This window comes from Leguminivora glycinivorella, chromosome Z, assembly GCF_023078275.1.
Source record: "Leguminivora glycinivorella isolate SPB_JAAS2020 chromosome Z, LegGlyc_1.1, whole genome shotgun sequence".
In the NCBI taxonomy this organism is placed as follows: Eukaryota; Metazoa; Arthropoda; class Insecta; order Lepidoptera; family Tortricidae; genus Leguminivora; species Leguminivora glycinivorella.
In genome coordinates this window covers 36,525,943-36,814,300 of record NC_062998.1, presented here as the reverse complement: position 1 = coordinate 36,814,300, position 288,358 = coordinate 36,525,943, and the positions used below count along the sequence as shown (strand labels likewise).

The 288,358-nt window shown below is 38.0% G+C and overlaps 11 protein-coding genes and 1 long non-coding RNA gene across 15 annotated transcripts; 5 read left to right on the top strand and 7 right to left on the bottom strand.

Moving 5' to 3' along the window:
* Window positions 1–12,338: 12,338 nt before the first annotated feature.
* LOC125241543 (lysophospholipase-like protein 1) lies at window positions 12,339–15,885 on the bottom strand. Its single transcript, XM_048150072.1, has 4 exons — window positions 15,669–15,885; window positions 14,607–14,873; window positions 14,137–14,280; window positions 12,339–12,675 (listed from the first exon to the last, which is right to left on the bottom strand). The coding sequence occupies exons 1-4, from the start codon at window positions 15,748–15,750 to the stop codon at window positions 12,479–12,481; spliced, it is 690 nt and encodes a 229-aa protein (XP_048006029.1). The 5' UTR covers window positions 15,751–15,885; the 3' UTR covers window positions 12,339–12,478.
* A 3,774-nt stretch (window positions 15,886–19,659) lies between these two features.
* LOC125240479 (membrane-bound transcription factor site-1 protease) lies at window positions 19,660–48,914 on the top strand. The gene is given in 20 exon segments (XM_048148373.1): window positions 19,660–20,070; window positions 20,266–20,445; window positions 22,303–22,386; window positions 23,088–23,181; window positions 23,547–23,767; window positions 24,260–24,400; window positions 30,288–30,446; window positions 31,500–31,587; window positions 33,565–33,746; window positions 34,070–34,234; window positions 34,536–34,685; window positions 36,173–36,255; window positions 37,603–37,808; window positions 38,526–38,724; window positions 41,746–41,893; window positions 44,663–44,797; window positions 46,451–46,520; window positions 46,523–46,627; window positions 47,067–47,255; window positions 47,757–48,914. Coding segments are annotated over 20 exon segments (3,063 nt in total). The 5' UTR covers window positions 19,660–19,836; the 3' UTR covers window positions 47,987–48,914.
* A 14,792-nt stretch (window positions 48,915–63,706) lies between these two features.
* On the top strand, window positions 63,707–65,358 carry LOC125241255. 2 transcript variants are annotated; one of them, XM_048149637.1, is made up of 2 exons: window positions 63,707–64,910; window positions 65,232–65,358. In XM_048149637.1, the coding sequence occupies exons 1-2, from the start codon at window positions 63,810–63,812 to the stop codon at window positions 65,286–65,288; spliced, it is 1,158 nt and encodes a 385-aa protein (XP_048005594.1). In that variant the 5' UTR covers window positions 63,707–63,809; the 3' UTR covers window positions 65,289–65,358. The 2 variants fall into 2 exon arrangements, with proteins under 2 accessions (XP_048005594.1, XP_048005593.1); XM_048149636.1 differs by having other exon boundaries at window positions 63,707–64,914.
* A 4,113-nt stretch (window positions 65,359–69,471) lies between these two features.
* LOC125241254 lies at window positions 69,472–76,889 on the bottom strand. The gene is made up of 5 exons (XM_048149635.1): window positions 75,453–76,889; window positions 74,967–75,115; window positions 73,873–74,106; window positions 71,982–72,220; window positions 69,472–70,700 (listed from the first exon to the last, which is right to left on the bottom strand). The coding sequence occupies exons 1-5, from the start codon at window positions 76,069–76,071 to the stop codon at window positions 70,628–70,630; spliced, it is 1,314 nt and encodes a 437-aa protein (XP_048005592.1). The 5' UTR covers window positions 76,072–76,889; the 3' UTR covers window positions 69,472–70,627.
* A 4,552-nt stretch (window positions 76,890–81,441) lies between these two features.
* LOC125240666 (acetyl-coenzyme A synthetase) lies at window positions 81,442–122,666 on the top strand. Its single transcript, XM_048148675.1, has 9 exons — window positions 81,442–81,805; window positions 86,851–87,046; window positions 89,672–89,911; window positions 90,375–90,490; window positions 94,188–94,380; window positions 114,284–114,417; window positions 114,789–114,978; window positions 118,190–118,379; window positions 119,461–122,666. The coding sequence occupies exons 1-9, from the start codon at window positions 81,504–81,506 to the stop codon at window positions 119,895–119,897; spliced, it is 1,998 nt and encodes a 665-aa protein (XP_048004632.1). The 5' UTR covers window positions 81,442–81,503; the 3' UTR covers window positions 119,898–122,666.
* On the bottom strand, window positions 98,288–101,877 carry LOC125240669. Its single transcript, XR_007178649.1, has 6 exons — window positions 101,816–101,877; window positions 101,431–101,533; window positions 101,005–101,125; window positions 100,687–100,757; window positions 100,129–100,224; window positions 98,288–98,445 (listed from the first exon to the last, which is right to left on the bottom strand). It is a non-coding gene; the product is annotated as an uncharacterized LOC125240669 (long non-coding RNA).
* Window positions 122,667–123,446: 780 nt separating the features above from the next.
* Window positions 123,447–130,236, bottom strand: LOC125240667. Its single transcript, XM_048148676.1, has 8 exons — window positions 130,155–130,236; window positions 128,598–128,712; window positions 128,078–128,248; window positions 127,407–127,704; window positions 126,859–127,059; window positions 126,493–126,658; window positions 124,391–124,518; window positions 123,447–123,613 (listed from the first exon to the last, which is right to left on the bottom strand). The coding sequence occupies exons 1-8, from the start codon at window positions 130,176–130,178 to the stop codon at window positions 123,487–123,489; spliced, it is 1,230 nt and encodes a 409-aa protein (XP_048004633.1). The 5' UTR covers window positions 130,179–130,236; the 3' UTR covers window positions 123,447–123,486.
* Window positions 130,237–144,682: 14,446 nt separating this feature from the next.
* LOC125241184 (surfeit locus protein 1) lies at window positions 144,683–146,961 on the top strand. The gene is made up of 5 exons (XM_048149542.1): window positions 144,683–144,900; window positions 145,419–145,540; window positions 145,659–145,850; window positions 146,219–146,392; window positions 146,595–146,961. Exons 1-5 carry the CDS (start codon window positions 144,742–144,744, stop codon window positions 146,809–146,811), a joined length of 864 nt encoding a protein of 287 aa, XP_048005499.1. The 5' UTR covers window positions 144,683–144,741; the 3' UTR covers window positions 146,812–146,961.
* Window positions 146,962–149,982: 3,021 nt separating this feature from the next.
* Window positions 149,983–156,712, bottom strand: LOC125241045 (ankyrin repeat domain-containing protein 12). Of its 3 annotated transcripts, none has more exons than XM_048149325.1 (10): window positions 156,578–156,712; window positions 156,094–156,319; window positions 154,824–154,975; window positions 154,469–154,627; window positions 154,030–154,093; window positions 153,319–153,491; window positions 153,019–153,203; window positions 152,726–152,834; window positions 152,292–152,453; window positions 149,983–151,962 (listed from the first exon to the last, which is right to left on the bottom strand). In XM_048149325.1, the coding sequence occupies exons 2-10, from the start codon at window positions 156,287–156,289 to the stop codon at window positions 151,789–151,791; spliced, it is 1,374 nt and encodes a 457-aa protein (XP_048005282.1). In that variant the 5' UTR covers window positions 156,290–156,319; window positions 156,578–156,712; the 3' UTR covers window positions 149,983–151,788. The 3 variants fall into 3 exon arrangements, with proteins under 3 accessions (XP_048005282.1, XP_048005283.1, XP_048005284.1); XM_048149326.1 differs by having other exon boundaries at window positions 156,100–156,319; XM_048149327.1 differs by lacking the exon at window positions 154,469–154,627.
* A 13,452-nt stretch (window positions 156,713–170,164) lies between these two features.
* Window positions 170,165–173,233, top strand: LOC125241081 (prostaglandin E synthase 2). The gene is made up of 5 exons (XM_048149394.1): window positions 170,165–170,556; window positions 171,159–171,368; window positions 171,462–171,664; window positions 172,037–172,249; window positions 172,473–173,233. Exons 1-5 carry the CDS (start codon window positions 170,281–170,283, stop codon window positions 172,741–172,743), a joined length of 1,173 nt encoding a protein of 390 aa, XP_048005351.1. The 5' UTR covers window positions 170,165–170,280; the 3' UTR covers window positions 172,744–173,233.
* Window positions 173,234–180,980: 7,747 nt separating this feature from the next.
* On the bottom strand, window positions 180,981–203,034 carry LOC125241387. The gene is made up of 7 exons (XM_048149851.1): window positions 202,651–203,034; window positions 191,622–191,777; window positions 188,097–188,227; window positions 186,331–186,586; window positions 185,633–185,817; window positions 184,881–185,079; window positions 180,981–181,414 (listed from the first exon to the last, which is right to left on the bottom strand). Exons 1-7 carry the CDS (start codon window positions 202,829–202,831, stop codon window positions 181,293–181,295), a joined length of 1,230 nt encoding a protein of 409 aa, XP_048005808.1. The 5' UTR covers window positions 202,832–203,034; the 3' UTR covers window positions 180,981–181,292.
* Window positions 203,035–212,524: 9,490 nt separating this feature from the next.
* On the bottom strand, window positions 212,525–280,375 carry LOC125241322 (dendritic arbor reduction protein 1-like). Its single transcript, XM_048149736.1, has 8 exons — window positions 280,245–280,375; window positions 277,115–277,192; window positions 215,614–216,060; window positions 215,069–215,176; window positions 214,639–214,816; window positions 214,364–214,423; window positions 213,554–213,792; window positions 212,525–213,160 (listed from the first exon to the last, which is right to left on the bottom strand). The coding sequence occupies exons 1-7, from the start codon at window positions 280,293–280,295 to the stop codon at window positions 213,602–213,604; spliced, it is 1,113 nt and encodes a 370-aa protein (XP_048005693.1). The 5' UTR covers window positions 280,296–280,375; the 3' UTR covers window positions 212,525–213,160; window positions 213,554–213,601.
* Between the last annotated feature and the right edge of the window lie 7,983 nt (window positions 280,376–288,358).

The following is a 288,358-nucleotide window of genomic DNA, read 5'->3' as shown; positions in this document are numbered from 1 at the left end:
GAATTTAAGTGATTGTTCAATTAAGACATCTGTTTGACTCTGTCCTCTTTTTGTCGGCCGTGTCAAACTAGATGGGACAGGCTGCGTGCCGAGATCAATTCTAATTTGAAAAATAGCAACCAAGGGTACGCCGATTTTAATAAGACATCCCGCCAATTCCGGTTCCAGAAATCCTGACACAGCGACGTAAAGGTTGGGCCCGTCAATAGGGTAATCGTCCACGTACACTTTGTCCCTCCACTCTTCTCCTCTGACTCTTAATAAAGTATTATACTTTTTGCCTTCCTCCGGTTCGTCAACAATCACAGGTACGACTTCACCTTTTTTACCTTTCCCTGGTGGCGGCGGAGGAGGTGAGGTCGGCTCCGAAGGCGGTATACACACCGTCCCCCTCACTTCAACTTTGTCAATCATGGTTGCAGATTCTCTACGCATACCGTCGCGCACGTGCAGCTGTTGTTTTTGAATAAACAAGTACTCTTCTTTCATTTTTAGTATAAGATGTTTCACAACCAACGCCTGTATGTCTGGAGGAATATCCTTCTTCTCCTTTAAGTAGCCTTGGGCTACTTCGAATACACGGAGGCTTTCGTCTTTTACCTTTTTTTCGCCACCTAACTGATTAATCATAAACATTGTCTCCGATTTGCAAATATTCTTAATTACAAATCTTTTCTCCTCGGCGGCAAACACCTCAAATTTATTCAAATAAATACGATCTTGGTCGCTGCCAGCTACTTCCATCATGACTACTTGCACTGACCAGATATCATCGTTAAGGGGAGTTTCTTCAATGAGTGCACGCCAAGGATCTTCTCTTACAGGCTCTGGTTTCTTAGGCCCCATTTTGCATCAACAAGATATTTTTTAACTCATGTAAGAGATTAAACAATTCAATCACAGTTTGTCATTTTGACAAATGTCTCACGCACAATAAATTAAAGAAACTTACGTCGTGACATAAGTATTTGTTTTTAAAATATAGTAAGGCGGCAAGAATTTTATATATATCTCTGGATAGTGCGTGCCGACCAATGAGTTGAAGCCAGGTTCATTCACCTTTACTCCTATGTTCTATCTCATTCCAACACTGTGATGTATTGCCAGATAAGTTAATAAAAAAAACGTATAAAACATTCTTCAATCAAATTGACTTACTTTTCTTTGTATTATACAAAAAAAAAACTCAATCAAAAACCTTATTTCTCCGGTATTTACCTCCTGCGTACTATGGGAACACTAATAATAAAAAAATATGCCCGATATGTCAGAATTGTCAAAATTCATTCACCGATTCAGAGATTTATTTTGCAAAATAAACGTTTTTCGACGATTTACTTAAGTTCTGAGCTATGTATTGCATAGTGAACCATTGTGGAAGTAAATGGAAACCGAAATCCGACGTAAAATTTCACAAGTAAGTACTTATTTTACAAAAATGTTCATAAACCTCACTGGCAATAAATTTTCTTCTATTTTGCTTGTAATCTTGGTTAGTTCTTATCATTATATTGGTTTCATTGTCTCAAATTATATCAAAATTCCCACGAATAGGTTTAGAACGATAAATATGACCTTTAAAGAAAAATAATGCTATGTGTGGTTTTACGACTAGGGTGACCAATCTTTTTTCTTGCATGGTATTTACTCTTATTGAATGGAGCTAAATCTATCAACTTGGTACGGTTTCTATGTTCATAGTTCATATCACAGTATAATAATACCAACTTTATATAATTTATGTCTTTACAATTAACATGAATAATATTAAACTTTTCAGTGTTCCAAAAGATGAAGGAAGGAGGCAGCATTGGCTGTTGGCTGTCGATTGTACCGATAAAAGGAAATGTTTCAGAGCGTTCGACAATTTGCAGATTTGCACTTTAAGCCTGAAGATTATGACACAGAAAGAAATTTTAAAAATCAGTCCAGTAACGACGGATATATCGTGGCCTAAACATTAAATTGAGATACATATATACATGCGAAGAGAATTGAAATACGTACGAATTGAGAACCACCTTCCTTGAGATTTGGGGCGGCGCTTAAAAATAAAGATACTGTTTTAAAACGTCCTAGTATTTCATTATTTCCCCATTGACAAATACTTCCCTTATATTTTTGTGGCTATTCCCACTAGTTACCACCAAGTTTTTACCTGTCCTAACTACTGGGATTTCCCCCACATTGTTAATTACCACACCGGGGTTGATAGCTACTGGGATTAGTTTTCCCAGTAGTTACTACCAAAATATTATTGTGATGACCAAAACACTAAAATATATATTCCATTGCATGCTTTAATAAACACAGGTGTCAGTTAGTAAAAGACAAATACTTATGTAACTCCGTATAGACAGATAAAGTCTAAGAAAAAAACTTACCTCAAAACCATACAGAAAAAGGTACGGTGAGCTAGATGGCGATACACCTTTGGGGTAGGTACTGTAAGAGGTTTCGCATTCAGAATGAAACCTTTTACAGCAGTCATGGTCGCTGACTGGCAGTCCCTGATTTAAAATTGGAACAGTATAAGAACGTCAAGGAAAACAGACACTTCAATGGGGCATTCAGATAGAAGCAGCGATTGAGAGTGAACGGTTGTACTTAGCTCCTAAAATATAAAAAAATATTGATTCAAAGCGTTGTTTAAATGTTTGGATGCTCTCCACTGATAGGCCGACTCTCTTACATGGTGGAGGCACTAACGTCTGAAAGTTTCCCCTAGTTTCGGTTTCAGAGTTTTCAGACAACGAACCCCGACCTCACAGCGCGAGGAAGCGCATGCCAAGCGATAAGCCAAACGCGCTTTAAGAAGAAGGAAAACAAAGTGACCATCGTCGCCGATACGAAGAGCTATTCCGGGTGATATATTTCTTATTATCTAATATTCAGTGTCACCCATTCAGTAGTTAGAACATAGCTGTGCAAAATAGACATTAACATGGAATTGGAAAAATTCAACGGAACAACGGACGTTGAAGATTTCATCATCCAGTACAAAATTGTTTCTCAAGTAAAAAAATATAAGGAGGAACAAAATAAGTATGCAATTGCGGCATATTTAAGCGGACCAGCTTTGCAATTTTACAAAGCAAATTTCAACAACTTTGCATCCCTTGATGACATATATGACAAGCTCAAAAAGGAATTTCCATCACGCGTCAATTATGCACAGGCATTTTATTATAGAACACAAGCACCTCATGAGTCGCCGTTAGACTATTACTATGCTCTGGATGCTTTAGCCACCAAAGCGACGGGCATAAACAATGAGACATTTATAAAACACTTCCAGAGAAATACCAGTGAGAAATACAAAATGTATTTTGCGACAATACAGGCACAAACAAAAGAGGATTTGCGGAAAGCAGTTTGGCAATACGTAGACATTTTTGAAGCCGACAAATCCCCTCAGTTAAATATACCACTCACTGAAAGTGTTTCAATTTCATTGCCAACCACAATACCTGATAAGGAAACACTATGTAGCTCCTATACAATAACAGGGGCGTCAACGCCAATTGCGTCAACGTCAGCTCCATCATATCATACACCAATACCATCGCCAATTCCACCAACAACAACGTCAGCAAGCAACGCAAATGAAAGTCAGATTCCCGACCCACACATAACGCCAATGCGTGGTACCCAAACTCGTTATAATTTCAGAGACTCAACCTTACGTCAACCACAATATCGCAGCCAATACTACGGCGGCAGGGGCCGATACCAGCCACAGGGGCAATCTCCGAGAGGTGGATTCACACCGCGGCAGTCAAGAAACGAAAACCCAAACGACGACCAGCGACGTGGCAACGGAGCACCGCGCCGTTGAATGCCCTACGCTCCGACATACATACAGGCAAATCCAGACTAACTGGTTATACGTTAATATCATTTTATAGTAGGAATTATTTAGCGCTAATGGATACCGGAGCCGAGGCTTCATGCATAAGTTTATCAATAATTAATAAATTAAACTTAAAATATAATAACGAAAGTAATACGTTATTAACATTAGTAAATAACGCGCTCCTTCAACCATTAGGAACTATAAGGCTAAATATCGTTTTTGGAAGCGCAGTTTTTACATATACATTTCAGGTATTGAACTTACCACGTGACCAGTTCATTTTGGGTACTGACTTCGCAGAAGATTACAAGGCAGATATTAATTACGAAACGGGACAAGCAATATTACTAAATAAGTTTGCTTCACCACTATTACGCCGTCAAGAAATCGAAATATGGCTTTCTCAAACAAATAACGAATCGCCAACAAAGGATACTTCAGTAAACGCTGTCATCATCCAGAAATCAGGGGACATACCCATAATCAAGGATGGCGATCTTCAATTAAACCAACACAGAGAATTATTTAGTATTACGGAAGACATCAACTCCATAAAGGTAAATGAAAATTTAACACATACCCAAATCCAACAACTCAAGAGCTTGCTACACAATTATGAAGATAGATTTGCTTACTGTGCATCAAATCTAGGAGCCTACAATGGTTATTTAATCGACATTGAGACTACAGATGAAATCCCGGTCCACAGACCACCTTACAGGACTTCAGCGAAACAAAGAGAATTAATTGAAGAACAAGTACAAGAAATGTTAAAAAATGACATTATTGAACGATCACAAAGTCCGTATTCTTCACCAGTCGTGATTGTAGAAAAATCGGATGGAAAACCACGTTTTTGCATCGATTTCAGGGCGTTAAATAAGAAAATAAAAGCCGATGCTTACCCAATACCAAAGATCGAGGAACTACTTGCATGCCTAGAAGGAGCAAGATATTTCGCAGAATTAGACCTCAATTCTGGTTATTGGCAATTGAGACTTGGAAAAGGAAAAGAAAAAACAAGTTTTATTACTCAGTCAGGGTTATATTCCTTCAAAACTCTTCCTTTCGGCCTGAAGACGTCGCAGGCGGTATTTCAGCGAGCTATGGATACAGTACTAGCAGAGCTAAAATACAAATCAGTACTGGTTTATGTAGACAACATAATAGTGTATGCAAAAACCTTCAAAGAATTCCTATTGGCCTTAGAACAAGTGCTAAGGAAGTTTCAAAAGGCAAATCTTACACTGAAGCCAACAAAATGCAAGATCGGCTATACGAAATTAACAATCCTCGGACATACTGTATCTGCACAAGGAATTGAACCGGTAGAGGAAAGGGTCAAAGCAATGCGAGAAGCAAAACCACCAAGAAACTTGAAAGAACTGAGATCGACATTGGGACTGTTTTCATACTATAGGAAATTTATATCAGGATTTGCCCAAGTGACGTTACCACTTACGGAACTAACAAAGAAAAACAAAAAGTTTGTATGGACAGCCGAGGCACAAACTGCGTTCGAAGAAATGAAGAAAAGAATATGTCAAGCTCCTATATTAAGTTATTTTTCATCAGACGACGACATAATTACCAGACTATATGTTGATGCATCAGATCAAGCATTAGGATGCTGCCTCATGCAAGGAACATCTCAACTAAGACCAGTAGCATTTGCATCAAGAAAGCTTAGTGAAGCAGAGAAACGATATGCCATTACTGAAAAAGAATGCCTCGGCTTAATATGGGCAATAACATACTTTAAACAATATTTATGGGGCTTAGAGTTTGAAGTGGTAACAGACCACAAAGCATTGGTATGGCTTCGCACCCGCAGAGACATGAATGGACGTTTAGCAAGATGGGCATTAGCTATACAACCATGGAACTTCAAAATTGTATATTGCAAGGGCAAAGATAATATTCATGCAGATTTCCTTAGTCGGAATCCACTTTATGATGACACGCAGGAAAAGCCCACAGAGCAACCAGACGGCTTGTGCCTATATAGTTTTCGAAAAAGCGACATAGAACAAAAACAACAAGAAGATATGTTTTGTAAAAATATTTTAAAGAAAATGAACGGTGAAAGACATTACAAGACCTATCATGTAAAAAATGGATTATTATGTAAGAAAACATGGGTCGACAACACTCTACGTGATGTTGTAGTACTACCTGAGAATTTATTTTCAGATTGTATGCAGGAGTTGCATGACAACGCATGGGGCGGTGCACATTTTGGCTTATTCAAAACACTGAAGAAATTCAAACTACGCTACTACATTGAAAACGCGGAGAAGAAAATAGATAACTATATTAAATCATGCATAAAATGCCAAGAGAAAAATATGAAACATACAAAAGCTCCACTCGTGAATGTGAAGGTGAATAATTTTGGCCAACAGGTGGCATTAGATATATTAGGCCCATTCTGCAAATCCAATGAAGGCCATCGTTATGTAATTGGAGCAATAGAATACCTCAGTAAATATGCAATATGCAAAGCCGTTCCTAGAGTAACAGCTGATGTTATATCCCAGTTCCTTATTGAATACATTTTCTGCAATCTAGGCGGAGTTAAATCTATTCTTACAGATCAAGGCTCGGTGTTTACATCAAAGGTAGTGCAAAGAACAGTAGAAGATTATGGTGCTAAGCTTCGCCATACGACTGCATTTAATCCAAAAGCGAATGGGTTAATTGAGAGGCTTTTTAAGACTCTGAATATATCTTTGTCAAAATATGTCCAAGACAATCAAAAGGATTGGTCGGTGTATCTGCCAAAAATCATATTTTCTTACAATGCTTCGGTACAATCATCGACAGGACTGTCACCGTATAACATAGTTTATGGCAGAGAGCCATGCTTAAGCATGGATATAGAGCTCAATATTAAGGAGGGAGAAACTCATACCTTAGAAGAGAAAGCGAACCATATAAAAGACTTACAGAAGTTGGCAGCGGCAAGAATCGCTAAAGTTCAAGCGAAGCAAAAGACATACTACGATAAAAAAACTAAGTTTACGCAATTTGCCCAAAATGACCTGGTTATGGTATTAAAACCTAGACGTATAACAGGACGAAGTCTTAAACTTTGTAGACTGTACAAAGGCCCTTATAGAATAATCCAAAAGCTAACTGAAGTTAACTATATCATTCAGCGTCTGTCGTCAAAAGGAAAGGCTAGAAAAGAAATTGTACATATAGTTAAACTTAAGAAATTCTATCCTAGGTCCATAGGTTAGGTTTAGGTTATAGGTCATTAGTAATCCATCGTAAGTTAATTTTAGTCTTTTCAACCGCATACATTGAATTAGAAATAAAAAAATAATAAGCTAAAATAATAAAGTAAAATAACAATTGACAGAAAATTTGCAATTGCATATGGTGTTGAAAAGGTTAATTTTGTACATAGTAGCCAATGCTCAGAGTGCATTTTGAATAGTGGAGTGCAGTACATGGTTTGGGAAATTTATTTATTAATTTATTATACAATTATTGATAACTGATTGCTCAAATTTATTCCATAATGTTTTCCTATAGCTACCAATAAGGTTAAGTTATATAAAAACATGTAAACTGTGGAATAAAACACACCCCAAACTGTAAATATTTAATAAATAGATATAATTGTTTAAAGTTATAGAGTAATACGTCACAACACCCTTATAATTTCCTGACTACAAAGAACAATGTTCATACACATTTCTTTTACATGTATCAAGACAAGGCCGACTAGATGACCAGTTGATCCAGCTGTTCACGGTGTGGCGAGATGGCTGGCGGTCATATGCAACCCCCACTTCGTCGTCATCACCAACGTGCAGCGCACTGCAGCTGCAGCAATCTTCATGAGCCGTTCGGGCTCCACTTCACTTCGCAACCGGCGCGGCGGGAAGATTGGCGGCCATGAGAAGCCCCCACTTCAACGCCACCGCCAACAAGAATCGGCATCTTCAAAATTTATTATGTTTTTTCATGTGAAATAAACGTTTTGCCTTGTTTTTTTACTTGAAGTTAGGTGAATTTGCTAACAGCTGTCATGTCAATGTCATCTAGTCATGGCCACAGACAATTAGCTGTCAGAAAGTTCAAAATAAAAGGGTTTAGTCGATGGGCAGGGGTTAGGTTTTTGCCATTGGTTTTCCTAACCATAGTCCATATCTGACTAATTTGCGAGGACCTTGGCTATAGTCCAACTATCCAAATTATGGCGGTCTCAACCGTGGACTAGGCAACCACGCAAAGAGCGTTAGATGTTGGCTACCTTGAATGAGGCTGTCACTATTGGGTGTTAGGAGATTTTTTTTTTTTTTTTTTGTGTGTAGGGGGGCCTGGCTTAGGTAGGGCCAACCGGTAGTTAGGGTAGAATAGGATAGGATAGGGTGTAGTATTGTGAACAATGGCTGCTTCTAACATAAGGGGGAGGGATATGTAAGAGGTTTCGCATTCAGAATGAAACCTTTTACAGCAGTCATGGTCGCTGACTGGCAGTCCCTGATTTAAAATTGGAACAGTATAAGAACGTCAAGGAAAACAGACACTTCAATGGGGCATTCAGATAGAAGCAGCGATTGAGAGTGAACGGTTGTACTTAGCTCCTAAAATATAAAAAAATATTGATTCAAAGCGTTGTTTAAATGTTTGGATGCTCTCCACTGATAGGCCGACTCTCTTACAGTACGCTCAGATAGATGGCGCTAATATTAATATTTGACATTTTAACACATATCAATATCATATCAAGCTGAGAATATTGTCAAAACGGAGGTTCAAAGGTTTTAAGCCTGTGTCGAGAGATGTAATACGTCAAATTCCGCGGGATATCCCTAATGTATGCTTAATCATGGACACCCTAAAGAAAGAGATGCAAGACCGGCGTGACGTAATTCAAGGTCAAATTTTCTGGCTTCAACTCATTGGTCGGCACGCACTATCCAGAGATATATATAAGATTCTTGTAAGGCGGCGAAATTGAAAAAAGTCGTCTAGTTTTGAAGTTGATGTGACTGGAGAGTATACTGCTGACAAGTGGTATCGTTGTGATATAGTTGTGAGCGATAGACGTTACTGAGACCTATACCCTGTACTTTTGGCACTTGAAAAAAGTGTAAACAAACCTGAGCTGTCAAATTTGAGGGTTGTTTATTAGGTAACGTTTGGTTCTTGAATTTTTTTCTCTATTTAAAAATAATTGAGCTCACTACTATTTTCCATTTCATTCCACTAACATGTAATTTCGTTTAATTTGACGAAACGTATACACCTTCACTAATACAAACCTACCGTCATTACATTTAATGAATATTATTATTTTCTACAGGGAATCATCAACCAAAAAGTACCTAATTTTGCAGAGGTTTAAAACTCATGGTTGCATTTTAATCTGGGTGTAACTCCGGTTTCACATTATCCGATCCGATGTCGGATGTCGGAAGGATTTCGATGGAAAAATCCCAGATTGGTTGTTGTTGTTCTACATCCGATATCGGATCGGATAATGTGAAAACGTACTAATTGTACTAAAATATAAAGGTAGTACACCTTACGCGATTTTTAATTTTATCTGTCTGACATTTGCCATTACTTGTTATCAATCATCATCATCATCATCATCTGTTCCGAGTTCGATATTTGTGTTTTAGAGCTTCCGTTTCTCCGTATGAAATGATGATTGCTATATGATGTTTTTTATGGTTCCGTACCAAAAAGGTACAAAAGGAACCCTTATGGCGACGCTCTGTCCGTCTGTCTGTATGTCTGTCACATTTCTAAATATCTCGAGAACTACTTACGCTATCGATTTGAAATTTGGAACAGTTATGAATACTTTAAACCTCTACAAGCTGGAACTATTATTTTTAAAAATATATTAATATTAATTGTAGAAAACGGCCAAAATGGAAGGGGGGCAAACCGTAAATGTCAAGTTACTAGGTCAAGTGGGGTATCGTTAGAAAGAGCTCAAATTGTACATATCAAAACTATTTTTATAATGTTTTTGTAGTGGAAAATAAAAAGAATTATGAAGGAAAATGTAAAAAATAAAATACCATTCCCCCTTATCTCCCGAAGTTTACCAACGAAAAATTATGACTTTTTACGAAATATTGGTTTTAAGCTAAATTTTAAAGAAAAAGGTTTCTGGCCTTAAAAGGTACATAAATAATGACTTTCGCTTTCTCAGACTGTGGGGGGTTAACTATGACGTCACAAAAACCGCGGTTACGGGTTTAATTTTTTTGCCAATTTGTCTAGAACCCCTTATATTATCCAATTTTGAAAAATGAGGTGTCGATTGAAAGCGTATAACATGCTGATTAAGATTTCTTGTATGTGAAAAGTATAGTTTTGTTAGTTACTTTTTTATTAAGAATAATGCAAAAAAACGTTTTACTACAAGCACATAACCGAATTCGAGGCGCACCGTTTGACACACGTTCCCAATGTTCCCAACTTCCCATACATTCGGCGTCAAACAAATTACACCTCGCGCAAATATTCGTTTCAAGCAAATACAGCTCTAATCTTATTCATTGTAGCCTATCAATATTAGTATCATTTCAAAGTACAATTAAAGTCCTTTAAGAAACAATATCTACCATTTTCTTGAAATCAATAATCGCCAGTCTACGGTGGTTACAAAGAAAAAAGCGGGAATGCGATTTGAGTGGTTCCCTAGGTTTGATACCCTAGACGAGTTTAAAAGGGGAGGTAAAGGTGACATATAGGTATTATGGGTTGTTTTCTCGCCTGAAAGCTACACGGAGGGCCAGGGGAGGAAAAACTAGGGTTTAAGTTTAGTTTTAAGTTATTTTTTCCTTTATTTGTTGATTTTATTGTGTTTAATTTTTTTGTAATTTTATCCAGAATACACGTTGGTTTCTTTTGCTGAAAATTTCCTTTTTTTATGAGAAATGTGATGGCATTTTCCGATAGACAGTAAAATTAAATGTCAAATAAGGCCACATAGTCATACTTTTACTTATATAATATTAAGGGTAATACCGCTTGAACTCAAACGACTGAGAGGTGCGGTTTTTTTGACCCAGTATTAAAAAGTAATCGTAAAATCAAAACGATTGGACTTCGGTCGTTATACACATTAAATTCTTAAAATTAAGTTATAATTACAATCATCACTTTTAGCCACTTTTCTGAAAACATAATTATTCAATAAAAGTCAGGATAAGATTTAAGAGCTTATTTATTATTAATAATGCGTAACGGCGTAAGTATATGCAGCGCCTGCAAATACACTCAGCGTCAAAAAAAATCACACATCTCAAGCGTTTGCTTTAAAGCAGTATTGACCCACATATTACAGCAAATTTCTAATTTCTATTTTTTTGCTATGTGCTGTATTGTATTGTTATTTATTTTTTAGTTTCACAGTGCCTTGGTTTTACTGTTATGCTATGTAACTTATTTGAATAAAATATAAATGACATAAGGAAAAGTAGTTATGACTATGTGGAGTATGTGGCCTCCTTTGAATTTAATTTGATAATATTACTCTGTATCGGAAAATGTTATAACATTTATTACGCTTCCCATAAAGTAATAAACAAGTAATGTAACTTAGTATAAGTTTAGTTTCATTGCATTAGGTTTCAAGACAATAATTATTATTTAAAAAAAAGAAAATTTTCAGCAAAAGAAACCAACGTGTATTCTGGATAAAATTACAAAATAATTAATATACTCAATAAAATCAACAAATAAAGGAAAACTAAACTAAAACCCCCTTTCAGGCGAGAGAACGACCCTTTTAAACTTATCTATAGGGTATCACACCTTAGGAAGCACTCATATCGCATCCCCATTATTGATTTTAAGAAAATGGTAGACATTCTTAAAGGACATTAATTGTACTTTCAAATGATACCAATATTAATAGCTTACTACTATGGCTAAATGATTTATATAACATATTTTTTATCTAAGAGGCCTTTTTATTGCCTTTTTGAGTGATAAAAGTAAAAAAATATTTTTGCATTATTATTTTTTGAAAAATAACTATAAAACTATACTTTTAACGTAATACCACTTGTCAGCAGTATACTCTCCAGTCACATCAACTTTTTACTCTGGCCGCTCTACTAATAGGTATTATTTGTATTAAACATTGCCAAAAAGTTGAGGTTATAGTTATAGTGCGTATTATATTTTTTGATATTAATTTATATCATTTCATTTCCAATCAAGTTGTTCTTAGCTAGCTGTTACCTAAATAAATAAGTATAATAGGTATCAAACAGTTATCAGTAGCATGGTGTGAAAGTATTAGGTAGATAGATAGAATAAAGTAGAAATACAAAGTTGGTACAAAGTGCCAAAAAGGTGTACACACTTTAATGGACGACGTGAACCATTGGCCAATTTGGGAATCTGAGACGTTGGCAAAAATTACTTGCCATAAACAAACAGTTAGGTAAAGGTAGCTTCTTTTAGGTTTAAAGTGATATAACCATTGTTTATTTATAATATTTTTAATATCTAATATCAGTATTTGGTATAGTATAACCGGTATAACCATATCAAAATCAACAACGTTGCATTGAATGTACAGTTGCACAAAAAATAATTCACATGATACATATTATATCAATATCATGCAATTCACACATCAGGCAGATGTTTCTCAATAAAATCCTTTATGAGATGAAGCCCTCGTTTATTGGGCTGATGTCCCAGCCTCTCCAAAACGTGAAACTGACTTGGAACCCCAAGTGTTTTCAGTTCATTGAACGTGGCCCGGCCCCACTCCAGCGGCACCACGTCGTCGTTGTCGCCGTGGCATTGCAGCAGAGGTGGTACTGAAATGATCACAACTTTATTATACATTTATCTTATCTCATGTCTCATGGGACTTTCAAATAGGTACAGACACCAGCAATAACGCCGTGTCTTGCGTGGGTGACGGTCGCGCGACCGTCGCCGTCGCGTCTCATCGCATCGTCTACTTCCATATCGATAAGGTTTGATTTCGTATGCGTCGCATCGCCGTCATATGCCGTCGTAATATGTTACATGTCTGAAATATCTGACACGGTACAATGTGTAGAGCCATAAGAACATGTCACATCTTTGCAGCATTCGAAGAGTATATGTTACTACTGGGGACTGCACAGCTATGGTCATGGACTTTAATTGTTGAGCCACTTCTAGCTCATTATCATATTAGATACATCATATAATACTTATTAAAATAACAATATTAGTGTGATACCTACAAGGCTCAACAATTTAAGTCCTTGAGTGTACAAAATTACGATTTTATTTCACTAATAATAAAATATACTTATCCAACGTAAATAATAGCAGATTTCACAAAGCATACTTCATATTTAAGTAACTACGTAATTAAAATAAGCTTCCACGATAGATAAAAAAAAATGCAACTTTACCCCCAGGGGAAATTAGGACTTATTAAGATGTAATTGACACATGTTATAAAAAACTCATTGCACATGCATTTACTCTATAATTTAAACGATATGATACATGTTTATTATTCCTTCTAAACATGTATTACATAATTTATACTCTCAGAAGTTTTTCCGACTAGGACCCTAAATATTTGACAACGTTTTACGAGCCTCGATTGACCCCGTGACCGCGGTTCTAGAATCACACACCTTACAACTCGTCTAGGCCACTAAATCTAGTAATAACAAAACATGTATTATGTACTCAAGCAAAACATGTTGAAGAGAAAGGAGGCACTAAAAAAACTTTTATACAGTCACCTGCAGTAATATGTATTGTTATTCAATAGACAGCAAAAATATAGTAACATGATTTTATTTATAGAGTCATAACAGCGTACCGCATATTTTTGCTGTCTTCGAACAGTAACATATGTGAGTGTGCACGGGAAAAGTCCCACTTTGTCGATTGCTATAAAGCCTCTTTGTCAGTTTATTCATATACAGATACAAGTGGTAACCGACACAGTAGGACGTTTTACCACACCTCGGACACTAGCGATCAAATGTATGAAAGAGGCGCGTTCCTAGCACACAGTCTAAGCTCGTGTAGGTGAACGCGTACTAAGCTTGTATGAGTGAGATATGACAGGTCGACTGGTCGCGTTTTTGACAGGCGGTAACTGTGAGGTAACCAAGAGGGGGTGGGCGGCAATTTCAGCGGGGAGCGGGAGTGGCCATACTGTACAATAGTACTCTTTATTATACTGTGGTTTTACTAAACACAATCACATATTATTGCAGGTGACTGTACCTAACTACTAAAAAATAACAAAAAAATCTACTTACATGAGGCACTGGATGTATTTTTTAGCTCTTGGTACACAATTGAGCCATTATTGAGAAAAGAGCTGAACACAAAGGCTCCAGCAAGATTTCTGTCCCACCTATAGGCAGTGTGGAATGACAGTGAGCCACCCATTGAAAATCCACCTACAAAACAACATGTTGAATATTGAATCACATTCATAACTTGATTCTATTTCAATTCAGATAATTATTTTCATATTAATATATAGTTTTTGAGGGAAGAAAGTTATACAATATCCAAATAACATTTTTAATTTTTAGTAATAGCACATCTCGGACACTGGCAATGAAATATATGGAAGAGGCGCATTCCTAGCACTCATTCAAAGCTTGTGTATGTGAACGGCACCATGCTTGTATGAGTGAGATGTGACAGGTCGACTGTTTGCGTTTTTGACAGGCGATAAATGTGAGGTAACTGTATCATATAATAATATAAAAAAAATTACCTATAATTATTCTGTTGCTAGGTATTCCTAATTTATTTTCACTTAGTATGAGATTCTTAACCTCTACCTCTATTCTAGATATTGATTCAAGTTTTTCAGGAGCATTGATAGATATATCAGCACGGTCGAACCAAACATTGCTCATGGCACCTCCGTTGGGAGTGTAAGGTTGCAGTGGAGCAGTTGGAAACATCACCTTGATGTGTGGAAATGTAAAGTTTCTTGTCAGTATATTTACCCACTCTTTAATATTTCCACCTGAATCACCTGAAAATTAAATCTTGTTAATAATGTATCATCTTCTTCATAGCGTTATTTTGGCAATTGTCCACAGCTCAAGAGAGACTAGAGTCTGCTTTGACAATTAAACTTTTAGACTCATTCTTATGACAGTGATTGCCAACTGACCTTCTAACTCAGAGAGTAAAATTGGTATTATTGGGATTAGACTTATTTCTTTAAAAAGTTTTCCTTTACTAATACATACTGGCAAATATCAAATAGCATTTTGTACATAAGATAGGAAAAACTTGAACCTGCAACCTCAAGATTAAAAGTTGCATACTCTTAACTGTAGACTACCAGGGCTTGTAGGCCTACTGAATTATTTACAATCTACATCTTAATATTTTTCTATTCTTGCTACATTGCCATTTAGGGGTACATCATACTCTTTATTTCACTGACTCAAATAAATTTAATTCTGTCAGGTTAGCTTTCAAACCTTAGCCATTCTGATCTGCCGAGGGGGCTGTGTGACTGCCCGTCCCATGCTATGTCTGATGGTGAGTTCACACTTATGGTTCACAGACATTTTAGTAGTCGTTCCAGCCCGCCAGCTTGTGTCCACCGAGCATTTACATTTAGAAAACATTAATTTGCATTTATTCATGTGTCTCGTTATTCGTCCGTTTGAAACATATAAGCACTCGCAGACACCATGTAAATACAACACTGATCATCAATATAAACTAGTCAGATAAGAGATTCTAGGGCCAGAGGCCTCATATGATTTTAGGGAGCAATCTTAATCTTTATACATAATTTAAATAAAATTCTTACCCGATCCATGAAAAAATATTACAGTCGCTGTGTGCTTGGCGCCTGTAGGTTTAGTCAAATGTAAAGCACCAAGTCGAGACATATTTTAATTTTAATAAACTGTATTGTACAACTCAAGTTCACTAATAAACTCGAAATTACTTATTATTGTGTTTGTTGATAGAGAATAATTATTTTCTAACCTCAAAAATTTCTTTGACTTTTTGCTTTTGACGTCTTGCCGGACGTCACGGGGGAGTCGGAGGACGTTCTAAAATGTATGTATGCGTATCAAAGAATATAATACTCATTAGAATATAATGCTCGTAAGTGTTCAAATACATAATATATTATGTATTTTTAATGATGATCCAGTAGTTGTTTAATTGTTATAAAAGTTTTGATTTTAAGAATTTTCGACTTAGGGTGCGCGCCCACGGGCGACAAAGTTGCTCGGCGACTTACGTATTATTTGTATGAAAAGTTGCGTCGCTTCGTGTGCGCACTTTCATACTAGCCCATGGTCGCGACAAAAAAGTCACTTCGAAAAGTCGCCCGTGGGCGCACCCAAAGAGCATTGAATCACTGGCGCACCCTCTAACGACAACAGAATAGTAGAAATAAAACTGACCAGGGATGGGGGTATTAATTATCTAACGGTACAGGGGATTCAACGGATAAAACGTAGTGATTCAATGCTCTTTGGGATGGAGATCAAGAGATAAAGACATCGTCCAAATCGACTTTTTTGTCGCTCACATCTAGTCTATGGAATACTTAGTATGAAAGTGGACAGACCAGCAAGTGTGCGCACTCTCATACTAGCCCTCAGACTAGATGTGAGCGACAAAAAAGTCGCCGAGCAACTTTGTCGCCCGCGGGCGCACACCCTTAGAGAGCGCGCACACGGGCAACTGTTGCCGGCGACTTTTTTATCGCGACCATGGCCTAGTATGAAAGTGCGATCACGAGACGACGCAACTTTTCATACAAATACGAAAGTCGCCGAGCAACTGTTGCCCCCGTGGGCGCGCACCCTTACATTAGGAGTTGAGACGAAGCAGATTAAGGGTGCGCGCCCACGGGCGACAAAGTTGCTCGGCGACTTATGTATTTGTATGAAAAGTTGTGTCGCTTCGTGAGCGCACTTTCATACTAGCCCATGGTTCCGACAAAAAAGTCGCTTCGAAAAGTCGCCCGTGTGCGCACCCTCTAAGAGTGCGCCCACGGGCGACAAAGTTCCTCGGCGACACACACTTTCATACTAGGCCATAGACTGGATGTGAGCGACAAAAAATCACCGACTCTTGATTGTGTGTACACTTTCATACTAGACCGGATGGTGACTAGATGTGAGCGACAAAAAGTCGCCTAACAACTTTGTCGCCCGTGGGTGCATTACATAGGTACCCTAAATAATATGCGTTACTCCAGGTAGGTACTCGTAGTTACAGATAAGAATGATATCTTATAGTTTTTTATATTTCCAAAAAAATATCAAGAAATTCAAACTCAGGTAAAAACATTATAGACAATCTTTTTGGGGAAAAATAGTACATTTTAAGTAGTGTATGAGGGTTGATCAAAAATTATTGAGATCGCTACTAGTAAACAGACAGTGGATCGGAACACTCGGAACAGTCGGAACATCACCAAAATGTAAGTATTTTGGTAAGTAGGTAATGGATGACTTATCTGAATACTACTTTTTTTTTCAATTACATATAGGCATTTGATGTTTATATAAAAAGAAGCGTAACATTTTTTTCTTGTCTTTTACGTTTTTGGTTACTATATCACATTTTTTTTCCTGCAGTGGCAATGAAGACACTTTATTAATTGATTCTTCACACAATGCTATGCATTTATTCATCAGTAAAGTTTCTTTTTGTTCTAAAGTTAATACTTTCCTTTCAGGAACGACAGCAGTATGAAATTTATACTGATTTTCGATGTTATGTTTCAATCTTTGGTTATTTGTATCTAAAATAGTTTCAATACCTCCCCCTACATTATATGCGCATGGAGCGGGAGTTTCAAAGGAAGATGAGCGGAATCGTTGGTCTCGATACAGGGGACCACATTTTACTGCCGGATAACATTTGGCTTTCTCAACATTGTAGTAACCTGGACCAGGCGTGACTAGTTTTCCATGTACAGAAATATAACTGTACCAGGGTTGAAAACGACCGTCTGATGAACAAAACGGGGAAAGGTATTGAAGATGCAATGGTCGTTTTGATTTCAACTGCATTGGCATAAAATCTGCAGGGCTTGGCTCATCCCAACATTTAAGAAGTGGTTTCATGCGCACAGTTTTTGATTTAAATTCCCACGTATGATTGGGGCAAGGATCTTGTACTTTATCAGTCTGCTGATGATCATAATCATTTGTTTCCATTTCATTCTCTTCAGTTTCATCGAATGGATTAGTTTTAAATCTTTCTGTAGTTGATCCAAAAGGTGCTTTAGAACACATTTGAAACAAGCAGGGTTTATATGTTGCACAATAGCTTGCCGGACTAGGACCTTCTTCTTTGCGTGGCTTAAATCTTTGATCTTTTACACCAAAACAAGCAGGTTCGGGCAAAACTGCAGTACAGGGTTTTTCTAACTTTGGCGGTGGATCAAAGTCCCTTTTAACGTTGTGATCCGCTGGCCCGGGGAAAATTTCATGTTTTGGTGAGGTGAACCTCTTAGCCTTAGGTCCTAATTCCTTTAAATCCCCACCACTCGGCAACATGGGTGAATACGATGCCGGACTTGGCGCATTTTCTAAAATATTTCTCCTCTGAATCATTTCTATATATCTGTATTGTTTCGAATCTTTTCGTTTCTGAGACCTACATCTTTCAGCATATTTTTCGAATTCAGAAGGCTGGTTCTCCAATGTGTAATGTGCTGGGCCAGGACTCTCCTCTAAGGCCTTTGTTGCTCTTGTACCAGTCCATTTACTCCATTTACAACCTTGATAAAACATTGTTGCTTCTATTACTCTCGCATCATAAAATGGAGGAGACTCATCTGAAACTTTTTCCTTTAATCTCTTTTGGGACCCATCGTTACGCACTTCAAAGCCATAGTCACCCTTAGATGGTGCTGATAGGCCACTGTCACCACCCGTTCGAGGTGGAGCTCCCTTTATAATATGTTTTGACACTTTACCTTGACAAACGATGTTTGGTTTTGGTTCATGTTCTTCTTCTGTGGGACATCGACATTGTGTTGGGAATCCGCATTTGCAAAGCATTTCTTCTAGATCTTCTTTACTGAAAGCCTCATACGGAAAACGTGGAATTTTTGACATCATTGAAGTACAGTTCGGGATTTTAATTGGAATATCAGCGTCATAAATAGTGTGTGTCCATATTGGTCTTGTACATAAAGTTATACGTGGTGTTTTAGAAAGAAATGGAGCTTGTGCTGGTTTTGTTTTACAGCTCTCGTCGTACTGGTAAGCACCTGGATCGTAAAACCTGTAGTACTTGGGGTCTCGGGAGAACCTGTCGCTCAAGCTGTATGCTGCCATTAGGTATTTTTAAATTTATCAAAAATAAGTAAATATTCTAATGGTGTATAGCTTATTACAAAAGTGTAAACCGTTTCTCAATATATACATGTTAATCTATAAAGTCATAATATGAACACCCATGATGAAAAATTCATCATTTACACTAGACAATCTATGATGGCATGTGATATGATGTGACAATGACATACAGTCGTATAGTTTATGACGGTTTTGTCGTGGGTTTTGAGATCAATGACATAGTTTTAAGTAATATTTACTAGGGCTACTAAAAATAATTTGCCATCATCAGAGAATATATGATATGTTGTCGAGTTTGAAAAATATAGGGGATTAGAAATACTTTAATTTCGCGCCTTTTTAGTGAGTATTTTATTTCGAGTTTATATAAATTTTAAGTTAAGAAAAATACAATTTATTAGTAAAATACAGTTGCGGGTTGTCGCTGTCTTATCTGTTTAATCTAAAATGTCATGTATGTTCGCATCAGAATACGAAGTGGCTCTGATCAAACTACTGAGTGGCTCGATCTGATTGTGATTATAATATATGATTATTTAGAAGATTTGATGATAGTGCCATCAACATCATTCCTTATGAAGCAACAAAATATAATCATTTGCAACAGCAAAATGTAACGTAGTAATATTTGGTGAAACTATGGGGGGGAGCAAAATGGAACAGTGCATTTTTTTGGGTTTTATGCTCGTGTCTTTATGTACCGGTGAAGTGGTTAACGATGAAAACACATCTTGTAACGCGACAGGTTCATCTCGCGTCGATTACGAATATAATACACAAGTTGTTGGTAGTGAACATATTATCACATTTAAAGGATATTTCCCAAGAAGCACCCGCGAGAACTACGTATCTGCCGCATTGCGAAATGCAGGGGTAAGCACTTAGCTTTACCATTAACGATTTGTATATATGAGCCAGGATTCATGAGCAGCTAGTGATATATAACTATTTACTTGAATTGAAGTAACCATACTATGAGGTTACATCTATGAGAATAATATTTTCTGAGTAATTTTTTGTAAGAAAAGGAAATTAGTTCAGGGATAATGTGTTTTCATTGTTGTTCAGGTGGTTAACTGGACTATTACCCAGAGAAACAATCCAGCCAAAGAGTACCCCAGTGACTTTGATGTGATATTATTGGAGGATGGCGACAGACGAGCTCTTGACGCATTGCGTGACCATCCTGCAGTGCGACGAGTCACTGCCCAGAGGCAGGTGCAGAGGACCATCAAATATGTGCGAGAGGTATGGTTGACATTGTAGAATTTGAAACAATAGGAAGACATCCCTGCCATCCCTGGCCGTCTAGTGTCAAGGTGATGCTGATGAGGAGTGGGTTACTTGTATTAAAAAGTGCTTTAAATCTTAATGCAAGAGTTTAGAGTGTGATAATTTAGTTTAGGAAAACCTTAAGAAGTATACCCTTTCCAAAGCCATTTAACCCCAGATACTCATACATGACTGTTCCTTCCATGACAATGCATGTCATGTTAAAAAGGTCTATAGTATTATATGTACTGTTTTTTGGTGCAGGTTCTTACATGCTTGAACATGTGTAGTTTTAATGCCATTATAATAAATAAAATAAATAAAAGACATGACAAACTAACTAAACTAAGTTGTAAACAAATTACTTTTATACACCTACTTTTTCACGACAAAACATACTTATCTTTTGGGGCTATATTATACAATAGATATTTCCTTATTAGATAAAGAACAATCACAGATTTAGCATCTGATATTAGCAGTAGTTGGTATAGTGATAGTGGTAATGAGGTACTACTGTAAACCTGGTGTTTGTTTGTGTCTTATGCGTTAATTATTAACTTTATCTAATCACAGTTGTGTAAATGAGGAGTAGAGTTGTGCCTGCTCGTTCACTGAAAAGATCGCTCCCAAGTAGTACGATCTCCGAAGTGTACTAGTTCATTCTTTTAGGACATTTAGTACAGTAGTACACCTAGAGAGCGAAAGACAAATTGTACATATGGCGTACAGTAATGCTCGCTCGTACTAGTCGAGAGCTGATCGGCCGTTTTCGCGCGCTCTCGGTCCGAGTCAGTTGGTTTTAGTTCGGTTGCGGTCAGATCACATGAATCGCTTTAATGTCATTGTCACTCCGCGGCCTTTCGCTCCCATTCTGTTGCGCGTGTGTGAGTGTACTAAATGTACTAGAGAGCAGAATCATTTGGGTGTAGTTCGGTCTAGTACAGTGCAGGGAATCGTATCTTTTGTACTATTAGTACAAGTCCTACAGAAGCCTAATGAGGAGTGTCGAGTGTCTTTTTAAAAAGATTTTTTCTATAAGTCAACAAAGGTTTTTTTATCTATGTCTTCCTAGAGAAATAATCCTTGTTGACTTAGGCCCACTTGAACCAACCCAGAACCAACCACTTAACTCAAGGTTAGTGGGCTGTCAACTGTCAAATTCCATATATGGTGGGGTGGGTTAACCCTCCATTTTCATTGGTGCAAGTGGCCCTTATAGAAATAAGTCCTTTTGAAAAGACACTCCTCAAATGTACACCGGCTTTGCATTGACACATTATTGGTTAGAGGTATTGTCAAGCTATGAAAACTTTATAAACAAATTTAAAAATATGTTTCTATGTACATATATTACTACGTAATGTGTCTTCAGGTGTGTAAACAAAACATGTTATTTGAACATTGGCTTGTAGATAATGTAAACATGTTTGTGACATGAACTGCACCTCTCTACTTTCAATAAAATAAATAATTAACCTTATAATGCCTATAACTAGGTGCCGCCCCTAAAAGTTTATGTTTGCTTTATTAGTAGTTTGCAATCTAGTAGCCGGGTCCACACAGACCGAGGTATTTCTCGAGGCAACCACGCCTTGTAAACCTACCCCGGCCGAGGCTCGGCGATGTTGGTTGCGCGAGCACATTGCTTGGTGACGTGCTTCACTCTGTGTGGACCTGACTAGTGGCAATGATCCAAAATAAAACTTGACATGATTGTCGGTATGCTATATTTGACTTACTATCAGAGATTGGTCAACATAGTTCATGTGCATTTGGCTATGTTACTTCTCTGGTGAAAAACCCTGTATAGAAAAGTTTATATTGTTTTAGGAGTGCGGGCCCGCCGGTTGCCTCTACGCTGGCTGGCGCAGCCACCGTGCGCGCGCGCTCCGCTCGCTGCGGCAACCACGGGAGGTATGACTCTTACAAATAAACTATAGAAATGTATGCTTAAATGACAATGAGAAAACAAATGTTACGGTATTGGCTTTATGATGTTGGACCCCTCACAAACGGCCGTTAAAAAAAAAAACTCGGTAAAAATAAACATCAGAAACTGTGTAAAATCCTAGAACTCTTTTCCTTTCCACATTGGTCTGAGAATAGGGTTGTGTCCACTAACAATAAATCTGTGGTGTAAATAGTATCGAACTGGTTTGCCATATTTCACGTAAGCTGTTGTGAATGGCTTGTAATACAGAAATGCTGAATAGGCACACAAAACCATTTTTGGCCTCTAATTTAAAGTTTCCAATAATTAGTTGCCTGTAAAGAAATGGAAATTGAACACTGAACGTCAATTCCTTTTACCTTGTTTGTTTTGCGAATAACAATAACGTTATGAATCAAGTCAAATAATCAAGTATTCATATTTCATTGTAGCCAGAAAGCATTTTGTAGCTGTTTGAAACATTCCGTGCACAACTAATAAGAAGATATAATAGTGCATTGTTAAAATACAAGTGCGGAAAAGAGGAAATTCAATCAGATGGGCGGTAATGTACTAAATTGAGAACTAGTGTAATAAAACACCATTTGTATTTTGATATTTTAATGTTTTGGCCGAAACTTTTATTGTACCTAATAGAGTTTATAAATACGTCTTTTACTTTCAGAACGGATATACCTCCAGAAAACTCCTGAGAACCGTGCCGCGGCAGATAACATCTGTACTTAAAGCTGATTTACTTTGGTCACTCGGTGTAACTGGTAGGTTTGTTTTTACTATATAAATGTGTAAAATCTTGTACAGTCGAAATCAAAAGAAGCGGCTGAAATAACGTGCTTGGATTTAGTTTATTTACCTTCTTTTATAAACCAAAACACTTCAAACATTACATAGTGCTATTTCATATCACAAAGGTATCCGGTATCATCCCGTCATATGCAAGAGTTTCGCTTAGCGGTGATCCCTCATAAACTTAAAAAAAAAACAAGAACTCTAACCTCAACGTGCTATAGACCTAAAAAAATTGTAAGGTCTTTTTTTGTCACCAGTGCCATACATACTATAATGGGTTACCTAATGGTCACAAGCAACCCTATGTAACAGCAACTATCTGCTATGTCTATAGGTGAGGGCATAAAGGTGGCCGTATTCGACACGGGCCTGGCGCGCCACCACCCGCACTTCGGGCGCGTGCGCGAGCGGACGGACTGGACGGGCGAGAACACGCTGGACGACGCGCTCGGCCACGGCACCTTCGTGGCCGGCGTCATCGCCTCCCGCGCCGACTGCCTCGGCTTCGCGCCCGACGCGGACCTGCACATATTCCGGGTGTTCACCGACAACCAGGTATGTTGTAGCTAGTATTATACATCCTTGACAAATATACGGGCGAGAGCATTCTGGACGACGCGCTCGGACATGGCACCTTCGTGGCCGACGTCAGCGCTTCGTGTGCACCCGACCCCCGACCGTTGCTATAACTAGGTATCGTAGTAGCCATTGTAGGATGTACTGCACATCCTTGATAAGTGTTTTTATGGAATCTAAACAGAAGTACGCATTGTACGTCTCGCTTGTACAATCCGTACCCGTATCCGTACGCTGGAGTCTAAATGTAAATATCACTGATTTCTTAAACAACTAAGTATATTACGCTGGAGGTAGAAATTTCTTATTCCATATCTTCTACTATAATTTAGTCTGCATAGGAAATCAATATGTTTCTAGAAATGTGCGTAATGTATTACGGGAATAAAAGTTTCATTTTGCGTGTCCCCAGATCAGACATAGTAATATTTTACTTGTTCACATAACTACCCTGACTATTAAATATTGCAGGTATCTTACACGTCATGGTTCCTGGACGCGTTCAACTACGCAATCATGCGCAAGATCGACGTGCTGAACCTCAGCATCGGCGGGCCCGATTTCATGGACCACCCCTTTGTGGACAAGGTGTGGGAACTCAGCGCTAACAAGGTGAGGTATTGTTCCAAGTTTAAAGTAAAAACTTTTTTCGTGGTTTATCTAAATTGATAATATATAATTTTTAAGAAAAAAAAACCGCCTTCCTTTGGGGTTCTGGTGATAAATACTTTCAAATGTTGGATTATGTTATCAATTCGTTTGTAAATTTTTTAATGTTTGTTATTCGATATCTCCGTCATTTCTGAACCAATTTTGAAATTGGGATGATTCTGAAGTACTTACAGATGAGAATGATTATCAGAACGGAACTCTAACCAGGGGCGGCTCACTCTTCATCAGCAGTTCCACTGCACCAAATGTCACTGTTCTGGACGTAAGTGCATGCTGTTCTTATAAAAATACCAAAGTCACTATAAGTGTGCCGTTCAGATTTGAGGAGTTCCGTTCTGACCATCATCAGCAGTTCCACTGCACCAAATGTCACTGTTCTGGGCGTAAGTGCATGCTGTTCTTATAAAAATACCAAATTCACTATAAATGTGCCGTTCAGATTTGAGGAGTTCCATTCTGACCATCATCAGGAGTTCCACTGCACGAAATGTCACTGTTCCGTACGTAATTGCATGCTGTTCCTTTAAAAACACAAAAATCACCATATGTATGCCTTTCCGATTTGAGGAGTTCCCTCGATTTCGCCTGGATCCCACCACCAGAACTGGATTCTGAGAAAAATGGGACCAATCTGTATGCATATATATTCAATCAAAAAAATTTTCAAAATCGGTCCAGTAACGACGGAGATATCGAGGAACAAACATAAAAAAAAATACAGACGAATTGAGAACCCCTTCCCTTGAGATTTGGAAGGCGGTTAAAAATGCAAACGTCATTACCCTGATTTGGCAGTGGCAATTAAAATATGTATAAGCTTAGCAGTAACGAAATATCAGTATTACTACGAGTACGTGATATGCGCTCCGTTCCACAAAATGTAATTAATGACTACCGATTGCTGTTCGCAATATTCCATCGCAGTTAGGAATGACCTTAATTAAGTGCAAAATAAATTTATAGCTTTGCGAAATAAACCGTATTGGATTATTTACCGCTTTCTGAGCCATTTTCCGATGTAGTTGAAGGTTACATTCGGTGCAAAAAACGTTGGCGATGATAGAAAAGATTGTCTTCTTGATGGGGCATACTGTATAATCTTGACCGTGTGACTGCTATGCGAATGCTACTTCAATCGCTCATGTGTTTTAAGATAATTTTATTGTAATATGTTTGTGAAATGAAATTTATGCATTGCTTTCTTCAAATAATATAATATACCTGCAAATAAAGTGGCCCTACGAATGCTCGAATGTTAGATTAAATCTCTACATTTAAAAATTATCTTGGTCTTATCTGTCCTGCTATGCAAATAAATCGCAATTTTTTTTTATTAATAAAATATCCAAAAAAATCACTTGTTTAAAGAACTGTTTACCAGATAAAGTATGTGATGTTTACCAGATTACCCGGAAACCTTTATTTGTTACCTTATTTTTATTGTATTTTCTTATATTTTGCTTTCTTAAGAATCTCCTGCTTACAGACCTTTAAAAATAAACTTTTTAACAAAAAATAAAACCGCCTTCAAAAATAAGCGCGTTACAAAACACGGAGAAACTAAAAAGCAAAAAATAATAAACCTTTGAATTCAGATTTCTTATCGTATTGCAATAATCTAAACATCCAAATTATAAACAAATCAATTATTTTTGCAGTCGGTACCAGACCTGTTCGTCGCCTTGCTATTGCCTGCCATACGCAGGCTGGCACCGACTCCAAAAATATAAAAATTTTACCTTCCAATAAAATTGTTATTATTTTGCGCATATCCGGGTCTGGCAGTACGTCGTAGACGTCGCATCGGACCGATAGATGGCGCCACGAGTCAGCTGGCGCGCAAGCCTTTGGTAGCCCTATTGGCATAGCATAGAAGAATAAGTGGATCAATTGTTGAACCGATTTGATAGATGTATCAGTCGAAATCGCCTTCGATCCGCGAATATCTCGGTGCCAGAAACGCCTAAAGAGATTTTCGTGATGACGTTTAGCTTTAGCCAGCGAATAGTTAGAGAAATGACATTATTATACATCGCGGATCAAAACCAAAAAAGATGTAGGCGAGGCTGACTTGAACAAGATACAAAAACCTCAGATACACTATTATTATTATTAACAGACACGTTATTTTATCAGGTTATAAATCCAATTTCAGACACAAAGTAAGTAATAATAGTGTGGAAATTAACTGTAAAAGTAGTGTAACTATCTGTACTGTAGCAGGGTAACGTAATTGATCCTGCTTTTGTCAACCCTTCGTAAAGATTATCAAAATCAATATTAGCTTTGATATGACTATTTAAAGACCAACGTCTTACGTCCATATCAAACACAGAAAAAGGTCATCACTCACGCGCCCAAGGGCTATTTGTTACAAGTTACAATACTGGTATTTTCGACCAGATTATTTCGCGTCAAGCGAGCGCGACTGCAAGCGAGACTCCTGAACTCTGAACTCTTTTTAGTGAGGGCATTTGAGGATACTGATCGCTCGGTAAAACTAGCCTAGAAGATGAAAAGTACGAGCGCTGTCGATTGCTACTACACTGGACGGAGGTATCAGTCGATTTCTTCAAGTCAGTCATTGACTCTTAGGGTAATCCATTACCTAATCCAAAACCCGATGCGACGGATTTCTACTTCGTGCAATGAAGGTCGACAGAGTAGACTGAGAGGTGGAGACGTCCGTGTCGCATCGCTGGTGGTTGCTGAACACGTCGTGGTAGCAGGTCAAGGGATGAATTAGAACACCGCCACACATGCGCGCTTTGAGAGCGTAGACGGCGCGCGATAACGGCGGTGCCCGCACGAACGCTGGCGTTGCGCCCAGTGGGCGCTAGCGGGAACTAACGAGCGCGGATTGCGAGCGGAATGCGCGCGGGACGCGAGCGGAATGCGCGCGGGACGCGAGCGGAATGCGCGCGCATTCAGCGCGCTGATAGCGTAGGTGTTAGCGAAGCGGAATGCGCTTTATGTGTGGCGAAGGCTTAATATGTACCGTTGTACGGCGTAATGCAGGGCTCTCGCAGACGAAGAGGTACGATGACGGGCGAAGCAAAAGAAGGCGAGGTCACCGAAGGTCACTTCCTTGGCTCTCAGGGGGTGCATACTGACCTCGTACGACAGTCTGTTGAAGTCAGCAGTTACTGTCGTAGTTACTCGTAACAGAAGAGATGTAGTCCTGCCATCGTACAGCATAACATAACATACAACCGAACTGTGCATAGCATATAGTGCTATGCGAACCTTAATCCGGCTGCAAGTCACTTCAGTCGCCAGCGCCACCGCCTGTTGAAGATTATTTTCCATCGGAAGAGCTTTACTTCGTCCAATGTTACGATTATTGAAGGTCTTATCGGGCTGCAGATGCAAGCAAAACAGGAGCGATTGGCCTACAGCTATCGGCAGCTGTATGAGGTAATGCTGGAAACTGCAGCGGTGCAACCTTCCTCTGTAGACTACGAAAGTTGTGAAATTGATGAAATCAGGTTCTACGATCGAATCAAGCACTATATTAATTCAGTATAGTCGAGCCAGATGATAACTACTGAAATCCTCCTGAGTTCCTGGCCCCTTTCGCTTTGAGCTGGAATCTCAAGTTCACTAAGGCGAAGCGGGTTTATTTTTCCCAATTTGTTTATTAGAGGCTCGGCGAATAAGTTCATCTCTCGAATGGACAGGGGGCGCCACAAGCCTCCGGGAAATCGTCGTGTACTTGGGACCCCCGCGGCCAGATTACCGATCGGTTTTGGTGTCCGCCCGGTAAACAGACGCACGCTCAGGATGCAGGACGCTGGCTCGAATTCAGATCTGGACATTCTGAAAGAGATTTTTTTTTTTTTTTTTAATTCCGCAAACCTTTACGATGTCTTTGATCTACACAATGAGCGATGTACAGGAATCACAGGGTCGTCTCACGAGGCGCCTCTCCGATTAGATAGCTCGCAAACATCGTCAGGACACCCTCGCAGCAGTGCGGCTCCTCGTCCGGTTATTGACGTCTTACCTCGTTCAACTATGGGTGTCCAAGCCACGTTAGGACGTAGCATCTTTAGAATTTATCTGTTCTTACTTCGGCGACGGAGGAGTCCTTGGTCAAAATAGAGTGTAAATACTGTCAAAGTACTTCACGGGAACTGGAAAGAGAAGAGTGGATACCATAGTGTACGGGATGTCAGCTGATAGCGGCGCCCGGCGTCACATTGGAGGGTAGTATCAGCCTGGTCAGCAACAGAGTCTGCAACGATACCGTAGCAGACGGAGCCTGGATAGTCTTGGTCGTGGCACCATTGTAGCGGAAGACAGTGTTCGCGATGAGCGTGACATCTTAGGCGCGACGGGCGTTATCAGCGCGGCGGCTAGCAGCCGCCGACGTCGGCGTGGCGGCCAGCGACACCAACAGACCACATCAGCAATCTTACCAGCTTGTCACTGCAGCGGACGGTGTTACGTTCGGCGATGAGATTGAGACGGCCGTCGTCAGCTCGGAAGGCGTCTTCGATACCCCTGTCGCGTCACGCAGTATAGTGCTCGGTGGCCCTCTCGAGGTCGCCGCCGTCAGCGCGGGAGGCACCGGCACCAGCGTGGCAGTCAGCTACATCGGTGAACAGCATCAACAGAGTTCGCGGCGTCGTCACGGCAAACGTGGCAGGGAAATTAGCGACGCCTTCGCGGCAGCCGCAGTATTGCATCTCTGCAAGCTTACCTCGTGCGATAGAGGCGACATCAAGGCGCCAGTATCAGCGTGGTGGCCGACGACACCGGTGGAAAACTTCAAGTAGCTTGCGGCGTTGTCACGGCAGACGCAGCAGAAGGATTGCCACGGCAGATGAGCGCGCTGTATCACCATCGAGGCGCCAGCATAAGCGTGGCGGCCAGCGATACTGGTGGACAGCTACAGCAGGATCGCGGCGTTGTCAGGGCAGACGCACGCTCTGCATTACCATCGAGGCGCCAGCATAAGCGTGACGGCCAGCGATACTGGTGGACAGCGGGATCGCGGCGTTGTCACGGCAGAAGAACGGTCTGCATCACCATCGAGGCGCCAGCATAAGCGTGGCGGCCAGCGATACAAATCAATTATTTTTGTAGTCGGTACCAGACCTGTTCGTCGCCTTGCTATTGCCTGTTTGCCCCACCCAACCATACAAACCGAATTGATTTGTTTATAATTTGGATGTTTAGATTATTGCAATACGATAAGAAATCTGAATTCAAAGGTTTATTATTTTTTGCTTTTTAGTTTCTCCGTGTTTTGTAACGCGCTTATTTTTGAAGGCGGTTTTATTTTTTGTTAAAAAGTTTATTTATTTGTTGATTTTTGGTGGTTCCTATTGATATTATATGTATCAGTCCGAATACATGTACACTAGTGAAAGAATTATCCTTTAACTCCTAACCATTGAGGAGTTGACCTTCCATCATCAGCTCAGCCTCATAAAATTATTACCATCAGGCGTAAATACTGGTTTACCTTTGAAAAATACACTAAAAACATTACATGTGCCTATAACATTTGAAGAGTTCCCTCGATTTCTCCAGGATCCCATCATCAGACCTTGACTTGGTGCCAATGGGACCATCTCGGGGTTATACCCGTTCGATCAAAAAAAAATTTTTGAAAATCGGTCCACAATTCTCGGAGATATCGAGGAACATACATACAAGAAAAAAACATTCAGTCGAATTGAGAACCTCCTCCTTTTTTGAAGTCGGTTAAAAAGCATTAGTGAAATTGGTTCCGCCATTTACGCGTGATGTCTTTACTGTTTAGGGAAAAAGATTGCCGGCTGATTATTTCTAAAGATCATATTCCCGTATTCGGCAGGTGATAATGGTGTCAGCGATCGGCAACGATGGGCCGCTGTACGGCACGCTCAACAACCCCGCCGACCAGATGGACGTGATCGGCGTCGGCGGCATCGGCTTCGACGACCGCATCGCCAAGTTCTCTTCCCGGGGGATGACCACGTGGGAGCTGCCTCATGTAACTATAACAATACTACAATGACAGTGGACTAACTTATAGGAACGATGAACAACTGTACAACACGCTCGACAACCCCGCCGACTAGATGGACGTGATCGGCGTCGGCGGCATCGGCTTCGACGACCGCATCGCCAAGTTCTCTTCCCGGGGGATGACCACGTGGGAGCTGCCTCATGTAACTATAACAATACTACAATGACAGTGGACTAACTTATAGGAACGATGAACAACTGTACAACACGCTCGACAACCCCGCCGACCAGATGGACGTGATCGGCGTCGGCGGCATCGGCTTCGACGACCGCATCGCCAAGTTCTCTTCCCGGGGGATGACCACGTGGGAGCTGCCTCATGTAACTATAACAATACTACAATGACAGTGGACTAACTTATAGGAACGATGAACAACTGTACAACACGCTCGACAACCCCGCCGACCAGATGGACGTGATCGGCGTCGGCGGCATCGGCTTCGACGACCGCATCGCCAAGTTCTCTTCCCGGGGGTACAACACGCTGACCACGTGGGAGCTGCCTCATGTAACTATAACAATACTACAATGACAGTGGACTAACTTATAGGAACGATGAACAACTGTACAACACGCTCGACAACCCCGCCGACCAGATGGACGTGATCGGCGTCGGCGGCATCGGCTTCGACGACCGCATCGCCAAGTTCTCTTCCCGGGGGATGACCACGTGGGAGCTGCCTCATGTAACTATAACAATACTACAATGACAGTAGAGTAACCTATACCTATAGGAGCGATGAACAACTATACGGCACGCTCAACAACCCCGCCGACCAGATGGACGTGATCGTGGTCGGCGGATCGGATCGCATCGCCAAGTTCTCGTCTCGCGGGATGACCACGTGGGAGCTGCCTCATGTAACTATAACACTCGATACTATAGCCATAATTACAGTGACAGTGGAGTAACCTATATGGACGATGAATCAACGTGTTCTACGTTCTACTGAGTATTGCATGTTAATAATAATATAGTAAACCTTGTTTTCGTATTGATTCTTTAATTTGATGGCAGGGTTACGGGCGTATGAAGCCGGACATCGTGACGTACGGCAGCGGAGTCCGCGGCTCCAGCGTGTCAGGTGGCTGCCGGTCGCTTAGCGGTCAGTATTCAACAGCTATACTCGGGCATACCCATTGTCAGTAGAAAAGGCGACAAGATGAAATCTTCTTTAGCATGTTGATGTGCCTATTGGAGGATTCGGGATTGTTAGTGGACAGCTTAGGCCCACTTGCACCAACCACTTAACTCAGGGTAGTGGGCTGTCAACTGACAAATTCGATATAAAATGGTGGGTTAACCCTCCATTTTCGTTGGCGCAAGTGGCCCTTAATAGCCTACTTGCCTCCTAGTCAAATTTCCTACTTTTCAAGAACTGTCAAAACGAATTTGAATGACTTGCTAATATGAAATTTATATGAAATCGAATTGAGTGACGCCACGGTCAACTCAGTTACTTTATATATTTCTACCTGACTTATTAAATAGAAATTGGATTTAAAAATATATTTCTACCTGACTTATTAAATAGAAATTGGATTTAAAAATAACTGTCTACGTTTTTCTTATAATTATCTGATGCTTTATTTTGTGCATGGTATAAAATATTTTATTTTGACTACAGTCAAGTTCCCTATTCACAGAACTCACATAAATTTATATGCAGGTGCAATATTACTTTTAAAATGCTACGATACAGCCGAGGCATACCACTGAAGCTAATTTAATGTCAAATTATTAATATACACGGCACGAGATCTCCAAGTTTCATTACAATGCGGCATTTGATCGGCCAGCTGCATTGGGTGTAACTGTACTATTCGCAATGTCACTAAAATGGCATTCGACATCGCGCGCCGTGTTTTCTGGGTCGCTTAGGTATGGTGATCTCGTTCGTGTTATGTTCAGTGTTGTAGTTGTGGTAGCATAGCCATAAATCAGAGAAATGTTGTCAGGTGGGCTAATTCGCTGTCAGTCTCATACAGGCTGGAATGCGGTGTCAGACAGGGCGGCTTGTCGTCGCCCAGGCTCTTTAGCCTGTACGTTGATGGGTTGATTAGGGAGCTTAGTGGTACCATGGTAGGATGCTCTGTGGATGGCACTTTTGTGAATAACATTAGTTATGCAGACGATATGGTGCTACTGGCCCCTTCGATCAGCGCTCTCAACAAGATGCTCAGTGTCTGTGAACAGTATGCGAAATCACACGGGCTTAAGTACAATACATCTAAGAGTGTTATGTTGATTTTTAAGGCAGGTACAAAATATTATCCACGCGTGCCGCCGGTAAAGCTGTACAACACACCTCTTAGTATTGTTAAGGAATTTAAATACCTGGGACACTGGGTCACGGAGAGTCTGAGCGACGATAAAGATGTGGAAAGGGAGCGTAGGGCGCTTGCAGTAAGGAGTAATATGTTGATTCGTAGGTTTGCAAGGTGTACTAAAGAAGCTAAGGCTACCCTTTTTAAGGCGTTCTGTCAATCGTTTTACACTTGCAGCCTATGGATTAACTATACACAGAGAGCTCTTAGCGCCCTACGCGTCCAATATAATAATAGTTTTAGGATGCTGTTGGGGCTGCCGCGTCATTGCAGTGCATCAGGGATGTTTTGCGAGAGACGTACGGACGGCTTTCATGCCATAATGCGCAAGCGCGTTGCGTCCTTGGTGAGGCGCCTGCGCGGCAGCCCGAACAGCTTCCTTCAGACGGTGGCAGAGCGCCTGGACGGTTCTTTCCAGCTTCACTGGGATAGGCTGCATAGGACGTCTAACTGACGGTTTGTGATATTTTAAACTGAAATAATAATTTAATTTAAATAATTTAAGTTGTTCTAAGAATTGTGATATTTTATTTTGATATTTTGTTTGTTAGATTACTTATTTATTTATTGATGTAATTAGTGTTTAATTTTAGTGTATTATTCGTTTTTGTGTGTCATGTCTCAATTATTTTGTTCTTTGTTGTTTAAGTGTATTATGGATTATTAATCTGAAATAAATGAATTATTATTATTATTATTATAAATGAAAAGTGCATCGGTGAGCTCACATGGACTGAGCATCCTTTTAATCTTAGGTACATCGGTGGCATCGCCCGTGGTAGCCGGTGCAATAGCGCTGCTGGCCAGCGGCGTGCCCCGGCAGAGCCTGACGCCGGCGGCGGTGAAGCAGGCGCTGTGCATCACGGCGCGGCGGCTGCCCGGCGCCAACATGTTCGAGCAGGGCCACGGCAAGCTCGACCTCATCAGCGCCTACCAGGTACAGACTTTACATGTTTCTGCTTTCACGCAGACCGCTGCGCTTCTACGTGCTGCGTGTTTTCACAGATATTCAAGGGTGCTTGAAGAAAATTTCTCACCATCAGAGGGGACGAAGCGCTTGTCAGACCATTTGTCTGCTCGTTTGCCTCCTGTGCTGAGCAGGGATATTAGGTTCTTTTGGTTATTTTGGTTCATAACAAACGGATACGGAACATAGATCGCTTCGGGCTTTTGAGTCATTTTTAACCTTTCGTGTTCCCAAAAGAGAACTTGATTGCCTTCTCGAGACAATTCGATAAAGTTTACATTTTCCATTCGCAGTTCTTGAGGGAGTACGAGCCGCAGGCGAGCCTCAGCCCGCCATACATCGACCTGACCGAGTGCCAGTACATGTGGCCGTACTGTACGCAGCCGCTGTACTACAGCGCGCAGCCGACCATCGCCAACGTGACCGTCATCAACGGGCTCGGCGTGTCCGGACACGTGGTATGTAGCCGCCGTCACTTGTCAGAGCTGTATGCGTGACAAAAGCTTCACCATTACTGTCTTGCTTGCACAATATGCACAAGTAGGCTGTTCCTTCATTATTTATAGTTTAGCCCCCTTATTCATAAACGTTCACTAAAGTTATCAAGCCGATAAAGTTAGTTTGTCCCTTTCTATTACACCAATACATCGGAAAGGGAGAAATGAACTTTATCGGCTTGATAACTTCAGTGAACGTTTATAAATAAGGGGATAGATCTATGTTTGATATTATAGACAAAATGAGTGTTTTATATTATAGACAAAAGTGAGCTGGCACCCGCACCTGCCGCACGGGCCGCTGCTGTCAGTGGCGGCCGAGTACAGCGCCATCCTGTGGCCCTGGTCCGGCTGGCTGGCGCTCAGCTTCTCCGTGCTGGAGGGCGGCTCGGCCTTCGACGGCGTCGTGGAGGTGAGTACACTGTGTGTGGGTTCAGTGGGCTGCTGTCAAGTCGGTCTAATCTGACGACTTTATTGCATTGCGTTAAAACTGTTGGTTCAGTGTATAGCTAATGTCTTAAGGCCGGTTGCATCAAGCCCAGGGTTCGAAAATATCCGATATTTATAATAAATATCAAAATATCGGATATTTATGATATATATCAACTTTGATATATATCCATCGCTCCGGCGTCACACCGCCGCGATGTTGGTAGTCCCGTTTTTCCCCACCTGCAACACAAGGCCCCCCGCCCCCGAAGCAATTTTATTGGAAGGTAAAATTTTTATATTATTTGTGCCGTTTGTATATCCGAGGTCTTTATAGAGACCTGTTTATTATCTCCTGGTGGCGAGTCAGCTGGCGCGCAAGCCTTTGGTAGCCCTATTGGCATAGCATAGAAGAATAAGTGAATCAGTTGTTGAACCGATTTGACAGATGTATCAGTCGAAACAGCTTTCGATCAACGAATATCTCGGCGCCAGAAACGCCTAAAGAGATTTTCGTGATGACGTTTAGCTTTAGTCAACGAATAGTTAGAGAAATGACATTATTATACATCGCAGATCAAAACCAAAAAAGATGTAGGCGAGGCTGACTTGAACAAGATACAAAAACCTTAGATACACTATTATTATTAACAGACACGTTATTTTATCAGGTTATAAACCCAATTTCAGACACAAAGTGTGGAAATTAACTGTAAAAGTAGTGTAACTATCTGTACTGTAGCAGGGTAACGTAATTGATACTGCTTTTGTCAACCCTTCGTAAAAATTATCTAAATCAATATTAGCTTTGATATGACTATTTAAAGTCAAACGTCTTACGTCCATATCAAACACAGAAAAAGGTCATCACTCACGCGCACGCGCCCAAGGGCTATTTGTTACAATACTGGTATTTTCGATCAGACTATTTCGCGTCAAGCGAGCGCGGTTGAAAATATCCGGTAGATATATATCAACTTTGATATATATCATAGTATTATTTTGTTGCATTATTTATGAACTTCAGATAAGGAAAATTCTACTGAAAAACATAACATTTAGTAGAAAAACAGTAACAAACACAAAAAAAAAACTATATTTTTAACAATGTCACATTTTTTAAACCATTTTTGTATTGCAATATTTATAAACAAATGATAAATATCGGATATTTATATCCATTGATATATATCGTCGAACCCTGCTTGATATATATCCATTGATATATATCCTCGAACCCTGATCAAACCGTCTGTCACCGTTAAAGCGTTCGTTACATTTTATTGTATGGGAAGTTCTATAGACGTCTGCTACGTGACGATGATGTCTGTCAAAGGTGGTTGATGCAACTGGCCCTTAGTGACGACTAATATTTCGGTAAAAGCGTTCGGAACGGTGAAAGTTTGATGGATTTGTAAATCTGATGAATGCTATTTATTGAATTACCTAAATATCATCTTGTGTCAACAGGGCCATGTGAACGTGACAATAGAAAGCCACGATGAGACTGGCGAAAGTACCATGAGAAACGCCACGTTGATGCTCCCGATAAGGTAATTGAATGTTGTATGGATAAAATTTCATATAAATTAATTAATGAAATCAGTCTTTTCTACAGCTCATTGTTGTATTATATTATCTCGATAGTAAGACCCGTCGTGTATTTTTGTGAGTGATTACACAATGACGGACCGCGCTTGATGAGCTTGGCGATCACAGGTATGCCAGTTGTATCGACCACAGTTAAAAAACACTTCACGCGGCAGAAGTCTATGGAAATTCCCATAAAAACAATTTTCGAAATCAAAATTCAGTAGCCGACTGTTTGATGCATCCGATCCCAGATTAAACATTAAGACGCTACAGGAGCGAAAATGCTAAAATGGAAAGTAGCCCCCCTTTTAATTTGGGAATTGTAGTTAAATGTACTAGTATTATTAACTAGATTTATCGCAAAAAAAATGTACATTAAGAACACAGAGAACCTCCTATAGAGTGGCAGTCTTGTATATTTGGTTCGCGATACGAGTCACCAGTGTTTGGGGTGCGAGGAGCGGGCGGGGAATGTGTTAAGCGCGCTGTGATTGGCCGTTTCAAGGACGGCGGGCAGTCGCGCCAGATGAAAAGGGACAGAAGTATGACTGTCCCTCTACTGACGCGTAAGTGGCCAATGTAAGTTGACCTATGCCGGCTCTGAATAAATTATAAATATGACTTATTTGTGGAATGTAATGCCGTCTGTTTTTAAATTTGAGCTTCTTGTTACCTTTCCACACCATTTCACACTACAGGTGGACATCTTTAAGGCATCAAAATACCCTTTTCCAATTTTTTTGTGCGAAAAACACGCGCTGCTTTCGGGTCTGTTACTTGGTCGATACTGATCGGGCACGGCGAGCGCCCGCGCTTATATCAGTGCAAATACTAGGAAGGCTGGCCACCGCGAGTCGTCTTGTAATAGATGTCTATAGGGGTTGGTCTGTGATTAAGAACAACTCAGTTAAAGATATTGCGAAAAAATCTTTTAAAATCGAGGTTCCGCTCTCGACTGTTTCCTCCTTCAAAACTTAATCAATCGTAACGAAATTCGAGAACCTGTATAACAATGAAATTGTCTGTGTCGGACCGTTTAGTTTTTTTGGCTAATTGTTACCAATTTTGAATACCACAACTTTTTTGCGCCATAATCAATAAGGCCGGTTTTGGAAATTTTTGATGGGCTAGAACCTTTTTAAAAATAAGAATATCAAAAAAATCAAAACGGTCCGACACAGATAAAAATAATAATAATCTGTGTTGAAAAAATCAGCGCTCTATATTCAAAAACCAGGGAGGAAATAGTCGAGAGCGTTTGTATGGAGAAATCACCCGTCCTGTATCGTCTTAACCTGAACTTGCAGAGCGCGAATAATCCCCGTCCCGGTGCGGTCCCGCCGCCTCCTCTGGGACCAGTACCACAGCCTGCGCTACCCGGGCGGGTACTTCCCGCGCGACGACCTGCGCGCCAAGCACGACCCGCTCGACTGGCACGCCGACCATCTGCATACCAACTTCCGCGACATGTACCGCCGGTTGCGCGACCACGGCTTCTACCTCGAGGTCATGGGTGAGTACCGGCACAGTATAATAAAGAGTACTATCGTACAGTATGGCCACTACCGCTCCCCGCTGAAAGTGCCGCCGACGCCCTCTCGGTTACCTCACAGTTCCCGCCTGTCCAAAACGCGAACAGTCGACCAGTCATATTTCACTCATACAAGCATAGTACGCGTTCTCCTACAGGAGCTTAGATTGTGTGCTAGGAACGCGCCGCTTTCATATATTTGATCGCCAGTGTCCGAGGTGTGGTACCGGTACCGCCCTGCCGCCACCATGCGTGCCCGGCTGGCACGCCGACCTTTGCACGCTTTTGTCTAACGCTAGCGATAACTGGGGTCAACCTGCATAGTTTGTTTTGGAGGGAGATTAACTATTTCTGCAACTGACTACAATAAATTGTAACTATCTTTACACTAAAAAACGACTTCCATTACTTACTTTATTTTCTCGATAGGAGTATCCTGTAACATACTAGCGTTATTTGTTCCTTACCACGTGTAGTACATGCATTTGACCCTTTATTAATGATTCCTCACTCCTAGATTAATCAAGTTACTAAAATAACAACAATAAATTGTTTACATAAGACTAATAGCCTAACCCTAGTCAACAAGTCTCTCTCAAATTGATCTTGGTGCAAAGGATGGGCATTTTCATTCCATCATTCTATATCGTTACGCTACCACATTGACTTCTTATTCTTAGCATCATAAATTATACGCAGGAACCCCGCTGACATGCGTGGACACGTCTCTATACGGCGCCCTGCTGCTGGTGGACCCGGAAGACGAGTACTTCCCCGAGGAGATGGCAGCTCTCAAGAAGTCAGTCGACGCTGGACTCTCCTTAGTCGTGTTCGCTGACTGGTACAACGCGTCCTTGCTGCGACACGTCAAGTTTTATGACGAGAACACGCGTCAATGGTGAGTGAAACGAGGCTACAAGTACTTTTTCTTGAAATGGACTGCAAAGCGAACTTAAAAATTTCCCGAATAGTCAACTTGACTGTACTTAAAATTAAATATTTTATACCATGCACGAAATAAAGCATCAGATAATTATAAGAAATACAGGGACAAGCGTTGTTTTTAACTCGAATTTATATTTTAGAAATCAGATATAAATATATAAACTAAATCAGTTAACCGTGACGTCACTCAATTCGATTTCATATTAATTCCATATTATCAAGTCGTTCAAAATCGTTTTGACAGTTCTTATAAAGAAGCTGATTTGAACGGTGGGAATGAGTATACCGACAGATTTTAACTAACGCTTCTAGGGCCCATTTCGACTCAAAAAGTTCATATAAACATTGCTAGTTAAAGCCTTAGTTTTCGAGATATTAAAATATTTCAGTAATTCGCATGCTGAAAAATGTCCATGGTAACACGCCTTTATAATGTGACGTAACCATCCGCACAAGGATGCACACACGAAGTTTAAATGCGGTAATAGCAAACTTGCCTGCCAGTCCTAATAATTTTGTGAAACTTTTTGTTAATAGTTGAGTTTCAACAGCAAAGAGTTTTAATTATTTAGGATTATGTGTTAAGTACTTATGGCTGCCATAACTTAGCACTCGAACGTAACGATTGCTCTGTATGAACGTAGCTGTCCTCAAAATATCCTTAAAAGCTAGAATAATATTATCACTATTAGTTTGGTCTTATGTTTTACTACCTGTTCTCAACGATATGCAGACTTTTCTGGTCGTGTACGTTTACTGGCCTTTAATCAGTTAGGAAACGTTCTTGACATATTATGACAATAAAATCATAACCGATTGTCACCAAAGTCAAAATAATAAGTTATTATGCCGCAACATTATTGTAATAACCTAATAGCGGATATTCATTTTGTATATGGATTCTGTAACGGAAATGGACGCAGATCAGTTGCCGAATATAGGAGACGATTTCCTAATCGTCGCACTCCGCACCATACTACTTTTGCAAGTATTCATAGACAAATTCGTGAAAAGGGCTTAAAAGCGGGGCATGCAGAAAGAGCAATTAATTTAGACTTGCGTACAGAAAACCGGATCATGAATTTAATTGTCGAAGATCCCACGTTGTCTTCTAGAGCAGTAGCGAGAATTGTGAATGTGAACTACAGAGTTGTCTTACTTGTATGGAAAAGGTATGGCCTTCGTCCATATCACTACAGAAAAGTTCAAGGACTAATACCTGGTGATGGGCTAGCCAGGGTGGCTTACTGTCAAATAATACACCAAAAGCTTTTGGAAGATCCGGATTTTACAAGAAAAATACTATGGACAGATGAAGCCCTCTTTACCAGGGAAGGAATATTCAATTCGCATAATATGCATATGTGGCTTGAAGAAAATCCAAAGGCAAAGTGGGTACATTCTTACCAGCACAAATTTTCCATTAATTTGTGGGCTGGGATCATTGATAATGTTCTGATCGGCCCAATTGAGATTCCACCACGCTTGAATTCCGCAAATTATTTAAATTTTTTGAGGCATGAATTGAATGTTTTGCTAGAAGACATCGATTTGCAAACCAGACGCACTATGTGGTTTCAGCATGACGGCGCTCCACCCCACTTTGGCCGTGAAGTGCGAAATTGGTTGGATCAAGCATATCCTCGCCGCTGGATAGGACGTGGAAGTGAATCGGTAGCCTGGCCGGCCAGATCACCCGACCTCACCCCTTTAGACTTTTTTTTTGGGGAACATTAAAGGACAAGGTGTACGCAAGGCCGGTAAATACAAGAGAAGAATTATTGGCACGGATCATGACAGCTTCGGATGAAATAAGAAATAGTAATTTCTTATTACATCATCAAATCAGATTACGTTTAGCTCTTTGTGTTGCAAATGAAGGCTCGCATTTCGAAAATTTATTATAATAAAAAGTATGTGGTATTTAACCGTATTTTTTTCCTAACTCATAGTAGTCTAGTTATCTTGCGTTACGACTAATGTGTCGATTTTGAACTCAAATCTTGATAGTCGTACCAAGCTATAAGCTGGCAGTGATTTTGACAGCCCCGCCGGTGCAAATGATATTTCAAATAGGTATTCTATGAAACTATTACGTTTACACATGCGGGTCTGGTAAAATCTTTGCCAACTTATCTTGGACTGACTCTAATTGACAAAAAGGACATAGTTTTTAGTTATTTGTAAATTACAATAATCCCATTAATTAATAACAAAAAATACCAAATCCAACCTTTGGTAAAAATAATTTAAATTTCTTATTTTGATAAAATAGTAATACCAAAATTAAGTCATAGGTAAAAAATATCAACAAAACATTTTAATCCCGCCGTCTATCTATTATAACTGGATGCTAGATGAGGTCCTTTTATTGAACTTACATAGTCTCATTTTTTCTTATGTACCATCCCGACCAAACTACGTAGGTTCTTGTCTGCTGTCAGGAACATTCTACATACTCCAAACGTATTTTTAATTTCGTCGTATTGTCTAAGTCTATGGATCACACTAATATGGCGGCGAAAGTCGACGTTTGTTGTCTTAAACGCTTGAACTCGTAAAAAATCAAGTGTCATACTGAAGTTCACTCGTCTCTTATCTCGTATCTTGTCGGAGCCGTTCGTGAAGTGTATAGTTTTCTTTATCACTCCTTAGACTTAGGATTTGTTCACAAGGAAGACCATCGTTAATTGATTTTTTTGTTCCAGAAATTAACTAAGTTAAAATGTCGGTATTGGACCAATGTTGATATAACAATATTTACTTGTAATGTCACCAGGAAGCTGTTGTAAAAGTCTGTCGGTATACTCGTTCCCACCGTATTTCCCCGCTGTACTTAGGTAATTTATGTCTTTTTAACATGACATTGTATAGGGAAAGCGTTAAAATTCAAGTCCCTGTACTAAAAACAATAAAATTGTATCAACCTAGTAACACCTCCTTGTATGGAGCTATGATGTGTGTATGTATTGTGTATACAGGTGGCGCTGGGTGACCGCGTGTTCGAGGGCTCGTTCAAGCTGGGCGGGCACGCCATGTACTACGCGAGCGGCACGCACATCCACAGCTTCCCCGAGCACGGCGTGCTCGTCACGGCGCCGCTCGCGGACCAGGGCCAGCAGGTACCACTCTTCCCATCTAAATTACCTACTAAGGAGTTCCAAGAACAAGTTTATCAAATATATTGTTCACATAATAGAGATGGTGTTGATACCGCTGTACTGTCAGTTATATACAGCGTGTTTTTATTGATTTCCGTTAACTTCAAGGGAAGGTTCTTTAGGTGAATTATAATTAATTTCTCTAAGAAACTACTGTTATCGAGTTATTCTAAAATTAATTTAATGACTCAATAAGTGTAGTACGGCCTTTATAACTTCTTAGTATTATTTCCCATATAACCATAATCGGTCGCCGTTCCTACGCAAATCCTCCTATTTTGTGTACACACAGGTCTTCGGGTCTCAATGCTTAGTCGCAGTACGGTCGACGTTTAGTCGCGGCGACCCAAATGGGGACGATTGGTAACAGGCACAAATGGTCACAGAAGTGACAGAAGTGTGCACTACGCGTGCACACATTGTTACCGTTTGGCGACTACTTTCCCAAAATCATTCGTTCATTTCATTCTTTTCAAATGGCGACTGTCAGAGACGTCAAAGTAAAAAAGAAATAAAATCATTTGACATTAAAATGTAATGGCGTAAGAATTTGTTAAAGATAAAATATTGTTTGCATTTGTAATATAATGTGGACTAATTACCATGGCCAATTAAATTGCTCGAGTGATTTCATAAAATAAGTCTAAATTTATCAACGCGCCATCAATTTACCTCAGTTTAACCAGTAATAATATTATTGACTACTCGGTGTTTGCGTGTTATGTATATTAATTGGTGAAGTTTTAGTGCTCCGGTGCATATACTATACTGAAATAATAAAAATAATGCCTAGAAAACCAATAAAGTTGTTAAAATATGGATTAAGACGGTAATATTCCATGTAAAAAACAGTCGCCAAACGGTCACCAAACGGTCGACAAACGGTCGCAAAATGGTCGCAGCGTACACGCGTGACTGAAAGCAGTGAATATTTATTATATTTTCAAAATGGCTTCATGTATTATTTTTTTCCAGGTATCCTCAAACTTTATAAACAATTAAATATGCCGTCGTACTCAGTTGCCCTCACTAAAGAAGATTAAAAAAAATTGTAACGTGCGTACCGAGCTGCTGGGTTGTAAAGGATCGGGGATCATATTATTATGGTCTTCTATAGAGCAACTAGTATTTTGCGGCATTTCACAATTGACACTTGTTGAAGTAGTCGTCATTAATATTACTATCAACATTAATTTCAGCGATCTGTACTTCTTAAGTCAAGATTTTTGTATAGATAAGTGTCTACAAATTTGTAATGTTAAAGAGACATAAATAAAACGTAGTAGAGTAAATAATGTGGTTTTTTTTTTGTAACCCAAACAAAATACTTGTAGATACGAGTGCGGAAAAGAGGAAAATCGATACGAGTAGCGATAAATTAATACACGAACGAAGGGAGTGTTTTACTTCGACACGAGTTGTGAATGTCCTTTTCGCACGTGTATCGTACGACGATTTTCAGTACCTAAATCTAAGCTAAGAGTTTCGACCAGACAAGAAATGAATCATTGCTTAATTTGCTCGCACTACTGCTTTAGAAAAAGCAGCATCTGTACTGAAGAAAAAACTAACACTGCGCAACAGAAATTCTATTAATATCACAGTAAATACTCTATTTCATTTGATTCCTACTTTTATTGTGTAAAGCAACACTACACTTCATTTTTATCAATAAGAATTAAAAATTATATATTTAATACATTAAGTAACTATAAAGTGCTTATCTATTTGTATTATCATTATGCACTTTTCTTAACTTTCCCACATTTCTATAAAATGTCGAAGAGTGCTTAAATGGTCGTCGTCATTTATTATTATTTAATTCGCTCATATTTAAATGATTCAAAGCAACCAGTCCACAACTTCACAAGACAGTTTGAGAAACCTTCGTATTTCAGATTGTCATTTGCGGATACAGTGGTTTAGGAGCAGTTCGGTAATCAGACCTACACAATATGTGTGTACAAATTCTGTCAATGTCACTGTCAGAAACCGTTCTGACAGTGACAATGACAGCCACAAATTCGTCCACGTGTTGTTACCGTTATGTGTGCAAACGTCGACTAATAAAGTGTCGTTAAAAGTCATTGTATGTTATTTTCTTTTGTATATTTGTTTCATACACAATCATTTTGTTAATGAATAAATAACTATGAACTATGATTCTGACAGTGACATTGACAGCCAAAAATTCGTACACATTTTGTTACCGTAACGAGTGCACACGACGACTACATTTTGTTATTGTATCAATACGGTCGCATTGTTTGCACGACGTTACCACGCGTTATGTCACATTTGACAGTTAGTTACTGATTTGAAGATTTTGCGACTGAAATGGTTGTATGGGTTATTACTAGCTTTTGCCCGCAGCTTCGCTCGCGTTAGAAAGAGACAAAAAGTAGCCTATCTATGTCACTTTCCATCCCTTCAACTTCTACTTAAAAAATCACATCAATTCGTCGCTCCGTTTTGCCGTGAAAGACGGACAAACAAACAGACACACACACTTTCCCTTTATAATCTGAAGTATGGATGACATGTGGCGTCAATTATTTGAACTTGAAGGGCCTCTCACACTGATTAATTAACTTATTTCGTATGAAAACGATGAAAAAATGTTTTTTCCCAAAAACTTAATACCAGGAGGTTCCTGATAATGAACCAAACGACGTGTCGAATTTAACGAGAAAAAAAAACACGGTGTAGAAATGAGTTGTCTGGTTCCAGATAATGTCCGGCGATAAGCCGGGGGAGGGCGGGACGGCGAGCGCGCGCACGGTGGACGTGCCTATTCTGGGCCTGCTGCAGACCGACGGGCCCACCAAGGACTACACCAACCACACCGTCGACACCATGCCTAAGGTACTGTCACAGTGTAAGGACGACTCAGTAGTTACTCTCCTGCAGCGGCGACGCGGAAAGTACCTACTGCGTTCGAAAGCACGTGGTTGAACAAAATAACTACTAATGTTACTCGACATCGTCCAAAGTAAGATGTTGTTATTTAATACTATTAACTATAAGCATTAGTGTAATAATACCACATTATATCAGTCAGAAAAAAAATCATAATGAAATGAAATGAAATGTTTATTGTCAGACTGTGAGTTAGGTACAACGGTCTTAAAGATATGTCAGGGTGGTATCATCACAATCACCGCGATGCGGCGCACAATATTATTAATACTAAAGCTAATCTTACAGCTAAATACTTATATTAATGTCCAGGCTATTACATTTAGTGCGAATAAAATAATTGGGTAATTGATACAATTCTCAAAAAAAAAATATTAATAATTAAATAATGAATTATATTTAGATATTCTATATTATGCTAGTCAATTGTCAAAGGAATGAAATGATCACTTATCTTATAGTAAGCCTTATCTAAGCACCGTTTATAAAGTTTTCGTCCGAATTCAGGTTGCTCTAGTATTTTGATTTCATTGGGCAAGTGGTTAAACGTGTGAACAGACATATAAAATACACTCTTCCTAAAGTAAGCGGTTTTGTGCTCATCCGGATAGCATAAATTGAAACCATGGAGTTTGGACGTTATTCGCGGGTTACTTTTCTGTATTTTAAACTTATGTAAATTTTATTTCACGTATAAACAGATTTCATAGACATATAAAGAGGGGACTGTGAGTACTTGCAATTCATTAAACAATGGTAGGCATGAGTCTCTACTTCGGGCGTTAAATATGGCTCTTATACATTTTTTTTGTAGCTTAAAATAGACTTTGTTGATGTCCTTACAATTACCCCACAGGATGATTCCATAGCGTAGGTTCGACATTATATGACCGTGAAACGCCGATACTGCTGCTTGTCGAGAAGCAATATTCCTCAATTTACGCAAGGCGAAGATAAACCTGGTTAGTTTTTTAATTAAAAATTCATAAATAAATAAATATTATAGGAAATTCTTACACAGATCGACTGAGTCCCGCGGTAAGCTCAAAAAGGCTTGTGTTGCAGGTACAGACAACGATATATATATATATATATATATATATAATATACAAATACTTATATACATAGAAAACATCCATGACTCAGGAACAAATATCTGTGCTCATCACACAAATCAATGCCCTTACGGGGATTCGAACCCAGGACCGCGGCTTAGCAGGGAGGGTCACTACCGACTGAGCCAGACCGGTCGTCATCCAAATCCGCTTGCGTTTTTTTGCGTTGCGTACGTACACGACGCGGTTGTGTGCACACTGCGCGGCGTACGTTTGTTTAAGCGTTATTACTGGTTTATACTGTGGTACTGTATGGCAACGTCCGGTTGTGTTAACGCTGGGAATAGTGGTTCACTAATCCTAAAAGTAGAGAGCTCGGTCCGACTTGATAAAATATCACACATTCGGACATAGCTTTCGTTGGTAAGCCTAAGCTGTTATTTATTAATATGTAATAGGCTAGTTTCCTATACTCAAAAAGCTGATTTGACTAGTAGGAAACTAGCCTATTGTCTGTTTGACGACAAGTGTAATATATTGGCAGGCGGGTCGGCTGGTGGTGTACGGGGACTCATCGTGCCTGGAAGGCGGCGCGGCGCGCTCCTGCCACTGGCTGCTCTGGCCGCTCTGCAGTACGCGCTCGCCGCGCACCTGCCCCCCGCGCTCCGTGACGCAGCCGCGCCGCGCACGCGACAGCGCGATGTGCACATAATACCATCTGGTGAGTTGACTAGAGGTGCACATAATACCCTCCTTTGTGTCTATTGGTAGCGGGGATCGTGACTAGACGGCGGTAATGCGTCCTATGTACACCTGACATGCACAAATTACCCTCTCATGACAGTCATGTCATGACTAAAACCGAACCCACTAAACGGGTGCCCTTGAGATACTCGCAAGACGTTGACGCTGATAGCCAACGCGCCGTTGTTTCTTTATAGCTAGAAAGCTTTTTAGAATAATTTTTGGGTAACCGCGAGAGATGTGGTAGCGTAGCGTGGCTGTCCCTGTTTTACCTGAAACCTGAGTGTACTTCTCTGTAGATCGAGCGTTTTGGTATCAGGCTAAATAGGTCTATAAAAGTATCTATGTCGATTTCTCGTTGGTAAGAAAAACAGCCCACATAATTCTCAACATTTGGAACCATTTCTAACTTTCAGATTTGCCGAAACGCGCCAAAGGCGGGCGTCTGCACGCATACTCTCGCGTGCTGGCCGCTGACGAGAGCGGGCCGCGGCCGGCGCCGGAGTGCCCGCGGTTGGCGCCGCTGCCCGCGCGCGCCGTGCACGCGCCGCCCGCCGCGCGCACGCTCGCGCCCCGCCATCCGCCCACCGACCCGAGAACCATCGGTACGTGATTATGTGTGTGATAGCGCCTACCCTAGACTGGGCATCGTCATAGTGCGTAGATGACACGGACTATAGTATAGGTATCGGTAATTTCTCTGACAATTGTTGAAAGTGCCTACTATACTTCGTTTCTTTTAAGATTAGAATTATCTGTCAAACGGGTAAACAAAGAAGCAGTGGTCGTAGACCTTCCTTCTTCGATTTCGGCCGATACCACTGATACATAAGTTCCAAGAAATCAGTGGTATCGGCCGAAATCGAAGAAGGAAGGTCTACGACCACTGCTTCTTTGTTTACCCGTTTGACAGATAATTCTAATCTTAAAATAAACGAAGTATAGGTTATAAGTAATGCGTCTTTGTACTGACATGATCATACCTATTCTATGGCAAAATGATGTTAAAAGACGTTGGTCTTCATCTAGGTATATCATTGCCTCAGTATAAAGTAGCACTTGTTTATGTGTACAAATATATACAATAGGTATATTTCCATCAACAGTGGGTGGTTCAGAGACGGAGGGCACTGAGCCGGCGGCGCGGGCGTGGCGCGGCGCGGGGGCGACGGCGGCGCGCGGCGGCTCCGCGCCCGGCGCGCCCGCGCCGCCCACGCTGGCCAGCCGCGCGCTCACGCTGCTCGCCCTCGCCGCCCTAGTATACTGCCTCACCGCCGCCTGGAAGCGCTGCGGCCGCAAGCTCCGCCGCCGCAGACTCCTCTCCTTGGCCACCTAGCACAGCCACGACGATAACAAAGATGCGGAATAGTTCAATAGGCGCACTCCTGACTGACGGCGCACCCGTCTCGTTGACGTTGAAAAACGATGGACGAGTGAATCATATGTACATATTTAATAAATTGTGATGTACTTACATTATATCGGTCACTTTAAAGTGAAGTGTTAATAATAAACAGACAATGTCAAATATTTGTAATAGAGGAAACTCGCTATTGCGCTAACGCCCGGTCTATTGTCGGTGCTACTGGATTGTCTTTCGGTGATGGGACCAAACTTGGAGGAACTTACGAGTGAGTTGTTATAATAGACTTCTGTGATTTTAGAAGTGTCGGAACCCTTAAGGTGTAGATAGATAATTTTTTGTACCAATATTTTTGCCGTGTACTGGTTAATAGTTTAATAAACTGTTGACGTTATTGGTGTTAAAATGTAGATATACTATATGTATAAGATTATTAGACAATTGTAATACTCTAGATAATATTTATTGAAATATTTGTTACTAGCTCGCAGTAGTGTAACAGGCAAAAATCATTAAATCATAATGAGGTTCGAAAAAATGTTTGTATAAAAAAGGACTGTACAAGTTTTTAAAGGGTAGGCAACCTCTGGTGTTTTCGTAATAGTCCGAATTTATGAAGTCGTCTGGGCCGATATAGAAAATTCGTTTTTATTGGTATAGCAACGCAACGGCAACACTCGTCTAGCTGCTGGTTAAACATTGTGGATATTTTATTCACATGGATCTTAAAAGAAAAAAGATATGTTAACCTAATTCACGTCAGAGCCTACAGTTATTATCCTTTTTAACCGCCTTCCAAATCTCAAAGGAAGGGGTTTTCAATTCGTCTGTATTATTTTTTTTTTATTTTTTTTTATGTTTGTTCCTCGATATCTCCGTCGTTACTGGCCCGATTTTGAATTTTTTTTTTTTGATTGAATGTATATGCATACAGATTGGTCCCATTTTTCTCAGAACCCAGTTCTGATGATGGGATCCTGGAGAAATCGAGGGAACTCTTCAAATCTGAAAGGCATATGGTGATTTTTGTGTTTTTAAAGGAACAGTATGCATTTACGTACGGAACAGTGACATTTGGTGCAGTGGAACTCCTGATGATGGTCAGAATGGAACTCCTCAAATCTGAACGGCACACTTATAGTGACTTTGGTATTTTTATAAGAACAGCATTCAATTACGTCCAGAACAGTGACATTTGGTGCAGTGGAACTGCTGATGAAGAGTGAGCCGCCCCTGGTTAGAGTTCCGTTCTGATAATCATTCTCATCTGTAAGTACTTCAGAATCATCCAGATTTCAAAAATGGTTCAGAAATCACGGAGATATCGAATAACAAACATTAAAAAATATACAGACGAAGTGATAACATAATCCAACATTTGAAAGTATTTATCACCAGAACCCCAAAGGAAGGCGGTTTTTTTTTTTCTTAAAAATTATTCTTTGTGAGAACACCAGAGGGATGCCTATAACACACCTTGTTATACCTGATAACGCCTCTGCAATATGCTAAAGGATCCCTAGCCGTGCCATGTCGATAGTAGGCTCTGGCCCTTATTCTTTTTTTTTTTAAAGTTACACCTTCATGAGTTTTAGATATACTCGTTACTCTCGTTAGTAGGTAATATTGTCCATAAATTCCCTGTAACACAATAGGCAATTTGCCTGTACTTAAAATAAAATATTTTATACCATGCACGAAATAAAACATCAGATAATTATAAGAAAAACAGAGACAGAAGTTATTTTTAACTCCAATTTATATTTTATAAATCAGATGGAAATATATAAAGTAAAAGTAAATCAGCTGACCGTGACATCACTCAATACGATTTCATATTAATTCCATATTAGCAAGTCGTTCAAAATTATTTTGACAGTTTTTAAAAAGAAGCTGATTTGACTAGGAGGAAAGTAGCCTATTATTTAGTTTAGCTTTTTGTTCAAAAAAGAGCTAAGTGAAAAAATACGGTACGAGAGCCTAGTGCCCTAGTTTGTGTCCTCAAAGGCTACTTTTCGTCTACACCTGGAATAGCATATAATTTATGTTAATAATTTTTGTTATGCTACTTACAAATTATTTTAATATTGATAGATACCATTTGCCATACGTGCGGTAAAACCATGGTAAAACAGGTTTATATGATTCTAAACTTCGTCAAATGGACGCAAACTAGCGGTAAACAGAAACCAGCACACTGACACTATATGTTGTATAACCAAAGATTCATTTATTTTATTGTGTATGACTACTACTTTAAATGAAATCAACCCCATTTTATTGGCTCTTTACTGCCATTAACCCATTCATTGCCGGCGCCTCATATTTTTAATCATCACGCAGTGCCGCCGCCTTCTACGCGACGACGCGAATTCGCGTCCACGGCATCACGTTAACATTTCAACGGACGCGAATTCGCGTCTGCGGCATTAGGTTATATATCACACTTGAAGGACGCGAATTCGCGTCTCCGGCATTAGGTTATTTCACACTTGAAGGACGCGAATTTGCGTCCTCGGCATCACGTTTACGCATACACAGGACGCGAATTCGCGTCTTCGGCATCCGAGATAAGAATTATGAAAATTACAAATGCACTGAATCCAGAAACCAGCGACGGTATAATATTATCCCATTCAAATCAACTGTACTTAAAAGCTGATACGAAAATGTTATTTTATTTATGAAGGATCCCATTCATTGTCGACGCCTCATATTTTTAATCATCACGCAGTGCCGCCGCCTTCTACGCGACGACGCGAATTCGCGTCCACGGCATCACGTTAACATTTCAACGGACGCGAATTCGCGTCCGCGGCTTTAGGTTATATATCACACTTGAAGGACGCGAATTCGCGTCTGCGGCATTAGGTTATTTCACACTTGAAGGACGCGAATTGCGTCCTCGGCATCACGTTTACGCATGCACACTTGCACAGGACGCGAATTCGCGTCTTCGGCATCCGAGATAAGAATTATGAAAATTACAAATGCACTGAATCCAGAAACCAGCGACGGTATAATATTATCCTTCATAAATAAAATAACATTTTCGTATCAGCTTTTAAGTACAGTTGATTTCTAGCAAAAAAAAAAACAAATAACTCGTGGACGCGAATTTGCGTCCTCGGCATCACGTTTACGCATACACAGGACGCGAATTCGCGTCTTCGGCATTGAATGGGTTAATGAGCATCGGGTTACTTTTTCTACAAAACCTGTTCGTTGAAGTTATACATATATATACACGGTGTTTCCGGTATCACTCAAAACCTCAGACACCCCAACTGATTTTTATTTTTTTAAACTCATCTAGAGTATTCATCTTTTAATCTAATCGTTACTTTTTTTTTAATTAAATTTTTAATTTTCTGTACAGCTCTACTTGACTTTTAGCTCTACACTCAATAAAATAATTGCTAACTACCATCATAAACCATAAGACTATTTATTTGTGTACGTTACTGCAACGACATAAGGTTTACCAATAGACAGCTAAGATGTCACTGTAAAACACTTTAAAGCTTTGTCACAGTAAACTTTAAATTGGACAGGTAATCGCAGTAAGCAAATAAACTCAATATTCAAAATGACAAGGTTGTAATTAGGTACGAGTTTAATTTGTTATGACTTATGATAAACATTAAGATTAAACTGACAAACAACGTCAAACTAGTAGCGGAAAAAATAATCGTCCAAGTAACCAGCCAGTATTAATACCCCTAAATACTGAAAAAAGGTAAACAACCTCTAGCCATGCGATATACACAATGTTGTATTACGAGTACAATAGAATGGGCACGTAAAAAATAACTAATAATACTAATTTAAATAAAAATATTACCCCCATCAAGATATAGCTCAATCGATTCTACTCTCGATTCTGAACAAACTGTTTTCAGGTTTTTAGTGTTAAGTGAAACACGGTGTATTATGTGTGGGAATGAGTTATTTATACTATTACATTTGTGGCATTTTTTATACATACATTTTAAATGTAAAACTGTAGTTTTATTAAAATTGCGTATATTTTCCCGTTTGAAACTGGATTAGTTACGAATCCCTCCCATTGATGTTTTTACTTATTGTAAAATACACGACTCACATGACAAGAACAGTGTTAGTTAAGTCCTACCCTATACTTCAAAGATAATTATTCTGTTTTAAATATACTTGAGATAAATAAAATAATTGGGTAACGGCTAATAGAATAGTAGGTACTACCTACTTATCTCAATTAAAAAAATAAAACAAAACCATTTCTACTTGTTACATTTAGCTGTTATTATCTGGTTATTATATTATATTCCTTTTTTGTATGAAGTCCTTAGTCTGGACGAGATAAACTTTAAAAATTAAAAAACAATACAATACATACTTGTTATGGAGAATTTTTGACCAAAAGCTGCACTTTTGGATGGAAGCAAGCCGCTTTGCATGGTAATAGTAGACATCATAGTAAACGATTTTTTCCGAGGATATCGAAATTTCATCCCTTAGGAAACCGAGCGTAGCGAGGTGTTTTATGAAAATGAAAAAAATTCTATATTTTTATTGTATAGTCCGATTTTGACAAAACGTATCTCAAATGAAAGGTATTGCTTTATGTAATTTAAAAAAAAAATATTATAAAAAAAGTAAGAAAAAAAAAAAAAGTAAATTTATGTCTCGCACTGAATAACTTCAAAGAATGACAGACAAAATGTACAATGTCGATATATGAGTTTTTTTAAATCAAAGACAGATAAATTCATAGTTGAAAACTAAAGACCGCATCGAAATCGGATTAGCATTTTTTAAGATACAAGTTGCCAAAGTTGGGAACATTTGCTCTATGTGGCCACTTCGAAATTCCTTTGCCAGAAAGTCAGAAACAATATATTTTTCTTACACAGAAAAGTACATAGTGACAGTACAACTCAAAATAAAATAAAAAAATCCGAGGATATCATAAATTCATCCCTTAGGACGACGAGCGTAGCGAGGTCTGTTACGAAAACCGAAAAAAAAATCTAATTTTTTTGTACGTCGTCCGATTTTGACAAAACATATTTCAATTAAAAGGTATTGCTTTATGTAACTCAAAAAAAAATATTGAAAAAAATTGAAAAAAATGTAAGATTTTTTTTTAAAAAACTTAAATTTTCGTATCACACTGAATAACAGCAAAGAACGGTAGACACCATGTATAATATCGAAATATGATTTTTTAAAATTAAAGACAAATAGATTCATGATTATAAACTAAAAACCGAATCGAAATCGGAACAGTACTTTTTAAGATACGAGTTGTCAAAATTAGCTTAGTTTGTTTATATGGTCGCTTATAAATTCCTTAGCTAGAAAGTCAGAAACATTATATTGGGTTGGTAAGAAAGTAATGAGCGATCGATTGAATTCTATATAAAATTTTTGAGAGAGTTCTAGAATCTTCTATGGTCGAAAGTATATAAAGGGCGAGTCGCACAGTTTCTCGTCAGTCATTCACTAGCTGTCGCCGAGCTAATATAAGGAAGAAAATGGACGAATTAAAAGTGCATGTAAGGCATTGCTTACTATATGAATTTCAGTCTGGCCATTCAGCCGCCGAAGCAGTGCGTAATATATGTCAGCGTGTTGCTCCTGAAGTTGTGTCTGAGGCCACGGCGAAACGATGGTTCCAGCGGTTTCGTAGTGGCGATTTTTCATTATCAGATCAACCTAAGTCTGGTCGACCGGTGAAGATTGATGTAGCCAAATTAAAAACCTTAATTGAAGGAGATCCGAGGCTAACAAGTCGTACTCTTGCTACCGAGTTAGGCTGCTCTCATGTCACCATAGAAACACATTTACACGAGTTGGGAAAAAACTACAAATACAGTGTTTGGATACCGCACGAACTTGATAGAGATCAACTAAACCGCCGCGCCGATATCTGCATACAACTTCTGTCTTTTCGCCGCACATTCAACTGGTTGGACCATCTTATCACTGGAGATGAAAAATGGGTCTTATATATAAATCACACACGCAAACGTCAGTGGCTAGCTCCAAACGAAAAAGGAATAGAGGCACCAAAAACAAAGCCTCACCCGAAAAAAGTTATGCTGTCCGTTTGGTGGGATATTCATGGTATTATTCACTGGGAACTCCTACCAAGTGGAATGACTGTTAGCGCATCAGTATACTGTAATCAGCTTGAAAATTTAAACCAAAAAATTTGTCAGAATCGTCCACAGCATGCTAAAGTTTTTTTCTTACACGACAATGCTCGCCCACACATTGCAAAAGTGACTCGGCTAAAGCTATTGAAGCTAGGTTGGAAAGTGATACCTCATCCACCGTACTCTCCAGACTTGGCACCTACGGATTACGCATTGTTCAAATCGCTAAGCAATGCCTTGAATGAAAAAAAGTTCGATGATCAAGCCCATCTACGACAGTACATAGCTGAGTTTTTTGAATCTAAACCTAAGAACTTCTTCGCCGATGCTATTCATTCTTTACCAGAACGATGGAGACAAGTAGTAGATAACGAAGGCCGTTATATTTTTGATAAATGATTAAAATAATAAATTAAATAAAAATTACAATATTGGTTATGATTCGCTCATTACTTTCTTACCAACCCAATATTTTTCTTACAGTTAGAAGTATGCATTGGTAATAGACATCATAATAAACAATTTTTACGAGGATATAAAAATTTGGTCTTTTAGAAAGCCGAGCGTAGCGAGGTCTGTTACGAAACAAAAACAGTTTTTTTTATTGGATTGTCTTTCTAAGGTTTTCTAAGGGATAAAATTTTTATATCCTTGGAAATAATCGTTATTATGATGTCTATTAACAATGCATACGTATAACTGTAAGAAAAATATAATGTTTCTGACTTTCTAGCTAAGGAATTTATAAGCGACCATATAAACAAACTAAGCCAACTTTGACAACTGGTATCTTAAAAACTACTGATCCGATTTCGATTCGGTTTTTAGTTTATAATCATGAATCTATTTGTCTTTAATTTTAAAAAATCATATTTCGATATTATACATGGTGTCTACCGTTTTTTGCTGTTATTCAGTGTGATACGAAAATTTAAGTTGTTTCAAAAAAAAACTTACATTTTTTTCCAATTTTTTAAAATATTTTTTTTAAGTTACATAAAGCAATACCTTTTAATTGAAATATGTTTTGTCAAAATTGTAACAGACCTCGCTACGCTCGTCGTCCTAAGGGATGAAATTATGATATCCTCGGATTTTTTTATTTTATTTTGAGTTGTACTGTCACTATGTACTTTTCTGTGTAAGAAAAATATATTATTTCTGACTTTCTGGCAAAGGAATTTCAAAGTGGCCACATAAAGCAAATTTTCCCAACTTTGGCAACTTGTATCTTAAAAAATGCTAATCCGATTTCGATGCGGTCTTTAGTTTTCAACTATGAATTTATCTGTCTTTGATTTCAAAAAAACTCATATATCGACATTGTACATTTTGTCTGTCATTCTTTGAAGTTATTCAGTGCGAGACATAATTTTACTTTTTTTAATTTTTTTCTTACTTTTTTAAAATGTTTTTTTTTTCATTTTTTTTTTTAATTATATAAAGCAATACCTTTCATTTATGATACGTTTTGTCAAAATTGGACGATACAATAAAAATATAGAATTTTTTTCATTTTCATAAAACACCTCGCTACGCTCGGTTTCCTAAGGGATGAAATTTCGATATCCTCGGAAAAAATCGTTTACAAAGACGTCTACTATCACCATGCAAAGCGGCTTGCTTCCATCTAAAAGTGCCGCTTTTTTTTCATAACTAGTATGACTAATATTACACCGGTCAAATCTTACATGAAAATCGGCTAAAAAAACAAAGTGTGATGTAAAGCTGGATTTTTGGTATGTTATTTGGAGTCCTTGGGGGAATGTAAGACTATATTTTGCAAGCAAAAAAAAAAGTGTGCTAACTTCGTAATTTAAAAAAAAAGTAAAAAAATCGGACTTTTTTTGGTTTTTATTTTTTTATTAAAAAACTATGCGTTTTTGGTCAAAAGTTGCTGTGTAATGTTGAAAGCGCATTAAATTTCAAACAGTTTGACATCTTTTTTATCAATGTCCGTCAAATAGTTTTCGAGATATGAAGCGTCAAAAAAGGTTAATTTTTGACGCATTTATAAAATGTAGCGTTTTGCCAATATTTTTAAACAAATATCTGCCAAATACTTCATGATATGATATATATTGCAATATAACATTGTATAAAATTTTTTTTGCTTTAGTTTTAGTGCAAATAAAGGTCAGTAAGACGAATAGTTACTTTGGTAAACAAAAAAAAAATCTATAAATAGAGAAGCCAAGAGTCTGGTAGATTGGTTAAGGTAAAATAGTTTACGCTAAAAGTTTTAGGTTGAAACTTTCTTTGATATCCGTTTATCTGAAAAAATTGTCTAAGCTAACTTTGCCGATGCAAAGACTATTACTAATGAAGAAATAAAATACAGTAAAATTTTGAAGTTTAGTAAATTAGAAAATAAAACAGAATTAGTTACATTTTCCTGGTTCTGCATCTTGATGGCACAACTCCTGTAATGATAGAAAGTCCACTTGAGTTGTATTTGACCACCAATTGCTGTGGAATAAAGTGCGGGAACGGAAAGCGCCCACGCCAATTATTAAGATACTGGAGAAGTGGTATTCCCAGCAGAAGAACGTAGTAAGATGGAAGTCAACTCTGTCCACAGCCAGCGGGCTAAACTGTGGCGTGAGACAAGGAGGCAGTATGTCTCCGGCTCTCTTCAGCGTGTACATGGATGGGCTGTCGCAGGCTTTGACCAGTACCGAGGTTGGCTGCTCCATCAATGGGCAAATGATAAATCACATCGCATATGCAGACGATATGGTCCAACTAGCACCATCTGTGGAAGCTATGCGTAAGTTACTTGCAGAATGCGAGAGATACGCCAGCCTGCATAACATGAGATACAATCCGGACAAGTCTGAATTTATGCTCATGGAGGCAGCACATATGCCCACACATGTACCACCTCTTTGGCTTGATGGAGTTCAATTGCGGAGAGTACACGAAGTCAAATCTTGGCCACATCTTGTTCTCCAGTTTAAAAGACCAGGAGGACATAGAAAGGCAGAGGCGAGCCACCGCAGTAAGGGCAAACATGTTGGCTAGAAGATTCGCCAAATGTAGTGACAGCGTTTTCTCAGTTTTTGTACAAGCGTGTATACTGTCGAGTTATGGTCCGACTACACCTGCGCGGCGGTGAGAGACCTGCGCGTGCAATACAACACATACTATGTACTGATATTTCGTTAAACGGAGAATACTATGATTCGGGCACGTCCACGACAACGCTCGTGAGATTGCATCGATGTTATTGACCCTCAGTGATATGCTTTAAAAACCAGTCCGTACAAGAACAATTTCGGAACAATCTGATTCAATTAATGAGGGTTTTCTACTCGTAAATATTTTTTTCCGCCAAGCGGCGAGCCTGAGGTCTTTCTGACCGTAAACTTAACTTACTAAATAAATGTTGATTTGATATACGCAAATATGTGTCTGAGTAATACTTGAACAGCCCCCAAATAATAATAATTCGTTCTCCGCTACGCCTCTTGTAAATATATGTAAACTATCTCATTTGGCCATTACCAATCCACCGATTATTTCTGATCCAGTTATACTAGACTTATGATATAATCCTATTTTTTTAAATAACTGGCACTCTTTTGGTCTTATTGAAATTTTCTACATTTTTATTTTACAATTTATGTAATAGAATGAGTTGTTTTGCTGATATCTGTCTCAAAATATTAGCAAAACGAATATTTTCATAGAAAGGGGAAAAATGCTCTTTTTTTGACGCTTCATATTTAAAAAAATATTTGACGGACATTGATAAAAAAGATGTCAAACTGTTTGGAATTTAATGCGCTTTCAACATTACAAAGCAACTTTTGACCAAAAACGCATAGTTTAAAAAAAAAACCAAAAAAAGTCCGATTTTTTTCCTTTTTTTTTAAATTACGAAGTTAGCACACCATTTTTTTGCTTGCAAAATATAGTCCTACATTCCCCCAAGGACCCCAAATAACATACCAAAAATGCAGCTTTACATCACACTTTGTTTTTTTATTTCTCTTTTTGACCAGTGTATATATGCAAAGGGGCGAAATTAACACAACGATACATTTCCGCTCTTGCATTTTTCAAATTTTGCCGCCTTTTTTAGTGACTATACCTTGTACTTTTGGCTCTTGAAAAAAGTGTAAACAAACCGGAGCTGTCAAATTTGAGGGTTGTTTATTAGGTAACATTTGGTTCCTGATTTTTTTTCTCTATTTAAAAATAAATTGAGTTCACTACTATTTCATTCCACTAACATGTAATTTCGTTTAATTTGACGAAACATAATACACCTTCATGAATACAAGCATATCGTCATTACATTTAATTAATATTATTATTTTCTTCAGAGAATCATCAACCAAAAAGTACCCAACTTTGCAGTGCATTTTAATCTGGGTGTAACACTACTAAAATATAAACTATATAAAGGTACTAGACCATTTTCCATTGCTTGTTATCAATCATCATCATCATCATCATCTGTTCCAAATTTGATATTTGTGTTTTTCTACTCCCGTACTGTTATTCGTGAGTTACAAGGTCGTGCATAGAACTTTAAAACCCTACATAAAAGATGTCAGGACAAGTCTATCTAGTCTATACCCTGAAAACATTTAGTAGCAGTCGCACGATATAGCTGTTTTGGCCCCTGTACACACATGGCCAACGGTTCCACCAGCCCTTTGTGAAACCCCTTGGCCAAGATAAGAGCCGCTGTTTACACATTGGCGAACCAATCACTTGGCATTGGCTCTTCATGAAAGATGGACGTGGAATGGAAAAGTCTAGAAAATTCTAGGTCATAGACGTTGTCAGAAAAAATTGATTAAAAAATAATAACCCCGTAGTAAAATTAAATTATTTGAAATATTAACAATTTTTTGAATATTCTGATAAGAACATTTATCTTTTTTAGGAAATACATTAAACATTTGCAAGGTTATTTTATTTCCTAAAATCTACACTATTATTGGCATAGATAAACTTATTATTTTCGTAAATATTTCACTACTGTCCTCTCTGACGGCTGACGAGCAACTGAATGAAGCGCCAACGTGTAAACGCAGTTGGCCATTGGCGCCAAGATCCTTTGATGTGTGGACAAAAAACCGACACGAATCGGTTGGCCGGCAAGCGCAAGCGCCAACTGCTAACTTACGGCCAAGTAGCCCTCTACACACATGGCCAAGGGGGTTGGTGGAACTGTTGGCCATGTGTGTACAGCGGCCATTTTACAGTTCAGTACATACATTGCTACCAACTTAACAAACCAATTCGCAGAGTCGAGACTCCTTTGTTTTCTGCTGCGTTCATTGGCGACGCGTCGAATCGCATTCAAATGTATAGAACTCGATTCAACTCGGCTCGATTCGTCTTAGTGGCCAGGCTTCAAAGAACCATACCATAGACAGTTTTATTTTCATGTTTGCACTCAAACTGCATATTCAAAATGGTAGGCGGTTCACCTAGATAACTAAGATGACGTTTTTTTTTCTGCTTCGGGCGTTCGAGTGGTGCACGCGCGGGAAAACTAAATTTTGGATTTTTTGACCAAAAGCGGTCTTTTTAAAGGGTAATACCTGTTTTTGTCTGTGTTTTGTTATTATTGTATTGTATAATATTAGTTTTAGTGTTAATAGTGTAGTTATTTAAGTTATCGGGAGAAGACGGCAACTTCTCGGATGTGAGGCAGTTGCCCTCTTCTTTCCTCTCTCAAAATGGAGTCAGATCAGTTTGACCCAGGGATCCTTGGGATTATTGTAAACCCGCCTTCACCGGCATGTCATATGGAGGTGGAAGAAACTCAGGCTGTCGTTTCGTTAGGTAAGATAATTAAATCATCCTCCTCTCCTAACATTACTCACACCAACAAGGACCATAGATCTAAAAAAAGGGATATGAAAACTATCATTTCTAACTCGGACGAACATGACGATTCATGTAAGATTCCTCGTACCGACCAACATCCGCCTTCTGAAATAGTTGCTCAGTCGAACATCCCAATTTCTTCTGATAGTGAGCCTGTTAGAGAAAACTCGGAAAAAAAAATCTTCGGACAGATCTGTTCCTCAGTTTCAGACCAGAAACCTATACAATGACTCAGATAAAGGTCCATACATCGTGCATGTGGCTCGCGAGGCTTCGGAGGCGGACTCCGGTGCCTACATGCATCCGGTGAAATTTGGCCAATTTCTGTACACAAATGGCATATCTAACCTGAAGGATGGTGGAATTAAAAAAATTGGAAGAAATAGGCTGAGTGTAGAATTTTTATCCGCTGCCGGGGCTAATCAGTTTTTGTCGTGCTCATTGGCCAGTAATAATTGCAAGAAATTCATTCCTTCATACCACGTCACCAAAACGGGTATTGCACGTAACATCCCGACTGACTTATCGAACGAGGACCTACCAAATTTAATTTCCACTCCTTTCGGTTGTGGTAAGGTTGTAAAGGCGAGACGATTAAACTTTAAAAAAAGGAATCCTTCCGACAATTCCACTCAATGGGCCCCATCAGAAACTGTAGTTCTGACGTTTGACGGCCAAATTCTCCCGGACAAAGTGTTTTTATTCAGCTGTGCATTGGACGTGGTTCAATATTATTTCCCTACTGTGCAATGTTTCAAGTGTTGTCGCTTCGGCCATGTTCGGGCGCAATGCCGGTCTCGTCCTCGTTGTTCCAAATGTGCTCAGCCTCATGAAGGCAGTACCTGTTCGGCTGTCCCATCCTGCCTTAACTGCTTAGGTAAACATTGTGCTACGGACAAGGTTTGTTCCGAATTCATCAGGCAACAACAGATAAAAAGAATAATGGGAGATGAAAGTTTATCCTATCAGGAGGCGGATAGAAAGATTCCTAAAGCTCGCAGACCGTACAATGAAGCTGCTCAAACGAAGTCTTATAAAAAAACTGTTTTAATTCAAAAAAAAACTCCTGCCCTATCTAACCCTCATGGGTATGATGAGAAATCTCACAGGGCCTTAGTAGCAGACTACAATGCTCCTCAACCTGCTAATGGGGTTATGTTTAGGAATGGTCCATTTAGTAGCCAATGTTCTTCTCCAGTTGCACCAGCGCCGACTGAACTGTTTTCTTTGGTCCATATTTTACCTATGCTCTATTCGGTGATCTCGTCTCTTGTATCTACTCTTCAGCAAAATGCTATCTCTCTACCGTCCAACGTTGCCAGTAGTTTAAAGGATTTATCTCCCTTCCTTTCCAGTGGCCCTGTCTGTGGGCCTTATGAAAATGGCGGTCAATTTTATCCAGTGGAACATCAGGAGCATCAGTCGTAACAAGACTGATCTTCTGTATGTCATTCGGAAATACAATCCTGTCTGTTTAGCTATTTCTGAAACCTGGTTAAAACCTGATTCTCATTTTAACTGTCCAAATTATGTATGTCTAAGACAGGATAATCCAAAAGGTCACGATGGCTGTGCCCTTTTGATTCGGAAAGATATTGACTTCTCCCTCTTTAACATCCCATCTCACCCTTCTCTTTATATCGTTGCATGTAAAATTTTCAACTTTACAGTAATATCTGTATATATTCCTCACCCCTCTGCTACTATTATTAATGACTTTTGGTCTCTCTTGGATAATGTCCCTGGTCCTTATCTTATGTTAGGTGATTTCAATTGCCACCACTCTCTTTGGGGTTCTCATCTCACCAATGCATCAGGTCGAAAAATGCTCCAGTTTATGGACTCGTTTAATTTGTGTGTTCTAAACGATGGTCGTCCTACTCGACGCACCGCTCCGTCTCAGAATCCCTCAGCAGTTGACATCTCTATTTGTTCACCTTCCCTGTCTTCTCTTCTTTCCTGGGATGTTCTGCCTTTTAGTTTTGGGAGTGACCACTTTCCTTTGCTTATTACTTATTCTTCTAGCTTCCAACCTCCTTCGGCTCCCCCTCCTCTTCAAAAGTTTAAGTTAGCCATGGCTGACTGGCCCCTTTTCTCTATTCTTACAGAAAATAAAATGAAGTCTTTGCCGCCTGTCTCTCGATCCAACTGTCTACATTGCTATAACCTTTTTTGCCAGGTTTTATTGGATTCAGCTGAAGTGGCCATACCCCTCAAGAATGTTTCTTCTAATCGTCGCCCTTCTCCTCCCTGGTGGGATTCCGAGTGTACCTCTCTGGTTAAGGATAGAAAATCTGCAGAAAGGGCTTTCTCGTCTGAGATGACCATGGAAAATTATCTGAACTTAAAAAGGGTGCAAGCCAAAACTAAAAAAATACTGCTTTCGAAAAAAGAGATGGTTGGACAAAGTTCTGCGAATCTTTATCTCCAGCCACTCATCCTTCAGTTGTATGGCGCAGTATTAAATCTTTCAGAAATGCCTGCTCCTCGTCGTCTCCGCCCTCGTCCTTTTCTAACTGTCCTTCTTGGCTGTATGAATTTTCCGATAAACTGGCTCCTCCTTATGTGCCTAACTGGTCTGAACTTCCATCTAAGAATACTGAACTCCCTAATTATGATGACTTCTTATCTTCTCCTTTTCATCTTTCCGAATTACAACTTGTCATGGACTCCCTTTCTGATTCTTCTCCCGGCCCCGATGGTCTCTCATATTCCTTTTTAACCAGATCTAGTATGACGGCTGTCTCTTATTACTTAGATCTTATTAACACCTTCTTTAGCTCTGGACTTGTCCCCGACTCCTGGAAGGAACAATTTGTCATCCCGATTCCTAAACCCGGCAAGGACTCCAATCTTGGTTCATCTTACCGCCCTATTGCCCTTTCGTCCACTCTTTGTAAGATTATGGAGCATCTGTTGAAAAACCGTCTGGATTGGTTTTGGAAAGTCGAGGTATTCTTCCTCGTTTCCAGTTTGGTTTTAGGAAGGGAAAAAGTATCACTGATAGTCACAGTATATTATCTACTGACATTCGGTTATCATTCTCTAGGGGTGAGTCTATGGCTGCAGTTTTTCTTGACATCTCATCCGCGTATGATAATGTTCTTCTATCTGTACTTAGAGATAAATTGTCCCAACTGAATATCTCTCCTAAGGTAGTCAATTTTATTTGTAATTTGCTGATGTTCAGAATTATCAACGTGAGATGGCAGGGTGAAGTTAAGGCTGTACGTCACACATGGAAAGGCCTACCTCAGGGCTCAGTCCTGAGCCCGATTCTTTTTAATATTTATTCGTTTGACCTTGATAAGTCGGTAAATTGGGCTTGCAGATTGTTACAATATGCAGATGATGTAGTCCTCTACTGCTCAGATAAAAGTCCACTTCGTGCTGTGGAAATGGTTAATGGGGCTTTAGTATCATTAGGTTCATGGTTAAATATGCATGGCCTCTCCTTATCTTCAGCTAAAAGTTCGGCCATTGTGTTCTCTAGAAGTCTGATTACTCCAGCCTGTCGTTTTGTTTTTAATGAGGAGCCTATCCCCTTAGTAGATTCTGTTAAATTTCTTGGAGTGTTCTTTGATCGGAGATTTGTGGGCTCTTCTCATCTTTCTTATATAGCTAAAAAATGCGAAAGGAATATTAACATTCTTAAGGCCCTATCAGGTGCTTGGTGGGGAGCTCACCCATATTCTCAAAAATTGTTATATAACGCTTTAATCCGCAGCCTTTTAGATTTTGGTACTTTTATATTCGAACCCTGTAATAAATCAGCTCTCACTGTGCTAGAACGTATTCAAATGAGGGCTCTCAGAATTGTTACGGGTGCCATGAAGCCTTCCCCAAACAGAGCTATCCAGGTTGAATGTGTGGATCCTCCGTTGGATTTAAGACGGCAACTTCTTGCAGACCGCTTTTTATTTGGTATCTCTGCACTATCTTCTCATCCTCTTCTCCCAAAACTGCGTCTTCTTCAATTATATGGGTCAAGCAAAGCATACTGGCGTAATAAAGATCAACCCAATTTGGTTAATAGTCTAGTGAAAATAGCAGCTCTTAAACCCCCTATTATGAAATCTTCTACTCTACCTATTTATTCTGTTCCTTTCGAGGCTCTTACGCATGTACCCAAAGTCGTAACTAATATTGGCATAGATAAAGGGTCTCCTTCTGCTAATTCGACTTTCTCTAAGTTTGTTCACTCATACTATTCAGGTCATCGGCTCTTTTTTACTGATGCATCTAAATTATCGGATCAGGGTTGTGTAGGGGCAGCTTTTCTCATATCAAACTCGGATATCTTAGCAAAATTTAAACTTCCTCCTGAAGCGTCAGTATTTTCTGGTGAATGCTTGGCCCTCTTAAAAGCTCTAGAATATATCTTTGTCCATAAGTTGCCAAAATGCGTAATTTTTTCTGACTGTCTCAGTGCAATTCAGTCTATTATGTTACGCCCTTTCAAGAATTTCGCACGTAGCTATCTTATTTGTCAACTAAAAAACAAAATTTTTGAATGCCATTCTGCTGGCTTAGAGATAGTATTTGTTTGGATCCCTAGTCACTCGGGCATAGTAGGTAATGAGAAGGCGGACATAGCCGCCAAAGAAGCTGTTCTTGATGGGGATGATTCCTTTTTTAAAATATATTCGCCTGATATCCTGAACATCCCCTTCGAGTTCATGAAGAAAAAATGGGCTACCCGATGGACCCGTGCTAAGAAATGCTTCTTTTCTGAAATTCAGCCATCTATCCCATCCCGTCCATGGTTTTTCAAAAATAGATCTCTTTCTAAAAGACACACTAGCATTATTATTAGACTCAGATTAGGTCGTGTTTGTTCGTCCGAGCAATTACATAGTTTTAAAATGAAAGATTCTCCTATATGCGACTGTGGTACTGAAGTTGGTAATATTGATCATATTTTCTTTAACTGTCCGCTAAACAACAAATCTCCTGATCTTTATTCCTACCTTCCAAATATTAATGTACCTTTACCTACTAATATGTCTTCATTGTTGTACCTAACTAGTAATAATAAAGTGGTGTATGCTATAAGTAAATTTATGTCAAAAAACAATATTGTCCTTTAAAAGGCACCTTTTTTACTTAGTGTTGAACATAAATGTTTGTTTTTGTATTAAATTATAATAATATAATAATCAAAAGAATGTTTGTTTAGAATAAGTAATTTTTGTTTGTCATTTTCTTATATTGTTCTGCAGGTATTACCCAGTCTATCTTTTTGCTCTATGTTTATTTTCTATCCTCATGCCGTGTGAAGTTCGATACTCGTTTTTGGCAGAATTGTGCTTAACTGCGCGGTAGCCATAGACTAAAAAGTGAAGTGAAGTGAAGTGAACTAAGATGACTGAAAGTAGGTATTTGTTGAATTTATAATTTTCTTTCAAAATAAGTGCTTGGTCGTAGAAAAAGTATTGTATGCAACGGTGTTTAACTGAGTCAAAAAATGCTCGTGGCGTCTTTATTAACAATTTTCGGCTTCGCCTCAAATTGTTACCCACGCCACTCACCTTTTTTGACCTCTTTTAACCACCAGTTGCATAAAATACTATTTCGAGCTTCCGTTTCTACGTATGAGATGATGATTGTTATATTTATGTATTTTTTTATGCTAGATGGTAGTTGATTCAGTAATATTTATAGGTACCACACTAAATTTTGATGAAAGACAGAGAAATATAAAAAAGCAATAGAAATAAAATTAAAATGATCTAAATAATAAAAAAATATGAAAAAAAATATGTCGTTCAATTCTATGTGTTTAATAGTGAAAACATATGTATATTTTTAAGTAAAACGCAATACTTTATATATACGTTATTTTATTCTGGCGAGGGCGATGACGACGATGAGGATGAAGATGAAGATGATTCTGTCACATTTATTATTATTCTGTCGGCCAAATCGTCAATCTTGTTGTCTAACTCTTTCATTTTCTTCTCTTCCTTGATGACATGTTCTTCGCATCTTCTCCAGTTTTCTGGTTTCACATTAGCAATGTTGCCTTTACCCGACCTACACCTTACAAAAGTTCAACATAACCTAAACCGGTTCTACTTACTCTGAAGCCTCATGTTGTTTGTACACTGTTATTTTTCTAGTTTTCACTGTCTCAATATGTAGACACTTAAATTTTATTATCAATAATTACATTGACTTTTAAATTGATAGATTATTTATTTGGCTATGTCACTGTGCGCTACATGACCGGTCTCTATGAGATCTCGGGATGGACTATAAACAAGATAATTAATTCCGACGAGTGCGTCATACTGGTAAAGTCTTTAAAATGGAATTTACTGTAATGTCTGCAAGGTGCTTGTTTCTATGGCACAGTGACGTTAATATCGCATTATCAACTTAGCTTCCACTACCAATCAGGTTTACGTTGTGGATTTTCCTCTTAGCCGGTTTCATGTTTCCTTGTTGTTTCGTATTATCTTGTATCCAATTTTATATTTTTTCGAAACTACGTCAGAAGGGATTGGCAGTGTAACCGTTTCTGGGGAATGACAACAGCTAATTCTGTTTTTAGAATTCATTGGAATTCCTAAATCTGCTGCCATAGGTATGGTGTTCAGAAGTACGATAGGTGTATATGGCTATGGTAAACGCCTATCGTAGGTAAGTACTAAGGGTCAGCCGTGTGCTTTTTTGTCACGGTAAAATAATCTCTGTAATGTTTATGAATGAATGTGTTTGCTTCTGCTTTACGCCTTTACTTTTAATCCAAAATTGAATGACATTTTATGAGTGCAAGGTGGGAGGGAGGAGGGGGGGGGGGAGGAAGTATATTAGCACGTGGCTATTTACCTTTTTAACTGGCAAGTTTAAAAAAAATCGCGATTTCAAGTCTCATCGCCGTCATACAGTCCTACGAGTGATCAATAAAAGTAAATAATATCCTTTTAAAATCTTTAATTTAATTATTAATTTCATTGTGGTGCTTACTATCCAAATTAAACTTACACGTATCCACGCAAAAAAAATTCAAAAAAAGTCGGGTGGACGTACAACTTTGACAAAAATAAAAATGTCCCAGATAACAGTTCTAATCAACATTCAACAATTAAAATGATTTATTAATAATGAAGAACTAACACGATAAGGTAGGCAAGCACGAATTCAAATTTGTGATTTTTGTGTTTATTGCCATCGCGCAGTCGGGGGCGGTGCCGCTCGGTCGCATCAGTAGGCCTAGCACATGATTGCCGCGAGAGTATGTCGCCGCGAGATAGATGACGCGTCTTCTTCTAACTGTATTAATGACATAAGGACGGGTAGTCTATCTCGCGGCGACATACTCTCGCGGCAATCATGTGCTAACCCTGCAGAAGTCCGAAACTAGAGAAATATAGAGAGCGCTCGATCGCGAGTAGCTACTTGCGCCGGCGGCGGACGCGGTTGTGTGCGTGCGCGTGTTTGAATTCATGCTTCGGTATCGTATCCTCTTAAGGGTTAATTCGCCTTCTGAATTTGTTATGAAAGTGCGTGCATTAGTGACGAATCGCTTAGTGGACGCCAGGCTTCACATATTGCTTTTCGTTTTACCAACAACGCCATTCATTCATAAGTTTCATTAACTATACCATGTGGTTACGGAGTGCACACGAGTTGAATACGGCTACGTAACCAGTCTAAAATGTGCCGTCCAGACGCGTAAGAAGATCATGGTTCCGGAGAGCGCTCTTACACTGGTTTTTTGAGCGCATGACTAGCCCGCACTCAAGTGGCTATTCTAATTATATCACGTACGTTATGCACAGTCACTCCATCTAGTGACGAGAGGTAATAATACTTAGACGACTCAATAACGTTCAATGCGAGTTTGCTGATGTTGTATTCAGTCGTGTAATAAATTTTAGATTCGAATTTTGAAAAATATTGCATTGAATTCGTGTTTGTGTGGATTTGTGTATTAAATTAATGATATTCTTAATGCATGAGACTAAAATAATACCTTTGAGACCTTTAAATTTATTGAATAAATAGGTCATAATGGCTAATCGTGGCACGTAGCGCCATCTATGATTTTGATTTGACATTAATTATACGATGTTCCGGATGAGACCCCATGACTGTGCACACTTACGCCGTGTCTTGCGTCACGTCTCATCGCATCGTCTTCTTCCACTTCCATATCGATAAGGTTTGATTTCGTATGCGTCGCATCGCCGTCGCGCGACCGTCGCCCACGCAAGCCATCGGCTTATCAGTCGCGGTCGTCAGCCGCGTCCGTCAGACGCGTCCCATAATTTGTTTCAAGGTTCATACACAAGTTTTCCTTTCAATAGCAATAGCTAACGTAACGCTTGGCTTGAGTAATAAATAAAAACTGTATAGTTAAATTAATGAAATATGTATAAGTAGGATATTGAAATCTTCTTTCTTCGTTGAGCCATCACAGCTAACTTTAACTTACAAACGGCCTTAAGCACCTGCACTTCTGAAGGCGCTTAAGTCATTTTTGCTAATAAAAAAAACCACAACGTTCTATGAACATTGGTCAAGTGCGAGTCGGTTTTCGACTTTTCCATACAAAGAACTCATGAGCGCCTGAACGACTATGATGGCAAAGTTAACGTTTCGCACTTTCAAAACTTTACGTATATATCTCGGAAACGATAAGAGATAGAGCAAAATGGACTTCAGATTTGGGCTTTCGGTGGCACAAATTCTATGTTTTCGTCAACAGACACCTGTTTTTGGACCGATTTGAATAAAATTTTGATCAGTCAATTTATAAACGGTCTTAAGCGCCTCCTTTTTAGTAGGAACTTAAGTCATTTTGTACAAATGAAAAAAAAATTGAACAAGTTCTAAAAAGAAAAAGACAGAAATGAATTTCTTTATACCTGTCCAACTCTCTTACACAATTTTAAGACGTTTAGTAACTACTTGCAGCGGCAGTGAGTGAAATTCGTAATCTGAGTTTTTTCTCTTAAGTCCGACTTACGCTTGACTGTAGATTTCTAATAGGTTTTCCTGTAATCTACAGGGAGAGGGCTATCTCGTGTATTTTTTTGAAAATTTTACGCTAAGTAGTTTCGGAGATAAGGGGGGGGAATGGTCATTTTTTGCTTATTTTCTTAAATTACTTCTAAATTACCAAAACAAAAAATATAAAAAAAATATATTTCAGATGCTGATAAAACGCTCTTTCATTTGATATGTAACACAATATAGTTTTAATAACTTTGATTTTATATTTTCAATTTTACCCCCCAAAAGTGACCCCTGGGATTAAATTTCATTTAATTAAATTACATGTCCGTCTTTGGGCCACAGATTTACATACGTGTGCCAAATTTCAAGTAAATCGGTCCAGTAGTTTCGGAGAAATCGGCTGTGACAGAGGGACAGACAGACACGCGAGTGATCCTATAAGGGTTCCGTTTTTCCTCTTTGAGGTACGGAACCCTAAAAATGATTTATTTTATAAGTCAGATAACCCTCAATATCCTCTTAATTAAAGTTAAAAAACATTGAAATCGGTTTGATCAATTACTATTAAGTATGTTACATCTAGTGTCGTGTATTAAGAATGTCAGAGTTTTATAAATTTTATCATGATTAGTCATAGAATTAAAATGCATGGTTTTTTTGTGAAAGTTAAGTATGGTTAATATTAAAGTCAGATTAGGCTAATACATATTTACAATTAAGCTCATTATTAATGTCTACTTTTCAAAACAACTAGCAACTGTGAGCATCTCTTTAACGGCAATGTAACAATTATTCAAGATACAATAACAAATAAAGTCACATATATAATTTAATTTCATACATATAATAAACTAATTTAATACGTCATTAATTAGTTGCTAATCAATCAAAGTCCAACTGTGCAATACGTAATTACGTCACATTTAAACACCCTATAATAAAATTACAACTATACTAGTAACTATGCGGATCTATGCATTACGAGTTTTATATTTAAATATTACATCATTTTTAAATATGTTGTGTAGAATGATTTTGAACAATGAAAAAACAATAAGTATATTTTTTCACCAAACAACGAATTAATTAATTTAGCAAAATGTTTGAATTAAATTACTACCTACCGAGAATGACTAATTAAAAACAAACTAATTAACATTAATTGAATAACCATTTAGAAACAAAAGCAAGAAAAATAACTGTAGCCTACTAGTATACTCCACAGACCAACATTTGTTCTGCGACTTTTAAAAATAACGTGTATTTTGATTTTATTACCCTTAAGAAAGTTTTTACTAAGAGGTAATGTATTACTAATTTTGTCTAAAGCGTGACAGACAACGACAATGACAACAATAATGGCGTAATTACGTGAAGATAATATTTATTTTGTATGAAAATAATATAAATTAACACTTCAACATTTTTGAAAGTCGCTGAACAAATGTTGGTCAGTTTAAGGAGCCTACAGCAAAATTTTTGGCTTTTGTTACAGGGCCCACCCGGTGAACCCTTCAAAATATGACAGCGGTATTCATAGTGTCCATGACAGCGAGCTCGTTGGCCGAGCTCACGATGGTCTGCGCGATATACTTGGGCGGCATTCCGTACTGCTCGAATATGAACTTGTAGCTGTAGTTCTTTGCGCCCACTACGCGCACCGCGTGGCGGAGGATGGCACATATGTGCGATAAGTTCGCGGCCTTTTTTTGGCTGCTACGTATCTAAAACCAAAGGAAAAATAGACGAATAAGACAATTGCTACAACTTTACTGGTAGGTACCCTCATGATGATACATTTCTGTTATCCTTTATAGGGACATAGGGCTCTCAGAACAATTCACTTTATGTTACGGTCTTGAGCGACTACTTTCAGCCAACTCAACCGAGTCTTATAAAATTAAATTAAAATCCTAGATTTAGCACCCTACAAATATTCAAATAATTTATAGTATCAACAATTTACATAAACTTTAAAGGTTGCCACAGTGAGGCGAAACGCTGATAAACACACATTAAATTTCCTTTTTCGGCGATAATGCGTAAAGTGAAGCCCTCGTCATTTAAGAGGGCTTTCGTGTTAAAAATAGTGAAATCGCAACCGAGCGCTTGATCATACCGTGTGTGGTATCAAATTAAAGGGATTTGCGAGTAGTTTATAAATATATATCACATTATAGGACTTTTTCTACTTGGTCTAACAAAATATGAGAAAATGTCCAAAAGTGGTAATAATTGTACCGGTGAAGGCTCGTTTTCAAAAAATTGGCAAAAATCAATAATAGCAATTTATAATCACTAAGGCATAACAGCAATTTAAGTAAACGTTGCAGATTAATTTAGTATAAAACTTACTTCGATGTGATGTAGATTTTTAAAGAAATTGTCACTTAATTTTAGGTAATTTCTGAAAAAAATTGAATTCGCCTTAGGCTAGTTTACTCTTTTTAAAAAACTTAAAATAAAAATCTAGTCTGAAATGATTGTGGTACAGGATATACGAATTATAAATTTACCCGTTTTAATATTCAAAATTGTCCAAATTTTACAAATAAGATCGACTGATTCAGCTCTATACGTGCGTTTTTCTAAACGTGCATTAGAGAAAAATTCATAATTAATTTAGTGAGTTAGTTTTCAAAAATCCAGTCTTATAAAAATCAAGATAATAAGATGCTCTAACTGGAACTTGAATTAAATAAATCTATTGGATAACGGAAAGTGTAGTATTTCACCGACTAAAACTATCAATTTTACATTCTTTTGACGTTTTTTTTGAAAGCAGCCTTAAGGGGATCCCCTCCAACATCAACAAGGGGATTCCCTACCATGTTGAGTTCAAATGGTTTAACAGCTGTATATATTCTTCCATGAATACCTACTCACTGTTTTAAATAATCATTAATTTAATCATTTTAGACCGATCCATAATTATTTTGGTATCTCGTATGTGCCAGATTATAGTTTAAGGTGATCATGATAGAAAAATATGAATTTCCACTTACGCTGGACATTTCTGTAGTCTCGGTATCAGCTCCTTCTTCTTCAGCAACAACAGTGCATTCCTCACGGAAGCTGCGGCCACGACGGACGGGTACTCCGAGCAGAGGCTCTTGTTCACCATCAGCCCGCAGAGGCAGAGGAACGTGGTGGCCACCTCGATCTCGCCGGGCCGCTCATGGTTGCACCTCCACGCGAAGTACCAGATGTAGTCTTGGGGCACTACTGGTAGGAGAGGAAATTTCTGTACAAAACAAAGAGTACATTTTATAACTATAATAAACTGATAAAATAAGGTGACGTTTGTTGATGTTGTGTTAAGGACGGATCAGGGTTTAGTGCATTACGTCAGTGAGAAAGGTATTTTTAGGGTTCCGTAGTCAACTAGGAACCCTTATAGTTTCGCCATGTCTGTCTGTCCGTCCGTCCGTCCGTCCGTCCGTCCGTCCGTCCGTCCGTCCGTCCGTCCGTCCGTCCGTCCGTCCGTCCGTCCGCGGATAATCTCAGTAACCGTTAGCACTAGAAAGCTGAAATTTGGTACCAATATGTATATCAATCACGCCAACAAAGTGCAAAAATAAAAAATGGAAAAAAATGTTTTATGAGGGTACTCCCCCTACATATAAAGTGGGGGCTGATTTTTTTTTTCATTCCAATCCCAACGTGTGATATATTGTTGGATAGGTATTTAAAAATGAATAAGGGTTTACTAAGATCGTTTTTTGATAATATTAATAGTTTTAGAAATAATCTCTCCTAAAGGAAAAAAAAGTGCGTCCCCCCCCTCTAACTTTTGAACCATATGTTTAAAAAATATGAAAAAAACCACAAAAGTAGAACTTTATAAAGACTTTCTAGGAAAATTGTTTTGAACTTGATAGGTTCAGTAGTTTTTGAAAAAAATACGGAAAACTACGGAACCCTACACTGAGCGTGGCCCGACACGCTCTTGGCCGGTTTTTTTTTGTATTATTTGAAAAATTAAAATCCATTAACAAAAACAGATTTTAACTTGCAACCTTTTCAGAACACTGATCAAACAAACTTCACGGAACTCATAAAAAAACCGGCCAAGAGCGTGTCGGGCCACGCTCAGTGTAGGGTTCCGTAGTTTTTCGTATTTTTCTCAAAAACTACTGAACCTATCAAGTTCAAAACAATTTTCCTAGAAAGTCTTTACAAAGTTCTACTTTGGTGATTTTTTTCATATTTTTTAAACATATGGTTCAAAAGTTAGAGGGGGGGGGACGCACTTTTTTTTCCTTTAAGAACGATTATTTCCGAAAGTATTAACATTATCAAAAAATGATTTTAGTAAACCCTTATTCATTTTTAAATACCTATCCAACAATATATCACACGTTGGGGTTGGAATGAAAAAAAATATCAGCCCCCACTTTGCATGTAGGGGGGGTACCCTAATAAACAAAAATTTCCCATTTTTTATTTTTGCACTTTGTTGGCGTGATTGATATACATATTGGTACCAAATTTCAGCTTTCTAGTGCTAACGGTTACTGAGATTATCCGCGGACGGACGGACGGACGGACGGACAGACAGACATGGCGAAACTATAAGGGTTCCTAGTTGACTACGGAACCCTAAAAAATCAGGATACATACCAATCTAGCCAATATGACTTTCTCCGCTTCCAGTAGCCTCTGGTGCGTAAAGGCATGGTTGGCGTCACAGAACTATATCAAGATTTAGTTCTGTGGTTGGCGTATTTGACAAGCTTGGACGCAGGAGTCAGCGGCCCGTGGGGCTTGGTCACAATCCAGTAGGCCGCCGCGAGAATCAGTTGTATGTTCTCCAGCGTCTTATGCCCATGATCAAGAAACTGGTCCTATAAGGGTTCTGTTTTTCAGAAGTATATATGTAGTATAGGTACATACCAATCTAGCCAATATTACTTTCTCCGCTTCCAACAGCCTCTGGTGCGTAAAGGCATGGTTGGCGTATTTGACAAGCTTGGACGCAGGAGTCAGCGGGCCGTGGTGCTTGGTCGCTATCCAGTACGCTGCTGTGGCCACTAGCTGCATATTCTCTAGCGTCACGTTGCCGGTGGCCAGCACGGCGTCCAGGTACCACACCGCAGTTTGAATGGTGGCTGGGTTGCCGTCTACGCCCTAGGTTGAATTCGATTGTCAATGACAATATCATTATGGAAGTAAACTCGAACTTAGTTACTCGTCAAACAATAATAGGTTCGTAGTTTTAACTACAAAATGGATTATTTATCAAATATCTAATTTAATCATTTGATATAGAAATAAAACTATGGAAACGGATTAAATCGCGTATAATGAATTTAAAATTCATCCCGACCTTTAAATCCGTTTCCATAGTTTTATTTCATGAGTAACTATCGCGGTAACCGAAGACAACATTATAATATAGCTTTATTAAGACCTTGAAGATCATTTTGGTGTTTAGCGTTAATCTTGATTTTGGAGCAAATAATTCAATCCATATTACACTAATCATAATCACCAAGATCGAAATCAAAACCATCACAAGATGTGTAAATCTGAATCAGCACCGCGATAGCAATGGACGCTGGTTCGTTTACAGCCGCGGCCAACTGGAGGCCTGCCCACTTGCCGTAGCCGAATGGCATTTCTGCGACGCAAAACGAAAACGAAACGCCGCTAAAGGTAGTCTGGATCTGTCGCGCCCATACGCAAGAGCGATAGAGATAGATATCTACGAGTGTTTCGTTTCGTGACCGTTTCGTGAGCGTTTGTGTCATTCGGCTACGTACCCTGGCAGGCAATTATGGTCGCGCGATAAATGATAAAACATCTGGCCGTCCCTATCGCACTTACTAATAGTGCGATAGGGACGGCCTGATATTTTATCGTCTATCGCGCGACCATGCTACCGGTGCTGGTCACGTTTTCTTAGTACATTGCATTTACATATTTAGGTTTATAACATGTCCCTATCGGGCTCATTGTATTTAGATAGGAAATTATATGACACATACATTTATTTTCATCAGCCAGATGATAACGCCAGCTCTCGTCTCACTCTTCACCCGCGGGAGCGCCGCTGTTTTCCTCTCGGCTTGTAGAAGATATGATAGAATTTCACCTGCGTAATCTCTGTCCATATTAGCCATGTATGATTTCAGTGCTGTAAATAAAATAACACAATATGATTTTAATAGAAATCCAAATGATCTAAATAGGAAAAAGTTTAAAAAAAATTGTTATTAATCATTTTTAACCCCCGACGCAAAAACGACGGGGTGTTATACATTTGACGTGTCTGTCTGTCTGTCTGTGTGTGTTTCTGTCTGTGACATCGTAGCTCCCAAACGGATAAACCGATTTAGATTTAGTTTTTTTTGTTTGAAAGCTGAATTAGTCGGGAGTGTTCTTAGCCATGTCTCATGGAAATCGGTCCACTATATCGCGGTCGGGGTTTTTTTTTTTTAATATTAATTTTGTGATTAGGTTATGCTACGTACATAAATCAGGTGTCTGCATCCTCTCTTTAACTGTCTGATTGAAATTCAGTCTCCGTTTCACTCTATCATCCACCTTTTCCCGATTTTCCAGCGGCGTTAACCCTTGCAGTTCCCTACTATGAGGTCTCTTTAAGCTTCGCTTGATATTCTTCACCCTGGCTGGAACTAATGTGTTAAGGGCCGGAGTGCTTGCTGACATCCGCCTCTTATTAGCAAGGCTGTCTTTATCAGTGAAATATATTTCCTTTTCATTTGATTCATTTTCCTCATCACTGCTAACAGTAATGACAGTTGGCTCTGAAACTCTTCGCTTATCATCTTGGTAATTAAAGTCCAAATATTCACATCCCCGTTGCATTGTTACGAATTTTGTGTCAATTTGAAAAGGACTTTTCAGTCTATCCACGATGCTTTTGTTTTTTGCATTGCTTGGTCCAGCCACGCAAAGCAAACTAGAGGGCACATTTTGACTGAGTCCATTAGGGCCAGCTAATGTATTCAATGGGGGTCTCTCGCTTATTTTTTTAAGCAAGTGGTTTGGCAGAGCTGGCAGGGGTGGCAATGGTAAAGGAATCCTTGTTTTCGCTTTTACATTTTCTTTGTCTTGGTATTTATCCATATTCGACTTCAGTGAAATCACCTTACACAGCTTCTATGAACACTTGTTGTTTGGTTATCTTATTCTTGTTTTATAAATGTTATTGCACTATAACCTGCAGGCACGAGTCACGGCCAGCGTGACCGTTATTCGCCGTGTTTAAACTGAAGATGATTTATGTCGGGTAGCTTCATAAAACTCGTCAGTCTCTTCACATCGGGTATCGTCTACCGTCTTTTCTCTCACAAAACTAATTTGTACATCTTGAGTAGATCACTGTAGGTATAATGTCAAGCGTCAAATAATGTATTAAATACCTAATGAAAGATTATTTTAATAACTTAAATGTTACATTTCTAAATAATAATGCGGCAAACTTCGTTTATTTGAAGTTGTGATTTGACCAGTTTATTTTTTAAATAAAAGGGCATTTCATTATAAAATGTAATGTTCATAATAGGCATAATTAATTTGTACTATCACAGTTTCGTTTTCTTTCAACTCCTTATTTGCCAAAAGTGGCACTGACGCTTTAGTAGTTGCATGCGCTCTGCCTACCCCTTATGGGATACAGGCGTTTTTATGTATGTCATAGAGTAGTAATAGAAACAGAGAGAGCCTCACTGAAGACCGGCTGTGACCCTACAATGGCGGATTTTATTTAATTCTATTTTATGGCTTGGTGGCGGAACCTTCAAGCCAGCAATGGCAGACGGTTAGCGATATGCAAACACGATTTAAAATCAAAATAATTATAATTCAGGTCAAAAGAAAATCAATTCTTCATTTAATTTATCATAAATTAATTATTTCACTTGAAACTTAGAAATATCTTGTTTTTAACAAATAATAATGACTCTGTGCACCGTGTGCAAACACTATTTAAAAAAATACTGGTCACATTCTTGTTTTGCAATTTGTTGGTTTATGATTATGAACATTAATGAATATTGTGATTTTACGTATAATAACTTGATAACGTATTAATTTACGCATGAAAAGTTACTCCGTATTTTTTTTCTTTCGATAGGTGTCATTTTTACAAAGTTTGACAACGCATGTAGGCATATTTTCTTATTTTTCTTTAGATATTTTCGCCACGGGCGCCTCGATCCGACTGACAGGAGATTAGTGGATGAGCTCATAGACAGAGCTGTCAATGTGGATGATAGAATCCTTAAACAAAGGATACTATAGACTAGACAGCCAAATAATAATACCACTACCGAACGAGATGGTCACATACAAATTATAATAAGAGTGACAGAGAGCAAAATGTTATTTTTTGTCTTTGTCATAGTTTCACTTTTTCGCCGCTGCCACAAACGAGTTTGTGGCAAACAATAAGGACGTGACTTGTCAAGCTTATTATCCGCCCAAATTACGTAGGTTGTTTATGGTAAACTGTCAGCCATTTTTAAAGTGATTCTTAAATTCGCTCCATTATTCTATATCTGTCCCTTACGGGTGTACGCTTGTATTGAGCGTTACAATCTCGTCTAATATATGAATCACAGTTTTTTGCTAGTATTGAGCGTTACGTCCGTATAATATTAGGTCGTCCGTAAATATTAGGTCCAAGATGTATGTATGTATGTATTTTATTTTATGTAACATGGTTCTAGTTCTAACACATGGAATACAAATATAAGTATAAGTACCTAAGTAATAAAAAATGAATGTTTATAAGTCATAAATGTCATAATCCAATGAAAATATGCAAACAAAATTCTTGCTAATATAATTATCTAAAATAAATAAGAATATATAATAATGTATGATGCCATTTAAAGCTCTGTTTGTTGAATAAGGTATTTATTTTTATTAAAAACTGGGACGGGTAGTTAGGCGCATAAAAACTAAACTGTATTTCAATAAAAATAAATATAATCTTAATCACGATCACAACTGCCACTAAAATAAATAATCTTAATCTTAATCTAATTACTTAAACCTACGCTGTGTACTTTCAATTATCAAATGCTTCTGGTTTGCTTTGTTGTAGATTTAAAATTAAAGACAATTACAGTACATTAAATTCACAGCGAAACATAATCATGTTCCAAATAGAGAAAAAGGTTTTATAAACAAACAATTGACTAACGGCTTACTCCTGAATCGAACTTGAAAATAGTCATAAAAAGCGGCCAAGAGCGTGTCGGGCCACGCTCAGTGTAGGGTTCCGTAGTTTTCCGTATTTTTTAAAAAACTACTGAACCTATCAAGTTCAAAACAATTTTCCTAGAAAGTCTTTATAAAGTTCTACTTTTGTGATTTTTTTCATATTTTTTAAACATATGGTTCAAAAGTTAGAGGGGGGGGACGCACTTTTTTTTTCCTTTAGGAGCGATTATTTCCGAAAATTTTAGTATTATCAAAAAACGATGTTAGTAAACCCTTATTCATTTTTAAATACCTATCCAACAATATATCACACGTTAGAGTTGGAATGAAAAAAAAATCAGCCCCCACTTTACATGTAGGGGGGCTACCCTAATAAAACATTTTTTTCCATTTTTTATTTTTGCACTTTGTTGGCGTGATTGATATACATATTGGTACCAAATTTCAGCTTTCTAGTACTTACAGTTACTGAGATTATCCGCGGACGGACGGACGGACGGACGGACGGACGGACAGACAGACATGGCGAAACTATAAGGGTTCCTAGTTGACTACGGAACCCTAAAAATTAAGTCTTTTGTTTCTTAAAATAATATAAGTTGTTTAAATTTCGAACGGCGTTGGTGCTTCTGGGTCAATGACTTTTCCAGCGATGACGACCAAGTTGTCGAGGCGGTCGATGATGAAGAACATGAACGGTCGGTCGACGCTGAAGCGGCGGGGCTCTTTGATGCTGGACAATGGGATGTTCTTGAGGGACTCTTGAACCGCGTTGGATGCTGTAAATTAAACGCTTAATTATGAACTTTTTTTTTGTATAATCCTTCAAACATTGACTATAAGTAGTAAGCTTGGAAATTTACTGTATGACACAATAGAGAAAATGGTGCGAAAAAAAAGTTAGTGCACTGATGTTTCTAGTACTTTCTGGGCATTTTCGCGAGAAGAATCACCAACAAAAAATTTTTTAAGGTAGGTACATTTTATGTTTTTCCTACTCAGAATCACGAGCCCTTTCGATCTAGGATAAAAAAAAACGAGAGACAAAAAAGTAGTCTCAAAATGTTCTATTATTTTGCATACTTTCCACTTTATAACCGCTGGGTTTGAAAAATAGTAACGAATAGGACTTGTGAAAAGGGCTTGTGATTCTGCGTAAGAAAAACATTATATTTACCTATTTCGGAAAAAAAAAACATTTTTTACTTTTTTCGCGAAAATGCCCTACAATATCGGGTGATCTCTTCATACATTTGCCATTACTTTCCAACTAGACGTCTAGGCAAGTACGATGTAACAAGTACCTGAGAGTTGTGTCGCAGACGTGTCGGTGTTGTCGACGCGAACCGCGACGTGTTGCACCAACTCCTGCACGAAGAGTCCCTCCGCTGAAGACACTCCTGACAGCTCGGCGTCACGGCTGAAGATGCTGCTCACTCCAAACTGCAATACATATATAGATAGATAGATAAATAGGATACTCTTTATTGGCACACCTCAGCAAAAGATACAGTGGAGACAAAACAAATAATTATAAATAGAGGCAGACAACAGGCGGTCTTATCGCTAAAGAGCGATCTCTACCAGTCAACCGTTGGGTAGCGGAAATAAAAACATAATCAAAATATAAATTTATGAAAAAATACTTTCAAAAAATATAAATAAACACTCCATTCTTTCACAAGTGCTAATCGTTAGATTGAACTTTATATAGGTGTCAGGTCGAAAACACAAAAAAAATATATTTTTTTGAACAATAGCCGAAATTGGTATACTTTGGCCCAAGCTCAGCACAATGCTTCAAGATGGTAGTGACAATCCTGCACGGTCAAGCTGGTCATCGATTAGTAAAATACTAGTATATTTACCGACCCATTATAAACTTGTACTTACACTCGTCTTGTCTAATTGTACATGTGTATTTGGTAAAATTAAGCGAAAGTAGGTATATGCTTTTGGAATGGAACGGACTATAGTAGTGAGCTCAATTATTTTTAAATACGAAAACTTTGACAGGAACCAAACGTTACCTGATAAACAAGTATTTGACGGTTTGTTCACAGTTTTTTAAATACCTAAAAATACAAGGCATCGCATTGTTACTCTCACGTTACTTACCATTTATGCGTTTATAATCATTAAAATTGGCTCACCATGAATAAAAAGTACCAAGTAAGTAGCCACCCACAATTTTGTTCTTCGATCTGGCCTTAAAAGGTTCACTACCCCTGGATCTGTCCAATTTGACGGTTCCGGTTTGTTTACACTTTTTTTTAACAGCTAAAAGTACAAGGTATAATGGCCGCTGTACACATACGGCCAACGGTTCCACCAACCCTTTGTGAAACCCCTTGGCCAAGATAAGAGCCGCTGTTTACACATTGGCGAACCAATCACTTGGCATTGGCTCTTCATGAAAGATGGACGTGGAATGGAAAAGTCTAGGAAATTCTAGGTCATAGACGTTGTCAGAAAAATTTGATTAAAAAATAATAACCCCGTAGTAAAATTAAATTATTTGAAATATTAACAATTTTTTGAATATTCTGATAAGAAAATTTATCTTTTTTAGGAAATACATTAAACATTTGCAAGGTTATTTTATTTCCTAAAATCTACACTATTATTGGCATAGATAAACTTATTATTTTCGTAAATATTTCACTACTGTCCTCTCTGACGGCTGACGACCAACTGAATGAAGCGCCAACGTGTAAACGCAGTTGGCCATTGGCGCCAAGATCCTTTGATGTGTGGACAAAAAACCGACACCAATCGGTTGGCCGGCAAGCGCAAGCGCCAACTGCCAACTTACGGCCAAGTAGCCCTCTACACGCTTGGCCAAGGGGGTTGGTGGAACCGTTGGCCATATGTGTACAGCGGCCATAAGACTGGCCAACTAACAAAAGAATAAACTAACTGACAGTGATTCAGGTTAATAATACTTAAATCACTGACATCCTCAATGGAAATGGTACATTAAATGACCATCCAGATCGATCTTGATTATCATCGTGTCACGTTGTGAATTATTATAATAATTAGTTTCTTAATCAATAAGCTAGATACGTCAAAGTTCGCGCGCGGGTTATCCTCGCGCACGCGAGTTTCATGCCGACGTCATATACGACCTCTTTCACGAGCATAGTGAAGTTAAGTGCAAGTGCTAAGTGCCAAACGTCAAAAAACATCCACAGAAGGTCGATACGCGTACGCACACACGGAAACTTCACAGTAACGAATGTCAGTATTGTCAGTAACCGCGAGTTCGTCGTCGTGTATAGATACATTTTTGTTCTGCGCGGCGATTACGAACGCAACCAGCCGCGATGTCGCGTGTTTACCAACCTACCGATTATGTTGTCGAAAAGTCGCTATTGCCGTCGTTTGAAAAATACAAAGAAATGCATAAACAATCATTAGATGATCCTGAAAAGTTTTGGTCTCAAATAGCGAGCGAATTCGATTGGCAGACTCCGGCTCAGCCCGGCAAATTCGTATCGTACAATTTCGACCTAAATAAAGGGAAAATTTTTGTCAAATGGATGGAAGGAGCAGTTACTAATATTTGCTTTAATTTATTGGACCGCAATGTGAGGAATGGACACGGGGAAAAGATAGCATATTACTGGTAAGTTAAGAACGAATATTACCTTACGTATGAGTACCTATATACAATCGATAGTCAGCTGAGCGAATGCACCACGGAGACGGCGCGCGAACTTATTGATTTTTCCTTACCTTACATCACTCCTCTTGGCCCAATTGCTGGCCACTAAAGCCCCCTTAGTAGGCTTAGTATAATATTATGTAACTAACCCAGAAAACATTGACTACTTCACTAATTTAATTCCGTGTCGCGTCATGCTTAGCGAATTACTTAAACACTCCAACGAAAACCTAACTTTGAAAACGGGAGCCAACTTCAACATAAGAATAAGTACCTAAGCGTGGGTTTCGGGTTTACAGATAAAAAAGTTGAGATACCTATATCAAAATGAATGCAAACTTCTGTAGTAAGTACCTACTTAGTCAGAAAATCAGCCAAATCAGGATCATTTAAAATTTTACTCGCAGGGACAAACCAAACACATTCTCAATTTCTCATAAGTACATAATTATGAGTTATGAACTTACATTAAATAGGTATAAATAAACAGTAACTTGCGTGTCATGATTCATGTAATTCGCATGCATATTTTACTTCGTCGGTTAAATAAACAGTTAGACGCATGTTCTTAATTGTATTATTTGACTTTCACATCTATGTACATAGTTAAAAAAAAATGCAAAGTGATCTTACAGATCTTTGCTATTGAACATATTTTGTTGCGTTATCTCGGCATATTGCCATGGCTGTCATGGTGGCCTGGGGTCCCAAATGCCAAAGACGTGAATAAATAAATCACGAAAATTGGTGTAATCATGCATTTTTACGAAGGCCACCGTCATCTGACCTTCCAGCCAGCGCAAAGGATAAACTAGGCTTTGTTTCACCTTGTGGGGATTAGTTGATCTGGTTCCTCACGACACGAGTACTCACGATGTTTTGCTTCACAATATCACAATTACAAATTCGTTGTCTTTCAAGGGACACTGAAATTTGAGCAGGTTCATGTGTTCTGTCTACCTCGCTTAGGAATACAAGCCTGAGTATTTATGTATATTTTCCTTCTCGGTAAAGCGACTGGCAAATATGAAAATCTGTTAAATTACGACAGGAAAATACGTAAAATTGCTATTATAATTTCGGAAGGCGTTAGATGGAAATAAACTCGATTTCTGCGACATATTTATAGCCAGCACAGAACATGTTATATAGCCAGCATCATTTTATCGATGCTGCGAGGGAACTATTGTTAAAATTTCAATTTTGATTTGTTTCTGGTGTCCGGATTACTTTCCATCAATACAAACAATGAAATTATGTATTTCATTGTCAAATTGTCAATATCAGCAGCTTTTTAAATTAGTATTGTTGAAGCACGAAAAATTTCGCAAATTTTATTTGAACTTGGCTCTCGTGATTGAGGACGATTGGCCATTAGACTCAAGGGCAGCATTGATGGAGACGACTTGGAGAGAAATACATGTTATTGTTATAAAGCTTAGGGACCGGCCACACTTAAGAGACGCATGTCCTGAGGTGCGGAACAGACGTCCGCGCCACGCCGCCGCCTGAATATAATTCAAAAAACAGGCGTCTCTTAAGTGTGGCCGGTCCCTTAGAGATACATTCATAGTATCGGTTGCACACGTTTCTACTTCATACAAAATGAATACAATCCTAACTATTTAAGATAATATCTTTTGCAGTACCTACACATGATGTTTAATTTATCGCTACTCGTTTCGAACTTCCTCTTTTTCGCACTTATAACTTAATGTACTCTAAACGCAGTCCTCAAAATCCAGGCAACTAACTACTGTATTAGGTACATACCTATTGTCAAAATCTGTCTGTAGGGTAAATTACTAGTATCAATACCAAGGACGATATAATACCGGGAAAGATAAAGCCCATACAAAAACCGGCCAAGAGCGTGTCGGGCCACGCTCAGTCAAACCCTACACTGAGCGTGGCCCGACACGCTCTTGGCCGTTTTTTTTTTAAATTTTTTTACAAAAAGAACATAACTAAGAAAATTTTACAAAAACAGCATAAGTGACGAACTTATTTTTGTAATTTTTTTCAAAAAAAGCTAGTAACTAATATGTAAGAAGACATTTAGTTTTTTCGTGTCCTGTAAATTCATGTCTAGTGTAGTTACATATGTTGTTTTTGTAAACATGCCTTCAATTGAGGTACGATTACGAGGCTTAGTATTGAATATTGTAAATCCTATATAGTTAAATCATCCTTCCTAGCCTAACTGGCGCCCTACCAATAACTTGTACTACAGCTGAACTCTGTATATTGATAAACAGAATTCATTTTAGTATAAAGTGGCCAGTTACCGAGTAGAGATAGCCAGTAATAGAAATTTTATACAAATATCGAAAAAAAAAATTATGTCTATGGTCGCCAGTTACTGGCCGTTTACCCTGGATCTTTCTGTCACATAACAAGGAAAAGTTTAGTAATAATTTAGTTCATTCAGCGCAGCTCTAAGAATACTTTATCTTAATGATAAGTCAGATGAGCGTGATACGAGATGACTATCTGAATATTTCATCTGGAAGTCAGTGGTTTGACTTATATCCTATGTCAAATGTATCGTACCTATTTTCCTGCTTTAAACATGGACATTCACGTTGCAGTTCAGTGTCTTGACACGTATAGTGTCCGTGAAACTCACGAATGTGTCGTGTCATGCGATACGATTAAAACGTCTATATTAGAAATATAATAGGAATCTAAAGGCCTTTCCCTAAATGCATCGATTCAAAAATGTCGAAACCTTTGCAGAAAAAATATTTGAAATGCCTAATAGATAATGGTCGATCCAGACGGGCTGCAATCCAAATGCAGAAAACTGCACGCCAACTGCAACGTCGGCGGCGTGACTGTCGGCGCGGCGTTCCCAATGGATACGAGTATAAAATGCAGTCCGCTGTAAGGTCCTCTTTCCGCAGTCTTTAAACAACTTTTACTCGATATAAATGTCGTGATCATAAATCTCGTAATAGTAGTCAGTATCAGTAATAAGATTTTTGCAAAAAATTCATTTTTGGCACAAGCTTTTATCGCTGACTGTACCTTTCTTTCAACAGTCATCTACTGCTCTCCGAGACATTTCTAAAATCCCCTTACTCGATGGGGATACGACGTTTCATAACAAAGTTCCTATGACCACCTTTCTGCTCCATCATCAGACTAGCTACATGATACCATAATATTGCTTTGTCACGTGATTTACATGTGTGCGAAATTTCAGCTAAACCGGGAAGTGGGTCAAAAGCTTCTACGTTTTGATCCAAACTAACATACTAACAGTAACAAGACAAGTTAAATAAAAGCGTGTAATAGTTGTAATAAATAAAAACATGCGTGTACTCAAATAGCTCAAAAATATTTCCCCTTAGCTCTTCGTTCGCCGAGATACTCGCTATGCTCGTGGTTCAATATTGGTATCTTTCTCTTGCTCGGGTACAAAAATTTAGCATGCGGTTAAGTAACAACTTGGCCCCCTTGTAAAACAAGAACTATTCTTCCACTGCTGAAAGCCTGCTATGTTTACCAACCCATGACTAATTAAGAGTAATTAGCTAGTTCTTAAATTAACAATTACCTTCCTTTCACAATCTTGCATTTTTTGTAGTTTAAAATAACAACTTACAATTACTGTGTCTAAAAGGTGTGGGACGGATACGGGACAAGGCAAACGAAAGGTTAAACAGGGAAGTGTTGTATCTATCCGGATAACAACAGATACAATTTCACAATGAATTGACCCTGCGTGGGTAATAGTAGATAATTACTGATAATGACCTTTGCGAAAACTGGTTCCGTTACCATGACCGTGAATCATAACTGGGTACCTAAGGTAGTACGCATTCACGACCATTAGATCGGTAAGGCACTGTTGGTATTCTAAACGTAGCTTCTTGGTTCACCTTTTGTTTTATGTATAAGTAGCTTTTGCCCGCGGCTTCGCTCGCGTTAGAAAGAGACAAAAAGTAGCCTATTGCACTCTCCGTCCCATCAAGTATCTCCACTTAAAAAATCACGACAATTCGTCGCTCCGTTTTGCCGTGAAAGACGGACAAACAAACAGACACACACACTTTCCCATTTATAATATTAGTATGGATTAGCTTGATGAATTTTCCCTTGTTCAAATTTATAGTATTTTTTCTACTCCCGAAAACTGTAATTCGTTATTTACAGGGTCGTGCATAGATCTTTAAAACAATATATCAGATGAATCATTAAAGTGTCCTGAAATTTTTATACGTTCTTTAAGTTTGTAAATATATGTATAGTAGGATTAGTAGGTATACATGGGATGTAAAGTTTTTATTTCTATTGCTAAGATGCTGTCATGCTGTTAAAGTCTCCTTGTAAGTTAGTCTCTCCTGCGCCAATTTATGTCTCTGTTTATCCAAATAGTTGTCTGTTCTAGTCTGTTACAGTACCTATGCCTTTGGCAAAAGGACTGACCCGGATATTTTACATTTTACGTTGTTTTGCTCAATACAACAGTACCTACCAACCTACCTATAATATTTAGTTGCCTACAGCCTTACATGGTGCTGTAAATGTGGTAGCAATCCTTTATGTCCATCTTAATATATAGTTATACATACATAGATAGATACATATAGTCCCCAGCAACACGCTGAGATGAGGCCATTTCGTGGCACTTCATTATTTTCTGTCTTATTGTTATTATGTGTATTTTGTCTTGCCTGTGTTCACGAATAAATGTTATTCTATTATATTCTATAATCACACCTGTATCCCATAAAGGGGTAGGCAGAGCACATGAACTACTACGTTAGTTTAGTGCCACTCTTGGCAAAAAGGGGTTGAGAGAAATCCAAATTGTGACATTGCAGTGACAGGTTGCGAGCCTCTCGCCACAATTTAACCCATATCCCACAGTCGACTTCTACGACACCCACGGGAAGAAAGGGACCCACGGGGAGGGAGGGATGTCAAGCGTAATTGCATCATCGATGTCGCTTTTGTCTCGTAGTAGAAAAAAATGTTCAATATTAAGGCTATTTCAGGGAAGGAAACCACCCGGACGACTACAGCCGCATCACGTACAGGAAGCTGATGGACCTGGTGTGCCAGTTCTCCAACGCGCTGAAGGACAACGGCGTGGGCAAGGGGGACCGCGTGTCGCTCTACATGCCCATGATCCTGGAGACCGTGGTGTGCATGCTGGCGTGCGCGAGGATCGGCGCCATACATTCCGTGGTGGTGAGTCAACCAGCCGGGCGACTACAGCTATGTACGAACTTGGTAGGAAGTGATACACCTGGGGCCCGTTTCTCGAAAGGTACAAGCCTTGTATTACAAGTGTGTTTCCATGACAACCCATACGATTTGACAGTTCGCGCACTTGTAATACAAGTTCAGTTCAGTTCAGTTCAGTTTCTTTATTGGTAAAAGTAAAACATTTTACAGGTCAAGGCAGGTTATCACAGAAATTAGGTACTACATGTTAAAGGTACACGGTAAGATATTAAAATTACATTATCCATTAAATAATTGTTCAACTCATAATTTTGCAAGCTATAATTACAATTACAATACATTCAAATACATTTCTTCATAAATACATTATATATTATTTAATTACATTATTTCATAAAGTCCTCGACAGTGTAACATGCTTGATTTAGGAGTAGACATTTAAGTTTTTTTACAAATAATGAATCCTTACTTAAAGCTGTAATATCATGAGATGAGGAATTTTTTATTATATATTTTGGGCCCGATTACACTGAGAGACTTTCGAACTTTCGCGAGTTTTTGGATAGGAGCAACTAGCATGGGCAACCTACGTCTATTTTCGGAGCGAGTGCAAGTCTTTGTGTAGGTTACAAGGTTTGCTCTAACATATTTGCATGCTTCCAATATATAAACCGCGGGTAGTGTTAGTATCTTTTGGGAGATGAATAGTCCCTTGGCAGGGTGATCAAAAGGTTTGTGGGAGATTATCCGTATCGCTCGTTTTTGTATTTTGAACACCCAGGCTTGTACCAAGGCGTGTACCTTTCGAGAAACGGGCCCCGGGGCCCATTTCTCGAAGCTACAAGTTACAATTTACAAGCGGTTGTCAATGTCTAATATGATAAGTTGGAAAGAGACTTCCGCTTGTAACTTGTAACGTTCAATTTTGAGAAATGGGCCCCAGTAGTAAAAGTTCTCCAACGGGCTGAAGACAACGTGTCTAAGGAAGACCAGGAGTCCACGCATGTTTCTAAATAACCATGAATGTTGTAAAATCGGTGCCATAATAAAGACTCGATTTAGGCACATCTCGGACACTGGCGATCAAATATATGAAAGAGGCGCGTTCCTAGAACACATTCTAAGCTCGTGTAGGTGAACTCATGCCATGCTTGTATGAGTGACATATTGCAATTGTGAGGTAACCGAGCGGGGGTGGGCGGCACTTTCAGCGGGGAGTTGAGGTGGCCATACTGTACGATAGTACTCTTTATTACAGGTACTGTGATTTAGGGTCGGTCGCATCAAACCGTCTGTCATCGTTAAAGCGTTCGTAAAATTTTATTATATGGGAAGTTCCATAGGCGTCTGCTGCGTGACGATGATGTGTCTATCAAATGTGGTTGATGCAATTGGCCCTAAATCTCACAAACTATTTTGCAAAACAACGAGTGAGACGAGGCTTCTGACATACAAAACAAAGGGTGGCTTCTCTTTGTGTCATGCAGGGGTTGACAAGGGCTTGAAAATAAAAGCAAACGTAAACGTGCCTACATTTTTAACGAAGCCTCGCTCTGTCGAGAGCCACATCAGACAACCCCAACTTCAGCTTTGGCATTTATAGCGAGGGTTTATTGGTGAAACCCGATAAATCGAGATAATTTGTTCTTGAAATAACAACATTGTGGAAATTGCACATAGTTCGAATTTCAAAAACCAGTTTGCTCAACTTATCGGTTTCACCAGTAAACCCTCGTTAAGAGATTTTCTGTAATGAAATGTAAGCAATTATTTTTTACTTATTTTCCTAACTACTGAACTCCTGTCGTTAAGAAGATGGTATTAAAACACTTTGCGATTAAAAATCATTTTACAACGTTTAAATAAACACAATTTAAAAGGGGGCTGGCCAATCCAAATTCATTTGTAGATAGTCTTTCGCGGAAAGCCTTTCAAGTGTGTTCATCAAAGTACCTTACCTATACATATAGAAAATTATGATAATTTACTATGTCATCATACTATAACTACAGGAAACAAACAGGTACAATTACCCTCTATTTGTATAGGTACTTGAACAGACTTGAAAGGCTTTCCACGAAAGACTATCTACAAATCAATTTGGATTTAACGTACCTACTTAACTGGTACCTACGTATTTAACATCAGGGAGCTGTGTCGTAATATCACTTGTATTGTATTTATTGAACATCTATATACCAAATCTGAAATGTGTACAAACAAAATAGTACATTACGATACAAGTGCTTAAAAAAGGAAGTTTGAAACGAGTGGCGATAAATTAAACGAATTTCCTTTTCGCACGTGTATCGTACGACGTTTTTCAGTACAGATGGTCAACAGAAGTTTCGACCTGACATATAATTAACCAATTCTCGCACTAGTGCGTAAAAAAACACCATCTGTACTGAAAAAATTGTAAGGTACAGCGGGGCAAATCTCGACTGGGGGGCAAATGTAACTGGATAAATAGAGTGTGCACCGGTTATAAATGGTAGGCGTGTTCAGTGGATATACATGTAGAACACAACAACATAGTGTAATAATGGAAAAAAATGGATCAGTTACAATTGCCTCCCAGTCGAGATTTGCACCGATATACCTTAACTTAATAACACAGTGTTACAGTTCGCAGGGTTCTCCTCGGACTCGCTGGCCGAGCGGATGGCCAGCTGCAAGGCCAAGGTGCTGGTGACGGCGGACGGCGGCTGGCGCGGCGAGAAGCTGCTCGTGCTCAAGAACACGTGCGACGAGGCCATGCAGAAGGCCCAGGACAAGCACAACCACAAGGTCGACACCTGCATCGTCGTCTCGCACCTCAAGCGGGTCACGCCCTGCGGGAAACTGCCCGATGACATCTCCTCTTTGGTAAGAATTCTTCGCACTTAAATCCCTTCGGCAAAGCGTTGGTGGATTGGGCACTGATTTAGGACTTGGTATTCTTCATTCTTGGTATTGCTATTCTTAAACTTCTCTCACCTATCTACTTAGATTTTCTAAAAACCGTAAACCTGCTTTTATACAAAATTGATGCGTAAAATGTGCACCGTGACACCCTGGTGCGCCGTAGACAGAAAAAGGGGTAAGGCAATCCTCTTCACTAAGTTGCCTATCTGATCTATCGATTTTGCTCAGCCTACTTAGCTAAAAAGTAGGTTAAGGCGGTGAGATTTAAACTTCCAAGTGAGCCGCGGACTGAAAAAAGATTGAAAAGCACGGATGGTCTTTCTAGTTCATCGATTCAATCTATAATCAATATCTATCTTTAGTCTAGAGTTGCATACTTATACATACTGGGTTGTAGTACTTATAGTTTAGCATTATTTTACAGTACAAGTGGACGGAAGACAGAGATGTGTGGTGGCACGACGTGATGGAGGGACAGTCCACCTTCTGCCCGCCCGAGTGGATGGGCGCAGAGGAACCGCTCTTCATGCTCTACACTAGGTATGTGCCTATTAAGGGATACCTCTTTGTGCAACAATTGTTCATCAAGCCGATAAATTTCGTTTGTCCCTTTCCGACGTATTGGTGTGATAGAAAGGGACAAACGAACTTTTAACGGCTTGATAACTTTAGTGAACGTTTATGTATAAGGTGGTAAGTGTGTACCTAATAAATATATTGTTGTACATGGTTATGGTTACACAGTTTAATGTGCCAGAGGCTATCCTAGTGTCCACATTTATCCCATTGTTTTTCACACCAATTTATGAACTTTGATGGTAGTTAATATTTTTAACTATGTAGAACTCGTTTTAAAAATTGTAGTATTAATTAAGTAAGTAAGCTTCTTACAGTAATACCTTTTGTAGGTAAAATCCATAGGTCTTTGAACTAACTTTTATACGACTCGAAGCCAGTATAATGCAATTATGGCAATTCAAATGCAGGTCGCGTGTCTATCTGTGCACTGCAACCGGTTGAATTGCAAGACTGTCCTGCGCTAACGCTCAATGTCACTGAATAAGAGATAATATACTTTTTTGGAGACGAATAGGGTACTCGAGATATTTTTTTATAAAAACATTATAATATGATATTGTCTTCGGTTACCGCGATAGTTACTCATGTAAAGTGTTCGAACGCTGTAAAGTGTTCGAAACGTCGGGATGAATTGTAAATTCATTATACGCGATTTAATCTGTTTCCATAGTTTTATTTCATTATACTTAATATAAATATATTTATTCATTTTATTTAAACTTTATTGCACAATTGAAAAAAAGTACAAATGGCGGACTTAATGCCTAATGCCTTAAGGCATTCTCTACCAGTCAACCATAGGTCAAAATAGAAATTCGCGAATGTGGGTGCAGTGAGAAAAATAATTTAGAAAGCATGGCAACTAAGGTAATGGCGCCTATTAACGTGGTACTTCAGGAAGATTTCAAAAGATTCCAAAAAATTAGGGGTATCAAAGCACGTTAACGACCACAAATATTTTTTTTATGGAAGAGTATTTATTGAACTATTAGTTTTGAAGAGTTTTTGGATCATTTTAGTTTATTATATGTCATAAAATAATTATTGAAGCCAGCATACCTAAATTTTCTATTACCGTGGTAATGAACAGGCTGCGGTTCTATTAACGCGAATTGGGATTTCATTACCGAGGGTATGAATGACAGTGTTTTTCTGCCATCGGTAAATAGAAACCCATCTCAAAATTCGGAGCTTAATACCGACGGTTGAATATACAAATTATGAAAAATACATATACCTATACTATCTTCCTTTATGAATACCCACAGAAGACTCAGTTTCATCTAAGAAATCTGTACTTACGGTACTCTAAATTTCATATTTTGATACAAGACTAATATGTCGCTCGGTAATAGATACTTCTTTAGGAACCTATTACCGTTCCAAACAAATATTGCATGGATCGGTAATAGATTCTTATACATTCCATTACCGAGGGTTATCCGATCGTACCATCGGTGATAGGCATAAATTGGAGTATAATAAAATCTAATTCCGACCAATAAAAACAATGTCATACAGATGTATTTTCATTACAAATCAAAATAAAATATTGCAAATTTATATTAAAACCAAGTTTACATAACTGGTAAGTAAACATCAGACTTTATCTCAATGTTAAAAAAAAATTACAAATTAACGGTTTTCATAGAAACTACGAAATCAGTAATGAAGTTTTTGCTAAAAATTAAGGTTTTGTTGAATATTTTTCATACCACGTAAATAGTTCTTTGATAGCGTGAATAGATCAAGATTAAAACAACTGTAAGACATTATATAACTGATCACATATACTTAAAATAAAGCATAAAGAACTAATATCACTACTTTAACCATTACTGTGGTATACCACAGTAATAGAATCTACTCACGAAATGGCGCCTTTCACCGCTGTCTTTTAATTTCCACTTTAAATACATTTCCAGGCTAAACAATACGTAAAAAGTACTCAGAAGTCATGTAGAAAACTATAAACAATATTTTAAAATGCATAACTTTCACCTATTTACCACAATTATTACGTAAACTACTAAATGAGATTGGAGTTCACTTAGGTTTAGCGTCACGCGTCAGTATGACACAACCTCTTCTTGCGGCCCCGTGGCAAACACTGTCAAATAGCGAGTGTCTTCTTTCATTCACACTCTCTAGCGCCTATATGTGCGTTAGTCAACTAAACAGGCTTCCTTTGTGTGAGTAACTTTATTTGGGAAATTGGTCGGTTTGCCTATAAAATGCGTATTTGCAAATGCGGCGGTAATGGACGTCGATTTCGATACCCGCGTTGATAGCCGCCGTTACCTTATAAGCAGTTTACGACAACTATTAACAATATTATTTACAATCAATATAATATGTATAATCTAATTTATATGTATTCCGTAGATTCCTTCCGAATTCCGACAGAGTACAAAATATTTTTCATAATGTACATGCAACTGTCAGAATGTTGGCGTGATTTACAAGCGAGCCTCTGAAAAGAACCCTTTTCCATACAGCATAGACTCCCGCTATCCTCCTGAAAAGGTAACGGACCCAATCATGGACAGTTAAGAAAAATTTTCGACTGTTTTTGATATTTCACTCATAAATGTAAAAATTCTACCGCTAAGCGTGTTAAATCTTGAATGTCCTATCCTTCTTTTATATTTCAAGCGTATTGCAGAATGGATACTCCTATTAGTTTCTTCATACTTAACAAATTAAAACTAGGTGTTTTTTCTCCAATTATGGACGGCAGTTCTCCAGTAATGGATCCCCCATTATGGACAGTGAAATAAGTTTAAAATTTTACTTTTAAAGCCAACTGATACTCAATGAGTCAATTTTATATACCATAAATACAATTAGTTTGAGTTATTTTAACATAGCATTGTTTTTTGTAAATTTTGGTTTTGTAAAATGTTCCTTGTCCATCATAGGAGGTAGGCAGTTTTTCGGTTCTAGTAATGGACACTCGCAAAATAACGCTAAATCTTTATATCTTTGGAGCAACAAACTAGTATGTTTTATACCTTATCTCATGCTTAATGCAGTAAGTAAAACGCATTCAAGTTTACACCGAGTATTATTTTTTTATTATTTTATAGATGAACTCAACTCTCTTAGCAACATTACTAAGAATTCGTCTTGATATTTTTTTCAGTAAACTGATGAATTTTATCTTGTCGCCAAATCCTTCAGAAATAACCGAATTAATTGAAACTTCAAAATGAAACAGCTCTACAACTCTACTCGTAGTTTATGGTACATAGTCGTCGTCGTCAGTTTTTAGAAACTAATTTTAGATACTTATTTTTAAGGATTTGTGTTTTTTTGTCCATAATGGCATCACCGTCCATTATGGGGTATTTCACCTTATGGCCTCTAATATCTCTACAACTGTCTAGAGACATAACATTTAGGCAGAATAATTACGTCTCATAAATGGGTTCAAAATTATGGTTATGATTTCAAAATGACGAGCGTTAATGCCCATTTAGATGGTACGAGAACTCGCATACGAGTTTTATTACATTCCGGTATTTGATGACTGTGCAAAATTGTATGTAACCTCAACAGCCAGCAATGTAACTTAAATCGCATGCGAGTTCGCACGCCGTCTAAATCAGGCCTAAATGCGGTAGCGAGGGGTGCTCACCAGCTTCATTCTGTGTAGTGGATCGACCGGTAAGCCGAAAGGCGTGCTGCACACGACCGCCGGCTACCTGCTGTACGCCGCCACCACCTTCCGCTACGTGTTCGACTACCGGGACAAGGACGTGTACTGGTGCACCGCGGACGTCGGCTGGATCACGGGCCACACCTACGTGGTCTACGCGCCGCTGGCTAACGCCGCCACCTCCGTCCTGGTAAGTCCCACTAGAGTTGTGTGGAGTGGAACTGCTGATGATGGTCAGAACGGAACTCCTCAAATCTGAACGGCACACTTATAGTGACTTTGGTATTTTTATAAGAACAGCATGCACTTACGTCCAGAACAGTGACATTTGGTGCAGTGGAACTGCTGATGAAGAGTGAGCCGCCCCTGGCTAGAGTTCCGTTCTGATAATTATTCTCATCTGTAAGTACTTCAGAATCATCCAGATTTCAAAATTGGTTCAGAAATGACGGAGATATCGAATACCAAACATTAAAAAATATACAGACGAATTGATAATATAATCCAACATTTGAAAGTATTTATCACCAGAACCCCAAAGGAAGGCGGTTTGTTTTTTCTTAAAAATTATGTACTATTAGTACATGTCCTACACAAGCCGAAGTCCCACCTCGCACTGACGGCTATCTGCGAATAGATTTTTGAATTTCAAACCCACGATTTCGCCGATCGAGTCTCTGGAAAACGACGAAATGTTATTTTTTGAAAAACGATGACTAGTCATTTTGAATCTATTGGTAATGACCACTCGTTTTCCATTTTGTTAGGGGAATTTAAATCACATGAAATCGAATGGTCGAAATTCAGAAATGCATCTTTTCCAGGCTCTCTGCTGTACCTACCTGCTATCTTACGTTATGTATTCGACTTGTAACAGAACAAGCGTCTAAGACGAGGAAAATGACTCGTTATTACATATAAAACTTACGGTGAATCAACTTATCCTTGACCAACTTTTTGGTGCATATTTCCTTTGGGATTTCATTGGATATTTTAACAAATAATATCTGTGATGTTTAATCACATGTATAGTCACGTCTTCACTCATAAAATTCAATGTTATTTGATGCAAAACAGGTTAGAAAAAACGTATTTATCAACAAACTACGTTCACATGGACGGAATACTGACACTGACAGTTGTCAGCTGCGTAGCGTTCCGATATTATGTCTTGATTTCAATCACAGGTCATGAAAGTTGATAATGATTAGTAGTATACTTTCTGGATGTGTTTAATGTAGCATTTAGAAACAAAAATTATATTTTACTGCGTATTTGATCTACAAAACTAACTAAAACCCTTTAACAAAAAAATATCTGCATACCTATACTAACCGCAATACATAACTCTTCGTCGCTAACTAGGTATCAATAAAATTATTCCTATATCACTTTGGAACACGTGCAGTCATGCAGATGTTACTATTGAGAAGCAAAAACGTACGTGCTGAGCTGTCTTGGACATTAATGCCTAAGGCGTACGACTTAGTAAACAAAACAGTTATGACCTTTTTCTTATGCATGTAATTTAGCGGCTATCCATTGTTACTTGTCGCTCTTTTGTAGCCGTTTTGTCGCTCTTTTGTAGCCGTTTTGTCGCTCTTTTGTAGCCGTTTTGTCGCTCTTTTGTAGCCGTTTTGTCGCTCTTTTGTAGCCGTTTTGTCGCTCTTTTGTCGCTCATTTTGAATCTATAAAAGGGTCGGAGCGAGCCGACGCGGGTCATTCTTACAATATCTCTAACAGTGTCTCTGGCTTTCGTGTGTTATACTGGTGAGTGAAGTTGTTCTGCTATTATTTCTCTGTTTGTTTTTACTTGGAAATTATTCTAAGTGATTGTAAACATTGAAATTGTGTCTCTGTTTGATTGTGCGGGGACAATATCGTCGTACAGTTGGACTTGGACCTGTGGTGGAATTGCTTTACTGTCAGTTGTGGGGTTATTTTAGTGTTCTATTTATAGTGTAGTGTTACATTTAAATTGATGTGTATAGTGAAGTTTTCTGTGCTGTGTTTCATGAGTGCCGTCAAGCAATACAAAGACTGGGTCGATGTATGGCTGGTGCTTGGAGATAAGTCTGTGTTTGGTTTTGTAGGGAGTAATTCTTGCAAAACTAAGCTTAGATTATAGCACATAAAGGAAACTTCACTCGTTTGTTTAGTTGGTCAGTAAAATTGAATTTAGTAATTTTCTATGGGGTTATTTTGTGAAAGTTATAAGCCAGATCATTGTTTGTGACAGACTGTTGTCCGGCTAGGCGCTTCTTCCCTTACGGTGTCAAATAAGAGGCGTTTAGGGGTCTTTTTGTTCCAAGTGGAGGGCTTGGGCGCTTTATTTACTTACAAAAGCGTATTTTCTCACCGGTCTCAAAGAGTCCAACTGTTAGATGGAAGTGAGGACTTTCACGATTGACGAAAGGCATTAGGAGTAATCCTTGCTCACAGAAGTCGGCAGTATTTGAGGCTGGGGTCCTATATATATTTATATTTATTTACTCGGTGCTCTGGTCCATGCTGGCGTTGGTCGCTGGAGATTTCGGTTGTGATTGATCCATATCTAAGTAAAGTTTGATCGCAGCTGGGTTTCCCATGTGGCTGGTACTGGTATGTCCTAGAATACTGGATATATACACGGATAGGGCGATCTACTCTCTGCTACCCTAGCCCGCGGGCAAGAGCAGAGGGGGGGATCAGAACTCAAGCCTATAGGTTGCCTATCTCAGCTTCGCTGGCTGAACTGTACAGTTCTAGTAGGGATACACTTGTACATATTCTGAACACAAGATCTATGGTAAGTGAGGGTCTGTGTTTCAGATATGTTAGAGTAGGAAAAACAATAGGAGTAGGGTAGAGTCACACACTATTTCTATGAAAGTAGAGTTCTATTATAATTGGTCTTAAATTATAGTTGGTCAACGTGTATTGTGGAGAAATAATTTAACTACTACTACTTATATGGTTTGAATGGACTTTAAATGTGGTGTTTACTATCTTAAAATATGTGGTAAAACTGGTAATTTATAAAATCTCTTATTACTTAATTTATTTGAGTGAAATTAATAATTGTGGTAGCAATTTCTGATCTTTCGGTGTGGCTGCGGGACACTTAGTGTTGCTAACTAGTTTTTCAAGGTAAATTCTATCAAATTGGCTAGGGAAACAAACTGTCTTTGGAATAAAAGGATTTGTTTGTTATAGGGCCCAGTGGCATGCGAGCGCCGTCCACTGATGGAAAGTCTAAAGCTTAGAAAAGTTTGACTTACTTATTTCTTATAAAAGTTAGCAACTGCTCGGTGTTTCGATAAAACATTAGAAAGATCGAGAAGTTATGGTCTATTAGCAGTATTGGGGAAAAGGGGGGTTTAGCTAGTGAAAAGAAACAAAATAAAAAAGGGGTTAGTTTGTAGATAGATAGCCCTTCAGGCTTACTTGCTTAGGATGCCCGATAATGTGGTTTGATTGGGCCTAAGGATCCTATTCCGCAACGCAAGTTCGTACCCAAGCCAGGATCACTAATAGAGCGTAGCGGTTGTTTTCCAAAATAATTTTTAATATTTATTTCATGTATGTTTCACTCACTAACTTTTATTCTAAAATTTCTTCATCACGTCATTAATTTTCTCACATATAACTTTCTAGGCCTAAATCTGATAAAATACTCTTCTATAACACTATATTATTATGCTACAATAACCTTTATTCTTCTTTAAAATATAAATAAATAAAATTTTAAAAATTAGTCAAAAATACAGCTGATACTCATTAAAGGATCTAGGTTATCGCGGTTCACATCGAAGGGTTCTACTTATTCACGCTAGACGATCACAAGGCCAAATTTACGGGGTATATTTAAAGGGGGGTTAGCTATAATGTTGGTTAGTCAAGTAAGTAAGTAAATAATTAAGGTGAGCGGAGATTTAGTTACATTTGGTTCCGTGCCCAAGGGATCTAAGATGTGCTCTGTAGAACACATCTTGGATACCAAGGTTTATAAATAAATAATAGGAATTAGCCTTACCAGGCTACATTTGTTGTTGTGAAAACGAGTGGGTGTGCTGTATTTCTTGACTTATTTCATCTCTAAATAAAACTCATATACCTAATATTTTTATTCAATCGCTATTTCATAAAAACAAAAATAACTTTATTGTTAATAAACACGTCTGTAGTATTTTCTTCCATTGTTAATTCTTGCCGCGTTCCGAGCGAAGTCATGCATCAGTATAGAACCAATGATATTTTCGTTTTCCTTTGGTACCTGAAAAATAAAAAAATAAAAATTAAAATAGCGTAGTAAACCTAGACAAAATCTATTTCCAGAAAATTAACTCATAATCGTAGTGGTTGAACTAAACATCGTCCCGATTAGGCCATTTGGTTGCATTGCTACGTAGCAATTGTTGGCATTGGCGCATCTTGACGTTCCCTTGCGCCTGTGCGTAGTACTATTATTTATTCTGTGTCTTAATGTATGTTTTATGGCTGTTGTATAGGCGGGGCTAGTACGTAAAATACTAGGTACTTATAGAAAAAATATTCATGTACCTAAAATAAAAGAAGGCGCGGAGCTGTAGTAGTTTAGAAGAGTTTCCCACCTAGTAATCGGAATTGGAAACATAAGTGTGTACACTATGTATAATAGCAATAGAATTTCATGTTAAAACAAATTGTGCTCTATCGGCCTAGTACATTTTCATAGCAGGTTCTGCCATCTTCAGGGTTATTTTGAAAGCTTTACATCACATTTGTGCTTTACATTGGAGATCGGATAGCTTCGATGCTGTCTTATATAGTCCATGAACACTCTCTGATGTTATGTATGTTCCTGGAAGGCGTCTGTTATACAGAATTTCATTTATAGGCAGGATAACTACTAGTTAGGACAGTAAGTAAGTCGTTATCATAATCTAGGTGTAAGACTATATTATCTCAGATAACCTAGGATACCTAAGCCCTAGATTTAAGACCTAGTAATACAAGAAGATAGGCTCTAGTCTAATGGCTATGGGGGCGCGATTATTCATTGTCGCGCTGAAGTACAATATTATATGGGGCGTCCCGCCATTTTTCTATGAATACTGAATAGCTACACGCATGTGGTACTATGACAAGTACACCCTTCGATGGATGGTTTGTTTGCATTTCAGTTGTAACTCTATAATCTATGAATTGGCTCACAGGATTTCATACATCATACAATAATTTGGCATATTGTTTGTACGGTTTGTACCAAATATTGTCACTGTAGTGCAGCCGTGAGAAGAACAGGTTTCTGTCTGTTAAGATATACGTATTAATCATGTTAGGACTAATTTAGTTCATTAGCTTATAAGTCATCATATATTTTCATATTACATCCGTAGTAAACAAGCATATGTCCCTCTTGATGGTGAGAGGTCACCATAGCCTATATCTGCCAATTATTTCAATAAATTAAATCCACTGTACGAATTTCAAATTTCTATACGCATATATTTTTACTGTAGTAATACAAATAAGTATGTATGTATAAACAAGATTTTCAATAGCTTCATATGACATGAGTTCGTTACCTCACATGATAAGCTGTAGGCTAGTCTAAAATAGTAAGTGTAAAACCATACAATCATTATGTTCGGTAGATTGTGTACGCAGCTTTTATACAATATTACACAAGTCAGGAGTATGCCAACATACTGTACTTCATTACAACCATGTCAAACATATCCTACGAAATATTAGCATTACCAGCATCTGGGAGGTCGTACCTTGCCATACCTTAACTCCACCACTGCTTGATCATTGTCACAATTGCTTAATGAATTTCATGAAAATTGATTGAAATTTGTAATATTCCTGTTAAGTAGGCATAGATAATAAGCACCATTACTACTATAAAACCATATTTTACTGAGGTTCAGAAATAGTATGAATGTGGTACGCAGTAGGTGTGTAAACTTACCTGATATGACCGGGTCCAGTCTGATTGTCGGATTACTTTGTTGTTCAGTAACGTTGAGCATGAGCTGGTAGTGTAGATCAGTGAGCCTTTAGTACACTGAAAGGAAACGTCAGAGATTAGAAATGTTCATGTGGATAGCGTAAGAAAAGGGTTTAGTTTTAGAGTGGGGTTCTGCCAAATAGGAACAATATTATTTCATTTATCTACTCACGGGGGCGCGTCGCTTAATTTTGGAACTAAGACACGCCCGTGAGAAATATTGTGTCAGAAAAAACAACGCATACTACAAAATTTACAAAAGAAAAAAAAAAATATATTAAAAAGTTTGAGAACCCCTGCTTAGCAGTTCATATCTACATGAGCTAGGACATAAATTAGTAATAAGTTTGCTTAGCCAATAAAATGATGATGAGTCAGTTAAGTTTGATTTTTATCCGGTCGCTCATGCCTCGCCGCTTTGCTTTACGCTTCACTTCAATTTTCTAGATAATGATGCCATGAGCTGTTCACTTTTAAATTTAATAATTAGAACGTGTTATTATAATAAAACATAAGTACCTTTCATTTATATGAAGTCAGTAGATATATGGAAGACGGTCCAACCTGAAGCATGGCCTCTCGGGTAAAACCTGAAATTGTACATATTGAAAGATTAGTTAAAAAAGGGTGTATGTATGTTTAAGGAATCTTATTTGTAAATATGTACCATTAAGATTGTTTATATTTATCTAGGCCATTCATGGTTAAGAAAAAAAAAGAAGAACAACCATATCCATGTTTCTATGTAAAATTTCCTGCCGAGTCGTTTTACTCACTAAGTAGAGTTAATTAAGTTTAAAAAGTAGCTGTTTAGTGGCTATGATTTTTTGTACTTACTTGAGGATAGTGCTAAAACGGAGTACAGTCCATAAAGGATACACTGGAAAATTCCTCAGTCCACCTGCACATTGCCGACAGCTGGTTGATATTCTTCGAGGATGGTTACCCATTTCATATACTGAAAATTAATACATAAACTATTTAAACTCATTGTAACACAAACAAAATTTATGCTAAGTCTGGATTTTTAGTCTACATAATTTTATTTAAGTATCCAAAATTAAAAAATTAAAGTTTGGACAAGTTTCAATGCCTATTTTTAAATGCCATAACATTCATTTGAGGTCCTACAAATATTGCTTTCCATAATCCATAAGCTTGAGAAATTTTATTGGTTGGAACGGAAACAACATTACAAGTTCCAAGTACAGTTAGGTAGCCTAGATCAAATAAATTAGTCAAAGATATAATTTTAATGCTTACCGTTTAACCAAGGTATGTTCAGTTTCTATAAATATTGTTTTCCATAAAATTTGTGGCAGATGTGTAGAAATATCGGGCATTGTAAATTCCAATTAGATGTTGACTGAAAAATCAAACAACCATATAAACCTCATTGAAAGTAACAAATCTATTTTGACAGTTAGGCCTATTTCACGTACATTTAGATCCTCTTAGGGAATGTGAAAGTCAGAAATTAACGTGGGAAATTTACTATCAATAACTTATCTGACGACAGAACAATGAAATAAGCAACATTTCACCATATATATTCGGTCTAGTCGTTGTAGTTCGCAAGTATGTTCTGCTGGGTTTCGAAAACGACGACTTGTTTGAAAACACATCAAATAATAAAACAAAAGCTTACCTTTCATGCAAAACTGCTTTTGAAGTAGGCAATTAGTTCACTTTATCAATTGAGGCATAGCCCGATAAGACATCCTTTGCATGGGCTGTTTGCTCATTAGATCATGAGTATGAGCACTAAATTCTTCTATTATCTTGATGAGAAACACAACAAAACACATGTCCATTGCATTCACGTTTTTTTTTCCAACAATAATGTCATGTCAATTTCGTAACCTCACTTTCGCTAACGGAAAATTACATTGCAATTGCAGTTCAGAGTTCAATTTGATAAAACAGGCTCACTTTGTCGACAAAATTATTTAGAAGTAACGCGTGTTTAGGGCAAATAATGTTTTGTTTGCATTTTCTTAGTTTGCTAAATGACAAAATGGCGAATATGGACGGTTCATGACCGGCGTCGGCGCAGAATTGCCTGTCGTATTGTTTAAGCAGATTAAAATAAAGCGAATATTTAAATAATTCTAGTTGTAGATCACGTAATTAATAATGAGCTAAAGAAAACAAAAACGGATCTGCCATTTTTTCGCGAACAAGCGGATTAGCGGTAAGCATGACATAGATTAGAGAAAATAATTTAACCACAGATAACATATATCTTCGCCAAAAGGTGTTCTATCGGTGACATTACACAAACTATCATTGTTTTTAAGTTGGTACGCTTGATCGGTCATACAATTTTCGACAAAAGATATTCAGTAATTCAGTAATTTATTGTCCGGTGTTGTCATTTACAAAACTTTACTTCATTTTTCTCTACTTCATTATAGTAAAATTAATACAATAGATGTATTTAAATACAAAAGATTTTGTTAATTTAATTTTCTATTGCTTAAATCACATCAAACTATTCAAGTTGTGTAGATTTTGAACGGTATTTTGTAAATAGGGCCTAACACATGTCCCCTTACAAGTGCGGTCCGACCGTCTGTTAGATCCTTAAAGAATCTCACAATATATTTTTAATGTGGTCACACTTTTGTAAACCGATGCGCACACGCGATTTCCTACGCATTGACAAATTTACACGATAGTTTTCGTTCGATTTCATTAAATTATGAAAAAAAAAAAAAAAAAAACAATTATATACTTCTAATAACTAGTCAAATATTTGAACATTATGATAGGCTAAATTTATGATATCAAATAATTGTTTTGTTGATTTAATGTTTGTGACTACTAAAAACACATTAGTGTGTTTACAATGAAAATACGCCCATGAGGACAATTGTAAAAGAAAAAAAAAACGGTTAAGGATGACAATATTGACAGTGACAGTTCCTTACGAAAAAAAAATCTGAGCGCGAAGTTATTAAATTTTATTTAAGAAAACGATTTCACAGAAATTACAGTGTTGTGTAGCTTCCAATAATTAGTATAGTTGATTGTGTAGGAGCATGTGTGATTTTTAGTGACGTCTTATTATCACACGTAGAGAAATTTGAGAGTTAACTACGTTTTGAAACGAAGAGCTCTGTTAGTGAAAACATAGTAATTTCAATTAGTTTTAGGCCATAATTAGTTAGTTAAAAAAGGTGTTAGTGCAATAGTGCAAGACTTGAGTACATGGAGTCAGAGTTAGCAACAGTTTGGACGCGAAAAACATGAAGTGAACATTGAGATATTTCGTGGGACGTTCGAGTTGAAGTACCCGGCTTTTGATGTCAACTAACGGAGGAGTAAGAGTTTTTGAGCCTGGTCTCATACCTGCTCATAGGACCAATGTGTTACTGAAGATTTTCAATATGATTATGTTGTTAGTGGTGCCATATTATGCCACACTACGCAGAAGAATGGAACAGAAAATGAGGATCAAGAAAAATACATATATGTAAGTGTTCAAAACCCCAGTTAATTTACCCTATGAGTATTTTTGTTTTATCAAGCAAACAAGACGGAGTTTTATAGTCTGCAGTAATTTTTGAGTTAGAAAAATTAAAGTCACTTAGCGATCAGACATCATATTTGAGGAAAATGAAAAAAAAAATAATAATAATTGTAGGTGAACGTAAATGAGACGTATGTCTCATATGGTTAAAGTACCTAGATGGTCCTGCAACCTTAGTTGGCAAATATTTTTGGAAAATATTTTGACCTTGTGATTTTTATTTTATCTTTCCCTCTGTTTATTGGAACGTCTATAATTTAGCTTTAGTTTCAACCTAAGATAGATTCTTACCACAGCAGTGTTTCTGTCATTGAACATAGTGGATCAGCAAGGACAGTGGAGACATGGGGTGAAAACTTCAGTGTGTGTTTAAGTGCATGCTTAGTAACGCTAGTGAAATAACAAGTGTTTATGATATTCGATTTATGCAATATTTTATTTTTTGACCAATGATTGGACAAATAAGGACTAGCCAACTTTAGAGATGAAGAAATATTCATTGGTTTCAAGTTACTTGCTGTGTTCAAAAATAAGTAATTGGATCTTTTGCGGTTATGCTGATTGTGATCAAGTGTGCAACGTGTCTTCGGAAGAGGTTTCATGGTGTCCTGGGTTATGACACCGACTGAGAAGAGAATAGTTTGGGAAAATTTTGAAATATTACCAGAAGGCCAGCAGGATTTAACCATCATCATTAGCTACTCAAGAACCCATCATAGAACTAGCCAAGTATGAAGGAGAAAAAAGGAAGAGAGACACCTTTGACCAAGTTCCTCAACCCATTGTCGTGTTTGTTAACAATTTGCTAAGTTTGCTGCAACTGCGAATGCCATGAAGAAGGAATGGATTGTCTGAGGTTACAAAAACTTTCGGGGCATGTTATACAATATTGAAGACATAGAATAGGACAATACAAGTTTTAAGCTCGTTTCAAGAAAAAAAATCATTATTTTGTTATATTATTATTCAATCAAATAAAAGTATTTTGAACCTACTTATGGCATCATTTTGTATTTTATCATAAGGCAATTAAAACCAAAATAAAATTTTGCAGATAGTTTGAAAAAAAAAAAGGAATATATTTTATCAAAACCACATCAAATTTGATGTTACATTATATTTTACAAAAATATCAAAACCATATCAAAATTAAGGATACATCATATTTTGCGGGAAAAAATTGAAAATATGAAAACCACTTCAAAACTGCAATTACTTTTTTTTGCAAAATTGTATTATGCGTTTATTATGAACATTACATGATGTGTAATGTAAATTCTATGAGTACATTGGTTACAAGTCAATGACTTCTTAGTAAAGAATGTTTATTTATTGCGACATACTTATGTGGAACATTATTATTTTTCTTTCTTATCATCATCATCATTATCATTATTTTAAATGCGTCATGAGTTTTTCAAAATTTTATTGAGATTCACTGTTATTATTATAGGGGTGGTAGAAGTCAAAATTTTGTCTGAAATTAATTTTATTTCTATAGTGATCTGTGTGATAAAGGGCCTTATTGGCTAGCCCATCGTAAAGTTTCACTGTCATTTAGTAGTTTCATTCCTAGGATTATAAAGTGGTGTATGGTGGATGTAAATCTATAATACGGATCTTTTTTATTATCTAGATAAAGAAGTCGGTTCATTATGTGGACAACAATTTTTTTTTTAATCTTTTTTTTTTGTATAGAGAATGTATTGAACATTCATTGTATGGTTGGATTATTTTAATATAACAATAACTGGACATCATAGTAGCTAGTCTGCCTGGGGTAGACGTTAGAAAAGTCGAGATCGGTGGATAAGCTATTTTTCATTTTAGTTATTACAGTTAGCAGTGATATTTATTATTTATGCGTTATCATTTATTACATTATATAGGGTGGTATACTGTACAATATCGGTAATCACCAGTGCAGATCCTCGTTTCTAAGCATAACTCGGTCAGTATTTTGTTCTACAAAGATCGGAGTAGGGAGGGCCACTATTTTGTTTAAGTGACTGTACTTACTTTTATAATTTTTTTGCATTTTATGCTATCAATTTTGCACTGAGGAATGTAATAATGAACAAAAGACAGGGAAATTGAAAACAGGGTAGAATCCTTACAGTGAATGACTGTGAAATAAAAGATGTTTACATAAAATGTAACATTTTGTCCGTACGAACATTTTATTTTTAGTATGTGCATCAAACAATTTTCACACATTGTCAAATTGTTTGCGGTTAATAAATATTTTGTAAAAATGAAATATAGACGTATAAAATGAAACCTATCATAAATAAATTGAAATTTTCTTTGCCTTCGAGTCAGGGTAGAGTGGAGTAAAATGGGATACGTAAACTTTTGAAGTTATTGTGTAATCTTATTTCCATTTTTATTCGTTATTTTGATTACTTTTAAAAGCGTTGGCTTTCTGTTGAGATCGAGTGAAAGAGCGAATGAGGAAGTAAGAATGGTTACATTATGTGTGTGTATAGATTAGAGGTGATGAATGCTTATAGATGTATGAATGTTTGATAGGATGAATGGATGGACGAAGTTTGTCTTGAATGTATTCTTTTATGGAATGATTGGATTGATATAGACAGACAGCGCTGGAAAGTGGTCAAAACTAGTTTGGTCGGAATTTGCGGGGAATAAACAGCGGGGGGGCTGAGGGAAACACATTAGCCATAAAAAGCTTATCGGTTAGGTTAAAATCCATTTGGATTCGACCCATTTCAAGGGTAGTTTTTCGTGGCTACCCACTCTACAAGGTAATAAGACCCATACTAAAACCACACACCTCATCTTGAATGGGATGTATTTGACAATCGACATATTTAAGGGCCGATATCGTCTAGTGAGAACGAGGCTCTTTTCAATAATTGTTTCCTTGTTATGTTTTCCAATATGTGGAGTTTAGTATCATCAAATCATTTCTTCATTTGATCATGATATGGTACCAAGTTGAGGTACATGCTTATGTCATTTAAGGTTTGTTTTATAAAAAAAAAAAAAAACACATCCAAACAGATCTTAAGTCAGTATATTTTATTCAAGTATGAGACATGCGCCAAAACATGTGGCTGGAGTGATTAGGTAGAAAAATTGGTTTGAGTTCCGACAATGGAGATTGAAGGCTCTGGACTTATAATGAGAGCTCTAAAGGTTTCTTCGTAATTGCGTGGGAAGTTATTGTGAACTCGTTGAAATTATTACGGTAATTATTCCGGTCCAACAGTGTGGATGGAATGAATATTCGCCGCGACCGGGGAACGAGCTAGCAAGAACGGGTTAATAGGACCTATCAGATTCACAACCTGGTATCCCTGGCGATGCGTGGACTCTGAGAAAGGGGTTATCATGGTTCATTGTCGAGATTCTGATGAGCTGATTTCAAAACTGAGTCGCTAGCAGTCGCATAGTATTGGAATACACACCACACAATTAGAAATGGGGGGATATTTCCGACTGATCTAGAGATATTATTCTTTTATTCAATTTTATTGCTTCTTTTGCTAAGTGAGATTGGATTTTTTTACTAACCACTTTGTATTTTGTAAAAGAAATCCAATCTGGGGGCGAGTTGTAACAGAACAAGCGTCTAAGACGAGGAAAATGACTCGTTATTACATATAAAACTTACGGTGAATCAACTTATCCTTGACCAACTTTTTGGTGCATATTTCCTTTGGGATTTCATTGGATATTTTAACAAATAATATCTGTGATGTTTAATCACATGTATAGTCACGTCTTCACTCATAAAATTCAATGTTATTTGATGCAAAACAGGTTAGAAAAAACGTATTTATCAACAAACTACGTTCACATGGACGGAATACTGACACTGACAGTTGTCAGCTGCGTAGCGTTCCGATATTATGTCTTGATTTCAATCACAGGTCATGAAAGTTGATAATGATTAGTAGTATACTTTCTGGATGTGTTTAATGTAGCATTTAGAAACAAAAATTATATTTTACTGCGTATTTGATCTACAAAACTAACTAAAACCCTTTAACAAAAAAATATCTGCATACCTATACTAACCGCAATACATAACTCTTCGTCGCTAACTAGGTATCAATAAAATTATTCCTATATCACTTTGGAACACGTGCAGTCATGCAGATGTTACTATTGAGAAGCAAAAACGTACGTGCTGAGCTGTCTTGGACATTAATGCCTAAGGCGTACGACTTAGTAAACAAAACAGTTATGACCTTTTTCTTATGCATGTAATTTAGCGGCTATCCATTGTTACTTGTCGCTCTTTTGTAGCCGTTTTGTCGCTCTTTTGTAGCCGTTTTGTCGCTCTTTTGTAGCCGTTTTGTCGCTCTTTTGTAGCCGTTTTGTCGCTCTTTTGTAGCCGTTTTGTCGCTCTTTTGTCGCTCATTTTGAATCTATAAAAGGGTCGGAGCGAGCCGACGCGGGTCATTCTTACAATATCCACAAGACTAACAGTGTCTCTGGCTTTCGTGTGTTATACTGGTGAGTGAAGTTGTTCTGCTATTATTTCTCTGTTTGTTTTTACTTGGAAATTATTCTAAGTGATTGTAAACATTGAAATTGTGTCTCTGTTTGATTGTGCGGGGACAATATCGTCGTACAGTTGGACTTGGACCTGTGGTGGAATTGCTTTACTGTCAGTTGTGGGGTTATTTTAGTGTTCTATTTATAGTGTAGTGTTACATTTAAATTGATGTGTATAGTGAAGTTTTCTGTGCTGTGTTTCATGAGTGCCGTCAAGCAATACAAAGACTGGGTCGATGTATGGCTGGTGCTTGGAGATAAGTCTGTGTTTGGTTTTGTAGGGAGTAATTCTTGCAAAACTAAGCTTAGATTATAGCACATAAAGGAAACTTCACTCGTTTGTTTAGTTGGTCAGTAAAATTGAATTTAGTAATTTTCTATGGGGTTATTTTGTGAAAGTTATAAGCCAGATCATTGTTTGTGACAGACTGTTGTCCGGCTAGGCGCTTCTTCCCTTACGGTGTCAAATAAGAGGCGTTTAGGGGTCTTTTTGTTCCAAGTGGAGGGCTTGGGCGCTTTATTTACTTACAAAAGCGTATTTTCTCACCGGTCTCAAAGAGTCCAACTGTTAGATGGAAGTGAGGACTTTCACGATTGACGAAAGGCATTAGGAGTAATCCTTGCTCACAGAAGTCGGCAGTATTTGAGGCTGGGGTCCTATATATATTTATATTTATTTACTCGGTGCTCTGGTCCATGCTGGCGTTGGTCGCTGGAGATTTCGGTTGTGATTGATCCATATCTAAGTAAAGTTTGATCGCAGCTGGGTTTCCCATGTGGCTGGTACTGGTATGTCCTAGAATACTGGATATATACACGGATAGGGCGATCTACTCTCTGCTACCCTAGCCCGCGGGCAAGAGCAGAGGGGGGGATCAGAACTCAAGCCTATAGGTTGCCTATCTCAGCTTCGCTGGCTGAACTGTACAGTTCTAGTAGGGATACACTTGTACATATTCTGAACACAAGATCTATGGTAAGTGAGGGTCTGTGTTTCAGATATGTTAGAGTAGGAAAAACAATAGGAGTAGGGTAGAGTCACACACTATTTCTATGAAAGTAGAGTTCTATTATAATTGGTCTTAAATTATAGTTGGTCAACGTGTATTGTGGAGAAATAATTTAACTACTACTACTTATATGGTTTGAATGGACTTTAAATGTGGTGTTTACTATCTTAAAATATGTGGTAAAACTGGTAATTTATAAAATCTCTTATTACTTAATTTATTTGAGTGAAATTAATAATTGTGGTAGCAATTTCTGATCTTTCGGTGTGGCTGCGGGACACTTAGTGTTGCTAACTAGTTTTTCAAGGTAAATTCTATCAAATTGGCTAGGGAAACAAACTGTCTTTGGAATAAAAGGATTTGTTTGTTATAGGGCCCAGTGGCATGCGAGCGCCGTCCACTGATGGAAAGTCTAAAGCTTAGAAAAGTTTGACTTACTTATTTCTTATAAAAGTTAGCAACTGCTCGGTGTTTCGATAAAACATTAGAAAGATCGAGAAGTTATGGTCTATTAGCAGTATTGGGGAAAAGGGGGGTTTAGCTAGTGAAAAGAAACAAAATAAAAAAGGGGTTAGTTTGTAGATAGATAGCCCTTCAGGCTTACTTGCTTAGGATGCCCGATAATGTGGTTTGATTGGGCCTAAGGATCCTATTCCGCAACGCAAGTTCGTACCCAAGCCAGGATCACTAATAGAGCGTAGCGGTTGTTTTCCAAAATAATTTTTAATATTTATTTCATGTATGTTTCACTCACTAACTTTTATTCTAAAATTTCTTCATCACGTCATTAATTTTCTCACATATAACTTTCTAGGCCTAAATCTGATAAAATACTCTTCTATAACACTATATTATTATGCTACAATAACCTTTATTCTTCTTTAAAATATAAATAAATAAAATTTTAAAAATTAGTCAAAAATACAGCTGATACTCATTAAAGGATCTAGGTTATCGCGGTTCACATCGAAGGGTTCTACTTATTCACGCTAGACGATCACAAGGCCAAATTTACGGGGTATATTTAAAGGGGGGTTAGCTATAATGTTGGTTAGTCAAGTAAGTAAGTAAATAATTAAGGTGAGCGGAGATTTAGTTACAGACTGTTCGACTACCGGTACAAGGATGTATGCTGAACCCTGATGTCCATTTAATCAGGAGTAATACTTACTATTTGTACACGCCTCTGACCAAAACTGTTCCGTTATTTTTTATAGATCTCAAATTATCCTAGCCTTATTATTAATATTTACTTTTAGTGATACGCACTGGAGACGCGTGGGAGACGTTATCTCATAAAATTCTTAACAATTTACATAGGTACTAACGTTATCAATGTTGTATTGTATAGGTATAATATTGTTAGCTCCGAAATGGCATTCTATTTATGGATAATACTTACCTAATAATACGGTTATTTTATAGTACTTACATTGTATTAGTTATTTTATTCGGAGCTACTTTACAACCCACATGTTTATGTGTAATAAATTAGTAAAATACCTATGTACTAGTATTACTACCTCTCTCAGTTTCTGAATTTATATTAAAAGAAATATCCATATTTTTTGATATTAATCGTAAATACACACAAAAAACAATTTGATTAATTGTATTCAAGTTGATTACATAACATTAATAAGATAGATAAGTAACTTAATGTTCACTTAAATCCCAGAAAGCATTTAAGTAGGACTAAGTAGGTAGGTGTAAGTAGGTACATAACATAATGTGTCGCTAACATTGTCGTGCCAATGCCGCAGTTGGTTAGTAGGTAAACGATAAAGTGATAAAGTAAACATAATCACGTGTACATCTGACATATCTCGTCACGAGATCCGAGCGTCAGCATTATCTACTACTTTCCATAGTTGACATATTGTTTTGCAATAATGATAATAGGTTCACGCTATGGCATCTGCAAACAAATGTATAGAGGTCATTGAAGACACTTAGTTACGTGATGAAGTGCCTTAGACGCACTCCCAAGGCGAGCGTTTTTACTATATCTAGTTAGTTTGCTCGACTGACCAGCAAGACACGAAGGGACTCGCCTGAGATGAGATCAGAGTAATGCAATTTATTATAAAACCCTACTTACCTACTTACTTAGATAGTTAAACGGATTCACCGAGATACGTATGTAATTCCGATTCTATTGCAGTGCACGACTGCTTGTTTGTCGTCTGATTAGTTTGCCTCGTTGTTGTCTGGTATCACATTTAAAAACGGCAAATAAATCGCAATTCTTATGTTCGTGATTGTCTAATGCAGAATGTTTTATTATTTACTGGGACATGGAATACTTGCTAGCAACCTTCTAATCTAAGCTTTACATAAACTTCAAAATGGCAATGAAATGGATATAATATAATAGTACGGAGTACGGGTAAATGAAACAAACGTCTAATATTACCTATCTACCCACTGCTGTCCATACACTTGTATTAGGATAAACAACAACCGGAAACAAAAGCTTAACGTGTTAAATTGTTTTAACCCAGTTGGTACTTAACTATCGTCTAAAGGGGGCCTTTAGCACACTGCTCCGAACTACAATACGACACCCGATGTTACGTTTTTTAACTAAGTACAGTTAAGTACTGTGTAATCTTGATATGTATACAAAAATGGCATCGTGTAACAGTAAGGCTCCGATTCTCCGTCCGAAGATACGAATCGCACGACGATTAGCGCCTTCCGACGTATATTTGATAGCACATAATAGTATTGTACAGAGTGTAAACGCAAATTGTCGCCTAGCGCTTCAGGGTGCGTAGCCGAATGGCACAAACGCTCACGAAACGAAACGCTCGTAGATATCTATCTCTATCGCTCTTGCGTATTGGCGCAACAGAGCCAGACTACCTTTCGCGGCGTTTCGTTTTCGTTTCGCGTCGCAGAAATGCCATTCGGATACGGGGCCTGCTTTCAGTTTCGACGGAGATACGGAGCAAAACGTAACATCGTCGTACCGTCGTCATCGTAACGGTACCTATTTGAAAACATAACATCTTATAATTATATCTTAGGTTAGTTCGCACTATATTCAAGAAAGTCTAAATCGGTCGAGGAATGACAGAGTAAAATACATTTAAAAATTAAAATTTTGAGATTTATGTAAATGGATAAAATCTCGACATCATTAAGTCCTTTGTATTTTAAAAAACCTTATTATGTAGAGCCTTTTTTTGCTCCAACCAGTTATTAAAATACTTAGTTAATATCAACATATGTATAACTTTCAAACGCATATCATATGACTCGGATGCAGTAAAAGTAAAAATATTTACTGTCTTGGAATGTGATCCTTGAAATAATGGAATAAAATCTACTTTAGCCAGAGTGTTTAAAGCCATGATATCTAAGCCGTAGACGTTACTAAACTGACCCTGATAACTGTTGCCCGTGACAATTTATTGGAGAGAACGAAAGTGGCCGCTCGCCTGACGATCCTTGCGTTCACCTTGGGGTGGAACCTTGGTCATGCAACGCCTGTCGGAAGTAAATCAACATAGCATTACAATGTAAGCGAAATGCCTATGATAGGTATGAAGTTTAAATGCCAACTTGTTATACAGGGTTGATCGTTCGTCTAACAGTTCAGCCGGCCCAGCCGGTGCCAATCGTTGACGCTACGTGGCTATCGAATCGTAGTCTGGCTCAGTCACACCACTTCACCCACTTCAGAAGAGTGATAGAAACGAAACTACGAAACGCTTTCAAAGCGTAAACGATTGTGACGTTGACTAGGTATCCAGGCATATGGACGGACTATCAGTTCGCGACACGATTTTGGCCTGTCAATTATATGTAAGTAAGTAAGTAAGTAAGTGCTTTATTTGTAAATATAGGTTACAGTGGTGGTCAGTTATTATATATGGTACAGTTTCACTATATTTTACCAGTTGGCGTACAAAAACATTAAACTTAATACTAGAAATTAGACTATCATGCTCCTGTACAAGTATTAACACAATCTTACAGCTATGATATATGATAATCAAAAAGTGACAGAGCCGAATGAGAGGCCGTTGTCGACCGGTATATTGATATAAACAGTGGGATGCTGGGTGATATTATCTATAGCCATAGGAATATATCTGGATTCGATAAATATAATTCCACCTCAACAATTCAATAAATAAATTCAATAGTGCCCCGATAGTTCACGTTACTGATGTTATCTGCATTTAGAAATTTAACAACGAAAACGAATCCAAGTACAGTCAGCCAAGAAAGTGGTTTACTTACCAACAACTTTCAAACACAAGGCCGAAAAGTGGTTAACCACTTTTTTGGCTGACTGTACTTGGGTAAATAAAGCCTAGACTAATCATAAGTAATTAAGTTTTAAAATAGCATAAGAAATTTCAGCGCTAATGTTTCAGCCTTGAAATTCATTTCGAGGCACATTAACTGTCAGCGAGTGTGTAATACACTATAACATGAGAAGGAATATGAACGCATCCATCGAAAAATATAATATGTATGCGGTGACAGTTCAGTATATATACATATAATGAAGTAAATAGTTCCAATGAAATTCCCCAACATGGTGCATATAGTCATATACATACATCGGGGTTTTAGGAGCGGGAATAATTTACTCTAGCCTAAAAATGGTGAAAACGATAAAAGACAGACATTACTGTAACATTTCTAGGTAGGTACAATCGACCAAAAATGTGGTTTACCACCCTACGGTTGAGGTTCGTTTGAACGTCATGAGACAACAAGGTCGATATCCGCTTGCAATAATATTATGTCAGTGACTATTGCTCTGTCTATAATATATGATATTTACGTCATGCTATGTGACAAGTCAACCTTAGCGATCGTTAGAGCTCACAGAGACTTTTGTCAAAACTGGTAGACCACTTTCTTGGCCCACTGTACATTAGGAGCCAGTTACATAGTTTAATTTATATTTCAGTACCTAATTCAAATTACTATAAACAGACTTATAAATACACGAATTAAACCCCGATTGTATGGTCATATATTTGTGGTCAGGCTTTATGTGTATGTGGATCTGCAGTTCGAGGGCACGCCGTTCTACCCGGACAACGACCGCTACTGGGCCGTGGTGGAGAAGTGCAAGGTGTCGCAGTTCTACACGGCGCCCACCGCCATCAGGACGCTCACCAAGTTCGGCGAGGAGCCCGTTAGAAGGTAACCTCCGCTACATGCTAAAACACAGGTTGACAAATTGCTGGCTGGTGCCTGAAAAGCCGGTTGTTACCCTGGTTCAAATTTTAGATATCTCTGGTTGAGAGTACTTACTTAAGAGCAGAGGACTTGAATTTACAAAAAATACTAAGTACTAGTTTGACTTTAAATAGTGACAAATGTATATATGTGCTCGACTTAAATTGGTCAATGCTTAAACAGCTCCTGACATCGTTGCGTAAAAAAATTACGTTTCGTAGCCATCTAGTTCTGGTACCTTATCGACGGCTTTCACTTGTTAGCGTTAGGGATGTGTGCTCTTTTTTTTTTCTCTTAGATTGACATAATAATGTACCTAACTATTTTACTATCAGGCACGATTTAAAGTCGCTACGAGTGCTGGGCAGCGTGGGTGAGCCGATCAACCCCGAGGCGTGGCTGTGGTACTACAACCTGGTGGGCAACGGGCGCTGCTCCATAGCCGACACCTTCTGGCAGACCGAGACCGGCGGCCACGTCATCACCAGTCTGCCCGGAGCCACGCCCATGAAGCCCGGCGCTGCGGTAAGAACTTTCATCACTTCATATGATGGTGCTACGGCCGTAGGTGGCGTGGACCTACACCTGGGGCCCATTTTTCAAAACTAAAAGCTACAAGTTACAAGCGGAAGTCTCTTTCCAAGTTGTCATATTAGACATTGACAACCACTTGTAAGTTGTAACTTGTAGCTTCGAGAAATAGGCCCCTGGTGGGCAACGGGCGGTGCTCTATAGCTGACACTTTCTGGCAGAACGAGACCGGTCCGAAGTCCTGGTCTTTTATTTCACATGTGTCGTCAAATAGCACGCAGATTTTATCATCCGATAGCTGGCTTGTGTCCTGTCCGGATCCAAATTGTCTGGGACGCTTTCTGGACAAGGCGTTTGAGGTAGTTTAATTAGAAAATTTAAAAAAAACTAGCATGTATACGCATTTTAAAAATATGTATTAATTATACCATAGATTATAATCTCTCTCATACAACGTTATTATTATTACCTAAACAAGCTAGTGTATAAAAGTAGTCTCTTTTTGTTCGACCTTCATACACAACGACATTAAGGATACGAGGGACGTTCAAAAAGTAATGAGAATGGATATGTTCCTGTATCTTGATTTAATTTTTCTTAACTTGTCCATGTAGCAGTACTCATTAAAATGAAATTGCATAATTCAAATTTTTACTACTTTCATTTGTTTTTCTTTGATATGTAAATAATTAACACAAGGTGGGGGATGAAAATTTTCAGTAAAATAAGAGCATGTTTTCATGAATATTTGACATGTCGTGAGTTCATTTCTGACATGAATATCAAAAATAATCATACTTTAAATTAAAGCTGGGTTTATCCTTTGTTAAGTAACATCAATAAAAAAGTTCGTATAGATACATTTTTAAAACGGTATGGTATCCAAAAAAACTCTAGGTGCTGTTTTGGGTCATGTTCACGATTTTTACAGATTATCACGAAAATTGAGAATATAGATTGGAAACAAAATTACGTTAGTATTAAAGAAGAACATACAATCATTTTAATATTTAAAAAATGATTAGTTACAATAAGAACATTTTAAACAAACAAATAATAATGTTTTTGGCCTTCAAATTGACAGTCGACAGGGCCGAACCCTCAAATTGCCGAGGGTGCTGCTCAAGTTACTGTATTTAAAGCTACAAGTGACATACCTAATATTGAAGGTAATATAAGGATCATTAATATTTTATACCCAACCTTTAAATAAAATTGTAAAATAATCGCTACTCTGAAGTATAATGAAGTGAAGTGCTTACTGACATGGTATTTAGACTATCGTTAAGATTTTAATTTTTAAAGGGGGCAAACAAATTATAATTGAAAAAATTAAATATGTAAATAAATCACAAAAGAGTTACTTTTAATTATAAAAATATAAGGATACTTACATTCTTATGTTTTAATACTCATTATCATTACTTATTGAACGCCCCTCGTAAAGAAAAATGCATATATTGTATGTATCTGTATCTATTCGTCAACCGTATGCGTCTGCTCATACGGTTTACAAATTGTGTGAAGTTAGTTTTTGCACTTTTTACTTTCTTCGATACGAGTATTGCCCCTCGCAGAACTTCTCAAAGCTACAACTTCCAAGAAATATTTTGAAGGTGAAGTATGTTTTTGTGAGACGTTTCAAACTTCAAAACAAAATAGTATTTTATGCAACTGGTGGTTAAAAGTTAAAAGAGGTCAAAAAAGGTGAGTGGCGTGGGTAACAATTTGAGGCGAAGCCGAAAATTGTTAATTAAGACGCCACGAGCATTTTTTGGCTCAGTTAAACACCGTTGCATACAATACTTTCTACGACCAACCACTTATTTTGAAAGAAAATTATAAAACAACAAATACCTACTTTCAGTCATCTTAGTTATCCAGTGGACCGCCTACCATTTTGAATATGCAGTTTGAGTGCAAACATGAAAATAAAACTGTCTATGGTATGGTTCTTTGAAGCCTGGCCACTAAAACGAATCGAGCCGAGTTGAATCGAGTTCTCATACATTTGAATGCGATTCGTCGCGTCGCCAATGAACGCAGCAGAAAACGAAGGAGTCTCGACTCTGCGAATTGGTTTGTTAAGTTGGTAGCAATGTATTTACTGAACTGTAACAGCTATATCGTGCTACTGTGCTACTGCTACTAAATGTTTTCAGGGTATAGACTAGATAGACTTGTCCTGACATCTTTTATGTAGGGTTTTAAAGTTCTATGCACGACCTTGTAACTCACGAATAACAGTACGAGAGTAGAAAAACCAAATAATAGCATTTGACTTTAGGATGACACATGTTAAAAAATAAAGCACAGAAAACTGGAAATGTTAAGTACATACATAAGTGATTTCAATGGAGACCCATTTGTTTTGTTCACTTTTAGGTTATTCTACATTGAGTGAGAGCAGATTATCAGCCCGTCGTGTAAATGTGGGTAAAGCAGATTTTGGACTCTATTGCCAAGTAGATAAAGGACGTACTAGGGGTTATATTTGTATCTAGAGCACGATTTTCTATTTCACGCCGATAGCACCTGAGGTGATTGTCAATTTTACGAGCATGAGATATGACTGAAGTGAAATTAAATTAAAAACGACACAATTCACTCGTGGTACAACGTGTAGGTAACTAGGTATACAGACATTAATACTTAGTACCTAGTTAAGTTACATACTTACTCGAAGCACGTACGTCGTACACAAATAGATATTCCAGTAGATGTTGTAGGTATCAGGAATGTGAATCAACCATATACTTAACCTGAGATATAGATACATAATTTCATCTTGTTATTATTTATATCTTGTTTTTTTTGGGCTCATAATTAGAGAGCGGACAAGCCGACGGCGAACGTGTCGCAGTTGTTAGCTCATTGTATACAGTTGTTATGTGCGCACGTGATACACAACCCGCTGGTCGTTAGCATGTATACAGACATGACAATTATGCGGATGTATTGCTCAATAGCCCTATTATGAGCGTCTATCTACAAGTGTGTGTGTGTGGGTCCAAGAAGTTGCGACAGGCATAATCAGTAAAAATCGCCCGGCAAGTTCGATCTCCGTCCTTAAAATTTGCTACTGAATTAATAACCTTTGATTTTTTAATTAAAGTCCAAAATGTCTGTGACGGATACGGGACAAGGCATTCGAAAGATGAATATCTGTGGTTTTGGGCGTACATGAAAAGTTTGGTCGTTCCAGGGCTTCCCATTCTTCGGCGTGGAACCGACGCTTCTGGACGAGAGCGGCGCCGTGATCGAGGGCCCGGGCGAGGGCTACCTGGTGTTCGCGCGGCCTTGGCCCGGCGTCATGCGCACGCTGTGGGCCGACCACGACCGCTACGAGCAGGTCTACTTCTCCAAGTTCCCCGGCTACTACTGCACTGGAGATGGTAAGTGACTCTTATCTAGCTGTCGCAGCCCTTAAGACGATACAGGAGGGGTCTACAGTAGAACCCGCTTAAAACGATTCTGAGGGGACCCAGCCAAAAAAGCGTATTATACGGGAAATCGTATTAAACGTGAAACAATTGTGATTTTTAATCGTAAACTTTTAATATGGTTATTTTTTCTTGGAGACATAATGCTTTTCTTTTTATTTTTGACATCACTGAACCAAAGATGGGACAAAGAATTCAGAAACTCAACACCGCAGCAGAGATAATGAGCGAAGTGTATGTAGGTAGGTACGAACTATAGCACTAACCGCTGAATTAGGACGACAAATTACAAATTTATCTTTACGGGTGGCGGTGTCGCCAGAATCGCGTAATTAGTACAGTACAATTAGTTCCGATTTTTTGTCACCCGCATAAATAAAGTTGTAAAGTAATGCAAGGTGGGTGGTTTTAGATGGTGTATTAAGCGGGGATGCGAGTCGTATTAACCGTGAAAAAATGTCTGAAAACAAGTCTCAAATTGTAGGGACCGGCGTAAAATGGCGTAATATGCGGGAAATCGTATTAAACGTGATCGTTTTAACCGGGTTCTACTGTATTCTCCATATAAACGCTCTCGACTATTTCTTCCCTGGTTTTTGAAGATAGAGCAATGATTTTTTCAACACAGATTATTATTATTTTTATCTGTGTCGGACTGTTTTGATTTTTTTTTATATTCTTATTTTTAAAGATGCTAGATTTTATCAAATTTTTCCAAAAACGGCCTTATTGATTATGGCGCAAAAAAAGGTGTGGTATTCAAAATTGGTAACAATTAGCCAAAAAAACTAAATGAACCGACACAGATTATTTCATTGTTATTCATATTCTCAAATTTCGTTACGATTGATTAAGATTTGAAGGAGGAAACAGTCGAGGGCGGAAGCTCGATTTAAAAAAAGTATTAATAAGTATTCCGCTTGCATTATAATTATGTACGCAACCCGAGTGGTTTGACTAAATAAATACATGGGTACACTAATATAAGGATAAAAACAAGTATCGCTCGATATAGTGTTGTATTTGTGTGCAGGTGCTCGTCGCGACGAGGATGGGTTCCTGTGGGTGACGGGCCGCATCGACGACATGCTGAACGTGTCCGGGCACCTGATGTCCACGTCGGAGGTGGAGGGCGTGCTGACGGAGCACCCGCACGTGGCCGAGGCGGCCGTGGTGTCCAAGCCGCACCCCATCAAGGGCGAGTCGCTGTATTGCTTCGTGGTGCTGGTGGACGGCGTGCAGTTGGACGCGGCCATGCTGGACGCGCTGCGCAAGCTGGTGCGCGCGCGCATCGGCGCGTTCGGTGTGCCCGACACCGTGCAGTACGCGCCCGGCCTGCCCAAGACGCGCTCCGGCAAGATCATGCGCCGCGTGCTGCGCAAGGTTGCCGTCGGCGACCGCGACGTCGGCGACGTCTCCACGCTCGCCGAGCCCGCCGTCGTCGAACAACTCTTCGACAACCGCCCTTAGATCGCCGCTACCACTTATCTAATACCGCTTCTTTCCTACTTCATTCGGTGACAATTGATTTGAAGGTTTGCCCTAACTCCACATGCTACAGTTGTTATCCGTCCGCTTCCATCCTTGTTTAGGCATATAGGCAGGCGCTTGACTCCGGAGAACGCAGATTTGTGAGCAACTACTTATTGACGTAATCTTGTAAATTCGCCTAAGCAATAATATTTACGGTACCAACTTTAGAATAGGGGTCTATGCGAGTATTATCATAAACAAGCTAACTGTGCCTAATAATATGGTTTAATATTTATATTCAATGCTTATATACTAACTGGATAAAAAAATGACTGTACCGAATTATTGACACATTAAACCATTTTATTACAAGTATGTTAATAGTATAAATGTTTATTATAAAATGTTATTATCGAATATATGAAATACATATGTGATTTTTGAACATCTTCTGTAAGATGTGCTTAACATGTTTATAGAAATTCTATAAGAGTGGTGTAAGTAAAACGAGCAAGTTATTTACGGGGACAGAGTGACCCAGCCTTTTTGAGCGAGTCAGTCGCGCCCACAGTTATTGTGCTGTTAAGTACAAGCCATACAAATCTGTTCCTTATACTCTCCCCAAATGTTTTAATGTGTAAGCAAAACAAGAAGTTTATAAAAATAAGTCCATCTTACATTCATTGTAATAACTAACAGAAGTAATATTTAAGGCATCCAACTAAATGTACGTGCCCTCACAATATTGGGCTATTGTTATTTTCATTTGGTTACTTTGAACAGGTTGGTTTGTTTAGTTTGTGATTATTTGACATTGTATGCTATGTTGATACCAAAATAATGAAGTGTGTAGTGCGTGGGAGCGAGTGAGTGTAATATTATATAGAGCCTACATTATGTATATGTAATTTGTTGACATGGACCGTTTCATTTGAAAAGTAAGGATTTGTTCGAATGATATGACGTTAAACGAATACAAAATAAGTTCTTATTTGTTTTTATGAACAGTAATACTGATCGATAATGGTAAGTCATTCCACGATTTTTGTGTACCTAATATTTTATAGTTTAAGAGAAAAATGTTAGTAAACGTATTATGTTAGTTGTACTGAATCTGTTTGTCAGGCCACACCTATACAGTGTACCTATAGGGCTAATTATGTTAATTAGTTAACTCTGTCCGCTTCCCTGTCAGTCGACTCCGAGAATAGAATGATACTGCAGTGCATGTGTAGTGTATGCAAGTATATGTAACAATGAAGTGCTTACCTCCTAACGTGTAACCAAAGAATATTGATTGAACTACTGTTGTAAAATCTAAAAATAATCGTGCTATGAATTTGACAGCTCTACCTAATTGTTGATGGCCGGATGGTCCTGCGGCTCCATGTATTATTCGGTTGCGCTGGTTCTCGTGACGACAAGAGGTACCGACATCTACATCTGCTGTCAAAATGGAAGAACATTGATTTCTTAGACTTTACGACCAACTCTAGTTCAGTCAGTATTCTTTATGTAACAAAATAATAGAAAATATAGCTATAAAGTTAACTGTAGATTCATCATTTTTAAGTAGCCTTATTTAATTTTGGAAAATAGGTAGGTTGTTTTGATAAACATTTGTTTGTTTTTTTTTCTTAATTATGTTTTTGGTTCTATATAGTTTTTTATTATTTGAATAATTTAGATATTATAATTTATAGGTTGTGATATTGTTACTTTGTGATTGATACATGTTGGTTCCTGTATTGTGCACAAAATAAAAGATTCAGGGTCACACTCCTGAATGTTATCGTTGATTTGAAGTTGTCAGTACGCAGCGCGCGTCGATACCCCTGATCCTATCGAGGCCGCAGGCGGCGCCACTGGCGCCCAATATGGAACTATTCCTGCTACGAACGAGGCCATCGTGTGGCGTGGAAATGATTGCAATGAAAACAGATATATTCCACAAAAATATCTGTTCTTTTTTGCATTTGAGAATCTTGACTTAACTCCCACACTAATTAAATTATTGCAATGTGATTTTATAAATGTTTTTTAATAGACAATGGAATATATCTGTGTCTATGATCTATTCTAGAGCATGGAGTTCGTGTTTTGTAACTCGAACATAGTTTATTTAGGCCACCATGCCCCTTGTGCCAGTATTGAGTGAATAGTAAAAGTTAAGGGAACGACCGCCCCTTCTTTAATGCTATAATAATTTAGTTCGAATAAGGCGTTTCCTTAGAACGTGTGCTGTATATCGTCACTACTTTAAAAAAAACTTGTATCTTCGTCTGTCAATGAAAATAAAATTGTAGTAAGTATGTATGGAATGCATATAGACTTACTGCGTTTTAACTTTGAGGAACAGCGTGAGATACGAGATTTTTTAAAGTTTAGTATGAAATGTTCATACCTACATAACATACCTACTATCCTGCCAGTAACACCTTACTATAACAGTATGATCGGCTATTCAAACATTTCAAATACCCAGGGATGGTCTAGTCCAAAATTACACATCTACATCTATTACTTACTTCATACGAGTGTGAACATGAATGCTTGAGAAGTATTTGTTCCCAAATCTTGTAGGCGGCAACTTCTGAATAGGGCGGGTGTTATAGATGGATATAACCGGATACTACTGCTGAGCCCAATACATTTTTCGATAACGGCAAAGCAGTTACCTAAGTATCGTGATTCAATGTGGTTTAACTACGTACTAAAGATAGACACTTAAAATATACCTAAATATATTAAATTAATGATTCTGAATGTTGTTTCTGTGTCTTGGTAGAATGTTAAGTCACCGTGAACGATATTGCGTTAAAGTTGGAAAACATAAAGTTTTTTTTTAAGCATTATATTTTCTAGTTGACGTAGTGAATCGAAACTTACTTTGATAGCACTTTGTGTTAGCGTTAAGTAATTAATGGTACACTTTGGGCATGTCTTGAAGTATGGAATAATTAAATCAACTTTCATTGATACATCAAATTAACTTTCACGGCATGTTGCGATCATGGCTTAGAGCACGAAGTGCATCCATACCTATTACCGTAAATGTTTTAAGTAGGTACTTGCCAACAGTACCTGCTCACAAATCCAAACTAATGATTTATCTGATAACTCTGGTTGCTTGGTCCTCGTGCTCTATGTCACTCCCGCAAAATGCCGGATCTCTGCTGTATTGCAGACATTGCAGTGTAATGATCATCCATCGCCTCGTTCCCAGCCCACTAGCTCGTGAACCTAGACTGGAACGTGATTTGCGCGTCGCACGCTCTGTGTTTTGCTGTCTAGGACATGGTGGCAGGTGGGTTGCTCATTATCGCTCATCAGGAACATATCAAAAACCATTCATCAAAACTTCACACATCATCAAAACTTCGTTAAAATTATTGATGGAAAGTAGCTGTAGAGTTGAGTCGGTTGGCACTAAAATACAAATACTTATATAAGATGATGTTATTGTGATTGTCGAAACGAACATATCATTAAAGGTGATTAAATAGATATACTCTATTAAAATTGGCTGATCATTGAAATCCTTTATGGAACCTTAGATTTTAATGTGTAAAATAAGTTAGAGTATTTATTTGGACTTGAGCTTCTTGGCCGGCTGAGTGGAGGGCTGCGCGGTCTTGAAGTAGAGACCGTAGAAGACGGCGGCGGCGAAGGCCACGATCGCGGACACCACGGCGATGTACTCGGCGCGGTTCCTGGGGGGGGGGACGCAGCTATATTAACCGCAACACTAATTGGCGACTAAACTCCTATTGCTGCTATATTTTGAATACATGTCAGACGTATGGCCCAATTCTCAAAACTGAAAGTTACAAGCGGAAGTCTCTTTCCAACTTGTCATAAGTACGAGTATTAGACATTGACTACCACTTTTAAATTGTAACTTGTAGCTTCGAGAAATGGGCCCCTAGTGTAGTAAAAAGGGACCACATTAAAGTATAATAACATCAGTCGCCTTTTAGTACTGCGGTCGCTAAAGTCAACAACCACAGCAACATCTACTCACTATACTAATCAAAATTGAATAGAAATTTATTTTCTAAAAGCCATCCATATAAAAGATTTGATCCTTGATCAATGGTCTCTCATCAAATGTCAAGACACAAGACTCATAAACTCCAATGCTAATCGACGTTGGATGTAACAACATTTATTTATGTATGTCATCCCTACAATCAGCCTACAATACCTTTGTAGTATTCTTTGCAAACAAATCAGTACACTACTCAAATTATTAATGACACTTATTTTTGTTGCCTTGAGTTTTAGGTATACCTACCAAAAGAGAAGGTGCATATTTATAATTAAGCCTTCTATTTCTCTATGATAGTCCAATAGCTACCCAAGAGATGTCACTTCTCAGCGTTGCTGCATATCTGTATACAGTATTGATGTACCTATACTTATACTACCTATGGTACCGATCTATAGATATCTATTGTAAATTTAGGTAGAAATAAAATAATACTCACTCGAACGGCGTTCCGCAGATGACGTACCACAGGGCGCCAGGTTGCGGCTTTCGGCCGCCCACGCAGTGGAAGTCGAAGTAACCCTCGTCGTAGTTGTCGGGACAGAAGTATTTACGCTTTTGCAGGGTCTGCAAAATATACAAATATTTTTTAACATACACGTAGGTACACACAATTGCGCCTGTACCTATCCCATGAAAGGGCAGGCAGAGCACATGAAACTATTCAGGTTTCAATGCCACTTTTGGCAAACAAGGGGTAGAAAGAAAACGAAATTGTGACATTCTATAGTGACAGGTTGCCATCCCCTCGCCTACGTCACAATTTAACCCATATCCCACAATCGACTTCTACGACACCCACGGGCAGAAACGGGGTGGTGAAATTCTTAACTTTTGTTTACCTATTTACTTCAATAATATCTGGGCAACCGAGGTTCGCTCGGTTCTGTTTTGTATCCTTGACATGTGTCGCCATCTAGTTCAAAAATGAATAGTACCTACATCGAGCGAAAGAATTCTCAGCCTTAACAACACAACTACTCCACACGAGATGGCACGCATTTCGCCACAAAAACTCAAATAGTGTATTTTCTATTCGTTTTAGCCTTGACCTGTGTCGCCATCTAGTGTTTGCAATAAATAGTACTTACATCGACCGAAAGAATTCTGTCTTAACAGTACAACTACTGCACACGAGATGGCGCGCGAAGAAAAACGCATGAAAACTCGAAAATTCGCGTTTTCCGGGACCTAAGGATAAGTTAGACCGATTTTTCACCCCCAAAAACCCCCACATAACAAATTTCTGCGAAATCGTTAGAGCGGTTTCCGAGATCGTCAGTGTAAATAAATATATATATAAATAAATAAATAAATATACAAGAATTGCTCGTTTAAAAGTATAAGATTATAAGCAAGCTATAAAAGTACTTACCCATTTAGTCGATCTGACCACAAAATAATGGATTACTCAGGGTTTGCTGAGTGAATGTAGTTGGCGTTACCTGGCCGAAGGGCGTGGTGAGCGTGGCGAGCTCGTCGCAGGGCCCGACGGGCTCGCGCAGCCCCAGCGACCACTCCTGCTCGGGGTGCAGGAACACCACGAACGCCAGGTAGATCAGGTAGTGTGTAGTGGCGTTACCTGGCCGAAGGGCGTGGTGAGCGTGGAGAGCTCGTCGCAGGGCCCGACGGGCTCGTGCAGCCCCAGCGACCACTCCTGCTCGGGGTGCAGGAACACCACGAACGCCAGGTAGATCAGGTAGTGTGTAGTGGCGTTACCTGGCCGAAGGGTGTGGTGAGCGTGGCGAGCTCGTCGCAGGGCCCGACGGGCTCGTGCAGCCCCAGCGACCACTCCTGCTCGGGGTGCAGGAACACCACGAACGCCAGGTAGATCAGGTAGTGTGTAGTGGCGTTACCTGGCCGAAGGGCGTGGTGAGCGTGGAGAGTTCGTCGCAGGGCCCGACGGGCTCGTGCAGCCCCAGCGACCACTCCTGCTCGGGGTGCAGGAACACCACGAACGCCAGGTAGATCAGGTAGTGTGTAGTGGCGTTACCTGGCCGAAGGGTGTGGTGAGCGTGGCGAGCTCGTCGCAGGGCCCGACGGGCTCGTGCAGCCCCAGCGACCACTCCTGCTCGGGGTGCAGGAACACCACGAACGCCAGGTAGATCAGGTAGTGTGTAGTGGCGTTACCTGGCCGAAGGGTGTGGTGAGCGTGGCGAGCTCGTCGCAGGGCCCGACGGGCTCGTGCAGCCCCAGCGACCACTCCTGCTCGGGGTGCAGGAACACCACGAACGCCAGGTAGATCAGGTAGTGTGTAGTGGCGTTACCTGGCCGAAGGGTGTGGTGAGCGTGGCGAGCTCGTCGCAGGGCCCGACGGGCTCGTGCAGCCCCAGCGACCACTCCTGCTCGGGGTGCAGGAACACCACGAACGCCAGGTAGATCAGGTAGTGTGTAGTGGCGTTACCTGGCCGAAGGGCGTGGTGAGCGTGGAGAGCTCGTCGCAGGGCCCGACGGGCTCGTGCAGCCCCAGCGACCACTCCTGCTCGGGGTGCAGGAACACCACGAACGCCAGGTAGATCAGGTAGTGTGTAGTGGCGTTACCTGGCCGAAGGGTGTGGTGAGCGTGGCGAGCTCGTCGCAGGGCCCGACGGGCTCGTGCAGCCCCAGCGACCACTCCTGCTCGGGGTGCAGGAACACCACGAACGCCAGGTAGATCAGGTAGTGCACGGCCAGCTGCAGCAGCAGCACGTAGTCGATTGCCGTCAGTCTGTCCAAATTTACAAAATGGCGCATCAATGGAAATTCAATGAAGCATGAGCGTTTCGCGATTTCGGAGTTGGTAACCACCAGCTATATTTTATACTCAGTATTAAAATGCCTTATTACTGAGATAATTACAATACGTTTCAGAGCCTTGGCTTCTTGTCCACGCGCCTAAAAAACTATTGTTAGAAAATTTTTCGTTACCTTTCTTTAGTCTTTTCCCGGTCGCTGAGCAGTCCGTGCAGCACGACGGCGCCGAAGACGGAGAAGAGCAGGAAGAAGGTGACCTCGGAGTGGATGTGCAGCATGTCGTGCAGCGGGTGGTAGATGGGTAGGAACAGCAGCACGCCGCCGGGCATGCCCAGCAGCGCCGCGATCAGGAGCGTCTTCCATTCTGCCTTCTTACTGTAATAGGGTTGGTGACACGTGTTTCATTTTATCACTAAATCTAGTTCATACATTTTATAACCCATATTTGTCGGGACAATTCTAGCAGAGAGAATTAGTTTAGAGAAGAAACATTTCAGTGCAATCATAGGGACTTAGCATATGGGCACCGATGATGCAAATTACCTTACCACTACTTTTGAAATTTTAGTACTTAGGTTAAATTCAGCCTATTTACAATCTGACCCTGATGAGATCTAAACCACACTACGAGTACATCACCTCAATACTTTAGATAGCTGCTAACAAGTCAAGTTCAACAGAAGCTATAAACTAGAGCATAGTTCTCCGAAAACATTACTCACCCAGCAGAGTCCCATTTGGCAACCTTGGGCGCGAACCATTTCCTGATAACGTGAAAGAAGAACACCAGGCTAGCGGCAAAAGTGGCGTGGAAATAGTAAGAGTTCCACGGCACCCAGTAGTGGCGGTCGGCGATGTTGGGGTCCGTGTCGTGCCACGTCCAGTGCACGAACTTGACGGCCACGATGTCATACGGGATGTCGATGAGCACGGTCACCAGCCCCACGGCGAACGGCTCCGCGTACGCCGGCAGCTTCAGCTTGGATACGGCGTACGCGGCGTGGTAGATGAATGCCGGGTCTGAAATTGTTCACAACCAAACTTCATAAAACTTACTACACACAAATAGATATAGGATACAAGTCACAAATAATATTCATGCCTTAGTTCATTTATGCTATACATAATGACCTTTGATGGCCCTTTTTGTCAATTCAGTATGGTCAACATGGGTATGTGCCATACGGGATTAAGTTGTGTGTCTGGCCTTTTTACTCATTGTCACAGGTGTTTCTGAGAGTTCATACTTTTGCTATTTGCTCCTTTCGATTAGTGGTAATCGTATTAACTCTCAATAAACACTGCTCATTTGTTTAAAAAGGCCAAATGTGGAGGGCTGCTGACACACTAAACTTATCTTCTCCAACAGAACAGACATGTATGTTTTACGTACACAGCAAGGTGATATGCAATGGCTGCCTGGCCCCGAGGAGCATGACGGGTGTCTGCGAGTGCCAGAAGTTGTCGTACTCGGGAACCACGAAGTGCCAGAAGTTGTCCGCGTAGAGTCCGTGCAACACCGTCGCCAGCCACAAGTATGGCCATCTGCCACCCTTTCTGAAAGCTGAAATATACCACACAACTCTTTAAATTTGAGAAAAATATTGATGTAAGTACGTAGCTGCTAATAAATACCTAGTAATTAAACGAGAAAACAAACTAACATTTTACAGATGGCGCCACTAATCGCTGGGGGTCTCTGTCAAATCACATATATTTTATTTGATTTTATCGAAGGTTTTTTCTACATTCATTACACATGGCGACATCTGTCCTAACGATTCGCCGCGGTGTGCCGCCTCACTAAAGAAGTATAAGTCACCATAGATCATCAAGTATCTATGTCACCATAGATTTAATCTATGACCTATGATGTAGGTAAGTACGATAAGTCTAAGATATTACTAACATACCGTGGATCAAGGTGACTACGCCGGCAATCAGATAGACGGCCTGGGAGATCAGGTAGGACGGCTGGGCCGCCCACAGCTGCTTGATGTCATTCGTGTGGACGAGCCATTGCCACCACTGGGAGAAAGTGAATACCTTTATTTAATTAACTGCGATACTTCACACCTAATAGTGCGTAAATCATGCTAGTCACACTGCCATGGCGATTCCACCATACGATAACAAAACCTATTAAGTAACTATATAAATATGGACTGAAAACGTTTGACCTAAATTAGTAACATTTTATTTACATAAACTACTTACTTTGCTTTCTTTTTACTTGTACCTACTACTAAAAGAAAACAAATGAATGAATAAGGGCCAGTTGCATCAACCACATTTGACAGACATACATCATCGTCACGCAGCAGACGTCTATGGAACTTCCCATAGAATAAAATTTAACGAACGCTTTAGTGCAACCGGCCCTTAGTGTTTGAATATCTACGACCTCCTAAGGCCCAGCTATACAAATGAAAAATCCAGAAATTGCCACTGAAATATAAACCTTTAGTCCAGGGAATATAATTGATTTTGGTTTTGTTTGAAAATTTAATTAAACAAAACAAATGCGACTCTGTTCCAATTGAATATTATTTAAATTTCATCGAACTGAATAAGTACTATAGGTAAGACCTTGGTTCTTAGGAGGTCAAGTAGGTATGGGAATTAAGTTTGTCAGACGCACAGAAGGACCATTACGTATTTCGAGAAAGTTACGATTGGTGACATCTGGAGTTCAATTATCTACTATTGAACTCAATTAACTTTAAGAGCATTCCATGACATAAACACCACACACGTTATAACGTGTAGGAAAGACTCCTAAATACAATCCCCCTATAATCCCGAGCGTAGCGAATGGTTCGAAAATTGGAACTTTGAGCGTTGAAGCCGTTGCGGGGTTTTAAGGCATTGAGCGTTACACTAGCCCCCGATTGAAACACCAAATTTCAGCAACATATCATAAACATCATTCAATATTCATCCACCAAAATCATTTATACTGGCCATCATAACACGTAAACGTTTTTATTTGAATACATTACCCTACATATGGATGCCTACAATTCAACTTTCCCATCCGTTTTTGAACAATCAAGAGAGCCTTACCAGCTGATGTGGTAAAAAAATACTACCTAACCTATATATAGAGCTTGATCAAATAAGACGATTATTTATTAGGTACCTAGAGCGATTTTTTTGAAAGCCGGCTCCGGGGCCGGTGAATTTGAACCAGCTCCAAAATATAAGTTGATTACAACAAAGTGTTTAAATAAAAATATTATATTACTAATGATCTAAATTATAATTTAATTTATTGTAATTTCGCAACAGCAAAATATTGAATATTAACTAAATTAATTATTCGCTAGCCATACGTGTGCTTACGTATTTCGTTGATTTTTTTCAATCACTTCAAATTATAGTTATACTGATAAAACACAGGTGTTTGGTGTGTATGATAAAATAAATCAAATGATAAAAATCGTAACAGGCTTATCTAAATGACTTACTGTTATGGTGTTAGCGGATGCCATCGTCGCGTGCTGCACTTACGGCGTGCGACTATAAAATGATCAAATAAGAATTAATCACTCACATGGTGCTGCAGAATAATAGTAGTGTGGTTGCGTAGAATTTCACATTTATCGATATTATTGCGACTACTCTCATACGATACCTAAGCACTATTACCTATTGCGCCCGCAAACGTGTATAAAAACGTCGAAGTGTTGGTTTCGTGCAATTGTTCGCGCCTTGTTGCCCATTTTTTGAAGGATTTTACACTCTATTAAAACTCGTCTACATGTAGCAAGATACGTTTTAATTTGATTATGACTAGAATGACTAGAACTAAATTTTTACCAGTATTAATTTTGGTTGTGTGTGTTGGTTATAAACAAATAACTACCTATACCTAATTATATAGTTACTTATCATACTAGTTTGACATAATTTTTAATTTATCATACTATACTATGTAATGTAATGTTGTACCTTTATTATGCAAAAATGCACATAAACATAAAAATACGACGGCAAACTAAATTTCCTTGGTAGGTACAAGGGGCCTATTTCACTAGAGAAAGTTACATTACACGAATTAATGTACCTAGCGATGTTCCGACCAGACTGATGTCAAATTTTAGGACCGCGTGGCACAAAAATGGATAGACGGACGGACAGAGTCGCATCATAAGGGTTCCTTTTGAGTTATTTTTGGTACGGAAACGGAACCCTAAAAACAGTCGCCATCAGTTATACTCTAACACTTTGACAATAGAGGCTTGTTCAGATATTTGTGCGCACCTTACGCTCCTTAGTTCACTAAAATGAACCTACCTAATTATTGGTTCTAGTAAGTTAACGTTTGGGGACGCTGTTCATTTTCTATATCATTATTAGGTACATAGGTATTCCTACATTCAATATCATTTTCCGTGACTTTTAGGATATCGAGTAACTACCTAACATACCTATTCTAAATCGTCAAAAATGTAATACTGATAAAAGGAGATATCACAGCTCAGCTATCTGTAGTTAGTATAACGACGGTCCAGAATACCATTGGTATAAAAAAATATCGATATTTTTTATGAATTAGGCAACGCTACGTTCTTATCAATAGTTGCGGTGCCCGCTACGTGTCTCCAAACATATGCCAACTCGAGTGCCACAACTGCCACATAATACGATCAGCACTGCCATCGCAGCACCTAGCTGCTGTGCAAATAATGAACACCTTTGTCGACGTAACCTTCATAATCGACAGATACTATTGAGCATGTACTGTCTGTTACCTAAGTTAGAGTAACTTGCATAATGTGAACGAACAAATTAAGTATGGATTCATGTTATTTATATCGGTTACTAGCTTTTACCCGCGGCTTCGCCCGCGTAATAAAAGTATTCATTAAGATTTTCATTTGGATCCTTAGGTTTCTCTGGTATATTTATCTGCGATTATTTCGATTGCACATAATACTTTTGCTTGCAATGATTGTAGAAATATTACACATCGACCACAGCGTAGGTAATTCTATATACGCTGGGGAAACCTTTATAAACATCCCACATAGCCCGTATTTCGACACTATATGATCGGTGGGTAAAAAGTATTTTTTTCTATTATCCCTTACAATTTTTTACATTTTGCTTATACTTATCGCAAACGTAATCTTCAAGCAAGCAAACAACGATCGTCTTAGAGCACTTTGATTGTAAGAGACCGCCGACCGATTATCCGTATCCCTCTAACGATACCCATATTATCCGTATCCGTATCCGTATCCCTATCTCTATCCCTATCGCTATCGCTATCGCTAACGCTATGGCTGTCGCTATCCCTATCGCTATCCCTATCGCTATCCCTATCCCTTATCAAGATAACACTAAGTTCTCGCGCTTTGTACACATATTTAAAGTCACATACAGGTCGAAAGCGATTAATTAACATTATTTTTACCTTTTTTCCCAACGTTTCGGCCAGGTTGCACTGGCCGTGGTCGCGGAAGACTGACGTCCCAGCAAAATGTCACCGGAGATGTAAACAACACAAAACTACCCGATATTAATTTATATAAATGTTCGGGGTAGACAAATAAATATAATCTACCCGCATGTAATTATTTACGACATCACATTAGAAACCTCAAAAATAACAGTACTTCTCCACTATTTAATGGATGTTATTATACATATAAACCTTCCTCTTGAATCACTCTATCTATTAAAAAAAAACCGCATCAAAATCCGTTGCGTAGTTTCAAAGATTTAAGCATACAAAGGGACATAGGGACATAGGGACAGAAAAAGTGACTTTGTTTTATACTATGTAGTGATTTAAAATGTACCTAAGTATGACAATAATAGATATTAAAAGTTACATTTTGAAAATAAACATTGGTAATTATCAAAACAATCTGTAAAAAGGAAATGAATTTTGTAATTAGGTATAAATCGCAATAGATCAAAGAGGATCGAGTATTAAAGAACGTTACTGTCATAGTAAAATGTGTAATCACAGTGCCATCACTGCCACTCTCTCGACACAGGCTTAAAACTTTTGAACCTCAGTTTTGAGAATTTGGCCCATACTTATTCTTAGCTTGATATGTTTTAAAATGTCAAATATTAATATTAGCGCCATCTAGCCGAGCGTACCCCAAAGGTGTATCGCCAACCGTAGTCAACTAGGAACCCTTATAGTTTCGCCATGTCTGTCTGTCTGTCCGTCCGTCCGCGGATAATCTCAGTAACCGTTAGCACTAGAAAGCTGAAATTTGGTACCAATATGTATATCAATCACGCAAACAAAGTGCAAAAATAATAAGTGGAAAAAAATGTTTTGTTAGGGTACCCCCCCTACATGTAAAGTAGGGGCTGATATTTTTTTTCATTCCAACCCCAACGTGTGATATATTGTTGGATAGGTATTTAAAAATGAATAAGGGTTTACTAAGATCGTTTTTTGGTCATATTAATATTTTCGGAAATAATCTCTCCTAAAGGAAAAAAAAGTGCGTCCCCCCCCTCTAACTTTTGAACCATATGTTTAAAAAAAATGAAAAATATCACAAAAGTAGAACTTTATAAAGACTTTCTAGGAAAATTGTTTTGAACTTGATAGGTTCAGTAGTTTTTCAGAAAAATACGGATAACTACGGAACCCTACACTGAGCGTGGCCCGACACGCTCTTGGCCGGTTTTCTGTATGGTTTTGGGGTACGTTTTTTTCTTAGACTTTATCTGTCTATACGAAGTTATATAGGTCTTTGCAATAGATAGATAGTCTACATCTACGATAAAGATTATTTAAAAACTGTTGTTAAGCGGATATATACACAAAACGTGGGACGAGTCACTCAAAGATATTGCTCACAGTTCAGCAGAGCACACTCGTTTGTTGGCAGTAGCATACATTTAGCTGAGTAGGTCCTGGCTTTACGCATTACGACCATTACCTACCAATCAAGTTGAGCAGCAGTACCTACTATGCTCGACAAAACTGCTCTCACCCTAGCCACCCCCTTACGACTAGGCACGAAAACTATTAACGACCGCCGCTTTGCTGTGGCAAACTTGCCCGAGGAGCGCGGGCTTTATACCCCGCGACGAATTCTTGAATGATAATGTCTACATAGGGTGTTTTACCCTGTCAGAACCATCAATAGGCCGACCTGCTTGCTATACCATACTCGAGAAAAACGGTATCGCGCGAGTCGACGGCTAGCGCCACGACAGGATGACTCTTCCCACGGAGGATGAGATACAATTTACAATCCTGTGGAGCCCTCGTGGGAGAACAATGTACTTAATTATTTGCGCCGTTCTGTGTCAAACTTAGGACCGTGGAGGTCCCGATCTAGTGCGAAAACACGATTAAATAGATACAGGTCGTCGGCGGTTCCGCGTGGGCAGCATCACACAAGGCCTGCCCGTAATGAAATTCGTAAAACGATAACGCGAACGGAATTATAATAATAATAAATGTATCGAAATCGGCGGTTATAATACCAACTTTAATATATAAGTAGAAACTGATTTAAAAACCTCGAAATTACCTGCACGAAAACTGTCTTAAAAGATGATTTCCAATGAATGAAGACTTTCGACAGAGTTTGGAAAAAACTAAAGGTTTAAAAATATATTTACAGGATGCATGAAAAAAAATCATTTTTGGCAAACTTTTTTTATACCATTCCTATCCAACAATAAAGAAAGTTTGTATGGGATGAAATAAATGTTCACGTTCAAAAAAGAAATAAGTTTTGGTCAGATGTGCATAATATACTATAAATGAATTCTCTTTACCATAAACCAAGGATTATTTATTTAGGACTAGTTTTTGCCCGTCCCATCCCTTCAACTAATCTCCACTTAAAAAATCACGTGGTAAAGAGAACAGCGCCGTCTAGTTTTAAACCTAAAAGGTTTTGTCAGTCCAGTATTAAATCGTTCTTGCCATAAACATAGTTTTTTTTAAATAAAATATCTATTACTAGCCACCTCTCAGTAACTGACCACGTTATGCTAAAATGAACTCAGATTACCATTATACAGAGTTCATTTCTGTACGAGGTGGCCAATTATTGGAAGGGGGTCGGTTTTCCCCATAACCCCTTTACTCCTTTGCATAAACCTCAGTCAGACGTGTGGGAGGCGAGATGGAGGCGAGTGATATGGAAGTTCGTCAATTCAATTGAATAAGGAACGAAATTCGAATGTTTTATTTTATTTAATAATAAGTACACCCAGTCCAACAAGTTCATCAGTAGAAAACGATATGCTTTACCGCCTACGTTTTTAAAAAAATCAGACAGACGATCAGATTAGCATAATCTTAAGTACAACTTACAACTTAACCACAGTTAGGGTTTGAGATCCGGATATCCGGATATCCGAATTATCCGGATATCCGTTGAATTTGAGATCCGGATCCGAGGTCTCATAGGATCCGGATAAAACGGATAATATGGATCCGTTAAATATGGGTATCTATCCACGCCAGAATGAATTTTCGAATAAAATTTATGAATTATTTCCTGTATTTTGTCGCCTAAAATGTTAATTTACATTTATTTCATTCAAATACTCCAGAATATCTTGTTAATATGTAGGATCACAGCGGTCAAATACATAGTCCGAATAGCTTTTGATTTGACACTTTGTTGACAGATCGCTGGTTCGCTCCCTTACTCTAATGACACCGTCTTGTAAGCATCTTTCCGATAGTTCCGATATTTAATAAGTGTAATCTGTGTGCATCCGTTACTAATATTGTTGGATCTTGTCGTTATTTAATGAATTAAATAACGTGCATCATCAGAATCTCAATCTGTGTTTATTTTATGATAAACTTCCACCTCGCATACCTATCTGCTCCAATAGGTTATGCCGCCCAGTTAGCACGCCGCCATTTGCATCACAGCTAAGAAGATATTCGAAGCGTGTTTCAGAATATGTCTGATGACGAACGAAGAAGCCCTGCAAGGCGAGATGATGCTCCCGCAGTACCTGTACGGATTGCCACGCCGCCTCCGTCGCAGCCCGGGCCTTCAAGTGGTCACGGGATTTCTGCCACCGGCGGTCATCAAGTTGAAAAGCTTAGTGGTCATGAGAATTTTAACTCGTGGAAATTTGTTATGAGGAATATCCTCATTATTGAGGGACTTTGGAGATGCGTCCTTGGAGAGGACCATGACCCCACGCGTGACGAGCGAGCACTTGCACGTATATGTTTGTCTGTTGCGTCGACCTGCCACCAGTATGTACAGAACGCCAAAACTAGTAAGGAAGCTTGGACTAATCTAGTGAAAGTGTTTGAAGACTCTGGTCTGGCGAGGAAAGTGTTATTATTAAGGAAGCTGCACCGGATGGAGCTTAGCACCTATAATTCGATGACCGAATACATCCAGGAGACAATGTCACTAGTGCAGCAGCTCGCCGACATAAACAAGATAATAGAAGACTGTGAGGTCGCGGAAATTCTACTCTCCGGGCTACCAAAAGATTATGAAACCTTGGTAACTAATCTCGAAACTGTCAGTATGACGTCCAGTCTCAGTAGCGAGATCGTAAGGACTAGACTTTTGCAGGAAGAGGCTAGAAGAGCCGTTACTAGTCCCAGCAATGGAGCGGCCTTCATGTCTAAGCCGGTTTCCAACTCAAGACGTTGTTCTTACTGCGGCAAGATTGGACATCTTAAGAAGTCCTGTTTTAAGCTGAAGAGGAAGAAGAAAGAAGATCAGGCAGCCTCTAAGGGACTGCTTGCCTCTGCCTTCGCAGCATCTACCAGTGACTTTCTGATTGACTCGGGCTGCAGCCAGACTATGGTGCAAAACAGTGACCTGGTCTCTTCCATGAAGCCGATTAATAGTGATGTCATCATAGCGAACAACTCTAAATTGAAATGTGTTGGATCAGGAAGCCTTGAACTTAAATTTAACAATAACATAGAAGAAACTTTGAAACTTGATAATGTATTGTTGGTTCCGGATCTTTCTGCTAATTTGCTTTCGGTGAGTTGTCTTGTTAACCAGGGGTATAATCTAGTTTTTACAAGGGAGGGTTGTCTGATTTTTAATGCTCTTTCTCTACAAATCTCTGGCAAACCAATTTATAAAGTTAATTGTAAGAATGGAATTTATAGATTGCCCCTAAATATCTCTCCCGTGGTGCACTCTTCTTCTCTCTTGCATAGGCAAAAGGCTCAGAGTGCTAAACCGATTGAGGTGTCAGCTGCAGAATGGCACAGGAAATTGGGCCACTTAGGTACGTCTGGAATGTTATCTTTGAGAAATGGGATGGCATGCGGTGTATGTTTTCAGGATGCGGGACTGAAGGAGCTGAAGGACTGTGCTACCTGCCTCAAAGGAAAGATGGCGGGCCTGCCATACCCTTCGGCAACTACTCACCGTGCCAGTCAAGCACTGCAGCTCATCCACTCTGATGTTCTGGGACCACTGCCTGTGGAGAGTTGGGGCGGCTCTCGCTATGTCGTCACATTCACTGACGATTGTACGAGAGTGACCCATGCCTACGCTATCAAAAGAAAAAATGAGGTACTTACATCTTTTATAAATTATAAAAATCTTGTTGAAAAACAATATGGTCTGCCAATTAAAACCTTACGTTCAGATGGGGTGGGGAGTATTGCAGCCATGCTTTTACTGATTTTCTCACAAAACATGGGATTGTTCACCAAACTACTGTTCCATATTCTGCTCCGCAGAATGGCGTTTCTGAACGCTTAAATCGTAGTTTATTAGATAAAGTCAGATGCATGCTTTTTGAATCTGGTCTAGATAACCGTTTCTGGGCTGAGGCACTGATGACAGCAGTCTACCTAAAAAATAGGTCGCCTACATCAGCGCTCTCTGGCCATACACCATTAGAAAAGCTGACTGGAGTTAAACCTAACCTCCGTCATTTGCATACTTTTGGCTGCATTGCATATGCTTTATTACCTAAACATAAAAGGACAAAATTAGATCCCAAATGTAAAATGTATATTTTTGTGGGATACAGTGAAACATCAAAAGGTTACAGGCTTGCAGACCCACTTGACCCCAGAAAGGTTATCATTTGTAGAAATGTAGCATTTATAGAGAGTAAATTTTATACCAAAGACATGAATAATTTAAATTTTATTATTAATGATTTTAATAATCAATTTATACACTATGAAATTTTAAATGATGATAATGAAATTGATGTCAATAATTTTAATTCATCTGACAAATCAATTGAATCTAGTCAAATAAAAAATAATAGTATCAAACCTAGTCAGTCTTTGTGTGAGCAAAATGTAACCGTCACGCCTTTGTTTTCAGGAGATGACGAGCACTACTGCACTGGGAGTGAACATGACACCTCCGGGTCTCCTGACGAGGACTCGCCGCGGCAGCCTTTGATGTCAGCTGACATTGAGTCGCCGCCGCAAAGCGCTACGCCACCGTCGAGGGGGGTGACACATTCAGGGGAAGAGAATGTCTCTATTCCCGTGTAGCCAGTGTCTTCACTACGTCCGGCTCGTAGTACTCGTAATAAGTTACCAACTAGGTATGAAGATTATGATCTTAATTTTTCTCTCCTAACACAAGATGGCGCTGGGTTGCATGCGGATCCTCTAACATATGAGGAAGCCATCTCTAGCTCTGACTGTCTCCACTGGCAGACAGCTATGAAAAGTGAATATGACTCACTTATTGCAAACAAGGTATGGAAATTAGTTGATCGCCCTAAAAATGAAAATGTAGTCAAATGTAAATGGGTTTTTAAACGTAAATTTGATGCATCTGGTAAATTTGAAAAATATAAAGCTAGATTGGTTGCCAGAGGTTTCACACAAGTTTTGGGGGTCGATTACAATGATACTTTCTCGCCTGTTGTTATGCATAGTACATTAAGAATGTTGTTTTCATTAGCAGCTGAGTTGAATTTAAATATTAATCATGTTGATGTCACTACGGCATTTTTGCATGGTGAGCTGCAAGAAACCATATATATGGAGCAGCCTCCGGGTTTCAATGATGGTAATAAAAATAAAGTTTGTCTATTGTTAAAGGGAATATACGGCCTTAAGCAGGCAAGCAGGATTTGGAATTTAACAGTACATGATTTGTTATGTAAAAATGGTTTTAAGCAAAGTGATTGTGAACCATGTATTTACACCAAAATGTCAGGTAAATCTATGACTATTTTGGCACTTTATGTTGATGATTTCTATATTTTCAGTAACAATGCTAATGATAATCAAGAAATATTATCTTTGCTTGAAACTCATTTCAATATAAAGAACCTGGGGACACTTACCAGCTGTTTAGGCTTGAATATATGTATTAACAGAACTGAGCATTATATAAAGGTTGATCAGGCTGATTATGTAAAGAAATTACTAGTAAAGTTTGGCATGCAAAATTGCAAACCAGCCTCTACGCCTATGGCTACAAATTGTAAATTAAAAAAGGCTGATGAGTGTCTAGATGATAATACTTATAGATATAGAGAGCTATTAGGATGTCTTATGTATCTAAGTGTGTGTACTAGACCAGACATTGCATTTTCTTGTAGCCAGCTGAGTCAATTTAGTCATGCGTACGATAAGTCTCATTGGCAGGCAGCTAAACGTGTTCTGAGGTACTTGGCAGGGACCATAAATTATAGTCTATATTTTTATAGGTCTGGTAATTTAGATTTGACTGCTTTCTCAGATGCTGACTTTGCTAACAATATTGTCGATCGCAGGTCATACACAGGTTTCGTTGTTAAGCTGGGCAATAATGTCATTTGCTGGCAGGCACGAAAACAGAGATGTATTGCTCTTAGCACGGCCGAGGCTGAATACCTTTCTATTGGAGATGTATGTAAAGAACTTTGTTTCATAAAGAACTTACTTACAGAGCTTTTGAATGTAAATTTTAATATTACTCTATATAACGACAATCAAAGTGCTCATAGAATTGTAGAGTCTAAAGAATTTTGTCATAAGCGTACCAAGCACATTGATTTGCGTTATCACTTTGTCAAAGATTTAGTACAGAAAGGGTTTTTAACTGTTAAATACATGCCAACGGAAGACATGATAGCCGATGTGCTCACAAAGCCTCTAAGTGCTGAGAAACATAGGAAATTTGTAGAAAAATTGTGTTTAAAAATATAAACATGTTTGTATGTTTTTTTTATTAAACTAGCATGTAGAGATAGAGACTGAATCTGTTTGTATACATTATACTAAGCATGTAGAGCATGTAGAGTTTGCTTTTGTTTCTTGTTTAGCCTGTTATCCTAAGGGGAAGTGTTAATATGTAGGATCACAGCGGTCAAATACATAGTCCGAATAGCTTTTGATTTGACACTTTGTTGACAGATCGCTGGTTCGCTCCCTTACTCTAATGACACCGTCTTGTAAGCATCTTTCCGATAGTTCCGATATTTAATAAGTGTAATCTGTGTGCATCCGTTACTAATATTGTTGGATCTTGTCGTTATTTAATGAATTAAATAACGTGCATCATCAGAATCTCAATCTGTGTTTATTTTATGATAAACTTCCACCTCGCATACCTATCTGCTCCAATATATCTAGCTAGGTTAGGTTTGGTACATTACGCCATGCGAAAAATCCATAAAACTATATGTTAACAAAATAAATAAAATGAACAGTAAACCATTGTTTTTAAAATTTCTTTCGTTTCTAACTGGATGCATCCCGCAGGAATAACGATAAATTATTGATTTTCTATAAAGCAGAAACGATTGCCATGGATATTTTTAAGCTTAATGATGAATTCTGAGATCATGGAAGTAATTAATATAATTATACAGTATGTAAACTAACGAAAACCATTTACTGTAACCCGTAAATGTCCAGGTGATACTGAGAAACTTTTACTATGGGACCAACACCCAAAACGCGAAATAAAAATTTACTCTCCCATAGGAAATACTTACTATAAAATAAAACTACCTATGAAACTGTCAGAAGATATTTTCGTGATTTCGGGGTTGATCCCATAGTAAAAGTTTCTCAGTATCACCTGGACATTTACGGGTTACAGTAAATGGTTTTCGTTAGTTTACATACTGTATACGTAATTATTTTATAAGCTGAAACCAGATCCATTTTCTTTGTATTTAATAAGATGGGAGGAAAACTAGCAGACAGGTCGCCTGATGGTAAGCGATCACTCCTGCCTATGGTCACTCAAAACACCAGAAGGATTGGAGGTGCGCTGCCAGCCTTAGAGCTTCACTGAAAAGCGACTGGCAAATATCAAATGACATTTTGCACATAAGTTCAGAAAAACAATTGAAAATGGTACATGATAACTAAATATGTGTAACATATTTTAGGGTCAAACAGATTTTAATGTATGGGTAATTGGTTATATCTCTCCTGTGGACATTACAAAAGTTAAGAAAATCTAGTGCTAATTTTTAGACGACATTCTAATGACGGGAAACATTTTTTTAGTTCTTGACACTCAAATAGGAAAAACGGGATACGAATGTACCAGAGTCGTTAACTTTTATAATATTGTCCACAGAAGTTATACTAAATCTTTTTGACCCTTTACACGTCTAATACGTGTAACACAATGAAATTATATTATTTTATCTTTTTTCCTACACCTGAAATTTCCATTGGATGTATTTATTGGCTGTGGTTATGGATAGACGCCCCAGTAAAACGGAGGTATTAGTGAACAACACTAAATTACCTTGCATTAGCTTATGTATGTTAAACAAACATATTGGCCTACTTTTTAATGTTATATGCTGTACTGTACAATGGGAGTGACATTAATTGTGTCTCTTAACTTCAAACTCGGATAAATCCATTCTGCTTTTTTTGTATAATTATCCTTAAAACGGAATCGATTTACGCGAGTTTGAAGTTAAACGACACAATTGTATGTTAAAAGTTCGTCTAAAAAGTTAATGAAGCAAAAATAGACCATATTTATGTCGTTTTGTGAGTTAAAATTATTTTATTTCGGTAACAGCAGCTTTGATTTGACGAAACCCCTATAAAAAGTGACCTTTTCAACACGGATCCGTTTTATCCGAAATATCCGGATATCCGGATCCGGCAAATCTTAAGATCCGAAATATCCGGATCCGAAAAATCGGCGGATCTTGCAAACCCTAACCACAGTATAATAAATAGTACTATCGACTTAACTGTCCATTCTTACGATTCTTGTGTTGGCCAGACTGTAAAATACATTTTATTTATTTATTTAGGTATGGCAATATGTTAATAAACGAAACCTCACATACACGGTGTTTCCGTTCCGGTATCACTCAAAACCTCAGACACCCCAACTGATTTTTATTTTTTTAAACGTATCTAGAATGTTCATTTTTTAATCATATGATTATTATTTTTTTAAATTGAGTTTTAAATTTTCTGTGCAGCTCTACTCGGCTTTTAACTCTACACTCAATAAAATAATTGCTAGCTACCATCATAAACCTTCAAACTGTTTAATTGTGTACCTACGTTACTGCAACGACATGAGGTTTACCAATAGACAGCTATGTCAATGTAAAGCACTTTAACCTGTGTCACAGTAAACTTCAAATTGGACAGGTGACTCAGTAAGCAAATTTAAGCCTAAAATTCAAAATGACAAGGTTGTAATTAGGTACGAGTTCAATTTGTTATGTTATGACTTATGATAAACTTTAAAATTAAACTGACGCACAACGTCTATCTCGTAGCGGAAAAAATAATCGTCCAAGTAACCAGCCAGTATTATTCGTAATACCCTTAAATACTGAAAAAGGTATACAACCTCTAACAATATTATATGCACAATGTTGTATTACAAATTTGTAGAATGGGCACGTAATAATAATAATAATAACTCCACGGCCGTTATTCGGCCACGGCGACTGCTGTCAGCTCCGGTGCTGTCGCTGATGTGCTCGCAAGTGGCTGACGAAACCAATCTTGGCGGTAAATGTTCGCGAACATTGCGGGCATGTGAGCACACCATTAACATAATTGTATGGTATTGCCGCTGGTGGTCTGGCTTTAATTGTGTCACGCTTGGCGTCAAGCTCTAAGCGCCGACGAGATTCAAAGTCGGTTACTTTGGCATTTATCGCAGATCGCCATTCCGTGCGCATGGCCGCCTGCTGTTCCCATCGCGATGGCTCTATGTCACACTTTTTCATATGACGCTTAAGCACATCTTTGTACCTGAGGAATTGGCCGCCCTGCTTCCGCTTGCCTTCCTCAAGTTCGGTATAAAAGATGTGCTTAGCCACACGCTGGTCGTTCATACGCGAAACGTGTCCGTACCACCGAAACTGACGGCGCATGAGGTATATCTCAATACCACCCACATTTGCTCTACGCAGCACTTCGGTATTCCGAACACGATCAGACCATCGGATCTTCAGTATCTTACGTAGGCATCTGAGGTGGAATCGATCCAGCATGCGAATATGGCGGCGATAAACGGTCCACGTTTCAGCGGAGTAAAGGAGGTTAGGTAACACAACAGCCATGTACACGGAAACTTTAGTGGCCAGTTTCAAGTCATGTGAGTTGAGGACCTTGTGATCTAACCTGCCGAAAGCCGCAGCCGCAGCTCCGATTCTGCTATTAATTTCGGCATCAAGGTCGCACTTAGAAGTTATCGTGCTCCCCAGGTATCGGAACTTCTCCACTTGCTTCAGCTGGTCCTCGCCGAGTCTAACGATCAGTGTCTGTTGACTGGGCACATCCAGCGACATCACTTCCGTCTTCTTGACACTGATCTTCAGCCCAAATCTGCGGCAAGACTCGTCGAAACTGACTCAGTCACGAAGCACAAATCGTCTGCATACATTATCTCTGTGATAACTGCGTATGAGACTCTTGTGCGTGCTTTCAATCTGGCCAGGTTGAAAATATTGCCGCCAGTCCGGTAGCGAACACGAACGCCTTCGGAGTATGTCATTAAGACTTCTCGGACTACAACTGAGAAATACAATGCGAACAGAGTGGGTGCTAAGACGCAACCTTGCTTCACCCCGCACGTAACGGGAAAGAAGTCCGATTGTTCGTCATCGACCGCAACGCAGCACTCCATGTCGTCGTGTAGGAGTCGAACTAGTCTTATTAACTTCTCCGTACATCCAAGCTTGCCCAGGACTAACCAGAGGGCTTCACGAGGCACGCTGTCAAAGGCCTTCTCGAGATCAACAAAACACAGGAAGAGTTGACGACCCTGCTCTCTGCTTTTCTCTTGAAGTTGACGCACTGAGAATATAGTTTCACAGGTACCTCGGTCTGGCCGGAAGCCGAACTGGGTCTCTGGGAGCAGCTTTTCGGATAAGTCCATAAGGCGGTTTAGTAGAACCCTAGCAAAGACTTTCCCGGGGACTGATAATAGGGAAATACCACGGTAAGAATTGCAATCAGAACGGTCAGCATGTTAGTATAGTGCCTTGATACGCGAGACTTTGAAGTCACGCTCACGAGGAACTTGTTCTTTTTCCCATACAATAACAAAGAACTTCCACATAACTGATTGCAACTCCTCCCCGCCGTATTTAATCAGTTCTCCTGGTATAAAATCGATGCCAGCCGCACGTTTGTTTTGCTGTTGCTTGATAGCAAGAGCAACCTCGTCACTTGACAGTGGCCCATCCAACCCAACAGCTATAGGGAACAGAATGGGCACGTAAACAATAACTAATAATACAAATTAAAACAAAAAATATTACCCCCATCAAGATACAGCTCAATCGATTCTACTCTCGATTCTGAACAAACAGTTTTCAGGTTTTTAGTGTTAAGTGAAACACGGTGTATATGTGTAAATATGAAGTGAACAAAGAACTAACGCATCACCATCAAAAATAAAGACTTGGCTTAAAGGTCTAGTTACCAGGCCATAAAATTACAAAAAAAAAACCTCATATATGCCTGATATGCCGCCTGTCAGGCGGTATGGCCTATGGTCCTAGCCTGTCCAGAAGGACGAAGAAAAAAAAAAAAAAAAAATGCCGCCTGTCAAAGCTGTCAAACAGCAATAGTAGGTACTTCTCTAGGCACTACTGAGAAGTGAGAACATAAACGAAAGTCGAAAAATAGAAATGTTCAGAACTCTGTGCAAAGTAGCTCGCGATTTTTCGCATCCCAAGAGTAAATATTCCAAAAGCATATTCATAAGAACTAACACAACATACGCAAATGCTATCAAACGACAATCGCAGAAAAAAGAACCGGTGGAAGTTGTGAAATGGGTTTTACTGGTAAGGTTAATAATTTATAAAGCATTACAGGATTTATAACTGATAATTTATTTAAATGTAATGTTTACTTTATGATCATAAACATACTCAATTAAGGGGGACACCGAATACAAAAAAAACTATTTTTAACCCACCTAAACAAATCTATTTATATTTGGCTTACCCTAATGTTCCATAATATACAAAATTTGAATACAATTAGATATTTTTACACTTAATGTTTCATGGTTACTTTGGGGAAACATTAACTTGCTAATTGAAGTAACTGACAAAATAGTTTTTCCTTTAATGTTGAGTACCTATGAAATAAACAAGCATATTGATAATTCTTGATATAGGGTTATTGTACTAGTTTTCGTTTAAAAAAATATTGTTGCATGTTGAAACTTGTGAGATATAATATAAATCTAGGTAAAAAGAAATAAAAGATGCAACAAATTTCACCAATTGGACAAAAACTAGGGTTGAGCATGTTAGCATATGAATCTTATTACATTTCATTATTGTTGTCGTTGCAGGTTATACCAGTGAGTTCATTCGGCCTAGGCTGCTGGCAAGTTTACCGTCTGCAATGGAAATTGGAGTTAATAGACATTCTTCAATCAAAATCCAATTCTACTCCAGTTCCAATGCCAACAGAGTAAGTCTTACAGAAACAGTATCATAGTCATTCTCCAAGTCATGTTTTTTTTTATTGGACAGGAGGTAAACAAATGTATTATAAATGCCTAAATAAATGTACCATTCTAATGTTGTAGCTTTTCAAAACTAGAAAAGATGGAGTACATGCCCGTTAAAGTGAAAGGGGAATTCCTTCATGATAAGGAGATTCTCATAGGACCCCGAGCACTTATTGATAATGAACACATGAGATTTGGCTCACTGGTGTCAGACCCCAAGAAAAACCAAGGATGGCTTGTTGTTACTCCATTGAAACTATCTGATACAGGGTGAGTTTAATATGAATAATGGTAATAAGGTGCAGGTAAAATAAGGGCATTGTGGGAAATGCCCTACCTTAAAACCCTTACCTTAACTTGTGAATAACTGTCGTCTTTAATCGTAATAATGTAGCACTGCATTATTGCACTCTACCTTGAATTGAATTCTGGCTACAGCCCTGGGTAAGACTGGTATGTAAAATGTATTATTATAAGATATTCTTATAGCAAGTGGCCTTTTAACTGTACATTTATAACCAACAGAAATGGGGAGTATAGTATGTGTATAAAATAAAAGCTAACAGCAACAAAATATGTTAGTTTAACAATTATACGAAAAAATATATATTTTACTATTTCTTTGTTTATTAATGCAGTGAGGTGATACTAGTCAACCGCGGGTGGGTACATCAAAGCATGCGGCCCAAGGAGAAACGAGAGCCATCCATGATTAAAGGAGAAGTGGAATTGACAGGAGTTGTCAGGCTCACAGAGAAGAGAGCCCCGTTTATGCCAAAGAACAACCCGGAGAAAGGCTCTTGGTTTTCTAGGTAATGCCCAATGTAATGAACAGCAAACAATAATATGCATTTTTATTTAGGAATAGGGATCTTAGTAAAGTCATTATTCAATGATAGCTTAAAATTGAACATACACTATAAACATAATTAGGTATCAAACTTAAGCCCATTTCCTAAACTAATTGAATCACTTGCAGCAATGCACTTGTTAACTTTGATTTTACTATTCCAGGGACCTAGATGCAATGAGTGAACATTTAGGCTGTGCTCCAGTGTGGCTGGACGCAAGGGGTATCCCAGACCCTCTTGAAGGCTGGCCAATACCTAACCAAACACGAGTCACTCTGAGGAATGAGCATATGTCGTATCTGGTTACATGGTATTTACTGTCGGCATTCACGGCCGTTATGTGGCACCGATTTTTTATAAAAAAATTACCACTTATGTAAATATTTATACAAACAAACCTATGTTGATTGGCTGAATTTACTGATCACAATTTGAGATCTCTGTTTCAGCTAGAGCAAATGTGATTTTGTAAGTCTGGAAGTTCACTTTTAGAAATCGCATTTCTTAACAGATTCTCGTAATTGTTAGTATAAAGCGACCGGTCTGGCGCAGTCGGTAGTGACCCTGCCTGCTACGCCGCGGTCCCGGGTTCGAATCCCGGTACGGGCATTTATTTGTGTGATGAGCACAGATATTTGTTCCTGAGTCATGGATGTTTTCTATGTATATGTATTTGTATATTATATATATCGTTGTCTGAGTAGGTACCCACAACACAAGCTTTCTTGAGCTTACCGTGGGCCTCAGTCAATCTGTGTAAGAATGTCCTATAATATTTATTTATTTATTAAAAAAAAAAAAAAAAAGCAAGTTTTATTAATTATATATTTTATGCCAATATTGTTTTTACAGTTTTTTTTTAAATAACGAAGCTAATATGGCATGCGCGAGGTTTATGGAACTGGTATAAAGAATAGTCGGATATTCAAATAGGAAGTAGCTATGTGTGGTTTCTGAATTTATTTGTACCTTGTAAAATAAATATAATCTGTATATAGGTTTTTAATTTAACTTCTAAGAACATGATATCAATTGAATCATCTGTATAGAGTTGTTAAAAATAGTAAACATTTTAACGTTAATGAATTTGTTTAGATTTATTGAATAAATAATGACTGTAAAATATAAATCTTATTTTCAATTTCTTTTCTTATAGCAAAATTCACGATGTAGAGGCCGGATTAAAAGATAGATTCAAATAAATTAAGATATTGACCTGTTAATCATATACAAATAACTAGTGGCCCGCCCCGCCCCGGCTACGCACGGTAGGCTTGTGCCGTTTCGTTCGTTGATCGGAGCGCTCCGATCTCGTTCAATCGCTCCCACGAACTAGTTCGCTCTTTTAGGTCTTTTGCTCATTTAGTTCAGCCAGACCAGCGACCACTGCGGTCGGAAAGATCAGAACGAATGGGACCGAATAGTGTCAGAATGATACGAATAGTCCACAGATAGTAAAATTCCGGGCCGAAAGGTTGTAAGTAACCAAAGTTTATTATGAAAACTTGCCTTTTTTTGTTGCTCTGCTAAGTAGCTCTCGCTCTCGGTCGGCGCAGTCACACATTCGTTCTCGATCCAAACCGCTACGCTCGTCGATCCTATACTGAACTAAATGAGCAAAGACCGATTCTCAGAGCACGGAAAGATTCAGTTCATTTCGGTCATTGATGGGATTTTATTCCTAACAGTTCATAGTTCGTGAACGACACAAGCCTAAAGCACGGGGATTGTCATAAAAATGGTTATAGAAAGTTAACATAATGCCATCGCGGAATTTTTTGTAGACCTAGCAAACAAAAAACTCAAAAAAAGCAAGCAAAAATTAATATATATATATATAATATATATATATATATATATATATATATATATATATATATATATATATATATATATATATATATATATATATATATATATATATATATAAAATATTTTAATAAAAATAAAAACTGATGGGTTTTGCTTGCTTTTTTTGAGTTTTTTGTTTGCTTCTTCGCTTTAGTGTGGTGGGTCATTCGGCAACAAAGTTCGTTTAACTCTTATTCCTTGAACCCTCGCAACGCTCAAGATTCCAATTTTGAACTCAACTCTGGGATCTTTCGCTTGCTCATGTCTCAATATTGGAACAAGAGGTAAACCAAAAATATTGGCACTTTAAAAAAGAACGGTAAATCACTGTACATCCATTGATCAGATCCATATTAACCATTTTTGAATATTCTATCTAGATTCTAGTGACACTAGACATAATCATTAGATCCAATTAAGATTAACATATTTTGATAATATATCTATTAAGACTAAATGTTCTCATTAGATCCATTTAATTAAACAGCAGATCAATCGAGAAAAAAATGTCTCAGTAGATACATTATGGATCTAGTCAATGGATCTACTGAGAATGATCCGGTTCATGGGCCGGTGCATACCTGCTGTATGTAAAAGCTTTGCTCAACATTACAGCGTTTAAGGGCACGACAGGCACTCTGTATGCAAGAGCGCTCAAAGCTTACAATTATTAGTCTCAGGCGTTCTGTACGAAAGAGCGCGCTTGGTAAACTCCGGATCGCGGGCTACTAATAGACGCTTCACTATATCAAACTAAAAAAGGTGGATTAAGGCTTACGCTCAATACGTTTTAACTACATGCATAAACTCACGCCTGTATTCCCAAAAGGGGTAGGCAGGTGTGGCAGAGCACATAATATTCAAGATTCAGTGCATTTCCTAGCAATTAAGGGGATGAAAGAAAACGACATGGTAATATTGCAGTGACAAGCTGCTAGCCTATTGCCCACACCACAATTGAACCCACATCCCATAGTCGACTTCTATGACAGCCACAGGAGGAAAGCAGGTGGCGACATTCTGCATCCGTTACTACACTCACGTTCACATAAACGAGGAAACGATTATGTTCAATGATATCTTGACACGCGCATTCACTGTCCTGATGATCAGCGTGCGTAGCCGAATGCACAAACGCTCATAAATATCTATCTATATCGCTCTTGCGGATTGGCGCGACAGTGCCAGACTACCTTTCGCGTCGTTTCGTTTTCGTTGCTCGTCGTAGAAATGCCATTCGGCTACGGGGCTTGAATCAAACGTAGTGATTCAATGCTCTTTGGCTTGAATGAGGAGGCACACTGACATTTTATCCCGCCAGGCGGCGCCTGTGCAAGTATCTAGTGGTGTCTAGGCATGTCACTGAAAATATCTTCTCGCTCTCACGTATCAAATTCTTTATCTGTGCAATGGACTAATGAGGTGGCGCCATCTGTCATGACTTTTGAGTGTGCCTCCTCATTGTAATCCGGTTTTTGCGGTACTGCCATAGACCTATTATATATCGTCACTACTTTGAAAAAATTCCGTATCTCACACTGCTCCTCAAAGTTAAAACGCAGTAAGTCTATATGCATTGCATACATACTACAATTTTCTTTTCAGTGACAGACGAAGATACAAGTTTTTAAAAGTAGTGACGATATTTCAGCACACTCTGGACAGTGCACGGTAATAAATGAAAGAATGAAACTACAAAATTAATCACATTCATTATTATTTATTTATTCATTAGCATCTCGCCATATTACAGAAATGTACGTCTTGTAACGTACTAATGTCACAGTGAAACTTAACCTATTTCATTGATAAGAACAATGATCAATTGATCACAAAGTATACACATAAGCGGGCACTCAGATGTAGTCACAATTCTTTAAACCAGTCCAATCGTTTTCTGATGAACTATGCTTATGTGGCACTCGCACACGAGTAATTAATTTCGTAGCCACGTAGATAAATCGATTACAGACACTGATATATTGAATGGATTACAACATCTAGAAATCTTTATCAGAATTACTTTTTATTGCAACAAGTGGGAAGCGGGCACTCCAGATTTGACAATTAGTCATTACCTATTCATTAAACCAATCCAATAATCTTCTGATGAACTATGATTATGGTGCATTCACACAACACAGTAATTCAGTAGCCATGTAGATAATACGATTACAGACACCGATATACTGAACTGATTAAAACATCTAGAGACCTTTATCAGAATTACTTTAAATTGCAACCAGTGGTAAAGCTAATTTATTTTCCAGCACTACACAAGTCATAGTAGTACTCAAGTATAATACGAGTTGATGACAATTAACATGCTTCTGCTTGTTGATGACAAGAAAATGCTTCCAAAATGTGATTTAATGAAAGAAAGTTGTATTTACATTATAGAAATTCATTTTTGACAACCCAAGAGCTGGCGACTGGGGACTGGGTTTTAGTCACATACTGAAAGTTGGTCTTTTGAAGTTTTTGAGTCTTCGGGGAGCTCATTCATGGAGTGCTTGTTTGAAAAGTGCTAAGCTTGTATCAGTATCAGGGTAGAAAACGAATACTAGTGAAAAGAATCTCTGAGATTACATACAAATCACAGCACAAAATTTAAACATTAGTAGATTAATGACAGCATCGCCAACCCTGGTAGCACTAGCTTTTAATGTGTTTACACAAAGAACTGATGAAAAGTTTTACAAAATCTGATGTTGGAGTTAACCCTTATTTGAATATTGTAAACTTTTACGTGAACAATGAAGTCACCTTAGAATCTACATTTATTTATTAATAATAATATTCATAATAATCAAGTATCATTTTCATGAGATCATTACTTTAAAATTCTTAAAAATAACAAAATTACTATTATAAAGATCATCAAATTATACAATTAAATACAAATGAAGTGGCCAAATACGCTTTCACATTACTATTGTAACAATACCATGAACGTAAATAAAATTCGCGTTTCACTATTAATAAAATTGTTGGTTAATATAATTGTATGCTTACGATTAAATCACAAATAATATGTGACATTGAACAATTCAAGATTCATAACGGAAACACTACTATTACTCTAATGCAACTCTATTTGTACATTTTGTACTATTATATATTCTGTGTCGGAAATAAGTATTCTGTTTTATTTACGTTCATTCAGTATGTCAAGTTAGAGTGGTAACAAAGGGCGAGTTGTGTATACCTCAACAATACATGTCACCGTGACTAAGGAACAAAGTCAAGGAGAGTACATGCATGCAGCATCATGCTTCTTACAATGACAAACAATAGCCGTCAGAAACGCGAAAAACTCTTGAGCTGATGTCAAACAAAAATAATAATATTAAATTTCAATTTTTAGCACCAATTGAATATATCCAACTATTAATAATTATTAATTATAGTACGTATTATTAAAAATAATTATAGCAATAATATTAAAATATAAATATCAGTCTGGATACCAGGCCGATATTATACGAACTAAAAAAGACACAATTCTAAGCGCGCAAGTCAAAATTAGAAACAAATATTTGAGGTACATGTGTTGGATCGATTTTAGGGGTGGTTTTGTAGTCGCAAATACCAAGTTCTTTGAGTTTCCATTCCCATCCCATTTTCTGAACAGCATGTAAAGTTTCAGCTTCCGTGTTCTGACGCCGAAGCATGCCCTCCTGCAAAAACATAATCAATTGAATGCACATGGTTTGTCACGATATCAAATGTCGCTGAAATTATTATTAATAGTAGGCCATACTATTTTATTCTGATATTATGTATGGTGACCGCGGGGAGCGATCCGCGCGACCAATTTGTATGAAGTTGATATTGTCGTCCGCGCCACTCTAAAACGCTCTCTGAACTTAATATATATTGTCCGTTGCGGTGACACTAAAACCAGACTAAGACATTGATTAGTAACTTACCATATTTTTACCCTTTTATAAGTTTTGAATATAATTATGAGAGTATTGCAATTGAATAAAAATAATGTGATGAATACCTTAATCTTTTCCCATTTATCATCGACTTCCTGCAGCCACGAGTTGATCTGCCGGCTGTTGCAGCGCGAGCGCTGCGCGTTGCGCTTCTCCTCCTGCTCCGGAGCCAGCACGTTGTACACTTCCTTGTCGCGCAACATTGTGCATACGGAATAAGGGAGAGACTGAAATGATCACAATATATTTTATAAATTACTAGCGACCCGCCCCGGCTTCGCACGGGTACTATACCTACATGTAAACCTTCCTCTAGAATCACTCTATCTATTAAAAAAAACCGCATCAAAATCTGTTGCGTAGTTTTAAATATTTAAGCATACATAGGGACATAGGGACAGAGAAAGTGACTTTGTTTTATACTATGTAGTGATATGCTTCTCTAATCACAGTAATAATTAATGATCTGGACAAATGCGAAACCTTTTATATACTCTACCTGATTTATCACAGCGCGTTCGGCGCGCCCGTGCACGCGTAGGATTTCTTGTTCTACAGCTAGCACTAGTTTCTCTTTCTCGACTAGGTGTTGAATTCTCATTCGTGTCCTGTTGACGAGATAAAGATTAATCTTTTATGTGCAATAAGGAGGTAAACTAGGAATGCATGAAGTAGTCATGTTCAGTTACATTAACTAAAATATTTACTAGCTTTTATATTCATAATATCAATCAATTTCATATATTTTAATGTAACAGAAAACAACTGTTGTAATAAGAGTAAATTCCTAACCGTTCTTTCTCCTGATCAGTAAACTCGCTGACCATCTGCGGCGGCATGTTGTGAGGTATCTCCACCTGCGGCTCGGGGTTCACGTTACTCTGCAGGGTGTACGTGCAGCGGTTCATCAGATACTTGTTGAAGTCTTTGGGCGGTTTAGGCTTCACAGGAAACAGGCTCTTCTGGCGATTTTCAATCTACAAGGACAACAATGATTGAAAAGGGTGTAAACCTAATAAATATCAATTAAATATAGTTCGCAAACTGAGATTCATGTAACATATAATCAGTATATTAGTGTATGTTATTTACCTGTTTGCGAATATGAATGTACATTTGATAGGGGTTGGAATGCGTGACGCTGTGAGACACGGTGCTGTCGGGCGCGGGCTCGGTCTTGACGGGCTCCCGCGAGTGGCTATCTTTCGAAGCCTTTATCTTGCGTTTTCGCGGGTGCAGCTCTACTGACGGCCCAGGGTTGTTTACTAAAAAATCCACATATATTGTTTTTCATTTCAATCCATATACGTCTCAAACATATAATGTTTTAAGTTTTCAACAACCAGTTTATTGTCCCGGATTTTTAAGTTCACATTTTTGACACATTTATTTTGAAGTATGTTGCGATGTGGCTAAGACGTATCATTTGCCAAATCTAACGATTAATTTCGAATTGGCTGAATCGATTAGGCCCTATGTACAAGGAGGCGTTTAAACAAATATACGATTTCTATCAACTTACTGAAATGTCATTTGAATCGAAATGACAGACTCTGCCACAGCATAGTTAGTTTAAAAATAAAAATGAATGATAAATTAATATCGTAAAATACTCACTAACGAAGATCCGCAAAAATGTAACATGTGTTAGATTATGTTTAAAGTAAGCGAAATATTGTTTTTAAGTACTTGATTTTTTTAAATATTATTACAGGATTTTATTTAAATTTCATTAGGTTGCGAGGTTCTTACACCTCTAGGACTATAAGCAAACAAAAGAAAACAAAGGTCTTTTGTCCATACCTGTCTCAGAGCGGCTGCTGGCTCCGCCGGTTGATGTGGACGGAGCGTGCTCGCTATCCTGCCCCTATAACAAGCAATAGGAAACAGTAACAAGGAGGAAAATGTATAATAGTAGATAGCTGAAAGGATACTTTATACAACTGACAAAAACAAACTAAACCATACATTAATTACATAGGTAAATAATAAAGAGGTAAGATCAATGAGACGCATGCTCAGTATCGTGGTATAGTTACGTAAATATTCTCTAGAATCGGAGCCAACTACTACTTTTCTAAAATAATACGGAAATAGGATACACATTCATGCCATATAAATATGTTTAATACAGTCGGATTTAGATCTGCTAGCTTTGCATACGCCACAGTGACATGCTGTTCCCGACGACGCTACCTACGGAGGTTCTATCTAATCGTAATACATGGTACAGAGAACTTACAGAGCCCGAGGGCGGGGGGCTCTTGTTGGAACTCAATGTCGATTGAGTGGAACCCGTGCCGGAGCGACTCTCGCTCCCTGTCTGAGGGGAAGTCCTCTCCTTGTCCTTCTCTTTCTCTCCATCGTTCGTCCTGTGCGAACGGAGGACTCTTTGCCCAGCCTTGGGAGGAAAAATATTTTTTGAGTAATCTTTTAAAAGGAAAACTGGATTCGCTAGCAGCTCTTTAACTTCATAAATGTGTCTTCTTTGGCATTCTGACGACATTGTTAGTTAAATAAGTTTGTTAGAGCGAACAAAGGTCAGTTAGTCGGTGGCGAAGGTTAGGCTAGTGGGTAATGTAGTGGCGGGTGTGTACCTTGCCGCCTTCTCCCTGGCGCTTGTCGTCCGAGTTGCCGTCGGAGCTGTCGGAGGTCTGGCCGGCGTCGGCGGCGCTGGTGCACGGCAGCACGTAGGGCAGCGTCGCCACGCTGCCGCGCCCCTTCCCGCTGCCGCGCTGCCCGCTACCACCTTCACCAATATCACAATTTCTTATAGCATACGTATACTGATATTTATTATACAAGACACTTCTAATTGTTTCCCAACGAAACTGCACTCTGTATCTTCAGATAATTGAATAAAAAATAAAAAAAGATTTAGTATCGGGAGTGAACCGAGTGAAGTATGGGGACTGTTTATGATTAGGCATGTATGCTTGTTAGCTACTGACATATAAAAAGTAGAACAATACCATTATATTGCTCAGGTAAAGGACCTAAAATGAGATGATTCTTTAGTCAATTGAGGGTAGCTGAAAATACTACACAACTAAACGAAATCGGTTTTAAGCTAGAACAATAAACACGTCCAGGAATTTTTCTATTTTGAATCGTTAGCTGATAAACATACCTAGTGGATTATAGATAGTGCTATAAGACGCAAAATGTCTACACTGACTGAGCTATGCTTCTTTTGAACAGCAGTCTCCCAAACACGTTTTTTCTGGCACGAACGTCAAGTTCTTAGTGCTTGACAAAATTAAAAAACATTGACAATCCTTTTATCGAAAAATAGCCTTACATAAGGTTATTAATTTCCCCTAATAATAATATCTAAAATCATGTAATTATGTAAGAAATTATGTAAACTATTAAAATATGGTTCGTTTTAATATTACTGTCCATTTATTTTCAAACATGAGACATTGTATTCCCTAAACGGAATAGGCAGACATGAAACTACTCAAGATTCAGTGCCACAGCAATAACAAATGACATATTATAATGTCAGTTATTGATGAACTATAATCCATACTAATATTATAAATGGGAAAGTGTGTGTGTCTGTTTGTTTGTCCGTCTTTCACGGCAAAACGGAGCTACGAATTGACATGATTTTTTAAGTGACATAGGCTACTTTTTGTCTCTTTCTAACGCGAGTGAAGCCGCGGGCAAAAGCTAGTATATTATATTGGAAGGAAGTCACTAGTGTCACTTTGTTCGTGAAAAATATGTAGGTATATAAATTGTCAATTGTATGATGATACGAATAAAAAAAATTGCTAGCTGTTTCAACTTCTACACTTACAATGGATCATTATAAATAGTATTTGATACACATATCTATTTTATTTTAAAACTGTTTACCTTCACCTTCTTGCTCGTTTCTGTTGGCAGAGCCCCCCGCGCCGCCTGGTATGACTATCTTCAACGGTGGCACCTTAGGTGCTGTAGATTCTTGATTTTTCTGATCTTCAGAGTCACCATCGGCATCTTTGGTTTGATTAGGTTTAGGGCTGGCTACTGGACTTTTCCGCTCTTGTTTACTTGGACCCATACTCATAGCACCTTTTGCACCCCCGGAATTCTTGCCCTTTAAAATAAATAAAAATGTCTGTTGAAAAGTAGTAACATATAAATGAGTAATTATAAATAACATTCCAATGAGTTCATAAACATTCTAATATTCTGTAAATTTAGTACACATTTTGTCAATTCTTTGTATATCGCAAATTTTATATGGTACAATCAGTATAAGACAAATATCAAGTTAAATTTTTTTCATTGCTGCCTGGTAAAATAGTCCATTATTTTATCAATGTTACAATGAACAATGCCTCAAAATAAATACCTGGTTTTGAGCACCAAGTTTGCCTGTTACACCACCACCTTTGCCCTGAGCTTGTTGACTGCCTTTCCCCGTGGAGGACCCCGCCGCGCTGCCTTTCCCCCCACCCTGGGGGGTTTTCCTAGTGGAGCGGCACCAGTCTTGCTAGCTGGTCCTGGAGGCTTTGTGCCTGTCAAAATGCTGAAAAGGCAAAAAATATTTAATTAAGAAACCTGTAAATTGTACTATGACAAACATTATTTCCTTAGTAAAAGGATTTAATACCGTCCGGGGCCACTACGTGGAACAGGAGCCGGTTTGGCCATGGGCTCCTTGTCTTCATTGTCCTTTCTCTTCTTGCGTTTGGAAATGTCATCTTCTACAGAGTCTGCCTCATGACCTTCATCTGTGAATGGCCGCTTCGGACCTGCGGCCACTTCATCCTGTGATGAAGATACAACTCCACTACTAAGTTGGTTGCCTTCTGTAACAAAATTATACATAAGGCGTTAGTAGTTAAAGGTAAATGAAAATAATTTGTAGAGGATGTGTAGTTGTAAAAAGATTGAGCTGTTTTATGTCTTCTAGTATGTGTCCTGTCATCACCATCTTTATTTTCGCCATTGCCTTTCTCTTGTGCCGCAGAGTCCTTGTTGTCAAAGTGTTCCTGTGCTAGGCAGTCCATGTTGCGCTTGCTGTTGTCACTAGAAGTACTTGCATTGCCAACTTTCTTGCTACTGTCATCCCTTGCCCGACCCGTGTGTGAGGCTCTCACGTTATTATCTGTGAACATATTCAATTGTTCCAAACACACACTGCATTCATATATTTTTTTGCTTAATACTAGACATTATTGAACTTGAAGTATTTATAAAATGAGTATGGTAGCTTATGTTATATTTACCTATTTATTATAATTAATGATTATAAAAGAAGAAAGAGGTCGTAATCAGTCTTTATGGTTGAATTATGTTTAACTTTTTACAACAAATATGTTAAAGACAGAAATCGTTTTACTTTGAACCAATAGAGATATGTAAGTGCACTTTTACCTCAACCTGCAACCAGGTACAATTTTTATAACATATATAGCGAAATATTACCATGATCGATCGCTGAATAAAGGGCATTAACATCAAGAATCGAAAAGTATGTCGTACAGAGCGATACGGCATTCTTAATGCCATATAACTGGTGATAACGGGGTTAATACAGGAATGAGGACTTAATCTCTTTGTCACGTCAGTCAATATCTAAACTAAATTATGATTTATACTTTGTTAAGAGTCATCTGAAACAGCGGCGGCGTGCGTGATTTGCTAAGACTAAAATAATACTCCCCTTTGATATTCGAGAGCGTCTTTCTTTGCATTTCACGTCTTCGGACACTATTAGTTATTTTTACTTGTTGCACTTCACAATTTTATCAATAGTTTTTATGCTAAATCGGTCCTCAATACCGTCGCGAAGTTAGTAACGCAAGCGGCCATCACAGCGCTAGACGGCTGTTTTTTCCAAGTCAGATAATGGCGACAGGCAAGTCAGACGGATCATTACTAGTGAAGTGACGTACTTCGTAGTGTTGCCGTATTAAAAAAAAAAAATCTGTCAACCATAGACAAATTATATTTTTATTTGCAGCATCAGGCGACAGGCGTTTTGTTATAGGGCCAATTAGATACACGCATTGCAATTAGCCCCACGCCGCGCACGACTGATACTACTGGGTGGCTAGCCGAATGGCACAATCGCTCACGAAACGCTCACGAAACGAAGCGCTAGTAGATATCTATCTCTATCGCGCTTGCGTATTGGCGCGACAGAGCCAGCGGCGTATCGCTTTCGTTTGGCGTCGGAGAAATGCCATTCGGCTACGGGGCCTGACCCTAAAGAAAAAATCGTGGGCACTCAAAATATTCCACAACTCTTTCAGCACAAATGTGAAAAAAATTTGAAGTGCGACAATGCGTATACCCGAAACCACAATTCAATTCCACAGTAACCAGTATTTTTCTCAAAATTTTTCTGTGGGAATTATTTCTTCGCCCCTATATTTTCAATCAATTTTTAAGTGTTATGCTTATGGCTTGCTGATGATTCTGCCAACGTCAAGTCAACGACGCGGACGTCCGTCGTAAATCGACCGCGGACGGGAATCCAATGCACATAACCGTGCAAACTATCGGTCGACACGCGGACGTGGCCTGAGCGCACGGACGTCCGATCTCTGGCTCTCTGGATGTTTTGTTCCGTGCACACTGATAGGTCGCGGTCGCGGTCGTTTTACCGGACGTCCGCGTAGTATGTTCAAAGTCAACGACAGTCAAGCCAGCGTTCACATGTGACTTGATTCAACAAAATTCCACATTCTTCGCTTGCTGGGGCATATTGGCACGTGCGGTTAAACAACAACTTTGCCTCCTTGTAAAACAAATAACTTTTGTTCGTTAAATGAAAACAAAAAAGTATAAGAAAATATTTTTAACTAGCTTTTGCCCGCGGCTTCGCTCGCGTTAGAAAGAGACAAAATTAGTAGCCTAATGTCACTCTCCATCCCTTCACCTATCTCCACTTAAAAAATCACGTCAATTCGTCGCTCGGTTTTGCCGTGAAAGACGGACAAACAAACAGACACACACATTTTCCCATTTATGATATTAGCACATCTCGGACACTGGCGATCAAATATATGAAAGAGCCGTTCCTAACACACATTCTAAGCTCGTGTAGGTGAACGCGTACCATGCTTGTATGAGTGAGAGATGACAGGTCGACGATTCGCATTTTTGACAGGCGGTAACTGTGAGGTAACCGAGAGGGGGTGGGCGGCACTTTCAGCGGGGAGCGGCCATACTGTACGATAATACTCTTTATTATACTGTGATATTAGTATGGATTTACATTTGAAGTAAAATGATGAGTAAAGTGTATAATTATAATTAAAATATCTGTAACAAATGAAGATTTTCTCTTTACCTCATAGAAGATTTTATTTTATTTAAATAGTTTAATTACTGTTCCATAAAACATCTCATGAATGGAAAAATATTGGTTACTGACTTGGAATTCAATTAGTATACATTAGGGTGCGCAAACCGGTTAACCGAAAAATCGGTTAACCGAGACTTTTTGGCCTCTGTTAAAAACCGGTTTTTATAGTCTCTAACCGGTTAATAACCGAAACCGTATATTTCTCAAAATTTGGAAAATTAGGCATTAAAAGGTTCAAAATACGTTTTATTTAATGTTTGTAATAATAAAGATTTATTCATTACTTTTCATTGACAACATTATTATCTGTAATGATTTTATTTTAAAAATTAGTCCCGTGTCTACTCAATTATACATTTTATACAATACAGTAGAGTCCGGTTAGTATATTACGACTCCGCATAGACCTAACGTCCAACCTCTTACAACGACATAAGCACAGGTATTTATTTGGTTTTCGTATGTGATAGTATGAAAGTACATCCGTTTATTATGACTCCGATTTTAACGACCAGCCGCTTTTTACGACACATTTTACACAGAATCCGTCCGTCAAGTCCGGTTGCAACGACGAGCGACAACGTTTTTAGTTTTACTAGTAAATTGAGGAAACAAAGCTACTTCCACCCGAGCACGGCCCCCTGTCTTGCGTACAACAAGTAGCAAGATTTTGAAGTATTGCTTTTAAAATTTTAACAATTTGTTCGCCTCGGGTCTAATCTTATAAGCTAAATAGAACCCAATTTGCATTTTTCGATTGCGTATAAACTAGCTTTACTTACAAATGATGAGCAAGCACGCATACTAAAAAGGACTTTTTTAACTAAACAAGTCACAATAAAATAAGGTATTAATACTATGATAATAATACCCTGTAAATAAACCTATTGATTGAAATGTTTTAGTAATAGAGATGTAGATATTACTTTTAATTAAAAGAAATGAAATTCGTTTTGTACGACATCCGGTTAGTACGACACGACGTAATATCAGCAGTCCCTTGAGCGTCGTTGTAACCGGAGTCTACCGTATATTTCAAACTATATTTTTTAAAACAAAGGCAAAATGGAGATCTTGGTTTTCTTACATCAATTGCTTGTATTACTAGGGGCTCTGGGAGCTGTAGACATGCCTAGAAAACGCAAAACTGACGAATCACATTCAAACCACACAAGCCTATTTTAGCAATATCCGCATTTACCAAATTTCCAAAAACTGGAATTAACTGGATAAAAATGATCTTCATCGTGCAAATAATACCTGCTACGATATCATCAACATCAGAATTCTTAAAGGTAATTGTAATTATTGCGTAGTACGGCCATTTACTAAAAATCCTCAAAACCGGTTAATAACCGGTTAACCGGTTTTGAAGGAAAAGTCTCGGTTATTAACCGGTTTTTTAAGTTAACCGGTTTTTGCATACCCTGGTATACATAGATGACCGTACGTGTTGTTAAGTGTCTTACGTTTTCTTATTTCTTAACAAGTTTTTCTCAATGAATCGTTTAAGATGCCGTTTAAATTAATGCGGCTCTGCTTGTATGAAGGACTTTAAGCTTTGCTTGTTACAGCCGAGCCAACGAAGAGCGACGCGACAGTAAGACTTTTTCTCGCTTTCACGAAGTCGAAATTACGTAATCTGTTAGCACTATTACAAACGAGTGAATGAGGACGCACACTAACATTTTATCCCGCCAGGCGGCGCCTGTGCAAGTGTCTAGACATGTCACTGCCATTCATGTGTGTGAGAGAAAAAAACATCTTCTCGCTCTCACGTATGAAATTCTATATCTGTGCAATGGACCAATAAGGTGGCGCCATCTGTAATAACCTTTGAGTGTGCCTCCTTATTGGTGCGTCGCGTCGCGTACCATTATTATTGCTACTTGTCACTTGGTGCGACGTGCATGCCCATTAAGCCACCGCATCTGGTAATAATAATGTTTACGCGCGATGGGGTGCGGTAATGTAGACGTATAAACCACAGAATTACAGTTAAACCAGAATGAGTAGTTAGGTCAAAAAGTGTGTCCACATGAGGGGGCATTGTTTGGGCTGGTGTCCCTCTCGCACTTACTGACAATGTCAACATTACACTGATTTAAACTTTCACACTACATATTAAACTGACCTCCAACGTTTCAAGGACGGCGTTGTCCCCGTGGTCTCGGAGACCACGGGGACAACGCCGTCCTTGAAACGTTGGAGGTCAGTTTAATATGTAGTTATACGCGATTAAGTCCCGATTTTAAAAATAATGAGAATGTCAACATTATTCAGTGACGTCATCACTGTCATAAATTAGGGATACCAGTCAATCTTCAAAGTTACTACCAAATCTACTAATACCCAATTGAAGGTATTTTTTAATTATACAAATCTTTGATTTATTGGCATCAAAATAATTACATTATAATTATTTGCCAATTCTTTAAAATATATCGAAACCCTAGTTTGAATATAACACTAAAATAATATAAGTTATAAAGTCAGGTAATATACAGTTAAAATTACTACTACTATGGTAACCTCATTAACACTGGCCGCACGTGCGAGTGGAACACCAGCCCAAACAATGCCCTCTCATGTGGACCGTTTTCGCTAGTCTGATACGATCACCTTTCTGTCTCAGTGATAAGGTTCAATTTAGTATGGCAAAAAATGTGATTCCGCTGTGTGTAAAGGTCTTTGGTATAAACACTTTCAAAGGTGTTCAGCACGGGACGCATGGTCGCGCGATAGACGATAAAATATCAGGCCGTCCCTGCTGCTATTTTATCGTCTATCGCGCGACCATGCTTCCCGTGCTGGTACCTAAATCGAGAAATAGAAATCGATTCCAGTCGGGCGCGACATTGTGCCCGTTGCTACGCGTGGATCTACTTGGCCCTATAGCGTTTATGGCCGCTGTACACACATGGCCAACAGTTCCACCAACCCCCTTGGCCATGTGTGTAGAGGGCTACTTGGTCGTAAGTTTGCAGTTGGCGCTTGCGCTTGCCGGCCAACCGATTCGTGTCGGTTTTTTGTCCACACATCAAAGGATCTTGGCGCCAATGGCCAACTGCGTTTACACGTTGGCGCTTCATTCAGTTGGTCGTCAGCCGTCAGAGAGGACAGTAGTGATATATTTACGAAAATAATAAGTTTATCTATGCCAATAATAGTGTAGATTTTAGGAAATAAAATAACCTTGCAAATGTTTAATGTATTTCCTAAAAAAGATAAATGTTCTTATCAGAATATTCAAAAAATTGTTAATATTGCAAATAATTTAATTTTACTACGGGGTTATTATTTTTAATTTTTTTTTTCTGACAACGTCTATGACCAAGAATTTCCTAGATTTTTTCATTACACGTCCATCTTTCATGAAGAGCCAATGCCAAGTGATTGGTTCGCCAATGTGTAAACAGCGGCTCTTATCTTGGCCAAGGGGTTTCACAAAGGGCTGGTGGAACCGTTGGCCATGTGTGTACAGGGGCCATTACAATATGTATTCTTTTTTTTTCAAAATTTGCGTCTTACGAATAGAGATAAAAGATTAAAGAACCGATGGCCGTTTGTCTTATATTATAAATCTGTCTGTAGCGCAAATTTCGGAGTTTCTACTCAAAACTTGTCAAAAATCGATGAAAACAGTATGGATCCCCGTAACCATAGAGTAGTCCCTTAACTATGATTTTCTTTGTATTTTTAATTATATAATATAGGACGAACGAAATAAACGAGTAGACGGATCGTTTCGTCGCCATAGACACCTGCAACACTAAGTGCGTTGCCGGCTTTTAGATTGGTCTTTTCGGTCCTTCAAGGTCTTGTCGGTTTGGAATCCAGAAGCACCGCAGATGACAGTAAAATTTAACACAATTTAAATTACCGTCCAGACTATGTAGATACGTAAATAAATTACTTCGCGGCGACCACATATCGCGACGTTGACAAATGCCTCCACAGTCGCAGAACTTCAGGATGCTTCGAATGGAGTTGATGGATAAATATTTCATATGAAATTGTAAGATTTTTTTTCTCGAATTGAGTTTGTCGAATCGAAATTTAATTTTGGTCGTGGGTGGAAATGGTACTGATTGACATCAAACCAAAAAGTTTGTCAAAATGATCTTTTCATAGCACGTTTTTTTTTTCAAAATCGGTAAACGGCCGAGGCAATGTCTTTTAAGACCCGTTTTGCTGTCCTTTTATGTTGGAAAAACATGTTAGGTGTTAGAAAAACACAAAAACACGTAGCGGCGGACTCGGCTAAACTTGTCCAGTAAATACTTACGAAACATTGTTTTCTACCTTAATTGTACCATTGTCCATTACATATAAATGTCACCAGAAGAATTATTTACATTCTCAAATACTTTTATATGGTTATCCGTTACGTTTTTAATAGCATCACTATTATAGACTTTTTTAAATCACAAATTGGTAGAAACGTTATGCGAAATATTCATGGATGTGTACCCACCCACCGGTATTAAATAACAAGCCGTGCCTACGCAAACGAAATTGGATGCAAAGGAAAATACTTACATTAATTATTTACATAACGTACCTACTTCAAACTATACCTATAAAGTAATTTTACAGACTGTAAATTAGGTGACAAGCTATGAGTTTGGTGTAAGTACAATGTAATGTACCGTTTGATATGTACCTACCCTACCCTATTATTAAAATTAATTCAATTTGAGATATGAATTCATTAACATTATTAACACCCATCCAAGTTTAATATTGACGGGCTAGGAATAAAATCGATCGACTATGTAAAATACACAGCAGATTAGAAAAAATAAACGTTATAATTCAAATAAAAATCAACATACCCTTCAAAGATTCCAGGAATTCGTAGATATGGGGAGCTGCGTAGTCAATGGGCATTTTAGCCTTTGCATTTTTAACAAACGGATCGGCACCATGCTCTACGAGGAATTTAACCATCTTCAAATTGCCCGAGGTGGTCGCGTCATGCAGCGGAGTGTCGTCGTCGAGCCCTTTCGCGTTCACGTTGGCTCCACCTTTGACAAGGACTATGACCACCTGGTACCAACCATAGATACAGGCCTCGTGCAGGGGTGTCCAACCTAACGAAACAAACCATCAGTCAGATAACGTGTTTTTTGGCTTCTTCTTGTCTATGGATCATTTGTTAAACACAATAAAGCTAGGAACACACTACGCGGACGTCCGTCGTAAATCGACCGCGGACGGGGATCTGGACAATGAATATACACCTCACCGTGCAAACTATCGGTCGACGGACGTGGACGTGGCCTTGAGCGCATGGACGTCCGATCGAAATCTGGCTCGCTGGATGTTTTGTTCCGTGCACACTGATCGGTCGCGGTCGCGGTCGATTTACAACGGACGTCCGCGTAGTATGTTCCTAGCTTAAAGCTAGGAACATACTACGCGGACGTACGTCGTAAATCGACCGCGGATGGGGTCTGGACAATGAATATACACGTAACCGTGCAAACTATCGGTCGACGGACGTGGACGTGGCCTTGAGCGCATGGACGTCCGATCGAAATCTGGCTCGCTGGATGTTTTGTGACCGTGCACACTGATCGGTCGCGGTCGCGGTCGATTTACGACGGACGTCCGCGTAGTATGTTCCTAGCTTAATGCAGTTTAAAATATTTTCTCAGCACATCCAGGCAGGCAAGTATGGTCGCGCGATAAATGATAAAACATCTGGCCGTCCCTATCGCACTATTAGTAAGTGCGATAGGGACGGCCTGATATTTTATCGTCTATCGCGCGACCATGCTACCCGTGCAGAAATATATATATATATATCATGAGTTCATGACCTATAAGTAAAAACATCTGTTCCATAACTATGATCGTTACCTACATTATACCATGTGTACACAATTCATTAAAAGTTAAATAATTACAAATTTTGGGTTACATTTAAACAAAAGCGTTTCGTTGTCCATCAAATATGCATAGTAAGCAGAAATTTAGCTGTGGGGATAGGATTGAATCGTATGTGAACAGTAATAGGCTTCGTAAATAATTTCCTATAGAATAATTTTAATGTTATTGTTAAAATACCACTAAAAGTAGTTTCCCTTAAAGTGTTTTCCTTTAATATAAAAATGTTTAGAATCGTTAGCAGACGTTTCTGCTTAATAAAAATTAATTCACTAAAAGTAGTTTTATCAAATTTAAACGCTAATTAAATGCACGAACTCAAATAAACCCACCTCATTATAACCATTTTTATTTTATTTATTTGTCACCTTGGTATCACCACCAAAAATGTTATGTAGGTATTTATGTAATAAAAATAAATGTCAGGTAGGTTTTGCGTTGCGGGTAGCGATCATAACTTTTCCTTTTTTTATTTTGCAATGATATAAGAGTTGATACTTCAAATGATTGGGTTTGTAGCTTTTATTTGTGTTGTTTATTATGTGGCACATGTGTTGCCTAAAGACAATACGAATCTACACATTACTATTATATGCACAAACATATTCAGTAAACAAAAAATGACACAAGTCACTATGGGAAGTTATATGTATACAAAAGTCACCATAGGTTGTGCAAACGGCAGAAGAATTAACGAACATTAAAAAGCAGAATGGACATCAAATACATGGAGAAAATAAAGGATACTCCTTAGACAGAAAATTTATGATTTTGCGCGCTGCTTGGCGATTGTGACAGAACTCCCACACTGAATAAGAATTCCAGAATGATTCGAAACATGTAGTGTTAATAATAATAATTGTATCTTTTGATACATAAATCTGGGATTTCATGTCATTTGGCATGAATTTTAAGATGCACCATAGTTGAACATTTAATTAACAGTTATATTTAATTTTTGGATCAGTCAGATCAAAAACAAGAACTCAGCCTTTTTTTTTATTTAACTCAATGTTCCTTTATTAGTCCTTAGCAGTGCTAATGTAGCAGCAAATATTTGGAAGTAGGGCTAATACTATCTGGAATTAAATTTATTTGTTAATTACATAACTGTTTGTGTATGTATAATAGTTTTTTTTAACCTGACCTGGTCTCTTATAGTCTTTGATAAATAGATAATAGAGCGGACCGACTGTGAGTGGGAACACAGCCTGAGGAAAATCCAGGACTCTTCCGCCGCACTCTATGTTGGAATACTTTAAAAAGTTTGTGCCCCAGCAGTCAGCACAGATCAGTTGAGCGTTCTCAACCTGATCTGAGTGTGTAGAGAGAAAACGGACTAATGGGAGTTTTGTTACTGGTTCACTAAACCTAGCCCAGCTGAGGAGACTCCAGCAAGAAACTCAGCTGAGCTCGACAACTGTCGGAGTGATATAATTATGTATAACTGCCAATTAGCAAGGTAAAGATTATGATATTTGAATCAAAACTATGACTGTAACTAACCATGTAACTACTTTTAATAATAATAAAAATACGGTTAAGTATTTTGATTCAATTCCAGTTTTGTTGGACATCATCTTCACCTTATGTACCAAGGAATATCTTTTACCAATAGGCAAGAAACTGAACAACCACAAAACTACAGGCCTAAAAGACAATTTGACAATAACATTAAGAGTGACAGCAAATTAACAATGACAGGTTTTACACATTTTGATTACTTGACACCTACCTTATTAAATGGCACTCATTTGTGGGCTTTGACAGAAAAATACAGAAAGAGAATTTTTTTATGGTTCGTATAAACAATCTTCAATATTTAAATGCTGGGCATATCTCAAGAACCAAATCGTTCCAAGGCATAATTCTCAAAAACTACCTCTGTGCTATATCGTAATAGATATAGCAAATGGTAACTTTCAACTTTGTACTTATTCTCTTTAATAATAAAATGTAGCAACACTAGCTTCCGACATGGGTTTTGCTCAAGGGTTTTGACATGTTCATTGTCACAACTTGATAATAACATTTAACTGGTTTCTCTGCAGTTTAATGTCAAGAAATATTAATTTGTCTTTCTATACATACAATCCACATAGAGGATAAACTACATCACTTGAGGTCAAAAATCTTAAAATACACTGAATGAATCGGTCTAATGCTCCTATATTAAATTAAGACGCAAGTAATTCATGTACAACTACACTTGTGGCATATCTGTTAAGTGTATAACGACAAAACGACATTTGAAAGAAATAAGTGATAGTTTTCATTTAATATTCTTGTGCTAAATTTAGTTTTATCTGTTCTTCATATGTTCACATAAAGCCGCGTATCGACTGCGCGCGGCAAACCATCGAACATTGGCTCGCGCGGCGGCCGCGCAATATGGGGACGGGTCTGCCGCGCGCGGCAGCTTGAACATTGGCGCGCTCGAACGTGCCGCGCGGCGAACCAGCTCGTGTCGGTTTTTGGTGGCGCGGCAAAGGAGCGTCAGTGTGTTGTGCGTGCGCAATTGGGACGGACCTAAATGAATGTTTGGTCACGGATCGCCTGCCGCGCGCCGCTGCCGCGCTATATGAAAGTTGAGCTTTAAATTGGCTCTCGCACCAAAACGCAGGTTTGGCGCGGTCGAACATGGCTCGCGCGGCAGCCGCCCGCAGTCGATACGCGGCTTCATAAATGTTTATTGATACTGTAATAGTATGTTTATGTATATGAAACTGCTTTGTGTACTAGTCATGGGGAGTGACTAGATTCTGAACTTAGAAATTAAAATTTACAGTGTAGATCTAACCATGGTCAAAATTTGCTATGTAAACTTATGTGGTAATTGCTGCAATTTTCATAATACACAGATTGAATCTTTAAGTTTCATGAAAATCTAAATAATATTGTCAAAATTTTATATTGAGGAGTGAAGCTAAGGAAGTATAATTATAACTCCTATTTCTAGAACTGACAAAATTTCTACTATTAAATCTATTTGATGTGTCTACAAGTCTCTGCTTTATATGGTACCTTAAGTTAATCGTGAAGCAGACTAAATTCTAGGGCTTAATACATATTGGCCAAATATGCAAATGATAAGAGCATTAAGAGTATATTAGTGACTGCATGATGACTATGAAACTAACTTGAGATTTCATAACATTAAAAGGAAGAGCAAAGGTGTATGTTTATTATTTTTAACTGATAGCGGTAAGGACTGATACAGGGTCGATCCGCAGTAAGAGTAACATGAGTCACAATTCTATGCTTGTTGTGTTTATTCACGATGCAAGTTCAAGTGGTAATCTATAAATAAGTGTTACTTTCCCGATATATGCATAGATCCTTTAATTTGCAACTGTAGTTCAAATAAACACACAGTGAAGTCAACACTCACATTACTTTTTTATGCCAAACTTGTAGTCCGTCTTTATAGACCCTATATTGGAATGCTGATTTTGATTTGAATGTAGATTTAACTAACACATATCTTTAATAATACATGAATGTTATTTAAATGGTTATAATAAATTGAACCAGGCAGCAGTAAGCTCTTGCTACATCTTGCCGAACTTACAGTTTTCTAAAGATAAGTTTCAATATGTACGTAATGTAATAATATATGTAAATTGAAACTACCTCTGTTAACAATAACAAAAAACATACCCGCAAAATCTGGGACATCTGGATCTTGGCCTTGGTCAAGAAGCTTTTTCACTTGATCATGGTCTCCTCTGATGGCAGCTACGTGTAGAGGCGTCTCGCCGCGCTCGTTGCGCTGCTGCCGAGTACGTTTCCTTTCTTCAGCAGTGGATGGAGCAGCTGAATACAAAAAGGGCGGGAAATGACGCATGACAACTTTACAGAAAACAAGTGTGTATTTAGAGTGATATCAGACCTGGTGGAGCATCCTGAGACGATATCTGCATCACCAAGGCCAGCTGCTGTCGTTCGGACATAGGAGCTATGACCGGAGGCCTGAGCGCCCCGTCGGGGCCGCGGCCGGAGCCCCGCGTCCGCGACGACGACGGCATACTTCCAGCATAACCACTCTCCTACGCACAAGACACTAAATGTAATGCCACGCAGTACGAATCATCAAAACTTCTAAAACTCCGCCAATTAAATTGGTAAGCATCAGTATCATGTACCTTACGTGTGTCAAAGGAAACGCCGTCAATAGAATTAATTAAAGTTATATAAAAAGTTAAGAAAATGACGGGAACACAACAAGTGTTCAATCGTACATTTCAACAACACAAAAATATAACAGACTCGGATAACTTCAACAATTTTACCATGAACGTCGAACAATCAAAGCAAGAAAAAGAAAGACTGACTTGAAACTCTATATACAATGCTGTCTATGGTTTTTTAGGGAGGAACACATTCGGCTGATAATATATTACCGGTTTATTATTGTAAAATTGGATTATACAATTTTGTTCCATTGTCCGTTTACTATTTGTATTATTGTGAAATGATTGTAAATAAAGGTTAATACAATTATCAAAAATAACATTTTAGGGTCTACCAACTCTGTGTGAAACTGTACAAAAAGTGAGCAACTTCTCTTTTACTCAAATTAAGGTGTAGTTAGAGGGAATGAGAAAGATGTTGACTATATGCGAACTTCGATGACCGATAAAGCGATAACAATGGCACGCACAACACGTGATGACGTCAAGAAATGAGAGCAGAGCTATCAATGTCAGTGTCAGATACGAGGTTGTCATTGTTGTCAACTGAAACCGTAGAGAGAAATTGTGCAGATCGAACCAATTTTCAGTAACTTCTTCGAGTCTGCGAAGAGTGGCATTTAATGAATACAGTATTAAGCGCTTAAAATGTGGCGTCCAACATTTACTTTATTTCGTAAGATAATTATACCATCTGTAATTGAGAATGCGAAATTATCAAAAATATATTATTCTACCAAAGGCCGGCTACCAAGGTCTACAGCCCAAATAACCTTAATTGGTGCGAGTGTTGGGGTCCTGGTTGGTGCAGGCTGGGGTGGCTATACACACTACAAGATTAACGCTAAAAAACAGGTGGCTCCAATAGAAAATGAAGAATATCCATTCCTCAAGGAGGCACCAAAATACCAGGCTCAGTACAAAGTAAGTTCATTTTTAACCTGAATTTATTTGTTTGGAGTTTTACATTCACTGATCATAAGTTAAAAATGATGGACAGTCCCACAGTAAGCTCAATGTAGCATATTTTGTTGTCACTTAAACAGTAGAATTCATTTGTGTCGCTTCAAACTTGGGTAAATCCATTCTGCTTTATGGTTGATTATATAAAAAGAGTATTATAATATTTATAATCTGAATTTTTAAGTTGATTATGATTATATAAAATGAGTATTATAGTCTGTTGATTGTTTTTCAGATTATTATACTAGTATTATAGTAAAATGGATTAGTATTATATAGTAAAAGTGTAAAGTTAAGCAATGCATATGACCAGACGCCAGTGTTGTGTTGTATTACTTTTTATTTTGCTACGGGCAGCCTTACCAACTGTTTTTATTAATAGTTACGTGATTTGTGTCCTTTGTCTTCACTGTATTTCCATGTATGGAAACTTTTCAGTACTGTGTTAACTTTATATCCTGCCAGTCTTATTTTGGCAGAATAATTATATAGTAACTCAACCTCTAAAAATATAAAAAATAGAGTTTGGCACTGTGCTCATAAGATAATTTGGATACTTTCAGATCAGTAATGATTCAGACAGTAGCAACTTGCAACTTGTACTGTTCCAATACCGCACCTGTCCATTCTGCTGTAAAGTCCGTGCGTACCTTGATGCTCGTGGTATCAGTTACGAGGTAGTGGAGGTGGATGCCGTTCTCCGACAAGCAATCAAATGGTCCGGATACAAAAAAGTTCCTATTCTATTAGCCAAAGTAGACGGAGGCTATCAGGTATTTTATTAACATTATGCTTTTATAATTTTAATGTAATATTACATTACAATGCAAAATTTGTACTTAATATCTGCATTTATACTGTTCTAGCAACTTATGGATAGTTCAGCTATAGTATCGGTACTGGAGACTTTCTTGAGAGACAAAAATTCTCAACTACGAGATGTTGTGAAGTTCTACCCTGTTACTAAGTTCCTGAATGACCAGGGCAAGGAAGTCACTGATGTAACAAACAAGTACTTTATAATGCATAATGCTGTTGTCTCTGATCAAGCTGAAAGAAATGCAGAAGCGTAAGTAATCAATTTTTATTTATTTATATTATATATTACACAGTAAAATGTATAAAGTTGAACTTATTACTATATGGCATTTTCTACCAGTTAACTTATTGGCCAAACAGAGATGAATAGTAAATTTACATCTTATGTTTATCAAATTCAAAAAAGGTTCAATCAATAAGCAAGTTTCAAACAACACAAATCCAAACAACATTTTGTACGCGATTTATGTTTATTTTTTAACAGATAGCTTTATGTATTCAGTAATATCTTGTCAATGCAGTCAATGATACTGTTACTGGCTCTTGTTACTTGTTTCAACTTCCAGTCCGAACTCATAGATAGTAAATTAGTATTTGTTTTGTCATTATGCTTTACTTGCAGTGAGGAGCGAGAATGGCGACAGTGGGCGGATCGCGTGCTGGTGCACACCCTGTCCCCTAATGTATACCGAACAGCAGGAGAAGCTTTAGACACTTTCAAGTGGTTTGAGGAAGCCGGGCGCTGGCGTGAATCGTTCCCCGCCTGGGAGTGTGCTCTGATGGTCTATGGAGGAGCTGCTGCTATGTGGGTTATTGCTAAACGACTCAAGACAAGGTGGGCATGATTCTGGTGAAACATATTTTACACTAAGACGGACTGGACACACGCGGCGTGCGCTTATGCTTGCGAGAGAGTGCCGTTATCGTAAATGAATATATGATTAATTGGTTTAGCTCCGCACTGCATGTCCTGCGGCCTCACCTGAAGAGCTAGCCACTGTGTAGCCACTGTTACATTAGTAACAGTTGAGTTAATTTATTTTTTATTATTTTTACAGGCACCATATAAAAGATGATGTTCGCCAGTCACTCTATGATGCCGCAAACGATTGGATGGGTGCACTTAGAAAGAAAGGAACTAAATTCCTGGGCGGCGGCCAGCCTAACCTTGCAGACATCGCCGTGTATGGTGTGCTGAGCAGCATTGAAGGGTGCCAGGCGTTCCAGGATCTAAGGAGCCATACAGACATAGGGGTGTGGTATGATGACATCAAGAACTCAATAGAACATAGACAAGGAAAAGTTACGTTTGCGCTAACACAAGCGTGAACATGTTTTTGAAATTCTTACATGTTGTACCATTAAAGTGTACCGATGGCCACACCAGAACGTGATCTTGGTGCGGTCAAAATATCTCTTTCTCGCTTTTACTTATAGTGCGTACGTATTTAAAGCGTGGTTCCGTGAACTACCGTGAATACGCCACGCGTACTGCACCAAGGCCGCGGTCCTGTGCGGCAATATGTAGACACTGAGATTTCTGTTAAAAGATAGAGATTTAAAAATTTATTTATAAAAACAATTAGCATTAGTAGCATTTGCGCGAATTGCGAAAATATTTACGTATCCAATTAAAACTTTAACATCACTCTGCTATGCGTATTGATTGTTAGCCGTCTTAGTATTCTCAACTAACGCCACGTAACGTGTGAATTGATCAAATGATTACATTTAAAATTTACCCTTACAAAGACAATTCCCAGACACGTGCATAGTTTGAGTGTTATTCTACAGCGTAATATATTGTTATTTCAATGAATACTGCATTTTTAATATAGATGAACCTTATTAGCATACCTTTGGATCATGATTACTTGAACAGAACATTCTAATACGCTAGCCAATATCTAGGTCACTTTTTTTGCAAAAAGCAATGTTATAAACCCACCCGTAATCGCCCCGCATTCAAATCCTTCTTAGGATGGTTCCCATGTTCATCATAGGTGTATGTCTACAGCGTGTGTATTCCATACGGGCGAATATCTTAGTAACGATTAGTATCGGACCTAAGGAGCCTAACTACGTGTTTTTTTTTTAAATAGATGAAATATATTTTTTCATACATAATAATTCAGCACGCAATGTATTACGTCCACATCAATTAGCGTACTTACCTAAACGTCACTACGATATGACGTTTATGTCAACGTATGAAGTTGGACGGGGTACATTGCCGCTTGGTCAGATTTAAAAAAATAATTACTCTTAATTAAAAACACTTTTTAACAAAATGATTATAGTACACGATTCGTATGATCAGATACTATAACTGGATACATTATTCGCCCGTATGGAATCCACACGCTGTATATGTACTGTTAGCAATACTATTCGTTTAACACCTTTGAATAACTTCAATGCAGTGGGGTCGCTTTTTTCTGCAGCTGGCTGTACAGTGAGCTGCGAGCTGCGAGTATGAACTTTTGCAATTCACTGTACATTTCATATGTTCTGTCTTATCTCAAGTTCTCAACGTACCATATTGAAACATTTGATCATGGTTAAAAAGAAACGCAATATTTTTTCAAAATCTTTTATTTTGAGTTTCATTGCAAAACATCGTCGAAACGAAAACAATACCTATAGAATAACAACTATAGTCTTGGTTTCAAAGATTTATGTCACTTTATCTTAATTTAACTAAGTACAACGTAAACTTAAATTAGAATTAATGACATATTAAGAGCGCTATGACAAAAAAAGGCGATATATTGTAAAATGCACAATATTTATCGACAAAATTGTACACTTTACTCATACTAAAAGACAGTGAAAGTACTTGTTTCAGTTAGAACATCTTATTAACTGTCGGTTAAATAAAAAACATATGAAAAAAAAAGCTTTTTCAATTAGTAATGATTGTTTTTCTGATGCTCGTTTAGGAAAAACCGCGTGAAGCACAGAATTCGGAGCTCTTATTATGTACAATTTGATAAGATCACTCTCATAAATGAGGTAAATTTAAGTTCCAAATATCTTGTACTTAAGGCCCATTAAACAATATTTATCATTTAATCCTTTGAAATTGAGAAATTGAAAGTAAAACGAACTCAATTTTGTCTTGAAAATACATCGAAACAAGTGATCATTTCTCCGAAAATCTACATGTTATCGAAGTTATTTTAGTATATAAATAATCTGCACAATGTGCTTAAACTGCTGTTATCCATTTGTCGTTATAATATTTTATCATGATTTTTTGCCAATTTTTTGAAAACTAGCCTTCCTGTCGCTATTTTACCGGCGACGGACGCCTGCGATTTCAGTGCCGCGCCGGAGCTCGAGCAGGTAAGACGTATGTCGCTTTGGTCTCCGAGTTTTCATCGCAAACGTCGAGAATATTTATTGTTGTGTGGGTCGGACGCCTTGTTTCTACACGGGCTATCCTCGCATTGTGTGTGTGTAAACAGCGACCAACGAATTTGATCCTAGATCCGTAAATATTTGCTTTTGTAATACTTTGTTATGTTTGAATGTTAAAGTATTACAACGTTGTGATGATAAAAATGTGAAAATTACAATACGGTCAAGATGATAAGACACATCAAGATGGTACTCGGGATCTGATGATGGAGCCAGAAGGTGGTCACCAGTACCAGTGAACCATGTAAGTAAACGACTTCGTGTTTAGGCTCGTTGGGTTCGTCTCAACAAGACCTTTGACAAGAGGTGGTACTCAGGGTCTGATGATGGAGCCAGATGGTGGTCACCAGTACCAATGAACCATATTACTATACCCAGAGATGGGGAAATCGTAATCGATTCCGGATTACACGATTACTTGATTTTACTTTGTAATCTGACACTACTGGGTGTCAGATTACTTGTAATGTAATCAAGTGAAACGGTAAATTACCATTACATGTAAAGGAATCACTAATCATCTATACAATCATTACTATTACCAATAACTCGGAATCATAGTCGATTCAAAATAACTGAAATTATTGACTTGATTACTTTCAGATTACGAATATGTAGTACCTCAGATTGCCGACTGTCACTTTGACACAAAAGTCATCATGGGTGTCGTAAAATAGGTTTTAGGGGGTGCTGATTCCAAAATTAATGACCAATGTGGAATCTGACATTGCACATTGCTGACTGTCACTTTGACACAAAAGTCGTCATAGGTGTCGTAAAATAGGTTTTAGGGGGTGCTGATTCCAAAATTAATGACCAATGTTCAATCTGACATTGCTGACTGTCACTCTGACACAAAAGTCGTCATGGGTGTCGTAAAATAGGTTTTAGGGGGTGCTGATTACAAAATGAATGACCAATTTGGAATCTGACAGTGCTGACTGTCACTTTGACACAAAAGTCGTCATGGGTGTCGTAAAATAGGTTTTAGGGGGTGCTGATTCCAAAATTAATGACCAATGTGGAATCTGACATTGCTGACTGTCACTTTGACACAAAAGTCGTCATGGGTGTCGTAAAATAGGTTTTAGGGGTGCTGATTCCAAAATTAATGACCAATGTGGAATCTGACATTGCTGACTGTCACTTTGACACAAAAGTCGTCATGGGTGTCGTAAAATAGGTTTTAAGAGGTGCTGATTCCAAAATTAATGACCAATGTTCAATCTGACATTGCTGACTGTCACTCTGACACAAAAGTCGTCATGGGTGTCGTAAAATAGGTTTTAGGGGGTGCTGATTCCAAAATTAATGACCAATTTGGAATCTGACATTGCTGATTGTCACTTTGACACAAAAGTCGTCATGGGTGTCGTAAAATAGGTTTTAGGGGTGCTGATTCCAAAATTAATGACCAATGTGGAATCTGACATTGCTGACTGTCACTTTGACACAAAAGTCGTCATGGGTGTCGTAAAATAGGTTTTAGGGGGTGCTGATTCCAAAATTAATGACCAATGTTCAATCTGACATTGCTGACTGTCACTCTGACACAAAAGTCGTCATGGGTGTCGTAAAATAGGTTTTAGGGGGTGCTGATTCCAAAATTAATGACCAATGTTCAATCATACATTGCTGACTGTCACTCTGACACAAAAGTCGTCATGGGTGTCGTAAAATAGGTTTTAGGGGGTGCTGATTCCAAAATTAATGACCAATGTGGAATCTGACATTGCTGACTGTCACTTTGACACAAAAGTCGTCATGGGTGTCGTAAAATAGGTTTTAGGAGGTGCTGATTCCAAAATTAATGACCAATGTTCAATCTGACATTGCTGACTGTCACTCTGACACAAAAGTCGTCATGGGTGTCGTAAAATAGGTTTTAGGGGGTGCTGATTCCAAAATTAATGACCAATTTGGAATCTGACATTGCTGATTGTCACTTTGACACAAAAGTCGTCATGGGTGTCGTAAAATAGGTTTTAGGGGTGCTGATTCCAAAATTAATGACCAATGTGGAATCTGACATTGCTGACTGTCACTTTGACACAAAAGTCGTCATGGGTGTCGTAAAATAGGTTTTAGGGGTGCTGATTCCAAAATTAATGACCAATGTTCAATCTGACATTGCTGACTGTCACTCTGACACAAAAGTCGTCATGGGTGTCGTAAAATAGGTTTTAGGGGGTGCTGATTCCAAAATTAATGACCAATGTTCAATCATACATTGCTGACTGTCACTCTGACACAAAAGTCGTCATGGGTGTCGTAAAATAGGTTTTCGGGGGTGCTGATTCCAAAATTAGTGACCAATTTGGAATCTGACATTGCTGACTGTCACTTTGACACAAAAGTCGTCATGGGTGTCGTCAAATAGGTATCCGGAGGTGTTTGAAAACTAATGACCAATTTGGAATCTGACACTGTTGACTGTCACTTTGACACAAAAGTGATCATGGGTGTCTTCAAATAGGTTTTCATGGGTACTGATCTCAATATTAATGATCAATTTGGAATCTGACATTGCTGACTGTCACTTTGACATAAAAGTCGTTATGGGTGTCGTCAAATAGGTTTCCAGGGGTACTGTGCAATGTCAGGTTCCAAATCGGTCATAACTTTTTAAATCATTTCATTAATTTTGGAATCAGTACCCCTAAAAACTATTTGACTACACCCATGATTCCTTTTGTGTCAAAATGACAATTAGCACTGTGAGATTCCAAAATAGTCGTTAATTTTGGAATCAGCACCCCGGAAACTTTTTTGACGACACCCATGACGACTTTTGTGTCAAAGTGACAGTCAGCAATGTCAAGATTCCAAATCGGTCATTAATTTTCAAATCAGCACCTCCGGAAACCTATTTGACGACACCCATGATGACTTTTGTGTCAAAGTGACAGTCAGCAATGTTAGATTCCACATTAGTCATTATTTTTGGAATCAGCACCCCCTAAAACCTATTTTACGACACCCATGATGACTTTTGTGTCAAAGTGGCAGTCAGCAATGTTAGATTCCACATTGGTCATTATTTTTGGAATCAGCACCCCTAAAACCAATTTTACGACACCCATGACGACTTTTGTGTCAAAGTGACAGTCAGCAATGTCAGATTCCACATTGTTCATTAATTTTGGAATCAGCACCCCCGCAAACCTATTTGACGACACCCATGACGACTTTTGTGTCAAAGTGACAGTCAGCAATGTCAGATTCCACATTAGTCATTAATTTTGGAATCAGCACCCCTAAAACCAATTTTACGACACCCATGACGACTTTTGTGTCAAAGTGACAGTCAGCAATGTCAGATTCCACATTGTTCATTAATTTTGGAATCAGCACCCCCGCAAACCTATTTGACGACACCCATGACGACTTTTGTGTCAAAGTGACAGTCAGCAATGTCAGATTCCACATTGGTCATTAATTTTGGAATCAGCACCCCTAAAACCAATTTTACGACACCCATGACGACTTTTGTGTCAAAGTGACAGTCAGCAATGTCAGATTCCACATTGTTCATTAATTTTGGAATCAGCACCCCTAAAACCTATTTTACGACACCCATGACGACTTTTGTGTCAAAGTGACAGTCAGCAATGTCAGATTCCACATTGTTCATTAATTTTGGAATCAGCACCCCCGCAAACCTATTTGACGACACCCATGACGACTTTTGTGTCAAAGTGACAGTCAGCAATGTCAGATTCCACATTGGTCATTAATTTTTGAATCAGCACCCCCTAAAACCTATTTTACGACACCCATGATGACTTTTGTGTCAAAGTGACAGTCAGCAATGTCAGATTCCAAATCGGTCATTAATTTTTAAATCAGCACACCCGAAAACCTATACTCGTGGTATATGCACTTGAAATGTGAAAGTGAAAATGCTAGAATGACATGTAAACCACGAAGTTGTATAGTCATATTGTTCATTGGTATTGGTGACCACCATGGCTCCATCATCAGACCCTGAGCACCACCTTGAAGTAATTAGAATTGTATTTGTCTTATTTTATCATCATATTAATATATACTTTACTCTAATACTTATCATATAACAAAAGCAAATATTTGGGATGGGATCTACTTTTATAATTATTACTTTAATTTTTTAAATAAATTTTAACATAATTGATATTATTTCGCGCTATATTCTCGTATTTTCGTACAAAATAATGCTTATTAGAAACCAAAAGTTTATATCGAGATAGTAGATTGTGGTTGTTATCAAAATTCCATAGAAAGGATCAAGATTGTTTTGTCCATTATTGTAGTGCGAGCGAGTGATAAGACGTGCTAGAAAGGGTCGGCATATTGGGCTCGCGCGGCGGGTAAAATACCTAATTTCGCCCGACGCCGAAATGTTATAACGCTCTTAACAAAAAGGAAAAGTGACGGAAGGTTCGAATCCGTCCATCACCACACACGGTGACGGAGTGGCCCTAGGACTCGAGGCGTTAGCCCGGATCAGGTACTAAAGTTGCCGGTTCGAAACCGGCCTTAACTACGGGAGATGCCCGTCACTTTATATTTAATACTAGTTCTTGCCTGCGTCTTAGCTCCCGTTAAATGCGAAAATTGCGGAATGCTTCATACAAACTTCTACGCCCCATTTTAGAGAAGTGGGGTGTTAGAAAGAGACAAAATGTAGCCTAATGTCACTCCCCGTCCCTTCAACTATCTTCACTTAAAAAAAATCATGTCAATTCGTCGCTCCGTTCTGCCTTTTCCGTGAAATACGGACAAAGAAACAGACACACACACACACACACTCCCATTTATAATATTAAGTAAGTAAATGGATTTGTCACTTTATTCATACATACATATTTAGTAGTGTGACAGTGTGTAGAATGTAGATAATTAATCTTATTAACTAGATAGGACTACTATTTACAAGTATATAATTGTACATTGTCTATTAAGGGCGGAAAGTGAAGGATTATGAACAAGACGCTGTTTTGAGAACTAGAGTTTGTAATCATTCAGCCGCCCGTGATATACACAATGTTTTTCATCACACTCGCGAAGTAATAACCAAATTTTAAACTAAATGTATTGAAATACCTACGCTGACATTTCGAACATTCGTCCGCCATCTTGTAATTTTTGACAGGTCGTGGAAGGCCCACCCAGGTATTCACTTTACCGCTCTAGGGCGGTAAAATAGCTCATTACGAATCAGTATGCAGGCATGTACCTATTGTTCCAGATTTGTAAGTTCACATTTTTGACACATTTGTTTTGAAGTATGTTGCGATGTGGCTAAGACGTATTGTTTGCCAAAGCTAACGATTAATTTCGAATTGGTTGAATCGATTAGGCCCTATGTTACAAGGAGGTGCTTAAACAAATATACGATTTCTATCAACTTAGTGAAATGTCATTTGAATCGAAATGACAGACTCTGCCACGGCACTAGTTTAAAAATAAAAATGAATGATAAATGACATAATAAGTAAATCCTGGGTGCTAAATTAATATCGTAAAATACTCACTAACGAAGATCCGCAAAAATGTAACATGTGTTAGATTATGTTTAAAGTAAGCGAAATATTGTTTTTTTAAGTACTTGATTTTTTTAAATATTATTACAGGATTTTATTTAAAATTTCATTAGGTTGCGCGAGTTTACGTATTGTGGACGCTGTCATGTGTCAAAAAGAGGTTCTTAAAAATCTGGGACAATAATGACACCGTTTATGAGCGAGTGTGATGAAAAAAATATCTTTTTGTATATCACCTTGCCACGCGCGATACATATAAACACTTATTCATAATTCATAATTAAACAAAAATCCATACTTCCATACTAATTACCGTCCGTCTTTCACGGCAAAACGGAACGACAAATTGACGTGTTTTTTTAAGTGGAGATAGTTGAAGAGATGGAGAGTGACATAGGCTACTCTTTGTCTCTTTCCAACCCCCCCACTTCCATAAAATGGGGGAGGGAGGGGGGGGGGGGCATGCGCGGATCCAGGGGGGGGGTCATGGGGGTCATGACCCCCGCTGGAGCCTAAGTTGGCCATACAAATAGACCACGTGACCCACCCCTGGGGTCCCGGGCCTTTACCACGTGACCCCCCCCTGGGCACGAAGCTGGATCCGCGCTTGGGGGGGGGGGGGGTTATTTGTATGGAGAATTCCACAATTTTCGAATTTAAAGCGAGTGAAGCCGCGGGCAAAAGGTAGTTGTCTATAAGTTTACGATTAATGTGATGTGAAGTAATCGCGTTCGTGCTGTAAGTGACTGAACTGACAGTTTTTGACCTAATTATGAGGTACAGATGAATTATTTTTTTCTTTTATAATTATTACACCACATAATTAGGTCAAAATAATTGTTCCCCTTTTAACTGCAAAGTGCTGTGTTATACATAACAAATGTAATTGCTCGGCTAGGTAATGATTCGATTAATGACGCGACACAGTGCTCAGCAGGCTATCTGCGTGTAGGCCAGGCTGAAGCCTCGGTTGGCGACATCGGGAGGGGTGGCGGCCGTCGCTCCTTCGCTGCCGTCCGTCACTACGTATAGTACGAACGGCTTGGCTCCCGCTGGAGACAAACAAAAACTGATTACGATGGTTCATGGGAGAATGAATTCGGCAAGGGTGTATGGTGTCGGCATAGGCTATACGTATTTCAATTTTTGTTACTCGTCGACTATTAAAGTTGATTGCTTTATTTTATAGTGTTTTTACCATAGAAGCAGGATGTCACTAAAGTAAGCGTAGGCAAGCAAAATTAAAGTTCTGTAGTTAAACGATCAACTCAAAAGAACTCGAGCCCCTGAACTCTGTTTACAATTACTATTAGCTTCATGCATGAATGTGGTGGTTGAAGCAGACACTTTGAACGGTAACAACGAACAGCCGTCAAATGCGGTCAGTTAGTTAGTTTTGTTGGGCATTTTCCGCAAGTCGACAACTATTGTGCCTATTTTGCGTGAATTTGAAGAGGTAGCACTACTCTAGCCACCCCAGCTCCTCTACAAATCCCAGCAGTGTTTTCAGGTTGCTGTACTTGTTCCTATATACTTCTACCTGTTTACACTCCAGAATAAAGTGTTTGGTGGTCTCTTCTGCTTCAATGCACACTCTGCACATGGGGCTATCGGTTATACCTATGTTATTGAGGTGTTTGTTCAGTGTATTGTGTCCTGTAATTAATCCTATTTAGGGTTGTAAATAGAAAAAAAAACACATGTTTTTTTTTCAGAATTGTGAAAAAAAAACATGAAAAAAAACCGAGCACCTTGGTTTTTTTTCTAAATCTGGTTTTTTTTCAGATGAACAAATAATACGACAATAACGGTTTTTCGTGAGTTGTAACGTGTTTCAATAACAATAACGTAAATATTAATTCAATTAACATTCAGTATACAAACGTTTATTGGGGAATCCCCGATGCTGCGTGTAGCGTGGAAAGGCGGTGGTGTTGCCAACAGTAAAAAGTGATAACTACCAACTACAGATTTCGTAAATGTTACTTTTATAAAACCAGAAATTAAAGTTATTTGATTAAATTCGTTTAATAGTTAACATTAAGTCTAAAAACCGTATAAAAGTAGTAACTACTTTCAAATTTTGAGATTTCGTACTTTAGAAAAAAAACTGTTTCTTTTCACGGTTTTTTTTCATGTTTTTTTTTCAAGCCAGAAAAAAAACCGTTTTTTTGCAACCCTAATCCTACTATAAAACTCCCGTGAGGCTCATACATATTTAAAAATATTTTAAGCGGGTTACTCACGTATTAAGTCGATATAGCGTTCGACATGTTTCGGTTCAATTTCGAGAACCTTTCTCAAGAGTTCATTAGTCGTCATCCCAATTTCAATCGTGACAGTGGTTGGTCGGTGCCACCTAGTTGGAAAACAGTTCTAGGCACTACGTCGGTCCCCAGTGTAAACGCACCCTTAACAAGTGACGTAATAAGTGTTGTGTGCAATCCTGCTTTTGACAAAAGTAACATAGTAGTACGTTGCTTCTGGAAAGTTATGTATGAAAATTTTGGCATAATTAATGGAAGATTTTTTTTGATTGGGATATGTACATTATAGGCCGAAGTTATTTTTCATCAACCCTCCCCATCCCTCCCCCCTCTGCGTCGCCCCTCTTCCCCCCCTTAAATAGCCGAAAATGCGGTTTTTCGCGTTTTCTGACAAAACCGTTGAAGATACAGAAAAAGCGTGTATGAATAAAGTAATCCTTAATAAATTTACTACAAATCAAACATTGACACTTTGGTTCTAGCACTTACAGTTTTCGCGTGATCCATCACGAAAGTTGGTCCTTTGCTGCAATTTTCTTTAGTGAATGTTAAGTTTTCTCCCAAATTTTTTAATCCCAAATTATTTGGGAGAAAACTTAACATTCACTAAAGAAAATTGCAGCAAAGGACCAACTTTCGTGATGGATCACGCGAAAACTGTAAGTGCTAGAACCAAAGTGTCAATGAATGATTTGTAGTAAATTTATTAAGGATTACTTTATTCATACACGCTTTTTCTGTATCTTCAACGGTTTTGTCAGAAAACGCGAAAAACCGCATTTTCGGCTATTTAAGGGGGGGAAGAGGGGCGACGCAGAGGGGGGAGGGATGGGGAGGGTTGATGAAAAATAACTTCGGCCTATAATGTACATATCCCAATCAAAAAAAATCTTCCATTAATTATGCCAAAATTTTCATACATAACTTTCCAGAAGCAACCCCTGCGCCCGTCCTCAGCAGCCGCGCGCACCGAGCAAGCGCCCGCAGTATGCGTCGCGCTCTCGACATGTAAAGGCGGGGTCGCTACTCTTGAGAAAGGTTCTCGAAATTGAACCGAAACATGTCGAACGCTATATCGACTTAATACGTAAGTAACCCGCTTAAAATATTTTTAAATACCTAATCCTACTATTTTGCAAATGCGGTCAGTGCCTACGGCTAGGCCGGTTAGTGACGACTAGGGATTGCAATCCGGTCTGATATCCAATCCGGCCGGATCCGGCCGGATTTTGGTCCCAATCCGGCGGATCCGGCTGGATTGGCCTTGAGGATTAAAAGTACCCTAATAGTAACTTTTTTGTACATTTTCAGCATAATATGATGGTATTTTGCTTCACGATTAATAAACCAAAAGTTGAAAGCTTAGAAATCAACATTTTTACCAGGTAGGTAACAAGTAAATTTTAATAAAATAATCAGTCGCAAATAAAATTCTTTCGTTCTTTTTAGGATTAAACTTTCATAGGATAACAAAATTATTTTTACTGTATTGTTTTACAGTAATAGCTATAGAGCTTTTAAGATAAAATTAAGAACGGACATTATAACATTACCTACCTGCATTATGAGATAACTATTTAAAAAAAGATAATTATGTTTTGTGTTATTTTACAGTTAACTTTTCTCACACGCACAATTAAAGTCATCAAGAGTAATTGACTCTAGCATTATTTGCTATTGCTGAAACCACAATCTTACTGGATACCTTTTAAAAATGTTCATATTTAAGCTTTGAATTGTTTTTTTTATGATTCTTGTAGCAGTGTGCCCTCATACTTCGTATATCATGCTGAAAACGTTGTTGTTCGACAGCGAAGGATCGACCTCAGTGACATGTTAACGAAAAGTTTTGTCGTATGGCCCTTTGTCACTCTCCACTATTCCACATTTTGCATCCAAGCAAACAATTGCACAAATTTCACTACAGATTCAAAGACGGCAAGTTTGACTCGTCACTTGAGCACATTATTTTACTTCCAAACGGCCTAGTAATGCGAGAAACGTATGTATTAAATTATTTTTTGATTGGAAATCAGACCGGATTGCAATCCCCTGTTGAGCTACGTTCAAATGTTAGCGTAAATGTTATTTTTTTGCACTATTCTAACACATTAAATTACATTACCGGATCCGGTAGCATGAATAAAGCACCGGATCCGGCCGGATTACCGGATCCGCCGGACCGGATTGCAATCCCTAGTGACGACCACGTCGGCTTGAGGAGGACTATGAAGTTCAATAACACACTTACTTTGAACGGGAACGAAGCCCAGTCCGCAGAAGCGGTCAGTGCCTACTGCGAGGCCGGTAGCCACGACGGTCGGGTTGGGGATGACCACGAAGTCCGTGGTGCAAGCGCCGTCGTTCACCGCGCCCACCGGAGTGCCCAGGACGGTGTTGTCCGCGCCTTCCACGTCGCCGGTCACCGTGAACGAGTAGATGTTCGCAGTCTTAAAAATAATAACATATATTCTACATATGGACTAAGAGCCCAGCGTGTGTTTCGCTATAAGGTTTTTTAAAAAACACTAACTTTCATGAAATTCTCAAGGCTGATTTTTATAAAATATGTGTGCTGGAAAATACTGTTAGAGATTGATAATCATCATTTTCTAACTGACTTTCAAGCGTCTGGTAAAAGTTACGGTCGGCGGAAATAGTCAGGAATGGATGGTCCTTACAGTCTTTTGTATTACATACATAAAAATCAGCCTAGAGAATTTAAGGAAACTTTGTGTTTAAAAAAAATCCTTACAGGACAAAAATGGCCGACGGGCCGAACTAGGTAATATGCAGACATTAAACGTCGATACGAACTCTACATTATCTCAAAGTTTCATCCTTGAGAAAATGAGGAAGATCTGGCGGCTCTGGGCTCTTAGTCCAATATAAAAAGCTTCAATCGATCCATAAACATACATATTTGAAGAAAAAAGAGTACTTACACTGTCTGTCTGTCTGATAAAAGACTGTCTTTTGATTGCGTACTGTCAGAAAGTGTACCTGAGCATATTGTATGGAGCAATAACCGGCCTCCATCCTGATGCATATCCCGTAGTTCAAGTTGGCGATCTGGCGAGTGCCGGTGACGAGCGAGGCGCTTAGCGCTGTGTTGGCGGCCGTACCGTAGTTGAAACTGGTGATGGTGCCTGTGACGCCGGTGTAGTACTGCAGGCAGCCGTTGGGTGCTGAAACGCGCGGATGTTAATACCAATATCCTAATGAACGGCGTCGTTAGTAATTATACTTAAATATATATTTTACTAGTTTTTGGACGCGGCTTCGCTCGCGTTAGAAAGAGACAAAAAGTAGCCTATGTCAGTGTCAATTCGTCGCTCCGTTTTGCCGTGAAAGAAGGACAAACAAACAGACACACAGTTTCCCATTTATAATATTAGTAGGTATGGATATATATTTTATTTACGTAGTCTTGTTTATTCATAGAACTATCATTATGCTTACGCTTCTATGGGTATATTATTACTAGGTGTAGGTACATTACATACATACTGGCTCTCGTACTCTATGCATAAAGAGGTAAGGCAAATAACACCTCTCAAACTTGCACATTAACCTTGCCACACAAAATACCCCAGATCTGCCTTGTCATTAGACAAAGGCTGCAAAATTAAGCACCTTTGCGCCTTTTTCTACTGACAGTGTGTTTTAGCACACCTACTGCAACGTGTTCTAAAACTCACCTAATCCAGGACAATCGCAGGCAATTTGTGTAAGCTTTATATTCCATCGCCTACTGAATGTGGTACTTGGGGTAGCAGTGACTGTAACTGTGACTGCTGTGTCGCCGTTGAAGTCGACGAAGATGGTCTGGCCGGTGTTGTCGCCGCAGAGCGTGGGCACGACCGTGTTGCCGCCCGTCACAGTGATGGAGTCCGTCGCGCACACGCCATCGCCGTCCGGCTGGGCGAGCACCATGTCCATAAAGTCGATGCGAAGCTGGAATAATCACTCTCCAAGTAGCTATTTGTTATAATGATCGGTGGTCGATTTCGGATGGCTTAAGGTCCTAAGGGCTTAACGTCCAAACCAAAGAGGATATCAAGTAATATTGTGAACATATGAAATTCGTCATTCAATTCCGATCTCTACATTCAGTAATATAATACTTTTCTTCACTGTAGCTATTGATATTACTTCGCTGAAAGCTTTTCAAGTGAAGTGCTCATAGCGAGTACTAGTGTGAGTACTAACAGGTTTACTTAGCGTTTTTGTTTTATAGTCGAACAGAGAAGCTGGTCAGTAGTAAAAGGCGCAGAATTCTTATTTGAAGACGGTTAATTATACAAGTTTGTCGGAAGTGATACGATAAATATTCTTTTCAGTACAGATGGTGGTTTTTTTACGCACTAGTGCGAGAAGTGGTTCATTATATGACAGGTCTACTTCGGATGGCCATCTGTACTGAAAGACGTCGTACGATACACGTGCGAAAAGGAAATTCGTAACTCGTGTCGATTTAAAACACTCCCTTCGGTCGTGTTTTAATTTGTCGTCGCTCGTTTCGAACTTCCTTTTTTTCGCACTGGTTTCGTAATGTACTATTTCTTCCATATTTTTTAATTCTGCCGCTTTTTTCTTGTGAAGGAAACTGCCGGAAATGGCTTTATATACTGTATCGCTTAACTTCAAACCTGGGTAAATCCATTCTGCTTTAAAGATGATTATTTAAAAAAAAAATTATGATCTGAAAGATTTACCCAAGTTTGAAGTTAAGCGACACGACTGTACTTCATTTATTTGCCTGCTATGGCAACACCACGCATTAGAGCTAATTACATCTATGCGATGCGGTTCAACTTGGGACGTCGTTGCGGGTGGTTGATTAGCTTAAAGGTCTCGTAACCAGCCCATAAAAAATATTACACATTTGCTTGTCGATGACAGTTTCAAAAATGTCAGCGGTATTTTCGTTTTTTCGGTTTGCGGTGAATGGAAATAAAAAAGATTTATTACTTAAAAAGGAACATATGATATAACTTAATAGCTGCTAAGTATCTATCATATTTAACTATATTATACCCTTCATGATACCGGACTAAAAAGAAATCCAGTATTCTCTGATAGCAACAGAACATTTGAATAAGTAATGGCGCCTGATAGTATACTTAGTGTTAATTTTGTACTAAATATGGTGTTATGGTCAATGTGGTTTGTGTTCAGTTCTGTTAATTTTAGTGTTGTGACTTGTGGTTTAGATACTTAAATAATGCGCGCAGCCGTCATATAGCTAGGTTCAACTTGGACTCAGCGAAAACAGCGATGAATTAAAGGTAATGTTTATTGACATTTAAATATTTATATTAGTCATGGCTGTCACCATTGGCAAATGAAACAAAATTTGATCAGATATTACGTATTCGTATTGCTTACTCGACCGGGCTCACAAAGCACGTGTTCACGTTGTTGGTGCTGCCACCTCGCGGGCCGCGGTTACAATAGCACTCACCTGGCAGATGTTACTGCTGCATCGGTTGACGATGATGCTGCAGGCGGTGCCGCCGGCGTACGCGGCCGGGTATCCCGGGCTCGTAAAGTACGTGTTGTTCACGTTTGTGCTACTGCCGCACCCGCGGGATACTGTCAATAAAATTATGTTCTTTTAATTTATGCCACGTGACGTAGTCTTGCAACTCTCATACTTTCTGACCGTTAAGAGAGATGTTGTAAATAAATATTCTGTTTAAAAATAATAACCGTATTCTATATTCATAAATTAACTGGAACTCAGATTTAGGTTCGTTACTTAGTGTTCGAGCATTCGTTCGTTTGTGCGCAGGTACAGTCAGCCAAAAAAGTGGTTTACCACTTTTGGACCTTAAGTGTTTGAAATAGAGTCGAAAAGTGGTAAACCACTTTCTTGGCTGACTGTACCTCCCATACCTAAGTGAAAACGCAGCTTTAGGATCCTACCGACTGCGCCATGTCAGGAGATATACATATATATGTTATGGACCAAGTGATAAATCGGGCACTATACATAATGCCCGGGCATTATGAATAATGCCCATTGTGAGTGGGCAGTTTGATAATAACTATTCAAATAATTAAATTGCCCGGGCATTATACATAATGCCCATCCTCTGTTGGGCAAAGTAATAATAACACATCGAATAGCTGAATTTTGCCCGGGCATTATATATAATGCCCATCCTCTGTTGGGCAAAGTGATAATAACATATCGAATAGCTGAATTTTGCCCGGGCATTATACATAACGCCCATCCTCTGTTGGGCAAAGTAATAATACCACACTGAATAGCTGAATTTTGCCCGGGCATTATACATAACGCCCATCCTCTGTTGGGCAAAGTAATAATACCACACTGAATAGCTGAATTTTGCCCGGGCATTATACATAATGCTCATCCTCTGTTGGGCAAAGTGATAATAACATACCGAATAGCTGAATTTTGCCCGGGCATTATACATAGTGCCCATCCTCTGTTGGGCAAAGTAATAATAACACACCAAATAACTGAATTTTGCCCAAGAATAGAGATTTTTTATTTTATTTACACGAATAAAATTACACAGTATGAGAATCCATACTAATATTATAAATGGGAAAGTGTCATAACGTCAGCGGCCTGCTGAATGGATCACCGGAATCTGGCTACCGCAGTCTCACCTCTCGACAACCTTTCAGCCACTCTTTAAGTGTTGCTCTGTTGTCGCACCGTGTGTGCGGCCGTTTTGCAGGGCCCACTCAATGAGTTGGCAAGTCACCGCCTGTCTTTTACAATTGTGAGACTTATTGTCAGGTGCCCGATAGTTTCCTCCCATAGCCCTCTATCCAGTTCATCCAACTTATAAAACAATAAGTAACCCATGAGCATGACTTTAGCTCCCATCGTAGCACAAAAGTGCTGCACTGCAATAGTCTTTGCACCTGGCGGAGACCATCATCATCTATATGGTATCCGCCACGTGTATCCCTTGCCTTTAGATTAAAATGTCTTAAAAGGCCGCTGTGCTGTTGGCTCCCAAAGGTCCACGCACGTCTACGATCCAGATATATGCAAAAGACACACTAAATAGCTGAATATTGCCCGGGCATTATACATAATGCCGATCCTCTGTTGGGCATAGTGATAATAACATACCGCATAGCTCAATTTCGCCCGGGAATTATACATAATGCCCGTCCTCTGTTGGGCAGAGTAATAATAAAACATGTAGCAAAGCTAATAGATGGATTGGCGCAGCTTCAGCAGACTTTCGTGCAAATCTGTTCAAGAGACTGTATGCAGTTTCATATCAAACTACAAAAGACACCGTCGCGAGCCGCCTGCAGTGCCGTAGGACCTCTCGATGTCAAGGATGGCTAAGATAGGACTTATAATCAATGATTTAGAGTTAAACGACAACTCCGACATAGGCCGCAGATCAGAGCTCGCTTCGAGCCTCAGTGAGACATAGATGATGTCGGGGGAAGGCGAGAGCCATAAGGCAGAGCTACCGGTAAGCGCTATCATAAAAGTGTACTTTCACGCATGGCAAAGATGGTGAAACGCCTAGTTTGTTTAGTAGGTATGACCAAGTGTCCCTTTCTTGCTAGGAGAGGGATAAAATAGCACTTTAGGTGTCAAAAATCAATTGTTAATAAACTTAGATGATGAACTAGCTCTGCAGATTGCGTACGTAAATGCATGCTGTTCCTTTAAAAACATAAAAATCACTATATGTATGCCTTTCAGATTTGAGTTCCCTCGATTTCTCCAGGATCCATCATCAGAACTGGGTTCTGATAAAAATGAGACCAATCTGTATGCATATACATTCAATCAAAAAAAATTCTAAATCGGTCCAATAACGGCGGAGATATCGTGGAACAAACATAAAAAAAATACAGACGAATTGAGAACCACCTTCCTTGAGATTTAAGGGCGGCGGTTAAAAAGTATGCTTATTCAAGAAAGCGCAATTTACATTTCATTATTTGTTAGGAAACACCCAGTATACTTTATTAATCTTATTATCAAATTGCCCAACAATCGCGTAGCAGTATCATAATGCCCGGGCAATGTGATAAAAAATGGCGTTCAGAAAAACCTGTTAAACTTATTATCAAATTGCCCAACGATTACGTAGCAGTATCATAATGACCGGGCAATGTGATAAAAAATGGCGTTCATGCAAACTTGTTAAACTTATTATCAATTTGCCCAACGATCACGTAGCATTATCATAATGACCGGGCAATGTGATAAAAAATGGCGTCTAGACAATGATTAATCACTTTGCCCAATACAGCTAGGCATTATTCATAATGCCCGGGCATTATACATAATGCCCTTATTAATCACTTGGTCCATAACATATATATAACTCATACAGACGACTATTACCGAGCATAGACCATATACCAAAGGTTTTCGTCGTGCTGAATGTTAAGTCAAACGCAGCTCCAGCAGAAGCTCCTTGGATTTTGATAATGTTAAATATTCCATGATTCCATACAAAGTGCCACATTCATAATTTTAATTTATCCTAAAATCTACGTCCTTACTAAATTCACTTATCGATCACGAAATATTTTCAAAGAAACGTTAATTTTTATTGCTTATTGCTCAAACTATACATATATAATACGTAGTTAGAAACAAAACTGTTAAGTAATAAGTTTTTTTTGCAAAAAATTCATTCTTGTCATAAGCTTTTATCGCCGACTGTACCTTTCGTTCTAAAGTCATTAACTGCTCTCCGAGACGTTTCTAAGAACCCCTTACTCGATGCGGATACGACGTTTCATTCCTATGAACAGAGTTCCTATGACCACCTTTCTGCTCCATGATCAGATCAGCTCCATGATACCATAATATTGCATTGTCACGTGATTTACATATGTGGCCAAAATTTCAGCTCAATCGGAAACCGGAAAGTGGGTCAAATGTATTAGCTGCTACGTTTTGACCCAAACTAACATACTAACAAAAAGTTTGTAAAAAGTTGATTTAAAAAAGGGAACTTACCTACACAGCATCGACCCCTTCTTGATGCGCAAGTCCCAGTGATACTACCATTGAGGTCGTTACATTCTCGGCGCGCCAAACACGTGCCGGACATTGTGCTGGTAGTCGCGCACTCCGTGTTCGCAAAGCGGACGATACTCCCTCCGAATGGAAACACTGGAAATAGAGGTTAAGTCAATCAATCTAAATTTTCAAGTCGCTCGTGTATCGTACGACGTTTTTCAGACTGAAAGTTCAACCTGGGGACCGATTTTTGAATTTGGAACGCACGAATTCGCCGTTCGAAAGTGTGGAAAACGCCTAATAGTAAGGCGGCGGAATTGAAAAAAGTCGTCTAGTTTTGAAGTTGATGTGACTGGAGAGTATACTGCTGACAAGTGGTATCGTTGTGATCGGTAGACTTTACTGAGTACGAAATAATGACTTGTCGCATTCTCAGACTGTGGGGGGGTTAACTATGACGTCACAAAAATCGCGGTCCCGGGTTTCAATTTTTTGCCAATTTGTCTAGAACCCCTTATCCAATTTCGAAAAATGAGGTGTCTATTGAAAGCGTATAACATGCTGATTAAGATTTTTTATATGTGAAAAGTATAGTTTTGTTAGTTATTTTTTAATTAACAATAATGCAAAAAATACTTTTTTTTTACTCTCTTTTTTGATTGTTGTGACTAAAAAAGGTAATGAAAACGGCCACTTAGCTAAAAAATATGTTATATAAATCATTTAACTACATTATTAAGCTATCTGTTGCTTTTTAAATTTCTACGATCGGATAATAAATAAGCAAACTACAACCACATACCTGTAGGCGGGGAGTACCGCTTGACACGCGTTCCCATACATTCGGCGTCTACCAAATTACACCTCGCGCAAAATTCGTTTCAAGCAGATATACCTCTAATCTTATTCATCGTAACCTATCAATATTGGTATCATTTGAAAGTACAATTAAAGTACTTTAAGAAACAATGTCAATCATTTTCTTAAAATCAATAATCGCCAGTCTGCGGTGGTTAGAAAGGATAAAAGTGGGTATGCAATTTGACTGGTTTCCTAGGTTTGATACCCTAGACGAGTTTAAAAGGGGAGGTAAAGGTGACATATGGGTTGTTCTCTGGCCTAAAAGCTATACAGAGGGTCAGGGGAGAAAAAAACTAGGGTTTAAGTTTAGTTTTAAGTTATTTTTTCTTTTATTTATTGATTTTATTGTGTTTAATTTTTTTGTAATTTTATCAAGGATACACGTTGGTTGGCTTATATAAGTAAAAGTATGACTATGTGGCCTTATTTGAAAGTTAATTTTAGTCTCTATCGGAAAATGTCATAAAATTCATAACATTTTTCATAAAAAAGGGAATTTTAAGCAAAAGAAACCAACGTGTATCCTTGATAAAATTACAAATAAATTAAACACAATAAAATCAACAAATAAAAGAAAAAATAACTTAAAACTAAACTTAAACCCTAGTTTTTTTCTCCCCTGACCCTCTGTATAGCTTTTAGGCCAGAGAACAACCCATATGTCACCTTTACCTCCCCTTTTAAACTCGTCTAGGGTATCAAACCTAGGAAACCAGTCAAATTGCATACCCACTTTTTTCCTTTCTAACCACCGCAGACTGGCGATTATTGATTTTAAGAAAATGATTGACATTGTTTCTTAAAGTACTTTAATTGTACTTTCAAATGATACCAATATTGATAGGTTACGATGAATAAGATTAGAGGTATATCTGCTTGAAACGAATTTTGCGCGAGGTGTAATTTGGTAGACGCCGAATGTATGGGAACGCGTGTCAAGCGGTACTCCCCGCCTACAGGTATGTGGTTGTAGTTTGCTTATTTATTATCCGATCGTAGAAATTTAAAAAGCAACAGATAGCTTAATAATGTAGTTAAATGATTTATATAACATATTTTTTAGCTAAATGGCCGTTTTCATTGCCTTTTTGAGTCACAAAAATCAAAAAAGAGAGTAAAAAAAAAGTATTTTTTGCATTATTGTAATTAAAAATAACTAACAAAACTATACTTTTCACATATAAGAAATCTTAATCAGCATGTTATACGCTTTCAATAGACACCTCATTTTTCAAAATTGGATAAGGGGTTCTAGACACATTGGCAAAAAATTGAAACCCGGGACGGCGATCTCTGTGACGTCATAGTTAACCCCCCCACAGTCTGAGAATGCGACAAGTCATTATTTCGTACTCAGTAAAGTCTACCGATCACAACGATACCACTTGTCAGCAGTATACTCTCCAGTCACATCAACTTTTTCCGAGACCCTCTCGCCGCTCTACTATAATGCTATTTTTTGAAACAGGAGGACTAATCTAGTGGTAATGACCACTCATTTTCGATTCTGTTAGTAGAATTGAAATCGTTAGTGGAGACTGGAGAGATATTATTGAACGAAATTCACGAAATCGAATGGAAATTATTAAAAAATCGACTCCCTGACAAGAAATGAACCACTTTGCGCACTAGTGCGGGCAAACAGCACCATCTGTACTGGCTCCGTAGCCGAATGGCATTTCTACGACGCGACACGAAATCGAAACGCCGCAGAAAAGTAGTCTGGCTCTGTCGCGCCAATACGCAAGAACGATAGATAGATAGCTACGAAAGAGATATTATCGTGAGCGTTTCGTGAGCGTTTGTGCATTCGACTACGCACACTGAAATAGATTTTTCGTTTTCATACATAATGAATTGATGAGTATGAGAGCCTTAAGAATAACATAAAAGTTAGTGTCAAGTATCTGACGGTACAATCAAATTGAGTAACATTACTACATATTAGGAAGTAGTAGAGGTTGTGGTTCACTTATTCAGTCATTAGGTACATTTATTTTTTTAATACAATACTAGTTAGTAATAAGTAATTAAGACACTAGTTTTTTTAGAGAAATAAATGATATTTATCCAGATGATGCGAAGCCATTGACGACTTTTTCTCATTTAAGCCAATCAATTTCATATTATTTCTTCCTACATCTGTCATAAATTCGTCTCTGAAGTTTTATTCGTTTCGCATGTGAAGTGTATCTAGACATTAAGCTGAATCTAAAGACTAATAAAAAGTAACGAGCCTTGCCGCAACTGACTAGAATTCTTAAGTTATTTAACTTGGAACTAATGAGACCTAGATATTCGCTTGTTTACATCGTTTTTGTATTGTGCAAATAGGTGAGTAGGCATTCACTAGTTACTTGTTAGTTGTTACTTATGCACAAAAAATGTAACACTTTTGCATTTCGCATTGTGGCTACTACCGCAGTGGTGTAAAAAACTACTAATTGTTACGGTAATGCGCACGCAGAAGTAAAATATTTGTTTTTATTTTTGGTCTATAATGACGACGAAATCCTATTGCGCTAAGATTAATCAGGTGAACATAAGTATGTTTTTGGCATACGTGATAAGAAAACATGATTGTAATGGCTGTAATGTCGAAAGTAGAGTAGAAGTGCCGAACCACAAGTAGGTATAAGGCTTAAAAAACCGGCCAAGTGCGAGTCGGACTCGCCCACCGAGGGTTCCGTACCTACAAAACTATTAGGTACTTTTACGTTACTCACATAAGTCTAAAGACTGGGCTAGGCTAGAAGTATAGGTTCTCTAATGAGCATAATTGTGTTTAGCGCCACCTCTCGACGAATTCGCGAACTAATTAGCACAGCTTGCGTGAGGTCTTTTATAATGTTAACCAAATTCAACATTTTTTATTTTATTTTAAAGTAGGTGTTTTATGTAAAATTTCGTAGCTATAAATTTTAACACCTTTATTCATAAACGTACACTAAAGTTATCCAGCCGATAAAGTTCGTTTATCCCTTTCTATCACACCAATACGTCGGAAAGGGACAACCGAACTTTATCGGCTTGATAACTTAGTGTACGTTTATGAATAACGGGGTGAGTATTACCGTACTGTAAAAATGTAATGTATAGTTGTATACGGATTAATGAATTTAATATAGATAGGTAATTATTGATATGTGGCAAAACGAAGGAAATTGTTTACACCTTCGCAATAAGTATCTAATGATATTTTTTTAATTTACCATGTTACTTCACGTACCTACTTAGGTACTTATTTTAAAAACTCTGAAAATGTCTATTGAGTTTCTGTCGCAGACCACCATGTGGCTTCTGCATATTCTGCGCTGTGATAGAGTTGCCATAGTAGGTATGTATACCTATCTTATCTTATACTTTTAAACGAGCAATTCTTGTATATTTATTTATTTATTTATTTATTTATTTATTTATTTATATATATATATATTTATTTACACTGACGATCTCGGAAACCGCTCTAACGATTTCGCAGAAATTTGTTATGTGGGGGTTTTTGGGGGTGAAAAATCGGTCTAACTTATCCTTAGGTCTCGGAAAACGCGAATTTTCGAGTTTTCATGCGTTTTTCTTCGCGCGCCATCTCGTGTGCAGTAGTTATACTGTTAAGACAGAATTCTTTCGGTCGATGTAAGTACTATTTATTGCAAACACTAGATGGCGACACAGGTCAAGGCTAAAACGAATAGAAAATACACTATTTGAGTTTTTGTGGCGAAATGCGCGCCATCTCGTGTGGAGTAGTTGTGTTGTTAAGGCTGAGAATTCTTTCGCTCGATGTAGGTACTATAGGGTGTTTCATATTTGTATGGGAAAAATAAAATTGTGATATTTTTTCTGACTTCGCTCGGCTTTTGGTTCTAGCTTATCTTAAACGCCTATATACCAAATTTCAAGTGATTTGGACGTTGTTTAGAGGTCGCACTGGATGAACAGTTTGAAAAAAAATCGCTAATAAAAAGTAATGTTACTCAATTTTATTCTCAAATAAAACAATGGAGCAGTTGTAACTTATTTGAAAGTAAAAGTAAACTTATTAATCTTAAAATACAATAGTTGTAACATCCATTCTTGATAAAATAAGTCATCATCATCATTTGGCTTACATGTGTAAGCCGCAACATTATCTTTTGTTCGCAAGTAGTAACGCATTTTCTGTGATGTTCGACGACTTTCAGCGAGAACCGTTTTGCTCTTTATCTTTGACTGGAGCGTTAATTTTTATTATTAAATATAAAGGTATACTTACTCTTCTTTGCGGTATAATAGACTATTGTTAGACTATCGACCAAGTCTGGTGTTAGGGCTACAATAATCGCTAACATCCTGGACATTAAATAGTTTGAAGACAAAAATCAAAAAGGTAAGTAGGGTCTATGTCCCGGTCAATATACTTAAGTCAAAGAACGATCTTGTTTTCTTGTTTGTCGTCACACTCTTGGCAGAGTGGTCGTGGTCGTCACATCAGGGGTGGTAGCAAGCTTAACAATACATCGAACAAGTCGCATTTTGCATTGGCATTTGTGATGAAGATTCTCCATATTTTTCCGAGCCGGTCCATGGCGGACCTGGTGATAGCCAATGTTCCGCTTGATATCATCCACCTATCCTGTTATCAGTGCCCCGAGAGGGCCGAGAGACCACTGCTTCATGCCAAAAACAGGACAAAAAACCAAAAAAACTTGTTCCTTAGAAGGAAGTCGAGCGTCCAAAAAAATACCATAAGGAACCTTGCCTAGAAACTAAATGCCACGTCAACTAGTAATTTTTTTAAAAGAACTTGCTTCAATATAAAAACTTTTCATTAAAATCACTTTTAAACCACCTACTACAAAAAGTTACATAAGTTTTGTTTCTAGCATTTTCTGCGCCCATACTAACTTCTTCAGACAAAAGTTGCCACAGTGTGCGACCTCTAAATATGGTCCGATTTCCCTGATTTTTGGTATATGGGCTCTGTATAGGTGTCGAAACAAGAAGAAAAGCGAAGTCAAAGATAAATCAAAATTTTGGAAAAATGAAACACCCTAAGGTACTATTCATTTTTGAACTAGATGGCGACACATGTCAAGGATACGAAACAGAACCGAGCGAAGCTCGGTTGCCCAGATTATTGTATAATTTTCTAAATTTTTCTCAATTATTTATTTACTCATGCATAAACTTACAGCTAGGGTGCCAAGGCGCTTATGCGGTAGATACAAAATATCATTTTATACACTCATAACTAGTACATTACAATTAAGGTTCAAACCAAACATCAGAAAAATATCAGAGGTCATTACAAACAAATGAAATAATTGAAGATGTCAAACTTAAACCTAAGTGGATGTCATACCGATTAATATCAACTATTTTCTAATTTTTCAAAAAAAAAACATTTATAAAGTTTAGGAATTTTCCAACGAAGACTCCGATTCTGTCGTAGTATATATCAGCATCATGATTAAATTTAACATTTCTCTTTTAGATAATAGGCAATAAGAGGCAAAAAACATATTGTGCTAAAATATTTAAAATACCTACAGTCATTTCCGAAACGTGTGAATTCATGTCAATACTTTCTTTTATCAGTATTACACGGAGTAGGTAAACGTTTCGTGGCAGCGGCAGCGCACACTGCAGAGAGCGCACGTGGACACCGGCGCGGCGCCACAGAATATATAATAGCACAAGTAAAGAAGGCGCACTGCTTTGATGTTTCCGAAATGCCGCCTTTTTAAATACCTACAACATTCTTACAAAGAAACGAGCCGCACGTGCGCGGCGTCCGGTGATAGGGTTACCAATGGATCCAAACGAATTAATACTCACATTAAATGTTATATTATTATATTCAAGTCTTGAGTACTTTCTAGGTATATACGCTGTATTTATATATTTTTGTTCGAGGTTCCAACATCACAAGCCTTATTGAACTTTTCCGTGGGACTTAATCAGTAGTAGATCTGTATAAGAATATCTTTTGGTATTTATTTTATTCAATATGTCTATTTAATTAAGTATTATTAGCCATTCCACCCGCGGACATCGCTTAAAAAACCTCGCGACGTAAAGTAACAATAGAAAGTGCGAACGTGCATTCCGTGAGAATGTGCGCCACCCCTGAGTAGGCCGCGAACTCGCGGCCACAGCTCGCGGCCGCCAGGATATACTTGTAGCGCGGCGATAGGATAGCGGAGTGAGCCGCCCCTGGCGGCGCCAGCGGACGCGTCTGTGTGCGTTTGGAATGTTTGGATGTGAGCCGCATGTGCCGCTGTGCCACACGCTGTCGGTCGCGGGTGCGTGAGTTTTCTGACCCTTGGTCACCCGTCGTCGGCGACGGAACTCAGAAGCTCTGGTAGACTGATTTTTGAACTGTTGTGTTGTGCTCTGATCAAAATGAATGTAAAAATACTTAGGTACATTGTAATTCTTAGAGGAAGAAGATTATACGCGACTTAATCCGTTTCCATATAAGTCGCCTTAATCGTTTTACAATTTAACGGATTCTCGCCATTATATTTTTCTAAGTCCTGCGCCCTTCATACTGTGATAACTTCGTAATGGTGGCTCGTAGAAAATAGTTTATTTGAAATAATATGGTTTTTTCGACATATAAAATATGATTACAATGGAAAATAAATAAAAAAAATTTTGGTCAAAATTTTTCTAAGTCCCAGGTACGGCCACCCTTTCCTACACCCCAACCCAGTTCACAGAAGTACAATTCATCCATTGAATTACTATGTACTAACATACTAGAAATTACACCCCAAATAAAGTCTGTGCTCCGGCCGGCAGCGCGCGACGCATGCGTGGGGAGGTACCGTGTCATAGAGTAAGACTTGACCAATGACCACCTAGACGCGACACTCTTAGTGTAGACCTTTTTTATACTTTTTGTAAAATACTAACCCCCTTATTCATAAACGCACACTAAAGTTATCAAGCCGATAAAGTTCGTTTGTCCCTTTTCGGCGTATTGGTGTGATAGAAAGGGACAAACGAACTTTATCGGTTTGATAATTTTAGTGAACGTTTATGAATAAGGGGGTAAGTAGTTTAATTTTAGCACTATCATACATTGTGCTATGTTTAAGTTCTACTAAGTGAAACAAAAATACATTATTGATTTTTTTCATATCACCTACTTTAATTGCCCTTGAAGAAAATCATAGGTTATTATTGTATGAAAATATCGATTACAACTCGTGTTAGAACTGTGTAGTATTCATAAGTATAACGTGAAATAAATTTAACATTTCTCTTTTATATATTACAAACAGAATATAATCACAATTACTATACTTCATTACCTACATGTCAAGTCTGTGCGATTATGATGCGATTAATCTATGATTTCGTTCAACAAAATGGCAGCGATAGCTTCGCGTTTGAGGAGCGCGTCCCTTCATTGAAATAATTACTTAAATAAAGATCGATTAACATAGCGTGTATACTAACCGATGAAATGTGCCACGTCAGTTTTATTCGATTTTCTCGTATGGCTTAAACAGCATCTTGTTGCGCAGGAAGGCATTTTTACATTTTATTTGTGTGCAGGCAGAAACATAAGTCCAATGGACTTATGTTTGTAGCGCAAACGTTTTGCTCGCAGTGTCCTCTCTAGTATTACCTCAATGAGTTCATCATTATCTTTAGTGAAGTCAGTCATTTTCCATATCAAGACGCCACCCGCCGTCCGTTGCTATTGTACAAAACGAATACAGACCGTCGCGTGCGGCGTGTGATCTTCGCCCGTCGAACCACCCGCCACCGGCGACGTTTCAAAGAAACCACCCTCAAACATTTTCGAACAAAACATTCGAACGTCGTCAGTCGCGGACCCGCGTAAAAAACCACAACACGTTCTATGAACATTGGTCAAGTGCGAGTCGGTTTTCGACTTTTCCATACAAAGAACTCATGAGCGCCTGAACGACTGTGATGGCAAAGTTAACTTTTCGCACTTTCAAGACTTTACGTATATATCTCGGAAACGATAAGAGATAGAGCAAAATGGACTTCAGATTTGGGCTGTCGTTGCCACAAATTCTATGTTTTCGTCAACAGAGACCTTTTTTGGACCGATTTGAACAAAATTTTGCTCAGTCCACTTACAAACGGTCTTAAGCGCCTCCTTTTTAGTAGGAACTTAAGTCATTTTGGCAAATGAAAAAAAAAATTGAACAATTTCCAAAAAAAAAAAGACAGAAATGAATTTCTTTCTACCTGTCCATCACGCTTACAAAATTTTAAGACGTTTAGTAACTGCTTGCAGCGTCAGTGAGTGAAAATCTTAATTTGAGTTTTTTCTCGTAAGTCCGACTTACGCTTGACTGTAGATTTCTAATAGGTTTTCCTGTAATCTACAGGTAGAGGGCTATCTCGAGAATTTTTTTGAAAATTTTACGCTAAGTAGTTTCGGAGATAAGGGGGGGAATGGTCATTTTTTGTCTATTTTCTTAAATTACTTCTAAAGTACCAAAATTAAAAATTAAAAAAAAATATATTTCAAATGCTCATAAAATGCTCTTTCATTTGATATATAACACAATATAGTTTTAATAACTTTGATTTTTAATTTTCAAGTTTACCCCCAAAAGTGACCCCTATGATTAAATTTCATTTAATTAAATTACATGTCCGTCTTTGGGCCACAGGTTTACATATGTGTACCAAATTTCAAGTAAATCGGTCCAGTAGTTTCGGAGAAATCGGCTGTAACAGAGGGACAGACAGACACACGAGTGATCCTATAAGGGTTCCGTTTTTCCTCTTTGAGGTACGGAACCCTAAAAATGACCTAAAAGTGAGATTATAGTATTTTATGCAACAGGCGTTTAAAGGAGGTCAAAAAAGACGAGTGGCGTGGGTAACAATTTGAAGCGAAACCGAAAATTTTTAATAAAGACGCCACGAGTGTTTTTTGACTCAGTTAAACACCGTTGCATACAATACTTTTTCTACGACCATGCACTTAGTTTTTAATAGTTTTCTAGAATACCTCGTGAAATTACACTGTTTCCTGTATTTTGCACTGCCAGCGCAGCTGCCCAAAGCCATGCCCCGCCGGCTTACCGTTCGTTATAACAATGCGTTGCCATGGTTACAGAGTTAAACAATGCGTTTTCAATTTTTTCGTTACTGCGCGCATGCGCAGAAGCCGGCGGGCGCTGGCTTTGGGGAATAGACTTTTATGTAGGGTTTTAAATATCTACGCACGATCCTGTAAATGACGAATAACAGTTCGGGAGTAGAAAAAACGTTTTTCTAATTGAATGTAATGTATAATAACATACTTTTTACTATGTAACATTTGTTGCCTATATCGCAAATCATGACAACTAATTCACTTTTTTAAAAGTTATTTTGATGTTAGGGACGGATTACATTCTCATGACGCCAACACAAGTACGTTTGTACATGCCAAGTTGTCAACACACATTAAAATGCAAGACATATTACTTAACTAAATACAATATTGTAGCTTATAGGTACGAGAACAAGACTAAAAATGTTTACAAACATGAGGACAGACAAAAACACACGTATAATTAGAATAATCTAGTTTTTTAGGGTTCCGTAGTCAACTATAGGAACCCTTATAGTTTCGCCATGTTTGTCTGTCCGTCCGTCCGTCCGTCCGCAGATAATCTCAGGAACCGTTAGCACTAAAAAGCTGAAATTTGGTACTAATATGTATATCAATCACGCCAACAAAGTGCAAAAATAAAAAATTGAAAAAAGTGTTTTATTTGGGTACCCCCCCTACACGTAAAGTGGGGGCTGATATTTTTTTTCATTCCAACCCCAACGTGTGACATATTGTTGGATAGGTATTAAAAAATGAATAAGGATTTGTTAAGATCGTTTTTTGATAATATTAATATTTTCGGAAATAATCGCTCCTAAAGGAAAAAAAAGTGCGTCCCCCCCCTCTAACTTTTGAACCATATGTTTAAAAAATATGAAAAAAATCACAAAAGTAGAACTTTATAAATACTTTCTAGGAAAATTGTTTTGAACTTGATAGGTTCAGTAGTTTTTGAGAAAAATACGGAAAACTACGGAACCCTACACTGAGCGTGGCCCGACACGCTCTTGGCCGGTTTTTTTTCCTTAAATCTAGATACGTTTATATCAAAATGATTTCGCTTTAATATAATTCACTTACAAATCTTCCCTTTTCTGTGTTTTTCGTCGTCAGCCTCGTCGTAGTCTAATTCCTCTTTATCAAAATTCCATACCCTGTTGTTGACGCCACGCATTTCCCCTGAGCCATCGTAATGCACGGAAATAGCCAAAGCGGCGATGAAACAGGACCCCAGTATCACTAAGAAAACTTTGCAACTCATTTTTAACTGACACCTCCAAGGTATACCACACTTATAACAATAACCAAAATATTAACTGTTAGCCAAGTTCTTTTTTAACCAAGCCACGGTCCCACTGGATTAGTGTAAAACTCGACGTGTAACCGTCGTCAAAATGGTAAAAGAGTTGTCAACCATGTATATATAATGTAGGTGATAACGGGATCGTTATTTGTGCAAGCTGTTAGGATTGATACCGTTCTTCATTTAGCATCCACCGACCTGGAGAACTACTTACTTACATATCTATAAGCTGCTACAAAAGGTATTGTCACACATTATTAGTCAGGTAATTGTGAATTGTGAAATCATGTGTACTTTATGTTATGTGCCACATGACCACATCCATAAAATTTACTGGCGAGTCCTGTTCTACATTTTTCTCCGCAATCTAAATTGTTTTTTTAAAGACGTATAAGAAAACTGTATTCTACAAGGTTTCCTCATGTTTGGCTGGTAATATTGAACGCAGTATAGGACAAACAAAAGAAAATCACAAAAATCTAGTAGTAAACATTAACCTATGAAATAAAACAATATACAACAGCATGCCCAACAAGTCCAACCAACAACAATCTTTCAGCTGGACCACAGCTATTCGGCACGTTGTCGGTGTCAGTTGCTTTCTCAGGCAGGAAATACATTTATTGATGGGATAATAATAATATCACACATCATCCCATACTTATTAATGTGTGTAAAACACTGGCTACACTAATCCACAAGTTTTGCAATTTGCATACCTATAGGTAGGAGAAAATATGAAAAAGGGTGTCGAAATGAATACAAAATTAAATGTGACTAAATTTAATTTGTTTTGAAATGTGAAAATTACAATAATATACTTATTAACATCTATTGGTTGCAATACTTTGTTTTATGTTAGTATTGAGGGCTTTGATTGCCAATCAAATAAGCGTTTTATGTTTGTAACTCAACGTTTCTGATAACTGTTACGTATACTTAAGCAGTTCATAACTATTCTTTAGTTAATCCAATAGGTATATTCTAATCTTAATGCGAACCAATTTGTAGTATTTTCGATTTCAATTGTTTGCGACTTGCGAACGTTTCATGATGATAATCATGTTAAAAAAGCCGCAACATGCCTAGCCTCATCAGCATTTAATATTTAATAAATTAAGTTTGCATTCACTTTTTCAATTGAAACGATATCTCTAATACTACAAATATATCTCGCTGGACATACCTGGTATTAAGAAAAACAGAACATCACTTATAACTCTACACTCTACATGTAAAAAATACAGCGCAGCGTCATTGAGACTTAAGAAATAACATGGCAAACTGCACCTGTAGTTCAACAGATTTCAGAAAACATCACACGGGTTCGCACTTTCCGAGACAGAACCTACTAACCTATAAATATAGTTGACTAAGGGGTTAATATAAGTCTAGCTCACTTCACATGGGTCAAATTAAGACACTCTTTAATGCAAGATGTTTATCAACCTACATAAAATACAATTCATGTTTATAATTATGTTATTAATGTTACTGAAACATACCGAATCCCTGAAAATTATTAATTCGTTTCAAAGGTGTTATTTTTATATCGATTTCATCTAAAACAATTTTATAAGGCGCCGGTAAAATAGTCAAGTTTGCATAGACTGTTACACAACATGATGTCGGTTTTCTTTAGTACGATACGAAATGATATCAATTACAGTTTTTTTAATACGTCTCTTTATGCCAACTCCACTGATATGTCATATTGTATTATACAAAACACGAGTGAATCTGAAAGACATCTTATAAGATATACCTACATTTCAACACTCAGATGCAGAGAGAGAGTTGGTCGCTCCGGCATAGAAATTTGTTTGTAGGATAACGTCTTAGAAAAAATCGTACCTCTCGGAACCAACAAAAAAAATGTATGGTAGTCTAGATGGCGCTACACCTTTGGTTGTTTCTCAGCTAGATGGCGCTGATATAAATATTTGTCCATTTTAACACGTATAGTCGTTTATCCAGTTAAGAATGTGCGCCAATTGTCAAAACTATGGATCAAAAGTTATAACCGAAAGATGGCAGTCCGTGTACTATGACTACAAATTTTCTTTGACAGTAAAAGCTCGGCCACACATGCGCGTTTTGAGAGCGTAGGCGGAGCGTTAGCGGAGCGTCAACGGAGCGCAATGATAGCGGTGCGCCGGACGAACGCTGGCGTTGCGCCCAGCGGACGCCGGCGGGAAATAACGAGCGCGGATTGCGAGCGGAATGCGCGCGGATTGCTAGCGGAACGCCAGCGTTCGTCCGGCGCACCGCTATCATTGCGCTCCGCTAACGCCACGCTATCAAAACGCTTTATGTGTGGCGGAAGCTTAATTGTCTATATAGATACTCGATCCTCTTGGTAGGAGGGTCACTTCTCTATTTGACTATACTTATTGATGTATATGTTACCTTGTACAAAGGTATCTTCACCTACGAAGCAACATAGATACAGGAGAGTATGTATTTGTATAAAGTGATGTTAGGTTTTTGACATTAACTCAATTTTGTATGTTCTTTTCATATAATCTATAAAATAACGTAGGTAGTGTTGATGTTTCTGAATTGGGGAAAAATATATAGTAAAATATTTATTTATCCTCTATAGGCACTATAAAGGCAGGTATTTATTTATATTTCTAAATGACATAGTCGTCATAAGACTTATATGTTGTTCAGGCGCATAGTAGTTCTACAAGTATGACAATATGACTTACGTACGTAGGGTAACATCCAATAAAAGAAAATTGTATGGCACAGTGATTTAGCAAGTATTATATAGGATGATAAAAATGTGTAGACATATAATCGAAGAATGGACGCGTCCTTGTCATGATTATATTTAATTGAAATTAAACCTAATCTAAAAATAAATACCTAACTATACTAAAAATATTAAAAACTAGGTGAACTCCTTAGGCATGGTGCCGTAGACACTGGCAGCATTTCCTCGCTGTATCGCTAGGCTTATTCTTTGGGCGAGGCAGCTGCCAACCCTACGGTCATTAATATTTTTAGTTTAGTTAGGTATTTATTTTTAGATTAAGGTTTAGTTTATGATTAGTATTATTGTTTTTATTTATAATTATGTATCCAATAAAGAACATTTCATTATTGAAATTATGTTTACATAGGTATGCGCGTACCTAATAGTATTGACGGGATCTTCGTTTATTGGTGCTGCGCGTTTCATCACACAATCATGTTACATACCTACACGTAATAAGTATGAAATGAGGCAAGCTCTATTAATGAGACTTGTCAGAGTTTTTTTTTCAATAACGGCATTAGGCAACCACACATCTGGCAACTTCTAAATTCATACAAAAAAAATACATCAAATTCTCATCGAAATATATATATATCAACTTTTTACACTTAACAATTAAAATATAAAAAAAGAGTTCAAAACATGTCATTGGTAATAAATTATCTTGTGACTTAGTCAATATTCTTAAACATCTACTCATTACAAACATATAATTATTCATTACTTATATGTAAAGTATAATGAAATCCTAAATAATTAAACCAAGGTATAGAAATAAGTTAGAACGGAAAACAGTGAGGTAAAATATTGGTTTAAGAGAAATAAAACTTACTCAACTAAGGTCATAACTACCTAATGTTATTTTATGTAATAATGTGTTCATATAAAATATGGCATCTATAGTCACGTGTATGGCAATATATCAATATTATAATTATTAGACAAACAATAGCTAATTCCTAAAAAAAATCAAGAAATAACTTCACAGAAGATAGAGATATAAAAAAGTAAATAAAATGCTACATCGCCACGTTGGGCCGCAGCCGCAAATAACTTTTGTTTCCCATTTTAGTACGTTACGTACCAAACATAAATAACAGACAATCATGTTTGAATTGCAGGACCCTTATCAATAAGTGAAAAACATAAATATTGAGTTATATTTACCTATGTGTTGATATAGATGTAGATATAGTTGATATAATATATATATATATATATATATATATATATATATATATATATATATATATATATATATATATATATATATATATATATACAGTTCTAATTAAAAAAAATGGTGGCTGGAGTGCTGCTAAAATATATTCTAGTAAAATAAATAACGATAAATGATAAATATGAGTAATTTCATCTACTTTACAATTGTGAGCACATTAAATACTTAAAAATGTTTTAGGTGTAACACAATGTATTGAAAATTTGAAAAATACATTCTGCAAAATATAAATTACTAAATTACATTAAAGTCATGTCAATGGTAACGTGTAAATTTTAATTTTATACGTACGTTTTCATATTATGCTTACCACAGGTAAAAAAGAAAACCAAGAAAAGCAAAGGGCCTATTGCAAAATACGATGGTAAAACAGCGATTGAATTTTGAGCGCACGTATTCCCCTTTAGGAAAACGGCGGCTTTGATAAAATGTGACCCATTTAACGAAGCTACAAGTTACAAATTACAGGTGGCTGTCGCTGTCTAATATGAAATATGACAAGTTGAAAAGACTTCCGCTTAACTTGTTACTTTTAGCTTTGAAAAATGGATCAGTGTGGTTGAAAATCATGAAAAATTATATCGATTTACGTTTGCCGCGGAAAAAGTCACGTTTCGGCTAAAATTTTGGATTGTCCCTAAATCAACGGAACCAATTAACTGCATTGAAGTAGAAGTAGACGAAAACATAATGTGGATAAGACTTTTATTAAACTTCGAGTATAATTTATTTAAAAAAATATACGCGGTTTTTCTTATGCATAAATCAGTAAGCACTATCGAACCAACTGACTCATGACCCACCATAAGCTCATTTTGCCAAACCGTCTTAATAAGTAGATCGAAATTCGCTTGCAGATAGGGTTTCCTTGGTGATGAACTTGTTATCATTTTATTAGACACCGACATGTGTGTAGTGACATAATTGTGTCGCTTAACTTCAAAATCGGGTAAATCCATTCTGCTATAAGGTTGATTCTTTTTCAGATTATATAATATTTTTATACATAATCAACTTTAAAGCAGAATGGATTTACCCGTTTGAAGTTAAACGACACAATTTAGTTAATATTTAAAACGACTTAAGTGCATTAATAAGCGATAGACCTTACAGGTTTGAAAGATTCAAACGAATTATCTGCCAAGTGGGTCATGAATCAGTTGGTTCGATAGTACATGACATAGTTAGTAATATTAAGAAAGTACCTGCCACTTGTACTGTTTCTGTTACGGTATAAAATCTAGTAAGATATCGGTCGGATATGAGAATCGAATAAATATCAATACGAAAATAATACCACGTTCCTAGTATGTCTTGTCTTTTTTTCTACCGTTATTTATATTTTTTCCATACGTTTTCTTAACATTTAAGTAAGTATATAGTTTATCTACATTTCGTTTTGTGACTATGACTGCGGTCAGGCAATCTCATTTAAATTATATGGCGATAGGTTTGCAATTTTCATTTGTAAAAGACTTAAATTTATAATTAATATTTTAACACAACAGAACAGTTACAATTTTCGTTACGATATACCTACGATGTTTCCTAGATCTTGAATATTGAATAAATGGCTGATCTTTTTATATGTAAAAAATATTTAAGTCAAAATTGGATAATTCACATTAGTCTTATTTATTTTTGGAGTATAAGATACTTACGAGTACATAACGTGTAGATATCTAATTATAACGGTCAACTCTCAGAGGGATCGTTGGTAAATATTTTACGAGATAAGAAGGGTTTTACGATTATTTATATCCTTTGAGATTCAAACATGTCGAATAAACCTGATATCTACGTATTGTATAGCCCAGAATTGAAAATGGCAAAATTAAATTGACTCGTAACGCCACTACCGTACTAGAACGTTACTAGCATGTCAAAACATTAAGTACTTGTGAGAGTATTTCTCTAAAATGAAGGCTTTTTGCTATTTATGCCATAAAAATGTGTTTTTGTATGAACCTATAATTGTATAATGTACTTAATTGTTTTTCTTTTTATAAAATATAAGGAATCTGTTATGTGTTTAATACTTATATTTTTTAAAATCAATATAACGTATTTGAACTGGAATATCTTTATAAAAAATGTGCTAACAAATTGCGGATCGGAATTCCAGATTAACTTTCGTGATGCTGAACGTGATAAAAAACAAAAAGAACTGATTAAATTAAACAAGTAGTAATATTATATCATTTATATCAAACATGAATGTATTCACCGACCGATAAACAATACCAGACAGTATTCCTATTTGCAAAGTAAGTATAACTGGTAATTTTTTTATATTACTGGGTACTATTTAAGTAAATTAAATACTGCCATTGAACTTAGTTTACATTTTAGTGTTAGAAAGAAATAATTTATATCACCTACCTATTGTACACTATAGGCAAGATATTGAGGAACGATTTTTGTATAAATGATACTGCGTGGGTGAGTTTCCGCCAAATACCTGCCCAATTAATTATTTTTCTATATTGGCAGAAAAGGCACAGGAGAATTATACAGGTTGTTTGACACATGAACCGAGGCGATACGATATTTGACTTTTCTTCCTGAATCATGCAAAATGTGATATTCGAAGCCCAATCACTTTTTTTTGTAGTGTGTTAAATGCATAATTTGTTTGATAGTCTTGCAAATTACAGCATTAAACGAACACATGGGCCTATTATATTACAAATAAACAAAATTTAGCCTAATTTTAATTGGGAGATCTTGTATGAATAAGGAAAAAAAGAAAAGATCGTATCTTCAGAACCGTGGCTCCTAGGACACCATGTGCCACACACCCTTTAATATGTAATTAACTAATTATGCATGTAGGTATACATATGTAGATAAATTGTGAATAAGAATAAATCGTTCTTAAATGATAAAAAATCTAGTGACTATTAATTATGGCATTTAAGTTTTTGGGTTATAATATGACTGCTAGTTACAGCATCGCAGCAAAGTTTATACAAAATTGAGAGTAACAGAAAACGGTCTCACACTATGTGTCGCATTATTCGTTTCATCCAGTATCTTATTCAACTATGTACAGATCACTAATTAAAATTTTATTTGGGTAAAACCTTAATAGTTATGACGTTTATCAGACCTGATAATTATTTTTATCAGTGAACCTTATACCAAATAACAAAGATGGAGTCGACATCACTATAAAAAAATGAAAATCAGAATTCTGCTATCTGTCTACACTATACTTGATAAAATTTCAGTAAGTAGTAAGTGCTTACAGGAATCCTTTTGGTTAAGCCATGTCCATGTGCCCATCTACTCAAATTAGCAAATTAGTAAATTCAGTGTGCTACTAGAAAGCTCTAATTTGGAACAGCAAATTGGGCCTTTACACGTAACTCGTGTATGATATTAGCTCTTATACGTGAAACGTGTATGGCATTCTTTATGACATTAATTAAAAAGCAGCTATATGTAGTACGAATTTTCTGATATTTATGATTTTTACGTTCGAACTCCAAGTTGTTAAACAAATATCTTTTTTTTCTATTATTCACTGCGGTCAACGCTTCCGAATCCATGGCATGTGCCTCTCGCGTCGATGTCGTTAAAAAGCAACTATCGTGATAGCAGTAAGGTTCACATTTATGTAACAAGTAATTTGTAAAAAAAAGAGTAGTATGGGCAATTAGTAAAGAAAATTTTTTGGAGATGATACGTGTTATCTCCGAATGGGCGTTTTATTAATTTGAACCATAATATTAGGGGTACAGTTACTTTGGTCCCGATTACCTAATTATAAAGGTGTTTTTAGGCGTGCTATATGCACAAGAGAAACAATAAATAAGTAAATACCCTTTGTTTAACAAGTTGGGACCGAGCGCGGAAGATCGTTTTAGAAAATTCATACTATACAAAATACTAGTACACGAAGTATAGATAGTACCTGGTTTTATCTAGAAAAATAGACTGTTTTTAGCTTTACGTTAACAAAATTTGTTGATTTCTTCGTTGCCAAAGTCCTAAGTTAAAAAAATGAGGCGTTTGGTTGTCTTGCATTGGTTTTCATGGACAGGTACATACCTACCTATATTAAGCCTTTAAGGTAAAACATACATACGAGTATGCCAGGACTGAATATAATGTTTAGAATATGTAATTGGACGGAAGCAATAAGGCTCATAATTTACATTGATATCTACATTATTGGACCTTAAGTTATCTCGTTCCATACATATATAACTATGATAAGGTAAATACATTATGGTGCATCATCATGACTGCATAGTGCATTTTTGTGTTTGTAATCGTGTCTGTAAAACATGTTAGTCGTACTGAATAAGACGTGAAACATTACGTCAAATATACCAAGATGTTCAGTGTGATGTCTTTTGATTAAATTGTCTTTAATAAATCGAGACTAGAAAGTGTAAACGCCGTGTGCGAATGTAACGACCTGAATTGTAGGCAATTAATAAACGTTTCTTGGAGCATTTTATTGTGACATGATTTGGAGAGCTGTTGTCCATTTTCTTATGAAAGAGGAGTAAACTAAGGGCCAGTTGCATCAATCACAGTTATCAGACACATCAACGTCACGCAGCAAATGTCTTTGGAAATTCCCATACAAAAAATGTAGCGAACGCTAAATTTGGTAACGGACAGTTTGGTGCACCCGACCCTTAATCTGTACACGTTAATTTATAAGACTAATAAACAAAAAGGTAGTTTTAAGAGCTCGCACAGTAAATACTAGTTTTATACCTACTATAAAGAACTTTTGCTCACATTTTCAGATGTAAAAGGGCCATGTTATTTTGCTTGCTTATTAAACTTGTTATGTTTAAATATAGGAAAGCCTAGGGCAACGTCACGAGTCGAATGCTTGAATACGCACAGTGATAATTTTCTCACTTCTTAATGCCTTGAAATCATCGCTTTAAATTCTACCTAGTTGACTAAATACTTACTACGCTCGTGGTTTTGTTTTGCCTCTTTCACTAGACTCATAACAACCTAAACATTTTTTTACAGGTAATCGGGTACTATATCGTTTCTGTTAGGTTTAACTACAGCATAAAGATACCTGCAAAAAATGTATCTGACGAAGTACGCTCCAGTTCACAAACATCTTTATAAACAAACATGCCAAAAATCTCTCTCGCAATCCACTCATCATCGTCATGCCAAAACGTCTCTTATAAAATGGTCTCAAAAGCCGTTGCTCTATCTCAGGTCGGTACATTCAAAAACGCGACTATGTATTCTACGCTTACTTATAATAACTATGACCTACGAACTATACGACCTTTTAAAATAATATAAAGATAACTGTAATATCTTGGATATTCCTTGCTCTCTTATTTAATAACTTATTATAATTTAACTAATTAATAATCATAATAATATCTAAAGAATACTTAGAGCTTTTACGTTTCGAAGCTTCAACAGCGACTTCATTGCTATTGCAGTGAGCAACTTTTCTATACAAACAATCATCCCTACTCATAAACGCATTCTTGTAGGTATATAAATTAGTGGTAAAGAAAATTATACACAATTCAACACGGGAAGCATGGTCGCGCGATAGACGATAAAATATCAGGAGACGGCCTGCTATTTTATCGTCTATCGCGCGACCATGCTTCCCGTGCAAGTCTAGTTATATGCATCGTTCAACAAGGTTTAATGTTACTTTTTAAACACTGCTCAATAAAATTAGTCAGTCATTGGTAATTGTATAGGTATTTAGGCATTCTCAATTTTATTGAGCATGCAATTTTCACATTATTTAATACGTAATAAAAGAAACATTAAAGCATTATTTACTATTCCGATTTCGTTCAAGATCGACACTTAATATAAATTATTTATAAACCCCAATCGAAAAAAAACATAACTAAATTTAGCTACCAATACAATATTCGATCTTTAAATAATGTTTGAAAAATAGGCACAGCTTTATAAAACATAATTATGAACAACGGTTTTGTTAAACTATACGACACGTACATTTTTATTGTACTCGTAATTGCATTTAATTATTTCTTGCTAAACAACAATTATATACCGAATGATTACTGTAAAGTTAAAGGAATGTGGAGTAAATTTTTTACTTTAAGGTATCGATACAGCAGCATACGTTTTTAGTGGATTTGTTGATTTTCCAAGTTTCCGCAGGGCCGTCGTGTTTGAGTTCCTGGTTGTTCGCGTGCGCGCACTCGGCGCATCACAGCGCGCCATAGAACGTGTCCATCAAGCTTGTGTCGAGGTCGCACTCCAAGAAGATGGTGTCACTGCATTCCTCCTGTAACAAATATGTTCCAGTTAGCTATATATTTCAGAAAGCCATTAAATATTGTATGTACTGTACGCGTTATACGCTTAGATGTGGCAGGCGTTTCTTTCGGCATTTACTTATTTGCGATTTGGTTGTGTAGTTTATTTTCCTTCTTACATCCAACCGGAAGATAAATCTTACAGGCTCAGGTTTATCAGGCTTCTTGCATGGCATATAGCAACAGTTTTCAGTTTGGGCATTTAGTTATTTTCAGTAAGTAAATATCACCTGTGGAGGAGAACAGCCCGACAGCTGAAAAACAAAATCGTTTTTATGCAAGCAGAACGGCCACGCGACGGGTTACACTCGGGTCGGGCGTCGTATTCAGGCACGGCAGTATTATGAGTATTAGATATTTACCGGTGTAGATTGGGGCGCGGGAGGCTGGTCCCCGCCCCTCCGCGCGTGTCATTTGGAGGTCTTGGGCAGGTGGCGCTTCATGTGCAGCGCGAGGTGGTCGGACCTGGCGAACGACCGCTCGCAGACCGCGCACTTGAAGGGCTTGGCGCCCGTGTGCTTGCGGTAGTGCCGCGTTAGCTCGTCCGACCGCGCGAACCTCCACTCGCATTCCGGCCATTGGCAAGTGTAAGGTTTCTCTCCTACATCAACACAAACCATCACATCAATACAATATTACCTCAATATACTTATGCCAAAACACTCGTGTCAAATATGCTAAAAGCTCGCTCGCTAAATACCAGCTCTCCTGATAGAAGATACGCAGGGAGATTGTGTACTCGTATTTATTATCAGCTTAATGGTACCAAGTATTTACATCAACTTTGAACTTTAAGCGGCAATTCGCTTTGCTGTACTACAGTAACAAACGGTAAATGCTGATCATTATCCGGAAATATGTTTTCACTTGTGAATCTTGTGATATCGATTCTTGTGCTGCATGCTGTGTGGTGGAAACTATCTATCGGTTCTTAATGATATTTTTTTTTAATTCCTTTACGTTAAAGCATAATAAGCATACATGACATAAATAAGTCTTATGAACACTGATTCTGTTGTTGGTTGTCTAGTATGTTTACTCCCTACATTAAACGAAAATGTTTTTTTTTGTTTAAAATAATATAGAAAATTATACTTTCGCTTGACGCTTTGTTCGCAGACGCAAATTATAGTGAAATCATAGTAAGTGGGTAGGTACAAATAATAACGTACCTGTATGTATCCTCTGATGTGCTTTCAGGTGAGAGCTTTTTGTATATACCTTCGTGCAACCTGAAATAATAGATTTACAAATTAAAAAAAAAACTCATCAACGGGATAGATCTTAATACAAATTTCTTTAGGCATTATACCTTCAAGCATACAATGATTATAATGAAAAGAGTACGGAAATGTGCTTTTATTTAAATACAATCGACAAAATGTTTTACATACAAAGAGTGAAGGATTATTTTATGATGAAAGTAATAAGTCGAGTAACACGTTACCCATGAAGTCGCAGTGGTGTACTCTTCTTTTTTCTAATTCTGGATTGTTGCGCCGGTTGTACTTGACAGAGGCGGGGCCTAGCCGCGAGTGCAGCATCGGCGCGTGGTGCGGCGCGTGGTGCTGCTGCGCCGGCGCCGGCAGCTGCGCGCCCATTGGCGACACCTGGACCATTGCCTGCTGTCGAACATAGTTTTGAACTTCAAGCTCCATATTCAAACAAAATCGTTACGTCAAACACCAACTTTTTATAATCTTGAACAGAGGTCTAGAAAAAAAGTAAGAACCAGTGGGCTTAAATAATGATCTTTATCGACTGTACCGTTGAGACAAATTATACGTCTAACTTGAATGTTTTTATCATTGATGATCAGGAATCTCTTATTTAACACGTATAGTGTAGTGTAGTTATTTGAAAAGCAGAAAGTTCACCTGCTGGTGGTGGTGTTGGTGATGGTGCGGGAGCGGCGGCGGCGGGTGCGGCGCCCGCAGCAGCGGCGGCGGGTGGTACGGCGGCGGCGGCGTCCGGCGACCCGCGCCCTGGAACAACAACATGTCCTTCTTCTACTCTTTACTTCTATAATTTGCTATTTTCTTTTTGTAACTTTCTTACTTTAACTAATAAATAAATAGAAAACAACATTTGACTTTGGGTAAATGATTTGGTGAAAATGTTTAAGCGACGCATTGATGATTAATCTACTATCAATTATATTTATGTTCACAAATTGCGGAGCCCAAATGTAACGATCGCGGGAGGACAAGCAGACATGGTACCTTTATCCATCGCATGGCGAGCAATCGCAAAGCATTATACGAAATTGATAAATAATTATGTGAAATAGTTTCATCTTACAAAGCCAGTCACATACAACCGAACTATTCTTAGACAATAATTATAGTACCTATTATCATGGTCTGTTAATTGCGTTATTTCCCTGGCGTTATAAGATGTGAACATTTAAAGTGAGTCTTACCTGCATCGAATTGCCTGGACTGCCCTGGTCGGAGCCTGGCGGCGTCAGCGGAGACATGTAGACCAGGCGCGCCGGCGGATACTTGGCAAACGAGCTGGCCGGCTGCGGCAGCGGCTGCGGCGTGTGCTGCGGTGGCTGCGGCTGTGCGTACGTCGGCGGACCGCACAGCCTTTCCGTCTTGATCTCGAGGGGACTGAGTAGCGGCGTAGCGCATTCTTCAAGCAGTGGATCATCCGCTTCCAGCTTGACATGTGTCGCTCCGAGGGGAGCGAGCATATTTGCATTTTCGGGATCGATGTTCCTGATCGAGGAGGCGATGTCCTCCCAGAGAGCGGGCCGCAGGAACGCATCGTCGCGAGAGGAAGTGCCGCCATCAAAAAGGTCCATGTGGGCGGGCGCTAGCGAGGCGCCCTCCTGCTTGCAAAGCAGTGACTCGAAGTCAGATGTCTGAAATATAAATAAAACTATTTTGAGTTGCAGAACCACATTTCGGAGCTTGTGATTTTACCTACACACTACAGAAATATTTTTTAATTTTAATGAGATATCGTCAAACTAAATTATGATCTTAAATTTTAGTACCTAGTTTTCGTTGTTATATATGTAACTATATATTGTCGGCTGTTAAATTTTTTGTATATTGTTTAGCTATTTAGTATGTAAGGATTTCATTAATACGTAGGTAAAGCCGCAGTATCTTTGATCATAATGATCCTTTCGTGTTTGGCAGCACGCGCCGAGATAACATTTTGTTCAGTATCCCGCATATGTGTAATAAAGCTATATTTACACTGAAGTCGTTTTTGCCAGTAAATCGGATTAGCATACAATAGCGCCCACGCGCCGTGCCGTGCAGGTGACAGCGCGAGTACTCTCTACTCGATAGATGTATAAGGTAGTTATGTAAAAATGGAACTCCAGGAATGGATTAGCCGCTTTCCAAATTATTCTGATTGTACCAAGTAAAATTCTGACTCTAGTAGGAAAATCTATATTTAGTAGGGTGTTTCATATTTCTATGGGTAAAATAAAATTGTGATTTTTTTCTGATTTCGCTCGGCTTTCGGTTCTAGCTTATCTTACGCCGAGGCTTACGTGGGCGACGGTCGCGCGATGGTCGCGCGACTGCGATGCGACGCATACGAAATCAAACCTTATCGATATGGAAGTATGAGACGCGACGGTGCCTTATGGCTCTCGCCCTCCCCCGACATCATCTATGTCTCATAAAGGCTCGACGCGAGTTCTGATCTGCGGCCTATGTCGGACTTGTCGTTTAACTCTAAGTCATTGATTATAAGTCCTATCTTAGCCATCCTTGACAAATTTCAAGTGATTTTGACGCTGTTTAGAGGTTGCGCTGGATGAACAGTTTGAAGAAAAGTCATGTGATGCTCTCCAGCAACCCCACTTTGCGTTTTTTTTTTTTTTTAAATATTGTAGACTGATCAGCGATTGACCCTAGTCACACCTGATGGAGAGTCTAAGATGGAGCTCCCGATTCAGTAATAGTCTATTCACTCTTGCTTTAAAGAGACCGAGGTCGGAGGAGGTTATTAAGTATACGAGGATTAAGTGCACAATAAGTGCTGAATTTGTACTTACTTGAAATAATTTGTACTCCTTTAGTTTAGGAGTAAAAGTCAAATGAAGTTGGGGTTGCTGGAGAGGGGGTAAGTAATACGAGATATAAGAACGTATCGTATATTACTTATAACATATACGCTCACTTTGTATAAGCTTGTTCAGCATAACGTTCACTGGACATAATGCTCAGAATCGATAATAGCAAATCATCTAATTTCGAAGTGAATAATGTTTATTCTCTATAATATCAGTGTATATAAAGATTAATGTATATAACGTTCGGGATACCTAATATTTATATCATATATTAATCAATTATTCTAACATCAAAAGGTGTAATGTTGTTAATATCTAAGATCTATGTTTATAACGTTTAGGATATCTAATATTAATAACATATATTTTTCAATTAATCTAACATCAAAAGGCGTAATGTTCATTCTGTGTCTAAGATTTGAAATGCATAATAACCTAACCTAACCTACTTTCTTAGCAATAGTTTTGTGTGGGGGTCGCAGTTCTAACCTAACCTAAACCTACTTTCTTAGCAACAATTTTGTGTGGGGGTCACAGCTCTAACCTAACCTAAACCTACTTTCTTAGCAAGAGTTTTGTGTGGGGGTCGCAGTTCCCATATAACCATAATCGGTCGCCGTTCCTACGCAAATCCTCCTATTTTGTGTACACGCAGGTCTTCGGGTCTCAATGATTAGTCGCAGTACGGTCGACGTTTAGTCGCGGCGACCCAAATGGGGACGATTGGTAACAGGCACAAATGGTCACAGAAGTGACAGAAGTGTTCACTACGCGTGCACACATTGTTACCGTTTGGCGACTACTTTCCCAAAATCATTCGTTCATTTCATTCTTTTCAAATGGCGACTGTCAGAGACGTCAAAGTAAAAAAGAAATAAAATCATTTGACATTAAAATGTAATGGCGTAAGAATTTGTTAAAGATAAATATTGTTTGCATTTGTAATATAATGTGGGCTAATTACCATGGCCAATTAAATTGCTCGAGTGATTTCATAAAATAAGTCTAAATTTATCAACGCGCCATCAATTTACCTCAGTTTAACCAGTAATAATATTATTGACTACTCGGTGTTTGCGTGTTATGTATATTGATTGGTGAAGTTTTAGTGCTCCGGTGCATATACTATATAGAGCAACTAGTATTTGCGGCATTTCACAATTGACACTTGTTGAAGTAGTCGTCATTAATATTACTATCAACATTAATTTCAGCGATCTGTACTTCTTTTGTCAAGATTTTTGTATAGATAAGTGTCTACAAATTTGTAATGTTAAAGAGACATAAATAAAACGTAGTAGAGTAAATAATGTGTTTTTTTTGTAACCCAAACAAAATACTTGTAGATACGAGTGCGGAAAAGAGGAAAATCGATACGAGTAGCGATAAATTAATACACGAACGAAGGGAGTGTTTTATATCGACACGAGTTGTGAATGTCCTTTTCGCACGTGTATCGAACGACGATTTTCAGTACCTAAATCTAAGCTAAGAGTTTCGACCAGACAAGAAATGAATCATTGCTTGATTTGCTCGCACTACTGCGTTAAAAAAAGCAGCATCTGTACTGAAAAAAACTATCATTGCGCAACAGAAATTCTATTAATATCACAGTAAATACTCTATTTCATTTGATTCCTACTTTTATTGTGTAAAGCAACACTACACTTCATTTTTATCAATAAGAATTAAAAATTATATATTTAATACATTAAGTAACTATAAAGTGCTTATCTATTTGTATTATCATTCTGCACTTTTCTTAACTTTCCCACATTTCTATAAAATGTCGAAGAGTGCTTAAATGGTCGTCGTCGTTTATTATTATTTAATTCGCTCATATTTAAATGATTCAAAGCAACCAGTCCACAACTTCACAAGACAGTTTGAGAAACCTTCGTATTTCAGATTGTCATTTGCGGATACAGTGGTTTAGGAGCAGTTCGGTAATCAGACCTACACATGTGTGTACAAATTCTGTCAATGTCACTGTCAGAAACCGTTCTGACAGTGACAATGACAGCCACAAATTCGTCCACATGTTGTTACCGTTATGTGTGCAAACGTCGACTAATAAAGTGTCGTTAAAAGTCATTCTGACAGTGACATTGACAGCCACAAATTCGTACACATTTTGTTACCGTAACGAGTGCACACGACGACTACATTTTGTTATTGTATCAATATGGTCGCATTGTTTGCACGACGTTACCACGCGTTATGTCACATTTGACAGTTAGTTACTGATTTGAAGATTTTGCGACTGAAATGGTTGTATGGGTTCTAACCTAACCTAACCTAACCAAAACCTACTTTCTTAGCAACAGTTTTGTATGGGGGTCGCAGTTCTAACCTAACCTAAACCTACTTTCTTAGCAACAGTTTTGTGTGGGGTCGCAGTTCTAACCTAACCTAAGCCTACTTTCTTAGCAACAGTTTTGTGTCGGGGTCGCAGTTCTAACCTAACCTAAACCTACTTTCTTAGCAACAGTTTTGTGTGGGGTCGCAGTTCTAACCTAACCTAAACCTACTTTCTTAGCAACAGTTTTGTGTGGGGGTCGCAGTTCTAACCTAACCTAAACCTACTTTCTTAGCAACAGTTTTGTGTGGGGGTCGCAGTTCTAACCTAACCTAAATCTACTTTCTGAGCAACAATTTTGTGTGGGGGTCATAGTTCTAACCTAACTTAAACCTACTTTCTTAGCAAGAGTTTTGTGTGGGGGTCGCAGTTCTAACCTAACCTAACCTAACCAAAACCTACTTTCTTAGCAACAGTTTTGTGTGGGGGTCGCAGTTCTAACTTAACCTAAACCTACTTTCTTAGCTACAGTTTTGTGTGGGGTCGCAGTTCTAACCTAACCTAAACCTACTTTCTTAGCAACAGTTTTGTGTCGGGGTCGCAGTTCTAACCTAACCTAAACCTACTTTCTTAGCAACAGTTTTGTGTGGGGTCGCAGTTCTAACCTAACCTAAACCTACTTTCTTAGCAACAGTTTTGTGTGGGGGTCGCAGTTCTAACCTAACCTAAACCTACTTTCTTAGCAACAGTTTTGTGTGGGGGTCACAGCTCTAACCTAACCTAAACCTACTTTCTTAGCAAGAGTTTTGTGTGGGGGTCGCAGTTCTAACCTAACCCAAACCTACTTTCTTAGCAAGAGTTTTGTGTGGGGGTCGCAGTTCTAACCTAACCTAACCTAACCAAAACCTACTTTCTTAGCAACAGTTTTGTGTGGGGGTCGCAGTTCTAACCTAACCTAAACCTACTTTCTTAGCAACAGTTTTGTGTGGGGTCGCAGTTCTAACCTAACCTAAACCTACTTTCTTAGCAACAGTTTTGTGTCGGGGTCGCAGTTCTAACCTAACCTAAACCTACTTTCTTAGCAACAGTTTTGTGTGGGGTCGCAGTTCTAACCTAACCTAAACCTACTTTCTTAGCAACAGTTTTGTGTGGGGGTCGCAGTTCTAACCTAACCTAAACCTACTTTCTTAGCAACAGTTTTGTGTGGGGGTCGCAGTTCTAACCTAACCTAAATCTACTTTCTGAGCAACAATTTTGTGTGGGGGTCATAGTTCTAACCTAACCTAAACCTACTTTCTTAGCAAGAGTTTTGTGTGGGGGTCACAGTTCTAACCTAACCTAACCTAACCAAAACCTACTTTCTTAGCAACAGTTTTGTGTGGGGGTCGCAGTTCTAACTTAACCTAAATCTACTTTCTTAGCTACAGTTTTGTGTGGGGTCGCAGTTCTAACCTAACCTAAACCTACTTTCTTAGCAACAGTTTTGTGTGGGGGTCGCAGTTTTAAGCTAACCTAAACTTAGCAACCGTTAAATGTCATATATGGAGAATGGTATGGTATATAAACTGATAATTATTTATGGTGGACGGTATACTTAGTGTGGTATATAAACTGAAATTAGCTAATGTAAACGTTATATTAAGAAATGTTATGCATGGTGAACGGTATACGAAGTGTATGGTATATAAACTGAAATTAAGTAATGTAAACGTTATATTAAAAAACGTTGTGTAAAACTAATATTACTGCAATTCAGCGTTATTTCTTACAAAAGTATTGATGTTGGTGTTATATCTAATGTTCATTATTGCTGCTGAACGTTAGTAACATGAAATTATATATATTACCGTTATATCTCGTGGGACGCACCCCTGGAGAGGATCCTCCCAGAAGCCAGGTTGCTGGAGAGGATCGTCCAGAAAAAGCTGCTGTGGAGTTTTTGTAGATGTTAATTATATTACCTCAGTTTGGGTTCTACCAAAGTAATTGCCTTATTAAAATAACTATCATTTTGTAAAAGCAGTAACTTTGTGAAATATTGAGCATTTTATGTGCCTCAAAGTAAGGCATTGGTTCCTTGTCTGTTTCAAGACACCCAAGACCCAAGACTGTCCGATTCAATGCTACTTGCGTTATGAAACGGACATAAATGAGACAAATCAAATATAGATTTTTCTCACTAAAAATGAAGTTTCATTAAATATGGTGTATTAATAATTCTACTATAGTATTTCCGAAATGTATAAGGATAGTTAACAAGTTCCTAAGTTTTTAACTACAGTATGTTATCTTGCTTCAATGTTAAATGTCCGTTTCATAGCGGATCTCCCCTAAGCGAGGAAGGCACGGATAGCATTAATTTAAAATAATAATGTCATTATTTTTTGGTAACCTATTAAGTGATAAGGATTTTGCATGGTGTCAATGCTAGATAATCGTATGTAAATAAATGTAGATAAAGATATGTACCTATTACTAATCCTTTAGTACCATGCTTAATCGCTGTTTACTTTTCTATTGTTTATCAGAAGTAAGTGGGTGGGACCGTAACACACTTTTCTTATCAAAGAGCGTTATCATAGGTTGGTATATATATGTAATTATGTACATTGTCATAGTTCACTTAAGTACCTACCTACACATTTATAAAAGCTGCAGTCTGAATTATAATACATAACCTTATTGGTACTTTATTAGGTAGGTATGTCATGTTCGCAAGCAAATTAAAATGAAAAAGTGTCGTTTCAGCTTAACTCATTATAAATACAACTAATAATGCATCTCATATGTAAATTTTCTTATACAGGTAAATAATGCATTTTCGTTAGAATTTAGTACCTATTAAATAGGTACTAAATTTTTCACCGCAAACGCATTTCGCCTTAGATCAAATTTTGATCTAAGGTGAAATGCGAAAGATAACCACAGGCTATTATAAATAAAAATAAATAAATAAATAAATCGTTTATTATCGAAATAAACCCTTTTTGACAACATTAAATCTTCTGCCAAACTGTAGGACAGTTTGTTGGCAGAGGGGACTCCCTTACATAATCTAAGTGGGTAGAACTATCTGAGTAAAGTTTACGCTAGGTACAGTTTCGATGTACCTATTGCTTACAGAAAGTTTTAACTTCAATTTATCTATGAAAAATAAATATCTAAGTGGATACATTCTAGGTACAGCTTTGATGCAATGTTTACACTTTACAATAGTAATTTCAACCTAATTTTTTCTAAGAGAAAGTTTTTCATTTTAATTTTAAACATACGCAGTGACTTACATTCTTTTATATTATTAGTTATTAGGTAACTCATTATACAATTTGGGGATTATTATTTCTTATATTATTACCGTTTGTTAATAAATTTCTTTGTCTTCTTGGGGAAAAGGTTTCCTGGAGGCAAAATTGGCTCGTTAGACCGTTGATTATAATAAGGTGTTCAATACCAGACACACGGGAACAATCGATTCCAAAGTCGACACAGCCAGCGCCGCGACCCCTCATGAAATCGTTTCGCCATTATATGCCCTGGCCGCTGCACCGAGTGGAAACTGTGGAACAGTGCGCCGTGTCGCAAGAACGCCGGACCGCGCGAATTCCTTCCATGACCTTTGCGGATCGAACGATTGCGCAAGCGGCTCCTCCAGCGCGGCTAGACGAGCTTAAGCAACTAGCGCACAGATTAACTGCCGTAGATCGGCCACACTTCAGGCTATTCAGAATACTATATGATAATTATTCATCTTTGATCAAAAGTTTCAAAACTACCCGACGAAATGATTAATGATGTTCATGATATAAGATATGTAGGGAAGATAAGAACCTGAAACTTACTTCATGCCATCGTATTGTAATAGAGTAGAAGGTACTCTAAATCTAAATAAATCTACAACGTATAAGTACTGTAGGTATACTTAAGTCTAAATAGTTTACGCACATTACGGTTCAAGTGTTCGCTCAGAGCGAGCACATTTGAGGCTCCTGTCTGACACCCGACCGCTATGTGGCATGGGATACTTAAGCATTACGGAGTGTGTTGGTAGTCTATGCCAAAGGCGACCTGTTAGGTGCTTTATTTCGCTTCAGCTCGACTCATTCACGAGCCAGCTAAATCAGTCGGCTTATGCCGACCGACAGCTATTGTGAAATGTAGAACCTCCCGCAGATTTGTACCTGCGAGTGAAGAAAGACGGACTTACACCTATAGATTTTATCTTTGATTTAAAGTAGGTAACTTATTACACCGCTCTAAGCAAAGGTAAGTCGGTTAGTAGTTGTTGCTATATTTTATTTTTATCAGGTAGTGAATAAAGCGAATGCCATACCAATTCAATCTTAGGTGTTGTTTTGCAACGTTTGGTTTAAATCGTCGATAAGACTTTAACATTACAAGAGGATAAAGATGATATAGGTGAGCGCTTTATACCTATAATCCAGACCCTTTAGCACAACTTGCCTTGTGCCGCGCGCGAGTCCATACAGTCAAGCGCGGGCTTGCCGGAGCGATTTAAAGACTCGAGTTAGTAATATTCATACTCCCCGAGTTACACACAATGTTTTTCATCACATTTGAGAGAAAAATACAGAGGAAACAGTCATAAGGCAAAACCTTCAACTGGCGGCGTTGCGACCAGTAGTGTATCTTTATCTACATCAGATTATTTATATTAAATCCATTGTTTTTGATAACAAACACTTTTTGAACGAAAACAAACACGAAAATACTGCATATAAATTAAATGCAACGTTCAAAAAAGCATATAAATCATATAATTAAACTAAAATTGTACTCATTTTCCATTCCTTTAAATATTTTGATCTGTTGTACTCTCCGTTGCTAGGCAACGGTGGGTGCCTCGCGTACGCCCGCGGTCAAGCGCGAGTAGAGAGCATATTGTCAGATTGTAAATTATAACAATTTATCTAAGTTAAATTTACGAAATAAATGCAAAACACACTGAAATAATCGTAAAACATAAATAAAATGCATTTTTCATACCGTATAATATATTTTATAGCTTAATAGTAAAATTTTGGTTGTGCAATAAAAATCCTTGGCAGATTGAAACATCCTTTGCCTGAAGTATTGTACAGATTGTATTAATTTTTAAAACTAAATCCATTATTCCCTTGGGCATAAAATAGTACATTATGCTTCAGTACACGTAGACGCAATGATACCTTTAAACAGCAAATGTGATGAAAAAGATTTTTTTTTCACCATAGTAAGTAACAGCCACAAGCATCAGATATTACTCAACTCTACGTAAATACTGTATTAAAAAAATAGTAGAGATTCGTAAAGTATAATTAGTGGCCACACCTAGCAAGCTTTAGAAGCTCGCTAAAGTCAAACGGGGTCACAGTTCATGTTTGTACTTTACTTATGCCGCCCGAGGGATTGTGTACTAATTAGGTTTTAGGGGGGTGCTTCAATTAATATATCATATGCAAAATATTACTCGTGTTTAGCAGCTTTCCAAAGTAAGTTATTCTGTTTATAAGCCAGAGTTATATAGATAGATAGATAGATAGAATACTCTTTATTGGCACACCTCAGCAAAAGATACAGTGGAGACAAAACAAATGATTATAAATAGAGGCAGACAACAGGCGGTCTTATCGCTAAAGAGCGATCTCTACCAGACAACCTTTGGGTAGCGGAAATAACAAACATAATCAAAAAAAGTAGGTGCTTCGAAATAAAAATCATAATTATTCTAAATACCTACTTTTTAAATTCAAAGTTCGAACTATATAGTATTTTATGCGACTGGTGGTTAAAAGAGGTCAAAAAAGGTGAGTGGCGTGGGTAACAATTTGAGGCGAAGCGTTAATAAAGACGCCACGAGCATTTTTTGACTCAGTTAAACACCGTTGCATACAATACTTTTTCTACGACCAAGCACTTATTTTGAAAGAAAATTATAAATCAACAAATACCTACTTTCCCTACTTTCAGTCATCTTAGTTATCTAGTGGACCGCCTACCATTTTGAATATGCAGTTTGAGTGCAAACATGAAAATAAAACTGTCTATGGTATGGTTCTTTGAAGCCTGGCCACTAAGACGAATCGAGCCGAGTTGAATCGAGTTCTCATACATTTTGAATGCGATTCGACGCGTCGCCAATGAACGCAGCAGAAAACGAAGGAGTCTCGACTCTGCGAATTGGTTTGTTAAGTTGGTAGCAATGTATTTACTGAACTGTAACAGCTATATCGTGCTACTGCTACTAAATGTTTTCAGGGTATAGACTAGATAGACTTGTCCTGGCATCTTTTATGTAGGGTTTTAAAGTTCTATGCACGACCTTGTAACTCACGAATCAGTACGGGAGTAGAAAAAATTATTAATCGCGTTTGAAAGCAAGTGCTGATGCATTTCCGCAACACAGAACACAGATATGATGTTTCTTAATTAATATACAAAGTGAAGAAAAAACTGATATGCTGGACTAAAAATATTAATTAAATTATAATACTATCCAAGAAACGTATCTTCTAATATATTATTCTAAGAAATGTGTATGAATATACTATACACACGTTTAGTTAGGTTAGGTTAGTTAGTTAGGTCTATAACTTACATACCTATGTACATGGTCTAACTATTTTTTGCACATGGCTTTGTACCTACCTAATAGTAGCAATATAGTTACTACTTTCAAATAGTGGCAATAATAACCAATAGCAATAACATTTTATAGGCAGTGAACACACATTGGCATCGATGTGTTAGATATGACGAGTGCGGGGGCGGCGCTGGGCGGGCGGGCGCCGGTCGATAACAGAACGCCGCCCACGGCCGGGGGCGGGGGTCACTCGTGTCTAATGCTAATATGGTTTTTAATTCAACTCAACTGATTATATTTTATTGTTGAATACAATTATACTTCTCGGTATTTATTTTCATTCTCTAGGCTACTAGGTTTTTTACAATATGTATATAAAAATAAAATATAAAAACATTTACAAAACAATATAAAAACATATAAACATATTATAAAAAACCTAACCTAGGGTGCCGCCAGCAGCGGGGCAGGGCCCAAGCTGCCAGTGGTTAGGGCCGCAGAGAGAGGAACCGTCGGACTATCCGCGCCGTGTCCAAGATCACCGCCTTCTGCATCTGGCCCTTGATCCAGCCACCTAGCGAGAGTCTCTTAAGATGTTGGTCGAGACTCTTCGCTATGAGACCGTTCGCTGAAACGACTATCGGAACAATGATCGTTGAATCAACATCCCACATGGCGGTTATCTCGTGAGCCAAGTCTAGGTACTTACTGGACTTGTCCTTCTCGGCTTTCACGAGATTCTCATCATGGGGGATGGTGATGTCACCGAGCACGGCCCGGCGTTGCGGTCGATCTATTATCACAATGTCAGGCTTATTGGCTACAATAGTCCTGTCAGTGATAATAGATCGATCCCAATAGAGCGTGGCACGACCATTTTCAAGAACTGGCGCAGGCAAGTACTTGTAGTACGGTACTTCGCGGTCCACAAGGCCGTATTGAAGCAAGTTGCTGGTGAATAATCCTGGCTACGAGATTATGTCTGTGCAAGTACTCGCCGTTATCAAGATGAGAACAACCGGAAATGATATGCCTGAGTGATTCTCCGGGACGACGGCATGCCCGACAAATGTCGACCGTACCGTCCTTCAGGATATATTTCCGGTAGTTGTTCGTCATCATAACTTCGTCCGCAATTGCACAGGCAAAACCCTCGGTTTCTCCGAAGAGGTCCCCGAATCGTAACCAGTTCACCGATGCGAGTAGATCTACATCGGGTCCCGTGAGAGCCTTGTAGAACCGCCCGTGTAGCTGCTTGCTCTCCCATACCGCCTTGCGGTCCGCAGTACTTAGTACCACAGGCTTGTGCCAGTTCTCTTTCGCCAAGGAGAGCGGCGTGATGTTTCCGTAAACTGCCACCACATCACGATGTATCCCACACTCGTTGTTAAGGAAGTAATTCCTGAGATTGTACACCTCACGGTTGTGGAGATTTTTGGCGTTTAGGAAGCCTCGACCTCCGCACCTCCGTGGGATGTACAATCTCATAACAGACGAGCGCGGGTGTAACATATGGTGTGTGGTAAGCAGTAAGCGGACCCTCCGATCCAGGGCGTCCTGCTCAGTCTGGGTCCACCTTAGTATGCCAAAAGAGTATGTGAGTAAAGGCATTACCCAGGCGTTAAAGGCGCGCACTTTATTGCCTCCTGACAAAGAGCCAACTGAAAAAGCGCTCCTTCACCGACCGTCTAATGTCAACATCCTCAATACCCAACGACTGTGACATACCAAGGTAATTATACTCATTATTAAGGTTTATTTTAACTCCTAGGTGATTTTATCTACCGAACTAAATATAGGGATGCGAGTTACCTAGGTGGATCATGCTGATATTACTGATTTTTTATGTTTAGTACAAATAAAAAACCGGCCAAGAGGTGTCGGGCCACGCTCAGTGTAGGGTTAAATAGTTTTCCTTATTTTTCTCAAAAACTTCTCAAGTTCAAAACAATTTTCCTAGAAAGTCTTTATAAAGATCTACTTTTGTGATTTTTTTCATATTTTTTAAACATAAAAAACGATTTTAGTAAACCCTTATTCATTTTTAAATACCTATCCAACAATATATCACACGTTGGGATTGGAATGAAAAAAAAAACAGTCCCCACTTTACATGTTTGGGGGGGGGTACCCTAACAAAATATTTTTTTCCACTTTTTAGGGTTCTGTAGTCAACTAGGAACCCTTATAGTTTCGCCATGTCTGCCTGTCCGTCCGTCCGTCCGTCCGTCCGTCCGCGGATAATCTCAGTAACCGTTAGCACTAGAAAGGTGAAATTTGGTACCAATATGTATATCAATCACGCCAACAAAGTGCAAAAATAAAAAATGGAAAAAATGTTTTATTAGGGTACCCCCCCTACATGTAAAGTGGGGGCTAATATTTTTTTTCATTCCAACCCCAACGTGTGATATATTGTTGGATAGGTATTTAAAAATGAATAAGGGTTTACTAAGATCGTTTTTTGAGAATATTCATATTTTCGGAAATAATCGCTCCTAAAGGAAAAAAAAGTGCGTCCCCCCCTCTAACTTTTGAACCATATATTTAAAAAATATGAAAAAAATCACAATAATAGAACTTTATAAAGACTTTCTAGGAAAATTGTTTTGAACTTGATAGGTTTAGTAGTTTTTGAGAAAAATAAGGAAAACTACGGAACCCTACACTGAGCGTGGCCCGACACGCTCTTGGCCGGTTTTTATTTAACCACTTTGTCGGCGTGATTGATATATACATATTGGTACCAAATTTCAGCTTTCTAGTGCTAACGGTTACTGAGATTATCCGCGGACGGACGGACGGACAGAAAGACATGGCGAAACTATAAGGGTTCCTAGTTGACTACGGAACCCTAAAAATGAGATAGTAAATTTTAATGTAAATACCTATACAATATTATTATACCTACATATTATTAATAATGCATGTATTTTCAGTATGATTATAAAAAAAAACATTCTACGAATGTACTAAGTAGTAAATAAGTAATCGTATAGGCACGCGGTTATACAAGACGGGGGTACGCAATATTCCGTGTGTAATTCCAACTTCCCCATATACCATGAAAGTGTGTGTACACATTGAGGTCATTACGGCGCCATCACCAGTCCCACGGCAGCTAAAATGAAAAAATAAAGACATTGTAATTCGAGTTCTGTTTGCGTTTCCCATAATTTTCCGTAAACGCCGAACCGAGGCTGGGGGGTGGGGTGTGGAGGGACCATGAGTTAGCGTCAAACAGTTTATGGATGAAAATATGATTAATAATATGGATGTGCATCAATTTATTCATCAGCGACATTATCTGTTATTAATTACAGAGGAATTGAACTGAGGAGTTGATGTAATTGTAATCATTTTTTCTTATATTTAATAAGAGAAGTTGACTAATAAGGTTAAATTTCATTTCTTTATTGCTAAAAGCAAAGTTTCGCGACAGTATGCGGTAATTGCATATAGGTATTTACTTATAAACTGATGGCATCGCTATCTTTTTAGCAATCGTTTCCCATATTGAAGTAGGAATGGAGCCGCGATAGCAGCTAAAGATAACTCAACGCATTAGGTCCGCCATAGAGTTGACATTACTGGTGGCGCACGTCTTTTCCTCTACATTACTCACGTTAGGAGCTTTCAAGAAATTACGTGATACCCGAGGGCTCACTAACATATAAAGAAACGGAAATAATGTGCACTTAGTCACATCACAGCGCCGCCACATGTTCGTGACTTGTGACATACTTTTCGTTTAGCTTGTGGTTAAGTCCCTTTATTATAATCTGGTTGGATGGCTACTAGATTTATAAATGTGACAGATGGACAGAATCGTACACTCTTCTTCTTTCTTCTTTATCCTCTCCTGAGAATCGTACACTGAGGATTCATTTTATACCTTAATGCTACAAGCCCTAAAAATAGTTGAAGACGTACCAACAATCGATTATAATATGTACACGTTTTAGTTACTATAGGTTTGGTTTTTAATATGATACCCCTTTATCCTTTCGTGTGTTTGATAAAGATCCTAACATAAGGCGTTGGAAGTTAATCAATATACTGTGACTTTTTTGTTAGTTACATATTTACGTAGGGTTGGTTAATCGTGAATATCAATGAGACCAAAGTGTTCATGTTATATATAGTTTCCATAGTATTCGTAAGCGATGAGAGACAGAGATTATATGGATGATCCTTAACTTTAACTTTTTGGCTACGACACAAAATATTAGCATCTTTAGCTAGGTGGCCTGATATCCTTCTACACATATACGAGTCGGTAATCTTATTTTGCCAGTTGTTGGTGTTATCAATTATATTTTTATTATTAAAAAAATATATCACCCGTAATATATCCCGTAGATCCCTGCTCCACAATGTTTAAAGCTATAAACAAATCACCGCATACATATTCATGGGTCATCCCCCTGACGCGAGGGGATGAGCAATACGTAGTTTTAATAATAAAAACATATTAGCCGCATCGCATGTCTGTCTTTCCGTGACCGGGCAGTTTTACACCTGGCAGATGGGGAGATAGGGGGCAGGAGGATGAGGGGAGGCCAAGGGGCAACGGGCAAAGAGGAGCCGCGGGGGGCAAAGACACCGTTTGTCAGCGGTCAGCTATTTATTAATGAATGCGCCCATAATGTTTATTGTGCCCGCTGAGCACTTTTAGGTAATGCTTCTAACTCATCATTTTATAAATTAGTTGCGTGTTAGTATTTTTGTTCTACGATTTTTGGGTTTTCTGTTAATGTCTCATAGAGTTAAACTCTACTCATATACCGTCTTACGTATCATTCATTCTGCAAACCATCTAACGTGTAGCGAAATATAGAAACGTAGCTATTCTTGTTTTCATGATACATCTTTCGCGATCGTCGACCGCTGCACTAAATGAAAAATGAATAAGCACCTCATCACTCTTTGGTTAATAAGGTTAAATGTTGTCTGATAGGGGTGGAATTGACACGACACGAGCCGGCGGGGCCATCGTTTACACGTTTGACTCCATTTTATTATAATGAAATTACCGCATAGGTGTACGGCCGCGGCGCGTGCGGCGCACGCGACGCCATTATCCCATTAGAGTTAGACGACCATCGGCTCGAGGGGTGAGTTTAACTTTTTAATTTGACAGACGCGACGAAAGGAGGGGTGTGATTTGACATTGTTTGAATGAGGATTGCGTATTTAACGTGGGGTGCAAGTTGTATAAACATGCATAATTATCTTAATGAGGAATTTATGATACCTACCTAGGTTTTTTTCTTAGCTAAGGCCATAGGCACAATGTTTATTAATAATGTTAACCCTTTAACGTATATATCTAGTACTGTAGGACAATAAGGATTAACTCCGATGGGCTTTTGTAGGAAATTATTATTTTATTACTACGAACAGGCCAACGCCCAACAAGCTTTGGATTTTCGGTTATGATATAGATACTTAAGTCCATGTTGATAATTTATAGATTTATCCTTAAAAAGCTAAAGTGTGTGTGAAAAAAGAAAGGTAGAGTGTTTGAAAGTTAAAGATTGTTCGTAATCATAATAATAATAAAAAAGGATCTATAATAAAATTGACGCATATAATTTGTACTTTTTGTCACAGGTCAGTGGATGTAAGACTTGTAAGTGATTCAATTTTTCATCCTTGCGTTATCTCGGTTGTTAAGTAGATACCGGAGAACCTTTATTTGCTCAATGCGAAAAACAATGCGCGGTTAGAAACCTGTACTAAATAATTATCAAAATCAATTAGCAAGTAAAGACAGCTCGGCAACAATCTGGCCAAGAAAGGGGTCGTTGGCGACTGGTAGGTAATTAGCTAATGGAAGCGCCCCCGCCGCCGCCGCCGCCGCCGGCGCCGCCGCGCTGGTAATGGATTGTGGCACGCTCGTCGACCACATCTCGGATTTCGCTGCCCTTCCAACCATCAACATCAGGTGCCTATGAATAAGCCCTCTTTAAAACATAGCTCTCTTTCATCATTTCCTTTTACCTGTAACCGCGTTGCATAATGTAACTTACCTATTTACTACTTATAAATGTTACCCTCGTAAAAACGTACGAGTTTACTAGTATGTTTCCTTCTAGCCTGGTAATAAAAGTGATTAGTTGGCTATTAGGCGAACAATAATCGTCAATTTTACTGCAGTAATGCCATCGTTCACTTGTATTGTCGCCGCTGACAAAGAATATAGCCAATTAAACGAATTGTCTCATTCTACTTATTAAATAGTTTAATAGACAATATTTGGAAATTATGATCTTACTTTGGTAAATGTACCTAATTGGCAACAACCATTTAATACCAATTTAAGTGAACCAATCAGCAGGCAGTTACTTACATTGTTCGTATTGTAGAGGCCGGGACATTACTTTCCGCGAATTTGTACAGTAAATACTGTATAAGTATACCTTTCTTCAAAATGTGCCATAAAAAAGTAAACTTTAAAAAATATAAAAAAAATCTGATATTCAAAAGTTTGCGTAATAAACTAAAATTATTAGCGTAAAAATTAAAACTTTAATACTAGCAGTCGTGTAGATTTAGAAATAAGTTTACAAAATGCAAAAGAATAAAACATTTTGCCTTTCAGATATCTTGAGACTGCATTGATGTTATAATATATCTTCTATCTTCTGAAGTATAGTCAAAATAATTGTCCATATCGACCCGTAGTCACTTTTATAGTCCCTGACAATAAAAAACGCATAACTTCACACCCGCCGCAAATTGAATGAAGTTGGGAAGGAAAAAGGTGGACACGACATGTAGTGGCATTAATAATCCCTGGACAAACTACTGTAGGTTCGAAATCGCTCACCCGGCTACTGTCCGGGGCAGTGTAATGTAATAAAATAACTTCGGCAAGAAAATGTAGGCGAATGCAGTAAGCCGCTCCAACTGTTCGATATCCTGGTTATAAAATAACGAATTTTTGAATGCTAGTGTGCAAAATTAATTAACAAATCTCGCTTTAAAAGCAAATAAAAGAGATGGAACAGCAATTATTACTTACATACTCGTAAGGATTACAGTTACGAAGTTTTCCTTAAACTTGAATGACAGTGTCAATTCAGCACTAGAAACGAAACCTTTTAACAGCCCTCAAAAAAGAGGAAATTATCAGTTCAGCAATAAATCTTCATAATGCAGGAGTATACCTCTATAGACCTATCTTTTTCTTCTGACATGAATCTAAAAAAATATCTAAATACTTGTTAGGTTAGGTTAGTCTTCAGTCCTTCAGTCAACGTAAATTTAGTATTTTACACAAGGAGAGCTGCAAAAAAATCTCATATTCGAAAACTTTTGTTCATTCAACCCCGTTGTTGACCTCAATACTTATGACCTAATTAAATGTAATTCTAACTCATAGTCACCGAGAGCACGCACTTAACCCATTTAATTTACAGATGAACAAAGCTAGGCTATTCGGCTTAACTGGTTTTCCTGTTTTTTTCGTGTCTGTAGACATATGTATATTTAGTGACGGACTCAGACGGTGTCATACTTATTATAACATTATCATTTCATTTTAAGTATTCGGTAGTCTATCTTTGTGTTGTCTGGTGCAAACTGGTTGTTACAAGTATACGTTGCCGTAGTTAACTTAAGAATTTCATTGTTAGTTAGTGTAAGGGTATTACGAGTATCCTCCACATTTAAGTAATTTAAGAGTTTAGAGAACTGTGGCTAGCAGTCTACTTAGCTAAGTTGACAGTCGATCGTAGAGAAATGATATTTAGGCACTAATATGCTAGGCTAGGCTTCCCGGCTAATCTGATACCGATAGATCGATACACAGGTAGAATTAGAAGTATTCACTTAATTTGTATCATTATATCTTCAACATATTTTGTACACCATTTCTGCTATTGTTTTTTTTTATTTGAGTTTGAAATTAAGAGGAATGTAGACATGTGGCTATTTGTAAGTATTGGCAAAAAATAAACATTTATGAAATAAGAACAGTAGCGTGTTATGGCTCCGTTATTGCCTTTTTTGGCCGATTACGTCTGAGTGTTTTTTTTTAAATACATATCTTAATTAATCGAGAATCAAATATTGCAGTATTAGGAATAGTATAAAAAATGATGCATTCAACATTATGAAGTATTTTGTGGTCACAATGCGCGCGCAAGTATCGAGCGCGCCCGCCCCTCGCACTGATTGGGCCGCCTCGGAAAATGGTGAAAAATGAATGCGCTTGTGAATAATTGACTCGACTATGTATTACCTAAGTTGCCTCAGCCCCTCTATTTAGTAAGTATTTCTCGAAATGGACAGATTTGAATAGATTTGATACTGCGGATTTATTCATTTATATTTAGTCACAGGTCACACAATGATTTTAAAAATACAGTTAACAAGTTACATATTTGTGCAATTTTTGATGGCATGTTAATATGTCCATGTGCCATTTTTGAGTTTTATATCTCTTCTATGAAAAAAATGTCTAAATGTAGTGAGGTAGTCGATGTGACTAGAAAAAGCCTTATTTTAAGAATCTTAATTAAGTCTGGTGATTGTGACGGTAAGTTTAGTAACATAGGTACTGAGCATGGCCTGGTATAATTTTAGACAAATTCTATTGCAGCTTATCCACTTCTCAGTTTTTCCAACACATTCGTTGTTGCTTTGCTAAGACACGAATAGAAAAAAAAAGACCGGTAGTACGTGAACACGGCAGGTTATTTTTGTAGTCGGAACTTCCGAGACTAACATTAAATTTTAGTGCAAGAAACCTAATAAAGAAAAATCTCAAAACAAAAAGACCGTCGCTTATGCGTGCGTGTATATGTATGAGTATGAATGAGTACGCGCTGGAATGCGGCGCACGCGCCTCGCACACAAGTGTTGTGTGTGTACGCAGATTGACACGGACATTGACAGCCAAACAAGTTATTTTGAACACACATACATATACACTACTACTCTATGTGGGCTATCATACACATACACTTTTCGGTACTATCACTACCTTAAGTAGTTAACTGGTAGGTACTACGGACGCAGATATACTTTGGGTAAAGTTGTCTCTTAAGGTTCTGACTGACAAGAACTATGTAGGTATTTGTATAGATTATTTTTTAAATTTCAATGGCAATGTCCACTAATGTAAAAGTAGCATCCAAATTTCATTATAAGAAGGTGCATGTTATATAGAATCTGTAACTGTAATTAGTATTAGACATATTGACCGGGATAAAGACCGTGATTGCCTTTTTGATTTTTGTCGAGCTCCCTATATTTCGACGCAGTTACATGGATCATGATTAGGGTATGCAAAAACCGGTTAACTTAAAAAACCGGTTAATAACCGAGACTTTTCCTTCAAAACCGGTTAACCGGTTATTAACCGGTTTTGAGGATTTTTAGTAAATGGCCGTACTACGCAATAATTACCATTACCTTTAAGAATTCTGATGTTGATGATATCGTGGCAGGTATTACTTGCACGATGAAGATAATTTTTATCCAGTTTTTGGAAATTTGGTAAATGCGGAAATTGCTAAAAAAGGCTTGTGTGGTTTGAATGTGATTCGTCAGTTTTGCGTTTTCTAGGCATGTCGCGAAGGTCTACAGCTCCCAGAGCCCCTAGTAATACAAGCAATTGATGTAAGAAAACCAAGATCTCCATTTTACCTTTCTTTTAAAAAATATAGTTTGAAATATACGGTAGACTCCGGTTACAACGACGCTCAAGGGACCGCTGATATTACGTCGTACTAACCGGATGTCGTACAAAACGAATTTTATTTCTTTTAATTAAAAGTAATATCTACATCTCTATTACTAAAACATTTCAATCAATAGGTTTATTTACAGGGTATTATTATCATAGTATTAATACCTTATTTTAATGTGACTTGTTTAGTTAGAAAAGTCATTTTTAGTATGCGCGCTTGCTCATCATTTGTAAGTAAAGCTAGTTTATACGCAATCGAAAAATACAAAAAGGTTAGACCCGAGGCGAACAAAATGTTAAAATTTTAAAAGCAATACTTCAAAAAGTTACATGGCCACAATGTAATGTTGCTACTTGTTGTAGGCAAGACAGGGGGCCGTGCTCGGGTGGAAGTAGCTTTTGTTTCCTCAATTTACTAGTAAAACTAAAAACGTTGTCGCTCGTCGTTGCAACCGGACTTGACGGACGGATTCTGTGTAAAATGTGTCGTAAAAAGCGGCTGGTCGTTAAAATCGGAGTCGTAATAAACAGATGTACTTTCATACTATCACATACAAAAACCAAATAAATACCTGTGCTTATGTCGTTGTAAGAGGTTGGACGTTAGCTCTATGCGGAGTCGTAATATACTAACCGGACTCTACTGTATTGTATAAAATGTATAATTGAGTAGACTAGGCACTAATTTTTAAAATAAAATCATTACAGATACTAATATAGTCAATGAAAAGTAATGAATAAATCTTTCCCATCACGGAACAATGGTGTTCCGGACCTTTGGGAGGCGTGCGCGGGGCCGAAGCCAACACGTAGAGGCCCTTTCGACACTTTAATGAAATGTAAGGGGTACACCGAGCGGATGTTGCCCTTGCCCGTATCATGGGACACACGCAGAGGCAACACCCGCCAGGGTGTAAGGACTATTTGAGAGTTAAATGGAATCTAAAATGAACTGGTCTATTTTGATGAAAGTGATGGACTAATTACTGGGCTATGGATAAAAAACCGGACGCCTGCCTAATAAAACGGTATCCAATTTTATTTCCGGCAGACGGTGACTCGTCCCCACAAGATGGGCCCCCACAAAAAGCGACATCCAAGATGGCTCAAGGGCAACACCGGTGTGAGAACTCAAGGGTGTCGAGAGGTGTACACCGCTTTCTGCCCAGTGTTAAGCCACTGCACCAACTCGCGTCTTATGCAAATTTTCACTTCCACCCCTGGGGCATATAGCCCTAACGACTCCACTCTGGACGGCCAGCCAAGGCAAGCCAGAGGTAGAGAGTACTGTCCCACCCACCCGCCTTACACTAACAGAACTCCCCAGGAGCACTCGGGTACGTGGGGTCGCTGTTCCCCAACAGCTCGCCATAAGCTTCCCTGCGTTGACTGATTGCACTGGTAAAACCAATGGGCGATGGGGTCGTCACATCCCTACGCCTAAAATAAATCTTTATTATTACAAAACTTTAAATAATTACGTATTTTTGAACCTTTTAATGCCTAATTTTCCAAATTTTGAGAAATAAATACAGTTTCGGTTATTAACCGGTTAGAGACTATAAAAACCGGTTTTTAACAGAGGCCAAAAAGTCTCGGTTAACCGGTTTTTCGGTTAACCGGTTAACCGGTTTGCACACCCTAATCATGATCACTGAAAACTGAAGAAGGAGGGTGGAACATCGGGAGCTCGACAAAAATCAAAAAGGTAATCTCCGTCTATATCCCGGTCAATATAAGTCTAATGAAAATAACCGTGAATCAAACTCTTATTGTAATTAGTATTATTTACGTTAATTAGTATTTTACCTATATGTACATATACCTAATTACTATTAATCACATGAAGAGAAAGAGCTGATGTACCGGTTACACATATATATTTCATTAACCACATGTGAAATGTGTATTTTTATTACTCGGGTATATTTTATGACTTCAGTGTTCGATTGTACTCAGTCGCTTGAACGGTGTCGTGGAGACGCGGGCATACTATTTGCCCGTTACTTCTCTCAATGAATGGTGCCTCTTTCAATTATGCCCAAAAGCCTTAAACATTGATATTGTAGTACAAAATTATGCTTATCTTCTTTAGGCATTAGGTTTAAATTTAAACGTCAACATGAAGCATCATGTTTATAGATTACAGATTATGACCCCATGTCAGGAGGAAGTGAGGTGGTTGAGAGTGTGCGAAGTTATCTTTCAAACCGTTTAAGACCGGGAAACGAACTCGCGCCGCCCACGCGCTGCCGGAAATATCGTCACTCACGATCCTATCGTCGCAAAGTAGGTATACTACTCACGATTCCGTCATTAGTAAGGATTGCGCATTTTTTGGATTTCAAGAAAGGAAGTTGAATTATGATAAGGTCTAACTAAACTAAACAAGAAAGACATTCACCCACTTGGTAAATGTATCAGAAGAATTCATTTTGTCGGGTCGGACACGGTGGACTTCAGATTTAGGTACTTTTATATTTTGACGATTTAGTAAATAATTCTTAATCATTAATGTAAACTGTTAGATCAAAGATCTTATTTTTACTAATGGTTTTTTTAATAATAATAAAGAAATAATAATAATATAATCAGAAGAATTCATTTTGTCGGGTCGGACACGGTGGACTTCAGATTTAGGTACTTTTATATTTTGACGATTTAGTAAATAATTCTTAATCATTAATGTAAACTGTTAGATCAAAGATCTTATTTTTACTAATGGTTTTTTTTAATGAGGAACAGGTAAATCATTTGACCACAATCTCACCTGCTGGAAAGTGCCGATGCAGTCAAGGATGATTAGGATGAAGCATGTTTACCCAAAAAAATGTATATTCACTCTTGATTTAAAAAGATCCAAATTATAGTGGGCTGGAAATAGACATGCAGGAAGTGAGTTCCACTCCTTAGCCGTTCGCATGATAAAGCTAGATGCAAATCGTTTAGTGCGAAACGCAGGTCCGCGCCTGGTCCCGCGTTGACAGAAAGGAGATGGGGGGATTATTGTGTAATCCCATCGCACACTCCCCAAAATGTATTCTATAGAAAACCGATAATCTCGCCTTTGTACATAACCATTATAATTATTCACTGTACTTGTAATTTGTTCTGTGCAATAACGTGTTTACTACTACTACTGCCTTCCTACGATGTTCAAGGCTCTGCAGTCTAGTATCAGTTAGTCTCGTATCACCAATAAGCTTCCTAGGGCGTTTGTCAATACTAAAGCGGCTAGCTGATATTTGGCGGACACATCCCAAAGGTGACTGCAGTACTCCATAGGTATTCAGTAAATTGTATTTTTACTTTGTATACCTACCAGTGGCGGGGCGTGAAATCATTTTTTTTGGAATCTGTTTTGTATGGACTTCTACAGATACTAGAGAATTTTAGGAAACCCGTTGGGAATCGAGTTGTATCGACGCTCCGCCACTGATACCTACCTAAATCTTTTTTTTTGCATGAAAAATTTAAAAAATAAAATGTTTTTTCAAAGTTTTGTGTTAGTTTCTTTCAAAGAATACCCGACTTGACTTGACGTAGTAACTACACTAGGACATTTAGCCCCCCAACTCTCATCGACATACCTATTACGGTACGACACGAGTTACGAATTTCCTTTTTGCACGTGTATCGTACGAAGATTTTCAGTACAGATGAGCCTCCGAAATTTCGACCTGGCATATAATGAACCACTTCTCGCACTAGTGCGTAAAAAAACGCCATCTGTACTGAAATAGTACATATCGATACAAGTGCGAAAAAAAGGAAGTTCGAAACGAGTGGCGATAAATTAAAACACGACCGAAGGGAGTGTTTTAAATCGACACGAGTTACGAATTTCCTTTTCGCACGTGTATCGAACGACGTTTTTCAGTACAGATGGACCTCCGAAGTTTTGACCTGACATATAATGAACCACTTCTCGCACTACTTAGTGCGTAAAAAAAACACCATCTGTACTGAAAAAGAGGTTTCAATGCGTTCGGGTTAGCCTAACAAACCCACCAAAATTCATATCAATAGCTTAAATAATTCTCTGAATAATTGGATTTGAACAGACAGACAAACGGACAGTCACACCGCAACGGTACGAAAGGAACCAGCCTTTCGTACCGTTTTGGTACTGCTTTTGTCCTATTTTCTACACTTCGCTCAAGTATTCTTTTTTCCTGAACTTGATGACATTTTTATTAACGATTGGACTTTGAGGTACGATTTAACTTACTTAACTTCCTATTGTATTATGTACATACTGGTACGATCAGATATTCATCTCAATCTAAACAATAGTCGACATTCTTACAACAGGGTACAGAAATCTGATTTACATAAAATTAAAACGCGTCAGGAGCATGTTCGCCTGTCTGTCACTTTATACTAAAATCGCTGTATCACGACCAGTCGCGGTATGTGCGTTCACAATTAAATTGTTGTCTGATGATTCCATTCTTACTTATATCTAAAATATACATACTGTTTAGATGATGCGATAGTATTTTCAGGTATTGTTCGTATTTGATATTACAAGCTTTATTCAACTTGCCTTGTTAGTATGTTAGTGTGCGTCAAAACGTAGAAGCTAAATTTGACCCACTTCCCGGTTTCCGATTGAGCTGAAATTTTGCACACATATGTAAGTCACGTGACAATGCAATATTATGGTATCATGGAGCTGATCTGATGATGGAGCAGAAAGGTGGTGATAGGAACTCTGTTATGAAACGTCGTATCTCCATCGAGTAAGGGGTTTTTAGAAACGTCTCGGAGAGCAAGCAGTAGATGACTGTTGAAAGAAAGGTACAGTCGGCGATAAAAGCTTGTGCCAAAAATGTTTTTTTTTTTTGCAAAAAACTTATTCAGTTGAAGCTACTACATATTTATTTTATATTTACTGTGGCTTTAATATCAATTTAATAAAATAAAGAAGCAGCCTGCGATAATTTAAGTTTAGGATAAACAAATTGCGAAAGAAAAGAAGTATGGTTTTCAAAAGTAGGTAAGTACATTTACATATAAAATATAATACTCCAAATTCTTAAATACATATTATTTTCCTAATACGGAGAAGTTTAATGAATGGAGTAGAATCGATGTCAGTATGTAACGGCACATTTGCTATTGATACCCCATTAGCATCAGATCATAAATACGTTACGAGCTTCTAAATTTGGAGGCTTTATAGCCACCGTCTAATGCATGGCGGTATATTCACTACCATTGAGGTACAAACACAAACTAATAATATTTATTTTTGTCTCAATATCATTTTAACACTAAATAGTTCATTGTCAAGTGGGATGAGCAGATCAATAAAGTTAGTTACAGGCACTATTTAGTCGGCTTAAATTTTTAACCGCCGCCCCAAATTTCAAAGAAGAGGGTTCTCAATTCGTCTGTATTTTTTTTTAATGTTTGTTATTCGATATCTCCCTCATTACTGGACCGATTTTGAAATTTTTTTTGATTGAATGTATATACATACAGATTGGTCCCATTTTCATCAAAACCCAGTGGAGAAATCGAGGGAACTCCTCAAATCTTAAAGGCATACATATAGTGATTTTTGTGTTTTTATAAGAACAGCATGCGGTTACGTCCAGAACAGTGACATTTGGTGCAGTAGAACCGCTGATGATGATCAGGACGGAACTTTTCAAACCTGAACGGCACACTAATAGTGACTTTGGTATTTTTATAAGAACAACATGCATTTTTCAGAACAGTGACATTTGGTGCAGTGGAACTGCTGCTGATGATCAGTAGGCCTAGCACATGATGGCCGCGGGAGTATGTCGCCGCGAGATAGATGACACGTCTTTGTCTAATTGTATTAATGACATAAGGACAGGTAGTCTATCTCGCGGCGACATACTCCCGCGGCCATCATGTGCTAGGCCTGCAGGAAGGAACTATCCTCAACGACGCATAGCTCATGTTAGGAGATTTCTTCTCTTTGTTATGTTTATTAAGCATATTGAGTTTTCAAGTCAAATTTTGTCAGGCTCTATTTCTTATAATTGGATCATGAGGAATTGAGGGAACTCCTCAAACCTTAACGGTATACATATATATATATTCATTTGCATTCTCAACAAATAACCAAAGTTTTACATTGAAAATAGTTAAACAAATATATACATTTCTACATAATACAACATTCGAAAGTTTCTTTCACCAGAACCCAAAGCTCGCAAAGGCGGCGGTTTTTTTTCTTAAAAATTATTAAGTTAATACTATTGCGATCGCAAGTGATGATCCTACATGGCCTAAAGTAATTATAGTACTCTACAAAATTGTATTGGTAGGTTTAAATTTGCAATGATGACTTTATGATAATACGTATGTATTGTATTTTGTAGACTTATGCGTCTGGTATCGGGTTAAGAAATTGAGATGTCTTTGCGATGATGTCATCGTGAGAGTTAACGGACAATGCGGTATTTTCTATTCCGCTTTTTGGACTAGACATTTATTAGCTGAACCGTTTTGTCACAGGAAACCTAAAGCAATAAGATACGAGTAGACCTTAGGTACACTTCTATCCATTAGTTGATCTAATACAGCTACTTCCCTAATAATAACAAGTATTTGTTTAACACTAACATCATAAATTACTTAAAGTGAAGTTATGATTTTGAGAAATTAGGGTTTAATAAAAATCAGTATGTGCGGCTAATTGTCTCTCAAGAGCGAAGCAAAAGCAGTTAAGAACGGTGAAACAAACTGTTTTCATGGAAAAAGGTTTGGTTAAGTTTTCTTGTGTAGGATTTTTATATATTGGGTTGGCACAAAAGTAATGAGACACTTGGTTTACGTTTTATATTTTTTATTATTATTACAATACAAAAAGCTTAGTCGATGATGTAATCACCATTAGCATCTACGATTTCTTGTCAACGATCCGGCAAAGTTTGGATGCCTTTCGCCCAGAACTCTGATGGCTGTGCCTCGAAAAAGTTGTTCAACGTACTCCACCTGTACATTGAATTGTTTACCCCGCAAATGTCGTTTCAGGGCTCTAAACAAATGAAAGTCTGATGGTGCGAGGTCTGGAGAATAAGGTGGGTGGGGTATCGTCTCCCAGCCCAAATTCTGCAGCTGTTGGCGAACGGTAGATGCGACATGAGGTCGAGCGTTATCATGTAGTAAAATTACAGTGGCTCGTCCTCGTCGTTTGTTCTTGATAGCAGAAGATAGTTCGGTGAGCTGTGTTGAATATTTGTTAGCGTTTACAGTTTCATTGTGTAATAGTTCATGAAACAGCATGCCTTGCGAGTCCCAGAAACAACAAAGCAGAAACAGTAAAAACTTTTAAGCGGTTCTTTTGACTCAACTTCGGTTGAGTTGGTGGCGTTTCTTCTCGAGGCAGCCAAAAAGCACGACGTGTATCGTTCTCATAATAAATCCATGATTCATCTCCCGTAACCAGATCAGTCAAAAACTCTTTACGTCGGGGTCGCAGCAAAAGTGATTGACAGATGGCGACACGGACTGCATGACTGGCGTCGGTAAGGATGTGCGGTACCCATCGAGCCAAAACTTTTCGATACCCAAGCTCATGCAGATGGTATTCCACAGCGTGGTGACTGCTGTTAAGTGCTTCCGCTAATTCACGAGTAGTAGCATCAGGATTCGACTGTAGTTCGCGGCGTAAATCGTCATCATTGAATGCAGGTGGTCGCCCTGAGCGTGACTGACTTTCAAGGCTCCTGTCTCCTGATTTAAAACGGTCAAACCATCTGGACACCGTGGCATGGCTTGTACTTCCAGCGCCCAATGCAGTGTTGATATTGTCAGCCGCAGCCCGCGCACTGTGGCCTAACAAGTACTCATATAAGTAAAGTGTTCGAACTTGTCGCTCGTCCATTTTCTTTCAATCTAACTAAACCAATCACGAGGGCGGCTTTATATACCCTCACATTAAAGTACCTAGAATGTTCTACAACATACTAGAATATTATCGAAAACAATTAACTTAAGAAAGGAAATGTATAGAGTTTTGTAGAGTGTGTCATTACTTTTGTGGCAACCCAATAGTTTTCTGTGGGGTATCGTTTATTACTTAGTCTATTAATTTTATTGTGGTTGGTGCTACTGACTCGTGACAGTCGTGACTGTGAATAATGTATTTGGATATCTAACATTTACCCTAAAATGCATACCTACTGTAGTCAAATTGCTACAACTGAAATGACATATACATAGGTATCTTATCAGTGTTAATTGTACATAGACTGACGCATCAACTCGATGTCCCAAATACGATGTTTATTTTTTGCACATTAGACATTTCAGAACTAAAATAAAGGGTACCATGTGCATTTAAGGGTTAAGAAGATCGGCGGTCGAGGTGGTGTAGACGTAATCACGGTACGTCAGCGAAAACCGCGAACGCTGAAGAGAGGGAGGCTCATGGTTCGATTCCTGACTTCGCCACCAGTGGGCTTGATAGCGTTTTGGTATTTTGTATCTTATTATATTTAAGTTCAGTGGCGTAACTACAGAAAAAACAAAGCAAAACATATTTAATAACACAGAACTAGATTTAGATAGAAGAAACAAGTTCATCTATTTGTATGGCGGCTGAGCGTGTCAGATTTTGTACTGAAGTTGTTACTTGCCTGTGATTTTAAATATGTCTCAGGCCTCTGAGTGTTCATAATTTTTGTGTTGTTGTAATTAAATATCACGTAACGAGGCATTTTTAATGTTATTATTGACTTCAACTTACAAAATCTGACGCATAAAGCTAAGCTGCGATTAAAGACGGACAACTCAGTGGATTTCACTGAGTTCATTTGACACGCTAAGTAGATACGTTTGCTTGATCTATGGTATATATGACATCTGTGTTTAATAAAATAATTTGATATGTTCCGGAGATTGTAGTAGTAGTAGTAGTACCTAATACACTTTATTGTACAAAGATAAGAACACACACAGTAAAGAAAATCTGTTCTTACACACACATCATTTGTACAAAGGCGAACTTATCCCATTGTTTGGAGAAGATCGGCTTCTTTTTTTTTTAACGCAGATATATATGTTATGTAAGGTATGGCAGAGAAGAAAATGCAGCCGAGGATGTCCAGAAAAGGCGTATCCGTTCAAACAAAGCAAAGCAATTAAAACGAAGTCCACAGTAGGTACTGCAGCATATGAATGAGCGTGTCGCATACATAGTAAGATTTAAGATCTAGGGAAAATCAATGCGCGAAAATGATATAGCGTGAATTTGCAGGTAACGAGGAAAATACGCACGTATAAATACGCTAGTTTGATTTAGCACCCTTCATAGTTGTTGAGTACTAATACAGATATTGATAGTTTAAAAACAGCCCTGAGTCGTGTTTGAATAAGGATAACATTAATATGTAAGTGGTAAGTCGCATATTGACATAACTGTCGGTTCGCGCGCGGGACATGGGAATCGGCAGCCAGACCGCCCACGCGGCCCTTGCGAGTCTGCGACGCCGACGCCGCGCCGGCCGTGGCGGCGGCACCTTGCACTTGACTTGACATCGCACCTACTGTGAATACTATGATGCGCGATCATTGGCCACGTTCAAAGCTACATACTATTTACTGTCTCTATATAAGAAGTTCAGAACACAGTATGCCTAGGTGTATTGAAGGGAAGGAGGAAACTGTTTATAAACATCACCTTACTTGTCGGACGCTGTTGTACCTACCGAGCCAAAATACTAATAATTCATTACAGATTTATACCGTTATAAAATATTGTAGAAATAATTTTTAATAATGAATAACAATAGTTAATTAACAGCTGTGAAATATGGTTAAGGGTTTGAAGGCAACAATCACATTCGTTATTTCTAATTTATACTACAGGTAAGTATATTTTTTAATTAACGAAGTAGTAGGTTCGTTAGTCGGGTTGCAACATAATAACAAGTTAATAAAACTTCTCTCGTCGTGACGACTGCAACAACGCAGTAATAATGTGGGGACCAGTAGCGCAAACGTCACTTGTAGTACTTTTACCGCTGTTGGTCAAACCATTCCTTATTAAGACCCAAGTAAATCCTTTTCGGTCACATTTAATGACGTACCAACTCTGTCTTACCATATAGTCGGTTTGATGGAAGTAACTTGATGTTTTGTGCAGTAGATAGCTTGAGAACTAATCACTTGTACGAGAAAACTAGAGATCTGACTATTAGTTAATGGGTGATTTAAAGCAGTGGGACAGTAATCGTGCACCGAGTCGCGGCGGAATGTGGCTAGTGCCGTTTCAGCGAATGCGTCTATATAAGCATTCCTGACATTAATTATTAATTACCATTCAATACATATTCCATACAGACTAAAACATTTTCATCCATGAAACATTTTAATCCAACTAGGTACGAGAAATTGCATATAAGTAGGTATTGTCTTTCTGACTTGCGTAGGCATATCTCTAGATTAAAATGGTTTAGCGTAAGTATGTTCTACCCGTACGTACTGACATACAGGAGCGGAAAAAAATCTATCATACTGGTACATATCGAACACAATAAGTTGAAAATTCTTAAAATTAGACTTTTATATTAAAGTATACAACTATTGGATCATCATTAATCATTAGAAATATGTATTTGAATACTTACGAGTCTAGGACCCACTGCACGTGGCACGTGGGCAACCACTAGAGCCAGACACGGATTAGAGACTACACACACGGATCGTGTATGTTACTAATATTGAACTTCTTATTATAAAAACACAAAATATCGAATCCTACTAACAATATAATATAGATGGATGGATTTAACAATCTCAGAAGTCGTTGGTATGAAAATTACACCACATCTGCTAAACATCGGCTAAACTGCGTAACTCGGACATACGAATTGTTTTAAAAATGAATCTTAAGTTGCCCAAATAGTCTTTTTCATATGCACCTATATTGTAAATGTGATGAATAGATTTCTTTTCCGATAATTTTAGGATTTTATTTTGAAGTTAAGCGACACAAATATACCTACGGAATTTGCTTAAATTATTAAAGCACCATATTAGATATATATGATAATTACTTAACGAACTGAATATTATTCCTTTTACATTTTTTAAATGTAACCCAAGATCTACGCTTTACAAAGTCATTTTTATATCCAGCAATGAGTTTGACTCTGTAGGGTCGACCTCTATAGACACTTTTAGGGAGGAGTTATAAAAACATCAACTCAAACCTGTCCAAATTCTTATTGAATGCAATTTAGCGTGAAGTTTGGATAAAACAATATGTCAAGAAGTAGCCCCTGTGTACGTATTTGTAAATACTAAAACCGAAATTGCCATACAGGCATACACGCTCGGGCGCGCTGTCGAGCCGCGATATGACGATATGAGTGGTCTGTGTAACAGTAAAATTGTAAAAAACGGACAATAATGAAGATTTACGAGTGAACTGAACAGGTGGCGAGATTGATCGGGAGATAAAGCAGTTATGTCGATAAACGGACTGGTTTACTTTGTTCGGTCAGACGGTTCAGAGGCGTATCTTTAAAAATTATGATCCACTCATACTCAACATGTTTTAATTTTAAACACTGGTCAATGTTTTATTTCACATCACATCTAAGTACATATAAATAAGTATGATAGAGAGATGAATCAATGGACATTTATTTAGTTTTTTTCTGCCCGTACAAGTGTAAGTATGTGCCTATTCCTATGTACCTACATAGGTAAATTTAGACATTGTAGACTATTCTAAGAAACAAAAAAATATTTGATTTCAATACTTGTTTGTTTTGATTCCGTATTTTTAATGTTTGTTTAGTCGCTTCATCGACGTAGAACGTGTTTAACAGATTCGCCTTCTCCCCTGCGGCATAGTAGGTACTTTTGTTGCACCCCCAGTAGGTAGTTACAAACAGGATAAAAAAACCGGCCAAGAGCGTGTCGGGCCACGCTCAGTGTAGGGTTCCGTAGTTTTCAGTATTTTTCTCAAAAACTACTGAACCTATCAAGTTCAAAACAATTTTCCTAGAAAGTCTTTATAAAGTTCTACTATTGTGATTTTTTTCATATTTTTTAAACATATGGTTCAAAAGTTAGAGGGGGGGGGGACGCACTTTTTTTTCCTTTAGGAGCGATTATTTCCGAAAATATTAATATTATCAAAAAACGATCTTAGTAAACCCTTGTTCATTTGTAAATACCTATCCAACAATATATCACACGTTGGGGTTGGAATGAAAAAAAATTTCAGCCCCCACTTTACATGTAGGGGGGGGTACCCTAATAAAACATTTTTTTCCATTTTTTATTTTTGCACTTTGTTAGCGTGATGGATATACATATTGGTACCAAATTTCAGCTTTCTAGTGCTTACGATTACTGAGATTATCCGCGGACGGACGGACGGACGGACGGACGGACAGACAGACATGGCGAAACTATAAGGGTTCCTAGTTGACTACGGAACCCTAAAATATCCTATGTATTTTTCCGTTATTAATGTACATATTTATTCCCTGCAACGGCTGGCAACCTGTCACTGCAATGTCACAATTTGGATTTCTTTCAACCACTTTTTGCCAAGAGTGGCACTGAAACTTAGTAGTTCATGTGCTCTGCCTAACCCTTTATGGGATACGGGCGTGATTATATGTATGTATGTATGTATATTTATTCTCTGATGTTGACATGTAATATTTTAAGAATATTATGAATAAATTAGTATGAGTATGAGCATTGAGTGTTTAGTCCCTTCAATGTAACATCGGTTAATCCAATCATACAAATCTTCACAATTTAAAATGTTATAATAAGTATTATTAAGATTGAAGACCACATACCTAGTATATTTTTTTTGTGGTTGCCGATTTACGCTCATTGACCCATTAATAAGGTTGTCCAAGACATCGAACTTTAATGATTACTATGTAAAATTGCTACAACGGCGCCGATTACATGTCTAACGGCTGGTCCGTGCTAAAATTTCCAGTCACTCTCGTGAATAAATTTTGAGCTTGGATGAGTCATACGAGCAAAGATATTTCCATTCATGTTTAGATATACAGAGAAGCTGGTTTTCGAGTTTTAGCGGTAACGAATTCTGTTAGAGTTAATTTTTAATTCCAAAAATGTAAGTTATTGTAGAGCTTTAATGAGATAAAGCCGTTAATTTTGTTTACAAATTGGTGTCGAAACAACCCAATGTAAAGTTTATTTTTATTTAAATTGTTATAACTAGTGAAAGGAAATGTTTATTCGTATGCCCGTACAGGGATAGTTACCAACGCAAGAGTTTATGAGATACTCTTGAATACACTTGAGTAATGTAATTGGTTAGACCATGGTCTAACTCTGCCTAACGGAGGAGAAGCGCACGCCCGCACGGGCCGGGGCCGGGGCCTCGCGCCTGCGGGCGATCGGCGGGCCACCTGTCCACTGTGCTCTCGTTTTGCCAATATGTAATGCCAAAATGTTGTCACAGTTTACCTATTATTATAACGGATTATTTTATTGTTTTCTCCTGTGGTGTCGGGTTAGAAATCTCACCACCCCTTGGTCTTAAGTGGGTCTCGTAGCAAACGAATAGGTATGGGAGTTAGGAATTTTTGTATCTTGTGTGGATGACGGGCTCGCGACCTATCACTCACTTCTATACAAGCGCGGATCCAGCTTCGTGCCCAGGGGGGGGAGTCAAGTGATAAAGGCCCAGGCCCCCCCGGGGGGTCACGTGGTCTATTTGTATGGCCAGCCTAGGCTCCAGGGGGGGGTCATGACACCCATGACCCCCCCCCTGGATCCGTGCATGCTTCTATACATAATTATATTGATTTCGTTTCATTAATTGCTAAGAGCGGCAACGAAAACTTGAGCCTTCCCTTTGTGGCGGCCCATACAACCGGGAGTTTATGTATGAATTTAAATATATACAATTTTAGATATAAGTATGCAGTACATATATCGATCAATAACTTTCTACATTTTATTTAGGTTTGTGAAACTTGCGAAGCTAAACCCGAATTGAATGAATACCTACCTAAGATAAAGCAACTACCCTTTGGTAGAAAATACAGCTTATAATATGAGTACAAACCTCATCGTCGCTAATATAAATAGTATAAATTATTCTAATTAGAAAAAAAAACAAACAAAGGGTCACAGAGTGTGTTTAGCATTTTGTATAGGTACCTACTTATTGCCCAATCAACGGTAGAGATCTAAGATTGGTCAATAGCACTACGGGTAGCGTCAGTTGTCGAAGTTGCTAGGGCAATGTTATTCAGTTGTTGTCCTTTCGGCACCTGTGATTTTGTTACCTAGTAGGTATACAGTTTTAGGCATACGGCATCGCCTCGCGACGCGCAGCGCCGCGCGACGCTGGCCGGGGCCGCAGGCCGGGCGCGTCGCCCGCGGCGAGCCGGCGCGCTACTTTCTATGCGGTCTGACCACAATCGATGTGCCCAGATAATTTCACTTATTACACCGCGTGCGCAAAAAACCTGTGTGGTCTTTGCCAGACCCTTTGGTAGTACTTATGGCTTGGACGCTTTGATATATCTGACTGTCACAATATTTCGTTTCGTTATGGGACCTTTTGGGTCCCTGCTACGCCATTAAGTATTTAGCCCTAAATATATAAATATACTAGCTTTTGCCCGCGGCTTCGCTCGCGTTAGAAAGAGACAAAAAGTAGCCTATGTCACTCTCCATCCCTTCAACTATCACCACCTAAAAAATCACGTAAATTCGTCGCTCCGTTTTGCCGTGAAAGACGGACAAACAAACAGACACACACACTTTCCCATTTATAATATGTATACGTACATATGAAAACATTCATGGTCACAAATATTTCAAAGAGTTTTGAGCTTTTATTGCGAGTCTCAAGAGTACCTATAGGTACTGGTTCTAACTAAATCGTCGCCTCGATGTTTTGATAACCCGCTCATACGTCACCTGTCAAGTGACAATGCACAATGTCAGCGTAGAGATTCCATTCTTATGGAATTCTGATTGTGTGCAGTGTAGGTACCTAAACCAACACAAATTTAAATTTAGAATTAGCATCACGCGCCGTCTATCTGTTCCGATCTAAATCGGCTTACTCCTATACACTGACGATGCAAGCTTAATCGAGAGTACAATGCGAGAACATACAATGCGGAGTGCCTTCCATTTAGAACCTTATACAGTCTTGTTGCCGCAGTAATGTATGACGCGCAAGAGCATAGTGCCTTGTAACCTGGCTTCGGCGTTGCTTAATGCTATATGCACAGAGTTTTGAGCTCATTTGTCATCGGAAAGATAATAGTCAATGTTCGTCGAATCGACAATGGGTAATATTTTCTTCTTGTTAAGTTATCCAGAATATACAACGATCTATTTATAAACATTACTGCAGAATGTAAACCTTTGTGCTGTCACTGAGTACGCAGTTACGCACTCCGCACTCATAGTATCCTGGGTTGTGGTGGTGGAAGTTTTATATTACTATACATAAATTAAATACATATTAAAATCATCGATATGTTAGTCATCTTAAAATAGGCATTGAATATCTAAAATGCAAGGTTAAAAAATAGAATGACGATGAAAATTTCCAGGCTTTAGTTAATATAAGGGCGTGGTTATTTATTTAATAAAAAGGTTTAAATTAAAATTTTCTTCTTCCTGGCCACATAATAGCCATACTGGTTTACTGATGCCGTTTATCATATAATGGATTCAGTAAACGAAAACTATTACATTTTCATGGTTATTTAAATTAAAATATTGTATTTAAAAATTCAGGTGTTGTGCAAATGCCAAATAATGCAATCTAGCGTAAGTGGCGACTATAGTATGACTTGAAACTTATTTTCCTGAAATAGGAATTTTCAGGGTCATGTGTTTGGTTGTGTAGAGCAGTAAGTGACCAAGACGGTTAAAACAAACGAGCATCTAAACGAATAGTCCCATAAATCGAGGGATATTGTGGAAATCATTGGACATAATGCAATCTGAATGGCAGTATGGCGATAGTTATTCGGTCTCGCCACTTTGGCTAATTAATCGACTCACAAACGACACCGACCGCATTCGCTTAAATCGATTCTTTAGGTCAAAGGTTGCCAACAAGTACGAATGAGACAGGTATACATTTCACAGTTCCGCAGCGTCATTCCACTCAAAATAGCGAATCACGCCTCCAACATCAGACAGAGATAGAATTATCGATAGTGAAATGCTAGTAACATTAACAATGCAAACAAGACTCTTTACGATTCCATATAAGGCTTAAAGTAGGTTCTTAATGCCGACATCTCATATCCTGATAGTTTCGCGGCCTGGAGGTATAAATACATATTTAAGTAGTAGGTATATTTTATACGACAAAATTTAAATACTTATAATTAATAAAATATTAAGTAATATCACATTAACTCCGCTGATTATGGCTTGATGACGTTACGCTTAATAATGCCTGATTTTTCATTGAGGAAGTATTTATGACGAATATAAATCCAATTATCAGACTGTTGGTAAAATTAACTAGTAGACAAGCGGTTACTTTTTGATTAGGCGACGTCGAAAGGCGTATATGAAAATGCAAAATATTTCTCATTGAGAGATATTTTGCATTGTGATTAAGTACTCTAATCGGTGAATACTACATTAAACATGGGTTAAATAACATCTCATTGGGTGAAATCGATTCTTTAATTGCATTCCCTTTTCAGTTAATGTTGTTTGTACCAATAAAATTATGCGTAACGTATCAATTACATAAATCACATGTTGCCACGGTCATTTGGGTATTGGGTATACCAATATTTTCAAATGATACCTACTTACTGTAATATTTCTTATCAAGATCTAATCTTCAATAATCATACAATACGTTTTATCACGGTATTAGTGATATTGAACTTGGTTCTCATGCAGAATGTACCTAAGAGATTTATAGTTTGACGAGATAAATATTGATTTGATTTATTATTTACTTTATATATAATATGATACTAATTAACCATAATTTTCAGTTTTATGATTTGTTTCCTCGGTATAGCTACGCCATATCTATTAGTCTACTTTGATACCAATACTAATTTGATATACAACAAAGTTGAACTTATGATTTTGTTCGGCGACTTTTAAAAATAACTTGTAATTTGATTTTTATCACCCTCTAAGAGGTAATGTATTGCGAATTCTGTTAAGTCTAAAGTGTGACCATCATGACTAATGGCGTCAATGACAACAATACTTGAAGCTAATATTTATTTTGTATGAAAAATTACAAATTTAAAGACATCATAATTTTTAAAAGTCACTGAACAAATGTTGATATATAAGGAGAATAGCCTACAGTTCAATTCTTCGCCTTTGTTAGTTTCAAGTTTCTGGGTCATATTAACGGGTTAGGTTTTTGATGTGTTTAAAGTCTGTCATCATTGTCATCAAACGTTTGTAATACATAAATAGGTATAGGTACAAATTGCATTGTATGTTTTCTAAACAAGGTTATGCTTAAGTGTGTCTAATTGAAAATCATACATACCTACCTGTATTCCCAAAAGGGAAATACTTTTTTAGCAATTAAGGGGTTGGAAAAAATGAAATTGTGTTAAGTATAGGGAGTATTTTCTAATGTTGTGAAATTCAGTTAAGATTTTGTTATTATTTGTTAACAGACTATGTACTAATATCAGGTATAGGTGCCTAAAGTGATTTCAAATTGTATATTGATGTAATCTAATAAATAAAATATCGTCACATTCGCGTAAAAGATAAGTATGATAACAAATTGCATTCACAATTCGCGACAGTATACCTACGTAACATTTTATTCATGAAGTATTTTAACATTAACTCATTGATTCAGTAGGAATTAAATATGTACATACTCGTATATGTAAAATGAAATAATTATATTATACACATTTCACTGAGATGTTTAATCTACAAATTTTTAATTGCTATAGGAAGAACGTATTATTAGTAATGCGTCTAAGGCCTAAATATAAATTCAAAAATTAATAGTGCCACTATATATGTATACTTATACGTCACATTTTCAAAAAAATAAACAAAACCTCTAAATACCCTGTAAGTCATAATATATCAGTATGTCATGAGCAAGTAAAAACTTTGACGTATTGTTTTAACTAGTATCTAGTAAGTAATTATAATAATTCATGAGATTAAATCCCAGTTTATCAACACTTTCTTTAAATTGTTTTAATAGGCATTATAATAATAAAAGATGTACTAATTATTGCATATCGGTAGGATTGCACTTTAAGTTAAATAACATAAAATATAGGTCACCAAACAAAGGTGGGGTTCGCGAAATACTATGTTTTCCAGTTTATCTTTTTTTTTAGTAGGTATCGACATAGCAGAAATACTGATAAGATATGTAGTATATTGTTAGATAAAATATTTGTGCAAATACAAATGCATACGATATGTTTCTACAATTCGAATATAAGTATATTTCGCCAATAAGCATAAACTTGATAGATTTGATTTGTCATAATGACGACGATGTAACTAAAAACTACCCAGATACTTATTTAGGCTGAATTGATCATTAATCCTTTTATTGTGAAATAGTTATAATAACATTAATAATTAAGTTTACCTAATAGCTAACATTAGTTTACGGATAGTGAATGACTTGAAAGCATAAGTGTTCAATTTATTCGTGAAAACCCATTCTATTTAGTATTTACTATGTTCATTAGTAGATCTTTTTGAATGATTGACTGAATCTAGGAAAATATGACGTGTATTACCCTACGTGGTTTTTGGTTGAAATAATTATTTAAAGGTCACGTCAGAGCCGTTGAAAATTTGCAGAATTATTTGTCCGTAGATATTTTGAGTAATAGTTTTATGACATACAGTTTATAGTCTAATCTATGTGAAACATGATTGTTGCGCAGTTAGCGGCCGAAACATAGGACATATTATATTATGCACCTTTAGTCAGACAGCAAGCAAGTTCACTTCGAAGAGCGTATTTTAGTCACGAGGATATGCATTAAATTATGTTACGATTACATTAGAGGCGATCATGATACAAGAAAGTCTTGTAGGTACACATTACAAGTAGAACGGGTCCCAAGCTTGTATCTCAGCATATAAAGTGAAACTGCAGTGATCCGCTTATCAATTGCAATTTCATTATCTAGCAGACACCTGCCTAGTGAGCCTATCGGTTTATTACTGCACTCACCTATACTACAACATACCATGACCAGACCAGGAAAGGACTCGATCAGTTCAGGTTAGGTAGTAATTATTAATCTTAAAACAGATATTTATAATATTTTCCAGCTCCTATAATCGCTCCGGTAGGTGCGGAGTCCAACTCGTGCCAAGTGTCCAGGGTCGGCATTAATCCTGCAGTTTCTGGTTGAATGTCGACTGGGCACGAGTATAGCCCGGTATAATGTTCCACCCATCTTGCCATCTGACGGCTGCTGTTTGTTATGACAGAGCCGTCAGCCTCTTTTAGAAGGGCCGTCTTTTTTGTAGGAGGTCCAAGAGCTCGCTTAATACCCTCATAAACACCACCTATGTTTCCTGCGTCTGCGCTTGCCTGAATTCCTTGGCAGAGTTCCGTCCAGTATGCGTTTGCATAAAAACGAGAGCTGCAGACCATCATGGACAAATTTCAAAAAGCGTGCGACCTCTTTTCCATGTCGGTTAATGCCAAGAAGACCGTCATACTAGCGCAAGGATGTTCAGAACAGCCAACTATCGTGCTTAACGGTGCACCTCTAGAGGTGATCAGCGAGTACCTTGGCTCGCTTGTGTCGTGCAATCTTTCGCTTGACGCGGAGATCGACTCCCGCATCGGCAAAGCGGCCACAACGTTCGGGAGGCTCCGTACAAGGGCTTGGGACAATAAACATCTCACGGTAAAAACGGAAATGCTCATTTACCAAGCATGTGTCCTAAGTACACTTCTGTACGGAGCGGAAACTTGGACATCGTACGCAAAACAAGAACGCCGGCTGAACTCTTTTCACATGCGCTGTGTGCGGAGCATACTGGGCATCACATGGAAGGATCGCGTGACAAACGAGTCTGTTCTAGCCGAGGCACAGCTTCCTAGTATCACAGCCATACTAAAGAAGAGGCGACTGAGGTGGCTCGGGCATGTGTATCGAATGGAGCAGACTCGTTTACCACGTCAAATCCTGCTGGGAGAGGTTGCAGATGCAAAGAGACCGGTCGGACGGCCAATGCTGCGCTTTAAAGATTGCGTGAAGCGTGACATGGTCACATTTGATATTCCATGCAACCAGTGGCAGCGGCTGGCCGAAGACCGACCCACGTGGCGCCGTGTTGTCCATGACGGTCAATCCAAGCACGACAACGCCTGGTTCTCCTCCTTGAATGATAAACGCATGAGGCGTCACGAGCAGGCCTCTAACCCCCGCCCATCTGGGGGAGCATACACCTGCCATGTGTGCGGACGAGGGATCCTCTCTCGAATTGGGCTATACAGCCACGAACGTAAGTGTCGCAAGGATGCTGCTTGAATCATCTGTTATAGATGCAAAGGCCTGTTATTATTATTTCCTTTATTTATTTTGCTTCTTAGGTTAAGCTTTTTATAATATGAATATAAAAGTAAAATACAAAAACACATACAAAACAATATAAAAAACATATAAACACATTATAAAAAACCTAACCTAGGGTGCCGCCAGCAGCGGGGCAGGGCCCAAGCTGCCGGTGGTTAGGGCTGCAGAGAGAGGAACCGTCGGACTATCCGCGCCGTGTCCAAGATCACCGCCTTCTGCACCTGGCCCTTGATCCAGCCACCTAGCGAGAGTCTCTTAAGATGTTGGTCGAGACTCTTCGCTATGAGACCGTTCGCTGAAACGACTATCGGAACAATGATCGTTGAATCAACATCCCACATGGCGGTTATCTCGTGAGCCAAGTCTAGGTACTTACTGGACTTGTCCTTCTCGGCTTTCACGAGATTCTCATCATGGGGGATGGTGATGTCAACGAGCACGGCCCGGCGTTGCGGTCGATCGTTTATTATTATTATTATTATAATCGCTCCACTTGCCTTTATTTTTATGGTGCAGTGTAGTACATTAATACGTGTGCTGGTAAGTACCTAGTACTTTATTTGACTGCTCCATAATGCCTGATGATGTACAGTTACATGTAGAATAGAATAGAATAGAATAGAATATCTTTATTGCGAACCATGGTACACGTAGAGTTGTTACATTTCATTAAAATAGAGCGACATGGCGCCCTGAGAGGGCATTGCAAAGCAGTCTTATATGAGTGTAGTTGAATTTGACCCGTGTGGTGACAGGTTCAGAATTTCACCACCCCCTTTCTTCCCGTGGGTGTCGTAGAAGTCGACTGTGGGATATAGGTTAAATTGTGGCGTAGGCGAGAGGCGACCTGTCACTGCAATGTCACAGTTTCGATTTCTTTCAACTTTTTGCCAAGAGTTGCACTGAAACTTGAATAGTTCATGTGCTCTTCCTCCCCTTTTATGGGATACAGGCGTGATTATATGTATGTAGTTATATTTTCAAAACAATCATATCTAAATAGCTATAAAATCTAGCTATTTATAACAAAATTTTCACAAGGTAGGTTCGTAGCCAAATGTACAAATGGTTACGATGATAATATCGCTATCGTAGCCAGCTATTGCTATCGCTCTTTCGTCATTGGTGCGACAGGGTGGGTCAGACTGCGTTTCGATCGGCGTCTAGCAGCGTCAACGATTGGTATTTCAGCTGGGGTTATGCGCTAATGTAAATAAATAAAAGGTAACGTTGTTGACAACAGTGAGCAGTGCAAACAAAAAGATTTTAATCATTTTCAAATGTTTAGTCACTTTGTAGGTACGTGTGGTGTGCGACATACCAAGAGTATGTTGGCAAATATAATGACTGACATTTCTGTGGAGACCTCTTCTGATTAACGTTTTGGCCAACTATTTATTACCTATAAAAAATATTGGCTTATTAACATATAGGAACGTTTTTGCAGTGCCACGTGTGATGTTACAGATGAGTCACACTATATTATTGCCCGAGGCTATTAAGACAAACTAGTAATGGGCATTGCGTAATACCTACTTCGTAAAATGACTCACCAACCAAAATATTGTAATACGAACACAATTATAATATATTGCCAATCTAATTTATTAAATAATCAATAGTATGATGCTGTGTGTATCATTTTTTGTTAAATTTATTGCTGACAATGTTGTTATTTATTATTATTTATATCCTCGTTTCCTCTATCACTGAATGTGTTATGGGAATTTTATGACAAAGTTCATTTTTTAACTCCAGACGCAAAAACGACGGGGTGTTATAAGTTTGACGTGTCTGTCTGTCTGTCTGTGTGTGTATGTCTGTGGCATCGTAGCTCCTGAACGAATGAACCGATTTTGATTTAGTTTTTTTTGTTTGAAAGCTGAAGTAGTCGGGAGTGTTCTTAGCCATGTTTCATGAAAATCGGTCCACTATGTCGGGGGTTTTTTCAACATTTTAATTTTGTGGTTAGGTTATTTACCAATCACACTCCGTACCCAAACGAACGAATAAAATTGTCGTATGGAAACTACAATTGTTTATTCAGAAAACCAAGAAAATATACATTAACGAAACATACATTATCACAGTCGTTTTAAAAGTACAAACATGTTGTTCCACCTAAATGTAAGAAATAAATTTTATCCATAGGATGAAAATGTAAATAGGTTACATTAAGGGTCAGAAATATTACTAGTTCGCCAAAGGTTCTGTCAGTTTTTCGCACAAAGTAGCAGCGCCGAAGAATTATTGACAGGTCTATTATAGAATCCGGCGAATTGGTATTCTGTGGAGTGAGTATTATAAATAGAAAGATTATAGACATATTTTTTACGAATAATATAATAACTACCTTTTTATTACGAGAGCATTCTGAATTTACTAAGATTTTCGTTTTTTTGTTTGAACGAAATGCTGTTCCATTCCTTCTTGTTGATGTTTGGGGCACGATTAGGTATTAAGAAATTAAGGGAGCTATGATATTTCAATATGTTCTGTTAAAATTGTATTTCGTACGTTTTCACTCAATTACTGTGTTATTGTAATACACTAATTTCGAATTTTTCGATTGTAACATACAGCTACATTATTGTATGTGTATGTAGGGTATACTAAATGTAGCGTATTAGATCACATCTTATTCAGTACGGACATTAGAGGCTGTAAAAAAAGAAAGCTGTTTCCGCCGCAGTCCCCACCTTTTACGTTCGACTTTTGTATGTTAAAAGATTATAGTTAAAAAAGTGGCGCGCCAAGCTGTCTGCTACCAGTGAAGTAGCCGACGACGACGTCTCATCGGATATAACAGCTTTTACAATGTTATGTTTACGTTAATCGCATAGAAGGAACGATACATAAGATCGAGCGCATCGATGCAGCGATGGATGAGGTTGCCGGAAAAATCAACGACATACACCTGGTGTATAGGTACACCATTCACTCCGAGCCATACATACTCGTACTATCGTTCTATAGTTTGATATTAATGTTGTCATTTAGAGAAGAGTTGAGGCACCTTACCGTTATACATATAGTTATAGACTATAGTATAATTATTTTTTACTTGCTTGTTTGAATGGTAAATTGTCAGAATAGGTTTGCGTTTAAATTATGGTTACACACTACTGCACACATGCATAGGTCGGGTGTCTGTGAGACGAGTGCAAATCCAGTTCGAGGCACATTGCGTCATACAAATGGAACATTTAGAATGTTTGACCCGGCGTCAAGACCGCCCAGTATCCGCAGTGCGCCACCGACGACTCCGCGTGAATTCCAACCATTGTCACGACATTACCTATACATATCTAAAACTCTGCCCGTGCCCGAGTTCACAAAGCCCCAAACCCTGCATTAGTTTACTGACTTCTGTCTACTTACCTACTACCCATGAACTAACTTAGAAGTCTTACAAGTCTATACAAAGGCAAATATAACAATATGTAAATACATATTCAGAAAGTTTATGTATAGGCTCATATTTATCGTCATGGAAAATTGCATTTCCCACCCGGCAATCGGTTTACAAAAGGTGTCTTCACCGCAATTTGTTCCGCAACAAATAACAAAAACATAGAAAGTTTTCTTTAATATTTATTTGTACATCGAGAACCAGCTACTCGTAACATCAATTTAATACAATTTAATTTAATCAATTTAATGCTCATTCTGCTGAATTGTGATGTGTCTAAATTTACCTTGCCAATTATTACCTTATCAAACCATGTCACCCTCAACTCAAACTATAGGCATGTACCTCAAAGTATCTCAAGATTGGTTAATTTATCCTTAACAAACTAACCTATGCAGCCTATACTGTCGTGTCTACCTACTTAATTACCATTACGAAAATTTAAACACATAGGTACTTATCGACGAACATTCCTAAAATATTTGGAGAAAAGAAAAACGCTTCGAATCAGTGATCAATAAGCATGTTTATTGCCTTCATGGGTTTATAATTATGCAATTACTGAAGAGATGGTACAGGCGGGTCAAGTTTTTGAAATCCTTGTAGAATGCGTGTTTCCGTTGAAAAGCTTTAATAATAATATGGTGGCAAGTTGATGTAGAATCAACACAACATTCAACACTGTTACCTACCCATAGTACCTACAAGCTTTGTTAGTTTGGGGCTAGGTTGATGATCCGTGTAAGATGTCCCCCGTGTAATAAACTAAACCTAAGAGTACATACTTAAAAAAACAAAAAAAAAACACACACACACCTACAACATGTTTACATGTATATATTTTTTCATCATCCTCCTTACGTTATCCCAGTATTCGCCACTGGCTCATGAGAGCCTGGGGTCCGCCTTGCAAACTAATTGCAAGATTTGGCGTAGGAACTAGTTTTACGAAAGCGATTGCCTTACTGGAATTAGTCCGGTTTTCTTTTATAACATTGTGTATAATTATGTATACCTACACATTTTTATATTGTCCACATGTACCTTTACTGGTAATAGTTAATATGATAGTTGTATTGTAAGTCTTAGTTAGCAGTTGTGTACAACTGTACACTCTTACCTAAACATATCTCTGTTTCTGCCTCGCTGTATAACTTTGTATGTAGTATACGGGTACTTAATCTTTACCGAGTCAACTAAGTGACGTTCCGAAACGCATCACTATAATTCTACTACTATCTTGGTGACGCCCACTCGACTCGGAGCGATTATTTTGCAGTTGGGCAACTGTTTAGGTGCTTTACGAAAAAGGGTCCATATCGGACGCCTGAGTTAATGGCCTGATGGACGGCGATTTCAAAAAGGCTGTTAAGAGGCAACGGGGGCGTAAATGCTAAAATGGAAAGGAACCCTTTCAATTTGGGCATTTTAGTTAACTACACTACATTAACTAGAATTATAGAAAAACATCCAAGTTCAACTCAGTTAAAAGATATTGCGAAAAAATCATTACAATCGAGCTGCCGCTCTCGACTGTTTCCTCCTCCTAAACTTTATCAATCGGAACAAACTTGAAAATCTCAATAATAATGAAGTAATCTGTGTCGGATCGTTTAGTTAATTTTTGGCTAATTGTCACCAATTTTAAATATCACACACGGCACACACCCTTTTTTGCGTCATAATCAATAAGGCCGTTTTTGGACGTTTTTGATGGGCTCTAGCGTCTTAAAAAATAAAAATATCAAAAAAATCAAAACGGTCCGACACCGATAAAAATAATATTAATCTGTGTTGAAAAACTATTTGCTCTAGCTTTAAAACCCCAGGAGGAAATAGTCGAGAACGTTGCACGTTGGTGTGGACAATTGACCCCTCCTGTTGCGTCTTAAGACATGAATGACGTTACGTTCGCGGCGTTTATCGGGCATAACCTGTCGTGTGCGGTCACAGTGACCAACATTTTGTACGAATCCACGGATTCAGAAGCGGCAGAAGTTGCTGTAATGTACAGACTAGAATCTGTCGAAGTTAAACACGCCTGTGTACAACACCGTGCAGTTAGGTTAGATGGAAATATGATTTTAAAGCTCACAATTTCATATAATTCTTCTTCTTTTGCCGTCATATTATTACTAGTATACTAGGTACTTAATAGCAGCAGAATCATGCTGAATATATACGTATTTTGTTTGAGAACCATTGATTATGATTACACAACTATGGGAAGAAATCAAATTATTTTTAACAAATATTCTGATTTGTGTTTTTAAGTAGTCACACTACTATTATATAAATTAAAAATCGAAAAAAATGCTAAAGGTGCCGGTTCGAATCCGGCCTTCGCCACTGGTGGTGTCCGTCATTTTTTCTTTAATAATATATGACATCTTATTTCGATTTTTAACCATTGATTACTTGATTTTTTTTTAATATTTACATTCATGATTATCTCGGAATATTGACCAGAGAAGTAGCGTATCTGCGTGCTTTAAGATCTGCCGCCGATCACTTTCGTCGACGCTCGCGCAGGTGTCGGGGCGCCCCCCTCCCCCGCCCCGGCAACTAACGGTGTGTTTTGTCACAGAATATATAATAGTACAAGTACAGAAGGCTCACTCCTTTGATGTTCACAAAACGCCGCCATTCTAAATTCTTACCTACATTAACAAACGGACCGCACGCGTGCAGTCGACATTGAATTCTATTGCGCCGCGCGAAGGTCGTCGCCACTGAATGGGCCGCGAACTCGCGGCCGCCGGCATGTACTTGTAGCGCGGCGAAAGGATCGCGGAGTGAGCCGCCCCTGGTTTTGTTAAGAAAAGTCAATACACACATTGTACTATTCTAAACGTGCACTTCGCTCAATAAATCATTCAATAATCAGTTAAACCTTTGTATTTAGCTGTATCTTTCGTCAATAACTACGATGCCAATAAAAGTTTTAGAGCTTTTATCTTACATTTTGTTTCGTAATCGGCCCATTGAGGTAAATAATAAATCGGCGGGTAACGGTTATGCTAATTCGTGTAAAGGCTCCAATGAAAGGATAGTTTTTTAATTTATTTAATGGCTGTATGTACCTTCATCCGACCAAATTGTTGGTTAAGTTTCAGTGTCCATATTTATAAATTACACAATGGTATTGTTCTAGTAGAGAATTCGAACATTAAAAAAAAGTTCGGATTTCAGATTTTGTCACAAAAAATGTTTGATAAGTACTAAGTACCTAATTTTTACGAATTTAAATTGAAGTTTGTAAAATATAAGTCTCTGGTGATGCATCTTGCATTTACGAGTAGGTAATAGATATATCTTACAAATCTTACAATATTTCAATTGAATACATATGTAGTATTATTTGAGGTTTTGATACACTTCGGTATTGATTAAATTATTTCTAATTTACATAATAAATGTTATTCATAGGTACACAGATTATTTTCTTATTCATGTTTGTGTCAATTTACTATAAGTCTAAACTAAATACATGCATTAATAAACATTTTTTTTCATTTAGACCTCGAGCGTCATGAGCACATCCAGCCAGACCGAAGCGACCGATAAGTCGTTCGGACGTGTCAACAAGAGATAACATATGTAAATAGTCGAGCAAGCATGGATGGACTCAATGATATACCTTTAAGGTAATTTGGACGAAATAAACTTATCGTAAACTGAATGTTACAGAAGAAAAGTTTAAAGTTTTTGGATATTTTTAGTAATAGTAACGTCCTGTCGGCCTAGTGGCTAGTGACAGTAGTGACCCTGCCTGCCTGCAAAGCCGATCTAGGTATTTCAGTTTGGTACTTGACCAATCCAGCAGTTATTAACCGTCGCCTCATATCTCAAGAAGGACGGTTATCAAGTCGTCTGTATGTTTTATTTTTTATTTTTATTTTTTTTAATGTTTGTTCCGTCGTTACTGGACCGATTTTGAAATTTTTTTTTTAATTGAATGTATATGCATACAGATTGGTCCCATTTTTCTCAGAACCCAGTTCTGATGATGGGATCCTGGAGAAATCGAGGGAACTCCTCGAATCTGAAAGGCATACATATAGTGATTTTTGTGTTTTTAAAGGAACAACATGCATTTAGGTACGGAACAGTGACATTTGGTGCAGTGGAACTGCTGATGATGGCCAGAATAGAACTCTTCAAATCTGAACGGCACGCTTATAGTGACTTTGGTATTTTTATAAGAACAGCATGCACTTTCATCCAGAACAGTGACATTTGGTGCAGCGGAATTGCTGATGATGGTCAGAACCGAACTCCTCAAATCTGAACGGCACGCTTATAGTGACTTTGCCATTTTTATAAGAACAGCATGCGCTTACGTCTAGAACAGTGACATTTGGTACAGTGGAACTGCTGATGGTCAGAACCGAACTCCTCAAATCTGAACGGCACGCTTATAGTGACTTTGGTATTTTTATAAGAACAGCATGCACTTGCGTCCAGAACAGTGACATTTGGTGCAGTGGAACTGCTGATGATAGTCAGAACCGTACTCCTCAAATCTGAACGGCACACTCATAAGTGACTTTGGTATTTTTGCAAGAAAAGCATGCATTTAAGTTCAGAACAGTGACATTTATTTATTTAGTTATGTTTGTTAAGCATATTGAGTTTTCAAGTCAAAGTTTGTCAAGCTTCGATTTCTTATAATATAATATCGGATTCATGAGGAATTGAGGAAACTCCTCAAACCTTAACGTTATACGTATATTCATTTATGTTGCCATCTAATAATTAAAGCATTAAAAGCAGTTTTAAAAAATACCTACACATTTCTACATAATCCAACATTCGCAAGTAACTTTCACCAGAACCCGAAAGGCGACGGTTTTTTTTTCTTAAAAATTATTTTCTTTGGCAGGATTGGTCACTAACTATACTAGGCTAGTCCTTAAATGGGTTAATTTAGCACATTGGATCGCCAATGACATTCGCTGCATCAGTTACACCTGGACCGTATATATATATATTTTTATACCATGTCGGTGGCAAACAGGTATACGGCCCGCCTGATGGAAAGCGGTCACCGCGTGTATTGCAGTCTTAAACCCTTAGCCAGCGATCCAGTCAATATTTTATAATATTTTAGTATCTAACTAGGACTAACAGAAGTGTAGTATAGTTGGTTTGACTAGTAAACCATTCTCAGCATCATGCTGACGCCAAAACCATTTGCTACATTATTGTTTAATATAAGATAGAATAATAGCTACATTTAATTTAGTTTTTTAACATATTTACATAATTATATAAGAAACTAAGACTAAACTTAAAAGTCTAAATTTAGTACTTAGATTTAATTTAGTATTAGTTAAGTTTTGTACCTACCTGCTAATTTAGTTTTGTACCTACCTGCTAATTTGTTAATTAGTTTCGTTTCTATGGCAATAAAGAAATTTCAATTTCAATTTTAGTAGGTTTGTTCGCGGTGTTAATGTTGCAATTGAGATGCGGTTCAGGTCCTACAACATGCTCATCAATGCAACAAAATAAATAACTTTTTTTGTGGGTATACTTTTTCAATTTTCTGACTTCCTTTCCTATCCTTTGTATGTCTGTAAAGCATTTCAACTATTTCAAGATACCGTAATATGTATTATCGCATAGTCGTCAGAATCACGAAGGTGATTCTGAATAAAGATAAAAGTAAAGAAACAAACATTTATCTCCGGGGATTTAAAATGAAATCTTTATATGAACGTTAATTGACCACCTGCTTTAATATATTTTCGTTTCTTTATTTATAACTACTCGACCATACTGCTGTGGAATTTAAACATTATTACCTATTACTAATTATAAGCGCGCCTCAAATGATGGTAGTGCAAATACGATGGGCAAGGGAAGCGTGCGCGGGCGCGGAATGCGCGCGGCTGCTCAGCGTGGCCGCGGGGTAGAAAGCCGCGCACTCGCGGCGTCGCGCTGACACGCCGGTAATTGGGCCACATGCCCTTTGAAATTTGCTGCACTTCGAGATCGCGACTGCACTGCGGGCTTAACCTTTACTCTGTCCAGAATCTGGTAGTATCTTAACGCCTCCCACTGCCGTACGCTTACCGAAAAAAATACTTTGTTTATCAATAAAATTTAACAGCCTATGAAATACAAGGGCTTTTTCAGTTCACCAAATCGAAAAGGGCTTTTATTCCCTGCTAGGAAGGATCAAAGCAGCACTCTTCTTCCATTCTAGGAGCTACATTGTGAAATCCTGAACGTCATTCCGAATTCTATCAGATCTACTCTTGGCTCGCCTTGATTCTTGTGAATTTTAATCATATTTATCCATCGAACGACCTCAGCAACAATAATAAATAAACATAGGGCCTCCTGTGGGCACATACTTATATCCATTCTCTTATTTTTTGCTCTACAGTTATAAAATGGGATCTATGGATTTGAGAAGTTGGATAGGTAACTCAAGGGTGAAGCCTAGGGGTTAGCAGGGTTTCACGGTGGTTTCGTTTTCATATTGCTAAGCTAAAGTTAAATAATATCAGTTGTTGTCTTCCTTCAAGACTATTTTACCATACTTCGGACCATTTTTTTATAAACTTATACTATATAAATGGTCGATTTCAAGTAAATATTTCAACACAGTTTTTTTCAAGTTTTAAAACAAATTCCATTAAACGAAAGAGGCACATTATAAGAGTGTATGCGTGAGTCATTTGACAAGTGATGGCAGCACACTTAGACGAGCCGGCGCCAACCACTGCATGAACCACGACCGGCAGTGACGTAAGCCATTTAATCAGACCTACTAGTAATGAAACACTCGAATATAATTGCAGGTAACTACACTTTAACTACCATTTCTCGTTTGGCGTTGAAATCTTTATTATGTTGATGGTGTTTAAAGCCTGACCATGCAGAAACATATATGACTACTTACGCGCCATGTTGAGGAATTTTATTGGAACTATTTTCTTAATACAAAATTGAAAGAACTGTCACTGCATATACGAAAATAACAGCGCCCTCTTGACAACAGTCATGTGTTTCTGGTCTGGCTTTATATGTATATAGTCACTACTTTAAAAAAAAAGTATGTATGGAATGTACAGAGTGGGGCCTGTAACAAAAGCAAAAAATTAAACTGTAGGCTATTCTCCTTATACTGATCAACATTTGTTCAGCAACTTTTAAAAATAACTTGTATTTTGAATTTTATCACCCTTGAAACTTTTTTCTAAGAGGTAATGTATTGCGAATTCTGTTAAGTCTAAAGTGTGACAGACAACGTTAATGACAACAATAATGGCGTACATTGAAGAATATTTATTTTGTATGAAAAATTAAAAATTTAAAGACTTCATAATTTTTAAAAGTCACTGAACAAATGTTGGTCAGTTTAAGGAGTGTAGCCTACAGTTTGATTTTTTGATTTTGTTACAGGCCCCACCCTGTATATACATAGACTTACTTCGTTTTAACTTTGAGGAACAGCGTGAGATACGAGATTTTTTAAAAGTGTGACGATATTAGTCTTATACCTAATACTAGGTATAAGACTAATATACATATAAAGCCTGACTCTGTTATATGTATACACGTCTGATTACTACAGGTAATATTGAAAAAGTGGGTAGGAAATTCTTTCCATGCCTAAAACATTATCTTATATCCAAAGAAGGAAAATCCAAAGAGAAAAATCGCTATCTTGCGTGGTACCGACTTAAAAGTTCTTTTATGTTGGTAAGTAAATAGTTATTTGTTTTACAAGGGAGCAAAGTTGTTGTTTAACCGCACGTCACGCACGTGCCAATATTGTTAGTGATACCCGAGCAAGCGAAATATTCCAATATTTATCCGCGAGCGTAGAGAGAAAAATTAACTACAAAACCATTTTTTAGTACAAATTACGAATATTAATAGATCAGTAGATCCAATTATCAAAATCAATTATTGGCTACAAAGAGTACTCGAAAAAAGCCGTAGGGCTCATCGTTGCGAACTCTAAGCGCGCTTTCCATTGAATGGAAAAATGCACTGCGGAGCCGGTTCCTTCATACCTTCCGGATTCCCAACCTGCTACTCTAGGTCAGCCTCGGTCGCCCTGTCTCACTCCCTCGTACGTCGTCAGACGGAGATTACAAGTTCGATTTAGGGTCGCTTCGCCCTAACCCAGATTGTCTGCGCTCGGCCCGTGTTATAGCGCTAACATTGCCTGGAATCGATTTTGCGCTCAATGGACATGAAATCTTTTCGCAACGCAACTCATTTTTTTTATTTTTAATTAGCAACTGTGAATTCTCAACCTGACAACTTTTAAAAATAGGTAGTTCATTAGATATTAAGTATCGTTTACAAATCGCATACGATACACATTTTTAGCGTGAGTGAATAGGTACCTACTCGTGGCGCATTTACTTATCGACAAGCTGATAAAGCTACGGGGCAATATTAGTCCTCAGCTCTGTTTGAACATGGTATCTAACACCACGTTCGCGGATTTTACTTTATCAAAGTCCTTAATGTTTAAAACTTACATTTACTTTGTGATAGTCGAGTGATACGAGGACACATATCTGTACAAAAATATATAACAGCTAAATTCGTCAGTATTTTTTTGCGGTTTATGTTATAGGTGACCCATTGGTTTGTTATCGTCAAAGTATTGCCTAATTAAATTACAAAGTAGGTATAGGTAAAAGTAAATGCCAAAATATTGTAGGTACATATTTACATACATATAGCTAATGTGGTGGTATATTTAACAGATTTACTTACATTTTAATTATGAATAACGAGGTAACTTTAAAACCCTTCCAAATTTGTTTATCCAAATGTTTTTAGACAGATTAGGTAGCAGGCCGGAGGTACCGACAAAACTTTACTAATAGCTAATGGTAGGTAGTGTACAAATGCTGTGTAGATACATATAAAGGCATAATCGATCGGTATTGAGTGCGATCATTGTGCTCGTCAGTTGGACCGTGAATCCTGTCACTGCACTCCCGCCGCGCGTCCCTCTCCCCGGTCATATTATGAATCTCATTTACGTTTGTGCTTACGCAACTCACTAAACTTACCCAAGTGTATAATGCTAATTGAAACTAAGGGTTAATCTAATATACCTACAGAAACTTAACGTATCATAACATGCTATCAACATGAAAACGTATGAGTTTCTCCATTTTTTCCATTTATGATAAACGAAAACAGTGATCTAGGTGATCTAAATATACGTGTAGGATATATGTACATACTTACACCTAAGTATGTACGAATATGACGATACAGGTAGGTTTCGTAATCATTACTCAAGTTATGCAGTAAGAAAAAGCGCTTATATATTCAAGTATATAATCCTATTCATTTGCAATTCAAATTTCACTCCGTTATTTTAAAATTAGCTTAAAAAACTATTAAATGAGTTGAACATAACTGCATGTAATAATATTTATTTGTTTGCTTAATTACGCTTGCTCGTACATATTTGATCATATGATATAATAACTCAATTAAATGCATTAGTAGCTATTAGTTTAATTCTCATACATTACATATAGTCCCGGTCACCGGCTACCGTGACGTAGCGTGGACGCGGAGGAAGCGAACAATGGCCGATGTCACAGTGCGCGCGGCTCTAATGGTGCGTTTAATATTATTTTACACGCTACGCGCACGCACGGGAAAATATTCCTGCGAACCTAGTTCCCGGACGTTTACGGACACACACTAAATTTAGGAACTATATATTTAATGCTGACAGATTTGCATGTTATCCGTGATATCCTTTTTGATTCAAATACATTTAGAAAGAGTATCCTGAATCCGTAAATGAATATAGAGTCGTTTCAAAAAAACCAGCCATGTGCGAGTTCTACTCGCGTTGTAAGGGTTCCGTACACTACAAGAAGGGCTTAAGCGCCTCCTTTTTAGTAGGGACTTAAGTCATTTTTGCGAATAATCGATATTTTGAACAAAACGAAACAGAAATGAGTTTAAGTATATGTAATATTCAAGCGCGCTCAAACAATTTCAAGAGATTTGGTAACTCCTTGCAGCGGCAGTGAGAGAAATTATTTGAGTTTTTTTCTTTTAAGTCCGACTTACGCTTTACTGTCGATTTCTAATAGGTTTTCCTGTAATCTATAGATTGAAAACTACGTATTTTTTTGAAAATTTTACGCATAGTAGTTTCGGAGATAAGGGGGGGGGGGGGGGAGGAATGGTCATTTTTTGCCTATTATCTAAAATAACTTGAAAATTACCTTACTAAAAATTATCAAAAAAATATTTTTGAAAATATTTAAACCTCTTTCATTTGATATGAAACACAATATAGTTCTAGAAACTTTGATTTTTAATTTTCACTTTTACCCCCCAAAAGTGGCCCCTATAATTAAATTTTCTTAATTTAAATTACATGTCCATCTTTGGGTCACAGGTTTACATATGTGTACCAAATTTCAAGTTAATCGGTTCAGTAGTTTCGGAGAAAATTGGCTGTGACGACGGACAGACAGACGCACGAGTGATCCTATAAGGGTTCCGTTTTTCCTTTTTGAGGTACGGAACCCTAAAAAGAAGAGTCGTGAAATGTATGGCGCTCTATACGTTCATGTAACTCTTTTCATTCCGCACAGTCTCTAAAAACGGCAGGAACATTAGATTCGCATCCCTGCTCGCCCCATTTTACGGCAGTGTAATGTTTGGATTATGCGACGTTCTTGCCAATGTCACTTTTTCCTATTCGCAATTCTGGACAATCTGAATTCTACGCAATTAGTATTTTACCTCATTCGCTATTGTGGACAGTAATTACTTGTGAACAGTGGCGATTCTTCCTGTTCGCAATTCTGCACATTCTGAATTGCACACAATAGGTATTTCGCCTCATTCGCTTCTGTGCACAAACATTATTTGTGTACAGTAGCGATTCTTCCTGTTCGCAATTCTGCACAATCTAAGTTCTACACAATAGGTATTTCGCCTCATTCGCGTCTGTGCACAGCCATTATTTATGTACAGAATAGTTTCTTCCTATTCGCAATTCTACGCAATCCGAATTCGACGCAATAGGTATTTCACCTCATTCGTTATTGTGCACAGTCATTATTTGTATATAGTACAGTTTATTCCTCTTTGCGATTCTACGCAATTCGAATTCCACACAATAGGTATTTCGCCTCATGCGCTATTGTGCACTGTCATTATTTGTGTACAGTATAGTTTCTTCCTATTCGCAATTCTACGCAATCCGAATTCGACGCAATAGGTATTTCACCTCATTCGTTATTGTGCACAGTCATTATTTGTATATAGTACAGTTTATTCCTCTTCGCGATTCTACGCAATTCGAATTCCACACAATAGGTATTTCGCCTCATGCGCTATTGTGCACTGTCATTATTTGTGTACAGTATAGTTTCTTCCTATTCGCAATTCTACGCAATCTGAATTCGACCCATTAGTATTTCACCTCATTCGATTTTATGCACAGTCATTACTTGTGTAAATTAGCGATTCTTCCTGTTCGCAATTCTACACAATCTCAGCATCCTCAATCCCCTCAAACACGCACAAATAGAAACGCAGAAAGTGCTTTCCACGGCGCCCTAGCATAGGCAAAGCTCCATATAGCATTATTAATATTAACTACCGTCATACGCACTGTATATATCTTGTAAACAAAATGTTAAAATCGAACGTTTGCTGACTATAGGCCAATGTTTACTAAATAATTACAGATGTAGTGCGAAAAGCTTTTCCTTCGTATTTTTCGGAAAACGTTCATATTTTTCATGGTATGATAGTTCACACTGTGACATTTGATGAAGTAGAACTGCTGATAATAGATCAGAACGAAACTCCGCTCATGTTAAGAGATTTCTGCGTTTCTATTTGTGCGTGTTTGTGGGGATTGAGGAAGCTGAGATTGTGTAGAATTGTGAACAGGAAGAATCGCTAATTTACACAAGTAATGACTGTGCATAAAATCGAATGAGGTGAAATACTAATGGGTCGAATTCAGATTGCGTGGAATTACGAATAGGAAGAAACTATACTGTACACAAATAATGACAGTGCACAATAGCGCATGAGGCGAAATACCTATTGTGTGGAATTCGAATTGCGTAGAATCGCGAAGAGGAAGAAACTATACTGTATACAAATAATGACTGTGCACAATAACGAATGAGGTGAAATACCTATTGCGTCGAATTCGGATTGCGTAGAATGGCGAATAGGAAGAAACTATTCTGTACACAAATAATGGCTGTGCACAGACGCGAATGAGGATAGATACCTATTGTGTGGAACTTAGATTGTGCAGAATTGCGAACAGGAAGAATCGCTTCTGTACAGAAATAATTGTACATAGAAGCGAATGAGGCGAAATACCTATTGTGTGCAATTCAGAATGTGCAGAATTGCGAACAGGAAGAATCGCCACTGTTCACAAGTAATTACTGTCCACAATAGCGAATGAGGTGAAATACTAATTGCGTAGAATTCAGATTGTCCAGAATTGAGAATAGGAAAAAGTGTCAATGGCAAGAACGTCGCATAATCCAACGTCAAAATTCTACACACGATTCCCTATTTTTTAACCCCCGACGCAAAAACGACGGGGTGTTATAAGACTTATAAGTTTGACGTGTCTGTCTGTCTGTCTGTTTGTCTGTTTGTCTGTTTGTCTGTCTGTCTGTCTGTCTGTCTGTGTGTCTGTCTGTGGCATCGTAGCTCCCGAACGGATGAACCGATTTAGATTTAGTTTTTTTTTTGTCTGAAAGCTGAATTAGTCGGGAGTGTTCTTAGCCATGTTTCATGAAAATCGGTCCACTATGTCGCAGTCGGGGGTTTTTTCAAAATTTTTGTGGTTATTTTATTAATTGCAAAGGCCGTGCCAGGACAAGCTGAGTGAGTCTGCCCCTTGAGTTCAAAAACATATTTTTTACACAAGTACATATAGTTTAGAGTGCTCAAATTTTACACAATAGTTAGGTAATGCTAATGTAAAGCCACACAATCCGTAAAAATGACAAGCCCAAACTCAAGAGGGGTGCAGAATCATTTAGCTAATTCTTGGGCCTTTGAGCGCCACCGGGTCCTAAAGGAACTTCTGCCGGCGTATTATGATTCCAATTTTATCACTTATCCACGTGGATAAAGCATCCGTCACCCTTTGGCAAGTATGTCAGTGTGAGAGTGACAGTTGTCTTATACACGTGGACAAGTGATAAAATTGGAAGCATGATACGCCGGCTGATATCGCCTAAATGACATAAGTACTTGTTAAGTCTTTTTATAAATCGAAATAACAACAGTGAATGAGAATCATTGAAGTGTGCGAAGGAAGCCACAATTTTTATCGTTATTAGGTTGTGTGCCGTGACGCGCGACTCCCGCTGAACACATGGTATCAGATTCAAATGACCAATCACGCTAGGATCCTTCCATTTTAGGGCTCCGTAGTATCTTATTATTGTATAAGTACTCGTCTGTCACGACGTCACTATTCAACTACAATAATTATGTGTTAAATTTACATACAGTTCCTACGCGGTCGTGAAATTTTGGATAGACAGTTGACATATTATTGACACTATCGAAAATATTATTACAAAAGTTATAGTTGGCAGTTGTTATTTACTAATTAATATTATACCTTTGACATGTATACCTTTTAATTATATAAATAAATGAATATTATCAATTTATGTAAGTATATGATATAATAAATGCTCAATTTTTTAAATATAATGTCAATGTCCAAAAAATCATTAGTATCTAATCACTAATTATTATTTAATAATTATTTTCAATACTTAGCCTAAAGAGGTGAAATACCTACGTTTGCATTGTATGAATGTTTTCATTCATTATGACTTAAGAATATATCTAATTGTAGGTGTCTTAACTAAAAAACTGTTAAAAATCCTCGTAAACGTTTTCATCAACAACTCGACGTCGTAAACCTGAAAAGTGATTAATGGTGAAAGCACGTCATTCGGTTTGAAAATGATTGAATAGTAGTTGTTATTTACTAGTCTCTGCACATTAATTCCGATATACCGCGTAAAAACCACCAATCCGAACTAACCGAGCAATTAAATCGACTATTAACGCTACAACGTTTATATGTACACGCATTAACTGATTTTTTTACTTCAGTTTAGTCTGGGAGACCAAAAGGGGCTTTTTGTAGTTACTCAGAAAACGCGTCAGATTGTGATATGAGTGTGATATGTCGATTCTCGATACCCCTCATACATAACCACTTCTAGCCGCCTGCGTTAAGCAATTGAGTGGTGTGGGGGCTCACAAAATGTTAAGCAGCTTCTGGATTTTGATATCTTTACTTACATTATAATTATCGTGTTTTAATCATTTTTGTTTTAATCAGCTATAAAATTAAATTTGTAAGCTTTTTTCTTTCTCGTTTTTTAACCACTGTGGTGACTGGCTAAGAATGTCACTGCCCCCGTCCCTCCCGTGGAATTCGACTGTGGAATCGATTTGAACTTCAATATAAGTAAACGGATATAGTCAGTGTCGACAATAACTTTTCTTTGAACATAATCGTACATTTTACATATCCTATCAAAATCAATTCTAGAGCTAATTGTTAACGTACCTATTATATTTAATTTCGGCCCGCGGACCAAGATAGCATTACGTCTACCGTGAAAATTACATAAATGGGTAGCAGTGTCTATATAATAGAAACTATTCTAAAAAATACATTCGTCACTTTTTCAAAACATTTTTTTCTATATTATAATTTATAACGGTTGTCTGGAATGCATTTGCAATTTTAGGTAGGTATTATACAAGATTAGAAAATGGTTCTTAATATAGCTGTTAAAGTGTGTAATGTTAATGTATGTATTATGAACAATTTGCTGAAACAAAAACGGAATGCGTTCTTTCATATATGCTTGTAATTGTTACAAGTGCAGGTGGAAATTAGTAATGCAAATAAAGATAGTGTTTTGTTATAGCTGTAATTGCCAATCGAAAAGGTTTTTAATTTCAAGTTACGTGCAGTTATAGATTAAACAGGTAATGTGGAAAGTTATGTACCGACAAAATTCAACTTTTTCGTGTGCCTACAAGGAATAGGTTTTGAATAAGAGGTACAAGTACCTATGTGAAGTACGATAGTTAAAACCTCAATAATCCTCATTAAGTATGCAATGAAAAATAGGGTTTAGAAATATTGGTAAGTACGTATATTATTCCCTAAAATAACATATTTAAAAAAAAATGGCCAAATTCGAGTACAAATTGGGTTCACCAAGGGTTGCATGCATACTTTCACTTAATGTATTAATTTTTGATGTAAAAATAATAAAAGTTTTTGATTTTTCCGTGTACTATAAGAAGATATTACATGCTAAATTTCATAGTTCAAGGTCAACGGGAAATAGATACCTACATAAATAGTCTAACTACTCTTTTAAGGTTAATTGCTTTAACCCTTAAATGCATGGTGATGTATATATGCATCACATATTTGATGGCCTGTGGCTCAATATATAGCTATCCAAAATCACATTTATAGCTTAATTATTATTCAGTATTTATTATTATTTAATAAATAATTAAATAAATTAAATAATATTATGATTTACTATTTATTATTTAAGGATAAAGATGAAATGGCGGAAAAGTGTGAAAAAACAGGATGATGGCGATTTTTAGTATGTGATTTAGGCAGATTTTTTCGGAGTTAGTAATTAGTTTATGTTTAAACATTTTATCACGGGGTACACAAATAGTGTAGGTTTCTAATAGCAGTAAAACTTTACAAATAAAACTTACCAATAATTATATATTTATATAAATAAGTTTTGGCCTATTTAACTTCTAACACTGATTTGGTATTAAAATCGGTATTAAATATTTTATTATTATTTTTCCCACACTCAGAAAACCATTGTCTATCACATATATTAATATCTCGTTAAAAGAAAAATTCATGCATTTAAGGGTTAAGAGTTGTATGCCGCACAGCACATACAATAAATCGGCGGCTGTCTTTCTCCTCGTTAACGTAGAAGTATCGTTTTATCACAGCTTCAAGGGACTGTCGACTTGGTTTAAATTTCAATTCGATACTTCCAGCGTTCCCGAGATAAAGGGTCTCTAATCGACATACAGACGGACGAATGGACGAACAACGAAGTCATTCTACTCGGATGTGTTTCGATTTTTTGTTTTTGAGTGACGGAACCCTAAAAACACAATATTAATAAATTAATATAGTTTTAATACTATCTAATATCTATATTATCGTGTCATGTCCGACGCAAGAGCGACCCTCCGTTCTCACCCTCCGTGCAGTAAGTACTAGTATAAATTAGAATTTGATATAGGTAAAGAACAAATTAAGTTACTCATGAATCGTGATATTTGAATTACTAAGTACCTACGTGTTTTCTTCCTTGTCAATAAACAGGCAGAAATTCAGATTACTTTTGAATTTTGAAGCTGTACCGAATTATTGAATATTCATTGTATTTGTAAGCATGTATTCATTGTAACAATTAACATGATTAGTTTATTTGAAAATAATGTAAGGTTTGTTATACTTACTTATATATTCTAGTCAACGGCATAATAATTAATTAATCAGGCATGCTTTAATTTTGGGTAAGTAAAGATATAGAAATGTTTATCTTACATATACTGCAATGTTCTTCAATTAATCAACGCAGCCCGTTGTAAAAATAAACCCAATTAATATACATTTGGGTATCACATTTTGTAGCAGCGGAATTTGCCAAATTTTTTAAACGTGAGGTGAACAAGAGGGAGAGAGAGAGGGTACCATTTTGTACCATTTGGCGTTAGGGAGTCTAGGTACCTGCATGGGGTCCCAGCTTTTACAGATTTTCTTACTTAAATCGCTAAGCGTCAAGTTGAAGTGGCTGCGTAGGTAAGGTACCTAGCCAACGTCGTAATCGCATACGTTTCGTAAACAGCTTTCCTTATCGCTCTTCTGTTAGACTGTTTTAATGGCCACACGTAGCGTCAGCGATTCTCAATTCGGCTAGGCCGGCTCTTACCGAAGAGCCGGCGACTTGCACCGTTCGTATCGTATCAGCAATGTGATATAGCGAGGTGATGTGATCAAAGGCCTATCTAATTTTAGACTCAAACTAGTGATTAAGTTATATGCTTTGTCTTAGTTTCAAATGAGTTAATGGATTTGTCAAATTAATTTAGTTTACAATCGTTTTTCTAATCTTGTTAAAAATGCACTCCTATCATAACAATAGCCTCTCCTAACTCGCATTGCCAACTATTATATGTATACCTAGGAAAAAACATTATTTAGACTGACCTGCATCTGCATCTGAAACCATGAGTCGAGAAGCCCAGGCGCGTGCGGTGCGGCCCAGCGACTGCCGCCAGGGACAATCTGAAACATAACCAACTGCTTCATATCTGACACCATACAATCCATACTAATATTATAAATGGGAAAGTGTGTGTGTCTGTTTGTTTGTCCGTCTTTCACGGAAAAACGGAGTGACGAATTGACGTGTTTTGTTAAGTGGAGATGACAAGGAATGGAGAGTGACATAGGCTACTTTTTGTCTCTTTATAACCCCCACTTCCCTGAAATGGGGGTTGGAAGTTGGTATGGAGCATTCCGCAACTTTCGAATTTAGCGCGAGCAACGTATACGTATATCATGCTACAAGGGCAAAGTGTACCTAGTTTTTTAGTTGGTTCAAAGTTTTATAGTGGGAGGCGGCGAATTGTTGAATAAGTATTTAATACTGATTAAATATTTCGCGCTAGTGAAAACATCTGCATAAGTCATGGCCGCGCGCGTTTAAAATCCAGTACCTTCGCTGATTTAAGAGCTATTTTAATCTTGAAACACCTGCAAAGACTGCCCTATGAAAATCGTTGGCAACATTCAAAAGCTTGGTCCAACTCTACGTACTTGAGATACTATCATGCTACGTAATGAGCATTTTTTTGCAAAAGCACCCCAACAAAATCATAAGTTATTTATATCGCCAATCCTTTCATACATTCAGTAAAACTGTCTTTTGATCATCCGGTTAGAAAAAATTAAAATCTCAATTTAACAATTCCAATCTTTTATTATATTGCCTTCGCATCGACATCAATTCTATATGTTTTCGGGCTAATAATAAAAGTTGACATCCAAGCCATTCATTCAAAAGTATCAGCTTATTATGCAAATCATAAGATTGGAAACCATCCGGCACCGTGTTGTGGTCAACAGACCATTCCTATTATTCATAAGTAACCGTACAAAATCCCAATTCATTAACAGTTTTCATGGCGATTGTAAATCCTCCGCTTACGCTACTTGACCTATCTTAACTCGGCTCTACCTACGATCCATGGTTTTAGAACCTTATATTTATATCAGTAATTTAGACTTAGAACTGTATGTTTATTAAGTACATACGTATAGGTACATAATTGTTTGTATACTGGGGACTATTCGGTGGCATTTGTCCGATAATAATATTTTCAGTACAGATGGTGTTTTTTTTACACACTAGTTCATTAAATGTTAGGTCGAAACTTCAGAGGGCCATCTGTACTGAAAAACTCGTGTAGATTTAAAACACTCCCTTCACTCGTGTTTTAATTTATCGCCACTTGTTTCGAACTTCTTTTTTACGCACTTGTATCGTAATGTACTATTTCGATACGAGAGCTTAACAATAACTAGGCTTTTTAACATTACTTATTATAGTGCCTATTCAATAAGCTTTATGTTATAACCAGTTTTTGCTCGCGGCTTCGCTCGCGTTAGAATGAGACAGCCTATGTCACTCTCCATCCCTTCAACTATCTTAAAAAATCACGTCAATCCGTCGCTCCGTTTTGCCGTGAAAGACGGACAAACAAACAGACACACACACTTTCCCATTTATAATATTAGTATGGAAGTATGGATACACAGCCTAAAAACTAACAGCCTGTAAACAGTTGATCGATTATGTACGATCAAATTATTTAATAACTTATTATGTACGATCAAATTATTTAATAACTTTTCCAGCGCAGTCTATTGCCTCTTTGTATGTTTTGAGCCAAGAAGCCCTAAAGTTGCCCACGGTTGTGATTGTCACGCCTGCTGTGCAAAAACGACAGTAGCGGCCCTTTTAAAAGAAGATGAAAAAGAAAACTCTTACATTAAGGAGCGGGAGTCCCACGCGCCCGTCGGCGGGCGGCGTTGATGTCTTTTCCACGCCACCCGCGAGCGGGTGCCATCCCGCAAACCTTTGCAGTTTTACGTACTAATTCATCAGTCCTAACTCTCCTAACCTGATTCATTTGAAAGCGTGTGCTTTGATAATAACGGTAATAATTATGATGAGTTTGGGTGTATGTTGATTTTGTACAGGAATTCAAAGTATGAATTTGAGTTAGATAGAACATGACTTAATATGTGACTGTTAATTTAAACATAAATATTTAAATAGTTATTTTGTTTAGGAATAAACAATTAATGTCTATTGAGTACTTAAATAATAAAATCACGCAATGTCTTATCCAATTTATCGATTGATCAAGCTGAGACAAGCTGAGAACGAAAAGAAGAAATATGATCATTGCAGAAGCAAACTGTTAAGGGTATTTTAAGCAACATCCAATTTATAGAGAAGCTGTTCAGTTAAGTTCGGATAACATACATACGTCACCATAATCTACAATGGGCAGTATGAGAGTCTTAATTAATGCAATTTTATTTTTCATTGGCAAGACGTGCTTCAATTTTCCATGTATTGGCTATTGCTAGATACCAATTTTAGAAATGTTTACCAAAAACTGATGGTGATTGCACAATGTTTATTTATAATACTTGACATTTATAATTATAATAAAATCAACGTATAGCATAGGTTTAGGCGGGTATTCTGGTACCTTGTTTTTAAAACATAAATAAATATTCGCGAAGAGCTTAAAATATGTAGGTAAGCATTAAATATCAGTATAGGTTATAGTTAAGTATTAATGGCACTCCGACGGCATCCCTACCTATTTTCAAAAAAACCTGAAAGATGACTGAAACTGAAAAAGTTACCGTAATTGAGTACACAGATCATGCGGCTACGTGTTTATGATCTAGAGCGTTTGTTCCAATTTCTGCACGGGCAGCACGGGTTCATGCGGTAGATCTGCGCTTCTTACGGGAGTTTCGATTTCAGCTTTAGCACTAAGACCAAAACACTTAAACTCTTAATTACACCTGCACTTTGGAAATCATAGAAAGTAACGAGGTCCTGGATCCTAATGTGGAACGGGGCTGGCTGAAGGCTAAGGGGAACTCGACTCCAAGTAGCGCCGGCGCAAGCTCGTGGCCCAATTCGGAGTCACATCGAAACGGTTCCGCCGGTCGAAACTGCACTTGAGTAAATTTGCACAAAGTATGCGGTATGCGGATCGTAGTTCCTGAATTTGTGGGCTCCTCGTACCTGGTCGCCCACAAGGTCCTCGGCAGCTCTGATCGCGCAGCAGGCCTCCATTCCCGGCGAGCCGGGCGTCGCGTCGCGGATCGGGGCGCGACTGTCACACGAGGGCCATGCGCACGCCTGCGCGCGGCTGCTGCGCGGGACACACTGCGTGCGATAGGTGATAGCCGCCGCGACCTCCTTCGCGGGGTTGCAATGAAAGTGATTAGGTTCTTGCGCGACTGATAACGAGGGCTAGCGCTGCGAAACGCTGCTTTCCAGTTGGTTCTTTGTGTACGTGGCGTGGCGGCCGTAGGTAATTTACAATACCTATCTCGTATAGGTAGGTACATACTCGTACTTACCGATCGCACATTGATACCTAGCTACACTGAAATTACCTTTATTTAAATTTATATTGACGTAAGTATTTGACGCGGCCAATGATAATCCTTATGAAAGTTCACTTTTGCATGGAGTAACTATCAAATTCTAATATTTTGGACTATTTTCAGTACCTACCATAAATAGTATAAAATATCTACATAGTATAAATACATAATGTATATATATTTATAACTATAAAATACATATAGCAATTAAGTAATAAAAGTACGGTAAATTACTACCTATTTTTTATAGTATTTTATGCAACAGGCGTTTAAAGGAGGTCAAAAAAGACGAGTGGCGTGGGTAACAATTTGAGGCGAAGCCGAAAATTGTTAATAAAGACGCCACGAGTATTTTTTGGCTCACCTAAACACCGTTGCTTTTACCCGAAAGGGGGCCACATATTTATTTTAGGTTAATTTTTTTTTTCTCTTATTGTAAATTATTTCTCATTTATGTTTTAAGTATGTGTGGAACAAATAAAGCTTTTTTTATTTATTTTATTATTATTTATTATAAACACCGTTGCATACAATACTTTTTCTACAAGTACGCACTTAGTATTTAATAGTTTTTTAGAATAACTTTCGTGAAATTCACACTGTTTCCTGTATTTTGACGCAAAGGTTTGCACTGTAAGCGCAGCTGCCCAAAGCCATCCCGCGCACGCGCGCAGTATCGTTATAACAATGTGTTGCCATGGTTACAGAGCCAAACAATGCGTTTTCAATTTTTTCGTTACTGCGCGCATGCGCGGAAAGCCGGCGGACGCTGACTTTGGGGAATCGACTTTTATGTAGGGTTTTAAAGATCTATACACGACCCTGTAAATGACGAATTGCAGTTCGGGAGTAACGACTTCATAAAAAATGGCATTCTGTTTAGTCCGTCAGTTAGATCGTCCAAAAATACTAAACTGAAATTACTGATATTTTTCGCTTTTTCTAATTAATGAAAAAATACAAAGATATAGAGAATCTAAGTTCCAGAGTGGGGGCTTGTCACGTCACTTCTAAGTAAAAATTGTAGGTACCTAGGCGTGACGTCACGCGAAACTTCAACGCACTGTACACCGTCGTCATTTTTCGTTTACGAAAAAAAAAAAAAAAAATACGTGTCTAAAATTCTTTAATAATCTAACTGCTGTGATACTGTACAGCACGACCACGGATGATTTTAACCGCCGCCTCAAATCTTTCAAGGAAGGTGGTTTTCAATTCGTCTGTATGTTTTTTATTTTTTTTAATGTTTTTGTTTCACGATATCTCCGTCGTTACTGGACCGATTTTGAAAATTTTTTTTGATTGAATGTATATGCATACAGATTGGTCCCATTTTTATCAGAACCCAGTTCTGATGATGGGATCCTGGAGAAATCGAGGGAACTGCTCAAATCTGAAAGGCACACATATGGTGATTTTTGTGTTTTTTAAGGAACGACAGCATGCATACGTACGGAACAGTGACATTTGGTGCAGTGGAACTGCTGATGATGGTCAGAACGGAACTCCTCAAATCTGAACGGCACGCTTATAGTGACTTTGGTATTTTTATAAGGACAGCATGCACTTACGTCCAGAACAGTAACAATTAATTAGTTATGTTTGTTAAGAATATTGAGTTTTCAAGTCAAATTTTGTCAAAATTCGATTTCTTATAATCGGATTCATGAGGAAGTTGAGGAAACTCCTCAAACCTTAACGGTATGTATATTATTAATTTGCGTTGCCATCAAATAATTAAAGTATTAAAAGAAGTTTTAAAAAATACCTACACATTTCTACATAATCCAACATTCGCAAGTAGCTTTCACCAGAACCACAAAGGCGGCGGTTATTTTTTCTTAAAAATTATATTAATTCTGTTGCGGTACAAAACCACGAAAAAAAATGTACTTCTTTGTACTTACGTTTAAAAAAAAATGTACCCTTATGGTTTCGGAGTTTCGACATAGGGGCCGGAACCACACTATATTAAATGATTTTTTAAATTTCATTTGTGGTACAAATTCACGAAAAAAAATGTCTTTTTTGTACTTAGCTTTTTAAATTGTACTATGTAAATTACTTCTAAAACTTAGTGTGGTCGTACCAGGAAGTACTTATCTAGCACGACCACAACCCATGTCAAAACTCCGAAACTATGCGGGTATTTTTTTGAAAAAGGTAAGTACAAAAAAGTACAGTTTTTTTCGTGACTTGTACTGAAACAGAAATTTAAAAACTTATTAAATATAGTGTGGTCGTGCCAGGGAGTACCTACCTAGCACGATCACGGCCCCTATGTCGAAACGAAACTCCAAAACCATAAGGGTACTTTTTTTTTAAACGTCAGTACAAAAAAGTACCTACATTTTTTTTCCTGAATTTGTACCCCAACAGAATTAATAAAATCATCTGTGGTCGTGCTGTATAGTATCACACTCTAACTGACGGACTAATTAGTTTTGTTTAGTCGTCTCACCTATTATTAGTTATTTATTTTGTTACTTTAAAGATTTAGTTTAGATTAGTTTTTAATTTAATTGTATGTTATCTTTCTTAGGCATGCACCACTGGTCACCTTGAAAGAATGCCAGATATGAGGGCTCCTAAAATTATGACCAGCTGGACACCGCAACAAAAAAGGCCTAGGGCTAAACCTCGGAAAACGTGGCGAGACTGTGTGGAAGAGTACCTGAGGAGATTGAGGCAATATATATACCAACCGGAGGAGGGTCGCCAGAGATCGCGGCAACTGGAGGAAGATAGTGGAGGTCGACAAGACCCTCAAAGAGTTGTAGCGCCATCGGAAGTAAGAAGTAAGTTGTATAAATGAATTCAACACCTCCGATCTATACGAAAACATAACACTTTAAGTTCTCGCGCTTTGTACACATATTTAAAGTCACACACAGAAAAGATCTATCTTCGGACCAGTGCGCGGATGTTGTGAGTGCTGTGTGTCGTGCGGTGGGAAATAAACATTAACTAAAAGCGGGTAGATTATATTTATTTGTCTACCCCGAACATTTATATAAATTAATATCGGGTGGTTTTCTGTTGTTTACATCTCCGGTCAGAAGTACTCGAAACCGACGAGCGTGTATGAGAAACGTTATGAAAGTGTGTGAAGCGAAAGTGGTTTGTCAGGATCGTAGTAAATGGAAATCCGTGATCTCTGCCTACCCCTCTGGGAAACAGGCGTGATTGTATGTATGTATGTATGTATGTACATCTCCGGTGACACTTTGCTGGGACGTCAGTCTTCCGCGACCACGGCCAGTGCAACCTGGCCGAAACGTTGGGAAAAAAGGTAAAAATAATGTTAATTAATCGCGTTCGACCTGTGTGTGACTTTAAATATGTATACGAAAACATTCCAAATATGACCATCCTCATGACAGACGACCTGTCTGGCGCAGTCGGTAGTGAACCTGCCTGCTACGCCGCGGTCCCGGGTTCGAATCCCGGTAAGGACATTTATTTGTGTGATGAGCACAGATATTTGTTCCTGAGTCATGGATGTTTTCTATGTATATAAGTATTTATATATTATATATATCGTTGTCTGAGTACCCACAACACAAGCCGTCTTGAGCTTACCGTGGGCCTCAGTCAATCTGTGTAAGAATGTCCTAAAAAAAAAAAAAACCGGCCAAGTGCGAGTCGGACTCGCGCACCGAGGGTTCCGTACAAACCTGCAAGGTTTACAAAGTTCGTTCATTACGACAATCGAGTCATAATATATATTTTGTAATGTAACTACAAATTTAAGGTTTTCGGAATTTTTCCTTTATGTGTGCTTATAAAACGTTGCTTCATGCCAAATTTCAAGATTCTAGGTCGACTGGAAGTACCCTTTAGGTTTTGATTCCCTTGCGAGTACTTGCGAGTTTCAAAATATGCAGCTTAAATTGCTGTTTCTTTTGATTGCGTTGACATAGAAGTTTGATTTTGTTACAGCTTAAAGGTATTATAGACCTGAGTATTTGGTATGAATTTCAATTTAATACCTCTACGCGTTTATGAGGAAATGGGTAGTAAGGTTAAAATTATTAAAAAAATATATATTATGTGATGTAACTAAAAATTTATGGTTTTCGTAATTTTTCCTTTATCTATGCTATAAGACGTTGCTTCGTACCAAATTTCAAGATTCTGAGTTTACGGGAAGCACCCTGTATGTAGGTTTTGATTCCCTTGCAAGTGTCGAAAATTTGCGGCATAAACGGCGTTATCTTTTGATTGCGTTGGCTTAGAAGTTTGATTTTTTCACAGCTTCAAGGGACAGTAGACCTGAGTAATTGATATAAATTTCAGCTTCATACCTCCACGCGTTCCTGAGAAAAAGGGTCTTGACAGACGGACGGACGGACAGACGGACAACAAAGTGATCCTATAAGGGTTCCGTTTTTTCCTTTTGAGGTACGGAACCCTAAAAACATTGCTCTACTGATGACTGACTGGCGGGCAAATGTAACTGGTCCATTTTTTCCATGTTTTACAATGTTTGCATTATTAAATAGTTTCCTCCGGTTATAGGTATATGGTAGGCGTGTTCAGTGGATACATGTCGAACTCAACATCATAGTGTAATAATGAAAAAAAAAATGGATCAGTTACAATTGCCCCCCAGTCGAGATTTGCCCAGATGTACCTTACAAGTTTCTAATGGGTCGGCAACGCACATGTGACACCCCTTGAGTTGCAGGCGTCCATCGGTTACGGTGACCGCTTTCCATCAGGCGGCCGTATACCTGTTTGCCGCCGACGTGGTATAAAAAAACAGCTTTTTTAGGGTTCCGTAGTCAACTAGGAACCCTTATAGTTTCGCCATGTCTGTCTGTCCGTCCGTCCGTCCGTCCGTCCGCGGATAATCTCAGTAACCGTTAGCACTAGAAAGCTGAAATTTGGTACCAATATGTATATTAATCACGCCAACATAGTGCAAAAATAAAAAATGGAAAAAAATGTTTTATTAGGATACCCCCCCTACATGTAAAGTGGGGGCTGATATTTTTTTCATTCCAACCCCAACGTGTGATATATTGTTGGATAGGTATTTAAAAATGAATAAGGGTTTACTAAGATCGTTTTTTGATAATATTAATATTTTCGGAAATAATCGCTCCTAAAGGAAAAAAAAGTGCGTCCCCTCCCTCTAACTTTTGAACCATATGTTTAAAAAATATGAAAAAAATCAAAAAAGTAGAACTTTATAAGGACTTTCTAGGAAAATTGTTTTGAACTTGATAGATTCAGTAGTTTTTGAGAAAAATACGGAAAACTACGGAACCCTACACTGAGCGTGGCCCGACACGCTCTTGGCCGGTTTTTATTTTATAATTGTCATCTCGCTAGGATGATAGTTTCCAGGAATTCCGGGATATAAGCGAAAAGCGAACCTTCAAATCTCTCTACATGGTCCTAACCTAAGTAATTTAACAGAGTTATAAAGCCAAAAGTTTTGTTCCATCCATGGATCTCTTAATGATCATTAATTTCCTGACTATGAACAAGGATGATTTACATAGGACTAGCTTTTGCTCGCGGCTTCGCTCGCGTTAGAAAGAGACAAAAAGTAGCCTATGGCACTCTCCATCCCTTCAAATATCTCCACTTAAAAATCACGTCAATTCGTCGCTCCGTTTTGCCGTGAAAGGCGGACAAACAAACAGACACACACACTTTCCCATTTATAATAATTAGTATGGATTTACAATCTTCATTCATACTAAGAATCGTACCTCAATACTGATGTCTAGGGCCTATTTTAGACATTAGCTCAGCAATTCCCGTCAACTTTGTACAAAAATTAAGGGAAAAGTTTAATTTGTTTTTATTAATTCCTATTTTGTTACCAAGATTTTGTTGATGAATTGAGATTTTATTAAGTTTTATTTCATCAGTAAGGTTCTCTAGTATCTATATTTTCTTAATTATAACAATTATCCTGTATATATCTTACGAAAGTCGAATTATATTACTAAATGTTGGTAACAAAATAGGATCAATTAAAATTTGCTGACGTGGCATTGTACAAAGTTGACGGGAATTGCTGAGCTAGCTTTTAATTTTAGTCTTAGTTTCTTATATAATTATGTAACTATGTTCATGTAAATAAAGTTTTCCCTATACCTACTGATGATCCCTACTAATTTTTTTTTCAAGATATGTATTGACGTGACATCATGATATTAAATTAAAAAAAATATGTCATCGTTCTTATAAAAAATAAAAACACGTAAAAATATTTGGGGAAAATATGATTTTGGCCACTTCCAGGCTGCGAAACAGCGCCATCTAGTTTTAAGCCTAAAATGCCTATACATTTCAGGGGTAAGGTGCACTAGGGTATTTCCGAATGATTTTTGCACTAGTTGATAAGGTGTATGTGTTTCCATGTGAATAACACACTTACTAGATGGAATAGCCTAACAATGGATTACAGAATTTTTCATAAATAATGTAAGATTTTTAAAATACAAGCATTTCAAATCTAGCTTGTTTTTTCGTTGCAAACGTGCAATTCCGAATTGGTTCGGGTAAATCCGAATACACTTTAAAACGAGTTTTATGTGAATGTCGCATAAGAAACATATTACTTTTTTGATTGAAATTACCCTCCCGGCTCTTTTTACTCGATTTAGCGTATAGGAGTACTTAAACATGTGTTTGTCAAGCTTTTATTTCGGATTTACCCGATCAGGAATCTGTGGTACTCAAACTTTAATGACCATCAATAGTTTCCAAGGGGTCGCCTTATGATAATGTACCTACTTAATAAAAATCCACATATTAAAGGCTTAGTCTTTAACCTTTAAAAACACGCTAGTAATGCACATAAACTTAGGTGGAAGACCCCCTAGGCCTTTATCAATCCATGTTGATGACACACGTGCTTCGTTGAAATTCACCGAACGGACCTGGGGGCCGATTTTTGAGTCTCACTCTCACTAAAATACCGGTTGAAAACGGTGAATTGCCTATTATTTTCAGTGACAATTTTCTGAATTCGAACGCCGTGAGACTCAAAAATCGGCCCCCTGAAGGCAAATGTATTGTAATGTATATTTTAGAATCGTTATATCCGAATAACAAAAGAACTTAATTTTGTTTGTTTGAGAACCACTGGCTATTACTTTGAGAAAACAAGGTCGGGTAATTCCGGTACACTTTGTGTCACGGAATTCCCCACTTCGGGTAAATCTGAAAATGTAATAAAGTTCAAGCTAGAATAGTTTAAGCCGATTTAAAATGGCTAAAAAACGAAAATCTCTCAAACACAAAAGCAGTCAATTCATTTACTCACTAAAGTACAGAGTTAGCGATGGTCGTCTAATTCCGAATGACAAAAAAGCGGGAATTTTTCACTCGCTCACTAATCTGATGCGCCACAAGCGTAGTTTCGCCGCTAGCCTCTCGAGCCAACTTACGCTGGGAGGTAGATACTTGAATTGAACGTCATAGGGTGCGTTGCCAGAGCAAATTATGTAGCCGCGTTTAGTAGATATTAGTAATTTTCGGATTATCCCGAATTTCGGAATTAGCCGAGTAAACCTTACGCTTTTTTATGGGCTTTTTCAGTCCCGTATTAAATCGTCGTTGGTATGAACAATAATATTATTTCCTATATTCTTCTTCAGTACAGATGGTATTTTTTTTACGCACTAGTGCGAGAAGTGGTTCATTTCTTGACAGGTTGAAACTAAGGAAGGAACTCCCTTTGGTCATGTTTTACTTTATCGCCACTCATTTCGGCCGATA

Coding starts and splice junctions, on each gene's coding strand:
- LOC125241543 (XM_048150072.1), bottom strand. CDS start 15,750: ATGTCTCGACTTGGTGCTTTACATTTGACTAAACCTACAGGCGCCAAG. Junction 14,874..15,668: donor AATATTTTTTCATGGATCGG/GTAAGAATTTTA, acceptor TTTAATTTTCAG/GTGATTCAGGTGGAAATATT. Junction 12,676..14,136: donor AAATACATCCAGTGCCTCAT/GTAAGTAGATTT, acceptor TGATCATTTCAG/TACCACCTCTGCTGCAATGC.
- LOC125241081 (XM_048149394.1), top strand. CDS start 170,281: ATGTGGCGTCCAACATTTACTTTATTTCGTAAGATAATTATACCATCT. Junction 171,665..172,036: donor GCTGAAAGAAATGCAGAAGC/GTAAGTAATCAA, acceptor CTTTACTTGCAG/TGAGGAGCGAGAATGGCGAC. Junction 172,250..172,472: donor GCTAAACGACTCAAGACAAG/GTGGGCATGATT, acceptor TTATTTTTACAG/GCACCATATAAAAGATGATG.
- LOC125241184 (XM_048149542.1), top strand. CDS start 144,742: ATGTTCAGAACTCTGTGCAAAGTAGCTCGCGATTTTTCGCATCCCAAG. Junction 144,901..145,418: donor TTGTGAAATGGGTTTTACTG/GTAAGGTTAATA, acceptor TTGTCGTTGCAG/GTTATACCAGTGAGTTCATT. Junction 145,851..146,218: donor TTGAAACTATCTGATACAGG/GTGAGTTTAATA, acceptor TTATTAATGCAG/TGAGGTGATACTAGTCAACC.
- LOC125240666 (XM_048148675.1), top strand. CDS start 81,504: ATGTCGCGTGTTTACCAACCTACCGATTATGTTGTCGAAAAGTCGCTA. Junction 87,047..89,671: donor GCGCCATACATTCCGTGGTG/GTGAGTCAACCA, acceptor ACAGTGTTACAG/TTCGCAGGGTTCTCCTCGGA. Junction 89,912..90,374: donor CCGATGACATCTCCTCTTTG/GTAAGAATTCTT, acceptor ATTATTTTACAG/TACAAGTGGACGGAAGACAG.
- LOC125240667 (XM_048148676.1), bottom strand. CDS start 130,178: ATGGCATCCGCTAACACCATAACA. Junction 128,713..130,154: donor CATCCGCTAACACCATAACA/GTAAGTCATTTA, acceptor ACTTTCTCCCAG/TGGTGGCAATGGCTCGTCCA. Junction 126,659..126,858: donor CGGGAAAAGACTAAAGAAAG/GTAACGAAAAAT, acceptor AAATTTGGACAG/ACTGACGGCAATCGACTACG.
- LOC125241387 (XM_048149851.1), bottom strand. CDS start 202,831: ATGAGTTGCAAAGTTTTCTTAGTGATACTGGGGTCCTGTTTCATCGCC. Junction 185,080..185,632: donor GCTCCATACAATATGCTCAG/GTACACTTTCTG, acceptor ATTATTTTTAAG/ACTGCGAACATCTACTCGTT. Junction 181,415..184,880: donor GGGCTTCGTTCCCGTTCAAA/GTAAGTGTGTTA, acceptor GTTTGTCTCCAG/CGGGAGCCAAGCCGTTCGTA.
- LOC125241254 (XM_048149635.1), bottom strand. CDS start 76,071: ATGGATAAATACCAAGACAAAGAAAATGTAAAAGCGAAAACAAGGATT. Junction 75,116..75,452: donor GATGCAGACACCTGATTTAT/GTACGTAGCATA, acceptor TTTTATTTACAG/CACTGAAATCATACATGGCT. Junction 70,701..71,981: donor AGACTACAGAAATGTCCAGC/GTAAGTGGAAAT, acceptor CTTTGGTTTTAG/ATACGTAGCAGCCAAAAAAA.
- LOC125241255 (XM_048149636.1), top strand. CDS start 63,810: ATGAGGGCTCTCAGAATTGTTACGGGTGCCATGAAGCCTTCCCCAAAC. Junction 64,915..65,231: donor CGACTGTGGTACTGAAGTTG/GTAATATTGATC, acceptor ATTGTTCTGCAG/GTATTACCCAGTCTATCTTT.
- LOC125241045 (XM_048149325.1), bottom strand. CDS start 156,289: ATGAGTATGGGTCCAAGTAAACAAGAGCGGAAAAGTCCAGTAGCCAGC. Junction 154,094..154,468: donor GCCCCCCGCCCTCGGGCTCT/GTAAGTTCTCTG, acceptor TGCTTGTTATAG/GGGCAGGATAGCGAGCACGC. Junction 153,492..154,029: donor CAGCAGCCGCTCTGAGACAG/GTATGGACAAAA, acceptor TGGATTTTTTAG/TAAACAACCCTGGGCCGTCA.
- LOC125241322 (XM_048149736.1), bottom strand. CDS start 280,295: ATGGAGGCCTGCTGCGCGATCAGAGCTGCCGAGGACCTTGTGGGCGAC. Junction 277,193..280,244: donor AGGACCTTGTGGGCGACCAG/GTACGAGGAGCC, acceptor GTTATGTTTCAG/ATTGTCCCTGGCGGCAGTCG. Junction 214,817..215,068: donor ACCAACACCACCACCAGCAG/GTGAACTTTCTG, acceptor TATGTTCGACAG/CAGGCAATGGTCCAGGTGTC.